General features: G+C 42.3%; 12 protein-coding genes and 1 non-coding gene across 65 annotated transcripts; 5 read left to right on the plus strand and 8 right to left on the minus strand.

Moving 5' to 3' along the window:
• Nucleotides 1–3,166: 3,166 nt before the first annotated feature.
• Nucleotides 3,167–5,600, minus strand: p2ry2.1 (purinergic receptor P2Y2, tandem duplicate 1). The gene is made up of 4 exons (XM_076142766.1): nucleotides 5,264–5,600; nucleotides 4,178–4,346; nucleotides 3,445–3,790; nucleotides 3,167–3,358 (listed from the first exon to the last, which is right to left on the minus strand). Exons 1-4 carry the CDS (start codon nucleotides 5,598–5,600, stop codon nucleotides 3,167–3,169), a joined length of 1,044 nt encoding a protein of 347 aa, XP_075998881.1.
• Nucleotides 5,601–12,640: 7,040 nt separating this feature from the next.
• fchsd2 (FCH and double SH3 domains 2) lies at nucleotides 12,641–42,630 on the plus strand. 2 transcript variants are annotated; one of them, XM_076146595.1, is made up of 21 exons: nucleotides 12,641–12,876; nucleotides 15,241–15,338; nucleotides 15,642–15,687; nucleotides 17,305–17,384; nucleotides 17,638–17,782; nucleotides 20,025–20,158; nucleotides 20,386–20,440; nucleotides 20,534–20,662; nucleotides 25,922–26,044; nucleotides 26,359–26,454; nucleotides 30,334–30,450; nucleotides 30,524–30,628; nucleotides 30,972–31,061; nucleotides 31,154–31,216; nucleotides 33,127–33,252; nucleotides 34,271–34,354; nucleotides 36,856–37,033; nucleotides 37,780–38,000; nucleotides 38,785–38,962; nucleotides 39,325–39,395; nucleotides 39,864–42,630. In XM_076146595.1, the coding sequence occupies exons 1-21, from the start codon at nucleotides 12,856–12,858 to the stop codon at nucleotides 39,954–39,956; spliced, it is 2,253 nt and encodes a 750-aa protein (XP_076002710.1). In that variant the 5' UTR covers nucleotides 12,641–12,855; the 3' UTR covers nucleotides 39,957–42,630. The 2 variants fall into 2 exon arrangements, with proteins under 2 accessions (XP_076002710.1, XP_076002719.1); XM_076146604.1 differs by lacking the exons at nucleotides 37,780–38,000; nucleotides 38,785–38,962; nucleotides 39,325–39,395; nucleotides 39,864–42,630 and adding an exon at nucleotides 37,615–37,717.
• Nucleotides 42,631–45,592: 2,962 nt separating this feature from the next.
• yif1b (Yip1 interacting factor homolog B (S. cerevisiae)) lies at nucleotides 45,593–48,590 on the minus strand. Of its 4 annotated transcripts, none has more exons than XM_076146526.1 (8): nucleotides 48,451–48,574; nucleotides 47,951–48,053; nucleotides 47,412–47,541; nucleotides 46,965–47,069; nucleotides 46,749–46,885; nucleotides 46,487–46,642; nucleotides 46,099–46,192; nucleotides 45,593–45,948 (listed from the first exon to the last, which is right to left on the minus strand). In XM_076146526.1, exons 1-8 carry the CDS (start codon nucleotides 48,485–48,487, stop codon nucleotides 45,793–45,795), a joined length of 918 nt encoding a protein of 305 aa, XP_076002641.1. In that variant the 5' UTR covers nucleotides 48,488–48,574; the 3' UTR covers nucleotides 45,593–45,792. The 4 variants fall into 4 exon arrangements, with proteins under 4 accessions (XP_076002641.1, XP_076002633.1, XP_076002659.1 ...); XM_076146518.1 differs by having other exon boundaries at nucleotides 45,594–45,948; nucleotides 47,412–47,544; XM_076146544.1 differs by having other exon boundaries at nucleotides 45,595–45,948; nucleotides 48,460–48,590.
• A 6,061-nt stretch (nucleotides 48,591–54,651) lies between these two features.
• On the plus strand, nucleotides 54,652–66,611 carry alkbh8 (alkB homolog 8, tRNA methyltransferase). Of its 2 annotated transcripts, XM_076146557.1 has the most exons (12): nucleotides 54,652–54,788; nucleotides 57,272–57,405; nucleotides 57,509–57,609; nucleotides 57,721–57,849; nucleotides 59,873–59,968; nucleotides 60,036–60,140; nucleotides 61,185–61,255; nucleotides 62,891–62,997; nucleotides 63,253–63,395; nucleotides 63,508–63,761; nucleotides 64,219–64,368; nucleotides 65,775–66,611. In XM_076146557.1, the coding sequence occupies exons 1-12, from the start codon at nucleotides 54,654–54,656 to the stop codon at nucleotides 66,303–66,305; spliced, it is 1,956 nt and encodes a 651-aa protein (XP_076002672.1). In that variant the 5' UTR covers nucleotides 54,652–54,653; the 3' UTR covers nucleotides 66,306–66,611. The 2 variants fall into 2 exon arrangements, with proteins under 2 accessions (XP_076002672.1, XP_076002681.1); XM_076146566.1 differs by lacking the exon at nucleotides 59,873–59,968.
• Nucleotides 66,612–67,145: 534 nt separating this feature from the next.
• Nucleotides 67,146–83,559, plus strand: cwf19l2 (CWF19 like cell cycle control factor 2). Of its 2 annotated transcripts, none has more exons than XM_076146574.1 (19): nucleotides 67,146–67,267; nucleotides 67,625–67,735; nucleotides 68,901–69,041; nucleotides 70,825–70,923; nucleotides 73,533–73,652; nucleotides 74,212–74,305; nucleotides 74,753–74,868; nucleotides 75,514–76,099; nucleotides 76,216–76,402; nucleotides 77,390–77,501; nucleotides 77,587–77,685; nucleotides 78,609–78,731; nucleotides 79,493–79,630; nucleotides 80,641–80,853; nucleotides 80,944–81,060; nucleotides 81,143–81,298; nucleotides 82,746–82,826; nucleotides 82,943–83,044; nucleotides 83,257–83,559. In XM_076146574.1, exons 1-19 carry the CDS (start codon nucleotides 67,148–67,150, stop codon nucleotides 83,395–83,397), a joined length of 2,856 nt encoding a protein of 951 aa, XP_076002689.1. In that variant the 5' UTR covers nucleotides 67,146–67,147; the 3' UTR covers nucleotides 83,398–83,559. The 2 variants fall into 2 exon arrangements, with proteins under 2 accessions (XP_076002689.1, XP_076002698.1); XM_076146583.1 differs by having other exon boundaries at nucleotides 79,496–79,630.
• Nucleotides 83,560–84,895: 1,336 nt separating this feature from the next.
• On the plus strand, nucleotides 84,896–128,802 carry gucy1a2 (guanylate cyclase 1, soluble, alpha 2). Of its 5 annotated transcripts, XM_076146612.1 has the most exons (10): nucleotides 95,891–96,183; nucleotides 96,274–96,437; nucleotides 97,334–97,395; nucleotides 106,254–106,378; nucleotides 107,301–108,205; nucleotides 110,147–110,359; nucleotides 114,515–114,787; nucleotides 115,490–115,633; nucleotides 120,458–120,612; nucleotides 128,370–128,802. In XM_076146612.1, exons 2-10 carry the CDS (start codon nucleotides 96,408–96,410, stop codon nucleotides 128,587–128,589), a joined length of 2,127 nt encoding a protein of 708 aa, XP_076002727.1. In that variant the 5' UTR covers nucleotides 95,891–96,183; nucleotides 96,274–96,407; the 3' UTR covers nucleotides 128,590–128,802. The 5 variants fall into 5 exon arrangements, with proteins under 5 accessions (XP_076002731.1, XP_076002736.1, XP_076002728.1 ...); XM_076146611.1 differs by lacking the exons at nucleotides 95,891–96,183; nucleotides 96,274–96,437 and adding an exon at nucleotides 84,897–85,336; XM_076146616.1 differs by lacking the exons at nucleotides 95,891–96,183; nucleotides 96,274–96,437; nucleotides 120,458–120,612 and adding an exon at nucleotides 84,896–85,336 and having other exon boundaries at nucleotides 128,370–128,514.
• A 14,938-nt stretch (nucleotides 128,803–143,740) lies between these two features.
• On the minus strand, nucleotides 143,741–172,609 carry LOC142995549 (SPRY domain-containing SOCS box protein 4-like). 5 transcript variants are annotated; one of them, XM_076146634.1, is made up of 4 exons: nucleotides 172,287–172,609; nucleotides 164,399–164,458; nucleotides 154,511–155,388; nucleotides 143,741–144,452 (listed from the first exon to the last, which is right to left on the minus strand). In XM_076146634.1, the coding sequence occupies exons 3-4, from the start codon at nucleotides 155,217–155,219 to the stop codon at nucleotides 144,325–144,327; spliced, it is 837 nt and encodes a 278-aa protein (XP_076002749.1). In that variant the 5' UTR covers nucleotides 155,220–155,388; nucleotides 164,399–164,458; nucleotides 172,287–172,609; the 3' UTR covers nucleotides 143,741–144,324. The 5 variants fall into 5 exon arrangements, with proteins under 5 accessions (XP_076002749.1, XP_076002758.1, XP_076002767.1 ...); XM_076146643.1 differs by having other exon boundaries at nucleotides 164,399–164,465; nucleotides 172,283–172,609; XM_076146652.1 differs by lacking the exon at nucleotides 164,399–164,458 and having other exon boundaries at nucleotides 172,298–172,609.
• Nucleotides 172,610–179,397: 6,788 nt separating this feature from the next.
• LOC142995573 (solute carrier family 25 member 36-A) lies at nucleotides 179,398–187,841 on the minus strand. Its single transcript, XM_076146676.1, has 7 exons — nucleotides 187,413–187,841; nucleotides 186,087–186,251; nucleotides 183,892–183,969; nucleotides 181,793–181,893; nucleotides 180,568–180,634; nucleotides 180,143–180,432; nucleotides 179,398–179,948 (listed from the first exon to the last, which is right to left on the minus strand). The coding sequence occupies exons 1-7, from the start codon at nucleotides 187,451–187,453 to the stop codon at nucleotides 179,755–179,757; spliced, it is 936 nt and encodes a 311-aa protein (XP_076002791.1). The 5' UTR covers nucleotides 187,454–187,841; the 3' UTR covers nucleotides 179,398–179,754.
• Nucleotides 187,842–188,278: 437 nt separating this feature from the next.
• trnak-uuu (transfer RNA lysine (anticodon UUU)) lies at nucleotides 188,279–188,351 on the minus strand. Its single transcript has one exon. It is a non-coding gene; the product is annotated as a tRNA-Lys (tRNA).
• Nucleotides 188,352–195,311: 6,960 nt separating this feature from the next.
• Nucleotides 195,312–229,839, plus strand: LOC142995581 (von Willebrand factor A domain-containing protein 5A). Of its 36 annotated transcripts, XM_076146695.1 has the most exons (24): nucleotides 220,197–220,484; nucleotides 220,914–220,976; nucleotides 221,296–221,498; nucleotides 221,589–221,811; nucleotides 221,955–222,118; nucleotides 222,210–222,324; nucleotides 222,442–222,617; nucleotides 222,710–222,798; nucleotides 223,052–223,196; nucleotides 223,489–223,568; nucleotides 223,683–223,797; nucleotides 223,921–224,079; nucleotides 224,169–224,272; nucleotides 224,435–224,655; nucleotides 225,175–225,213; nucleotides 225,931–225,957; nucleotides 226,365–226,412; nucleotides 227,124–227,171; nucleotides 227,745–227,768; nucleotides 227,981–228,019; nucleotides 228,460–228,546; nucleotides 228,802–228,965; nucleotides 229,231–229,354; nucleotides 229,447–229,839. In XM_076146695.1, the coding sequence occupies exons 2-24, from the start codon at nucleotides 220,934–220,936 to the stop codon at nucleotides 229,524–229,526; spliced, it is 2,517 nt and encodes an 838-aa protein (XP_076002810.1). In that variant the 5' UTR covers nucleotides 220,197–220,484; nucleotides 220,914–220,933; the 3' UTR covers nucleotides 229,527–229,839. The 36 variants fall into 36 exon arrangements, 34 of the variants coding, with proteins under 34 accessions (XP_076002889.1, XP_076002911.1, XP_076002890.1 ...); XM_076146688.1 differs by lacking the exons at nucleotides 220,197–220,484; nucleotides 220,914–220,976; nucleotides 221,296–221,498; ... (12 more) ...; nucleotides 225,931–225,957; nucleotides 226,365–226,412 and adding exons at nucleotides 207,924–208,024; nucleotides 208,344–208,546; nucleotides 208,639–208,861; ... (11 more) ...; nucleotides 212,981–213,007; nucleotides 213,415–213,459; XM_076146704.1 differs by lacking the exon at nucleotides 227,745–227,768.
• Nucleotides 229,840–231,509: 1,670 nt separating this feature from the next.
• On the minus strand, nucleotides 231,510–245,260 carry LOC142995888 (large neutral amino acids transporter small subunit 4-like). Of its 2 annotated transcripts, none has more exons than XM_076146797.1 (14): nucleotides 245,140–245,260; nucleotides 242,612–242,821; nucleotides 241,324–241,555; nucleotides 240,866–240,921; nucleotides 240,683–240,759; nucleotides 238,787–238,879; nucleotides 238,517–238,650; nucleotides 238,215–238,426; nucleotides 236,886–237,029; nucleotides 235,927–236,053; nucleotides 235,697–235,829; nucleotides 235,488–235,561; nucleotides 235,158–235,281; nucleotides 231,510–235,014 (listed from the first exon to the last, which is right to left on the minus strand). In XM_076146797.1, the coding sequence occupies exons 1-14, from the start codon at nucleotides 245,243–245,245 to the stop codon at nucleotides 234,853–234,855; spliced, it is 1,884 nt and encodes a 627-aa protein (XP_076002912.1). In that variant the 5' UTR covers nucleotides 245,246–245,260; the 3' UTR covers nucleotides 231,510–234,852. The 2 variants fall into 2 exon arrangements, with proteins under 2 accessions (XP_076002912.1, XP_076002913.1); XM_076146798.1 differs by having other exon boundaries at nucleotides 242,612–242,828; nucleotides 245,140–245,250.
• Nucleotides 245,261–246,434: 1,174 nt separating this feature from the next.
• On the minus strand, nucleotides 246,435–276,708 carry LOC143013890 (unconventional myosin-Ic-like). 3 transcript variants are annotated; one of them, XM_076167636.1, is made up of 32 exons: nucleotides 276,529–276,708; nucleotides 257,787–257,942; nucleotides 257,521–257,636; nucleotides 257,142–257,340; nucleotides 256,875–256,955; nucleotides 256,559–256,738; nucleotides 255,763–255,861; nucleotides 255,501–255,614; nucleotides 255,318–255,389; nucleotides 255,112–255,231; nucleotides 254,842–254,915; nucleotides 254,514–254,619; nucleotides 254,194–254,274; nucleotides 253,657–253,748; nucleotides 253,449–253,543; nucleotides 252,728–252,774; nucleotides 252,498–252,578; nucleotides 251,833–251,938; nucleotides 251,579–251,696; nucleotides 250,976–251,089; nucleotides 250,668–250,744; nucleotides 250,506–250,574; nucleotides 250,294–250,378; nucleotides 249,885–250,044; nucleotides 249,331–249,414; nucleotides 249,151–249,244; nucleotides 249,015–249,070; nucleotides 248,403–248,538; nucleotides 248,040–248,110; nucleotides 247,847–247,944; nucleotides 247,651–247,750; nucleotides 246,435–247,384 (listed from the first exon to the last, which is right to left on the minus strand). In XM_076167636.1, exons 1-32 carry the CDS (start codon nucleotides 276,616–276,618, stop codon nucleotides 247,358–247,360), a joined length of 3,198 nt encoding a protein of 1,065 aa, XP_076023751.1. In that variant the 5' UTR covers nucleotides 276,619–276,708; the 3' UTR covers nucleotides 246,435–247,357. The 3 variants fall into 3 exon arrangements, with proteins under 3 accessions (XP_076023751.1, XP_076023911.1, XP_076023830.1); XM_076167796.1 differs by lacking the exon at nucleotides 276,529–276,708 and adding an exon at nucleotides 273,024–273,312; XM_076167715.1 differs by lacking the exon at nucleotides 276,529–276,708 and adding an exon at nucleotides 263,645–263,809.
• Nucleotides 276,709–278,366: 1,658 nt separating this feature from the next.
• Nucleotides 278,367–287,721, minus strand: LOC143014180 (14-3-3 protein epsilon-like). Its single transcript, XM_076168006.1, has 6 exons — nucleotides 287,514–287,721; nucleotides 286,084–286,283; nucleotides 283,560–283,666; nucleotides 283,115–283,321; nucleotides 279,784–279,920; nucleotides 278,367–279,491 (listed from the first exon to the last, which is right to left on the minus strand). The coding sequence occupies exons 1-6, from the start codon at nucleotides 287,575–287,577 to the stop codon at nucleotides 279,439–279,441; spliced, it is 768 nt and encodes a 255-aa protein (XP_076024121.1). The 5' UTR covers nucleotides 287,578–287,721; the 3' UTR covers nucleotides 278,367–279,438.
• Nucleotides 287,722–287,779: the final 58 nt, after the last annotated feature.

The following is a 287,779-nucleotide window of genomic DNA, read 5'->3' on the forward strand; positions in this document are numbered from 1 at the left end:
AGCCCATATCTGCTGGTTCAGGTTTGTACTGAGCTGCCTGATGTAATCGTGACCTGTTGCTCTCTTGGCTTCTTTGACAGCAAGCCTAACAAACCAGAGTACCAGTAAATCGACATAATACCTATTCTTTTCCTGTTGCGTTAATTCTTCATTTTTTGTGCTATTTGGGGCTGAGAACTGCTCTACTTGATCCTCATCCTCATTGTCCTTCAAATCCTTTGGTTTGCCCTCAACAGATGGACCGCTCATTTTCAATGAGAATGCACAAGATAAATTGCACTGATGGGGCAGGCTTACTAGATATAAACTCAAAGATGTTGCAACGATGACAACATTCATGTTTAAGGACGACTTTGTGTCCCAAAACTTTATTTATTAATAATGACATCATCACTATGATTGTGATTTCCATTCCATTCATCCAGTCGGCGTCAAGCAAGGTCATTCCACTGAAACTGCGATCAGCGTGAGCTGCTGGTCAATCCTCATTCCTCATGCTGCTTGACCTATGGGCCTTTGACACAGTCAACCATCAAATCTTCCACTCTACTCTGTGCCCGGCCTCTCAGGATCTGCTCTCTGCTGGTTTGACAGGGAGGAGTCATGGAGGGGGGAGGAGTATAAATGAATGAATGAAAGAGCTCCATTCTGCCTGTGAGTCGGATTTGTAAGTAAGTCTGTTTTGTATGTAAGTCGTAACAGTGTCAGTACAGCGTCAGTACAGCATCACCAAAGCCCCTTACATACATAAAAAAAAAATGTAATTTATGACAAAATAAGTAAAATAAAGATACAATAGTAATTATACAAACTGTGTATAACAGCAAATACAATAGAAAAACTATAATGTCAATTTTTGCAAAGAAAATTGCGATGTGCACTCTTCGTTACTATGAAACCTTGTATGTAACTTGCTTTTTGGAGGTCAGTTTGTAAGTACAGATGTAAGTCGGACATTGGTAACTTGGGGACTGCCTGTATACACAACTTCACTCTGCATCTGCATAGCTGCCTCCTCGCTTTCAGCTTCACCCCAACTCTGTAGTTTTCACTTCTGTTTGTTCCACGTGTTTGCATTTGTTTGTTTCGTACAAATTTGTTCACTCCTTGCTGTATTTCACTGCAAAGACAATGTTGCTAGTTATCAATGTGGATTTGTTAACCCATTTCTACCTGGAGAGGCCAGGAAACTGATCAGCACTCTGTACAGCAGCAGCAGCAGAACAGAGCTCTACAGAACCTCACAAAAGGGTTACGCTGCACTGGCACCAGGTGCCTTTTAAACTCATTGACAATAAAGCTGTCATAAACTGGATCCTGTAAAGCCAATGCAAACAGTGCCACCTCTTCATTTCCCCACCGTTTCCTCAGCCTTTTGATTACTTTTTTGTCGATCTTCTTTAATTTCCTTCCTGCAAGCTTCATTTCTCGTTCTTTCAGTTTGTCACTGATGGCAGCCCATATCTGCTGGTTCAGGTTTGTACTGAGCTGCCTGATGTAATCATGGCCTACTACTTTCTTGGCCTTTCCAGCAAGATGCCTTAGAAACTTGAGGACCAGCACATCAACCAAATACCTGTTTTGTTCATCCTGTGTTAATTCCTCATTTTTTGTGAGATTTAGGGGTGAGAGCTGATTTACTTGATCATCATCGTCCGTCAAATCATTTGGTTCCGGTTCGTCATTAATAGATGGACTGGCGTCTGCTTTGGTTGGGTTATCTGTCATTTTCAATGAGTTTGATGAAGCAGGCTTCGCTAAATATAATGGAGAACGCAGAAACGATGACATCATCCATGTTTAAGGACAACTTTGTGTGTCCTAAAACATAATTACCAATAATGACATCATCACCATAATTGTGGTTTCCATTCCATTCAAACAGTCCGGCTTCAAGCGAGGTCACTCCACTCAAGCGGGGTCACTCCACTGAAACGGCCCTCTTGTCTGTGGTGGAAACAGGGAGAGCTGCTGGTCAATCCTCAGTCCTCATGCTGCTTGATCTATTGGCCTTTGACACAGTCGATCATCAAATCCTCCTCTCCACACACCCTGAGCCTCTCAGGGTCTGCTCTCAGCTGCTTTGATCTCTAAGCGAGATACTTCAGAGTGTCATGGAGGCTTGGTGTCTAAGCCACACTGCTTGTCAAGGGACCTAAAGATTCAGTGCTTGGACTTCTTCTCTTTTCCATATACACAAACTCACTTTACGAAATCTTCTGCTCACATGGCTTCTCTTACCATTCCTATGCTGATGACACACAGCTCCTCCTGTCCTTCCCGCCAGAAGACAGTACAGTCTCAAAACGGATATCAGCAAGCCTCACTCATCTGAGCATGGATGAAGGAATTTTACTTATCCTTGGCTTATAGCCTTAGCTCCTTGTCATTCCAGCCAATTCTTGCACCCAACAATCAGCATCCAGCTTGACTCCTCCCAAGTCAACCCCACAAAGACTACTTGTTGCTTCCGTCTCTCAGTCATACAGATTCCATCTGTACAACATCGTGAACAATCAGACCTGAGTTGCAGAATGGCCTGTACAGCTGCTCTGTTTATCTTCTATTTGAAGTGAAACAGGAGAGGGACATGTTTGGAGGCAGACGGACAGAGATGAGCTGCAATCTGCGTTTGAATGGCCATTGTTCTATCAGTTCATAGTTTGTTTTGCTGATAAAATCTTGGGGGCGGCAGTAGCTCAGTCCATAGGGGACTCAGCTTGGGAACCGGAGTGTCGCCGGTTTGAGTCCCCCATACGGACCAAGAAAGTAGCCTCCAGAGCAGCTGTGATGCAGAGGTGCCCTTGAGCAAGGAACTCGCCAAACTGCTCCAGGGGCTCCGTATCATGACTTCCCTGCACTGACACTTCTGACGAATTTTATTTAGCAGCTTTATCCTCTCTCACACCACAGCAGGAGGAGCAGATTAGTCAGGTTTATTCACTCGTTCATTAATGACCCACCATCCCCCCAAATAACAACATTTAACAATTTTAAAAAAGTGCATTAATCTACTGGTTGTCATTTTAGTACCAAAGTTAAAAACATTGCATGTACCAATAATCATTACATGTAAACACTGTTGCGTTCTGTGTTTACTCGATGCAGCTGCTACAAACATGCACCTTGGAAACCAGTGAAACCAGTGTTGGTTAGACGTTTTAGATCACAGTTGTGTTGTCATGTGTGGGTTCAGGATTTTGGGGTTTGATGACACCCTGTTCTTTGTGATGAAGGTACAGCAGACGTCCTGCCCAGCCAGGAAGTAGAGTATAGGGTCAACGCAGCTGTTGGCACTGGCAAGGGGTCGGGTCACCTTGTAGGCAAAACTGGAGGCTTCCAGCAAATCACAGCTGACCTGATTAACATACAAATCTAAATAACTGATGATATTTATTCAATTACAAAAATGTAAATGATTGGAGAAATCCGCGTAGTTCTGACCTGCTGAGGGATGACCTGCCGCAGGTATCTGAAAGAGTAGTACAGACTCCTGGTGAGGTGGAAAGGGAGGAAGCACAGCATGAAGGCTGCCAGCACGATGATGATCATCTTCACTGACTTCTGCTTGGAGCCCTGCATTGCCACGCAGCCTCGCTCCCCCTCAGCGCCTCCTTCAGATCCCCATCCCGGCTCTAAAAGTTTCCGCACCATCAGCCCATAACACACCATCACCACCATAAAGGGCAGGGCAAACATCAGCACGGACACAACCGAGCTGTAGACCAGGAAGTCATCAAAGAGTTCTGGGCTGGTGGTGTCATAGCAGACCCGTACTGTGTTCACATCCCTGAAAAAAACAGATGGCATTTGATAACAGACTAATTCTCAATTCTGGTTTTCAATCGCGGCCTTCAGTTGTAAATTATTCTGCTATCAATGACAGCTGAAGTTCATGTCTAACCGCTCATCCGTGTAACATGAATGTAGATACTTTGTATCACTATGCTCAGAGTTTCCATTACAGCAATGAAGCCAAACAGCATAAAACAGAACCACTACCAGTAAGAATCATTTAACAGTATCCACTGGAAATAATGGTTTATTCTTATAGGTTTAATCCAATTTTCTGGGTCCACAACAATCACTGGCTGCTAATACATATCCCTTTACTTAATGATGTCAATCACAGAGTGGTGAACACGTGTAATTTTCCTGGTGGATTCAGGGAACTTACTTGGTTCTAGAGAAGTATAGAACAGGTGCCTGGCAGAGCAGAACACAGGCCCACACTGCTACAGACACAAGACGGGCCTGACGGGCACTGACCCAGCTGAGGGAGCGGACAGGATAACAGACTCCCATGAATCGATGCAGACTGATACAGCACAGGAACAATATGGAACCTACCAGAACAGGTTTAATAAAGGATACAGAATATGACTTGGCATATTGCAACAAATCATCATTTCTGAAATCGCTAAGTAAGTTTTGGTGTATCCCGATCACATGGTGTGGTATGGTGGAGCTGTGTTGTGAGTTGTGGCACAGTCTACTTTCACTTTTATTTATTTACTGCAAAGACAATGTTGCTTACACATTGTAAACTAACAAAACTAAACTTGGCATGGTGTAGGGGTGGCAGATTAGACAAATAACAGATTATTACCTCTACCGATGAGGTTTTCACCTGCCTGAGGTGATTGCTTGGTCAGCTGGTCGGTTGGTGTGTGTGCTGATGGGTTAGTGGGTCACTAGACCGTCAGTTGGTTGGTTGTTCTATTGTTGGTTGGTTGTTTGATTGGAGAGGTTTGTCGCTTGTTGGTTGTTGGTCGTTTAGTTACTTAATTGGTCAGTTGGTTAGTTGCGTCTTTGGTGGGTTGGTTGCTTGTTGAACAGTTTGGTCAATTGATTGGTCAGGTGATTGGGTGGTCATTTGGTTCGTTGGTTGGTGTCTTGGTTGGTTAGTCTGTTAGTCAATTAATTGTTTTGTTTGTTGATAAGTTGATTGTGGGCTAAAAAACTTTGCTCATTAAAACCAGAATCATTTTTGTCTTGGCTTGTTCAGTCTTGGTGGGGGTATGTGGGTGGGGCTCCATTTAAAGCTTTGGTTTGGTTTGGATGTTTTGCAGTGTAATTATGTGAGGAGTTTTCTGATCTGTACATGAATAACCCAAACAGCCCCTCAACAGGCCCTGAAGTACAGATAGCTGTCATGGTTTCACCTTGTGTTCCATTGTGTTGATTTGTGTCATTGTATCCTGTTTTTTTGTATCACATTCTACTGTCTTGTGTCACACTGTTTGTGTCATGCCAGTATTACCATATAAGTTGGTATAAAACAGGAAGCGTATGAGCTTGCAGGTTGGTTCAGTGAAGGGCCAGTTATTCTCGTCGGCGTAGTAGTAGATGAGGAAGGGCAGAGTGAGGATGTAGAGCGTGTCACACATGGTCAGGTTGAACATGTAGATGGTGGAGGGCTTCCATCGCTTAGTGCGAAAGACAATCACATACAGTGCTGTGACATTCAGTGCCAGGCCAATCACAAAGACCAGGCCATAGCTGACAGGGAGCAGGATGTACTTAAAATCTTCCTCAAAATAACAGTGGTTAACGTCTCTCAGTTTGACAGAATGGCTGTCATTGTTGTCCAAGGTCATCTTAGTTGTCAGAATGCCTGAAGAGAAATCCAATTTAGCAGAGGTTATATAAATAAATGATTTAACATTCCATTGAGTTTAATATGCATCTGTCCTTGAAAAATATGGACATGTGGTCACCCTTGGGTCTCTGGGTATCAACACTGCCACAGCGCTGCTTCTGCCTCATCAGTGGCCCAAGTACTGTGTTATTGATTTGACAAAGGTAGTGGATTAAAATTATTACAACAAAACCCAACAACATTTCGAAGAGCCGCACTGTTATCAGACCATCAATGCATTGAAATGGTTCAACATAACATAAGAGCCACAGAGAAGAGGTGATGGAGAAGTAATCAAAATACAGGAGAGCAAGGTGGCAAATATAAAAGAACCTCTCTCGAAAAAAAACAAAAAAAAACACCAACCCTGACCAAACACATAACTGATGGGAAAAGAATCAGAAACAAAAGATTGTTTGAGATTGTCAGAATAAAAATCAAAAAAGTATTAACCCACACGGGTAAAGTGCTTAATATTAACTAATAAAGAATGTTCAAACTATAAACAAAAAGCGCAGTAAGCCAGCAAGCCAGCAAGCCACAAGGATGAGCAGCCCAGTGACGGGAAGAGAGTGACTGAGACCGGCCCAACCCATAACAAGCGTTCACAGCACCAGCTGACACAGCCTGTAGGGGAGACAGAGGGACAACGACGCAGCTAAAACGTGCGCTGTTCATCTTCATATTTTGATTTAGCTTTAGGCTTTCCTGCCTCCATGGCGATTCTGCCAGTAGCTAATGCTCGTCCGGCTAGTAACACTCTGAGACTGCATGTGCACATTAGAATGTTTCATGTTTGGAACATTAACCTTTTCCTGTTCAGCTCCCAAGCTGTGGCCGAGGAGCACAGGGGAGATGTTTCCTCCAAGGCCGAAGTTGGTGCTCAGTAACGTCAGGGTTAATCCCCTCACCTTTTCCAGCAGCAGCAGCAGAATCACGCACGGTAAACTCGGTCGTTCTTGGGGAGTTGGCAGCTTTATTTTCACCAGTCGCTGGCACACTGTACATTCATATATTCATACTGTAACCTGTAACCGTAACATTCATTGCTCCTCTCTCTCACTCGTCCACACACACAGAGACACAAGCCTGTGTCTCTCTTCTTAAAGGAGCCATGCGCTCTTATAACGTTACTTAAAGACATCTCTCAAGATCGCGTGATGACAAAATATATATTGTAACGTCCGCAGGACGACGAAAAGATGGACGAGGGTCAACAGTAAGATTTTTTTATTATTATTAATTTATTGAACCAAACACAGGTTATTGTCAGCCTTAACCACGCCAAAAACTCACTTTTAATCACAACAACGTTCACCAGCCATCTCTCAATCACCGCAACCTCTTCACTCTCGCTGGCGCTCTCCTCACTCAGCCACACATACACATCCCCGCCCCCATGACACTCACATGCATGACACATTCACTGTACATGCACACCATAGGAAAACATAGAACATCCGAACACAGTGTCTTGCATCCAACACAAACATAACAGCAGCTTTTTGTTTGTATTGCCAAATATAGCAAATGCATTTTAAATTATTTAGTTAAGTTTATTTTACAATTTTAAAATTCTGTTCACAAGAAAAAAATATGTGTGCACTCGAGCTGGAGCCGAGCCGCACGTCAGCCAGCAAAGGGCCACACCACCCCTGATATAATCTATTTGAAATTACATGACATTACGATCATTTGGCAGACGCTTTTGTCCAAAGCGACTTACATTACATTACCACCCTTCGCAGAGGGGGGAGCAATTTAGGGTTCGGTGCCTTGCTCAGGGGCAACACAAACATAACAACCAATAACCAATAATAACCAAACCGGCAACCCTCCGGTTCCCAAGCAGAAGCTCTACCCACTGAGCAAGTAATTGGTGTGTCGTCACTCTGCTATTCATATCCCTATCATGCAGCGTCCGACACGGTTGCCACTTACCTGCCAAGTCTCACTCAGATTTATGCTCCCTCATGCTCACTCCCCTCTGACAACAAACAGCCCCAGGTGAGTGTGTGAGAGAGAGAGAGAGAGAGAGAGAGAGAGAGAGAGAGAGAGAGAGAGAGAGAGAGAGAGATGCTCACCATCTCCATCAGCTTTTCCTCTCTCTTCAGAGAAGCTGCAGGTTGACTTAATTTGACAGCAGACTTCAGGCTTCAACTGCTGTGTGCTGAGATTTCGTATGACATCGTCTGTCCTCTTCATGCCTAGAGGCACATTGGGCCTCCACACAGTTCTTCCACTTTCTCCGGTCAGCCGCCTTCACCCGCATGTCCTCCACCCCGCCTGGCCTCTCTCTTTCTCCACCGTCCTTCTCCATGTTGTTTTCGGCCTTACTCATTTCCGCCTCCCTTCTGGTGCCCAGGTCATCGCTATGTTACAATCACTCTCTCGATCTTTCCTTAACACGTGCCCAATCATTTTCCATCTCCGTCTTTTTATCTCTCTGCTCAATGGCTGCATGCCTGCTCTCCCACGTATCTCCACGTTGGTGATATGATCTTGCCAACTAATTTTAAGGATTCTTCTCAAACATTTGTGCTGGAATACATCAATTGCCGTATCATCTCCTTTATTCATTTTCCAAGTCTTGCATCCGTATAACAAAAACTGGGAACACTTGCCTTTGATAGCCTGTTTATTGGGTCTCTCATTCCATCGCCTTCTTTGCAGACCTTTGCTCCTAAGTACGTAAATTTGTCCACATCCTCAATCTCCTGTCCATGGATTATTATCTTCTCTTGCTGTCTTGCATTTATCCTCAATAGCTTGGTCTTCTCCCAATTTCTCTTGAGCCCTACACGCGTGGCCTCGTCATCCAATTTTGCTGTCTTCTCCTGAATATGTTGTTTAGTAGAGGATAATAAGGCTATGTTGTCAGCAAAATCTAAGTTGTCAAGCTTGCTTGTGAACCTCCATCTTATACCAACTGTTCTTCTTAATATCCAGTCCATGACCATCAAGAACAAAAACCCTAACATATTGCAACCTTGTTTGACTTCGGTCTTGATGCCAAACCACTCGCCAGTTTCACCCTGTTCTTAAACAGTACACTGGAAATCCTCATAGAATAGCTTCGCGATTCATACAATCTTCTCTGGAATTCCATACTTCTGCATGATGACCCACAAGCTTTCACGGTGAACGCAATCAAAGGCCCTCTCAAAGTCTAGGAAATTTACATACAGGGTTGCTTGCCATTAACCTGGTCTATGGTATTCTTCAGTATAAAGACTTGCTCTGTTGTTCCCCTTCCTCTCATGTAGCCTGCCTGTTCTTTCCTCAATCTCTTGTCAATTCCGTTCTGTACCCTGTCAATCACAATCCTTCCTAGAATTTTTCCTACAATAGACAGCAATATTATCCCCCTCGAGTTCTTGCACTCTTTCAGGTTTCCCTTCTTTGGTAGTTTTATGATCACTCCTCTCTTCCAATCCTCTGGGATGGTTTGCGAACTCACACTTTTCCCAGCTGCCCCTTTACCCTCTCTGACCGTGTACTTAAGAACTTCTCATTTATCTGCTGTCTCTGGTCTATCAACCTCCATGATTCTCCACTGATCCATGGCGCTTCTTCCGGGGTCTTCCCAAGACCGCTTCCGCAACCTCTATGTACACCTTCTTCATAACCCGAAAATCTTGCTCCACTTCATTCTCCTCGTCCGCTGGTTCTTCTTCTTCTTCGGGTACTTGATACCTATTTCTCAAAGTGATCTTAAATGCATTCCTCACATCTTCGTCCTTCAATATGGATATGCCATACTTGACCCAGTAGACCCTTGTGTCTTCCACCGTATTTCTAAACCGCTTGCTAACCAAAACATGGTCTATCTGGTTCCTCTTCTTGCCATTTGGTGAAATCCATGTTGCTTTGTGGATGGTCTTGTGCGGGAACTCACACTTTTCCCAGCTGCCCCTTTACCCTCTCTGACCGTGTACTTAAGAACTTCTCATTTATCTGCTGTCTCTGGTTTATCAACCTCCATGATTCTCCACTGATCCATGGCGCTTCTTCCGGGGTCTACCCAAGACCGCTTCCGCAACCTCTATGTACGCCTTCTTCATAACCCGAAAATCTTGCTCCACTTCATTCTCCTCGTCCGCTGGTTCTTCTTCTTCTTCGGGTACTTGATACCTATTTCTCAAAGTGATCTTAAATGCATTCCTCACATCTTCGTCCTTCAATATGGATATGCCATACTTGACCCAGTAGACCCTTGTGTCTTCCACCGTATTTCTAAACCGCTTGCTAACCAAAACATGGTCTATCTGGTTCCTCTTCTTGCCATTTGGTGAAATCCATGTTGCTTTGTGGATGGTCTTGTGCGGGAACTCACACTTTTCCCAGCTGCCCCTTTACCCTCTCTGACTGTGTACTTAAGAACTTCTCATTTGTCTGCTGTCTCTGGTCTATCAACCTCCATGATTCTCCACTGATCCATGGCGCTTCTTCCGGGGTCTACGCAAGACCGCTTCCGCAACCTCTATGTATGCCTTCTTCATAACCCGAAAATCTTGCTGCACTTCATTCTCCTCGTCCGCTGGTTCTTCTTCTTCTTCGGGTACTTGATACCTATTTCTCAAAGTGATCTTAAATGCATTCCTCACATCTTCGTCCTTCAATATGGATATGCCATACTTGACCCAGTAGACCCTTGTGTCTTCCACCGTATTTCTAAACCGCTTGCTAACCAAAACATGGTCTATCTGGTTCCTCTTCTTGCCATTTGGTGAAATCCATGTTGCTTTGTGGATGGTCTTGTGCGGGAACAATGTTCCTGTTATCACCAGTTCGTCGATGTCACACATAACACAAAATCGTTCTCCATTATCGTTCCGCAATCCCAGTCCATGCTTGCCCAGTCCCAGTTTTGATCTCCACCCTTTGCATTCATGTCTCCAGTGACGATTAACATATCATGCTGATTCCTATTATCCACTACAACCTGCAGTCTTGTGTAGAACTCATCCTTCACCTGCTCGTCTGCTTCTTCTGTGGGTGCATAAATGTGTATGACGGTCAATTTTATGTGCCTGGAGTAGAATCTGGCCTGAATTATTCTCTCACTAACTGGAGTCCATTCCATGAGAGCCGCCGCTGCATTTTTCAAAATAAGTATCCCTACCCCCTCTCTATGAATGTTGTCATCCCTTCCAGAATAAACCATGGTCTCGCCATCCTCCAGCTGCATCTTTCCCTGACCTGTCCAGTGAGTTTCACTGATGCCCATGATGTCAATATCCCTCTTGCTCATTTCCTTTGCTGCTTGGGCAATATTGCCACTGCTGTACAGCGTTCTTACATTCCAATTGCCAATTCTCATATCATGTTTTGGGTGGACCAATGGCCTTATCGGCCCGGGGGCATCCGGATGGATTTGGCCCCTGTGCTTCATAAAATCAATACCATGAGATGCCGCCATGGCATCCCCTTTGCATAGTGGATTTACTCTGCTTCTGGTTTCTGTAATAAGCTGTTTTTTACAGGAGAGGGTTATTGGCCCTCAGCCCAACCCCCAACCTGGAGGACCAGGGGGATCAATCTTTCTCTGGCCCCTATCTTTCGACCTGTTTGGCATGGGTGACCCCACCAGGAGCTCAAAACTCCATCTGACATAGCTCTAGAGGTCATGGGGACACACAAACCGCCTCACCAGAATAAGGTGACGATCCCGCGAGATGGGATTTTCGTATGATTTTGTATGAAACTAACAATAAATCAGATATGAAGTTAATCCCAGTTCAGCTGTTATGTTTGTTCTGCTTGGATTATCCTGTGTAACAATCTTAATTTATACAAGTGTGTGTGTGTGTGTGTGTGTGTGTGTGTGTGTGTGTGTGTGTGTGTGTGTGTGTGTGTGTCTGTGTGTGTGTGTGTGTGTGTGTGTGTGTGTGTGTTTGTGTTTGTGTTTGTGTTTGTGTGTGTGTGTGTGCCTAGTTGACAAGCTGCAGCCTACATGCAGCACACACAGCTCTGGGTCTGTGTGTGAGCCGTGGGGCCTGAGTCTCACATGTTAACCAGTCAAATAGTAAAACAGCCTGTGTCACCACAACAACATCACAAGAGGACAAAACAACATACAAATAATGTGTTCATAGTGCTTTTCTCTCACCCAAGTGCTACAGTACTCTGAGTAAAAATATTCAATGACATATGTAAGTTAAAGAAGAGGGACATGATAAATAGCATAAAACAAGAATATAAATGTACTACACTGTACTATGTAAATAAGATTAATTTACAGAAATGTGGGGTTTGTGACAGCTGCTTACCTCAGTGGGACCAAAGGGAAAACGGTGATTCCAAGCCGTATCCTAAATCATAAACCAGCATGGATCCAAACAAAAATAAATCCAATCCAACCAATGTCCACCATTTCTGTCCTTGGAAGCCGCACAGAAAAATGCACACACACAAACTGTGCAGGGGGGAAGAGGCGTGTGGGGGGGAGGGGGGAGGTGCTACTGGGTGAGAGAGGTGAGAAAGTAAGCTTAATGTCTTACCTGATGCAGTGTATTAATGATTACTCAGCCCTTCAACTTAACCTTGGATATGGTATTAAGGCCTGCAGAGACTACAATATGCAATATATAATGTATACTATATATATATATACTGTATATATAAACACGTATACACCTCAAGTAAGGAGTAAACACAGCTGCATAGCAACAACTAAGCACAGATTGATATTGATTTACATATGTATGTATGTATGTATGTATGTATGTGTGTATGTATGTGTGTGTGTGTGTATGTGTGTGTGTATGTATGTATATGTAAATCGATATCAATCTGTGCTTAGTTGATGCTATGCAGTTGTGTTTACTCCTTGAGCTCGGAGGAAGAATAACATTTTTTTATAATCTCTTTTTGAGTCGAGGACAAAGACGATCAAAAACAATCCGTGTCTGCTCGATTGTCAATGGGCACCGGCGTCGGTGCTTATTCTCACCACACGGTGGCGCCGTTGCTCTCATGTGAGCGGTTGATGTCCTCGCTCCGGATCTGCTGCTTTCTCCTCCTCGCGGCGTCTCCCTCACTTTGGCTCTGGAGAACCGAACATTCATCATAAGTCATGGCCGCCGGGGTCCTGGTCTGACTCGGTGTGTCCTCCGGAGGGAGGCATCCAGGATTAACCAGAACCGCTGTAGAATTCTTTGGGAATTACAGCGCATTCCACACGAGAAAGCCATCCATGTCAACACTGCAACATGCAGCCGCCGCCGAGAAAGGTGAGCGTCCATCCCACCGTCAGACCGCACGAATGACCGTGAAAGATCAGCGTTGCTAGCCGACATTAGCAGCGCTGCTAGCTGCTGATACAAACCAGCATATGTCAGCTTGAAGCGTTAAACCTGCGGGAGGTTAGCTGGGAAGCTAAGTGAGCTAAACACATGCACGCACGCGTGCGCACACGCACGCAGACACTCACGCATGTACTCGTTCGTCAGTGTGACGCTAATTAATGTTAACAAACGTCCAAATATTGTGTCGCGTCCACAAAGATCAGAGAGTGCACTCTGTGTGTGTGTGTGTGTGTGTGTGTGTGTGGGGGGGGGGGGGGGGGGGGGGTATTCTCCTCCAAGCAGCAAAACAAACAGGAAAAATCTCTCTCTCTCTCTCTCTCTCTCTCTCTCTCTCTCTCTCTCTCTCTCTCTCTCTCTCTCTGCGGTGACACTACTAATTTCATGTGACTTCAGAATCGGAAAATGAAAATCCGGATGAGTATCTGATCTCATCAGGATGGAGTAGCGGTTACACTATGGCAGTTCAACAGACAGTTCAGATGAAACGGGTATATGCCACATGAAGTGGCCCAGTATAACAGTAGCCTCTCTCACTCTGACACAAATAAAGTACGTGTTTCAGCATGTTGTGTTTCAGCAGAGATTTGAACTTGGTCTGTCAACTTTGTGAGTCACCCTGTGTTTGTGTGTGTGCGTGTGCGTGCCTGCATGTATGTGCCCTGGAAAAGATGCATGAATCCAAGAAGATGTGAACTTCTGCAAAAACTTCTTCCCTGAACACTCACTCTCTCACACACACACACACACACACACACTCCCTCTTTCTCTCTTTCTGTCTCTCTCTTTCTTTGTGTCTCTCTCACGCACACCCACACACACTCATGTCCCATTGTCTGCCGAAGCTTCAGCTTCACTTTCATGTGAACACTGTGGAGCACTTTTCAGCCATTTTTGGCCTAAACAAATCTGTCTGGAGCTGCGCAATATATTTGAGCCTTATAATGAAGAAAACACAATCTATAAAGTCTGAAGGAGCTTATCGACATTACTAAATATTGTAAATGAGCATTCAATCAAATGTTGTGTGCTCTGTTTTGTTTTTGTCGGAGAATGGATGCACTGATATTTTAATGAACGACGATGTATTTGTCGTCGGCGAACAGCTTTCAGCGCGTGCACATAGGCTCTGGTGCACATTTTAGTAGCCGAAATAAAAAGAATAATGAATAAGTTGTTTAATCTACAGATTTTACAATCCGAGAATGTAAAACTCACAACACGAATACATACAAATGAAAAAGTAAAAAATAAAAAGAGTTAGTTTCTTTCTTTCTATCTTTCAATATTTCTTTCTTTCTTTCTTGAAAATGCAGCTAGACCAGAAGAAGAAACTTCATTGAGCCAATAAAGTGAAGATGCATCAGATTCAGAATGGTTGTCCAAGTGTCCTGTTTGTGTCGTCTAAGCAGCTGCTTAGGCTGCTTGGGCCTAATGAAATTTAAACAGCTTTACCAAGTGACGATGTGTCAAATGTACGTATTCTTTGAACCTTTCGGCGAGCTACTCAAAGCGCGTGGCGAGCTACCGGTAGCGACGAGCGAGCGAGCGACGTGTTGGCGACCTCTGATCTAGGATGAGTTCTAACTGTGGAGGTCAGATGCTACTCCATGTATCCTTAGAAACAGAGGTGTCTTTCCCAGGTCATATTCTCTCACTCTGTCTCTCTCTCTCTCTCCCTCTCTGTCTCTTCTCACTGTCTCTCCCTCCTGCTCTCTCTCTCTCTCTCTATTTTTCTGTCTCTATCCGTCTCTCTCTCTCTCTCTCTTTCTCTCTCTCTCTCTCTCTCTCTCTTTCTGTCTCTCTCTTCCTCTCTTTCTGTCTCTCCGTTTCTGTCACTGTCTCCCCAACTCTCTCCCTCTCTCTCTCTCTGTTGCGTGCTGGGAGTTTGTGTGAGAGTGAGAGGTGGTGTTAACAGCGTCAGTGAGTTTCCAAAGTCTTTATATTGTGGAGATGGTGAACCAGTTGGTGGATCACCCTGTGGAGATCCAGGGAGCTTTCACTTCAGGTTCATACCAAGCAAAGAGACAACCTGCTCATCAGGAGCAGGTAGGGGTTCAGTGCCTTGCTCAACAACACTTCAACAGGCGTAGGAAGAGGCATTAGGAGGAGCCCGGTATGGAACCAGGAAACTTCTGATCCCTTGATGACCTTCCCAAGCCGCGCTACCTCGATAGTCTGTCTGACAGGAATCGATTTTTATTATAACTGATCTGAATATACAAATAATGTGTTATTGATCCAGCCAGAGAGGAAGAATAATGGAGAGCCTTGTTTATTGTTCTCCGGCAGGTCAAAGTGACACAGGAGCTGAAGAACACGCACACGGAGCAAATGACACGGCTGCACTTTAAACACCATACAGAGTGTGACCTGCTTGAAGACATGAGGTACACACACACAAACACACGATGAAGACTTTTGCATGGTGTGGTTGTCAATGTTTTGGGCTTAATCCCTAGGTTGATGAAAAGTGTCTCGGTCTCTCTCTGTCTCTCCCCCCTCTCTCTCTCCCTCTCCCCCATCTCTCTCTCCCTCCCCTTGTCTCTCTCTCTCTCCCTCTCCTTCTCTCTCCATCCCCCCTTTTCACTCTCTCTATCTGCCCCACTCCCCCCCCCTCCTTCTCTCCCTCCCCCTCTCTCTCCCCCTCTCTCTCTCCCCGTCTCTCTTGTCCCCTCTGCGTCCGTCTCCAGGAGTTACAGTGTGAAGAAGGGTCAGTTAGAGAGAGACTACGCTCAGGTGAGACTTGATTCATATTTCCTGATTTTATTATGAAGTTTGTCATGCAGTGAAGTATACCGTATATTCATATTTTGTTTGTATTTGTCTAAGTTTTGCTTACTTTTGTGTTTATTTAAGTTGAGCACGTACAGTGGAGGAATTAAGTATTTGATCTCTTGCAGATTTTTGCCCACTAACAAAGAAATTAACGGTTTATCATTTTAATGGTAGGTTTATGTGAACAGCTGCTGGGAGACAGAATACGAAAGAAGAAATCCCGAAAATCACATCATATTAAAGTTATACATTGATTTGCATTTGAGTCAGGGAAATAAGTATTTGATCCCCTACCAACCAGCAAGAATTATGGCTACCACAGCCCGGTTAGATTAGTCCTCTCGCTTTAAGAAAGCACTTCGAAATTTATGCCGCGATCTGCCATGGGTAAGACCAAAGAGCTGTCTAAGGATGTCAGAGACAAAATTGTAGACCTGCACAAGGCTGGAATGGGCTACAAGACCATCGGCAAGCAGCTTGGTGAGAAGGAGAGGAGTTGGTGCGATTATTCCAAAATGGAAGAAACACAAAATGAACATCAATCAGCCTCAGTGTGGGGCTCCATGCAAGATCTTGCCTTGTGGGGAATCGATGATCATGAAAACAGTGAGGGATTAGTGCAGGACTACACGGAAGGAACTGGTTTATGATCTCATGCAGCTGTGACCGCAGTCACCAGGATAACCATTGGTAACACACTTGATTTGGATTTGGAGAGGATCTGCAAAGAGTTTGAAGCTTGGGGAAACATGGAGGGAGAAGTGGAGTGCGTGTGTGTGTGTGTGTGTGTGTGTGTGTGTGTGTGTGTGTGTGTGTGTGTGTGTGTGTGTGTGTGTGTGTGTGTGTGTGTGTGTGTGTGTGTGTGTGTGTGTGTCAGCCTAATTTCTGGAATAGTTCTCTCATGGTCTCATTGTGTACTGCAGTGTTTTTCAACCTTTTTTGAGCCAAAGCACATTTTTAACATGACAAAAATCCTGAGTCTCACCACCAAAACTTTTGTTGGCGGGCGCTTTGAAAATTGTGCTGCGATTGAACAGAACACTTTTGTGCTGAACACCAAACATGGTCAATAGGTTTTACTCTCTGAGCGTCTGCTTTATTCCAAATATCTCATCTTACATGTGTCTGTACAATAATCCATCAACAGAATAGTTTCCCACCTGTTATTAACAAACATTCATTACCTCGGACATTGAGGTTTGCTTTTGATCCATGTTTGTTTGTTTAAGTCCAAACTTCTATGAAACTTTCTAGGCACGTTCCATATGATCAAGGGACACCATCCATTACAATTTGGATCTCTTTCACTTTGTTTGCCTGTCTTTGCCAAGTCTCCAAATTGTCTTCAATCTCCTGACTGCACCTTGTTCCCATCAGTACATTGGATCCTTGATGGACCTCTCATCTTCTCAAGGCTTGTTTCATGGTGTGGTGTGGTGATTCCCTTTGCACCAGAGTGAAAGGGAGAGAGAGACTCAGACTCAGCATCTCCATGCACTCACACAAACACCCCAAATGACAATCATCATAACATAATTTAATGTCCTTGTGTCTCATATTTGTTTTTTGTGCTCTCAGGCTCTGCAAAAGTTAGCAGGTCAGTACCTGAAGAGAGACTGGCCTGGAATAAACCCCGACGACCAGAGAACTGACTACAGGTGTGTGTGCGCGTGTTACGTCTACTTAATTTGTGGCCCAACATGACATCCAAAGTCTCAAAGCTGTACAGGGCCTCACATCAAACAATTCCTGAAGGGCCAAAGCTCTGAAGAGTGAAGACAAACATTTAAGGAACCACCCTGCCAACACCATGGCAAGCATTATGTTAATGTTTATGAGAGGTTTATGTGCCATAGGTCAAGCTGCTTGTGTGTGTTATTGGTCAGCATTCCTGTTGTTTGTGTTGGTCAGAAACGTGTACGCGGTGTGGAGGTCATATTTAGAAGGAACCGTGCAGGTCAGCCAGTCAAGGCTCAACGTGTGTGACAACTACAGGAGTCAAATATCAGAGCCAGCAAAGACCGTACGATTGTACAAGGAGCAGCAGCTCAAGAAGGTGAGTGGACACAGTCACACTTCCACTCTACATTTCACTGTAATCTCAGGCTGGACCAAGTGTCCAGAAAATACACAGTCACTCAAAGTCAAACCTTACAAGTGCAAGCAAAGGTCAGAGTGGACTGATGATCATATTCAGAATCAGAATCAGAATTGCTTTATTTGCCAATTAAGTTTACACTTAAGAGGAATTTGCTGTGGTTCTGGGTGCGAACATATAACATATAACATGTAGAAAAAGACAACAGAAAACAACATATAAAACAACATAAAACAACATGTACAAACAGCAGCTCGGTGAATACTTAAATTAAAAACACACTAAATTAAATAAGTTAACTAAATGAATGCTGATGAATAAAGTGTTAAAAAACGTGCAGGGGTTTATTGTAATAAATTAACTTAAGAATACTGTTAAATAAAGTGAATGTGCAGGGGTTTATTATGAGTCAGACCCGGGCCTTGTTGATAAGGCCCACTGCAGAGGGGAAGAAACTCGATTTGTGGCGTGAGGTTTTGGTCCTGATGGACCTCAGCCTCCTGCCCGAGGGGAGGGTTGAAAACAGTTTGTGTCCAGGGTGGGAGGGGTCGGCCAGAATCTTGCCTGCCCGCTTTAGGGTCCGGGAGGCGTACAGGTCCTGGAGGGACGGCAGGTTTGCAGCCGATCACCTTCTCCGCACAGCGTATGATACGCTGCAGCCTGCCCTTGTCCTTAGCAGTGGCTGCCAGACGGTGATGGAGGAGGTGAGGATGGACTCAATGATGGCAGAGTAGAAGCGTACCATCAATGTCTTTGGCAGGCTGAACTTCTTCAGCTGCCGCAGGAAGAACATCCTCTGCTGGGCTTTTTTGGTGAGGGAGCTGATGTTGAGCTCCCACTTGAGGTCCTGGGAGATGATGTCTCCCAGGAAACGAAAGGACTCCACAGTGTCAACTGGGGAGTCACACAGAGTGATGGGGCGGGTGGGGCTGCGTTCAGTCGGAAATCCACGACCATCTCCTTTGTTTTGAGAGCATTAAGCTCCAGATTGTTCTGCCCGCACCAATTCACCATACGGTCAATCTCCTGCCTGTAGGCGGACTCGTCCCCATCAGAGAGGAGTCCAATGAGGGTGGTGTCGTCCGCGAACTTCAGGAGCTGGACTGATTGATGACTGGAGGTGCAGTCGTTTGTATATAAGGAGAAGAGCAGAGGGGAAAGAACGCAGCCTTGAGGGGAACCGGTGCTGATGGAGCGTGAAGCAGAGACGTGTTTCCCCAGCTTCACATGCTGCTTCCTGTCAGTCAGGAAGTCTGTGATCCACCTGCAGGTGGAGTCGGGGCACGTGGAGCTGGGAGAGCTTGTCCTGCAGCAGTGAGGGGATGATGGTGTTAAAGGCAGAGCTGAAGGTTCCTGCGGAGTTAAGATGCTGGAGGGTGAAGTGGAGGGCCATGTTGACAGCGTCTTCTACAGACCTGTTGGCTCTGTAGGCGAACTGCAGGGGGTCCAGGAGGGGGTCGGTGAGGGATTTCAGATGGGGGAGGGTCAGGCGCTCAAAATACTTCATGACTACAGAGGTAAGAGCAACGGGTCTGTAGTCGTTGAACACGGAGACAGCTGATCGGCACAGTGCTTCAGCGTGGAGGGTGAGACAGAGTCTGGACCGGCAGCTTTGGGGGGGTTCTGCCTCTTAAACAGTCTGTTAACGTCCCTCTCCGGAAGTGAGAGGGTCGTTGATGAGGTGGGGGAGGAGTGGGCCACTGTGAGGGCCATATGTGAGGAGGTGGAGGGGGAGGAGGGAGGGAGGGGGGACTGGTGATGGCTGTAAGTGTCGAGGGGGACGGTGTCAGAACTGGCAGCATCTGTCAGCAACTGACCATCAAAGCGACAGTAAAACTCATTCAGCCTGTTGGCAAGGCACAGATCAATTAGGGACTGAGCGGGTTTAGGCTTGTAGTTTGTGATTTTTCTGAGACCCTTCCACACAGATGCAGTGTCATTGCAAACTGCTGCTTCAGTTTCTCAGAGTACAGATTTTTAGCATCTCTCACTGCCTTGCTGAATCTGTACTTAGCCTCTTTATTGATTATGCTTTCAGTTGCAGAATTTCTTTTTACAGTTTGTATTTATTGCTGACCAGATACACTTTATAATTTGATGAAAACACATGTGATTGGGGATATGTAGAAAACATGAATTATATATGTATTTGCCACACAGTGTTGCTCATGTTGTTGTTAATGCATATGTGTTTGCTCAGACTGTTGACCAGCTCAGCGTGATCCAAGCCGAGCTGCAGGAGTCGGTAAAGGACCTGGCCAAGGCCAAGAAGAAGTACTACGACTGTGAGCAGGTGGCCCACGCTGTCCGAGAGAAGGCTGACATCGAGGCCAAGTAAGTGTGTCTGTGTGTGACCGTGCACATGGAACACTACACATATCTATCAATAGACTGAGTTTGTGTTATGCTGCAATCAAACATGACTTAAGGCTTTTTTATGCAGAATGATAACAGGAAATCATGTGAAGTAACTTTTGGTTCCTGTTTGTACCACGATTCGGAAATTATTTGGGATGAAATGATCACTTTTGTCTGTTTGTGTGTATGTGGATTTTTTTCAGATCTAAACTGGGTCTGTTTCAGTCACGAATTAGTTTACAGAAAGCGAATGTAAAGGTAAGAGGATACACAACCCAGGAGATGTTTTCTTCAGTTCTTGTCTCTTTGTGTGTGTCATGTTCTTGTCGCTTTGTGTGCGTTTGTTTTTAGTTGAAAGCAAAGAGAAGTGACTGTAACTTGAAAGCCACGCAGGCCAGAAACGACTACCTGCTGACGTTAGCAGCTGCCAACGCTCACCATGACCGCTACTACCATGCCGACCTTCTGCACTGTATACAGGTACACTCACCTCACACACAACACTCAATTCACATCTCATTCTCATCAGGTCAAGACCTGCAGCCCGAACTATTTGACCCTTCTAGTCACCCTGTCTGTCTTGTCTGTCTCTCCGTCTGCCTGCCTGCCTCCCTGTCTCTCTGTCTGCCGCCCTGTCTCTATGACTGTCTCTCTGTCTGCCGCCCTGCCTCTCTGACTGTCTTCCTGTCTCCCTGTCTCTCTGACTGTCTGCGGCCCAATCTCTCTGACTGTCTGTCTGTCTGTCACTCTGTCTGTTTCCTTCCTGTTGCTCTGTCTGCCTGTCTCTGTCTCAGTAATGAGTGTGAGGACTGAATAATGCAAAGATGGTGACAGAAAACAGAGGCTGCAGGGACAAATACAAACACATGCACACACACATAAACACAGACAATGAGGGACAGTGCTATAGGGAACCATCTGCTGGTGAAAAAAGAAAACAGTCTGATATCAACAGGCAAACAACATATACAGTACAACCAAACACAAACCCGACTACTTTCTATTTTCAGATTGTTCTTAGAATACATAAATAAATAATGGACGTTGTCTTCTTAACGAAAAGGATTGTTACCAAGACAAAAGCCAGTCTGTCAAGGTGTGGTGGCGTCTTAGTGCCCACGGTGAGGGGGTATATTTTTGGACTTGCTGCCATCTAGACTTTCAGGGTTGTCCCTGCTGATTTCAGTGAGGCGATGGCAAGCTTTTGCACGTATAGTTAAAGACTGCGAGGAGCTGCAGTCCTGACTGGTGTCCTATAGAGAACAAGTAGTGCATTTGGACTGTACTTATATTTCACTTTTCTCCAAAGAATGGAGGAATGGAACCAGAATCCCAACCACCATACCTTCCTGAGCCATGCCACAGGGTGCAAAATACAACAGTGGAGACCTTTGACCTTTGATCAGCTGAAGAAAGTACGAATACCACTATCCTCAGTTCCCAAACGATTGCTGAGTGTTGAAGGAAAATGAACCTGTACTTTACTGTTACTTCCCTGTAACGTGTTACAGCTGTCAGATTTAGAGTGCGTGTTTACAGTATTTACCAAAATCCATCAGTTCAAAGATAAATAATCTCATATTTGTGCTGTTTTCAAAGAAGTTAATGTTAAACAGAGCTTTTAAATCACTGTGTTCTGTTTTTATTCGTTGTTTACAAGCTTTCCCAACTTTTTGGAATTGGGGTTAGCAGTGAGTAAAGCACAAAGCTGTCTGATTGTGTTGTGGTTCAATGTACAGACTGGTGCTTGGCTGTTGTATGACCCCTGTGGAGAAAGAGAAGGGGAGAAAGGGAGAACCTCAGACAGACACTTAAGAGGAGGCACTCCGCACTATTGGTTAGAGTCTCTCCGGGAGCAGCAGGGCATGCAGGTAGTTAAGCAGTCCAGGTAAGCAGGCAAGATGAGGATGTTGCAGAGGGGGCAGCTTGGCAATGCAGATGGTAGAAAGTTAGTTTGGGATAAGAAAGATGGCAGGGAGGGAAGGAGGTTGCGTCTTCTGGGAATAAACCCAGAATAAACAGAGTTGTAGTGGTGTTTCTCAAAGGAAAACATCGCTTTGACGCCACTTTCTGAATGGATTTGCATTTATCTCCCGGCTTCCACACTCGCTGTAGTCAACTCTTTGGGAAGTTGGAGTGAGGCGACAGCTGAGCTCTCCATCACAGTTTCACATAGGGAGGACATTAAACCTCAGTTTGCTGCACAAGGAAAAGGCTTGTTGTTACCCGGCTGGCTGGCGATCTGAAGCCGCCACTACGTCAACTGGGGATGGTGCTAAGTCCAGATGGAGTCTTTACTTTCCATTCATCTATATGCTTTTAATCATGGAGATGATGTTTCACAGGGAGTCAGTGCACCAGGAATGCTGAAGAGCCTCGCCCATCAATTGTGTCCAGAGTCATTACAGAAAATGACCTCACAGATGTTTGGAGGAGACTGAACCCAGCAAAGAGACTTCGCTGAAGGTGGCAGAGGGCAGTGTTGAGACAGACAGTAACAGGTTAACCAGATTAGGTTTCTCTGCAGGCTTCACCACCTGCTAACAGCAGACATTTCATTTTCACTTCACTCCTTATTGGAGGTTGAAGGTCAGGTGGCTTCCTGTCAGTGTGTCTCTGACCTCTGTGAGCAGTGAAGGAGGAAGAAGCAGGAGTTTGATAGTGTGGTGGTGGGATGTGGAAAACACATGAATCTTGTCATAGAAAGGAACATGATGGAAAGGGTGGAGAACGAAATCAGAGTTATGTAGGAGGAGCTGACAAATGGACACCAGCCTGGTACAAAAGGCTAAAGAACAGAAGTTGATGCTACACCTGAAACCTCGTAATAGAGCCATAACATCGGAACCAGGAGATATGAGGAGGTCAATAACTAATAAAATTAAAGTCCTTTCCCCTTTTTACAAGGGGTTCAAACTTAGGTACAACTTAAGGTGTCCCTCTCTTCACAGTATGTCCCACGCAGAAGGAATGACAATAGAGAGAGCATGCAGAATCTATATTGATAGGCTCATTGATAGGCGCAGAAAGCAGAACATTTAAAGAACACAGTAGCACAGGGGTCTTCAACTTTTTTGCCTCTGAGAGCTAATTTGACAAAATAAAAGTGTCCGAGAGCTAGTGATGTTTTACATTATAAGTAACATTTATCCACATGGCTGATTCTCCACCCAAACCAGCTGAATAAACGTCTTTTGTGTGAACATTTATAAAATGTTGATATCCAACACTTGCACTTACACTTCAATTCAGCAACATGAGCTTGGTTTTTTACATCATATTAATCTCATAGAAAACAAAACAACATTATTGCTGTTTGACTAATACTATACCTATCATATTTCCCATTTTCTGTCTGTCCACATATCATTGTCACAATTTCCCTTTCACATTCCCTGTAATTTTAGGGAATTCCCTGTAGTTCCCATATCATCTGTACTTCACATGCATTCAGTCTGTTCTGATTTTAATGACATGAATTGAGGAATTAAAATAGTTTTGGAATGTTCTTGCAGTGTAGTACGTTGTCTGTGGTACAGTTTTGGAATGTTTTTTTCAGTGTTTTCCTGTTTGGAAGAACATACACTGGATTGAGAGCCTGGGTGGAGCTTCTAAATCCCAACAGTTGTAGAAGCACTGAAAGTAGCAGGCATGCTACCTGTCTTTTTTCTTCCAACTGAACTGTTGGATGCACAGTTCTCATGTCTGTGAAGATTTGTTGTGTTGGGGGGGCAAGGCCTCAGATCCTTATGTCCCCACTGTTCATCCCCGGCCCAAGGTAGATGAAGTCCGATGGCCACAGGGAGGAAAGATTTCCTGTGGCGTTCAGTAGTACACCTGGGAGGAATGAGTCTGTTACTAAAGATGCTTTTGTATGAGGCTAGCACCTGGTGGAGAGGGTGAGAGTCATTGTTCATGATGCAACGTAGCTTGCGCAGCATCCTTCTCTCCAACACCACATCCAACGAATCAAGTGCAACCCCAGTACGGAACCAGCCTTCCTGACGATCTTATTGATCCTATTTGCGTCTGCTGACCTCGCCCTACTGCCCCAGCACACCACAGCAAAGAAGATGGCACTGGCTGCCACAGACTGGTAGAACATCCTCAGCATGGTGTTGCATACATTGAAGGACTGGAGCCTCCTCAGGAAGTAGAGTCGTCTCTGTCCATTCTTGTACACTGCCTCAGCGTTCTTAGACCAGTCCAGTTTGTCGTCCAGATGGACTCCCAGGTATTTGTATACCTGCACTGAGTCCACAGACACCCCATTGATGGACACAGGTATGGGGGGTGACTTCTTCTTGCGGAGGTCCACCACCAGCTCCTTAGTTTTGTCTGTGTTGAGCTGCAGGTGATTCAGCTCACACCACTTGACGAAGAAGTCCACGACACCCCTGTACTCCTCATCCTTTCCCTTGGTGATACAGCCCACTATTGTAGTCATCTGAGAACTTCTGCAGGTGGCAGACTCCGACTCCAAGCAGAATTGGAAGTCGGAGGTGTACAGAGTGAACAGGAACGGTGATAGGACCGTACCCTGTGGGGCCCCAGTGTTGCACACCACAGTGTCAGACACACAACCCTGCAGTCTGACAAACTGTGGCCGACCAGTCAGATAGTCCACTATCCATGAAACCAAGGGAGAGTCTACCTGCATCGCCGACAGCTTACTCCCAAGCAGGGCAGGCCGGACGGTGTTGAATGCACTGGAGAAGTCAAAGAACATGACCCTCACAGTACTGCCGGGTCTGTCCAGGTGGGCATAGGCACGGTGAAGCAGGAAGATGACGGCGTCCTCTACTCCCAGTTTCTGCTGATAGGCAAACTGGAGAGGGTCCAGTGACAGTTTGACCAGGGGCCAAAGGAGTGACAAGACCAGTCTCTCCAATGACTTCATCAGGTGGGACGTCACCGGTCTGTAGTCGTTGAGGGTGCTGGGACGTGACTTCTTCGGAAGTGGAACCAGGCAGGATGTCTTCCACAGCACCGGGTTCTTCTCCAGACTGAGGTTCAGGTTGAAGATGTACTGCAGGACTCCACACAGCTGGGCAGCGCATGCTTTCAGGACCTTTGGGCTGACGCCATCAGGACCTGCAGCTTACCTGGGCGGAGTCTGCACAGCTCTTCCCTGACCTGCTCTGCTGTGAAGATAGGTGTGCAGTGTGTGGTGGTGGGGGCAGAGGTGTTGTGAGGCATGGGGGTGGCGCTCGGGAGAGGCTCTGTGGTGCTGATACTGGTGGGGGGAGGTGGTGGTGTTGGTATGGCAGGTATGGGGTTGCTGTGGGGGAAATGCTGCTTTTTTTCCACCTGTCACTCATCTTTTCACACACTGCACTCACCGCACTTCTCCCTCTCTTTCTGCTTCTCTCTGTCCTGCTCTTTACCTGCAGTAGACTGTCTGCATGCCCCGTCCCTCCCTGCTTGATAGTGATGGGCATTCCGGCTCTTTTTTTGATTTGTTCTTGAACAATGATGATGAATAAAGTGTCTGTATCTGTATCTGTAAGGACCACATGGCTTTCAGGCCTTACAGGCCCTGACTTTGTGGCCCAGTCTTGACCTCGTGACCTATCTCTCCTGTTTGTCCCGTCACCCTCTCTTTGTTTTTAAAGTTTAGGTGAAGATCATTTGTGCTTGTTCAGGTCAAACCACAGGGATGAAAAGGTTCTCTGATTCTCTGTTAATAAATAATTATAATAATGATATAAACATACTGAGTGTTTCTCTGCCCTGCAGGCCCTGGATGGGAGGATATATGAGCATGTCAAAGACTACCTGGTAGCTCTGTGTGGGACCGAGCTCGAGGCCTCACAGGCATCCCACAGCGCCTTCCAGTTCCTGCTAGATAAATCCACCAGGGTGAGTCGTGACACACGCACGCACGCACGCACGCACGCACGCACGCACGCACGCACGCACACGCACACACACACACACACACAGGCATCTCGCAGGTCACACACCACACTTGTTGTTGGGTGTTTCCACATCTGCACGGCTGCAATCAACCCTGGCTCCAGAACAACAACAAAAAACAACCAGGAAATTACAGGCCTTCATTAACAAACCCCTGAAAGATGTCCGATGTACAATGTATTGAAGCTGTTTGGATTACGAGCAGATGTCAAGGACGTGTCACATCAGCTAAGCGCTTGTCTCTGTGTGTCTGTCAGATCATCCAGGAGTTCAACCAGCAGTTCTTCATGCAGGAGAACCCAGTGTTCCACAAAGCACACGACTTCCAGTTTCAGCCCAGTGAATGTGACATGGTGAGACACACACACACACACACAGTAATGGGTATTTTTTTCTTGCCTCTTCCTCTTCTTCTCTCCTGGTCTTTGCTTGTGTTGTATCCAAACCTCATATGTGTGTCTCTTTGGATAAAAGTGTCTCTGAATGACAAAATTGAATGTTCATCTTCACGCACGCATCTCTCTCGCTCTCGCTATCGCTCTCTCTCTCTCACACATATGCTGGGAGTTTGTGCACAGTGGAAGATTGTATGAACAACATGGTGTTGGTCAGCTCTTGGCTTTTAAATTCAGAGTGGATAACTTTAATTAAGTAAATTATTTTGGTTGGCTGGGAATATTACAGGGTGAAGAAATATATTTACTGAACTGGAGAAAGAACTGTGTGATATTGATGATGGTGGTGATACTAGTGTTGGTGATGATGACGTTTTTTTTTTTACTTTCATTCTGTTTTGTTATTGTTTTTTGTGTGTTCAGTCTGAGTAGATTGTGATGTCTTAAAAAGTTATATACTGTATATCAGGGGTCTCAAACATGTTATCGCGGGCTACTAGTATCTCGCCACCAGTGTCTGAGTGGCTCGCTGAAGGTTCAAAGAATACATACATTTGACAACACAATGTCACTTGGTAAAGCTGTTTAAATTTCTATCCAATCAAATTCACATACATCCCGCCCCTTTCTGTCACAAAATGATTATATGCCAGGTATCCAAACTGTCAAGTTTGGTTAAGTCAGTGACACCATAACATTAGGCGATGTTAGCAGGCTAGCAAGTGCACGCCAGATTTGACAATGACTGTGGAAAATAGCCCCAATAAAAGGCAAAACATATACTATTTTCATGAGGAATAAAAACATTTTTACTAATGTGAATGACAAGTTTGTGTGTCATTTGCGGTGCAAGCGCGTCTGTCGAGTGCCACTTTACCAAAGTCCACAGCAACTTTTCACAGGACTTTCCGGCTGCTAGCAGGCTACGAACAGAGAAGCTAAAGTAGCTCAGTAAGCTCCATGAACTGAAGTGGATTCACTCCAGCAGACATCATACACTTTTGCTGACTCCGCGCAGTGCCAGTCATCTCATTAACACTAGGAAAGACTTAATGCATGTGAATTGCAGATGATATGGGAGCTGCAGGGAATTCCCAGAATTACAGGGAATGTGTAGGGAAATTGTGACGGTGATATGTGGACAGACAGAAAATGTGAAATATGAAAGGTATAGTATATCAAATAGTAAAATAAGTACATAACCTAACAATAACAATAACATTGTTTCGTTTTCCATGAGATCAGTATGATGAATTTATTAGTGTGAGCTTGACACAAAAAATGTATACAGAACAAAACAAGCTCATATTGCTGAATTTAGATGTTTTTGATACAAAATGTTGGAGAGTGTTGGATATCATTTGGAAAAACAAAAGACGCTTATTCAGCTGGTTTGGGTGGAGAATCAGCCATGTGGAAAAATGTTACTAATAATGTAAAACATGAGTAGCTCTCGAACACTTTTATTTTGTCAAATTAGCTCTCAGGGGGGAAAAAAGGTTGGAGACCCCTGCTGTATGTTATTGGGTTTCAATGGTAAGTTGTAAATATTTGTAAATAAAGTTGTTTTAAAAATCAAAATCTCTTGTCTCTGTCTCTCTCTGTCTCCCTCTCGCTCTCTGTCTCTCTCTCCCTCCCTCGCTCTCTTTCTCTTTCTCTCAGTGAAATCATAAATCAGTTCTTATTCCCTGCAGCAATATTTGCAGCCATACATACTGAATTAATCAATGAACACACTTACCCCTAAAATCCAATGCACATTCTTGGTTAATCATCATCCCTTTGTCATTTTGGCGATTTTTTTCTTTCTCCCTCTCTTTTCTCTTTTTCCTCCATGCTTGTCTTTTCCTGTAATACTGATCTCTAACCTTTCTATTATAAACGTGCTTTTCTTTTTTATCCATTTCTAACCTCGCTAACAGTTTACTTTTTCCTTTAAACTTCTGTGTTGGTGTGTGTGTCAGACTCTGAGCTCAGTGCAGCAGTTGGTGGACATTGAGCCGTCGCCTGTCAGTGCTATGAGAATGACCCTGGCACAGGTAGACTTCCTTTACTTCGTGTTCTGATCTTCATGGCAACACAATCGACGTCCATTCTGTCTGTCCATTCTTTATTGTTCATTGTGCGATATGTGTGCACAGAAAGCTCATTATTGCAGATCCACTATTGTCTTTGATCTCAAAAAACTAAATTTGTCCTCTGCCTGTAGCCATGATGCTGGCAGACATCAGGCATGTACTGAATGTTGTCCACATGAGGTCAGTGCTGACAAACGGCCTGTGACAGTGTGTTAGGCTGGTTCTCACTGTATGTCAGGTTGTTCCTCCGCAGGGTTGGAGATGTTGGTGCTGCATCTCGGCTGCATACTGCTGCTCCTCACTTTAACAGAGCTGCAGTTTCAAACAAAATCATTCATACCCCCCTGAGAGTGTAAGGATGTGATGCGGATGTAAGTTTTTTTTTTTTTTTAAATATAGAATAAAAGAAATACAGTTGCATCAATCGCGTGACATATTCAAATTGATCATGAAAACGTTTTGTATACGATTTCTGACTAGAAGATATTTTTGTAATATTGAATATTGCTGTTTATTAAATCATCCACTAAAAGCTAGAATTTACTTGCGATAAATATGCAAGTAAATTCAAGCTTATGTTCTTAAAGTCACATGAATGTGTATTCGGTTTCTCCTGTCGGCGCTCTTGAGTAAGGCACTGGCTGAACTGGAGTTGGTGCGTGTGGCTGCCCACTGGCTCAGAATGCAGAGGATAAATTTCACTATATGTTGTGCTGTGCATTTAAAGAATCTTAATAAACTTCTACAAACACGCTGCACATGCAGGTTTGTTCACCCTGCACAGGCCTGTGAGCTCCTCATGGAGTCTTCTGTCTGTACTTATAAAATATGTTAGAGATTTTAAGATCTTAAGATACTTATAAAATATGTTATAAAACAGTGTACTAACTTGTATATGCAATACACCAGACATCCTCTCTTTCAATAACATCTTGGTAATGTTCATTCTGTGCATAGTGTACTAGATGATTTAATTTGGAACAGTTTGGAGGGAGGTACAGGAGATGGAGCAGGTGATGTTTGGTACCAGAGTGCTGTTGTGTTGTGTGTTCGCTGTCCAAAACAGTAAGGAGGTCCACCTCTTAAAGCCTCGCCTGCTCAGCAACAATGCAGTCTGTGGTGTCACTTTGAGAAATTCTTGTCGTCTCTGTGCTGCCTTTTTAATTTGACAGTTATTCACTGCTTTTGGAGTTTCTTGTGTAGTTTGTAGTTCTCACTGAGGCAGTAAGGCTCCAAGCTTTCGGTAGGGCATGTGAGCGTAAAGGCGGCAGCGAGCCTGCAACAACGGCCTCTTACTTTACAGTACAATATTGAATGACACCAAAATTGACTCGGGACGCTCAAATCACCTCAAATAAACTTGTAGTAGTTTAGTATTATTTATTTATCTATTGTAAGTTTTGCATGTTTACTATTATTATTAGCTTTTGTTCATGTCATGTCATGTCATGATTTTGGCCTTGTGTTTTTTAACTGTGAATACTGATTCTCTGCTTAAGCTAGGTGTGACATGCATGACTTTGATGTTTAATGAGTTTGACCTGGATGTACTTTAAATATCATTGATCAGTGCACCAATTTGTGCTTGTTTTCTTTGTTTTTTGTTGACACACACAATGCCTGTTTATATGAGGAATGAAACTTTCACTCACTTATTTCATTGAAGTTATAGTTTGTACATACTTTGTGTGTGTGTGTGTGTGTGTGTGTGTGTGTGTGTGTGTGTGTGTGTGTGTGTGTGTGTGTGTGTGTGTCTCAGAGTCGTCCACTGGAGTCAAATACAGGAACCACAGAGGAGCTCAGTCTGAACAAAGAGGCTAGGAAGTGGGCAACCAGAGTGGCCAGAGAACACAAAAACATCATTTACTACAAGAGGGTGAGATCACACACACACACACGCGCACGCTTTACTCTCATACGCACAAACTAATTAACATATCTGTGTTTAGTCCCTGGAGGAGTGTGAGAGCCATGGTCTTCCTCCCTTGGAGCAGAGCAGAGTGGATCTGGAGCTGAAGATAGAGGACACCAAAGAAAACATCCGGAAAGCTGAGGTAGAGCCCTTCCTCACATCACCACCATCACTTTCATTATCCTTGTGGTCCCATCATTGTCCAACCATTTTTGTTGTCGTCCCCACTTTCATCAACATCATCCCATCATCACCATTTTCATCATCAACACCATCATCCCTACTATCGTTTTTGTCGTCGTCATTATCATCATCATTGCCTCTAACATACTATGCGTTGTTTGACATACAACAAACAAAGCAAACAAGACTTGACAAGACATCACATCCTCCTTGATGAAGACTCAAACTGACACTGAAATTACTTACAGAAACTGCAAGTGTCACGTTTGATTTGTTAATGTTTGCTTCTCTTCCATCCACAGACAGTCAAGTTGAAAGCCGAAGCTCGGTTAGATCTTCTGCGACAGGTTGGCGTTTCTGTAGATACATGGGTGAAGAGCGCCATGAACCAGGTGTGTTTTATCTGTGTGTGTGTGTGTGTGTGTGTGTGTGTGTGTGTGTGTGTGTGTACATGTAAACCCTGTAATCTTTCTGCTTGCTTCAGGTGATGGAGGAGCTGGAGAATGAACGCTGGGCCAACTATACTTCCCATGATCCCTCACTGTCGGTGAGACTCACTACCTGTTTGCTAACATCAACACTCATGTTATTTCATATTACATGTTCTTACAAATGATAATTTCTGTCAGCGTTTTTGAAACAGGAAGTGAAAATGTTTAGTTCAACTCTTATGTCATTATACCGTGCAGAGAACATGTTTAATGACAAGGTTCATACATGTCACAAGTGTGCTTGAATGTAATCTTGGATCATGCATACAAGTAAAATCTGAAAGATAATAACATAAGAAATTCACTGGAGTGAAAAAGAAGGGAAATAAGGAGTGAGTGAGCTGAGAAAAAGTGGAGAGGTGATGAGGAGGGAGAGGATGAGATAGAATAAAATAATCCTTTATCTGTCCCACAACGGGGACATTGACATTGTTACAGCAGCAAAGTGGATAGTGCAAAACAATAAAGGGCATTAAAAAAAAATGAGCCTAACAAAAGTAAAGAGCCTAACAAATGTACAACAATACAACTAAGTACAAAAATTGCAAATCGATTAATATGGTACATATACAGTACATATACTGTGTGATCATTAGACCGTGTTTACTGGGAGAGGTTCTGATTTGAATAGTCTGACTGCTGCAGGGAGGAAAGACCTGCGTCATCTCTTCGTAAGACACCGTGGGTGAAGCAGCCTGTCACTGAACGAGCTGCACAGGGGTGTTAGAAACTCCTGTAAGGGATGAGACAAGTTGCCCAACAAAGATCATTCTGAAGCTGGATGCTGTTTATGAGTAGGGAGGGAGAACTGGCGTCGTCTTGCAGGGGCACCTGTTGCTGAGATCTTCAATTCCCACCTCCTGCATGCTGAGGGAGGCTGAAGACATGAAATCTGAGTCAACAACGTTCAAAGCTTCCATTGTTAAATCAACCATACTGATCTGTGGCCAGATGGTCATCCAGTGGTCTCATGGAGAAGGATAACTCAGGGCAGGGAGGCAGGGAGGCACGATCTTGTTCTTTTGTTCTTTCAATGACTTTTGTCCACATGCCGTCACAACTCCCCCTGAGGACAGGGTGAGGACTTCAGACTTTAGGAGGAGCTCAGAGTAAAGCCTCTGCTCCTTCACATTGAAGGTTCACCATCTAATCAGGAGGCTTCTTGGATGCTACCCTCAATTTGGAATCTAAGACGTCGCCATTCTTTGTCTCTCTGTCCTCTTACTCGTACTCAACAGTTCTCGAGTTGTGCTGTTACTTTGCATCTTGTAGAGCTGTACTTCCTTAATCTCACTCAATTCAACACAAACCAAACATGCCATGCTTCTGGAAACATCTGTCACCTCCAACCAGGACATCAGACAGAGACCTCATGTTCTACTTAACCACAGAGACACCAAGTCTATTTATGTTACAGATTTATGAGTGACTTATTTATATCCACCTCAAACAAACGTCAAAATTATTTGCGATATTTATTTATTTATATATTTTCCATTCCCAAGGAATAGAGTGAGATCTGCTTATATTCAACACACTCGCACTCGCACACGCACACACTTGTTTTGTTCTCCACCAGTGTAGAGTTTACTGTGTCAACACAAATCTGATGACTCAACACAATGATTTAAGAATAGACACATACACAGTGTTGTTATGGTGTTGGATGGATCACATGTCCTTTATATAAGCCATTGAAATGTCATTGCAACCAAAGCTGACAGGGCCACACCTAATGAGACAGCCGTCCCTCTGTGTGAAAGGGTTTTGAAGCTGAGACAGGCGGACAGAGAGGAGGAGGTAAGGAGGCAAGGATGGGTGAACATGGAGAGAAAAGCGATTTCATACTTCGACTCGTTTAGTAAATTAGGCCGCGATGGGATTTAAATGCGTCTTTGAATTGTGTCCTTTATTAACAGAGCTTTTACCTTATCTCTGTGAATGTGTGTGCACTCATATGTTCCAGAGCATAGTGGACTTTGAACGTGACGAGTGTGATGAGAACATGGAGGTTTTTGACGACAGCAGCTCGAGTCCTTCTGGAACCCTCCGCAACTACCCGCTTACCTGCAAGGTTCTCTACTCGTACAAGGTAAGAACACACACACACATTGTGTACGCATACTTTTTAATAAACTCACTGCAAAACCATTTTGCGTTGCACACTAATGATATAAATGTTTATTAGAATGTAATGCAGCTAATTAGGATCAACTGCTGCTTGCTTTAAAGACGCAGCCACACATGAGAGGGAGACTGCAGAGCTCACAAGTGTCTCTGCACATGCTTAGCAAATGTTTGTTACATATTGATCATGACCACTCTACAAAAAGTCAAATAGTAGTTAAATAATAGTTAAAATAAATCAATCTGGGAGATTTTAGGTCATTTTGACAACATTAAACTCTCAATCTGACAGTCTATTAAAATTCATGGTGATTCATCTCTGCTATGCTCATTTATATGTTTCAGATGAGCTTGATAACTCCAGAAACAGTTGCACTTATTCATTGTGAAGTTCTTTATGCCACATACAACTTCAGTGAATCAAGTGTTCTTTTTTGGACAGATATTGCGATTGCAAGTATTGTATTAAAATACATGATGGAGGATTATCACATGAAGCCTGAAGCCCTGGTCTGTCTAAAGCCTAGGTCAGTCTAAAGCCCGGGTCAGTGTAAAGCCTAGGTCAGTCTAAAGCCCGGGTCAGTGTAAAGCCTAGGTCAATCTAAAGCCCGGGTCAGTGTAAAGCCCGGGTCTGTCTAAAGCCTAGGTCAGTCTAAAGCCCGGGTCAGTGTAAAGCCTAGGTCAGTCTAAAGCCCGGGTCAGTGTAAAGCCCGGGTCTGTCTAAAGCCTGGGTCAGTCTAAAGCCCAGGTCAGTGTAAAGCCTGGGTCAGTCTAAAACCCTGGTCAGTCTGATTCAGATACAGATTTATCCATATGTCCATGTTTATGTCAGATAGTGAACCTACAGCCACACAGTGATGGACTCTCTCTCTCTCTCTCTCTCTCTCTCTCTCTCTCTCTCTCTCTCTCTCTCTCTCTCTCTCTCTCTCTGACCCCCTTTCTCCCTCTCTCTCTCTCTCTGACCCCCTTTCTCCCTCTCTCAGGCCTCTCAGCCAGACGAGTTGACTATAGATGAACAGGAGATGTTGGAGGTCATTGAGGATGGAGACATGGAGGACTGGGTCAAGGTACACACACACTTCACCTTTTGTCCAGTGTTTAGTCAAGTCAAGTTTATTTGTTTCCCAACATCACATATAACATCTCAAAGGGCTTCATAGGCCCACAAAAACAGCTCTCTAACAAGACAAGGAAAAACACCCCAAAAAATCAGTTTCAGTCAGTTCTTCATAGAGTCCATTACCAGAGCGCATGAATCGACAACCTTGCAGTTGTATCTCAGCAAACAGACTGATGGTGTCAGAATTTATCATACGGCTCAGGAAAGTATTCATGTTGCTTTTGTCAGAAGTGATTACATTGATTTGAAGTGATAAAGGAATGATCTGATGGTGTGTCAAGAGGGAACCTTTTTCTAGTGGTTACATTTGGACCAGGCATCATTTAACCAAGTTTATGACCTCATCAGTGAGTCGACACAAGGACAAACAGTGACAAATCTGAGTGGAGAAGTGCAGAGAAATCCTGTCAGAGTAGAGTTTGGTGGAAGGGCTTGGAAGAGGACCCAGAACAGCGACATGAAAGGAAAGTCGTCATGCTCGTGGATCGTGCCGGGTGTGGAATTGATATTTCAAAAGGCAACAAATCTGTGGTGCTGAATCATTTGGTGGTAAAGATCAGTCAAGAATTTAATGTACGCCAGCAGAAGAGGAAGAAAAGAGGTTAACAAGCCGGTATCCTCTGCAGATCCCGATCGCACAACAACAACCCGCCACTACCGAGCATTTTACTGGCAAATGTGCAATCCCTGGACAGTGAAATGGACGAACAACACTCAAGGATTTCCTTCCAGCGGGACATTGCAAGCTGCTGTGTTCTGGTGTTCACCGAGACCTGGATGGATCCTACAGTGCCCGACTCGGTCGTCTCCCCAACTAGATTTTTCCACCTTCCCACAGGACAGAGCTACAGAGTCAGGTAAACACAGGGGTGGCTACACACAGGCTACAAGGGGAGGAATAGCAGTGATGCCCTGCCCGCCACCTCTCTCCCAGATGATCTCAACACCTTCTACGCACGGTTTGAGGTGAGCAACAACACCCCTGCAGTGAGGCTAGCTGAGGCTGCACTCTGTCCCTAACCATGACCGACGTGGGCAGAGCTTTCAAAAGAGTAAACCCACAGAAGTCTCCAGGGCCAGATGGCACTCCAGGCCGTGTCCTCAGACTGTGCACCGATCAGCTAGGGGGGTTATTCACCTCCATCTTCAACCTCTCCCTGAACCTGTCTGTAGTTCCCACCAGCTTCAAACAGACCACCATTGTTCCTGTACCTAAGAAACCCGCCATTACCTGCCTGAATGACTACCGCCATTTAGCACTGACATCCACCATCATGGAGTGCTTCGAACGGCTAGTCAGAACCCACATCTCTTCCTGACACCCTTCAGTGGCGTCAGGAACACCGGCGAAAAAGATCCACCGACGAAGCCATCGCCCTGACGGTGCACACCGTCCTCTCCCACCTGGATAAGGTGGACACATACAGTACTTGAGGATGCTGTTTGTAGACTACAGCCCCCCCTATAGTCCCCAAGCTCAGGATCCTGGGTCTTAACAACTCCCTTTGCAACTGGATCCTGGACTTCCTGACAGGCAGGCCCCAACTGGTGAGAATGGGTAACCTCTCCTCCTCCAAACTGACCCTGAGCACTGGAGCCCCCCAAGGCTGCGTACTCAGCCCACTGCTATACGCCCTGTTCTCAGCGACGATCTCACCTGGTCTAGACATTCTGTCATGGCAGTGAAAACTACCCAGAAACGCCTGTACTTCCTGAGGAGACCCAAGATGTTTGGCATGTCTACTAAAACTCTCACCAACTTCTACAGATGTACCGTCGAGAGCATCCTCTCCGGCTGCATTACTACTTGTGGTGTGGCAGCTGCTCTGTTGAGGACCTCAAGGCCCTCCAGAGGGTGGACAGCAGGGCGCATCATTTGCTCCAACCTGTGCAAGGCATCTATCACACACGATGCCTCAGAAAAGCACGGAAAATCACCAAAGATCACCGCAAACCCATCACATGGACTATTTACCCTTCTGCCATCTGGTAGACACTACCGGAGCATCCGGGCACGGACTACCAGACTCAAAAACAGTTTCTTCCCCCAGGCCGTCAGGCTCCTTAACCAGTGACTTTGCACTCTATTATAACTTTGCACTCTGTTATCATTGGCACTCATGCCACTATTTATTTTTTTGTAATAGTCTGTATATATATTTTTTATTCTGTTGTTGTTCAGTCTGGTCTGCACTTGAATTCCATTTTCTTTAATGCTTAGTACTTTGCACAGTTGCACAACTTTCAATATGCTGCTGTTGTTGCCACGTCACAAAGAATGTACAGTATGACCCTGTGTTTTACTGTGCAAATGACAAATAAACTTGAAACTTGAAACTTCCTTGACCACAGTGTTTGTGTATTGTATCTGTTTCTGGGTCAGGGATACATACTAATGGCGTTGTGTATTTCTGCGCGTGTATTTTTTGTGTTTGTGTGACACTCCAGGCTCGGAATAAGACGGGTCTGGTGGGCTACGTCCCAGAGAAATACCTGCAGTTCCCAGCGTCCAACAGCCTGCTCAGCATGCTACAGTCTCTGGCTACGCTGGACGCAAGATCGCACACATCATCCAACTCCACTGAGCCTGAGCTTCACCCAGGCTGCATCAATGGAGACGCCAACAGTAAGAACCTCGTCCTCGTCAGGACGACAGGAGAGCATCTACAAAGCAAAGCTGTATGCCGTGTGTGTGTGTGTGTGTGTGTGTGTGTGCGTGTGCGTGTGCGTGTTTGTTTCTTTACTCATTCTGTTGGAAGAACTAGTGCTGCACATTTGATCATATTCAAATTGAATTGTGAGTGATTACAATCATAATACTCATAGTAAATGTATAACTCCACTTGATGGTGGTTGTGTGCGGCTTTTTTTTCTCCACCTGTATTCTGACAACCAGGATGTGATTGGTCAATTGTGACACCAAAATGTGTCCTTTCTCAAAGTTCTAAATGAAAATATACAAATGAATATACATTTCAAGTTCTTTGTTGGTATAGAACCTTTTAAGTGTGAGTAGAATAAAAAAACTGGGAGAAAATAATTCACAGTTCATACCATAATTGCAATATGAGTTCCAATCTTCACAATTACATTTTTTTGAGCCAATCAATGATGCAGACGTATTTGCTGTCATTTCCTGTTCTTGAATTAATTTTCATTCATTTCTTGCCTCTCTCCAACCCTCTCTCTCTCCCTCTTTTTCTGTAGCTGAATATGAGGATGAGGTAAATGAGGACTTCCTGTCGCCTAGCGATCGTTAGTCCCGTCTTCCTCTCTTCTCTCTGTTTTGTTTCCTTTGTATCTCTCGTTCTTTTCATATTCTCTGTTGATAATACTAATCTATATGCTTGTGTGTGTGTGTCCTCTCTGCAGTGGTTTACGTGCGCGCTCTGTATGATTACGAGGGTCAGGCCGATGAAGAGCTCTCCTTCTCTGAGGGCGCTGTCATTCACCTCCTTAGCCGAGACACCCAGACAGACGATGGATTCTGGGAGGGCGAGCTGAACGGCCGGGTGGGTGTCTTCCCGTCTGTGTTGGTTGAGGATCTGACGGAGAACGGGGAGAGTGGACACGGAGAGGCAGTGGACATACAGGTGAGGTCATACTGTACACACACACAGACATACTCTGTCTCTGTCTCCCTCTCTCTCTGTCTCCCTCCCTCTGTCTTTCTCCATCGCTGTCTCCGTCCCTCTCTCCCTCTCTCTCTCTCTCTGTCTCTCCATAATTGTAAATATTTGTGAATTAAGTTGTTAAAAACTCTCTCTTTCTCTTGTTGTCTCTCTGTCTCTGTGTGATATTGATGATGTGATAGTGTTGGTGATGATGATTTGATTCGATTAGATTCAACTTTATTGTCATTGAACAGAGTACAGATACAAGCCAAACAGAAATGCAAAAATGTACTTTATTATATACAGACTATTATATACAGAGATATACAGGTAATCATTTAATATGTTAAGTAGTGCAAAGGATTATTATGTTGTTGGTGATGATGATGACAATGATGGTGATACTAGTGTTGGTGATGATGATGATGATGATGGTTATACTATGATGATGATAGCTGAGTTTGGTTTACCTTCATTGTGTTCTGTCTGAGTAAATGATGATGTCTTAAATGAATATGATGTGGGTTTCATTGTTAAGTTGTAACAAACTTTTCTGTCTTATTTCACTAACTTGGTAATCCATTAGTGAATGTTAATTTTTTATATGTTTATGTATTATTTCATATATATATATACTATTTATATTATATTTACTATATAAGTATATATATGTTTAATAATGCAACACGCTGTGATGTTCAGGCTTAATAGCCATAACAGAATCTTCCTCTTTCCTCCCTCGTTTGAATGTTTGTCTCTGCAGATCTCTCCGTCTCTGGGGATGCCGTCTTCTCTTCCTCCTCTTCCTCTGTATGAGCAGACTCCCATCAGCCCTTTCACCAGCCCCTCCACCCCCACTCCTCTCGCTCGCTCCCCCTCAGCTGCTCTCAATGGAGAGCACAAACCCCCCCCTCCACACAAGGGACCAATAATCACACACAGTAAGACACACACAGACACTCTCGCACACACTGTGATGAGTTTCTCTCCTGACATGTGAATTCAGTTTGTTTTAGCCATTCACACACACAGGAAGAGCACCACACAAACAAACAGTTAAGATTTCATTAAAAAATGAAAGATTCAGTAACTTTACATTCTCTCTCTCTCTCTCTCTCTCTCTCTCTCTCTCTCTCTATCCCTATCTCCCTGTCTCCATCTCTTTCACTCTCCCTTTCTCTGTCTCTCCCTCTCTCTGTCTCTTTCCTTCGCTTTGTCTCTCCTCCTCTCTCTGTCTCTCTCCCTCTCTTCCTCTTTCTCTGTCTGTCTGTCTGATTCTGTCTCTCTCCCGCCCCCCCTTCAGGTCAGGTCACTGGCAGGAGTCCTCAGCCTCCGCATTCTTTGACTGATGGAGGTCCTGGACAACTTCGTCCTGTTAGTAAAAATGTTATTGTTGTGATCTTTGTTCTGTTTGACTGTGAGAACATTTTAACAAATAAAGTTAAATTATTTTATGACAATAGAGCAAAGAGCCCTCAGAGCCCTTCGGGCTCCTCCCTCCTCACCTTCAGTGAAAGCTCTCAGCTGGCTCTGAAGGCTGAGGAAGCTACATGCTAACTCGCTCTTGACCCCTGTTCATGGTTTCTGTGAAAGCCAGCCTGACAGCCTAACAAAGGGGGAGGGGAGCTCATGAGGTAATCTTTCCGGCAGTTTGGAAGCCATTGGTGCTCGTTGCAACTCAGCAACACATACAAGACAAAACACACACACACACACACACACACTCTCCAACTGTATTATTATAGGATAAGATAGGATGGGGTGTTCTACAGTGTCTTGTTGTCATATAGTAAGTAAGATTCAGCACAATAAAACGTTCCTGTTATTTCCTCTCCGTTGCAGGTGCGAGCAGCACCTCCCCCACCCAAACAGCACCCTCGCCAACGGCAAGAGAAAAGCGATAAGTTGGAGGAGGTGGAGATCACGCTGGTGTGATAGATAGGAGAAACAGACACAACATAAAGGACTAATGTTTGAATAATGAAACCACATCCACCCTCATCTTCCTCACCAATAAACTGAGGAGAAAAGACTAATTAGATCATGTAATCTCTGTATTGAAGTGCAGTAGAACACCCACCCTTCACCATTCTTCCATTCTCGCCTTAACATCTCACCTTGTCAGGCAGGTGTTGAAGAGGAGGAGGAGGGAAGAAGAGTGCAAAGTCATGAAAAGTTTGGCAGGTTTTTCTTTTTCTTCTTGAAGTGGAACACTGGCAGTGTTACTTAATCTCCTGATCTTCATCTCCTTCACGTCTGAACTCTGTTTGTTCCTCTGTACGTTGTGTCAGTGTGTAGATCAGAATAATCTCAGAATCAGAAACATTTGTGCTTCTCTTCAGGTCTGTAGGTCCTTGAATGGACCCTTATGGATCCATGTTGGTAGCTGCCGACTGATGTGAGAAGGCACCCATGGTGACTATAGGATAGAGATCCATGACAACATTCAGAGGGTTTAGGGTCAGAGGTCACAATAATAGTATCTAACTAAACTTCCGGCTTCATGTAGAGGAGCTTTGAGAGGCTTTAACACATGTTCATGGATCCATAGGGGTCCATTCACAGACCTACAGACCTGGTAAATTGGGGTTGTAAAGATACATCAAGGTAGCAATCCAACTGCATCAATATGAAACCTTATAATCAATAATTGATCATTTTGTGAAAAAATTTACAAAAAGGAATGAATCCTTCTGAAGACGTGCCAGCTCCTATATTCTTTGTACCAATAGTGTTAGTTAATTAATTTCCTTATTCCTTGCTCTCTGTAATGCTCAATTCTGATTGGTCAAATGCAAGTTTAGAGAGGTCATTGCAATAATTCAGTCAGTTATTTTCTCATTCATCTCCTGATTGTGATTGGCGTGTTGAAAGTTGTAAAATCTTGAATGGTAATTTAAACAATGGTGAGAGCAGAGCAGGAATGTAGAGTCAAACTTGCTGCTTCCTATTTGGCTGCAGGTGTATTTTAACACATCATGGTATGTAATCTACGAGTATAGGTTCAGTGTGATGTCATTGGAATGTCTCATGTGGATGAACTGAAGGACAGATTGTAAATACAGGTGTGGGGGGGTGTTCCTCCCTCAGCGCTCTCTGGTAGGCGTCATTATCAGTCAGTGAGTAGCATAAACACACATGTAGCTATGGAAACGCTTCCTCTTTGAATTGGGTCAGGATGTTTTTATTATTTTTGCTGATCTGCACTCACACTTATCTTTTCCCTCCATATGCAGAGGAAAACACGGAAATCTTTTCATGTTTTATGTTTCAGCTTTGAAAGAACAAAGTTTGATGCTGTGGATTCTGTTTCAGTGTCGCCCCCTGCCGGCTGAGCCTCACATAGATTCAGAGTGCACATAGCATGTGCAGTTACACACTCAGTGTCTCCACTCTTCCAGAGAAATGGAGACATAAATGTCTCTGTAATTGGTAATACTGTAATTTGCGTGCGTCCGTGCGCGTGCGTCCGTGTGTGTTCCATCCCATTTGCAGTTGTGAAATGGAATTTCAGTTGAAAATATGATGCAAAATTGTCATTTGGATTGTAGGTACAATAATACAATGTAATTGTACAATAATGTACAATTACAGTGAAATTCAATTCAATGAAATCCAGAATCCATAAATTCAATGCTCGATTTATAGGTAGTCTGATTTTATTGTCCATATTCAGACAGTAAATGTCTGCATGGGGGACATATGTTCAATCATATTGACGTACCTCTTCTCGGACAAACTACTCATAATTTTGCAGCGATAAAGGATACAATTTTGTGTGATTTTAATTTAGCTGGGATCATGACTGTCTTGTGGTCTACATGTTGTATGGGTATAGGAACCCAAGCTAAAGCTTCATGTAAAGCTCACTTGATGGTGTCATCTTGATGACATTGAAATCAGCTTGTGTTTTCATCTTCCAGTCTGACCATTTGTGCTCATTCCTACGGTGCTTAGCAGAGGAAAAAGCGGTTTGAATGAGTTTCAGCGCAGCTTGATTCAGATGTTATGAGATGTTCTGACTCCATGTGATCATCTGGACAGGTTCTGACACTGATGTGAGACTTTTTGGGAAAAGTGGCTTCAGTATTGAGAAATGCTTTTGAACAAAAACGGTATATATTCTATGCATCAGTGGGAAGAACCTAATTTCGGGAATGCACTACTTCAGCAAAGAGTCTCTAAAATAGAGCCTAACAATCTGAAATCATTTGTATGAATTTAATTCCCGTTCAATTCATATTTATCAATTAAATTGATTTGTAAATTCTGTGACTTTCGCTGGAAGAGACAAGCAGAAAAAGACTGATCTCCCTGACATTGTTTTTGATTTACTACACAAGTTCATCCATTCACAAATCATTAAGTACCCAATCAATCAATCAATCAATCAATCAGTTAATCAGTCAATCAGTCAGTCAATCCGATGTGTTTTTCTGGCTTTTCTTATGAAGACTGCGTGTTTACAGTTTTTGTGTTTGGCATTGGAGCTGTAAACAGCTGCTGTTAGTAACAATGCACACCAGACCGTCGCCGTGACAGCATATTATTATGGGCTGTAAAAAAAAAATGTATTTATTGTGTACAAATGTTAATAAAAAATGTGCAAACTGGGTGTGTGTGTTTCTCTGATTCTGTGTGTGTGTTTCCCTGAGTATGTTTGGGTTTCTGTGTGTGATTGGGTGTGACCCTGATAACACAGATAAGCAGGTTTCCTGCTGTAGCAGTGGATCCAGCTCATGTGTGTTCTTCAGAGCATTAGAAGCTTGTGCCTTTTTAATTCATTATTAAATTTTGCGCACAACAATGTGATCAGTCACAATTAAAAATGTTAATTGTTGCCAAGGCCTTGCATATATATATATAGACAGTAAATACATACAAAACATATACTGTATATTGATTAATTGTGTGTTTAACGTGCAGGCGTGTGCCGATTCCTCTTCCTACTCCGGTTATCAAGGTTGCTTGTGGAAAGTTGCATTCACTGGCAGTGACTAAAGGTAGGAAACTAAATGGAAGCAGTTGTGGATGCAGGACAATGCAAAAATGTACTGAGGGATTTTTATGAAATTTTGTTTCCCTGGTCAGTTGGATCTGGGTCAGTAGGATCTGGATCTGGATCTGGTGGTCATAAAGTCATCTTCAGATAAGAGCACTATGTATCCAGGCAGAGCAGAGTGTCTTGCAGGTATACATATATGCAACTAGCACCATCATCTAGCTGAGATGGAGCTGATTCAGTAAAGGACTAACAGTTTGAATGGATCTTCAGCAGCCACAGAGCTCCATCCAGAATAGACCACACACTGTTGATTATTGATTTACATTCAGATCTACTAAACTTTATTCAGAGAGAGATCATTCAGGTTAATTTTGGGGGGGGGGGGGGGTGTTTCGAGGTCAAGGGGTCAGATTATAAAGGTCAAATGTAGGCAGCAATGTCTGGTTGATTGCTACTGCTAACTTGGATAGAAATGTTTGAGGAGTGTTTTCCTTCTGTATTTTGTGCTCACATCATATATTTATTTGGACTTTTTGTCTGCATTAGCAGCATACAATACCCCAAGATGCAGGCTTCTCCCGCTTTTCAACCCATATCAAACATACATGCATGTAATCACATTGACTGATTGATGTGGTTGTAAATGGATAAATGTAGACATGCTAAAGTTTACATCCATAGTGACGTGTGGTCAAGGGAGTGCCTCCCCTGTGTCATCATGAAATGTAAAAACCAAATAATGATGACAAATAAACAAATAAATATTTGTCCACTGATATGTGATAGAAATGTAATTGTTGTATGATTACAATCATTCCAATGGTTTTATAGTCAATATCGGTGAATTTGTGTATTTTCCTGTTCAAATACGGGGGAAAGACGCGAAAGGAGGCAGTCTCCTCTCGGATTGCGCAATCCCTCACAATAGGGGTGCAAAAGGTATGTAATTATGTGATAACTTTACTGGTCCGGCCCACATGACAACTTATGAGGCTGTATGAGTTTGACACCCCTGGTCTAGGTCATGTATTTCATGTATGTGTATAACATATTAGTCTTGCTGATCTGACATAACGCTGCAGTGAAAAAGCAGGAGGGGAGGCAGGCAGTACCTCTGCCTCACTGAGGGGGCGTGTGTGTCTGTGTGAGCACACGTGCTTGTTCTGCTATTGTTCTTCTTCAGGTGTTACAGAAAAATGGCATAGTGGGTAGCTAAAAAGTCAGGTCGGGAAAGTCAAGTGCACCGCATCAGTCCGTTTATTTTGCCCTGACTGTAAAAATGGAAGATTATATATATATAGGCTGAAACATTTCTCAAAACTGGACTTTCAATCAAAACTGGAAGTGAATAATGGAAGACCAATGCCGGAGCTAAAAGATTTGCTTCAAGCGACGGGACAGAAGATAACACGGTCTAGGTTTGTCGATTTTGGTGAGCTGGCTTTGCTCGGTTTGGGTGATTGTACAACATTTGAGGAAATGTCACACCATTTTGATGACACCAAAATGCAGAGCCTGTCAAAGTATACTAGATTCTTTGATTGAGTCTGATCTCATCGGACCAAATTATGACTATGTTTAACATACAGTCGGAATCAGAGTGACCAAGGACGACTTTCATCCCAAGCAGTAATCTCTATTGAGACATAGATTTTTAAAACCAAAAGAAGATACTATGACACCAAAGTCATAGAGATGTTTGTCCAGAAGGATAGGCGAATGGACTTAATTTACAAGTAAAGGTAAGACATGCATACCTCACTGCTGTACAGTCCACGACAAAGATGAAAGACCTTTGTCGTGGACTGCCCTTTTTTAAATTTAACGTTATTCTTTGGCCAAATATGTACCTGTGTGTGTAAAGAACGCTGATATCGGATATGAAACATAACCAGTAGTCAATGTGCAAGCAGCCAGTTGAATGGTGTGAATTTATGCTACTCTGTTGAATTCATGTATTTGTAAATCTGACTTTGAAAGAGTCAGTGCCTCCCCTGCCACAAACCTCACCTTACCTCACTGGTGTGTGTAAATTACAGATTAGATTATGTGCAATAGCAGTGGTTTGTCCTCTTGCGTCTGTCACAGTGACCTCTGCTGGTCACTTTAGTACGCTTGTGCATGCACGTGCCTCCAAAGTGCTGCCACTGGCTCCCACGTGAACAGAACCACTTATCCACATGTTGGTGGACAAGTGCTGCTGGTGGGGAATGCTCAGTGGGCATCTGAAGCTCGTGGGTGTGTGTGCTAGCTAGCTAGCTAGCTAACAGGAATGTACATTTTTAAAATGTTGATGCTTAATTCACTGAGACTTCAGTATGTCATCCGTGAAGCCTTTTTGTCAATGCATGTCATTTGAATGAGTGGTTTGTTTCCTTGTCAACCGTCTATATTTACAAAATGATGTAATATTGTACACGTTTATCTGCTCAACACAATGTATACAAGTTGGAATCTCATGCAGGAAGTCTGATCTGAACACACTGAGTACCCACCAGTATTCTTCTATACAGGATTAAATGGTTTCCCATTGATGTAAGTATGTAAACACATATAAATTATGTAAAGTCATCTTTATGGAAGCCTTTGGCTTAGTCATTTTATTTTATTGAATGCAAAGTTTACAATGAGGACAATTAAACAAGCCAACACATCAAACCCTGGGAGAAAGAGAGCGAGTCTAACTAACTCGCATCAACGTCCCAAACATACATAAAAACACACGCCTGTCCACACGAGGCCACAGTCTGTCCACGCGTATGTGTTCTATCGGATGAGGTGAGATGTTAGCCAGTACATGAACACAGGCTGGGCTGCCGCTATCGTCATGGTAATGTACATCCTCAGCTGGTTCTTGGTTCCTCTCACCAGCCGACCCTCAGCAGCTGCTTCAGACAGAAGCTTCAAACGCAGAGATCTGATCTGTGGGGCGGGGGGGTAGAGAATTTATGTGTGTGTGTGTGTTACAGCTCTTTGCCGGCTGACATGCGGCTCGGAGTGCTCACAGATCCCCCTTTCAAAGTGCTGTGGACATAAAGCGAAAGAGCCAAACCTTCGTGTTGACGTACTCACCATGAAGACAAATATAGCAGCACAGCACCACAGCAGACAGAGGTAGTACGCAGGCCGGCCGAACATCAGACCCGCCACCACGCCCACGATCATTCTACACACACACACACACACACACACACACACACACACACACACACACACAATAATGTAGACATTACATGTGCAGTAAACTTGGTTTGTTTGTTTAAGTGCTGCATGTTCAGCTGTTTTCTTCCTTCATGTATTTGTGGTCACTTGTTTAAACACAGGAACAAACTGTGAAGCTTTGTAGTTTGTTCCTGTGAAGCTTCATTCCGTTATCTTACTTCACTTATGTCACTGCTCCCTAATTGTGCGCCGGGTCAATATGCCCAGTCTTCTGGGCTTGGATAGTGCGAACACCCACCCGACGTATTTGTATCCAGAAAAGGCCAGCAGGTCGATGGTGGTCAGGTCAGTGTTAACAGTGACCAAGTAGAGTGACAGCAGAACCACCAGCACCTCCATGATGAGCCACACCAGCGCCGAGCTGGCCTGGACCCCCAGCAGCTCCAGGGAGAACCTGAGGGGACAAAGAGCGGCAGGTTCCTACACTTTCTGTCTCCACAAGTACCACATCACAAATGAACATGACTTAAGATAACAGTTAAGCGTGTGTGTGAGTGTACCTGTTCTGTGTGCCCATAGCCAGTCCTGCCACCAGTACGTATGTGATGAAGCCCATGGCAGGAATGTAAAGGTCAGGAGCGTTCACGTCCAAACAAGGAGCCACAGGACAGTCCTGCTGGTAACTCACCTCCCAGTTCTACACATCACACACCCTGTCATACACCCCGTCACACACGCACCCCGTCACACAAGCATGTCACAGACAGAGTTTTTACCTTGTGCATGTACGGAAAAACAAGCAGGCCAAGCTTCTTGCCCACATACAGCGTGTCCACAGCAAAGTAATACTTCAGCTTAGAGATCGGGATGAACCTGTCCAGCTGAAACACACACACACACACACACACACACACACACACACACACACACACACACACACACAAAGCCGATTCATGTTTGTCTGAATGCTCTTAGTAGAACATGTCAGCAGAAACCTGCACAGAACAACCATGTGACACATTTGAGCCATGAGATGATGAAGAGCTTCTCCATGTTTACTGCTCATCTTCACCACTAAACTCATTCACGACATTTGATCACAAGTTTGTCTGATTTTTAAAAATGTTTTGTTTTGCACTAAAATGGGAGTAACATGCCAAGTGATTTCCTTTGCCTTGTCTTTGTATGTATATGTATATATGTGTATATCTTGTCGGCCTCACGTTCTTGTCCATCATTTCTCTTCCCTGGGTTGCAAGCGAGCTGCCGTAAGCGATGGCCAGGTTGGACATGGGCTCAGACAGGATCGATGGACCAGGACATCCTCCTGTGTGGGGCCCGGTCTGCTGCTTCCTGCTAAATAATGAGATAGTCAAATGAGTGAACATTGGTTTAATAGAAAGCAGACTTTCGTAATGTCAGTTAAAAGTGATGCACAGGTTGATACAAATTCATGTCTGAAATCTGAGGTCATTTATGATTGGGTCATTGTAACATAACACATGAATCCAGATACGTTTGCTTATATTGCAGAACGAACTTCTGTCTTTGTGCTACACACACGCCCAGCCTCGATGCTGTTAACTGGAGGCGCACACACGCGCACACGCGCACACACACACACACACACACAGGGAGCTTCGGTCTTGTATTGACTTCTACCACAAAACACACCACTGACCTCGTCTGGACGCAATTGTCTTGGAAATTCAAAAACTTGTGTGTGTAACAGTATAAACATGTCAGCTGGCTGAACTCTGACCTGTGTCCCGTCTGTGATCCAGGTCTGAGTCCACTCGTGTCCTCAAACAGCTGACCAGCATCTGGACCTTCTGTGGAATTTCTCCTCAGACGCATGTTTGGCTCTGAGCCATACAGAGAAACAAACATTTTTATTCACTAGTTCCTCTTTTCATCAGCATTCAGAGGACAGAGTGACTAAACTCAACTCTACATGATTCATGTATTTACATCTCTGTGGACAGGAAGTCATTTTAGCGGATCAATATTTATTTTGCCTCTTCCTCTTTCATTTCTCCCCTTCTTTTTCCTCTCTCTCTCTCGTCACAGTAACCTGCTCTTTATTCTGTCAAGCTAACACGCGAAGAAGAATGTACCCAGATGTAACGTACGTGGTAAATGTGTACATTCTTCTTCGTGTGTTAGCATGGCCCGACTAAGTCAAGCTAACGCTGCATTGTGCGCTGTCATGATAGAAGCACACAGGCTGTTCGTACTGACTTTATGAATAACGTAACGTACGTAACCTACGCTGTCTGAAGACAGAGTCTGAATCCATGAGAACAAGTCCACACCGGCTCAGGTGCACGGTCGCACACTGAAACAGCAGTCGTTCAGAAAATTAACACGGATGTCGACCCCTGTATTTCCGGAACGTTAATCTGTAGCAGTGCGCCATCAGAGCGTTGCTGCCCCCTCGTGGTGACAGTCTTTCTAAGGTCCATTGCTGTCACGTTACTGAACTGTTTGCGGGAGTGCGGCCGACCCTTAAATCTGTACAAACACTGTATTCTAAGGTTTCGTTCACATCCCATTCTTTTGTACTGGCCTCAAACTTCTGGGCTTCTTGTTGTTGAATATCAGGTGTGGAGTCGAGCTGAATTATTCTGAACCTGCGATACCCAGTGGGATCAGTAACCTACAGCGCTCATGAACCATGACATATAGAGCACAAACCATCTTTATTCAGTACATAGGCTACTATTATGGCTGTTGTGTTCGAGTCCCAGAGTTTTTAGAGTTCATGGTAGATAACAATAATAATAATAACTTCCTTCTCAGTGTTTGTCAGGTCCAAGATGAGACAAGGGAACTTCAATCCTTTATATTGTTTCATTACACAAATGTACTAAGTCAAATGTAGATTCACGTGTACATTCTAGTGTGCTGCCACCAGGTGACTCACCCCTGCTTAAAAAAAGAATGTCATCAAACTATAAAGTGATTTCATCTAATAAATGTACAACAATGATGTCAATCAAACGAACAGAGTTTCAACAACGATTTCCCAAATGCCTTCCAGGAAGTCATGTACGAGGCCAAGGACAGTTGCACTTCCCTCATAGTTCAGGCCTCTGAACCAGGCTTATTAACAATCCTATTCTGTTCTATGGTAAAGTTGCTGTGTTTAATGGATGTTTGTTTGTTTACTCATGTCATGCTCCTAAACCAGGGGTGGGGAACCTCCACGGGCCATTTGGTCCAGCCCGCGAGGTGTGTGACTCATATATGTTATAGAAGCTTTATGTTTGCTCTGCATTATGCAAACATGGACTGAGTGACACATTTCATTTCAACACAGAAACCTTTTAACGCCACAGTGGAAGTTTAGGTTACTAATGTGACCAGCAGAGTTCAGTGTGATAGACACAAGAGGACAAGCCCCTCACACACACACACACACACACACACACACACACAGATGGTGAAGGGATTACTAACACACTATGGTTATGTAAGCAAGTGAAGCAGGTTCACTACAACCTGAAGGGAATCACATGAATATGTGATGTTGTAAATAAACATACTGATGGAAAGCAGCTTATATCTTCATTAAGTCTGAAATTAAACACAAACTCACATGGATATTATGCAGTTTCAGATGTTTTGCCCTTTTTGCACCGGTATGGCAAATCAGTGTCTTATTATTTTATTGCACGTCCCAGATGTTAATACATCTGTGAACCTACACAGGCGTGTGTGTGCGTGCGTGCGTGCGTGCGTGCGTGCGTGCGTGCGTGTGCGTGTGTGTGTTTAATAAGGTCACTGAATGCTGCTCTGTACTTGTATGTCAGGCTGCAGCCTCCAGCTAAACTTCAGACCATCTCCCTCTGTCTTTCCTCTCTGTGAAAAAGAGAAAGACAGAGAAAGAAAGAACAGAGCAGCACACAGGGGTAGATCTGAGCGCCGCCGTCTTTCTTCATGAACAGCTGACAGTAAGCAGAACTCTTTGAAGCAGAACGTCTTCCTATCTTCCTGTCCTCCTCTTCCTCGCTATTTGAGTTTCTGTGAGTACTGCATGTTTCTATCCTGATCTCATTCTGTCCTCTGACGTTTTTTCTGTCTTACATTATTCTGGGTTTATTGTACTTTTATGACTTTGGATGGAGGTGAAAGGAAGAGTGACTACATTTGAATACTTTGAGCTTTAAAACTCATTTTATTGTGCATCACTGGCTGCTTATGGTGTTTTGCAAGATCCTGTAGATGTGAAATAGACAGAAAATTCATATTGAAGTCATCTCATCAAACAGAGGTCGGATTTCTGCGCTATATGACTCATGATCAGATTTTCATCTGTCTGCATTGCTGATTAAAGTGCCCCTATTTTGGTGGACACATTTTATTTGGAATCAATCATGCAGCTTAATTTTGAATTGAAGAGAGGAGAGAGGAAGAAGGTCCATCTATACTAGACGTAACTAAGGAGGTACCGCAAGAGAACAAGAGACACAAACTGTGATCTTCTCGTCTTAAAGTCTCTAAACTTATCAAACACTGAGAGCTTTGTGACTCATAAGCGTGCATGCGTGTGTGTTTAGTTGAGTTTACTGTAACTTTGCCTTCAGTCTTTTTTATCATGTGAGCATTTGTTCTATATACCTGCTTCATTTCATTTTTTATCTTCATTCATTTTGTCACTTCGTCACTTGTTACTAAAACATTCTGCTGATTTGAACTCTGTGTATATAGCCATGGATCACATGACACATTGAGCTGTTTTCCAAATATCTGAAAGTATCAAATAAATGTCAAATGATGAAAAATTATCAAATTTCAAAGTTGAGTTTGCTGTGAAGTTTAAGCTGAATTAATGAATTAAAATGTTAAGTTCTGACAGCATCTTTACTCCTGTCACTTCCATTAATCATGACAACATTTGGATGCACTTTTGATTAAATATACATAAGTTGCTGATGTTAGTTTCCTTATAAATTATGCTGCTACATTTTTAAAAGGCTCAAATAACCATAATAATAAAATGAGACAATTATGCATGAATGATTTATTTTGGAACTCATGTTTACACATCACTAATGGTTTATAGATTCATTCAGTTCATTATGTGTTTGAATCTGTGATGTATAAGCTCATTAGTGCTCCTTTCATCGTTGTGTATGATTTGCTGTACAGCACTATGGTGCTGAACGGCATCAAACCTGCAGCCTGCTTCCTCCCCCGTTAGGAGCAGAGCTGAGCTGCGCTAAAGCGAGCGGAGGGTAACTCGCCCTCAAAGCTGAAGAAATGAAACTCTGTCACTCCTCAAGCTTTGTCCCCTAGTGGCGTTTTAATGAACAGGAGCTTTGTTCCTGTTGATGAGACTCGTCAGCTTTCGACGGACTCGCTTAATTCCCATCTTTCTGCTGTCCATTGTGTGTGTGTGTGTGTGTGTGTGTGTGTGTGTGTGTGTGTGTGTGTGTGTGTGTGTGTGTGTGTGTGTGCGCGCACAGAACGTTTTGTTTCGTGTCTTATTGTACATTTATTTTAATTCAAGGTTGTTTTAGCCCCACAAGACAAATAATGTCACACGAATATACAGTACATGAAGTGTAGGTGAAATTAAATCAAATGTTATTTGCTTTGATATCTCCTCAGAAATACAGAACTAAAGAATAATCCCTCCATCCACAGCATTCCGCGGCCTTCATGGATTCTCCCTGTAATGGTAACGTGTCCCTGCAGACGTCTAGCTCCAACCTGAACGTTGGAGGCTCCCGACCCTCTGAAGAAGAGAATGATGGAAAAGTGTCCAGTGACACAGTATGGCTGTGGATCGCTGTGCTGGCGACCATTGGCAACATCGTAGTGGTGGCTGTGGTTTGTGCCTGCGCCTTCTGACAAGACTTGATGAGGACATGAACATTCAGTCATGAGCAGCTTCAACTTCATTTTAATAACAGTGTTGACGTTCTTTGCTCCACAGTTTTGACATTTGTGAGCAGACTTATGCTTGTAAAATACTTCCTTTGAGATCAAATACAGACACCAAAACAGGAAGAGTTGAGCTTGCAGGTTGGATCTTCAGTGGTCCAAAGTTTTGCACATAATCCAACCCAAACCCTAACCCTAAATGCATGTCTTTCTTTATTTATTATATTATTTTATTTATATTTTATCATTATGTATTTTAATGTGTATTTATTCTGATTACTATGCATGAAGCACGTTTACACAGACAGGACAGCACTTATGCTTGGAGGGGAGGAAGACCATTACCTACTCAGCCTCGGAATCAGACAACGCTTTTTATTCTTTTATTGCTATTTATTCAGTCGCATGGTTTTATATTTTCATAGCTTGTTTGACTATATTTATGTATTTATTTATTTATTTACATTGACCCTATATATGTGTATTTTTTAGTTATGTTATTTATATATTTTAAGCACTATTTTATTATTTATTAATATACACATATATATCTATACTACTATTTATTTTGTCAAGCCTTGATTGCCATGATTGTGTACATTTCTTTTCCGTCCTTTTGTTTTGAACCCGGGTTCTCACTGGGAAAGTGGGAGTACTTTTACTGAGTCCATCTCTATTTTATTAGGCCACCGTGTGCCAGTGCTGCACAAATGTCCTGCACACATAATAGCAAACACTTTCATCTTATCTAACCTTAACCCTAACCCTAACAAAATTCCTGAATTTAAGATGACGTCGGTAAAATTGTATCATGGAAGTCATCCTGGATGGCATTTGTCGTTACCATTGCCACCAGAGCATATAGCATCAGCACTAGCCCGCCCGTAGCAAACTGCAATCTTAAACTCTCAGGCACCACGTGTGCCGCGTGTGTGTTTGTGTGGGGCCCTTGGTGTTCTCTACCAGAGTTGAACTCAAACTTGAGCCGGTCTCTCATAGCCGGTCTCTCATATGACACTGCAGCTTTTGTCTATCTGCACATTAGACAAAGAAAGGAGAGGAAGAGCAAACACAGATTGGAGACCATCAGAATGTCACCTAATACATTATTTAATTTTCAGTCAATGTAAACTAGGAAGTCACGGCCACAAATGCCAATATAATTTTCTTAGTAACCAACTTAAATAATATGATCAATAGTGTCAAAGGTTGCTCTTCAATCAAGGAGAATAAGAATGGAGGGAGCACTAGAATCAGCACTAAGGAGAAAATCATTTGATACTTAATTTAGAGCGGCTTCTGTTTTTGCTCTCTTTTTCTCTGTGAATGTTCCAGATGTATTATATATGAATTATATAACTCCTCTGTTAAAGGCTAAGCAGGTCTGTGAGGATTAAATGGATCAAACCGCCATCTGTCACACAGAACCATGACATCCTGCTTCCTGATGCTATGATGTGATGTGTGAATGTGATCCACAAGAACTTCAATTGCTGAAAGATTATGTCCCTTTATGCTCACTTATGTTATTATGTCACATTTAGTACACATGATGTTAGAAAAAGTTTTTTTACACTTGTCAAGTAAATGTACTGATTGTTGTATGCACACCGTAGTGAAGCACAAATGACACAGTTGTTGCAGCAGCAAAGCCATTGTTTTCTTAAATATTATGATATTTATCATTTAGTAGATTCAGAACATTTCACACCTGAAGTTCACATCAGAGTTTCACCTTTTGTTCCATTGTTTATGTTGGTAATGGTGCTGATCAGCTGATTGAGCTCACTGTGTTGTTGTGTTATTGCTCCTTTTATGACATCACAAAACGCTGATGATGCTGTGGCAGCTGCACAAATGTCTGCACAGTTGTTGTACAGTTCAATTTCCCAACTAAGAGGGACAAAACGGCAGTAATTTCTTTTCTATCCAGCCCTGGATTCAAGGTGGGAAAACGGAGGAAGGAGTCAATTTAGCTGATGAAGAGAGTTTCACTGTGGACAGCCTGAGATTACTCAACAAACACGAGGGGAGTTGGAACATCTCCAGGGTACCTGAAATAGTCATAATCTATTGCAATCTGCTGCAGTTTTCTGCCATGAGGAGCATCATGTGGCAGGGATATCCACACAGATTTATTCAGCTTGACCTCGATCACTACACTACTGGGAACCAGTGATGATGATGATCGCTGCCTCCGGTCCAGGATTTCTTGACTGAACCCATTCATCAGATCGCCAAACTCATAATCATCAACAGCTGAGTTATTCTTTTCTGCAGTGTGTAAAGTTGCTCCTTAATGTATTACACGGGATGTTCAGCACACAATGTTTGACGTTGTGCGAACACGGTTGCTAGGATGCCCGGTGAAATCAGCAATAATTTCATTGGTCAAATGGTTGCTTGTTCAGATTGGTGGAGGACTTTGAAACTGACGCCAGCAAAACAGAGAAGACAGTAGAGAAACACGAGAAGATGAGCTGCAAAAGACAGCAGCAGAAATGATAACAGCGCCGAAAACCAGAACCCTCATTTAACGCTTGTTCCACTCGGACCACTTAAAGTGACGGGCCATGGATGTTCGTGCGGACGGCCCACGGGCCGTTAGGCTGACTAAAGAGGAGAAGCAAATACTGAAAAAACAAATGAAAACTTCTTGCATGCTTCTCCGACATGAAGGCATCAGCACCACGAACCAGCCGACCAAGGTAGATAACAACAAAATGAAATACATTCACCGAACGCGTCCATTTACTAAGAGGAAGTGATCAGTCAGACGTTCGCATGCAGCAAAAAGGCTTAACGGACTCGATCAAAGAGTGAAGCGATATTAAAAGGTGTTAATGTAGTGGATGTTAGTGAGAAGCACCAAGAAACCGTAATTAAAGATAATTACCTATAGCTATTCTACAAACTGCAGTTTGAAGGAACTGCAGGGAAATCTTGGCTGGAAAGAAAACAGAAGAAGAGAGTGCTGAAAAGACAGAAACGTGTATTCAGCAGAAAGTACTGAATAAGTGTCTTTGAATGCATCATACTGTAACACAGGCGCCTTCAACGTTTTTCGGGCCAAGGACCCCCAAACTGATGGAGAGATGGAGCGGGGACCCCTTCTATATTTATTGTATAAAAGTGTGTTTTATATCAAACTGGGCCGAGTGTCTTGTATAAACATAGATTTTCTCATCAATGTCTGTTGACCCTGGAGGGATTTGAGACTAGTTTGAAAGTATTCAACAGGTTTGTCTTTTAAATGGCTGTGGGTTGTCTCCAAGTGACACTGCAGCTTTGATGGCTTCATAAATTCGTTTGACAGCACAGTAGATTAAATGACACACATTGGTAATAGATGAAAGACAACATCTTCTGCCTCCATTCATCCATTCACTACGATATGTTGGATTCATGTTATTGTGTATCTAAAGCAGTGGTCTCCAACCTTTTTGCCTCTGAGAGCTACTTTGACAAAATTTGTCAGAGAGCTCCTCATGTTTTACATTATTAGTAACACATGTCCACATGGCTGATTCGCCACCCAAACCAGCAGAATAAGCATCTTCTGTGTGAACATTTACAAAATTTCGATATCCAACACTCACATTTTGTATCAAAATGCACTTCAATTCAGCAACATGAGCTTCTTTTGTTCTGTATACATTTTCAGTGTCAAACTCACACTAATAAATTCACATCATATCAATCTCAAAGAAAACAAAACAATGTTATTACCGATTTTACTAATGCTATACCTTTCACATTTCACATTTGTCTGTCCACATATCACTGTCACAATTTCCCTTCACATTTCCTTTAATTCGGGGAATTCCCTGTAGTTCCCATGACATCTGTACTTCACATGCATTCAGTCTGTTCTGATGTTAATGAGATGACAGAGAGTGTGGTACTGTTTTCATGAGGAATTAAAATTGTTTTGGAATGTTCTTGCAGTGAAGCACGTCTCTGTTGAACATTTTTGAAAGGTTTTCCTGTTTGGAAGAACATACATTGGATTGAGTGGACATGACAGCTAAATTCTGCAAATTCTGTATTCTGCCTTTATGTTGTCACAATTGTTAAAATGCATGCATCCATTTGTTGGACTGACAGCCGATTGGCTTATAATCGTTTTGTGACAAAAGGGGGCGGGATGTCTGTGAATTTGGTTGGATATAAATTTTAAAAGCGTTACTGTGAAATGTACGAATTCTTTGAACCTTTTGCGAGCTTCCCAGAAACAGCCGGCGAGCTACTGTTGAAGACCACTGATTTAAACTACAGTGTAACATGTTTGGGGGTTATGGGTGGTTAGGAACTTCCCATAATCCCTTGGGTCGGTGTTTGGTGGGGTGTGTTTACTGTTTTACCGTTACTGTGATTGTTTTCTTTAATTATTTAATAGTAGTAGTAGTTACTGTTATTCACATGTACGTTCTAATTAATTGTTACTAGTAGTAGTTAATGTTATTTACACTTAGATTTAGTTACGCTGTAATGGCTGGTGGCACCATCAGTGAGAAGTGTGTTGCCTGCCGATCATTTAAGTCTGTTGCTGAACATAACTTTTTCGCTATTTGCATTACGAACCCTTGGCCCGCTACATCACATGACAAACACGGACTCCAGTGTGAAGTTGTTGGTTTGATTTGGGTATGAACCTACATTTCCATTGTGGGTCTGATGACCGTTTGAAGATTTCAGCCTGAATCGTATTTTGATGAATGTTGTGTTCAAATCAAGTGTCTTCGTCAAGTGTGCTCTGTATTGTTGCAACTCTACTGGACATGCAGAAGTTGGGTGAAGTTTTCTAAAAGGACATTAGTGGCCAAAAAGTTTAATAATTTGAAAACTATGAAAGATATAAAGAAGATAGTTTGGGAAGCAGTGGGAAGCAGTAGTCGAGTGGGTAGAGCTCCCGCTTAAGAACCGGAGGGTTGTCGGTTCGAGTCCCTGCCGAGGTGCCCCTGAGCAAGGCACCGAACCCTCAATTGCTCCCCCCTCTGCGAAGGGTGGTAATGTAATGTAAGTCGCTTTGGATAAAAGCGTCTGCCAAATGATCGTAATGTAATGTAATGTTTAAGTTCACATTCACAGTAAGATCTGCGTTCATGGGTGTCAGGTTTCTGAAGCAAAGTCTGCTGTGTTGTCATGTCTGCATGAGATCTGAACCTTCTGCTGAACCCGTGTCCCTCAGAGTCTGGTGGTGGCTAACGGGGGTCTGGGGAACTCGGTGATTCGGAAGGATCTGTGCGCAGCGCTCACACAGATGGGAGAGGTGGAGATGCTGTTGATGCCACCTCAGAAGCCGTATGCCTTCGTCACATACAGGTACCGGAATCCTGACCCCTACTTCCGGACTTCTGACACTTAATCCCTTACCACTAACACCCGGTTATGGGGTTTCTCTGTTGTGGTGGTGTTGTGTTTTCAGGTCAGCAGAGGGCGCTCAGAAAGCTCACAGCCTTCTAAACAGACATCAGTTGCCCTGTGGAGCGGCCAGTGTCACACTTTACCTCAGCTTCATCCACTCAGGTACCAGCAGAAAAGTTCTGCTTACTTTAACACCTGAGCCAACACCTTCCTCATATGTCCTCTCATTTTCTGGCTGGCTTTGTGTTTGTGTGTTTGTGTTTGTGTGTGTAGTGCCCCGTGAGCCCGAGGTGCGTGTGTCCTTGCCAGAGGGTTTAGTTTTGATTGATGACTTTGTGTCTGAAGAGGAGGAACTTCTGCTGCTGGCTGCTGTTGATTGGTCGTCCTCTAATGATGTCACTTGTAAGTAGCACACAGGTTTGTTGTGTATCTGTTGCTGTGGTGAAGCTGCTATATCAGGACAACGTTTAACCCTCTAGTCTGCGTAAACTAAAATGATACAATACTGCATTAAGTCAGTTCAGTTATGCTGAACAAATTACTGCATGGGTTATTACAAACCCCAATTCCAATGAAGTTGGGACGTTGTGTAAAACGTAAATAAAAACAGAATACATGATTTGCAAATCCTTTTCAATCTATATTCAATTGAATACACTACAAAGATGTAATGTTCAAACTGATAACTGTATTGTTTTTTTGCAAATATTCACTCATTTTGAATTTGATGCCTGCAGCACGTTTCAAAAAAGCTTGGACAGGGGCACGTTTACCACTGTGTTACATCACCTTTCCTTTTAACAACAATCAATAAGCGTTTGGGAACTGAGGATACTAATTGTTGAAGCTGTGTAGTTGGAATTCTTTCCCATTCTTGCTTGATGTACAACTTCAGTTGCTCAACAGTCCGGGGTCTCCGTTGTCATGTTTTGCGCTTCATAATGCGCCACATATTTTCAATGGGAGACAGGTCTGGACTGCAGGCACTGTTGTTGATATATGGCTTTCGCTTTGCATGGTAAAGTTTTAACTTGCACTTGTAGATGTAGCGACGAACTGTGTTAACTGACAATGGTTTTCTGAAGTGTTCCTGAGCCCACGTGGTAATATCCTTTACAGAATTATGTCGGTTTTTAATGCAGTGCCGCCTGAGGGATCGAAGGTCACAGCCATTCAATGTTGGTATTCGGCCTTGCCGCTTACGTGCAGAGATTTCTCGAGATTCTCCGAATCATTTTATGATAGTATGGACTGTAGATGATGAAATTACTAGTGATGTGTCCTTCCGTGTCGAGGCTTCGAAGCGTGTGTCGAGTACTCCAGGAAGATTTTGTCGAAGCACGTATCGAGGCGTGTGTTGGTGACGTATGTGGTAACTTTCGAAGCCTCGCGAACCTGCCGTACCACGTGACTGATTCAGGAGCTGGTTCGCCGGTTGGGCGCGCGATTCGAGATACGAGGGGCAGCGAAACGCAATCGATCCCCCAGCTGACGTGCGGCTCGGCTTGAGTGCTGCTGACTGATTTTTCGCTTGGTGTACAAGATTATACATTGGTGTACAGCATTATACAGCACGCTTCGAACCCTCGACACAGAAGACACATCACTAATTTATTTATTAGCATTCAGCAATTAGCATTAGCAATCATCCATTTATTCAATTCAAAGCTTCAAACACCAAATCCATGGTCTCAATACAATCAGTGCCCGTTTTACATTTATTGTCCACTTGATGGCACAGTAGAGCAAATGAACCGTTGTGAAGCTTCGGCCCACGTATCGAGCAATTGGATGGAAAGCTTCAACTGTTCATGAGGCTTCATCCCGCCATCACTAGAAATGACTAAAATCCTTGCAATTGTACGTTGAGAAACGTTGTTCTTAAACTGTTGGACTATTTGCTCACGCAGTTCTTCACAAAGTGGTGAACCTCGCCCCATCCTTGCTTGTAAACGACTGAGCCTTTCGGGGACGCTCCTTTTATACCCAATCATGACACTCACCTGTTTCCAATTAACCTGTTCACCTGTGGAATGTTCCAGACAGGTGTTTTTTGAGCATTCCTCAACTTTCCCAGTGCTTTTGCCCTTGTCCCAGCTTTTTTGGAACGTGTTGCAGGCATCAAATTCAAAATGAGTGAATATTTGCAAAAAAACAATACAGTTTACAAGTTTGAACATTAAATATCTTGTCTTTGTAGTGTATTCAATTGAATATAGGTTGAAAAGGATCAGCAAATCATTGTATTCTGTTTTTATTTACGTTTTACACAAGATCTCAACTTCATTGGAATTGGGGTGGTCTTATGTGTATGGTACCTTGATAATGTGAATAAATGAATGATTCTTTATGAGATAACAACAATAGCATTAAGGAGAGGGGTGATTCCTAGTAAATGTCATTTTCTGGTTCTGATTCATTTTAGTTGAGAAAAGTCTGAAGCACAGACGAGTGAAACATTTTGGCTACGAATTTCGCTACGACATCAACAATGTGGATAAAGACAAACCGTTAGCTGCAGGTGAGTTTGACCCGTCTAACTCATGACATCATCCCAACACTGCAGCTAACCTGTGTGTTGGATGCAGGCCTTCCTGAAGTGTGTTTCCCTGTCCTGGATCGGTGTGTAAGGAACGGATACACTGACATCCTGCCAGATCAGCTGACTGTCAATCTCTACATGTCAGGACAAGGTGAGAGTGTGTGATTATACATAATCATTGTGTTTGCTATGATCTTGTGTCATCGTCATATGTTTTTCTCCAACTCCTTACAATGAGCTCACATTCATCTATTCACTCAGTGATGCAGGCTCATACATCAGGAGCAGTTAGGGGCTCAGTGCCTTGCCGATGCGCAAGCCCGAAATCAAACCTGCAACCTTCAGATCCCTCAACGCCTGCTCTGCCATCCTCTCATATAAAACTACATACAAAACATGATTATATCATTTATCATTTATATTTAATCATTTTTTAAATTGTAATTTAAAACCCGGAGGTCCCGCCCTTAGTCCAATGACGGTAGCTAATGCTGCGGGGAAAGCGTGGTTAAATCGCCAAATCGGCACTGAGATTATTATTATTGTAGTTTAATGTTCTCGTTAATCTGACTCATAAAATAAATAAACCATTGACAGTCCGGCACCAAGGGGCGCTTTCACCCATTTGGTAAGCCTCTCACATGGTGTGGTGTTGACAGTCTTTTGTATTGAAAATCAGGTAGTTCTCCTTCATTTCAGTCATATGCATGGTTTCCTGGACCCCCAATGGTGAGGGGCTATCAGCTCTCTGTCCTTTGTATTACAATCCTGATACATGTAACCTTGGTTAACCCTCTCATCTCATTCTTATTGTATTTATTATTGAGATAATATTTATATATATTTATATATATATATATATTCACCTTTCAATTATGATCATATTCATATTTTACATTCTGATATTAAACAATTTTGACATATCAAACATAATATAGTACATTATTGTGATACAGCACATTATTACCACATATGTATATAAATACTGTATAACCTTTGACCACATATGCAGACATAACAAATAATGAAAATGTGCTCAATAATTGTAAATCGAAGGTAAACAATAGATTATTAAACAATTTTATCAGAAAGTACAGACTGAATTTGGTTCCTGTTCTTCCTCATGTGAGACGAAGGTGAAGACTAAACATAGCTTTTAATTGTCAAACACTCAACTCTGACACTTTGATTGCAGGGATTCCTCCGCATGTGGACACTCACTCTGCCTTTGAGGACACCATCCTTTCACTGAGCCTGGGGTCAAAGGTCAGCATTCGGCGTTTTTGGTTGGGAACAGTGAGGTCACATTCAAGGAAGTCAGGGAATATTGGTCAGTTTATGTTGCCATTTGACAACAAACAAGCCCAGTAAAAGACCATGTGCTTACGTTTCTGAAGACATTGCAATAGGCCTGATAAGTGTGTGTGTGTGTGTGTCTCTTCACTTAGGGCAGGGGTGTCCAAACTTTTTTCACCGAGGGTCACATACAGAAAAATATTTGAAGGACTGGGCCACCTGCTAGAGGCGGAGTATATTGCCTCAACTCTAGTGTAATAAAGCAAAATCAATCCAATGTAGGTCAATTATGTCCGAGAATGAAAAGAAAATACAGCCTACATCACAGCTCTCCATTAATGTGTTGTCATTTAATTTGTCACAAAATTGGTTGGCAGTGTTGGTTTATTCACTTTATCAAAAATTGCTATCAAAATAAAATGAAAAAAATAACTGGGCAGAGGTTTAATCATACGAACATTCAAGGCAAACAAAATCAGACACTTCAATATGAAAGGATTTCTTAAGTCACAATAATAACTAAGTCATCACCATAAATATAATAAACCAGAAAGACATAAAACAGTAACAGAAAGTTCAAATAATAATTGATTCAATCACAAGGGGTGTGTGTGTGTGTGTGTGTGTGTGTGTGTGTGTGTGTGTGTGTGTGTGTGTGTGTGTGTGTGTGTGTGTGTGTGTGTGTGTGTGTGTGTGTGTGTGTGTGTGTGTGTGTGTGTGTGTGTGTGTGTGTGTGTGTGTGTGTGTGTGTGTGTGTGTGTGTGTGTGTGGCTGATTCAGTCTTAGGTCAATGAACTTTGGCCAGTGAGGGAGCATGTGTGTGTGTCTTATCACCCAAGAGAGACAAACATGCAGCATGCAGGATCTATGCTGAAAAGCACGGTCATGAAACTTAAGGAACACAATTGGTGAAATATTAATCATAGAAAATACAGTATTCCTTACAGTGTGTTTATCTGCTTAGATCTAAATCTGACTCTAAATCTGCCCAAACATCAAAGCCTTACTTAATAGAATCACGTCCGTTTTGTGATTCTCTGTAGCAACGACTGGACAGAGCGGTCTGCTGCGCTGAGGGTCCAGTGAGTCGATTGTTTGTCCGTTGTGGTGAGCTTTGCTCCAAGTCTTCGGTCCTGGGCTTGAAGAAGTTGGAAAACTGTGATGTAGGGAGAGAGGCAAAGTGAATCGCTCCCTGGTCCACAAGTTGAGTCACGGTCAGACAAAAGCAAAAGGAGGTGCAGGCCTTGGAGGTTCTGGGTTCACTGGACCAGAAAATCCAGGGTGGGGTTTTTGCCTCTTCCTAACTGCGTCTGTCGTGCACGGAGAGAATGAATTCAGAGATTCCAGGGCTTTTATACTGCAAATAACCTCACAGAGCTGAGTCTATGACAATATTTCAAGCATCCCACGCAGTGATGCTGGGCTTTGGACTGAAGGATGTCTGGCAGGCCAGTGGTTGGTGGTTGTGGTGCGAATGATGTCATAGAGATGGCTGTCGGTCCTTTCGGTTGTCAATCTACTTTTGTTCAGTTAACAGAGAAAATGTTAGCTTACGTATGTATGTTCAGAGACTCGTATCAAAACAAGTGAGTGTGTGTCTGTCAGGTGGTGATGGAGTTTCGCCACCCCGATGGCTGTGTGGCTCCTGTGCTGTTACCCAGGCGGAGCCTCCTGGTCATGAAGGGAGAGAGCAGATACCTGTGGAGTCACGGGTAAGAAGGAGCCTCACACACTTAATTGTCTGTAGCTGCATATTTTTTTAGAAAGCAGACAAAGTTGAGCAGTGACTTATTTTACATACCTAACAACAACTTCTTGCCTACTTACTTACTTAGACGTACTTACTTGTAGTCGATTCCCTCTGACTAGACTAACTGTCTCAGCCAATAGAAAAGCAGTGGCAGAGCTACAGTTCCTCTGTCGTCCAGTAGTTGAGGAAGTACTGCAGTTTGTTTGCTTTTTTTCAGGATCACACCAAGACAGTTTGACATGGTGCCTGCCTGTTACCCGCAATGCCCTGTTCAAACCACCTCTGACCTCACTCTGAGTAGGAGAGACACCCGCACATCCTTCACTTTCCGCAAGATCAGACATGGCCCCTGCTGCTGTGGTGAGGTTCTCGCGCCCTTAGCAGTTTGTGCCTCTGTTTTGTGTATACTCTGACCTTTTCCATTGCCTCGCCTTTAAAATCCCCCCCCTACTTTCCTGCTTCCTCTCTCCAGTGTTCCCCTCCGTCTGTGACAGTCAGAGGGCCCCTCTCCCCTCTCTTCCTTGTTGCTCTGCCGACGCAACTCATCTGGAGGAAGTGTACGTGCACCGGGTGTACAACTCCATTGCCTCTCACTTCAGCAGCACTCGTCACTCTCCATGGCCTGGCGTTTGCCACTTCCTGTCCTCACTCCCAGCAGGGAGTGTCCTGGCTGATGTGGGCTGTGGAAACGGGAAATACCTGGCTGTAAACCCAGAAGTGACCACAGTGAGTGATAATTGTAATTGTACACAGCATTCACACTGTTGATGCCATCTTGGATTTTGAGGCGGACGTCAAAATCCAAGAAGTCGGAGGAACCTCACCGACCCAGAGGTTTTTGAGGTTCTTCCGATTTGAGGGGGTGTTCCATTTGACATTTCTGACTGGGAACTCCCATTCTCATTAACTCAGCAGGTTTTTAGCAGAAAGGCTCCACAGGTGAAAGTTCAGTTCTTAGTTCTTACTTTGCAGGAAAGTGGATCAGTTTGTCCTTCCGACTGCTTCACATATCCAGTGGTGTTAAACAATAATATCAGTATCATTCGGATTGCACCTCTGACACTCTGACATGTGAACACTCGGATCAGATCAAACTTTCCTAATAAAATAGAATAAATAACAAACAAATAAATTGTGTGTGTGTGTGTGTGTGTGTCTGTGTGTGTGTGTGTGTGTGTCTTAGGTGGGCTGTGACCGCAGTGGTGCTCTACTTGACCTCTGTGGTCAGAAAGGTCACCAGGTGTTTATCTCTGATGCTCTCAGTGTCCCTCTGAGGTCATCCAGCTGTGATGCCTGCATCTCTATAGCTGTCATACACCACTTCTCCACTCAGGTACACACACACACACACACACACACACACACACACACACACACACACACACACACACACACACACACACACACACACACACATACACATACACACACACTGAGCAGAGTTTGACTGTAAGCTGTGTGATCATGAACATCTTACAGGTACATCTCAAAAAATTAGAATATCATGAAAAACTGTGAAATATTTCAGGGCTTAATTTTTGGAAATTTTGATGATTATGCTTACAGCTAACAGAAACGCAAAATTCAGTGTCTCAGAAAATTAGAATATAACATAAGATCAATCAAAAAAGGATATTTTAAACAGAATAGCAAAGTAACACCATGGTCACTGAACCAGCTTTTGGTACCTTTGGCAGCGTGGGCAGGTGCCAAGTCTTGCTGGAAGATGAAATCAGCATCTCCATAAAGCTTGTCAGCAGAAGGAATCATGAAGTCGTCTAAAATTTCCTGGTAGATCGCTGCATTGACCAACACCAGCACATGACATGACTGTTGCTCAGTGGTCCAAAGTCCTCTTTTCAGATGAAAGTAAATTTTGCATGTCATTTGGAGATCAAGGTCCCAGAGTCTGGAGGAAGAGTGGAGAGGCACAGAATCCACGTTGCTTGAAGTCCAGTGTGAAGTTTCCACAGTCCGTGATGATTTGGGCATGTCATGTGCTGGTGTTGGTCCACTGTGTTCTCTGAAGTCCACAGTCAATGCAGCCAGCTACCAGTAACAAAAGCTGGTTCAGTGACCATGGTGTTACTGTGCTTGATTGGCCAGCAAACTCGCCTCCCCTGAACCCCATAGATTCTATGGGGTATTGTCAAGAGGAAGATGAGAGACACCAGACCCAACAATGCAGATGACCTGAAGGCCTCTATCAAAGCAACCCGGGCTTCCATTACACCTGAGCAGTGCCACAGGCTGATCGCCTCCATGCCATGGCGCATTGATGCAGGAATTCATGCAAAAGGAGGCCCAACCAAGTATTGAGTGCATAGAAATGAACATTCTTTCAGAAGCCATTTCTGTTTAAAATATCCTTTTTTGATTGATCTTATGTTATATTAAAATTTTCTGAGACACTGAATTTTGCGTTTCTGTTAGCTGTAAGCATAATCATCAAAATTTCAAAAAATAAAGGCTTGAAATATTTCACTCTGTGTGTCTTTCATCTATATAATATATGGGTTTCACTTTCTGAGATGAGTGACAAAAAATATTGGACTTTTCAATGATATTCTAATTTTTTGAGATCTACCGGTATAATGTGGATACTGAGATCAGACCACAGCGACATTGTTATTATTCATTGTTCAAACACTTTATTGTCATTGAATTCACAACAAAATGTTTGTGTGTGTGTGTGTGTGGGTGTGTGTGTGTGTGTGTGTGTGTGTGTGTCTGTGTTAGGAGCGACGGTTGGCGGCGGTACGGGAGCTGGTAAGGCTGCTGAAGCCTGGTGGTCAAGCGCTCGTCTACGTTTGGGCTTTTGAACAACAGTTCAACCAGCACAAGTCAAAGTACCTTAAAGAGCCAAAAGACAGAGAGCATGGAAAACAAGGTCCCCCCACCCACAAAGCTGAAGAAAGTGTTCAGAGCACAAATCATGCAGGGAGCTCCAAATCGCCGTGCGAACTGAGTGTGCACATAAACCGCACAGCCTTCAGCAGCCAGGATCTGCTAGTTCCCTGGCACCTGAAGGGGGGAAAGCCAGGAAACAAACATCTCACTCCTCACTCCAGTCAACATTTACATACCAACACAGCCTCTGTTGCGCACAACACTAGCACGAATCCACAGCCGGAGAGCGTCTTCCACCGATATTACCACATATTCCAACAGGGAGAGCTGGAGAGCCTCTGTGCACAGCTGACCGCGGTCAGGGTGACCAGAAGCTTCCATGAACAGGGAAACTGGTGTGTCGTACTGGAGAGAGAGTGAGAGAGACAAAAGAGAGACGAGAGGGAGTGAGACAGGAGAGAGAAGAGAGGAAGTGAGACGAGGGAGAGACGTGATTCAGAAAAGAGAGGGAGTGATAAGAGAGAGACAAGACAGGGAGTGAGATAAGAGTGACAGGAGCGTGAGTGGGATCGAGAGGGAGACAGACCTTTCCAACAAATATTTTGAGACCTGATATTCAACAGATGAACTGTGTTCCCTCACACATAAGGTTTACACAAAGCATCCCTTCTTGAAATGTATCAAATAATTATAAAATGCTTTTAAATAAAGTACAAAAATACTGAACTTGTAACCATACAACCTAAAATGCACTTTCTGTTTTAAGCACGTTTGTTTTTTTCATTGTTTTGACATTCCTTCAGTGAGGTTGTGATGAATGAGTCCCGTTGGTGCACACGTCTGAACACACACTGTCGCTTCATTTTGAACTGATTGTTTTATTTCAAAGACAAAATGGAAAGTGGTGCCATTCCAGTCCTGTGGTTCCTTGGTTCCTCTGTTTCCGCTCCAATGCTCAATCAACATGCTTCAGTCAATTCACACCCTAGCTTTTGTTATTTTTGAATTTAAAGAGTTTTAACTTAAGATGCAAAAGTTGGAGCGACATGGAATGTGCCTGATTTTAACAGTGTACAAGAAAGTAAATTACTTATTGTTTAATATGCATTAAGAGGGATTACCATTGAGGACCAAAAACGTTTTTGTAGTTGTAATAGTTCTTAGTATTCTCATTTCTGACTTTAAACCCATTTCTAGCAACTGGCTGGAGGACAACATGAGTCGTAAATGTTGAGTTAACGTAAACGGTGCTGCTTCACGACATGTATTACACATTTACGGTAAGTGTGATGGCGGCGTACGGAGAGAGTTTCCTGAGCGAGCGGAGCGTGGAGGAGAAGAAGGAGAAGAGGAGGATAGCCCGTCAGGATGCTGTGGAGGAGGTGAAGTCTACGTGCGCTATGTTACATCCATGTACATGTTACATACATGTGTGCGCAGTTACTGCGTTTAAACTAACGCACAGCAAGCTAAGAGGCTAGCTGCTGCAGACGCCATGTTTGTCTTTGTATCGCTGCTTTGTGTGCCTGTATTTTGTTGTGTTTGCTGCATCTAATACGGTTATTGTTATTATAGGTTAGGGGATATTGCAGATGCACGGATTTTTGTGATCTATCGTCTCCAGCGTGTTAGTCCTGAATACATGTAACACAACCCAGTTTGAACTGGTAGCGTGTGCATTTCCAATCAACCAGCACCCTGGTTTTATCCTCTTTTTCTGCTGTGTTCCTGTTTTTCAGGCTAGGCAGCAGTATGAGAGGGAAGAGAAAAAGATGGAGCTGAAGAGGAGAAGGGGGGAGGACACATGGATTCTCCCTGAGGTCAACCAGAGGCTGCAGCAGATGTCAGAGGTCAGAAACATAGATGTGTAACATTTGTTTAGTTTTTATATGTGTCCACATAGTTTGGTTACAGTAGACTTATCATTCATGAGGTAAAGCACTTTGAGCCTGTACTATGAAATGTGATTAAGGGCTTAGTTGAAGCTCAAGTTGGACTGTTCCATATCAAAGCTGACTCCCTTCTGAGTTCACTCTGTCGCCATGGTAATTTATGCTCCACGTCAATACTGGCCTGGAGCAGAATAAGTTGGAGCTTAGTCGGCGTGACAGGTAAAACGCCGCCGCTTGACCAAGGGTGGTATAAAGCGGTCAGAGGATATGGCGTGGCCTATATGGTTGATGTAGATCAGGTGTGTGATTTGGTCCGCGAGATAATATCAAATTACATTACGATCATTTGGCAGACGCTTTTATCCAAAGCGACTTACATTACATTACCACCCTTCGCAGAGGGGTGGTAATGGGGAGCAATTGAGGGTTCTGTGCCTTGCTCAGGGACACCTCGGCAGGGACTCAAACTGGCGACCTTCCAGTTCCCAAGCGGAAGCTCTAACCACTGAGCTACTGCCTACCCAGAAAGAGCCGATCTCTAACTCCGTTTTGCCAAGTGCACAGTTTGCTGAATAACTCTACGTACTCGGCGCCGAGTTTACCTGGCGATTTGTCGACTTTGCCCAGAAATGTAAGTTTGGACTGCTTAGTAATCTGTTTGCACTTAACGTGGAACGCGCACCAACCAACCTCCAAATGGAGCTGATAGAACTCCAGAGACGCTCAAAGTATGACTCTGTGTCCTCGTTTCATCCCCGACACAATTCCCCAACTCCGTCCCCAAGCTGCTCAAATCTCTCTATGTTCGGCAGCACATATCTATGTGCGTCAGAGTAAAAGTGTAAAAAGTTGTATATCTGGAGAGAAGGGAAAACATGCACAATTGTAGTCCATTTCAAGAAATATGGAGTCTGGCCCGCGACTTAGTCCCAGTTTTTTATTTTGTCCCACTGTGTATTTGAGTTTGACACCCCTGAATTGTATATAGACCCAAGGAATCCAGGTAACAATACTTTTGATTCTATGGCGAAAAGTATACACAGATTGACACAACCTACTACGGAATGTTGATGGGAACTGACCGTTTCTTAGATTGATCTCATTTTGATTTTGTTTATGTCAGCCTGTGTTAGATCCAAACTCCCTACAGGAGGCCTGTCATAAGAAGAAGAAGAAGAAGAAAGAAAATAAGTCTAAAAAGAAGAAGAAGAAGCAGAAGAAGACAACAGTAGAGGGAGTAGATGGATCCACTGAGAGCTCACAGGTAAGAATTAACCTACCAAACATTTGTCACTCCAACCAAACACCATCAGGGGACAGTAAGTATGCACAGTATATATACACTCTTAGTATGTACAGTTAGGTCCATAAATATTTGGACAATTTTGGCTCTGTACACCACCACAATAGACTTGAAATGAAACAATCAAGATGTGCTTTAAGTGCAGACTTTCAGCTTTAATTTGAGGGTATTTACATCCAAATCAGGTGACTGGTCTCTTAATAGGTAGTTAATAAGTAGTTAATTTCCAGTGTGGCATTTGCATTTGGAATCTGTTGCCTTCAACTATTAATACGAGGTCCAAAGAGCTGTCACTATCAGTGACGCAAGTTATCATTAGGCTGAAAATCAAAACAAACCCACCAGAGAGATAGCTAAAACATTAGGTGTGGCCAAATCAACTGTTCTGTATTTTCTTAAAAAGAAAGAACGCACTGGTGAGCTCAGCAATACCAAGGGACTCGGTGGTTGATGACAGTAGAATCATTTCCCTGCTGAAGAAAAACCCCTTCGCAACGGGGCTGCAAGGATTTGCAACCAAGTATAAAAAAAGTTACAGTAAGTCTGTCCCATTACTGTTGGTCCCTTAAAAATGGGCAGGCACATATAGAAATTGTTGTACACCTTTCACCTGATTCGGATGTAAATACCCTCATATTAAAGCTGAAAGTCTGCACCTTAAGCACGTCTTGATTGTTTCATTTCAAATCCATTGTGGTGGTTTACAGAGCCAAAATGGTGTACATGTCCTAATATTTATGGACCTAACTGTATATGTACACAGTAAGTATGTATATGTTATGTGCATGGTAAGTACAGCTGGTAAAATAAATGAACACATCAGCAGTTTTCTCAGTAAATTTATTTCTAAAGGTGCCATTGACAGGAAATTTTCGCCAGATGTTGGGAACAACTCAAGTAATCCATACATACAAAGAAACCAAAACAAATTTGTTCAGAAATAAAGTGATGTGTAATTAGGGGAAATGACACAGGGAAGAAGTATTGAACACGCTTACTGAAATGTATGTAATACTTTGAACAAAAGCCTTTGTTGATAATGACATCTTCACTAGGCCTCCTAAGGACAAACTATTCGCATGAATTTCTCAAATGTGGCCCATTCCTCCACACAAACAGTCTCCAAATCTTGAATCTCTTCTTTGAACTCTGATCTATCGTTCTTTACATAGATTTTTCCCTGAAACCAATTGATTCCTTATTGTTTTCTTTGAAACAATTGTATCTGCTAATTGCAGGTCTTTCTGAAGCTCTCCACAAGTGGTCCTTGGCTCTTGGACAACTCTTCTGATAATTCTTTCCACTTCAATGCTTTTTCCCTGTGTCATTTCACATTATTACACAACTTATATTTCTGAACTTATTTGTTTTTGTTTCTTTGAATGTGGGTTACGCGGGTTGTTACCAACATCTGGTGAAAGATTCATAGCACCTTTTAGTTATAATTGGTGAAAAATAGTGACGTGTTAAATACTTATTTTACCTGCTGTATGTATATGCACATAGTAAGTCTCTGCATCAATCACAAACACTGGCGCTCTTAATCGTATGTTTAGGAGTTAATGATGATAAGTCACGATAGTCATCGGACAACTGTAAATTCCACCAGCAGCTTCTGCTTTGATGTTGTTACTAAAAATCAAAATTTCCAGAATGTTTTTGAATGTCACATACATAGTAATCCTCAGTACACCCCCTAATCCTTTCATCCTTTCTCTGGTGTGTTTTTGTCTCTGTCTCATAGAATGAGGAAGATGAGTGGGTTGAGGCTCCGCCTGAGTCAACGGCCCTTAAAGCCTGGAAACCCACAGAGAGCAAAGCCTGCCTTGAACACAGTGTCCAGGTAACTTCCAGTATCAGTGCCCTGACCACAGCTTCCATGTTACTTCCTGTATCATGCCCCACCCACAGCTTCCATGTTATTTCCTGTATCATGCCCCACCCACAGCATCGAGGTAACATCCTATATTAATGCCCCACCTACAGCATCCAGGTAACATCCTATATCAGTGTTAAGAAAATTCTTCTCTTCAGGCACAGAGACTTCAGAACTCTTGGGTTGAGAATTTATTGCTGCAGCAAGAGTCAAGTCAGTTACAATGTGTGGTCATTGCAGTCTGGGTTGACTGACTTTGCAACTGCTCAAGTAGTAATATTTATACATGGTCGCCTCCTCTGCGCATGGGGAGGCGACCATGTTGCCAGAGGACATTGTCCTGCAAGATGTATACTGGCGGTTCAGCAGGACTCTGTACCTGTCACTCACAGTCTTGATCAGTTTTTCAATATCATCAGGACACACTGTCTGAGTCAATCATAAGTTTGTCAATATCAACAGGAAACATCTTGTTGCACACTCTCTGAGTCAACCATACGATTGTCTCTAGTCAGACTGCTTGTTTCCTCCTGTACTGGACTTCAGCATGCTTTTATCCTACAGTATAACTCAAGCAACATTTTTTCCAACAATCAGGGGTCGCCAACTTGTAGCTCGCGAGCTACCGGTAGCTCACCAAGTGTTTCTGAGTAGCTTGCCAAAAGGTTCATGAATACGTACATTTGACAACACATCGTCACTTGATAAAGCTGTTTAAATTTCTATCCAATCAAATTCAGACATCCCGCCCCCTTTTGTCATAAAATGATTATAAACCAATCAGTCAGTCCAAGAAATGAAGCTGCTGTCATGTTTGGTTACGTGACACCGTAACATTTGGCTAGCAAGCGCATGCCGGATTTGAGGATGACTGCCCGAAAACAGCCCAGATAAAAGGCAACAAATATACTATTTTCATGAGGAATAAAAAAAATTACGAATGGGAATGACAAGTGGGTGCGTGTCTCATTTGCGGTGCGAATATGTCTATGGAGCGCCACTTCACCAAAGTCCACAGCAACTTTTCACAGGACTTTCCGGCTCCTAGCAGGGCGTCATGTGTCGTTAGCGAACTAGCCGGCTCAACAACCGGCTGTTTTAGGTGGATGGTGGGAGCAGGCTCCCGTCCAAGAGCCGTTTTTATTTTTTCTGCAACTTAATACAAGACAGAATGATAGGATGGTCTCGGTCTACAGTGCTCGAAAAGATGAGTGACAGCTGTAAGAAAACCCCATCAGCATTTGGATGCATTTTAACAATTGTGACGACATAAAGGCAGAATGCAGAATTAAGCCGTCATGTTGAGCAGGGTCCACAAGAAACCTTCACAGACATGAAGGGAGGGAGGGAGGGAGGCAGTGGCTCAGTGGGTAGAGTGGGTAGAGCTTCCGCTCGGGAACTGGAGGGTCGAGCCCCTGCCGAGGTGCCCCTGAGCAAGGCACCGAACCCTCAATTGCTCCCCCCTCTGTGAAGGGTGGTAATGTAATGTAAGTCGCTTTGGATAAAAGCGTCTGCCAAATGATCGTAATGAAATGTAATGAAAACCATGCATACAACAGTCCAGTTGGAAGAAAAAAAGGCAGGCTAGTGTGCCTGCTAGTACTGTCAGTGCTTCTTCAACTGTTGGGATTTAGAAGCTCCACCCAGGCTCTCAATCCAGTGTATGTTCTTCCAAAAAGGAAACCACTCCAAACTGTATGACAGAGAACATGCTTCACTGCAAGAACATTCCAAAACTATTTTAATTCCTCATGAAAATATTACCACACTCTCTGTCATCTCATTAACATCAGAAAAGACTGAATGCATGTTTAGTACAGATGATATGGGAACTACAGGGAATTCCCTGAATTACAGGGAATGTGAAGGGAAGTTGTGACAGTGAGACAGACAAATGTGAAATATGAAAGGTATAGCATTGGTAAAATAGTAAGATAAGTTATAACATTGTTTTGTTTTTTATGAGATTAATATGATGTGAATTTATTAGTGTGAGCTTGACACTGAAAATGTATACAGAAAAAAACAAGCTCATGTTGCTTAATTGAAGTGCATTTTGAGTGTTGAGTGTTGGATATCAACATTTTGTAAATGTTTACACAAAAGACACTTATTCGGCTGGTTTGGGTGGAGAATCAGCCATGTGGATAAATGTTACGAATAATGTAAAACATGAGGAGCTCTCGGACACTTTTATTTTGTCAAAGTAGCTCCGGAGACAAAAAGGTTGGAGACCCCTGTCCTATATCAATGTCCTGCCCACAGTGACCAGGTAACTTCCTTATCCATTCCCTGCCCAAAGAACCCTGGTAACTTCCTATGTCAGTGCCCCATCCACTGCGTCCAGGTAGCTTCCTGTATCATTTCCCAGCCCACAATGTCCAAGTAAATTCCTGTATCAATGCCCCGCCCACAACATCCAGGTAACTTCCTGATTGGCGCACATACATAATAATTTCTTAATAATTGAATCCTGCTCTGCTCAGCTGTGTTCAACCCCCTCATACAACCCAATAGCTAAACCTTTTTTCTTAATTTCTGGTAACACCCAACCCATACTGATCTCTTTGCTCCAGAGAGACGAATGGATGACCTTTGACTTCCTGGCTATGAGGACCACGTCCACAGCAGAGAGGAAAGCAGAAAGAGAACAACAGAAAGAGGAGGAGAGTGCCCAGGCTCAGGCGAGGCAGCAGGTGTGTGCATGCTTTCATGTGTGTGTTTTCCCATATGCTGCATATAGACTTAATGTAATATATATTTCTCATTTGAATGGATGACTGCAGTAACAATTCTCATCATTGTAATGGTACAAAATGTTTCTCACTTGGAAACAAAGCCACAGTCTGCAGGTGGAGAATCTACCAGTACGTTGTTGCGTGTCCTGGGTTGCTGCTGAGACGTAAACCAAAACGCTTGAAAAGATTTATGCATTAGTGTCCTGCCGCTGTTTCAAGATTTTAACCTCTACAACATCAGGCATTAATTGTTGCAGATCCTGCAGTCAGATCGTGCTGAAATATCTCAGCCTCCACAGGTTTATGGTAGTAGAACGCCACTTTAACCATCCACAAAGTGGTTTACTGCGTCAATGTAGGTGAATGCTGGCAGCAAGGCAGAACCTCCACACCAACCTTCTGCCAGAGCTTCTCGCTGGTAGCTCACAGATTTACAGTTGCGCGTTCTGTCTCCAGTGGTGTATTCGTTTACCTATGGTTTTACGCGTGTGTGTGTGGGTGTGTGGTTGTGTGTCAGGCTAATCTGCAGAAACTGGAGCTGAATCCGTACTGGAAGGATGGAGGGAGTGGTCTGCCACCAGAGGAGAAGTTGAGTACTGCAGTGAAAAAAGGTGAGGTGTTGTCCATCTGTTTGACGTCATTGACACCAGCATGGATGTGAGAAAGATGAAGAATGTCTGTTAAGTGCTGAGATTATAGAAAATACAGACACGAAGTCAAACACTTTGTTGACTTTTTGTTACTACCTCACTCTCTCTGTCCTACTCTGTCCCTGTCTCACTCTCTCACCCTGTGTTACTCTCTCACCCTGTCTTCGTCTCTCCCTGTATCCCTTTCTCATCTCTGTCTCAGTCTACCATAGCTAATATAGAACCAACTACAATCAATCAGCAGTTGTACTGTGTATGACTGTGTATGTGACATTCCAAAACACAATGAAATATGTTGTATTAAACATTTCATTAATACCGAACAGCTGTGAACACAGCATGAGTGTAAATTCATTTTTTCCATAATGATGTCATCAGTAAATAGTTCCTCACCCCCACCCCCCTCAGGTGAAGCAGTGAACGATGGTGGTGTAGGCTGGCTGAAGAAGAGCCTCCAAAGGATGAAGGAGCAAGCACAGAGAGAGCAGCGCAGCCTGGACGACGTGGTGACAGAGAGATATGGAGTGAGAACTGATGGCACACACACACATTAACACAGTTTAACAAACATATCTGCATATAAAATAGTGATTTATGATTTCACTTTCATGTTGATCATAAACCCTCAATAATTATTTGGGTACATACAGTGCTGCTTGAAAGTATGTGAACCCCTTGAGTAGCAGCTTTCTGGAACCTCTACAGTTTGCGTGGACGACGCCATCATCTACCTGCTGCAGCGAGCTCACTTGTATCTGGATGGAACCGGTTGCACTCTGTCAAACAGAGCTGCTCCATAGTTAATGTCACACTTCACTCTTTCTGCCCTTCAATTACCTTCACACGGGGAATCTGCTCATTTATATTTTTCACGTTTACTACTGTGTTTTTATTTACTACTGTGCTTTTATTTATTACTACTTTATTTTTTCTGTTACCTGTAATGCTGCTACTACGAAACAATTTCCCAGTTTGGGATCAATCAAAAGTCAATCTATCTATTCACAAAGTGTACTACATGTACTCTGTGTACTGCATGTTCACTGTGTACTGCATGTATACCCAAACACACATACAAGGATTCTATGTGACTGTTTCTGATCTCTGCTCATGTTGATTTAGAGTGAAAGAACGTTATTGACAGTTTGTTGTCTGCTTCTCACCTTTAGTCCATGCAGGCGTTTGACAAGAAGCTAGCAGAGGCTGATAAAGCAGTCTACAGAGGAGGAGGAGCTGCTGGAGCTGGGAGGAGCGAAGGAGAAGAGGAGGCCAGGGAGAGATGGTGGAGAAGAGAAAGGGAAAGAAAGTCATCACCCTCACACAGAGAGAGACACCAAAGAGTTGGACAGAGAGACGGAGAGAGACACAGAATGAGAGACAGAGAGAACAGAGACAGAGAGAGACACAGGGAGCGAGACACAGAAAGATGCAGCGAGAGAGACAGAGAGAACAGAGACGGAGAGAGACACAGGGAGCGAGACACAGAAAGATGCAGCGAGAGAGACAGAGAGAACAGAGACGGAGAGAGACGCAGGGAGCGAGACACAGAAAGATGCAGCGAGAGAGACAGAGAGAACAGAGACGGAGAGAGACGCAGGGAGCGAGACAAAGGGAGATGCAGCGAGAGAGACGGAGTTGCTGACAATCTTCAGGATGTTCCTGTCCACAGGCAGAGCTTGTGGTCGGGTGAAAGAGGAAGTGTTGGGTTGTCGAAAAGCCGCTTCCTGAAGCCTTCAGATGATGACTGCATTGAAGGTGGGTTGACGCGGACACCCTTCTTTACAGAATAATGTAAAGATATAATTATGTTGAATTTGATGGTTTATCGCCACTACTGAGTCTGTCTGTAATCTCTTCTTTCTGTCCTTCAGGTCCAGTGTCTCTCCAGCCTCTAGCTCGACCATCTTCAGCATTCCTCAAATCCACCTCTGATGAGGAAGACTCGGGTCATCAGAGCACGAGGGATCAGGCCTGGAAGAAGCCCACTCAGGATTCTGCCATTCAGCTGCAGGAGAAAGAGAGGGATGCCGGGAAAAGTCCTGCTGTGACCTCATTAAGGTTTGAATCTTTGTGTTATGACGATGTATGACAAAGGTTTAGTTTGTGTTTTCAACTTTGGCACATTTAAACAATGAACCAAGATTCTTCAGATATCCGTTGAGTTGTTCGACATCATGTTAATCAGATGTTTGTCGTTCATCTCTTTCTCCGGAGTGAGCAGCATTGGTAAGCTAGAACCTGCTGTGTTGATGTAAACGGGATTGGATCACATCTTGAAACTTACACAGTGTGTTTGACCTGAAAGTTTGGTTTCTTTGGATAGATTACCCAAATGAAGCACAGAGACGAGACAAGTCTGGGGTTCACTTCGGAGACAAACACATCGTTAATATCCTCAGTGAAACTATGAGAGTCCCATCTTTACTTTGGTAAATCTGCCGCACAGGAAGTAAAAGCTTTTATCGTTTGTTTCTGAATTATTAGTATTAAAATTAATTATTAGGTTAACATACTTTTTTGGATGGTAGGACGCTGTATGATGGAGCTGCTGCTGCTCTGTCTCTCTCTCCCTCTTTCTCTCGCTGTCCCTCTTTCACTTTGCCTCTCTCTCCCTTTGTCTCTCTCTAGCTCTTTCCTCTCATTCTCTCTCTCTCCCTCTCTCTCTCCCCCTCCTCTCCCCCAGCATGCAGTTTGACAGAATTTCATGAGCTGCAGTGATGCAGTGCTATCATCACTTTTGCCTCATTAGGCGAAGGTAAAGCAGCATGTGAAACCTCAGTGCTGTTGTTGAGCTGCAGCAGCTTGAAATGAGGTGGTGAGGAGTTGCCTTTCAGAAGGTCAGATCCCTTAGGTAGGACTTAATGAACCTGAGACATTGAGCCCTATGAATCCATAGCAGATCAACACTGTGGGTAGTAATTAGTCAATGATTAAGGGTTTATTGTTCCTCTTCTTCAGAAAATGATTTATGAAGAGGGGTAATCATAATGTGGGTGTATGGCTACATATTAATCTGAACTTACGCCTCCTTTCATTTACACACAGAAGTGAGAGTAGCAGTGAGGAAGAGGAAACAGAAGAGATGCCACTGCTGACTGAGGAGGAGATGAACAAACTGGGAGCTCAGCTGGTAAAGGCAGAGATCCTGTGTAACACTGTGAGTTGATTGAGTTTTATTGATTATTAATATAGTTTGTTTGGTGGATCAAAGCAAGATAGGTGTGTGTGTGTGTGTGTGTCAGGTTCTGGTAGAGAAGCTGAAATCCCAACTGGAAGCAGCTCGTACAGCCAAGGACAAACACGCAGCTCTGAAACTACAAGCAGCAGACGGGATTAAGCAGGTGTGTACAAACTGTGAGAGAACATGTTTATTTTCCACACACCACAAGGCACACACACCTTATGGCAATACTGAAGAATACATAGTTTTATTATTTGAGATAATAATAAAAAAAATCGGAAATCATGTCAGTGTTGGATTTGTTAACCTATGGAGTTACGTGTGTGTGTGTGTGTGTTCTGGTTGCTTTGAATGTTTTGCTCCCTACAGCAGCTGTTCTGATCTTCCATTTACTTACACATTTTTACAACCCCACTCTGCTACAGATGACTATAAATTGTGTAAATGTGAAGTTAACTGAACTTGACCTAGAGGTGTGTTACTTCCTTTTTCTCGGTTTTATTCAGCCCTCATCAATTCATTTCATAATTGATTCAAAATGTTCTCAATGCACAAACTACTACATACATTAAGTGGAAACATTTTAATTGATTGGTAACTGCTTTTCCTTGATGTTATGCATTTGACCTTAAACACATGGTGTACACATACACAATAGAATTCATTTTGCTCATCTGAACACTGAAACACGACCATAAACAGAGAAAGGATGTACAGTCCACCTTCTGTACCTGTCAGATCGATGGAGATTTGTTTTTTTGTGAAAACGGTCAGTAAATGGGGAGGGAGTGGCAGTGGGAGGCAGTGGCTCAGTCGGTAGAGCTTCCACCTGGGAACCAAAGGGTCGCCGGTTCGAGTCTCTGCCGAGGTGCCCCTGAGCAAGGCACCGAACCCTCAATTGCTCCCCCCTCTGTAATGGGTGGTAATGTAAGTCGTTTTGGATAAAAGCGTCTGCTAAATGATCGTAATGTAATGTAAATGAAGCATGTGAAAGGTTACTGTGATAAAGGAATGTCTGTTTACTTTTATAATGAGGCTGATGTAACGTCACTCACACAGACCTGCTGTGTTGTGGTTCTTCAGGTCCTGTCTAGTGATCACCAGGAAGTGCTGCTGTTCAGAACAGACAGGTCTGGGCGGGCTTGGCCGGTACAGGCCCCATCTGGACCTCAGGATCCTCATGGAAAACGGCGGAGGAAGAAAGAGGTAAAGACAGAGCAGAATGTGATGAAGGGTGTAGAAGAGGAGAGAGATTTGGGTGGAATTGAGGATGTGTTGTGGCAATTTCTGGATTACCACGGTGTCGAGCAGAGACTAGTGTGAGTTTGTCGGCGTAAGCAAAGTTAATTCACATTTGCAAATGGAGGAGAGATACGTGTGCACAGGATGCCCACCTAGCTTTCTGGCCCAAAAAGAGAAAAACACTGTCGTATATCAGAACCTATCAGTTAGGCCCGCAACCTATATGTCCATATAAGGTCAAAAAAACACGGTTACAGGGCAAATTGGTTTTGGCCTCAAGGTCATAAAGTGACAGACACGAAAACCAGATACAACCGGTTTTCTGCTGGACAGGAGAAAACCGAACAAAGGCCAGCATAAGATACACATTGTATAAGCATACAAATACATACTAATACAGAGTAATACATAATAATACGCAGTAATAGTACAAAATTGTCATTACAGAAGGAATCTTTTCTTTCAAAGGTTCAAGTAAAGTTCACATACAATGTTTCTAAGGGCTTTACAGACCTAACGAATAAGTAAAAAAGGAAGAAACCTTTGGAGAGGCAATTCCATGAGAGATTCCCTGTCCACGAATGGCTGGGTGTGTACATCCAAAAAAGTGTGTTTTTAATAGATGAATGAAGTGTGAACCCTGAGACATTCTGATAGCCTGACATTTAGTCATCTTTACTCCTCCTTTCTCCCTCTTTGTCTTTCTGTCTCTCTCCTTACGTCAGAAGATTGAGACTCACGTAGAAGGTCAGCGTGTTCGTTACTTCCAGAACGATGATGTGGGTCTTCAGGAGCTGGTGAGGAGGGAGAAGATGAGCTTGGCTCAGGATCAGAACGCCCTCTACTCCCGCATGGCTACCAAGGTCAGAAAATCACGGAACTTTGCAGCCGTTCTCTTACAGATTCTTTTTCCCACAATCTTGCAACTTGAGCTTGCAAAATGACATTCCCAGTTGAGAAATGCTTGCATACGCTGGAGTGAAGCTTTAGACTTACCTTTTCACAGGTTAAACACTTGACCCTAGCCCTAACCCTGAACCCTAACCATGCAGCTATTAGAAATTCAGATTTGAAAGTGATAATTATTAAGTGACAATTTTACATTTTACAGAATGTCCTGATCGTCATCTCCTTCACCCCTGAACTCTGTTTGTTCCTCAGTAATGTCTCATTGTGTAGATGTTAGTGCTTCTTTTCAAGTCTGTAGGTCTTTGAATGGAACCTTATGGATCAATGAACACATGTTAAAGCTCATTGTTCTGAGCACGTAGTGTCCCGCAAGAGTATAAATGAGTTTCCATGGCATTGAAAACACACACAAACCTATGTCCATGCTCTCTCTCGCGCTCTCTCATACAGTATATGCATGTATAAAAACACACCTTCAAACAGTGAGCCTAAAAATACTCATGCAGTTGCCGTGGCAACGGGTCTATAAATACATCTTCTAATCACAGTGATAGATTTGTGATCTATAAGGCAGTGTTTTGCAACAGTGTCTTACAACCGGATCTCTGAGAGATCGTCAGGTGTGCCGTGGGAAATTATCCAACTTCACTTAATTAGTCCGGAAGACAGACCGGCAGATCGCAAATTTCGAAGCACGCGCCCCCATGACTGCAGTGAATTTTGGAGTGTTATGGGGGCAGTAGAGTTTGGTGTCACATTGAAGCTTGAGAGCAGTCTAAGCTTGAGACACTGTAATGATTTGAACTGAAAAAATTGATTGTTGATCAATAGATCAACAATCAATGAAAAAGAAATATATATATTTCCAAACAATGATCAGAATCCCATTACCCTTGCTTATATTCTTGCTCCATGTCTCCTCCCTTTATCTCTTTCACAACATCTCCTCCAACTGCCTCTTCAGATGATGGGTAAGACAGATGGCGACAACTACACATTGGATGACATGTTTGTGTCAAGTGCAGCACAGCGTGAGGGCGAGGGAATGGAGGAACAAAGGATGAGGAGCAGAGCTATCCGAGAGAGCAGGAGCCTGGAAGCATCTATGGACAAATGTCAGCAATGTTTCAGCAGCTCAGAGCTCCAGAAGCACCTCATAGTGGCTCTCGGGAGCAAAGTAAGAGAGCGCGTGTTGTGTCAGCAGATTAAAACCATGGAAACACAAATAGTGCATGAGTTTGTCTTTGTCGTGTTTGTCTCTTTCAAGGTTTACCTGAGTCTTCCTGTGGGCGTCTCCATGACAGAGGGGCACTGTCTCATCTGTCCTCTGCAGCATCACTGTTGTGCTACAGGATTGGACGAGGAAGTATGGGCAGAAATGCAGGTCAGCCACTCAAAACTTTGAGATGCTGCTTTTTGTGAAGTTTAATGTTAATTTAATGTCAGTGATGCTCTTCTGTCCACAGATGTTCCGCCGTGCTTTAGTTCGTATGTTTGAGTCCCAGGAGCTGGACTGTGTGTTTATGGAGACATGCATGAACCTTCGCAGGAAACAACACATGGTGCTGGAGTGTATCCCACTGCCCCGAGAACTGGGAGACATGGCACCCATTTACTTTAAGGTGGGTCCACCCTCTGTATGTCCAGCGCATTGTGACCACTGAACCCCACACTCACATTGTCTGCATATTTCTGGATCTTTTGAGCTCACTCTAAAGCTGTGTGTGTGCAAAGTCTAAAACAGCCAACAACCAGCAGTAGCTCGCCACCCGCGTCTGAGTAGCTCGCTAAAGGTTCAAAGAATACATACATTTGACAACACTACGTCACTTGATAAACCTGTTAACCAAATTGTTATCCAATCAACAGACATCCCACCCCCTTCTGTCACAAAATGATTATATGCCAATCAGCTGTCAGTCAAACAAATAACGCTCCTGTCAAGTTTGGTTACGTCAGTGACACCGTAACATTAGGCGTTGTTAGCGGGCGGACGTTAGACAGATGGATACTTTATTGATCCCAAACTGGAAAATTACACACATCACTACACACAGTAGTAGATAAAAACTAAAATAAAGTAGTAAAAATGCAAAAATGTGAATTTAAGGGCAGAAAGAGTGAACGTGTGTAAACAGAAACTATGGGGCAGAGTCCTCTCTATTAGACAGACATGAAGGATTGAGATTTTTGGTCATAGCAAAAAATGCTCATGGTTTACTGTGACATGTTGTAGGCCTCTAAATGGAGCATAAGGTTAGAAACTAAACCAAACTTGAGACAACCACAGAAAACTTAACTTGTATGTAGAGCTAGAAATTCCTCCCAACATAACGTCTTTTGATTGAATTTGATATTTGTATGTATATATACATTTAACAATACAGGACACAGTGATTTATGTAACATGCGTCTAGACAAAGCATTTAAGTCAAAGTTATGCAGAGAAGTGATGGCCTATTTCATTGGCAAAATTAAAAAAACGTCTCTCCCACAACATTATTCCTCTCCTACAGAGTCCATTACAATGACATGCAAATTTCAAATTATGCAAAAGAGGTTCTGACGTCTGACCAGATTTGACAATGACCGCGGAAAATAGCCAGGCCAAAAAATTCTGTGGTGTTTAATTAGATACATTGTTTATCAGGTCAGGGATTCTCCTCTACTCCTCCTGGTGAGTTTCTATATACTGTTCTCTAAATGTTAAGGAGTTAAAATAACTTTTCATCTGCTAATGAAATGTACTTGAATCTAATCAAGTCTCTTATCTTGACAATCTTGACATTGGTCGCTCTCATTTCTGCTTACGTCCTCACTTATTTCACAATAGCCATAGTTCCAAAACCCAACACTTGTTCTCTCTCTTCAAGAAAACCAAAAATCCAATCCAGAGTCTATGTTCAGCAAGCAGGTCCCTGGCATCCTGCTATCAGGAGTTTCAGATGAGCGTCTGCTTGAACATGAAGTCAGCATGTTTGTCCAGACAGAAGCTCAACTATTCTTTGTTTTTTCTCTTTTTAATGTTTGATTGTTTGTTGTTGGTTTGCCTTTCTCCGTCGGTTTCAGAAAGCCATCTTGGAGTGTGATGAGGAGTGGGCCATGAACAAGAAGATCATCAACCTCTCTTCCAAAGACGTCCGCCAGGCTGTGTGTTCCCGTTTGATTGCTTCTAACTTTCTTTTTGATTGTATTCTTATTTTGTCTATTGAAGTTTTTCCGTCTATCTGTTGCTTACGTGTTTCTCCGGTCATTGTGTCTTGTAGATTCCTCATGGCTTTCCTTACTTTGCTGTTGATTTTGGACTGCAGGGAGGATTTGCTCATGTCATTGAAAATGAGCAGAAGTTCCCTCATTACTTTGGGAAGGTCAGAGAAACACTCAATGTCATTTGTTTAGTCTCACAAATGTATTAATGGACTATTCTCACTCAGAAAATTGTGTATCATAGCATGAAGGACAATCATCTGTGACGTGGCTCAAAATACATCAATTATTGATTGACAAAGCATCAATCCAGTAGTAAAGTCACAAATGGGAAAATGTTCAATTTGGCGAATTAGTGTTTTTGTCTTCACAGGAAGTAGTTGGCGGCATGATGGACCTGGAGCCACGGCGATGGAGGAAATCCATCAGAGAGAACTTTGACAATCAAAGGAAGAAAGTCCTGCAGTTTGCACAGTGGTGGAAACTATACGACTGCACCAAGACCCATAGCTAGTCACACACACACACACACACACACACACACACACACACACACACACACACACACACACACACACACACACACACAGAAGTCACATGTTAGCTTGTGATGTGTAACATTCTTTTATTCTGAATGTGAGTTTTTATTCGAATAAAAGTAATCGACCGCCATGAACCCATTTTCAAAATATCTGATGTCATTTTTATTCTCTTCTTCATCTGTTTTTCTGGTTACTAAGGAATATGTCTTTCTGTCTCATGGCCCTTTGCAGTTTTAAGCTCATTCCAAGGGTTTTGGGTGTCATCACTGCTACATTCCACACATGCATGCGCACACACCCGCAATCAGCAACATTGCCCCAGAATGCGACCTCATCATTTTTGAAGGAAGTCATTGGCCTTTTGATGTACTCATCACCCCGCTAACTTCCAGGTTTCAGTCATGAACACAAAGCTCCCAATTGACATTTTATTGATCTGTTTTTAGAATGACCCAGTGTTGGATTCTATTTTGTTTTGCCCTGTGTTTGTTTATTTGTAGGATCTATATGGCTAATCCTTTATGCTTCAAATTGTAACCTTTTAACTTCAAAATTTTATTTCCTCTACCGTCAACATGATGGCTTAGTCTTAACTTCATGTGTAGTGGGTTCAGTGATGTCATCCTCCTCTCGCTTAACTACGCTGCTGAGCTCTGATTGGCCCAGATCGCGTCCATACGGTGACTGAATCACAGAGGTTCAGTCTGAGTGAATCAGTTCATGGCCTCAGCGATTTTAATTGTAATTGGACTTGTTAGTCAACTTTATTTTTTACTTTTTCTCTTACTTTTTCTCATTGTCTTTTGTGAATACAAATTTCAACAGACTCCATCATGAGGTCTGTAGCGGTGTCAATACAAATAAGTCTGAAAGTTTAATACAAAGTGTGTGGACCATTTAGCCTGGTCTTGAGTTTTGTCTTGTCTTTTTTCAAGATTACAAACGCAAAGAGATAAATAATGCCTTTTAAATCTTTATTAATATAGTGATGCATTTAATTACAAAGTACAGGAATTCAAAACATGTGAGCTCTTTATGATTTCTCTTGATTTTCTTGATTTTTCTTCTTTATTCTTTCTGCATGGAGCTTGCTTAGCCCTTGAGCAAGGCTGCACATCTCGATCTACATGTCTCTTCTACCTGCTGCCAGTTTGTTTTGTAGTGATGTCATTGGAAAAATTATGTATATTATTTCTCTACATATTAACTAAACTCTTTTCTCTCTGATTGGTTATCCTCCCCCCCCAGCGCGACCGCGCAGGCACGCACGCGCGCACACATACACACACCTCTACTTACGTAAACGTTTGCGTGCCGTCAGTGCTCTAGTTCTCGGTCATCCCCCACCCCCTTTTTATTGAGTCTCTCGCGCGGCTCACTCACACACAAACACACACACACACAATTGGCACATCTCAGATGAATATACAGACGAGCAGGTAACCCCCCCCCCCCCCCCCCCCCCCCGCCTCCTCCTCTGATGAGTCCCCGGCTTAGACGTGGACGCGGCACGGAACCGGCAGTAGCATCATCAACATCATCATCCTTAGCATTACGGCCGTCATCATCACCCTCCTCCTCTTCTTCCTACCCTCCACTAACATGTCCTCGTCGTCGCGTAAAATCTCCTCCGAGTCATTCAGCAGCTCGATGGGCTCGGACTACGGACTCGAAAGCCCCGGTGCAGACGCGGGGGACGGCGGCGCAGAGGTGGCAGAGGAGCTTCGCGTCTGCCCTCTCTCTTCCCGCAGAGCGGTGCTCTGGAACGGCCGCAGCCACGCCGAGAGGGCGGCGTGCCCACCGGGCGAGGATCAGCTGGGATCCGGTTTACCCAACAAGAGGCCGACACGGAGGAGACGCGTGAACCTGGACTCTCTGGGAGAGAGCCTTAGGAGGCTTACCGCACCCACGGTAGGCCTGCAACCCTTACTGCATCAATCAGAGAAACCAAACCAATATTTCTAATTATTCATCGCACATCTGCAGTCCGATGGTATTTATGACTTCGGTTTATTTAAATTTGATTGTAATCCATGTAAACATCAGGATTCAGATTTCCTCTCTGACATAAAATAGCTTGAAATACACTGAAATGATGAAAATACTAAGCAGATCATATTTATGCTACATCACATACATATCATGCAGTTAGTTAGCCTGCAGATTTTATGTTGTTACACGCAGGGGGGATTATGTGCGTGTGCGTGTGTGTGCGCGCGCGCGAGAGAGAGAGCGACAGAGAGACGTGTCAAATAAACTTGGAAGAGAGCAGAATTGCGACAGATGCGTCAAAGCAACAAACAAAACATCAAATCAAATGCAAATGCATTCAATATTCGAACTTAAAACATAAGAAGCATTAAACAAGTCAACTTGTTACTGTTTTATGAAGTGGAGAATCTGTTAATGAAGTTGATCATGTTTCTCATATTAAAATGGAAAAAGAAAAATACAACAACAACTTTCATGGACGACATGCTCTTTTCATACTACATAGTGGTTGCTAGGGCGGTGCCCATGATCTATGGCGTTTTAGAACATTTTTCCAATGTATTTTAATGGAATTTTGAGGGATATTTGAAGAGAAATTCTCTTAAATTCTTATCTGTTCTGCACCAGTGCTGCAGCTGCTGTTTCTTTCTGATTGTCTATCATATCTTCTTGTTCTTGATAGATTCTTGTTCCTTTTACAATGTTTATGTTGTCATTAAGGTAAAAATGTCAGTAATTCCATGATGGAAATGTGGAATTCCATTGTCATTCATTTTGACATCAAACTCCACATCAAAGTATTTTGGGTTCTCTCCTTTAAAGAGAAAATGTCATAGCTGTGACGCATCATTGCTGATAGTTGTAGAAGCACCATGAGTCTCTTCTAGTTCACAAACACAAATAATGTAGTTGTTCCAGATTCAGAGATAACGGGTAAAGAAGAGACAACAACCAAATCGGTCACCTGTGCATCTGTTGAGCAGGAGAATGAAACAAAACACAATGTTTTGAAACACAACAAGGAACCATGCAGTGTAACAATGTGTGACCAAAGGTGTGAAAACACAGTTTATGCCCAAGACGCTTCAATCACTGATGAATCAAACTGGTCTTGGAAGCAGAGCAGCCCTTAGAGGACGAAAATTGCAATGCAACATCAGTTAAGTCTTTTGACCCATGGGGTTTAGGCTGTCCAGCTTCCACCAAACCAAAGATTTTGGATGACAGTGAGGTGCCATTCAAGAAAATGGACTCATTCTCACCATTTGTTGAAGTCACACCATTTATGATATCTGTGAGGGTTCCTGGTCATCCTGGTCATGTTATCCAAGGAAAGTAAATTTTAGGCAATTGGATTTATGGATGAGAGGTGAAACATCGTAAAGCCTTTACTAGCAAGTCCAGATGCTTAAGATTTACTTTCCTCACACCATTTACATTCCACAAAATTAAAGGTTTTGGAGGAAAGCTACCCAGTGCGACACCAGTTAATCACCTGATCCAGGGTGTAATATCACTGAGGTTTCCACAGTTGATGCTTCAAGAGATTCAGAGATAAAAGCAGCTGAGTGCTCAGTGGACAAAAATGTCACAGGAAATGAACAATTAATGCTGCATGAACAAAACAGGCATTTGATGAAAGTGCTGTCCTCCAGGTTTGAACAGTTTGTTGTTAAAGAAACCAACACAAAAACATATGGGATGTATCAGTGACAATATGAAAGAATGAGATCTTAAGCCCCTTGTAAAAATAATTAATGAGCTTAACAAACAAATCTGTAGAAAACAAAAAAAAACAATGAATGTTTAAATAAGCTGGCTAAATATGTCAGTATTTGTAAGTGGAGTTTTAATTTGTTGGGCCAATGTGCCATCAACATTAGACAATATGTAGATTCTGGGATGAATTTTTCATTCTACAGAGGAAGTGATTGCTCTTCAGTTGATGAGCACATCTAAGTGTATGGCAGAAAATTGTTCATTTTACATTCTGCTAGCAAACCACGTGTTTAGTAAATGTGGCATGATCTTATTACATGTTTTTTTTTTAAATGTTTTTTTGTATCCAGAAGACATGCTGTTGCATATTGGCCTATTTAAGCATTTGCCTCGGTCATTAGCATGTCAGGGAAGCTTTTTTGTAAACACGGTAACCTAAAAGACCTGTGTCATTTACAGCTGCTGATTGCATTATTACTAAGAGCATTCATACAAACATGAATCAGCTTAACGAGAGCTCAGCTGTTGATAACAGAGCTGAGTGAAGAAATTAGAGTTACCATAGCCATATGTGAACCCTCAGACATCTCCACTCTTTGTCCCTCTGTCCTCTCTGTCTTCATCAGTTCTTTCGTTGTGGTGTCGCTTTGCAGTGTCATGCCATTGCAGTGGAGACCTAATAACATCATACCTCACCAGATGGCAACAGGTTGAAAATCCACCGTGAAGTATAATGAGAGAATGAATTACAGATACCTGAGTGAGGTTAGAGATTGTTTTTCTGTGGTCCAAGTTAAAGACAAACTCTTCCTCTTTCTCCAGCTGTGCTCTGTACATTTACGTTCACATTAAGATGAGTGTACTGTATGTGTGTATTATGTAGAGCAGGGGTGCCCAATAAGTTGATCACGATCGACCGGTCTTACGCAAAGATAATGTGGGTGGATTGCATGGAATTTACTATGGCATTTGCCTCTTGATTCCAATTTATACAATTCTACTAAAGAAAAGGGTATATAAATGAGTGGGGAAGCTGGGCCAAGTAAGAAACCAAAAAATTACAACTTCCATCTAGAATGGGAGGAGGACTTTTTTTTCACAATGTCATATTCGAAGTGCGTTTGTCTGATCTGCAAATGCTACGATCGCTATTCCGAAAAGGGAAATTTGGAGCAGCACTTTTGGACAGTTCACAGAACGAAAACTGCAACGTTTGTCCTCAAAGCTGCAGCACCAGTTTTGGGGAACTTGGGAGGCAGTAGCTCAGTGGGTAGAGCAGTGGGTTGAGCTTCCGCTTGGGAACCAGAGGGTCGCCGGTTCGAGTCCCTGCCGAGGTACACCTGAGCAAGGCACTGAACCCTCAATTGCTCCCCCCTCTGCGAAGTGTGGTAATGTAATGTAAGTCGCTTTGGATAAAAGCGTCTGCCAAATGATCGTAATGTAATGTAACTTCCAAAACCTCGCATCAAAGCTGGGGACGCAAAGGAGGGCTTGTGCTCAACTTGACATTGCATGTTATACAGAGCAGATTGGGTCAATTGTGTCAGAGTTTGACAAACGCTTTCAAGACTTTGCTTTACTCGAGCCAGTCGCCACATTTATGTGGTACCCCAGCGAGCGAACTTTACTTAATTAGTCCGCGAGCAGACCGGCAGATCGAGCGAGACAGACCTCAAATTTCGAAGCGCACATCCCCCCCAATGTGTGGGCACCCCTGATGTAGTGTGTCCTTACTTTTTGTGCAATGTTTATATGCTGAGGCTACATTTCCTCATGTTATGGTACTTTTCTCTCTGTGAGTTCCAAAACTGTCCATGAGCCCTGGACTTCAGCTGAACATCAGCCTGTAGCATCAAAATCTCATCCTTTACTGCAGGTGAGTTTAGGTGAAACAGTGTAGCAATTTTTGATGGAAAGCACATAAATGTAGTAATTGGCTCGCGTAAAGCAAAGTCTTGAAGCTATTGGTCAAAGTCTGATGGACAATTTTCAATCTGCTCTGTGTAGCGCGCACTGTCAAGTTGCGCACATGGCAGGTCACCAGTCCATCGCAGGGCACACATATACAGTACATAAACAACCACTCACTGTCACATTCACACCTTTTGTGGGTATATGTGATGTTTTTACAGGTGCAGATGAAGGAACTTTTCTAGATATGAAGCAGGGTGGACAATTTGGCCTGATTGACCTAATGAACCTCCATGTCTTTGGACTGTGGGAGGAAACCAGAGTACCCAGAGAGAACCCACGCAGACAAGGGGAGAACATGCAAACTCCAACCAGGAAGGCCCTGGTCTTGCACCCACAACCTTTTTGATGTGAGGCACAAGTGCCAGCATTAAATAAGCTGGTCATATTGCCCACGGTAAATTGGAAGGCCAAGGCTCTATGGATTATAAAGTCAAAAACCTCACAGCAAAAGTATATGTGATGTTTTTACTCTGTGTTCCATAATCAAGCCTACAGGAGTGAAATATTTTGAAAATATAAAAATCCTAAAAAAAAACAAAATGTGGACAGCTGAGATTCATCAGGTGCAGATGAAGTTGATCTTTTATGGATAAAATATGAAGCAGGAAAGGAGCAGCTCTGTGTCTAAAGTGTGTGTGTATATGATACCCCACTTTACATTTATTCAGCACCTACAGGTCGATGGTGGCCTTTACAAATGACAATGTTTCTCTTTTTGTTCTCTCTCTCTCTCATTCACACACAGACACACATGCACACACTCAACAGTGTGTGTTATTGACTGCAGTGGACCATGAAAGAGACAACAGACCATTTGTTTCACTGTGGTTCTCTTTGCTTTGAACACACTGACCCAGAATGATCAACACACACACACACACACACACACGCACACACACACACACACACACACACACACACACACACACACACACACACACACACACACACACACACACACATTCATTACACTCCCTCTTGTGCAAATATGGAAGTTGACCATTAGCTTAGTAACCCATTTAGCTAATCAAATGGCCTCAGCGTGAACCACAGAGATGACTGTGTGTTTCTAGACTTTCTATTCATAATCCACTGTGTTTGGTTTATCCTCTAGTCTTCCTGTTTTTATACTTAACAGTTAAAATACACAAGTTTAAACATGATTTTGTTTAGTCATCAAACTCTGACGTTAGGACCACAGAAAACCCAGCCACATAATTCATGGTAGCAGTGGAGCTACAAATTGATCGACTGATCAACTGATCGATTGAATTGAATTGAAGGACTGAGCGTCAATTGATTTTCTCCATCTGTAAATATTTAAATTCTCCTTATGTGCACCTCTGCTTCCTCCAGCAAGCTGCCTCATACACTACTGCAGACTAAATGAGTGCAATAGTAAGTGTTCGTCTCGGGTAAAGTCAAGTCAAGTCAGTTTTATTTGTATAGCTCAAAATCACATACAATGTCTCAAAGGGCTTTACAGACCCACATCATCAGGAAAATTCCCGACCCAGCCCAAATGCCTCTAGGAAGATGAGGAAAAACTCCTGAGAAAACCTAAGTGTATAAGGAAAAAAGGATGAAGCCTTGGGAGGCAGTTTCATGAGAGATTCCCTCTCCACGAATGGCGGGTGTGCAATAGGAGAAACAAAAACAGAGGTACAAAAAAGCATGCAGTGCAAAACACACAAAGGTCATGCATTGAGAAATACCAGACAAGACAGGGATGAGGGAGAGAGAGAGACAGGCAGAGAGAGAGAGAAAGATGATGAGAAAGGTAAAGCGCAATACAATGTAGTCCTATGTTTTGAGAGTCTCTGTCCTGGGGCAGCGGTTCGCGCAGGTAGTTGAGGATGTTGCAGGGGAGGCGGGCAGCTTGGCAGTTCAGATGGTGGGAGGTTAGTTGGGGCTGAGGAGAATGGCAGGGTGGAATGGGGGCGGCAAGGTGGTAGAGGGAGCAGTAGAGTCCTGATGGCGTACCTCTGGGAAAGCAGCCGTCTGTCGCTGAAACAGCCATGGCCACATCAGGGCACATAGGATGTAAGGTGAGAGGGTAAGAAGGATGGACAGAGAAAATCAGCTAATGTGCCCCATCCTCTTACTTCACTGACACTATCACTAACCAGAGTGGACAGGTCTGAAATCATCTGTCTCAGCCCTGAGCTGAACCTGAGTTGGCCTCCTGCAACTAGGAGACTGTGCTTCCTGCCCATTTAGCAGATATCAAAGTGTACTGAAAAGAGGTGTGTCTTCAGGCGGGATTTGAACATTTCTAGGGATCCTGCCCCTTTAACGAGTGCAGGAAGTATGTTCCAGAGAAAAGGAGCATGGTACGAAAATGCTCTTTTGAGATCTGAGATCTTAAAGATCATGCAAACATAATTGGTAATAAGGTCAGAAAGATACACAGGAGCTAGGCCATGTAGTATCTTTTAGGTAAGAAGTAAGACCTTCAAGTCAGCCCTGGCACTGATTGGAAGCCAAGGTAACGACGCTAGGACTGGTGTTGTGATCAAACTACTGGTTTTGTAGTCTTGCTTTTTGGGGGCAGCAGTAGCTGGGGGCTGCGGTAGCTCAGTCCACAGGGATTCAGCGTGGGAACCGGTGGTTCGCCGGTTCGAGTCCTGTATGGACCAAGTAAGCAGACTGGTAGCTGGTGAGTTGCCAGTTTGCCTCCAGAGCACAGCCGAGGTGCACGTGAGCAAGGCACCGAACACTCAGCTGCTCCATGTGCGCCGTATAATGGCTGCCCTGCACCCCCGCTAATGCATGTGTTTGTGTGTGTGTGTGAGATATGAGGGGGTACAAGATAAATTTCAATTGCATGCGATTTGCCTTGGATTGCATGCAAAATGACGAGTAATAAGTACCTTATCGCTTATCTCTTTCTGCAGTGTTTTGAACAAGCTGCAGTTTCCTAAAAGCATAGGTGTTCAAACCAGAAAAGAGGACATTGCAATAAGCCAGTGGTTTCAAATGACATGAATTAGCGTTTCAGCATCTGCTTTGCTAAGGAATGGTCTGATTCTGGAGATATTTCGGATATGGGAGTAAGCAACCCTTGCCACGTTATTAATATGGCTGCTGAATGTTAGGTCTGCGTCAAATGTTACGCCTAGATTCTTTGCAGTTGCGGAGCAACGGATGGAACCATTGTCAAAATTATCTAAAATGTTTTCAAATTTCAATTTCTGCTTCTTTGGCCCTAAGATCAGTATTTCAGTTTTATTAATGTTAAGAAGCTGAATTTTTGTCATGCAGTCTTTTAACGGCTAACCCTAACTCCAAGTTGGAGATCCCAGAGTGATCGTTCGGATTTATGGAAACATATGATTGGGTGTTGTCCACATATGAATGAAAATCTATGCCGAACTGACAAATAATGTTTCTGAGAAGGAGCCTATAGGTTGAAAATGGTAATGGGCCCAGTACAAAACCCTGTGTAATGACACATTTTACAGGGTAGTGAGGCAAATTGGTGTTATTTAATGAAACAAAATGAAACCTATTTATATAGGCAGGCTCTAATCCAAGAAAGTGTGAGATCACGAATGCCAATGTGAGTCTCAAGGTGATCGAGTAGGATTTTATGATCCACAGTGTCAAAGGCTGCTTTTAGATTGAGTAGAATTAGAACTGAAATAGCACCAGAATCAGCGCTCAGAAATAGGTCTTTGTTCGGTGCTATGTAGAGGCCTAAAGACAGATTGGTATGGCTTCAATAAATTAATTGAGTCAAGGTAGTCAGTAAGCTGATCTGCTACCAGACGCTCAAGAATTTTAGAGAGGAAGGGAAGATTTGAGATAGGCCCGTAGTTGTTTAGTATGTCAGGGTTTAAGGTCGGCTTTTTTAGCAGGGGTTTAGTGAGCTCAGAGCTGACTGTGGCTGCAGGTTTGTTAGAAAGCTGTGCCACTGTGTCAAATAGGAATTTGGGGTTGCTCTTATTGTCAGTAACGAATTTGGAGTAGTAGCTAATTCATCGAAGTGCTTGTTTATAATCTAATAGGCTATCAGACCAGGCAAGTCATAAACCAAGGGGCCAGTTTGTCCTGTTTGCGAAACCTTTGTTTGAGAGGAGCAATAGACTCCAAAGTGCTGGCTAATAGGGATTTCATGTTGTCTGTTAGCGTATCCGATGAGGCCTTATTAGGATTGAATAACTCTAGAGCTTGCGGTAATTCCACAGCAAGCTGGTTAATAATGCTAGGACTTATGGCACGGCTTAAGAAAGCATTCGAATTGTCACAGATCAGTCCCTCACCGCGGAAGATGATAAGAGAATGATATGATAATATGGGCAGAACGGGTAAAGAGGATACCAAGAAGCCCTGCTGGTGTCTCTGCTTATCACTATAAACGAGTATCACCTCAGAAATATCCAAATGTGTTTCCAAACTGTGTTGTCACTTGTGCCATGACGCGAAACCTCTGTGCTAGCCATCCCTCCGGGAACAAGGTGACACATTTTTGTCCAGCCTGACCTGTGTCAAGAGTCTGTAGATACTTCATTTAACAGTTTGGTGTCCCTCTTTTAGGGATAAAGGGTGAGACTGAGTGCTAACGCTTCTGTGTCGCCTCTCATGAAACTTTCAGTGAGAAAGAGTGGAAGGGTTTGTGACCTCAGTGATGTGCCTTTGTCCTGGGGCAGGTTAATTTCTGCCGAGAAGGCTGATGTGGAACATGCAACTGTTTGTCACTGTACTTTCTGATAGGCCACAAGGTTACTTTGTCTAATGGTGCTTCCATGAGCGGATGCCATATAACAGTGTAGGTATATTCACTGTATCAACTTTTGCTGTATAAATAAGATAAAAATAAATAAAAATAAAAATAATAATAACTTAAACTTATAAATGAAAGTTATCGGGGAACCACCCCTTATTTACAAGAGGAAAAAGATAGCAGATAATTGACTTAAGCCTCAAAGATTCACCATAAATCTTAATTATTAATTAAAATGATCACATTGATTAATTAATTAATTAAATGGGAACAATTTATGGATTAGTTTTGGGCTCCAAATCAATCTGGAAAGGTGAGCCTTCGCGTGGACAGAGGCTGAATCACACACCATTCAGAGCAAACAAGATCAGACACTTCTTTTATGATATGAAAGGATTTATTAACTCACAATAATTACTTAGAGTCATCACCATAAATACAATAAACCAGAAAGACAAAACAATAACAGGAAGTTCAGATAACAGATTCAATCACAAGGGAAGTAAAGCTTGAGTGTGTGTGTGTGTGTGTGTGTGTGTGTGTGTGTGTGTGTGTGTGTGTGTGTGTGTGTGTGTGTGTTGACACACCCACTAATGGCACCTGGATTAAACTAAAATGGGGAATCTAGTTTAAGATCAGGGCTATACAAAAAAGCTGGTAAACACATGTGTGTGGGCGGAGTCCCTGGAGTTAAGGTTCACTGCCAAGATAGCAGATTCACTCCTAGCCTAGCCTATGTGTTTGGGCATGTGTGTGTGCATGTCCCTCAACTCTCAGAGAAGGAGAGGATGGGCCTGTCAACAGTCTTGATGTCAACGGGCCAGTCTTGATGAAGGTGAGTTGTGAGACAGGCTGGTAGACTTCTGAGTCTAATATCACTTTCTAACTCTATTTATGCCCAGACGTTTAAGCCTTACTTGGTGGAATTGCGTCCTAATTGCAATTCACCGTGGAATGGATAGGGCAGCCTGTTGCGCTGAGAGTCCAGTTGGGCCTTCTTGGTGGATTTAGGCAGATCCGTGTGCTGGTGAGTTGATCTGTCATGAGAATTCTTTTCTTCAGGAACGGAGACATCAGAACACTTGGGTTGAGAATTTATTGCTGCAGCAAGAGTCATTTACAATGTGTGGTCATTGCAGTCTGGGTTGACTGATTTTCTATAGCTCAAATGGTCATCTTATACATGGCTGCCAGAGGACTTTGTTCCTGTCACTCACAGTCTTGATCAGTTTATCAATAACAACAGGACACACTACCTGAGTCAATCACAAGTTTATCAATATCAGCAGGACATCTTGGTGCACACTGTCCGAGTCAATCATAAGACTGTCTCTAGTCAGACTGCTTCCTTCTGTACTAGTCTTCAGCATGCTCTTATCCCATAGTATAACTCAATCAACATTTTTCTAACATGATCACATGGGCAGGTCTGCAAGGCTTCAAATCTCTGGTCCAGGTGGGAGGTTTGGAAGTTTGTCGACGGGGAATTGAAGAAACAGGAGGAAACAGCTTGCCTTCTTGGTTTGCAATCAGGATCCAGGTCGAGCAATCAAGGAAAATCCATCCAGAAACAGATTTAGAGGAACAGAACATTGTTCACTAGGACAAGGCCTTGGTTTTTGTCCAGAGAGAGATAGGGGGAGCCTCCAATCATACTTGGATCAGCAACGGGAGAGAGATCAGCATTGGGAGAGAGGCAAATTCTTAGGTCTCCTTTCTGCTTTAGTTTAGCTGGAGAGGAAGAGCTCATGGACGTGATGGGCTTTTATAACCCCAAACGACCAAGGTGTGAAAAGGGGATTAACCCCAGGTAACTCTGGAAGTTGTAGTTCTCTAGCCTGTTTTGCGACAAAGGAATTCCAGGCACATGGCAGTCAGCTACATGGGCACAGGCCTCAAACCTGTGTTGTAGGCCTTACAACAGTTCTGAAGAATAGAGCAATGTTAGTCAAATAGTGATGCCTTCTGAATATTGGAATGACTTGACTGTTACCCATGATGGAATAGCAACAGCTATTACATTGAGTTTACAGGACAATTTTTTTTCGATTATTTTATGCGTATAGAAGGGAAGAAAAGAAAACAAGACATAAAACAAAAACAGTGAAGAGAGCGAGGATGTGTGACGTACATATGAATGAAGGAAGGAAACGCTGGTAAAAAGGTAATTCTGTATTTAGAATTGTGATGGAGATGAGCTGATTTATTGTTCACCTTTTTGAGTATATTCTTTGATTCATCATTAATATGCATTGTTTGTTTTTTCTGTATATCTGTAAATGGTTGGGACGTTACTTTCTGGAGGCCGGCATAATTTTTACCCAAATCAAGCTGTATGGCTACGCCGGTAAATTTACCCCTACTACAATGGAATCAATTACAATTTAATTGGAATATTATCTTCAGCCTGCAAATTAAAACACATGATATTACATAGGAAAACAAGTCATGGTTGTCGAGCAGATCTCACCGGCCACACAGCAGAACACATAGAAGACAAATAATATGCAGATCATGTGCATGATGTGATCCCATATGCATTTGTGCAGCACACAGTAATGCAGCTATATAATGAAGATACAACGAGAGTACATTTATCTGGTAAGCAGCTACATTTTTTATCTATAATGTTTAAAATATTTGTGGAATGTTCTGTGTGAAAGAGCTGAGTTCCTCATGCTTTAATTCTGCTGTGTTTCTGTAGCATTTTATAGGAGTTTCTATTGTGTTTCCATTTTCTTCAGTGGTGATGAAGTTGCTGTTTGGTGATCAAACCAAACCATAGCACAGTGTGTGTGTGTGTGGGCGGGGGGGGGGGGGAATCACTCATGCAGACAGAGAGAAACAGAACAAGAGTGAGAACATCCTTCTGTAAATAAACTGTGCAAACACAAGAGTTTGGATAAAGAGAGAAAGGGAGGGAGATGGGGGTGGGGGGGAGCAGCGTGTATGTTTAGTGTGTTGTGTATTCTATCATATGAATAGCTGAATCGAGGACACGCTAACATTGTGTTACCCTTGTTGTTGATGTGAAGCACCAATGTGTGTCATGTGAATGATTCTGAAGGGTAGACTATGCTGTCATGTTGTAAACAAGGAAGTAAACATTTGGAAAAATAATTCTGCGTGTTAAACACACTCACTCCCATGTGAGAAACACACACATAGGAGATCTCTCCAGCTGGCGCACACACGCAGTTCTCATATCCTCACTCCAGCTTTGCATTTGAGTCGTAAAACAGATAATCACATTGGATCCCCCTTAGGTTAAGTCTCTCTCTCTCTCTCTCTCTCTCTGTGTCTGTCTGTCTGTCTGTCTGTCTGTCTGTCTGTCTCTCTCTCTCTCTGTCTCTCTCTCTGTCTCGGTGTCTCGCTTTGTCTTTGTCGTTGTCTCACTCTCTCTTTTTATCTCTGTCTTTGTCTCTCTTTCTCTGTCTCTCTCTCCTCACATATCTATGTACATACCCTTGTCTCATATGCAATTAATTCTCTTGCAGACACAAACTGTTCAGGAGGCTCTGCAGAGAACTTTCCATTTCTACAGAGAACAAGAGATCAGGTAAGAACTCCCTCTGCGTTTCTCTGTTTTTTTGCTGACATTTTGTCTCTTTATTTCGTCAGTACTCTCTGAGCCCTTCAGTATGGAGGACAGCATGTGCTGAATCATGTCTGCTTACCAACACGGACAGTAGACTGTATATGCTTTGTCTTTTGTCTCTTGCTTTATCCCACTCATTTTATCACACTCATCTTTTTCTGCGACTTCAGAATAACCATCTTGCTGCACTGCTATCTACATTTTGTGTGTGTGTTGTGCAGTCATACTTGATGTTTGTCTATTTTGTCCTCGGATGAGCCCTACAGCAGTATTTCCAGTCATACAGATTGTCGATGCATCTGGCATCTTAGTACGTCCACCTATGTTGATATGGGATGCCCTTGTGACCAATGCTCATACTGTGGCTCCCATAGCACCATTTTGCTGGTTGAGAGCTTACGGTGCCTCTGGCAGTGACTGGCCACCCTCCTTTTCCTGACTGCTATCTTCTCACTCACCCATATTACAGTTTTTCTCCATTGCTTTGGCTCATTTCTTGAAACAGAAATTACATTCTCAAAACAACATGGACAAACCTCCAAACCACTTGGCAATTGTTCACAACAGAATTGAATTTCTCATTCATTTCATCAAATTGCAAATGTCTTAGTACATGTCTCAATGTCTCAGTACATCTTTACAAATTATTAAGTACAGGTAGCCTACAGTTAGTTCAGTTAGCCTAAATTTAGCACAATTTCCAAGTGAATAGATCTTGTTGATCTAAACTGATTGTTGATTCTCAGTGTAATGGTTGTTCTCTCCAAAACATGTCACCATCAATTCATTGTATAAGTTATCGCATGCACAACAGTCTGTTCAATTGTCAAAATTAGTCTAGAACAAAATACCATGAATACCATATGAATCTCTTGGAACATTTGATGAATTGATTACAGAAATTGACAGTCAGGTGAAACTAGAACTTGACCAACGAAGAAGGAGTTTCACATCTCAGATGACCAATCAAACAGTATGTTTAGTTACCTGATCTTGACCAGTAGAATTTCTGAACATGGAGGCACCTGACCAAGAAAATGAACAAGGGCAATTGCCTGCTCGAGGAAGAGGAAGATGAAGAAGAAGAAGAAGAAGATTTTTGATTTTTAAATTTCCATTTATTTACAAGTGTTTATAAATCTAACATTTAAACTAAATTGTGTGAGTTCTAGGACCTATCACTTGCTTAAAACAAAAAAACAAAAACACACAGACATTAAGCAAAACAACACCGCGGAAAAATAACAAGAAAAACAAACTCAGATATCCTCATCATTTTCATCAACGCTTCACTATCACTATCCTCATACAGTTCTATCCCCAGTTTAGTTATGTACTTCTTTACCCTGTAGTATTCTGGCCTCCTCTCACAACATCGTCGTCATTAAGAAAAACTTGAAGAGCACCTAGAAAATCTTCTTTGTCTGGGAAGAAGCCTTCCACTTTTACATTCCTCATACCTTTAGTTACGTCCAAAAACGACTTCACATTGGCCAAAAACTATATGCTTTGACGATGGACTTTTTGTCTTCACTTCCTCCTCTGACCCTGAGCTTTCTTCCCTCTGTACCTTAGCCTCTTTGACTCTCTTGGCACTTCTTTTCTTGCCCTTTGAACCTTTAGGAGAGACGATGGGTTTTCTTTTCAGAGGAGTACTGGGGGGGACCTGGTCCCCCTCCATCTCCTCTGCTCCATCTGCTGCCTGCTGCCCAGCGCCCTCGATCTCCACCTCCACATGTCCACTTGATGGACCCTCAGCTCCTCCGCTCTGTCTGTCAGCTCCGACGTTCTGTCCAGTTGCCTCATTAGCAACTCCGGTGCTCTGTCCGTCCGTGTGTGCGTCGGTCTGGGGCAGTGTTGATGCTGCTGCGGAGGGCGTCGGTTCAGCCGGGGGGGTCGATGGTTCCTCTGCTCCGCCAGCGGCCGGCGCTTCCGCTCCGGCGTCTGGAGCCTCAGCCTGCCGGCCCTCCCCCGCTCTCCCCGGGCACAATCGCATCTGGTGCCCCTCTCTCCCACACCCGAAACACTTCATGCCGTCAGTAATTACATGGACAGTGTAAAAAAAGTTTTCGATTTTAAACCTGAACACCAGGTTGAGCTCCTCTCGGTTGTCGTTCAAAGTCATAAACACTTGTCTCCTAAAAGACACAACGTGCCTCAACAAGGTGGACCTGCAGCCGAGGGGGGATCAGGGGGGAGTTGAGCTGCCCGTGTCGGCCTAGCTCCGTCTCCAGAGCCTCGTTGCTCAGGAACGGGGGGACGTTTGAAATGACCACTCTTTAACCACTTCTCCACGCTCTCTAAGAAGATCACCACCGCATTGTTCATGCGTGGGGCAGACTTCACGCTTCCGTGACCCACCAGTGCCCCCACCCCTAAACTACAGTCCTCCCCCGTGCAACCAACAACCGGACACAGCATGACGCCGTGCCGGCGTGTCAGCCTCTCAAACCCCGCAGTCATGCTAGCTAGCCCCACTGCTAGCAGACGCCCCAAAACCACACAAAGCCCCAAAAAACACCAACAGACAAAAGTTAGACAAAGAACAAACACACAGAGAACAAAACATTAACATACAGAAAAACAGGTTTAGGACAACTTTCTCACGCTCTTTCTTCCACTCAGCTCTTCCACTCACTCACTCACTCCCCTATGAAGAAGAAGAAGAAGAAGAAGAAGAGGAGGAGTAAGGGTGCGTGGTGGTGGAATAGGGGGAAGAGGCCGAGGAGCAAGAAGACACCATGCTGTCCCAGATGAAATTCGGGCCACAATTGTCGACCACGTTATTAACCATCGCCTCACAATGGCGAAAGCAGGTCACGGAGTGCAGCCTAATGTGCCGCGCTCTACAGTCTCCTCCATCATCCAAACCTTTCGCGAGGAAAACAGGTATGTACCGCGTCTTTCAAAGTCATAAACACTTGTCTCCTAAAAGACACAACGTACTCAGTCAATGATGGAATTATTACATTACGATCATCGATCAACGCTTTTATCCAAAGCGACTTACATTACATTACCACCCTTCGCAGAGAGGGGGGCGATTGATGGTTCGGTGCCTTGCTCAGGGGCACCTCGGCAGGGGCTCGAACCGGCGACCCTCCGGTTCCCAAACGGAGGCACTACCCACTGAGCCACTGCCTCCCCTTTATCATATGTTAATATAATATATGTTGTATAGGACAGGTGTGTGTGTGTGTGTGTGTGTGTGTGTGTGTGTGTGTTATAGGCCTACAGTAATATCTTACAGTATGATACTAAAAATGACAAGAAAAATATTGGAGAAAATAAATTATGGAATTATTGATGATACAGTTTAGAGTAGTATTCCAGTCACTGTGCAGTGATGCATTAGAATTGTGGTAAAGTTACTGTAAGAAAAACAACAATACAATTACATTAGTAACTCATTCTGTAAGAAATACATAAGGCGTACATTACGAATGGTAATACAGTGTTCTCCTTTGAATTCTATGTCTAGGATTGGACGACTACCTCACACGGGTGGCAGAGGAAGACTTCTTCTTCTTGTGACCTGAAGTTCTTTTGCCTACCTATGTTGAACGCATTTATTGGAAAGCGCTTCGCTTTTTACTCTGATTTATGGAAGTTACTTTATGTGTGTGAATAAAACTGGTTACAATTTCCTTGGCAGTATGAGTGCAATGTGTGATGTCAAACCTTGGAGACTACTCTTACCGTAAAATCCTTTGTCAGCCCTTTCAGTTTTATACACAATTGAATTCTGTTAGCTAGACAAAAAAACTAGTACAGTAACCATTATCAATGAAGGACTGGGCTAAGTGACAAAACATCTAAACATTTTGACTTGCGGTGCTTACACAATGCCAAAGGGACGATGCATTTTGGGGGCACTGACTATTTATATGAGAAAGGAATTTAGTTTTGACACATGAGTGAACTGTTTTGGGAGAGATATGAGCTTTTGCAGGTGAACCATGGTGTTGTGCTGAACCATCCAGGTTATTTTGGCAAAAGCACCAAGAGTGATGAGAACGTCCGGTCTGTTTCAAGAAATGAGCCAAAGCAATTGAGAAGGATCTTTGCATTTTGGTGGCACTGACTATTTAGATGGGAAATGAATTTAGTTTTGAAGCATGAGTGAACAGTTTTGGGAGAGATATGAGATTTTGCAAGTGAGCTATGGTGTTGTGCTGAACTGTTAGACTGTTTTGCCAAATGGTCTAAGAGTTTCGAGAATGTAATATCTGTTTCAAGAAATGAGCCAAACCAATGGAGAAAAACTGTAATCTCCCATACAGATGTTTGTAACTTGTTTCTGGTTGATGGTTTGTACTGCATGCAGCAATCTGGGGGGTAGGTTTCATGGTCCAGCATTCACAGCTGTACAGAAGAATGGACTGTTGTAGGGAGGAAAAGCTTAGCTAGATATGTTTGGGGAGGTTTTAGTTCCATATGGGAGCATTCCATTGAGAGCCTTCCATGCAAGCGCCTTCCTCACTTTAAGGTTGATCTGATGAGTTGACTGATGAGCCCAGGTATTTGAAGCCATTGACTTCTTTCAGTGCAGTGCCTACTGTTGTTCTCAAGTGGATATTCCAGGAGGATGTTGTAGGCAATAACCTCAATTTTGTTGGTGTTTAGCTCAAGAACAACCATGGCACACTTTCTCCACTCCCGTCAAGAACACCTGTGCCAGCTCCTCTTGATCAGACAGAAAGCTGACCCCATCAACGAAATCTAGGTACGTTAGGACCACAGCAGGGCGTTACCTCCACCTCCTTGGTGTAAAAGTTAGACCAAGATCCTGTTCCCATCTGTTGATGGCTTGCCTGTTACGAGTGTATTTTGTGGTGTTGACCAGAGAAGTTAAATTATTTTCTCGTTTCTCTCTTTACGACATGTGGGTCTCCAGAGTTCTTATCTGTGGAGTCATTAAGTCTAGGAGGTGTTAAACTGAAAAAGGGTGGAGAAGTAGGGGGTTGATGTACACCAGATACACCAGATGTTAGGCTCTGGGATGGCTATAAAGATCTGGTACAATTCTAGAGGAATTGTCATTCTCTTCTGCTTTGCATGTAGTGGCACAAGGTGAACCGGCGCTGTAGTAAACTGATGATTCTATCTCTGTGAGTCTATGTGATAAATTTGCTCTAACACTGCCTGAGTGTGTAGTCCAGGATTATATTGAAAGGGGAAGGGGGCGAGGGTGTGCCCTTGCAACACCCTAGGAGAAACACCTTAGGCCATAGGGCCTTGAGTTTGACATGTGTCAAACTCAAGGCCCGCGGGCAGAGAGCAAAATAAAGGCTATGCTGCTTATAAGCTTACATTGTCCATAAACTAATTTTGTGACCCGCGAGGTGATGGCATCCTCACACTATCATCAGCGTCAGATCAGCATTTAAGGAAGATGATTTTCCAACTTTCGTTCCAAGTGGTGTTGAGAATTAGGCTACCTACAGATGATCCCAAAATGTCCAAGAGAAAAATTGATGCAGAAGGAAGGTAGTTTCATGAAAGATGGGAAAGCGAATACATGTTTGTGCTTCAAGGACATTTTTGTTTTTGAATAGATTCTCTGATATCTTAGTAACTGATTCTTTCATGTAATCTCCGTCTGTGAACGGCTTTCCACGCCCTAAGGCAGGGGTGCCCAATACGTCGATCGCGATTGACCGATCGATTGGAAGTCGGATGTGTACAGGGTGAACAGGAATGGTGATAAGATCGTACCCTGAGGGGCCCCAGTGTTGCACACCACAGTGTCAGACACACATCCCTGCAGTCTGACAAACTGCGGCTGACCAGTTAGATAGTCCACTATCCAGGAAACCAGGGGAGAGTCTACCTGCATCGCCGACAGCTTACTCCCGAGCAGGGCAGGCCGAACGGTGTTTAATGCACTGGAAAAGTCAAAGAACATGACTCTCACAGTGCTGCCGGGTCTGTCCAGATGGGCGTAGGCACGGTGAAGCAGGAAGATGACGACGTCCTCTACTCCCAGTTTCGGCTGATAGGCAAAACTATCAAAGAGAGGGTCTCGTGATGGTTTGACCAGTGGCCGAAGAAATGACAGTACCAGTCTCTCCAGTGACTTCATCAGGTGGGACGTCAGCGCCACCGGTCTGTTGTCGTTGAGGGTGCTGGGACGTGACTTCTTCGGGACTGGAACCAGGCAGGATGTCTTCCACAGCACCGGGACCTTTTCCAAGCTGAGGCTCAGGTTGAAGATATACTGCAGTACTCCATACAGCTGGCCTGCGCATACTTTCAGGACCCTTGGGCTGACTCCGTCGGGACCTGCAGCCTTACCGGGGTTGAGTCTGCACAGCTCTTTCCTGACCTGCTCTGCTGTGAAGAAGGGTGTGCCCGGTGTGGTGGAGGAGACAGAAGTGGTGTGGGGGGAGGCTGGGTGTGGCTGATACTGATGGGGGGAGGTTGGGTGTGGCTGATACTGACGGGGGGAGGTTGGGTGTGGCTGATACTGATGGGGGAGGCTGGGTGTGGCTGATGATGGTGGGGGGAGGTGGGGGCTGAGTGGTTTCAGTATTGGTGGGGGGAGGTGGTGCCAGGGGGAGGATAGCTGGTATTGTGTTGTTGTGGAGGAATGGTGGGGGAGGGGAGTCAGCGTGGCTGGAGGGTTGAGGGGTGTCGATGGCTGACGAGCTGGCGGAGTGGTTAATGGGCCTCTCATCAAATCTTTTGAAGAATAGGTTCAACTCGTTGGCCCAGACCTGGTCCCCCTCTGTTGACTGGTTACCGGTCCGCTTGTAGCCAGTGATGGTTTTCATGCCGCTCCCTCAGGTTTTTTGCTGAAGCTTTCGCTCCAGCCCCCTCCTGTAGTTGTCCTTGCCCTGTTGGATCTTCTCCTTCAGCAGCCTCTGGACGCGCTTCATCTCCTCCCTATCCCTGACCCGGGAGGCTCTCTTCTTCTCATTCAAGAGGGCCATGATGTCTCTGGTCACCCAAGGTTTGTTGTTGGGGAAGCAGCGTACAGTCTCTGTGGGAAAAATACTGTCTACATAAAAGTCAATGTACCCTGTTACACAGTCTGCGAGATCATCAATGTCCTCTCCATGCGAGTCACAAAGCACGTCCCAGTCGGTAACCTCAAAACAGCCCTGCAGTGCCTCTTCAGTCTCCTGTGACCATCTCCTCACTGTCCTTGTAGTCACAGGCTGATGCTGGATGAGAGGCTTTTACATGGGCTGCAGATGGACCAGGTTATGGTCTGACCTTCCCAGTGGTGGGAGGGCCACGGAGCTGTATGCCTCCTTAACATTGGCATACAGCAGGTCCAGTGTTTTGTTGTCTCTGGTTGGACAGTCCACAAACTGCTTGAATGTGGGAAGTGTCGCTGCCAGAGAGACGTGGTTGAAGTCCCCAGAAATCGCGATGAAGGCGTCCGGGTGTTGATTTTGGAATCTTGCGACCGATGAGTGGATGACGTCACTCGCGATCGACACGCTCGCTGAAGGAGGAATGTAAACAGACAACAGGACAACATGTGAGAACTCACGCGTCAAATAACACGGCCTTAGACTCACAGGGCTAGGGCAAGCAAGTCAATGTCGGGGCTACACAACTGTTCTTTCACAGTGACATTACAAGGATTACACCATTTGTTGTTAATGAAAATTCTCTTGCCGCTCTCTCGGTGAATCCTGTCCGCCCGAACAGTATGGAAGCCGTCGACACTCACGTTAGAGTCCGGGATGTCCTCGTGGAGCCATGTCTCCATGAAACACAACACACTGCTCTCACGATACACCCGCTGCGTCCTCACCAAGACCGCTAGCTCGTCCGTCTTGTTAGCGAGCGATCTCACGTTCCCCATGGTGATCGAAGGGAGATACGGTTTGTATCTCCGTTTCTTCTGTCGTTGTTTCACCCCAGCCTTACATCCCCTGTACTTCCTTCTCAACTCCTTGGGGATTTCAGGCTTTTCCTGTGCTAACGCGGTCGGCCGAAGAGAAACCAGCTGGCTGCGCGTGTAGACAAAGACTTCTCCGTAGTGTTGAGCAAAGACCTGGCCTACGGTTGTTCTACCCTCTCAAAAGTCATTCTGGTTCTCTGCCTGGTGGTGGTCAATGGTGCTCTCTATTCAATTTAGTATAATGCAGATGAAAATACATTTTTGCACCAATGCCACTTTGGTTCTGGTTCTCTGGTTAGGCACTGGGATGATGTTAGAAAGAGACCATATGCCAGGCTTGGTTGCAGGTCTCCAGGATGATGTCAAGTTCCCTGGGACCTTTAGGGGAATGCAGTCCGGCCCTGCACTTTTCCCCTGCCTCAGAGTAGATGTCACTTTGGCAAACTGCTGTAAAGGGATCATCGTCAATGTTGAAATGTTGAATACGCATGCAGGTATCTCCTCCTCTGGACCATCCAGTTACTCCTCCATGACTCCCCATACTGTTGTTTGCTCTGAGCTGCCTCCACTGTCAGCATCTTCTCCATCAGTTCCTCCCCCTTGATCTTATCGTATGTATTGAACTGAAGCTGTTCAGCCTCATTCAATGCCTCAAGATTCTCCATTGTCTGTGATTGATTGAAGCTTCAGCATGCATCCTCCACTTTCTCACACACCACCATGACTTCTGGATGCTTGGGTCTTGGGTGTGTTCTGATCTTCTCCTTCACTGGCACACACATCCCGAGTCTCTTACACATTTGTAATGATGAGCTGCCTATACCTCAAATTAGACTCAATGAGGAGGAGATATCTGCATTCAATATATCACTGATTTAGTTTCAGGTTTTAGCCAGACAGACAGATACAGACACATATGAACTGGTTATGGACAGATGTGGCAATTGTTCTCTTATAGATGCCAGGATGTGGGCAGTGAGGAGACACACAAAGGGAGGACAGAGGAGAAGTGTCCATTTCTAGAAAGTTCTGGTTCAGAGGAGGACGTCCTACAAGTACTACAGTACATGGCCACTATGTTGGGTAAGTGTGCAGTGTGTGTGGGATAATTATCATTCTGGAAATATTCCTGAGTTTCGGTCAGACTGGATACAAATTCTGATCCAATCTAATCTGTATTGCGATCCAGTCAGACTGGATCAGGGTTATGCGTAGGTTTGTTGAAAACTGGACAAATGTATGGAACAACTTCCTGTCATCCAATTAAAATGTATTTCTTAGTAATATCATCTGGACAGTTGATATGTTAAAATGTACATGTAAACTCACTTGTAAAGGTACAGAATACTCTAACATTGATTTGGAAGATTACGCCTGAAGGTTGATGGATAAATTCTAAGCCTGACACATATGAAAGTTCCATGGGTGCTTCGAGTGCAGCTCCATGACAACCACTCTCTCTACTCACTTCTCCTTTTCCAAAAAAAGGCAATAGTGTAGGGTGTTGATCTCCTTAGGCCACACCCTCCCTTGTTCCACATCAATACACAGCACCTGATATGCTTAAATCCATAAGAACTCAAAATACTCACTTGCCTAATAATTGTGCACGCATTGTACAGTTTAGCTAAACCTGTTTGGCTTCATATTTGGGACAACAGGATAGAATTTCTCCAGTGTTGACTGAAATAAGTCTAGGAGTTTAGGTTGTTTGTTTATTTTAGAACCTGTACAATTTTAATTAATGCCGTCTCTTTTATTTTTGCTTATTGTTGGATTCCTCTGATTTGTGATTGAAATGGTTGTGTTGACTTTTTTTGTGAGTTAGGTTTGGTGAGTATTGCAGTAACTGGGAAACTTTTAAGTAACATACATAAAGACAACATTTATATGTTATTTTGAACATAATGTACACCTGCAGGTTCTTCACATAAATTTTTTGTTGGATTTGGTATTCTTGGTGGTAACTAAAATTAGTGTGTGCTTGTGTTCTGATTCCTTGTAGGGGTTCCATTCTGTGAAGTGCGTGAGCGTTTCGGGGAACAGTTCTTTGGCCTCTGCTTTGAAGAAAATGAGCGAGTTCTCCGTGCTGTGGGTGGAAATCTCCAGGACTTCTTTAATGGCTTTGATGCCATCTTGGAACACATTCGCACGTCTAGCGGGCGCCGTGCCTCATTTGAGAGTCCTTCCTTCCAGTGTAAGGACCCTTATGAGGAGGAGAAAGGGAGGAGAGGAATGGATAGATTGAGAGCAGAAAGTGATGGAAGAGGCAAGGTGTTACTTCTCCATTGTTTCAATCCTGCACCTGTGGTTGGGTTGGTCATGCCAGGGCTGATTAGAGCCGTTGCCAGGCGGATCTTTTATTCAGAAGTTGAGGTGGAGGAGGTGCCACCTCTAACTCCCTTGTTACCCAGTGAAGATGCAGATTACACAGATGATGACTCCAGCAACCGCACCCAGATGGCATCCCCTGCTGTCTCCCCATTCTCCTCCCCCGCCCCTCCCTCTCCTTTCCCATCCTCTGTCCCTTCTATTTGCTTGTCTTTCCAAATCCAGGAGACCTGTGCCCCGTCTCTCTTGAACCTTCCACATGCTGGCTCACTGGTCTCAAAAAGGGCCCCCCTGTCTCTCTCCACCAATCCCAGTGATCTGTGCATCGGCCTGGCCACCTTCTGCCGTGCCTTCCCATTCCACCTTGTGTTGGGGCCTCACATGGAGCTACTGCAGCTCGGCGAGGGATTGAGGAGGCAAGCTCGCATCGAGCCTCATCGGAACCTCTACTTCAAGGACTGTTTTGAGATCATCTCACCTAAGATGGAGCCTTCTTTCAAGGGCATCCTACTGAAGCTTGCATCGCCCTTCACCATCCGCAGCAGACCAGACAGCACACAGACTGGCACCAAGGATAAGGTAAAGACATCAAATTCATGTAGCTTTGCTACACATCCTTGCAGAAATATTTCTAAGAAAACTGAACTGCTTACACCTTCATACCTTATGTCTGACGTGATAGTGAAGTTTTCTCTAACTGGATCTCTTTAAATTTTAGTTGAATATGGCTGTTATATGGCATAAAGTGCGGTGTTCTTGGGTCCTCTCCTTCAAACTAATTTCTGGTCATTGTGGCCAAACAGCTGACCACAGAACTTTCCCCCAGATGGCCTTTCTTTGTCCATGTCAAAGATTCAACCAGAAGCTTACCAGAAGCTTGTGGATGGCTACCAAAAGCGTTTAATTGTGGTGAAACTGGCCATGGGACATGCAATCAAATATTAGCAATGCTGTATGTTTGCTTTTGACCCAGCAGATTCTGTCACATTTTCAGTAGACCCATATTAAATTCATAAAAGAACTTAATGAATGTTTTTTGTGACAAAGAAGTATGGGCTCCAATCACAATATCACAGAAAAATAAGAGTTGTAGAAACTGGAGTGGAAATTGGAGACTCAAGACTGCCATGACATACATGTTGTGTACAAGTGTATTTTAACTTTTGACCACAACTGTAACCCTATGTTTTGAGAGTCTCTTAGGGCAGCGGAGAAGATAAAAGTAGTTACCTTAAGCATCTCAACATACATACATACCATATTATTTATATTTCTTTATATTAATATATTTATTCCGATTCCAGTTCTAATTTGTGGGAGATAGGAGGAGGGTTAACATGTCTGCAGTGTTGCATAGCATTTATATAATATATGATAGTATTTTATCATGATGTTTTATCATGATGAGATTGAAAAAATATTTTTGTTTGTATCTCTTTCAGTTTGCCAGACACAACATAGCATCTGTCTGTATACATTTATCAACTGGTTTCAAGATTCTGATGCTAAATACAGCTGACAGACACCAGAATAATCAATGTGTGTGTAGAGCAGTGGTTATTGCATGCTTACACCAGTTACCATAGATTTTGAGATGAATGTTTACAAATCCGGAATTGATAATTTTGAGCAAAAATAGAATCAGATCCCTGCAGCTTAATATGTTGAGATCATGTTTTTTTTTTTTAACCCTCCTGTCGTGTCACTGCCTTCTGTAGCATTTAGTCTTGCAAATGAAGGGTGTCACTTGGAGTAGTTTCAATTTGTTTGTCAAAACCGATTAATGAGAATACTTAATCGGTTGTGTATTGTGATTGATTGTATTGTATTGTGTAGTTGTGTATTGTGAGTTCTCCTTAGTGTAGTCCCTGAAGTACTAGGAATTACTGGCTGCCTGGTTGGCAGTGCTGTTTTAAGCCTACATAACATTAGCATACAGCCTGTCCAAGGTCTTTTACCCTCTACTGTTGCAGGTCACATACTGAAGTGAATTCAAAAAGGGTTTTAGATATGGAAACTTTGTAGAAAAATTGATTATTACTGGGGAATAATAATTAAGTTGATCAATGGTTTTATATAATCTGTATTTTTACCTTTGGTTGAATTTTTGCAACTCTTTCTTCCCTTGTTACTTTGGTCTTTGTGCTTGGATGATGGATATGAGCAGTGACACACAACAACTCGGCCAACACTGAACCCTCCGTGTGTGTGTGTGTGCGCGCGCGCTTTAAAATTTGCTGCCGGTCTGTCAGACAGTTTTCGGATCACCGGCTCGGCTCGCCGTCCAATCAAGTGAAGTTTGATAATTTCCCACGTCACACCTGCCGATCTCTGGCACACCGGTTGAAAAACACTGATTTAGTATATTTTAGTCAATTAGCACAGCAGCAGTACCACTATGGTAGACAGATTCCACAATAAAAACCCATGGATTATTTCTCAATGTGTGAATCCAGCATTATTTCCGTCTTTATGATTTCACATTTCTGAAAAATAGAAATCGTGTTTTTACTGTTCCAGGTTATGGAGCTGAAAGGTCAGATGATCCATTTGCCGGAGTCATGCTCCCTGATGTTCTTGGGGTCACCAAGAGTCGATAAATTGGAGGAGCTGATGGGCCGTGGCCTCCACCTATCCGATATCCCTATCCACGATGCCACCCGGGATGTCATCCTAGTAGGTGAGCAGGCCAAGGCCCAGGATGGCCTGAAGAAGAGGATGGACAAACTAAAGGTACAAGGGTCAATTACAAGCACCAATTAATCAATTAACCCCAATCAACTAGGTAACCCTGTCTTTCAGTTAACATTACGGTCATTTACATTACGGTCATTTACATTACGGTCATTAGGCAGACGCTTTTATCCAAAGCGACTTCCAATAAGTGTGTTCAACATAGGTAGACAAAAGAACTTCAGGTCACAAGAAATCGTAAGTGCATTTCCTTCCGAAACAAACAGCTAACCCTGTCTAGCCTGTCATTGCCTGTCATTGTTGGCTTGGGGTTGGGGCTAGGGTCATGAACAAGGAAGTGGGTCACTTCAGGGACCATAAATTCCACTGAGGGACAGGAATTTTCTGGTGCTTCAGTGCACACGATTCAACATTCCTGATTAGTTAGGCACAAGCTACCACATTTGTAAATACTTTTGTTTATATATAATTTATGGGTTGTGGCTCATTGTCTGTCTGCTGAACATGCGGAGCAATAGGCGACATAATCACAGACAGGACACCTGTGTCGGTGGTCTAGTGTTGCTATCCCATCAATGCTGCATTCAGAGATAGGCAATCTAAATGAAGATTAAAGGAAATCCCTCTTCCCGCTCATTTACTGTATGTCCCTGATCTTTCATCTTGAGTTAGTTTCTGAGTCCAGTTCAGGGCAATGCTGAAGCACAGGAGGAGCACAAGAGTTGTGTAAAAGTTCTTTTGTTTTTTTGTTCTTTTTGCTAGGCTGTCTTTCCCACACATCGTTGTTGTAATTAAATGAACACACACATCAGTGAAACCACCAGCAGACTGAAAATGTCCCAATTCTTCCCAGTTAGGGAAAAACATAGAGTATGTATTGCTATGTAGTAACTACCGAGGTATGAAGTTGATCAACCAGACCATGAAGTTATGGGAAAGAGTAGTGTAAGCTTGGTTAAGAGGAGAGGTGATGCTTAGTGAGCAGTAGATATGGTTTCATGCCAGTAAAGAGCAGAACAGACATGATCGTTTGCTTTGAGAATGTATAGAGAAGGTAAGAATTACATTACATTACAACAGAGTTAGCATATGACAGGGTGCAGAGAGAGGTGTGGTATAGTATGAGGAAGTCGGGGGTACAGAGAAGTATGTAAGAGTGGTGCTGGGCAGTGTGCTGTAGGACCAGCACTGAGCCCTTTCTTGTTTGCAGTGGTGATGGACAGGTTGGCAGAAGAGACCAGACAGGAGTCTCTATGGACTATGATAGTTGCGGGTGACATTGTCATGTGTAGTGAGCAGGTTGAGGAGTGTCTGGAGAGGTGGACATATGCACTGGAGAGACAGAATGAAAACGTCATACATGTGTGTCAATGAGAGGGAGGGCAGTGGAATGGTGAAGATGCAAGGAGAAGTGGAGTTTAAATACTTCAGGTCAATTGTTCAAAGTCACAGTGGGGAAGAGAGTTGAAGAAGAGAGTGGAGTGGGTGGAGAACAGTGTCAGGAGTGATTTGCGACACAATTGTACAAGCAGAAGTGAAAGTGAAGCTTTACGAGGGTCGTGAGACCAGCTATTTGGATAATGGTTCGGAGGTGGTGGCACTGATGAAAAGACAGGAGGCAGAGCTGGAGGGGGCAAAGTCGAGGATGCTAAAGTATTTGTTGGGGGAGAATGAGGATGGATAGGATTATGAATGAGTATATTAAAGGCACAACCATGGTCGGACAGTTTGGAGACAAAGCAAGAGAGGCAAGATTGAGATGCTTTGGACATGTGAATAGGAGAGATGCTGAGTATATCAGGAGAAGGATGCTGAAGATAGAGCTGCCAGGCAAGAGGAAAAGAGGAAGGTCAACAGGAGGCTTATGGAAGTGGAGGTGAGGGAGGACATGCAGGTGGTTGGCACAACAGAGGAAGATGCAGAAGACAGGATTAGAAGGAAACAGATGACTCGTCTTAGCAAGCCCTAATGTGAGCAGCCGAAAGAAGAAGACGATGTGTTGTATTTAGTCATTACTCAAATTTACAAAAACAAAACCACAATGTTGGATTTGGTGGTCCTTGGTTCTAAAGGGAGGGACAGGAGACACTGAAACATCTAATTCTCATAAAGTTGAATAGCAGGCGATCCCAACAATCTCAGAGGCTTGGACTGATTTTAATATCCTGTATGTGACACCCAGAAACTCAGTTAAGTGTCTGCACTTCTCAACTTTGCCCGCTGATCTTTTAACTTTAGCAGCCCAAGTCACCAGCCCCAGCACTGACTTCTATAGCTGAGACTTAAAAGTTTCTGATTTCACACAAGAGGACAATGTATAACAGGTGGAGCTGAATAGGATTACTTCAGATTCAGACCAAAATCAGAATCAGAATCAGAATCAGAATCAGAATCAGAATAGCTTTATTCGCCAATTAAGTTTACACTTAAGAGGAATATGCTCTGGTCCTAGGTGCGTACATATAACATATAAAAAAGACAACAAGAAACAACATATGAGAACAGCAGCTCGGCGAATAATTAAATTAAAAACACACTAAATTAAAAAAGTTAACTAAATGAATACTGGTGAATAAAGTGTTAAAAAACGTACAGGGGTTTATTGTAATAAATTAACTCAATTGCATACTGTTAAATAAAGTGAATGTGCAGGGGTTTATTATGAAGTCAGTGGAAGACCCGGGCCTTGGTGGTAAGGCCCACTGCAGAGGGATAGAAATTTGATTTGTGGCGTGAGGTTTTGGTCCTGATGGACCTCAGCCTCCTGCCAGGGGGGAGGGTTAAAAACAGTTTGTGTCCAGGGTGGGAGGGGTCGACTAGAATCTTGCCTGCCCGCTTCAGGGTCCGGGAGGCGTACAGTTCCTGGAGGGACGGCAGATTGCAGCTGATTGCTGTAGGTGTCATGTGGGACGGTGTCAGAACTGAAAACTTGACCATCAAAGCGACAGTAAAACTCTTTCAACCTGTTGGCGAAGCACAGATCATTTAGAGACTGAGCGGGTTAAGGCTAATAGTTTGTGATTTTTCGGAGACCCTTCCAAACAGATGCAGTGTCATTAGCTGCAAACTGCTACTTTAGTTTCTCAGTGTACAGTTTCTTAGCATCTCTCACGGCCTTGCTAAATCTGTACTTAGCCTGTTTGCCTCTACTTGACTTTCACCTGGCATACCCCTTACAACAACATGTGGATAATGTGACACTGATGCTACAATTAACTTAAAGGAAATTTAGTTTTTGTCACTGTGTTATTGCTATGATTTCATGAAGTTTCCCCTTTGTATTCTATTCTTGGATGATGACCAGCAAACCCTGGTCATTGCGAGAGTGTGAGAAGCTGCAAAGGTTGTTGGGAGACATGAGACAGAAGTGTGTTTTTTTGATATTGGAATGGTTTCACTCGCTCTAAATTCCAGAAACTCTAAGGCAATTGAAATGCCAACAGCAACAAATGGCTGCCGACATAGGCCAGAGCTCTATAGGAAGACAAGAAACAATTACTGCATGTAGAAGGAAAAGGAAGAAACCTTAGGAGAGGCAATTCAAAGAGAGAATCACTCTCCACCAACTGCCAGGTGTGCAATAGGAACCACGGGTTAACAAAAATACAGCAAATGATGAATAATAATAATAACAATAGTAACATTAGTTCTGGGAGAGTGTGAGAAAGGGACAGAGAGTCCTACCGATAATTAGTCAACATTGTTCCTTTATCATCATCATCATCATCATCATCATCATCATCAAGTCTTTCAAAACCTTTTGTGTCGATTGTTGATTTTAGAGCAGGTGAATGTTTTGCAACAACCTGGTGTATGGTTTCTGCTCAAGTACATTTTGACAGTAGTACATGAGTGTGAGACAGAGCCTCTGGGAATTAAACTGGAAATCCTGTTGCAGCTAGTTGCTAGTTGCATTGCACCTGACAGAAATTAAACCCTTTCAAATGTGATAACATGAAGTCATGTGCAACTTCTCAACTTGACATTAAAACCAGTCTGCTGTTAGAGCATGTAATAGGAAGTAACACAAATGCAAAGAACTGAACTAACAACCCATCGTCCGAGCAAAGACAAAAACAAGCTGGAACTCCTTCAGTCATCTATATATGTATCTGAATATATGAAGGCCAGAGCTGGTCCATCTAAAGTGAGGAAGAAGAAAGCCTCTAAGAAATGTTCCTCCTCTGTTCTCAGGCCACATTAGAGCGAACTCATCAGGCCCTGGAGGAAGAAAAACGGAGAACTGTGGATCTTCTTTATTCAATATTCCCTGGTGATGTTGCTCAGAAGCTGTGGCAAGGTCAGCCAGTACCCGCTCGCAAATTTGATGATGTCACAATGCTTTTCTCAGACATTGTGGGATTTACTGCTGTGTGCGCAAAGTGCACACCTATGCAGGTCATCTCCATGCTGAACGAGTTATACACACGCTTCGACTACCAGTGTGGCATTCTGGATGTTTATAAGGTCAGTAGACACAACCATGTGACAATGACTAGCTATGTTCACACACACATACATGTACTAACTTTGTGTTAGCTTTTCCTTGAGTGGTCACATTTCTAGACTTTATTCTTGTAACTTTTTTGACTTTTTCTCAACAATATCTAATTTTTCTTTAAATAACCCTAACTGGCAGCTGTATCATCACAACTTCCATACATCTCCCAAGTTAGAAAGAGGGCTGATCCATGTTGGTGGGGATGAGGTAGGAGTTAATCGTGGAGGAGGAGTCAACATGAAGATGTTACAGCGAGCAGCTCCTTCTTTTGGCAACACAATTCAACCTGGAGCTTCATTGTTTGTCATTTCTGGTACACAGTCTGATTTCCTTTTGCAGGCGGATTTGAATGCACAGTAAAAAACGGTGACAGTCCCACGAAAATTGAGACATCTAGTCAAGTCACGTCAACTTTATTTGTATAGCCCAATATCACATACAATGTCTCAAAGGGTTTTACAGACCCACATCAAGAAGGTCCCGACCCGCCCAAAGCTCTCTACCAAGACCAGGAAAAACTCCAGAGAAAACCTAAATGCATTGGGAAAAAGGAAGAAACCTTGGGAGGGATACAGTAATTCCAAGAGAGATTCCCCCTCCACGAATGCCCGGGTGTGCAACATCTGGTGACCCTACTTTTCCTCCCCCTCTTTACAATTCTTTGATAGATCGAGACAATTGGTGATGCATACTGTGTGGCTGCTGGACTCCACAAGAAGGTTGACAGTCATGCTAAACCAATCGCACACATGGCTCTGAAAATGATGGAACTTTCTGAGGAAGTTCTGACGCCTGATGGAAAACCTATAAAGGTATGTTTTTATGCTTTATGTTTTTATGCATACAACATATATCATAAAAGCAGCACTATGTACATTTGGCATTGTGTTATTGTGATTTGTCCACATGAATCTTACTGTCGCATAACTACTATATCTAGCCCTAAAACCCATCTGTATTAATTAAGTATTAAGAAATACAAACCAATACCTGACAACAATGCTTCCATGGTGCTCAAATAAAAGAGTTTACTTATAAGAACTGACATTATAGACACAGTGTGTGTTATATACCACTTATAATAGAATTGGCCAATATACTGTGCATATTATGTCCTGTAAATCATGGAGTCTGTTCCAGGTTCACTTTAGTTTTAGTCCACGGGCGCTCACATTCCCTCTTTCTCTTTTACCTTATCATCCTTGGTCAAAAGTCTCTTTTTACTTTTTACTCCTATCACGGTTTGCCAACATAGCTGGAGGTGGCAAATGGGGTAAACGTGCCTGGCTTTAGGTCAGACTTAAGGCTAACAAACATAAACCCAAGCAAATACAATATCTCTTAAGCAGTAACATGGACAAGCTGAGACTGTGTGAAGTGTGGAACACTATTGTGGTTTTAAAGCTGTGATTTTTTTTTAATGTTTACACAAATTAGAGGACTGGATTTAGGTCTAGCACCAATGTTTAGTAGTGCTACCACTCTGGACTTTCTTTATACATTGGGCTAAGGAAATAGATCAGGGGTCGGCGACCCGAGGCTCCGGAGCCGCATGCGGCTCTTCAGCCCCTCTGCAGTGGCTCCCTGTAGATTTGAAGTTCTGAGCTGACATTGTTTAACACAGGGGTTGCCAACACGTCGCTCGCTAGCTTCCAATCACTCGCAAAGCGTTTCGCCGAAAGGTTCAAAGATTACGTACATTTGACAACACATCGTCACTTGGTAAAGCTGTTTAAATTTCTATCCAATCAAACTCACAAACATCCTTTTGTCACAAAACGAGTATAAGCCAATCAGCTGTGAGTCCAACAAATGACGCTGCTGTCATGTTTGGTTACGTGACACCGAAAACAGCCCCGATAAAAAGAAAGAAATTACGAATGTGAATGGCAAGTGTGTGCCTGCCTCATTGGCGGTGCGAACGCGTCTATGGAGCGCCACTTCACTAAAGTCCACGGCAACTTTTCACGGGACTTTCCGGCTGCTAGCAGGGCGTCATGTGTCTTTAGCGATCGCACCGGCTCGAAGAATTCCCTGAAGTTCCCATATCATCTCTTTTGGCTCTTTTAGGGGAACGATGGGAGCCGGCTCCCGTCCGAGAGCCGTTTTAATTTTTTCTGCAACTTAATACAAGACAGAATGATAGGATAGTCTCGGTCTACTACAGGTACAGAGCAGTGCGCGATAAGATGAGTGACAGCTGGGGGGAAGCAGCATTTGGATGCATTTTAACAACTGTGACAACATAAAGGCAGAATGCAGAATCTGCAGAATTAAGCTGTCATGTCAACCAGGGTCCATAAAAAACCTTCACAGACATGAGAACTGTGCATCCAACAGTCCAGTTGGAAGAAGAAAGAAGCTCCACCCAGGCTCTCAATCCAGTGTGTGTTCTTCCAAACAGGAAAACGCTCTGAAAAAAACATTCCAAAACTGTAGGACAGAGAACGTGCTTCACTGCAAGAACATTCCAACACTATTTTAATTCCTCATGAAAACAGTACCACACTCTCTGTCATCTGACTAACATCAGAACAGACTGAATGCATGTGAAGCACAGATGAGATGGGAACTACAGGGAATTCCCTGAATTACAGGGAATGTGAAGGAAAATTGTGACAGTGATATGTGGACAGACATGTGAACATGAGAAATATGAAAGGTATAGTTTTGGTAAAATAGTAAAATAAGTAATAACATTGTTTATTTTTTACGAGATTAATATGATGTGAATTCATTAGTGTGAGCTTGACACTGAAAATGTTGCTGAATTGAAGTGCATTTTGATACAAAATGTGAGAGTTGGATATCAACATTTTGTAAATGTTCACACAAAAGACGCTAATTCAGCTGGTTTGGGTGGAGGAGAAGGTTGAAGACCCCTGGTTTAACACAATGTAGTAAAAAATAATTACCATGATTATTGCTGATCACAGTGCAAATTGTGAAGCGGCTCTCAAGGAAATACATTTAGAAATATTTGTTTCTTTTTTGGCTCTTTCAGTTAAAAAGGTTGCCAACCCCTGAACTAGATAGTCACTAAAAACACCTTATTCTTACTTCCTAAAGCTGGACAAATCTGCAATTACTTCTGGATGTTGTTTGGTTTATTACTGACCTGAGCTGTGTAACTGAGCTTATGGTTTTTGATTTTCACTCCTCCTCTATGGGTGTTCAGATTTTGTTACTTAATTTGGGCACTCATCATTCGATGCCCGCCAAAAATACCCACCGGTATTCGAAGTGGCATTGTTTATTCAATGCGACATTCATTATTCAATGTGTGATGTGCACTTATCAATGGAACTTGTCACTTACTAAAAAACTTAGCAACTTGGTTGGAAACTTGGCACCGAGTCTGAGGCTAGAGGTGTTTTAGTTTCATCATCTTGCAACCTCTGTGTTGCTGTGAAACAAACAATTTATTTTACCAAGTACAGGATGGAACAGCAACAGATTTTATTTTGTTTTGTGTGAACTGAGCTAATGAAAGAATAAGAGAAATGCATACTGTAAACCTGAAGACAGAAGCAAAGGGCATATTTTGGGAATATCAAGGTCCAACTTCCATATCTGTCTAGAGGCTTCAGTCGTAATTGGCAATCACGATGACGTCGCTGATTCGTCAAATTATGTGTGTGCATTACAAAATGGTGCTCAATGTTCTAGTCAGGAATGAGGAAGATGTCAAGTGCTTGCCTTCTTCTGCCAAGGTGAACTGAGGTTACATTGCGATTTTGCAGTGTGGTGATTGGGTGGGGCTCTATTGTCCAGAGCTACCAGGTGGTTTGCAGTAGCAAGATACTGGACTTGTGCTGGTGGTTTGTTTAGGCTCTGATACCTTGGCTAAGAACTGGGAATTACTTTTTAAGTTGATACAGCAATCCAACTGGCACTCATGTCAGGAACATAGTGTTTCAGATCAGAGTGGATGGGTTTTATTATGTTGTGTTTGTGGGCAGGAAGGCCGTCTGATGTGAGCCTGTCCAGAGGGGGGAGCTGCTCAGGTTGCTAGAGAGGACACAGTAGGTAGAGGACAAATATAAGCAGGTGAGTAAAAGGAAACAACTCAAGAATAGTGAGATAGTGAGAACAGTTCTGAGGGCAAAGAGCAGAAAGCACAAACTGAACATAAAATGAAAAATCCAGGCTAGGATCCAGCAGAAGGAAGAGAAGATGAAGCAGTGTATGAGGAGGAACATGGTAGGAACATTGGGGCTGTGGCAGAGGCTGAGGAGGTAGACTTGATGGAGGAATTAATAGAAAATCTTGATAAATAGGAGCAGCTCACAAGCTAAAGTGAACATTGGAGGCTGGAACAGTGAGATTCTTCCAGTATCAAGTATCAGATGGTTACAGAGAACATTAATTTGCAGGTGATAGAAGTAAAATTGAGTTAGGAAAATCAAAGGGTTTCTAAGCAAGAAAAAGTACAATCACGGACCAAAAGAAGGTTTTACCAAAGAAGGTTAAACAGAAGGCTTAATAGATAATTGTCCTGAAAGTCGAACAACTGGCTGACAAATAAATTTAAAACGGACAGGTTTGTAGTCTAAGGAGATTTTAGCTGCAGTCAGAATGATTCCTGTCTAAGGGATCATTGTCTTGTCATTGTTGATCACCTGAGGTTCTAACACACTCCTCCAGATTGTCCACCGGCTCGCAGGCCTGATCAAACGGCCTCACAGGCCGTTACAGCCCGCGGGCCGGGGGTTCCCCACCCCTGCTGTAGTCAGTCTGAAGTGAAGTGGTGAATCAGAATCAGAATCAGAATCAGGATCAGAATTGCTTTTATTGCCAATTAAGTTTAGACATAAGAGGAATTTTTTCTGGTTATTGGTGCGATCAACATATATGCAACAACTGTGCAAAGAAATTAAATTAAATTAAAAAACACATGAAATTAAATAAATTAACTAATTTAAATGAGATTAAACGTGCAAGTTGCTAAGGAAATGATGTGGTCAGTGGCAGACCCGGGCCTTGTTGATGAGGCCCACTGCAGAAGGGAAGAAGCTGGATTTGTAGCGTGAGGTGTTGGTCCTGATGGACCTCAGCCTCCTGCCAGAAGGGAGGGGCCAATCTCCCGCCTGTAGGTGGACTCGTCCCCATCAGAGATGAGTCCAATGAGGATGGTGTCGTCCGCAAACTTCAGGAGCTGGACCGACTGTTTTTTGGAGGTGCAGTCATTGAATGTACAAGGAGAAGAGCAGAGGGGAAAGAACGCAGCCCTGAGCTGAACTGGTGCTGCTGGTGCGTGAGTCCGAGACGTGTTTCCCCAGCTTCACATGCTGCTTCCTGTCAGTCAGGAAGTCTGTGATCCACCTGCAGGTGGAGTCGGGCACGTGAAGCTTGGAGAGCTTGTCCTTCAGCAGTGACGAGATGAGGTGTCAGAGTTAATTGTTTCACTCTCCCTGCAGCTATTGGTGTTTTCAAATGTTGTTATTGATGTTATTGTTGATTTTGTGTTGATTATTTAGTTTCTTTGAAAGTACAGATTCTAAGTTTAGGTCTCCATACACTCATTGATCGGTCTCTGTTCATGATCAGATTATAGATAGATAAAGCTGTAAATGTTTCTTTCTGTCTCTATCCCCCTCTCATTGTCTCTCTCGCTCTCCTCTCTCGCTCTTTAGTTACGGATCGGCGTGCACACAGGCTCGGTTCTGGCTGGCGTGGTTGGCGTGAAAATGCCACGGTACTGCCTGTTCGGTAACAATGTGACGCTGGCCAGCAAGTTTGAGTCTGGGAGCAAACCGAGGTGCATCAATGTCAGTCCCACCTCCTACCAGTGAGTAGACATACAGTATGCACATGCACACATTCTATCTGTGATGTAGTGCAGATGGCAAAAAATGTAGTCCTAATGGGTCAGACTTCTACAAATGAGGTTATTTTGTATATGTCAAACTCCTACTTGTCAGAGTGTTATGCATAAAGGTTTGTAAGTCAAGAAGTGTTAAGGAGACCAGATACATTTCAACAAAGAAAAGACGTATTGGGATTATACGTTGTGATGACGGTTGGACTGTGAAGGAATTTAATAATAATGATTTATTATAATAATTCAATAATTCACGTGCCCATCACAGCTCACAGTAAGGAAGACCATACATGCACCTTTCAGGCTCTAACAGCACATATATATGTATATATATATACGTTTATATATATATGTATTGTATCATTATTATTATTATTGAAGAAAGCATTTGACATGACAATGACGATTCAGTTATGGGACATTTTGGAGATTATTTTTTGTTCCAGAAAGAGGGGGGAAAAGTAAATAAGGGCAGCTACGGAAGAGGACTTGCAGCAGGATTGGGCTTCCAGTCTGCACCAGGCTACATCAGGGGAGTCAACCCAGTAGTGTAATTTATTGGTTTTAAACTGCCCAGTAATAGGATTGGAGGTTTGGTAGGCCAAGATCTCTACTGAACTTACATCTTTGTGGTCATGATTTGGGATCCTTGGGGGCTTTGCACCCCAAATGAAGGCACTGATCATTTTGTCTTAACCAGGGGTCTCCAACCATCTCCAAAATAAAAGTGTCTGAGTTACTCATGTTTTACATTATTAGTTACATTTATTGACATGGCTGATTCTCCACCCAAACCAGCTGAATGTCATCATATATCATATTAATCTCATATAAAACAAACAATGTTATTACTTATTTTACTTTTTTACTTATACCTTTCATGGTCTGTCTGTCCAAATATCACTGTCACAATTTCCCTTTCCTTTTAATTTTGGGATTCCCTGTAGTTCCCATATCATCTGTAATTCACATGCATTCAGTCTGTTCTGATGTTAGTGAGATGACAGAGCAGAGCAATGTCTGTAGCAAATGTTCTAGAGAATGCTAGCAGCCAGAAAGTCCCGTGGAAAGTAGCTGAGTCTGGTGAAGTGGCGCTCGACAGACATGCTCACACCGCAAATGAGACACACACACTTGTCATTCACCTTTGTAAACATTTTAATTCCTCATGAAAATAGTATATTTTTGCCTTTTCTTCCGGCATTGTCATTGTCAAATCCGGCCTGCGCTTGCTAGCCTGCCAACATCGCCTAATGTTTCAGTGTCACTGACGTAACCAAACATGACAGCAGCGTGTTTGACTGACAGCTAATTGGCATGAATTAATTTTGGGACAGAAGGGAGCGGGATGTCTGTGATTTGATAGGTTGGTTGGGGAGCTACTTGTAGCTCACAAGTGACGTGTTGGAGACCCTTGGTCTAAATAGTCAGAGAAATGTTTAGGTAGAAATACACAAAGAGATTCAAACAGGTAAAGAAATCTCAGCAAAACATTCATTTTGATCACATTGATTTTACCAATAAAGGAGAGGAGATTTGTTCCAACTTAGAAGGCTTCAGTGTGGCGGTGAGCGCAGTATAGGTGGCAGGCAAGAGGTCCGAAAATGTATGTGTCATATAGATGCTGAGATACTTCAACCAACATTCACTCTTTGAAATATTGATTTTGTACCCAGAAAATTCGTGAATGTGTCCATGATGGAAAGGACAGCTCGAAGACTATATATGCGGATATATATAGGGATAGTCAATGTTGGAAACCATTCCGAATAACGCCTTAAAATAGAGTGGAAGACTTTTAAGAGATGGCCAGTGGTTAAATGGCCAAGGCAAAGAGTAGTGGGGATAAGGCGCAACCCTAGCGGGTCCCCCGTTGTAGTGTGTAGTATTCTGAACGAATATTATTTGTATGGACACTGGCCTGTGGTGATGAGTATAATAATCTAATCCACCTGCCGAATTTGTTTCCAAAGCCACATTGCTCGGTAAATTCTCAGACCTCCTGTCCGCCAACTACACCGCGCTCACCACAACCCTGAAATCGGACTTTCTAAAATGGAACAGCTTACCGATCTCCTTGATTGAGAAAATAAATGTGATCAAAATGAATGCTCTGCCGAGATTTCTTAACCTCTTTCAATCTTCCTCTATTCCTACCTAAACATTTCTTGACAAACTGATTAGCGCCTTCATTTGGGGTGCAAAGATGTAAGTTCAGTGGGGGTCTCGCCTTACCAAACCTCCAATCCTATTACTGCACAATTCATAACGATAAATTACACCACTGGGTTAACTCTCCTGATCTAGCCTGGTGCAGGCTGGAAGCCTAATCCTGCTGCAACTCCTCCTCCTCCTCCTCCGCTGCCCTAATATACTCCTCCCTCCCAACCAAGATCTCTCAGTTCACCAAAAACCCCGTTGTTCTTAATACTAATTTGGTACCAATTTAGTCAACAACTTTAACTTGGCAAGCGTATCCCTCCTGGGTCCAGTCCGCAACAATCACCTGTTCCCCTCCTCATTTCTCGGACCCTTCTCTCTTAGCATGGCACCACAAAGGCATGCAATGTTTCCTTGATCTGTAGTCGGACGGCGGTTTTACCAGCTTCTCCAATCTGTCAACTCAACATAGACTACCCGTAAACCAATTTAATTTACATACTTCCAAATCAGATCCTTTGCAATTTCCAAAATGTACCATTCCCCTCCCCCTCAACTCATGTGGGAAGACCAGACCTGCTTACGTTCAAGACACCTCTAAGAGGGAAGATCTCTGAGATCTATTGCTCCATTCTGGACCTTGGGGACCAAACAAGACCTGTCTTGTGTGGTGTGGGGGGAGGCTGGGTGTGGCTGATACTGGTTGGGGGAGGCTGGGTGTGGTTTATACTGTTGGGGGGAGGCTGGGTGTGGCTGATACTGATGGGGGAGGCTGGGTGTGGCTGAAACTGGTGGAGTGTTTTCGGTATTGATGGCGGGAGGTGGTGCCAGGGGGAGGATAGCTGGTGTTGTGTTGTTTTGGCGGAATGGTGGGGGAGGGGAGTCAGTGTGGCTGGAGGGTAGAGGGGTGTCTATGGCTAGTGAGCTGGAGGAGTGGGCAATGGGCCTCTCGTCAAATCTATTAAAGAACAGGTTTAACTCGTTGGCCCAGTCCTGGTCCTTTCTTGCTGTCTGGCTACCGGTTCGCTTGTAGCCAGTGATGTTCCTTATGCCGCTCCACACCTCCCTCAGGTTGTTTTGCTGAAGCTTATGCTCCAGCCCCCTCCTGTAGGTGTCCTTGCCCTGTTGGATCTTCTCCTTCAGCAGCCTCTGGACGCGCTTCATCTCCCCTCTGTCACCGACCTGGAAGGCTCTCTTCTTCTCATTCAAGAGGGCCAGGATGTCTTTGGTCACACAAGGTTTGTTGTCGGAGGAGCAGCGAATAGTCTCTGTGGAAAAATACTGTCTACACAGAAGTTGATGTACCCTGTTACACAGTCTGTGGGATCATCAATGTCCTCTCCATGCGAGTCACGAAGCACGTCCCAGTCGGTAACCTCAAAGCAGCTCTGCAGAGCCTCATCAGCCTCTTGTGACCATCTCCTCACCGTCCTTGTAGTCACAGGCTGCCGCTGGACAAGAGGCTTGTACAGGGGCTGCAGGTGGATCAGGTTGTGTTCGGACCTTCCCAGTAGAGGAAGGGCCACGGAGCTGTATGCCTCCTTCACATTAGCATACAGCAGGTCCAGTGTTTTGTTGTCTCTGTTTGGACAGTCCACAAACTGCTTGAAAGTGTGCAGTGTCGCCGCAAGAGAGGCGTGATTGAAGTCCCCAGATATCGCGATGAAAGTGTCTGGGTGTCGGGTCTGGATTCTGGCCACAGATGAGTGGATGACAGCGACGCGCTGGCAGAGGGAGGAATGTAAACACACAAGAGGATAACGTGTGAGAACTCACGCGGCAAATAATACGGCCTTAGACTCACAGCAAGCAATTCAATGTCTGGGCTACACAAACGTTCTTTCACAGTGACATGACCAGGATGACACCACAAGACCACCACCTTTTCTCTTTCCGCTCTCTCGGTGAATCCTGTCCGCACGAATTGTCTGGAACACGTTGGAGTCTGGGATGTCGTCGTTGAGCCATGTCTCCGTGAAACACAAAACACTGCTCTCACGATACACCCGCTGAGTCCTCACCAAGACCGCTAGCTCGTCCATCTTGTTAGCTAGTAATCTCACGTTCCCCATGGTGATCGAAGGGAGATACGGTTTGTATCTCTGTTTCTTCTCACGTTGTTTCACCCCAGCCTTACATCCCCTGTACTTCCTTCTCAACTCCTTTGGGATTTTGGGTTTTACCCGTGCCAACGCGGTTGGCCGGAGAGAAACCAGTTGCGCGTGTAAACAAAGACTCCGTCGTAGTGGGCTAAGACGGCCATGCGATTGAGCAGAAGTGTCCCAAAGATGAGGAAAACCAATACCACTTTCCACAGCATTATGATGGGATGTTAGGGAATCACTAGTCAACCCTAACGTAGATGATTTGGCAACAAAAACACATAACATAAATAGAAAAACAACTAAAGGCTAGAAAGAGAGTAGGAGTAACTGTTGCAGGCGGCCGCTTGGACAGCGCCGGAACCGGAAGGATAGTATTGTGCCGTGTGCAAAAAGGCAAAACTTATTTAAAGTCGCATTTCAATTGTCTCTGTAGGGAGGCAGTGGCTCAGTGGGTAGAGCTTCCGCTTGGGAACCAGAGGGTTGCTGGTTCGAACCCCTGCCGAGGCGCCCCTAAGCAAGGCACCGAACCCTCAATTGCTCCCCCCTCTGCGAAGGGTGGTAAATGTAATGTAAGTCGCTTTGGATAAAAGTGTCTGCCAAATGATCGTAATACAATAATAATACAATCTCATGTTTCAGATATTTGTATATGTAGTAGTTTTTTTACATTTTAATTAATTTTCATAATAAATTTTATTTAAAAATAAATAAATAAATAAAGATTACTCCACGTACTACTCGAGGGAGCCACAGTTTGACAACCACTGTCCTATCTGACTCACTCTAATTTAACACTGGGCAAAAATTTATTTTCATGTTCTCCTCTCTGCTTGCTAGATGGTGCCTGCATTGGAAATCCCTCACTTCTCCCTCTATTTCACAATGGCTGAGGGACATTGTTCTTTCTTAAACTCGAGGGAAAATCAAATACTTTATGAGGGGTCACACTGATAACTTCTATCAGAGATGGCAACCATTCATTTCCTACTTCACAGATCTAGATCAGAGATCAGCGACCCATCGCTCTGACCTCTGTGGTCATGAAGTCCTTTAAGCGCCTGGCGCTCCCCCACCTGAAATCCCTCACCGACCCCCTCCTGGACCCCCTGCAGTTCGCTGTCAACATGCCCCTTCACTTCACCCTCCAGCACCTGGACTCCGCAGGAACCTACGCCAGGATCCTGTTTGTTGACTTCAGCTCTGCCTTCAACACCATCCTCCCCTCACTGCTGCAGGACAAGCTCTCCCAGCTCCACGTGCCCGACTCCACCTGCAGGTGGATCACAGACGTCCTGACTGACAGGAAGCAGCATGTGAAGCTGGGGAAACATGTCTCAGCTTCACGCTCCATCATCACCGGTTCCCCTCAATGCAGCGTTCTTTCCCCTCTACTCTTCTCCTTGTACACCAATGACCGCACCTCCAGCCATAAATCAGTCCAGCTCCTGAAGTTTGCGGACGACACCACCCACATTGGACTCATCTCTGATGGGGACGAGTCCGCCTACAGGCAGGAGATTGACCGTCTGGTGAATTGGTGCGGACAGAACAATCTGGAGCTTAATCCTCTGAAAACAAAGGAGATGGTCGTAGATTTTCGACTGAACGCAGCCCCACCCGCCACCATCATTCTGTGTGACTTCCCAGTTGACACTGTGGAGTCTTTTCGTTTCCTGGGATCCCAGGACCTCAAGTGGGAGCTCAACATCAGCTCCCTCACCAAAAAAGCCTAGCAAAGGATGTTCTTCCTGCGGCAGCTGAAGAAGTTCAGACTGCTAAAGACAATGATGGTGCACTTCTACTCTGCCATCATTGAGTCCATCCTCACCTCCTCCATCACCATCACCGTCTGGTTCGCTGCAGCTATCATCGGAGAAGGTGGTCGGCTGCAACCTGCTGTCCCTCCAGGACCTGTGCACCTCCCAAACCCTGAAGCAGGCAGGCAAGATTCTGGCCGACCCCTCCCACCCGGGACAGAACAGTTTTTAACCCTCCCCTCTGGTAGGAGGCTGAGGTCCATCAGGACCAAAACCTCAAACGCCACAAATCCAGCTTCTTTCCCTCTGCAGTGGGCCTTATCAACAAGGCCCGGGTCTTCCACTGACTTCACAACAAACCCCTGCACGTTCACTTCACTTTACTTGACAGTATTCAATTTTGTTAATTTATTACAATAAAACCCTGCACATTTTTAACACTTTATTTAACAGTACTCATTTAGTTAATTTATTTCATTTTGTGTTTTTTAATTTAATTATTCCCGTGCTGCCATTCTTATAAGATGTTTTATATGTTGTTTAAAATGTTATTTCTTGTTGTCTTTTTATGTTATTTGTATGCAACACAACCAGAGCAAATGCCTCTTAACTGGCGAATAAAGCGATACTGATTCTGATCTACAGGCAATGTCAGACCAATGACTGAAAACCTGATCACCAAACAGTTTTTTTTTTTTATCCCAGGCAGGCCAGGACGGGGTTGTGTGAATGTTGGGTTGTGTGACTGTTGGATGGGTCGGGTCTTTGGGTGGGATATCTTCTCTTTGTTTTTCTCTCTCCCACGTGGGTCCACTTCTCCCTTTTTCTTCTTCACCACAGTCTATCATGCGATCTGTAGTTGCCTACACTGCTGTTTGACATCATCCTGTAAAAACTGTACCTATGAGATCATCACATCAACATCACTAATGTCATCTTGGACTCTGTGTCGACACTACTGTGCCATGTTCTCCTTTCGGCGGCCGTGGCTTTCTGCTGGTTCTGTTTTAGTTTACTTGAACATTATATGGCCTATTTTGCCTCAGGGTCTAAGTTCTCCTTTCCCTCTCTCCATCTCTTTGAATATTGCTCAACAAATACACAACCTTCATTCCTTTCTCTGTCCCCCTCTTTCTGTATAAATAAACGATCTCCAAAGTGTCCCATAACTGTATGCGCACTGTCTTGCCAAATGCTTGCTTAAATAAAAACATACCAAAAAAAGAGGATATAAAGTGAATAGTATTGATCCAAGCACTAAACCATGAGGAACACCGTGTCTAACTTCTGCGTATGGAAGATTCATTATTAACATGAACAAACATGACAAATATGATTTAAACCAGTTTATTCCGGTTCCTCTAATGCCAATTAGATGTTCTAATCTCTGTAATAAAATGTGGTGGTCAATGGTGCCAAATCCAGTACTAAAATGTTATTGAACAAGAACAGAAAGAAGTCCTTTATCCGATGCAATTAGAAGGTCATTTGAGAATTTCACAAGTGCTGTCACTGTGCTTTGGTGGACTCTAAATCCTGACTAAAAAACCTTGAATAAACTTTTCAAAATCCAAATTCATATAACTGGTTGGCGACTACTACAGAGAGCTTGTTGAAGGAGAATCTCTTGGTGGGGTGGTGAAAGTGAGTGGATCTCTGGCTTAGGATCATGACTTCTTCCCCTCTCCTCTCCTCTCCTCAGGTTGCTGAAAGACGATCGTTCTTTTTCATTCATCCCTCGCTCACGGTTTGAACTCCCAGAGAACTTTCCCAGGGAGATCCCAGGAACATGTTACTTCCTGGAGATAGGCACATCTAACAGCCACATCTCTTTGACCAGCTCTCGCTCTGCCCCCCCTGCCTCTATGAGGAAAATCTCCTACAATATTGGAACCATGTTTTTAAGAGAAACCAGCCTCTAGACCACATGGAAATCATGACTTTTTAATATTCTTTAAATGACGAGCTGGATCGGAACCTTTGCACCGATGGATTTATGGACTGCAAAGATGTCGGCTGGCTGAACGAAGCTTTAAAAGGTGAACCGGAAGATATTCCTAAGCTTGAGAAACATGAGGTTTCACCAATGCAGATCCCTCAGGTAGTTTCTTGACGGCGGCAGTCAGTTGAAGGTACTGTACCTAATGATAAAATTTTACAATAAGTTTATGAATCGACTTTTTGAAAATGTACACAGTGGCTAAAATGTTAGCACGTATCATGATCTCTAACACAACCGAGAGCACTACTGAAGAACAACTTTATCCTCTTCTAACACAAGGAAGAACTATTGAATGACTTTTCCTTCTCCTCTTTCAACTGTCATCAAACCGTGCTCACTTCTGCTGCTCATTATGTCCTCCTGCAACCCCGGGTCAGGGTTCACCTTTGAGCTGAGGAGACAGAGAGCAACAGTGATACTAAAGTGATGTCAGGTACAGGGTTTCTCAGTGTTTGTTAAGGATAAACATTAATTTCAGCTCAGTGCCTTCTGCTGCTCCGTGAGAAACACAAGGTTAAGAAGAAAAAATAAATCACATGAACATTTCATGATTTCATTAAGGATGTCTACTTGTTTGATGTTTTTCAGATTTTTAATCATTCGTAGACAAAAAAAACATAAAAAGCGAGAGGTGTCATGTGCCGGACCTCATGAGTTACATGTAAACTCATACATGCGCCTTATCAAACATCATTAGCAGCTTCTGCTAATCATTTTGATAAAACGCCGATCTCCTTGATTTTGATGAATCAATCTGTAATACACACGAAATAACACATCACAGTGCACACTTACATGCATCACTGCACTACACACTAAGCTAATCCTATAGTTTTGGGAAATAAAATAACCATATAGCCAACTGGCTAATTGATCATATGTTCTTCATTGTTAAAATTGATTTAATGCTTCACAGTATTTCCTGTAATTGACAATACTTTATGTGCTATAACACAGAAGAGCACATGTAATGTTGCTTAAGGACTTGATTTGCAGTTGGAATTTTATGTTTTATTAGCTATAACTTAAAAAAATTATATGAGCTCAGTATCACTGAAAAACACCCTCTAAATCATTAGATCAGCTACAAAACCCAAGGTTTGCTGCCATTTATCCCACATAGCAGTTTAAGTTATCACAAGTTAAGGCTAGTTATCACTAGTTAACAAGTTATCTTACCTATTGAGAAATTAACAGCAGGTGACCGTAACTCTGTAACAAAGGTTGAGTTTTTTATTTTGCTACATACATAAAAGGTTAATATACACAATTTTATTACATAATGAGGAGATAAAGATGATTGAAATTGGTGGGAAATGTAAAGATTCTGAACGACGAATTTAATGTGGCTATCAAAAATCATTGTTCACCCATTATTCCCTCATACTGGACTAGACTGGTACTCTTGTACCAATCTGAAAGAGGCATTACTGCAGGGGAAGATGGATTTCTATGAAATCTTTGGTGTTGTTTTTGGTTCACATATGTGATCAATAAAGCTGACATCTGATGTCGATTAGTTGATTAATCAGTTTATTTAAATGGAGGGTTTTCATCTGACCTTATATTCTAGTGGAGTTGCATCTTTGCTAATGCTTTTCCCTCTTCACCCTGTGTCCCCCCCCCCACACACACACAATGTTTTATTTGAACATTTTAATGGATTTCCTGAGTGATGAATTAATTTTCAAGTTAAAATAACAATAAGTTCAATCAAAGTTAAAACACTGTTCAATTGGATTTTTATCTTCACACTGAACTGTTAGGTCATACAAATCTGCACTTTCCGGGTTGTGAAAATCTTCCACTTATTTAATTCATGTCCATAGTCATTCACCACCTTCATTTCCAGTGAAAAGTGAAAATGAACCTGTTTGGAAAACACTGAACTGACATCATGTATGCCACAATGTCACAAATTCCTTTTCAGACAGACATGATGTCATCAGAGCTTTAGTTTGTAGAGATGAGCTGATGAGGCCTATGTGATGCTTGATGAGTGTTTGCATTTCTGTCTTACAAAATGTAAATAAAAACAGTTTCTTTATTAAGGAGGACAGATTGTGGCTGTCTCTATGTATGCACGCGTATGTAACATTTTGAACTAACATTTGACATATACACTGTCGCTACCCTTCTACTTCCAGGAACATCCTTTAACTTCATTTCCATGCTCTCATTAGTAGCTCGGACTGCATTGTAATCCAATCCTTCTGCAGAAATAATAGCACCAGTTCATTACTGCAGACATCAGCTAATTGTGTGTGTGAGTCACACGGCAGGTAGTGATGTTTTTTTTGTCTTTCATTTTTGTGTGATATTTTACTTTGAGGAAAATTTGCACTTTAAGGGCAACAACCTTTGTCTCACACTCAGCTTTAAGCAAATGAAAAAATGCACTAAACCGATACACCCCTAAAGTACCACGCTATCATCCACACACAAACTGTACACGTTTTGAACATACATACTTTTACACACACACATAATTGTAATGAATAAAATCCAGTGTCATGGCAAATATCCCATTCCTCTACTGATAGAAGGCATCTGACTTTGCTGTGACTGTTTTGTGACAATTTGATAGCTGTATCTATTACACCACGTAATACTGACCTGTCACCAGTATCTTATACATTCTTTAAGGGTTTGTGTCACTGTAACCTGACTGAAAATTTATCCTAACTATCTCAAGCATGTACTATTCATTTAGTGTTATAGCTATGTAATTTGTCTGTCTTGAACAGAGAAGGCCTTGTCTGCCTTGTATGTATTTATGTTGTGTATAAAATGAGTAGGCAGCTTCTTGCTTTCTGCTCAGTTGGGGAAAATGCTCTAAGAAGAGAGAGAGAGACAGAGAGACAATGACAAAGACAGAGAGAGACAAAGAGAGATAGAGAAAGAGAGAGAGAAAGAGAGAGAGGTACAGCAGCAACAACAAAATACATAAATAAAATAATATAAATAAAGTGAAATATTAATAATAAATAAATAAATAATAATAAGTGTGGCTGACGATATTAATACCAATAGCAGGACAGGGTCTTCATCTCTACAGGACAAGCTTCCACAGCAACCTGTGAGACGAGAACACAGAAAACTCTGGGGAAGAAGAAGAGTTAGTGGAATCCAGTGGTAATGTAATGTCATGGATATGCACAGATAGAGAGGGAAGGAGGAGAGAGGAGCTCAGTGCATCATGGGACGTCCCCCCAGCAGTTTAGGCCTTAAGCAGCATTACTAGGGGCGGGTCCAAGGCAACCTGGCCGGCCCTAACTATAAGCTTTGTCTGTATATGTATCATATATATCTATGATTCTGTTGAATGGTCCAGTGCAGGTTCAGTTGTAGGACAGTAACACACACTGAATTCCACCCATGCAGGATAAACTGCTGCACTAATGGAGTCCTCATCTCCTTTCGTCTGTGGAACTACAGAGTCTGACAGAGACAGGGTTTCCAGCTCCCCCCACATAGTGTATGTCGCATTGTTTTCAGGTTTTCAAATACACAGGCTATTGAATAATTGCATGTTCTGTGTATTTCCTGTGTGTGTGTGTGTGTGTGTGTGTGTGTGTGTGTGTGTGTGTGTGTGTGTGTGTGTGTGCCTTTTATCCACTTAAAATGTTTTGTAAATGTGCTCCCGATTGTTTTCTTGTGTTGGTTTTCTTGTGGCTCTGTTTCATACATTTTGAAGGTTCGGATTCTTCTTGAATACTGCAATCACTCTGTGTGTCTGTGGAACCGCAGCAGCTGTGATTTGACCAGTCCAACATAAGTGTGTTTGGGATGGAAACTGGTCTTGTCTAGCAGGGTGTGTGTGTGTGTCTCCCTAACGAAGACTTTTATATCCAATTCTTTTGTTGGTCTATGAAATTTGGCCATTTGGATGTGGTGGTGCCTAGAAAATTCACTCTCATGCTTAATGCAAGATTTTAATGTAATAGATTTGTCGTGTGTGTTAAGGGTGGTCAACAATAGTATGAAATCTTCCTCTGAATAATTCCAAATGCCCCATATGTCGTCCAGATATCCAAAGGAATGGGGAGGCTTCCTCTGGCATGAGGCCAGTGCAGAAGCCTCCCATTCGGCCATAAAGATGCTCGCTTATGCCAAGGCAAATTTCTTACCCTATTTTTAAATTGAGTTGAAGTACTTCTTTGTCTGGACTGTTTTTATCTTGATATTTAATAAATATGGCCTGTATGCCATCTTTAATATCAATATTTGTGTATAAGTTATCTGTGCTCATTGTGAACAGTATAGCTTGGTTGGGGATTATAGATTTAATTTTTTCCACAAAATCACATTTATCTTTAATATCACTGGGTTGCTTAATGGGGTGCTTAATGGTGAATATTCTGATGCTTTCCAGCTGTGTACCAGTGATCCTTTGGGCAATTTTCACCACCCGCTGGAGTGCTTTCCGGTCTGATGCGGAGCAGTTGCCATACCACACTGTGATACAGTTTGTGAGAATGCTCTTAATGGTACAGCGGTAGAAGTTCACCAGGATCCTACAAAGGTGAGCTTTCTTAAGGCTCTGAATAAAGTAGAGGAGCTGTTAAACCTTTTTAACCAGGGTGGAGGAGTTTATGGACCAGGTGTGGATGCCAAGGGACTTGAAGATGGACACACGCTGCACTGCAGCTCCGTTGATAGAGATGGGGGTGTGTGCATGGCTCCCAGCCCGCCTGAACTCCAAGATGATCTCCTTGGTTTTCTTGGTGTTGAGTGCTAGGTTTTTATCAGTACACCACGTAGTCAGTGCCGTACTTCCTCCCTGTAGGCCGTCTCATCGTCGCCTCTGATCAGGCCTCTTGAAGGTCGTGGGAACAACTGCTTGGGCCAGGGCCATGTTGAAAATGTCCGCAAAGACCCCGGCCAGCTGCTCTGCACAGGCTTTGAGCACGCGCCCAGGTATTCCAGTGGGGCCAGCTGCCTTCCGGGCGTTCACCTTGCTCAGGATGGAACAGACCTCTGAGGTGGAGAGTGTGAGAGGCAGATCGTTGAGAGGTAGATCTGCCTTGGACATCACTTCCCTGTTTTCCCGGTCAAAGCGAGCGTAGAAGTGGTTCAGCTCGTCGGGGAGGGAGGTGGAGCTGGTAGGGGGCTCAGTGTTGGGTGGTTTGTAGCTGGTGAGTGACTATATGCCTTGCCACATGCATGAGGTCAGAGGAGTTGAAGTGCTCTTCAACCTTCAGTTTGTAGCCATGTTTGGCATTTGAGATTCCCCGTCTCAGGTTGGCCCTTGCTAAGCTGTAGGCCGCCTGGTCTCCAGACATGAAGGCTGCATCTCTGGCTTTGAGCAGAAGGCGAACCTCTCTGTTTATCCAGGGCTTTAATGGAGGAGGGGTAGAGGTTTCATCATTTTCAAAATAATTAAAATAATGATAATAATTGTTATCATAATAATCTACCTTGCATTTTTAGTTTTTTAAGCATCCATCCCCTGGTCAGGAATTAATATGACACCCTGGTAGAGCTGTTGAGAGGTAAGTATAAAGTTTTTGTTCAAATTCATTACATTTTTGCATTTTTGCTCCTATTCTGTGCAGGCTGTGTATTTGCAGTATTTTACATAATTGCACCAATGTTTCAGCATTGCAGATGCTGTGTCTTTGGTCCAGTGCACATGTGCCAGTGGCAAATTTGGATCTGGGTAGTGCTGGGATTTCCTTAATACTCCTAATAATGTTTGTGTGCAGGTGGATTAACAGTTTTTTTTATTTTGTTCTCTTACAGGAAACCCATATTCCTGCAGAGAGAAATGTATTCTTTGCAGTTCTGAGTGCTGCTTGCATTTGTTTTATTGCAGTGACCCCTGTGTGCTGTGAGCAACTATTGATCCCAAATGAGAGGCTCACTTTTTCGACTGTGGAGGACAGCGTAGCTCTAGAGATAATGGGGTAAGGGATAATAATCTGGCCCACGGGTAACTATCAATTTGTAGGCCATTGATAGTGTATGGTGGTATTTTGGCTAAACTGGAGTATCCCATGATGAGCCATTTTTTGCTCACTGAGAGGGCCAAATCAACCATTTTCCTCAATGTGTCAATATGCCGAGTGGGCCTTCGTGTTGGGGTCTCCTCCAGAGTTTCTGTGAGGGGGTCCAGCTGGAGTTGTGACTGGGTGGCTGCCCTGAGTTTGGTGATCCTTAGAGGGGTCGTTGGAATGTTCACTTCCATTATTAGGAACACCTAGGAACCAACTTATCTTTAAATTATATTTTACGGTAGATCTACTTGAAATGACCCCACAATATGATTCCTGAAGCACCATTCAACTGCTTATGTATATTATAATGAAAATCTGTCTTAAGTCTGTTTTTTATAGTGCTTGACATATTCTTATACTCACTGTATAATCCCTTCACTGTATGATTATTTGAACACTGTAACATATAATATTTAATTACTGCTTACGGCTTCCCTAGTTTTAAAAAACAATGACTGCGGGGTTAATATTTTCAGGATTTTGTCAATTTTCTCACATTTGCCCCAAATTCACACAAATTGGTGCCAACGCAGCCTGGAGGCTGTGTCTGAAATGTCAACTTTGTATCTCCTTCCTTTTCCAAGATATGGGCTTTTGAGGTTTTCTCTAGTTTTACAAAACGAAGATGCGGGGTCAAAGTCTTCATGATTTTCTCAGATTTGCTCCAAATTCACACAGATTGATGCCAATTCAGCCTGGAGGCTGTGTCTGAAATGTTAACAATCTTGTGCCTTCCTTGTCCAAGATATGGGCATTTAAGGTTTTTTCTAGTTTTACAAAACGATGACCGCGGGGGTCAACGTTTTCATGATTTTCACAATATTCTAACATTTGCTCCAAATTCACACAAATTGATGCCAATGCAGCCTGGAGGCTGTGTCTGCAATGTTAACACTCTAGCTTACTCCTTGTCCAAGATATGGGCTTTTAAGGTTTTCTCTAGTTTTACAAAACAATGACCGCGGGGTCTATGTTTTCATGATTTTTTCAATATTCTCAGATTGATCAAAAGCCCGTATCTCGGTCAATTTAAGAGCTAGAGCTCTAAAATCTTCAAAATCAGCAGCGGCAGGACACGAGGATCATTTTCTGTAAGTTTGGGGAAAATTCAATTTTTGGTCCAATTTTCAGAGAAAAACAGTGTAACCATGGACCAAATTGTTGGTCTCTTTCAAAAGCCCGTATCTCGGTCAATTTAAGAGCTAGAGCTCTAAAATCTTCAAAATCAGCAGTGGCATGACACAAGGATCATTTTCTGTAAGTTTGGGGAAAATTCAATATTTGGTCCAATTTTCAAAGAAAAACTGTGTAACCATGGACCAAATTGTTGGTCTCTTTCAGAAGCCCGTATCTCGGTCAATTTAAGAGCTAGAGCTCTAAAATCTTCAAAATCAGCAGCGGCAGGACACGAGGATCATTTTCTGTAAGTTTGGGGAAAATTAAATTTTTGGTCCAATTTTCAACAAACGACAGTGTAACCATGGACCAAATTGTTGGTCTCTCGTCTGAATATATGCTTTTTTAACTCAGCTTCTACTAAACAACTACATGTCTCTAAATCAGGGATCTCCAACCTTTTAACCTTGGAGGGCTGTTTTCGGGGCGGTCATTGGCAAATCCGGCGTGTGCTTGCTGGCCAGATGTTACGGTGTCACGTAAACCAAACATGACAGCAGCGTCATTTGTTGGACTGACTGATTGGCTTATAATCGTTTTGTGACAAAGGAAGCGGGATTTGAATTTAATTGGATAGAAATTTAAACAGCATTACCAAGTGACGATGTGCTGTGAAATGTACGTATTCTTTGAACCTTTCGGCGAGCGACTCGGAAAGGCTTTCGAGCGACTGGTAGCTTGCAAGCGACTGGTAGCTTGCTAACGACGTGTTGGCGACCCCTGGTATAGATCATGAAAGAAAGATTTTAAAAATGTTTCAGTAGACTGTAACACAATAGCTACTTTGCATTGTTATTTCATGAAAAGTCCAGGATAAATGTTCTTTTTTTTTTAACCCTTGTATTATGTTGAAAAAAAATCATATTGATTATGTTGCGAGTCATTTTGACCGTACTGTGTAAATCCACTCAAAACAGTCAAAAAAAACAGGTTAAACCAATAACAACTTTGTTTTAGATAATATAAACATTGAGAAAAGAGACAATATTTTTTTAATTCCAACACTAAATTTAAGAACTATGAAGTTAAAGTTTTTCCCTCTTCACGAACATGTTTTTTAAAATTTAACTTGCCCCAATTTTCTCAGATTTTCAATGTTCAACATTTTCAATGTTCTTCACATGATGGACACAATGTAACTGTGTGTTTTCTGCAGATGTAAGTTGCTTCTCCCTTTGATCTGTACACTCCAGCTAAAACCAGAATTCAAACGTAAGCATGCAAGTCAGTCTGATCCAGTGGCTTCCATTTCTCTTGAAATACACGCCTCCCCCCCAAGTCAGTCATGTCCAGTATAATCCTCTCTATTGGTGGGGATATGAAGAGCTGAAATGCTGATTGTATATCATCAACTTGTGTGACAGCAAATCTTGTAGGACCAGGAGTCATTTTGATGACGTTGGAAGATGACAGTCTGCCTTGGCTTTGTTGTGGTGATTTTGACCATTTTATATTACATTATTATTATTATATTATCTTTAGATGCCCATGTCCCCTTTGTGGATGATGATTGCTGCATTCCTTGATTTTCATCTGAAGGAGAGACAACGGCAGAGTGGTCCTCTGAATCCTCCTCATCGTAGGAAAATTGATAATCTGGATCATCAATAACATTGACCTCGGTCTCTGAAAGATCCTCTGTCTCTGAACTCCTTCCTCTGCATCACTATCCCAGTTAACAGCTTCCTCAGCTGTAAACCGTCTGGAGCTAATTTTTGGTGTGTTTGTCAAAGAGGTGACAAGGAGAGAAAGTTCAAGGGAGACAAGGGAGAGAAAGTTCCTCCCCTCCACACACCTGGGTCCCTTGGACCCAGACTCAGTCAAAATATAAATAATTGGGTAATTTGTTTTGGATCTGAACAGCTACTTACCCACATTAAAGTGTCCGGGTCAAAATGACCGCAAACATCATCTTTGTAACCAAACTCTGCACAGACCTAACGCTACACTTAAAAGTCTCCAGATTTTACACACCAGTTCATTACCCCAGATGAGGAAAAGTCACAAACCTTCACGAAGAAAAAGAAAAGATAACCAGTACTTTGATCAACATAAAAACTGAAATGGGTCAAATACGCCCTTAACATAATACAAGGGTTAATGGTAAATGCAGTATATAACTCCCTCGTACTGGACACACTCCAGTCCATAATCAGCACAATGTCTACATCTAGAGGATTGAGTATCACAGCTGAGTCTTAACAGTAAAACCTTTAGTCAGAGGCTGCTATCGTGCTTACAGCCGTCTCAAAGTGGGAATCACAGTGAGAGATGTTTTATTATGGATTCATGTTGGATTTGTTGGATTGCACGGACTTGAAACCTGCATGAAAACTCGATTCCATATATATCAATATCATATACAGATTTAAACATGCATTTAAAGTGCTGTGGCTTTATCTCCATTGTTAATATTCTTATCTGTGGCTTTTTCTTTACACTCCATGAAAGTGAATAAATGTGGAGTGTAACCAGAACCTTGAAAATAAGAGTGAACAGTGACAAGAGGAGAAACAAAAGCAGCTGTGATGAGTAAGAAACAAAGGCAGCTGAGAGAATCCAAGGCTTTAGGCAGCGTTTGATTTTCATAATTAAATTGAGACGGACTAAGCCTCATAGTATTTCATTTGGAAAAGAAAAAGATTTGAGGGCAGGGGCAGGGGCGTAAACAAAGACAATGGACCAGTAAAGGAAATGAAATTGCTTTGTACTCACTGTTTGATATTTTAAAGTGGTAGCAGGTGGTGGTAAAGTTCAAACAGGAAGCAAAGTGCAGTGTGTCTGCGTTTACATTCACCTCTGGAGGAGCATTCAGGACCGTCCCTGCTGCTGCAAGACTCCACCGCGGGGCTCAAGGGCCCGTGTGGAGAGCAGGGAAAGAGGCTGAATCACTGCAAGAAACCCACCATCCACAGAAATCCACAGGAGGCAGCGAGCTCCAAGGGCTGTGTGAGGCGCAACAGCCAACATGCGGTGAGAGAGTTTATAATCTCACTCACCAAATATGCCTCTGAAACAACGCCACTCCAGTTCACTTTCCAGGAAAACGAGAGGAAAAGGAAAACCGCTTCGGAGAGACACAATCATATTTGGCTTAGACAGATATAAACAATGTTTCCACACAAATACGCTCAGGAGATCACATCAGCTTCTCCAATTCACCTTCAGGGCTTGTTGATCCAACCTGGGAGGATTTTGGGGGTAAATAAGTTTCTTCATCATCAACTGAACCCTCTGCTGAGACCTGTGGTCACATTATTCAGTATAATAATACACCAGAAAGATGAATACATGTCGCTCAAGCTGGATTTGGAGGCCACACAGATCTTCCACAGGATAAATGTTAGGGCTGAATTCTCACGGAAAGTAAGAGGTTTCAAAACAAAACATGCAAGTACTTGACGAAGATGATGACGATTATACCACATTTTCAGATGCCTGTACTCATATTTTATCATACATTCAACCAAATCATGGCTGGAAAAGTTCAGTCAAGTCAAGTCCAGTCCAGTCTCTCTCTCTCATATCCTCTCCTCCAAAATGTTTGGCAGCAGAAATCAGCGGGTATTTACAATTGGCAAGCACAGTAAATCCTCCCTATAATCACCCCAGACTCAGGATTACAAGTCCAGTGTGACCTGCAGGCTTAACGCCGTCAAGACAATTACAGCACCTCACACTCCACTGGCCAGCGCTGCCATATTACTTCACTCTCAAGGACACACTAATCCACTTTGTTCTAATTAAAAGGCAGCTGTTTATAGTGAAGCTAATCAATGGTTATTAAAGTGGATTTGAGTTTGCTTGCAAAAACTTTCAAAAATAAAACTACTCCACCTCTTCTCTCTTATACACTCTCTCACACACACACACCCACCAGGCTCTTTTTGTGTTGAAGGCCCACTCTGCTCAGATTCTATTGCAGTTGCTGCATTACCTGCATTTGACCAACAGGTGGCAGCAGCAATACAGCAAATCCCGTGAGGTGGTCCAATTTACAGTTTGAAATTATACCATGGATTTCTCTGAATTCTTTATTTCTATGTGCTTATTTGAAACCTTAGCAATCAGTAGAGACACATTGATCCACTTCTACTCTCCCTTGTTGCCCCCACTGCACACACTGAGTGAAAACAAGCCATTTGAGGCATTGTGTTCTAGCTTTACTTTGTGTGTTTGTGTGTAAGTAAGTGTGTTACATGTTCACACGTGACAAGAACTATTCAAAGACTAAGCTGTCAGGGGAGTTGAGGACCCGTGTGTGTGTGTGTGCGTGTGTGTGTGTGTGTGTTTGTGTGTGAAGCATTTCTGTAGGCCTTTACCTCACATACTTCCTACTATCTTATACTTTAATATCTCTGCGTCAGACCCAAATGCAGCCGTTAACCTCCAGTAACCTGTAAAATAATAACATTGTGTCAGTCTTCTGCAAACAAGCCGTCACCTGGGAGTGTTGAGTTGTCTGTTGCATTGTTTTTTTTATTGCAGCGAGGCCATAAAAGCAATAATGATTGTGCTTAAGGACATGACCCCCAAATCCTGCCTGAGGTTTAATGGCGACAAGGCCTCTGCGTTAAGGAAACAAGAAGAAAGCAGAAATAACATTGTAACAAAAAACGGTTGTGTTTGGATATGGTCATAAATGCAAAAGAAGAGACAGTGGCGTCTGTGTGTGTGTGTGTGCGTGTGTGTGCACTAGTTAACATTTGCACATTTGGCAATGAGGGATTTAATACATGTTGCATCACCTGTAGTCTTCGGCCGATTATTACCTAGGTGTTTGTGTGTGTCTCAGATTGATTGAGAGGGTGTGTGTGCGTGTGTGTGTCTATGGATATTTTATACTAACTAATTTTAGATGCTCCCTTGCAGTAACATGGTTTGTTTCTGCCTAATAGGCAGCGGGTGACATTTGGAAAGGTTGAGACAGTCGGCAGGAGGTCGGGCTGAAACCATCTGAAATACTAACAAGCACCCTCCACAACAAACACTCTCCATACTTGTTAGAGCCAATTCTCCTATTTACCTTCAACAAAAAGTATGTAGGGGGGGGGGCGGGAAGTGAAAGATTCAGGGATTTGCAGGCAAAAACAAAGTCTTAAAGGCAGATAAGAAAAAGTACAATATCAGGATTGGACATCACACTGAGGCGCACTGCTGTGTGTGTGTGTGTGTGTCTGTGTGAGACAAAGTTATGACTCATACTTCCTCCTAAATGAAGATGGTGACACTGTGATGGGACCGTTTACGCTCATGATCACTGCTGTTTACATAGGAAGCCAAGGCTGACGTTGATGTTCCTGCCTCTATTTTTATCCTTTCTCCTCTCGGAGGCTGCAGCCCTGCATTCATCATCTCACTCATCATGTCATCAAACTGTCTGGGACATTGCGCAATCTTCACTCAGGCGATAAAAAAATAAACCCTGGACTAAAAAATAAACCCTTCGTTCAAACACCTTGTTGTGTTTCTCCACCCGTCTGCCAATCTGCCACCCTACCCATCATGCACTTCTCCTCTCATCTATTGTTCATTTACTCTCTACTTTCCTGTTATCAGCCCAGTGTTTGAGACAAGGCACGCAAAGTTAAGGAAGCATTTAAGGGGTGTCTGAGGTGATCCAAGGATGCTGCTGTCTAACATATATAAGATTATATAAGTACACTGTGTGATGGAAAGTCAAGTTAAGGATTTTGCTGCAGCCACAAATGCGCAAAGGTTTAGTGTGCAATAATCTGCAATAAAACATGAGAATTAACTGGTTTGTCTTAAACTAAATTAACCGTTAATTAAAATTGTAGATTATGAAGGAAGTGATCAGCTTCATCAATCCTTTTCCATCCGTTTATGACAAATGACAAACTACAAACCGGAAATCAAACACAGCTTAACTACAGGACAGATGACGGCACCAAGTAGATTGGAAATCAACATGGAAGAGTCGCATCATAATGTGACTATGACAAACAATTCCACAAGGAGGTGAGAGAAGAATCTGAGGGGAGATAAGAAATGTGAACTTAGACAATATTCCCCCTCTATGAATGATGGCACTCTGCCCATCCATTCATCCACATCTACTGCACGGGAGGAGAAAGATACATAATGGAGGACGAGCTTGAAGAAAGTAAAGCCACAGAAGGATTTAGATGTTCTGATCGGAGGGGAAAGTGATGGAGGCGAGGCAGAGAGAAGAGCGAGCGAGGGGAATTATAATGAAGTCCTTTTGCAGGAGTAAACCAAATATGGACCCAGATTATCAAACTTACTTTCAAACAGATGGGAGGAAAAAAAAAAAAAAAGTCCTCAGCTTTGACTTTTAAGTGGATTCAAGGTTGCGGTGTGCGATACTGTATGGCTGAACGGCGTGTTTATGCTGAGGCAGCCACATGTGACTGTTAGGGATCAGATGCAGACTGGATCTTACATCAGACTCAAACATCTCACCGGTCCTGGAGTGACTTTCATTACAGCACTTTCTTTCATGTTGATGTTGAAGAGGAGGCGTCAGTTAAAGCAGGGATTTGCTTCAGTGATCATAGAGGTAAACGGAGGTGTGTCTCATCTTATGTGCATTAGAAGTCAGTGCTGCTGGCTGGACACTTAAAAGCAGAGGGGAAAAAAATGTCTCTCCAACAGATTATATGATATTATCAACACTGGACGCTTTCTGCTGCAAAATATTAATGGGTTTTCTGTTGGCAGTGCCAGAGAAGCCTGACTGAGGTGAACTTGGATCACAGAGCCAGCTTTGTTCTGGGCTTCAAAGCCTTGGATGAGGGGGGAATCCAGTTTAGAAGCAAACTCATCACAACTTGGAACCAAACTGGAAATGAAAGCTTTGACATCGGGACAGTGTTTACCATCACAGCAAGATGTTGGATAAAGAGAATTCATTCATTTATGTTTGCAGCACTGAAATAAAGTCATGAAATGGAACTCAGTTTGGACTAGTGTCTCTCACACACACACACACACACACACACACACACACACACACACACACACACACACACACACACACACACACACACACACACACACACACACACACACACACACACACACACACACACACACACACACACACACACACACACACACACACACACACACACACACACACACACACACACACACACACACACACACACACACACACACACACACACACACACACACAGATCAAGTTTAGCCGAGTTTATTCACATTAAAAAGATTCTGATGACAGCACATTCCTCCACAATATCCTGTCCCACTCATCTCACTTCCTGTACTGCAGGCAAATCTTAAAATTCATGACCACAAAACATTAAAAAGTCTCATCATAAGACCAGAAAGTAAATCATGGATAAAAACCCATGTGTGGGCAAGACAGTGGAAGAAAAATATAGAAAAGCAGCATTTAAAAAAGAAAAAAGAAAATCAGAAAATAAAACTCTTCTCTTGGTATGACAGGAGGTGTCGTGTGCTTTTTTTTCAAGCATTATCTGGGAACAGGCGCGTTATAGCGTTAAACTTTGCCTAAGGATCAATCTCAATCAGCGTTACAGGAGCCAGAATGCTGACAGCAGCGGTAGCCCTTCACCAGTTCACCAAAATGGAGGCTGAAATCAAACAGGAGGGACAAAGGAGGACAGACAGTGAGAGACAGAGAGAGAGAATGCAGGGAGGAACCGAGACTGTGTGTGTGGAAACTGTGGGTTGTAGCAGCCTAGTTGTCAGTGAGTTGTCTTCTTGTTGCAGAAAATGGTGAATCCAAATCCTCATGACACATACACACAACATCTGTATGCTGTATATATGTGTGTAATCCTCTCGTGTGAAGAAAAGCAAAGAAGAAAATCATGCTCACAAACAAAATAGAGCTGTTCCAAGCAACGCACGTGTGAGGGATTTATTTGTGTGTGTGTGTGTGTGTGTGTGTGTGTGTGTGTGTGTGTGTGTGTGTGTGTGTGTGTGTGTGTGTGTGTGTGTGTGTGTGTGTGTGTGTGTGTGTGTGTGTGTGTGTGTGTGTGTGTGTGTGTGTGTGTGTCTCCGATTTTCTCTCTCACGTGGCTAGTTGTGGGATTGTTGCGTCTCTGCAGGGGTTGCCATGCTGTATAAATATGAATCCAAACGTGTTCTAAGAGGGTCCTCAGAGTCTGCAGAACGGACGTGGGGATGCACTCAAATTCCACCGATCGAGGCCAGAGTGTGTACGTGAGACTGGATTGCAATATTCTCTGTAAGATCTGACTCCCTTCGTCTCAGTGGGAAGCTTGTCTAGTCATCTGTCCACGGGAAAACAAATAACTGAACTGGGAGATGAACAACATCCAAATGGTGTAAACAAAACCGCTTTGCAGTGCCAACCTTCAACATCTCTTCGTCGTCAATGCCATCGTCCTCCTCCTCTGTAGAGGTCTGACTTTGGAGGCTGGTTACTGTAATAACAAAGTGACCTCAGCTTCTCGCCCTCTCTCTGTGAGTGTGTGTGGTCACTGGTATTGGAGGTAGTTCTTGAGCGTGAGCGGCAGGGGAAGTGTGTCGATGTGATGGATGCGCTCTCTGCCCAGCGCCAGTCGAGCGACTCTTCTGCACAGGTCCATGAGGGGGAGGGGCTCCGCTGTGAGGGGCGAGAGGAGAGATGTTAGGGCCGAGCCAGTGAATACAAGACTGTGTGTTCGATTCCTCATCTTTCGCCCGATTGGATACTTGAATACTTCAAGCTTGAACGACTTCCTCTTGTTACAGTGCTGCAACAGTAACAGCATTTCAGACACAACCACAAGAGATCTGTTGACACAAGCTGAGATTTAGATTGTTAATATACACAATATAATAGGATTTCATTGTTCCTCACTGTAACAAATTCCCCACATTTATGCATTACTCACTACTGTGTTAAACAGAAAGCTGGCATGACTCTTTTGCTCTTTGAGTATTCTGATGTCTGCTGTAGATGAATCTTGTCTACCCTGTGTGTGACTGCACCTCGCCACCGTTGGGGCATTAGAGGACGGGAAATTCTCCAGATTGGTCCAGTAGAACCTGCACTGGTGTTGTTGTAAGGTTAGAGTCAGATATGAACTGTTGGCAGCCACTAGTGTTGACCTTAGAGTTGGACAAGAGTTGCCGACGCCCACATTTGGAGCAAACTTGAGTTGTCAAATTTGTAATCTTCCTTGCCAATATAGCGTAACCCCTACAGTCACAAAATATAAAGTTGTTCATGTGTTAAGTAGGTTTGCCCATGATAAATAAACTGGAATCTTTTCAATTCAGTCCTCTTTGGTTGAATACAGAACAGTTATGTAGTTGTGACAAACTTCCAAATATACTCAAGATGTCACCAACTGTCTGACCACACAGTAAAAGTTCTTTTAAATAATCCACCAAGTCTCTGGGGTGCTTTGGCTCCACATTAAACACAAGGTTGCAGTAAATAACAATCCTCTCAGCCAGGAAGCATATAAAAGCAAAGTGAGACTCAGCAGCTACGAATATTACAACATTTACACTATGCTGACATTTCATCAATATTGTCAGTGTGTGGCAGCAGAGCATGGAAAATTCCCTCCCACTGATTTTGGAGTGGAATGATGTCTGTGTATGTCAGACACAAACAGACTCATAGCTGGTGCCCTTCATGGATGTCAGGCTGCTCCAACTGGAACGACCATCTGGCTGAGCTGCATCCCTGCTGTTCTGAGTCCACTACACACTGTGCGAAGGAGATGAGCAGTGGCATGTAAACATGCACACAAACACACCAAACGTGTCTTTATACTGTATGTGTGCGTGTGTGCGTACGGTCTGTATGTTGTTAAAACCAGAACTGAACCTGTGTGTTGACAGAGATTAGAACGACATCATTTGGGAACAACACACACCATATGGATACTTTTCTCACAGGTGCAAAAATGTCAATTGCTCAAACAGGTTGCATCACTGAACGATCACATTGCAGCTACATTCCATGTTGTGCCTCTTGATGTCATTTCAATATAACGTGTTGAATGTTTCCCTGCTTAACACCTGGCAGCTGTGGCACTGAAGCACGTCACTGAAACAGCATGAGGGTTGTGACAACTGAGCTTTGCACATGCACGCAACCCACACACACAAACAAACACACACACACACTCCGACTTCCTCTGTGACTGAACCATACAAAGCTTTACAGCAAACCGAGGCTCCCTACAGAAACAGTCCAGAGTGAATATGCAGCAGCAACATGTCGTCTAAAGTGTTTTTCTAGACCAGAGCGCAGAGCAGAGTGCGGCTGTCAGGAGACCTCATGCATTCCTCTGGACATGAACAGATGCCCTTGTGGCCCTGTGACCGCTGGATGTGAACACACACATACAGCTAAAAGGATACAGGAGCCGGTGTGTCTGAAGTGAGGAGAGGATAAGGATCACGTCTTTACATCAAGATCCCTAAATATGTGATCCCAGCTCACCTCTGCAAATAACGTGCTTGATAAATCGATGATCGGCTTTAGACCGTAGACCTGCTTAGGAAACCTGGTGTACATAAGATTTCAGGTTCACTTCTGCAACAAACTCCCTGAATTCCATTTGTGTGCTCTGGTGTCTGACCTTTGGAAAAGCACCGGGACAACAAAATGAAATCCACCAGTGCACTGCAGCTGACTGGTGTTAAGAATTGAGTGCAGCCATATGAATTAATTTGACTGCTTTTTATTTAATGGAAACACTCTGTTAGAGCACCTTGTGGACATGTGGCAGACTGTGGAATTCATTTGGAGGTCACACAAAAAGGATAAGAGCCCAAATCACACCGAGACATTGAATGGACTTGGACTGCATACAGACAATGAAGTGCTGGGATGGCCCGGACCAGAACTCTTCACGGCAGGTAAAAAGAAAAACTTGAGACCCACATCACATCTCTCCGGCCCCTTATGAGCCCATCGATGGCTGCACAGGTAAAGCCATAATTGAGTTTCTGTGAGAATATGCATACAACTGGTATAACATCATTCTGTCATGCATGAACACGTAAACATCGCTCTTACAAACAAAGGACCTTGAGATCATGGGCTCATGGAGTGAGCGAGGTATGCTGGACCCCCAGAGATGGGTGTTCTTTGCTTTGGGTCTAACGGCGCCTCTCAATCACTCTGCCCTCGTCTGCACAGCCCCTGGCACATACATGTGGTTACCATAGTAACAGCTGCTCACACCCCCATTGTGCGACCTCACTGTACTCTGTGTGTAGTCTGACACACACACACACACTGGTAAGTGTTCAACCTTAAACAGTAAACAGCAACCACTTTGTACAAATACAATGTTAAAATATTGACAGAACAATGCAGAAAGTGGAAAAACTCGGATAGACGGCTGGAATCACAAGCTGACCTCATGTAGATTTCTATTGATAGTATTACAAACAGAAATATTCAGTGAGCACTATGGCTGAAGGGGTGAAAGAAGCCTGGTATTAATGGAGCAATTTCTGCATCTACATGTGCATTTGCTGCTCTCATTCACCTCTGACTGGACCCTCATTTAGCCAAACTAAGCTTCAGCTGATTCAGACCCAGTCAGCCCGAGGCATCTACAGGATCACATTTTGATCTGGCTAATGGTCTTCAGACTAATATCAGACCTTGCTGTGCATGTTAAAGTATCTAATTTTCAGCCACCAAGCTGAAACCCTAGCAGTTAAACATGTATGACTCTTTATGATGCCTGACACAGTAGCACTCGCCATTAGTGTGTTTCCCATGAGGTGATGAGGATGCTGTAAAATTGCTGAAATCCATCCAGCTGCTGCTGGAAGAAGCTCTAATGGTAAGGGTTGCCTGAGGCAACAAGTAGTCCCGTCAGATATTATTGACTGTGAGCAGGAAGTCAACTGTCAATCAACTGGCACAACACAATCCATTCATTCAGATTTGGTCGGATGATTTGCCAAGGTTTTAAATATCACTTACAGTACCTTAACACAAGTGAGCTGGCCTGGCACGGTGTATATTACAACTTCCATCATGAATATGTGACAAACCTGTAGAATAGACACGTCAGGAAGTAAATCCTAAAGTGAAAGTCTAGCTCATAGTGCAGGTATAGCACAAACAGTACTATGGGGAAAACCGGCACAAACTTTTGATAGAAGCTTAACTCCTTACTCAAAACATAATACGTGCTGGATAAATTGCTTAATAGAACACTTTGGCTGCTGCTCACATATCGTGATTTTACCATCAGCAGGGAGAGTGCAGCGGTACGCTCGGGTTCATCTACACTGCTGTAAAACTCAACTTTAAGCTATTTCATCTGCTGGAAGATACTACATGGAAGACTTTATAGTCGCAAATTCAGGTAAAGTGAGTAAGTCATCAGATTCACATTAAATACAGATTATTGAAAATGACTAAACTACTCAAAACAACAAGTTTAACATCACAAAACTCTTAAGTCAATTTTTCTCCATTTGTTTCTCAACAAGCTTTGTTAAGATGGCTATTCATGATTTAATCGATTGTATACAAGTTACTGTAGAGCTATAACCTTCCACTGTATTCTTTTGTTTGATTTTGTGAATTAGTTTTTAGAATATTCTACCTCCCAGGTAAGTCATAATGCTTTGCTGTTGGTTTTTTTTATACGTTTTCTTTTGTTTGCAAAAGAAGAAAGCCCCGTGTGTTTTAAGCTTTTATTCAGAATGTAATTTTTAATGACTCAAATCACCAGGCCTTTGGAGAATTTTCCCAATATCTCCACTGGGACTCAAAAATCTGACATGCTATCAGTACATTAGCATAACAGGACCTACAAGGTTCTCGTTCCTATTTGAAGTAACCTGGCTCCAATCATTCACAAAACAAAACCCTGAATGACTTCAGAACTTAATCTGAGCGAGCAGACAAGATAAATAATTAATCCATGCTAATTAACTGGAAGGATTTCAGTTAAAGAGAGAAGGTCATGAGCACAACTCTTATGTTTCTCATCATCTCAGCTTCAAGCCTTCATCCAATCTTAATGTGTCGGTCCATCTCGGTTCTCTCTGGAACCCTTCTTTTTCTAAGGGTCACAGATGAGCTTTTCCAAAGACAGAGATAAGAAGAAGTTTGGTTATATTACTGGGAAAAGGTGGTTAAAGACCACAGTGTACTTGGTGAACCGATGGACCACAGAGGCCAGCAGACATACACACACATACATATTGTACCCAACACTTCATTGCGAATTAGCTAAAAGGAAGAGAAGGTAAACTCTGGGACAGCGGCGCGACAGTTAGTCTGCCCTCACTCAGGTGAGATTGCCAATATGCACCCATGACGTCAACCCCCTCTCCTCCTCCTAGCTATGCCAGTGTATATATTTTAGAAATGAGGGCTATAAAGGTTCATCTAGTTGGTGTCCTGTTTTAGTTTACTATCCATTACAATCCAGCCACACTTCCTCCGATACGTCTTCATTAAATGAGACAAGCCTGAGTAACAGACCAATTTCTAAACATACTTATCAAATACATTAGCATAAAGTGTTGGGACTGTCTGACCTAGTTTCAGATAAATATGTATAGAGCCCTGAAGGTGTGGACACACCGTCAGTCCCCAAATGTAGTTCACCAACAGGTCACACTGGGGAAAAAATGAGCGGAATACATTTTGGAATAGACAGACTTAGAATGATACAAGAGATAAAAAAGGAAACTGGAGCAGGACATCGAGGTGACCAGAGGAAGGACGCAAGGACAGCAAACCATCGCTTCCTCCTTAATTGGAACCTCAGATAACCAAATTGATTTATCTACTAGGAATGGAATCGAATTGCTCAGTGATCCAGTCAGAATTCATTCCTCTGACAATATCTGACGTCCCATTACTTCACTTTGCCAGGTTGTTGAGTGCAAGGTGAGCTCAATAACTGCTGCATCTTCTTGTGCCATCGCACTCTGCACAGGAAATGGATCGTAGCGGCACGTTCATAAAGAAGAGCAGGAAAAGGATCACGGATACTTACAGTATATAGATAAACAGCTAGTGCGGCACTCAAATTTGTGAAGCGTTTCACATTTTTTTGGGTGGCAGCAGCTCAGTCCATAGGGGACTCACCTGGAACCGGAGGGTCGCCGGTTCCAGTCCCCATGTGGACCAAGAAAGTCAACAAAACAAAGCCATTTGTCCAGAAAGGTTTACCAAGGATGAACTTGGTGGGTTTAAATGGACAGAGGCTTCATGGAACTAAGAGATTTGCCTCGTCAGACAGGAGGCTCTCAGTATAAACTGACATGGTGATGCATAAAAGGAGACAATCAATGTGCCTGCTGGGTTTATACTGATAGCAGCAGCCAGGCTCTGCTGGGTGGGATGACATGTTCACCATGACTCGTGTGCATTCAGGAGGTGGAACAATCTGAGTAAGAATGACTCAATTCTGAGGAACAGTTCACCTTCCAAATAATCCTGTAAACCCAAAATGCAATCAGGTTTCCAATTAACAGGCAGTGAGCCAGACATAAAAGTTTGAACAAATGACATCACTCAATATTAAAGTGGATCACACCGATTGGCCATTAATGATGTAAATCTCTTCTGCACAGGTCGAGCCCTCGGCCAACAGACTCATGCTGAAGTTGTCTGGCAAACAACCGATCTCCTCTAAATTCACCAAGAAGTCAGTGTAGCCGTTTCCACAGCAACTTGCCATAACAATTAGCTTTGCATACAGTGAAAGAAAGGATAAGAGACGAGTAGGATGGGATGGAAAAGGAAGGAGACCGTAGAAAGGAGACAGTCTGAGTCAAATTGGGTTCATTTGCAAAGGGAAGGGCAAGTATATAATGTGTGTGTGAAATGCTTCTTCCTCTGTGGTCTGCATTGTTGAGGTGTAAATGAGTTTGGCTCAGCATGCTACTATTAGCCTGGTCAGGGCCACAGCAGTGTCATATAGTTTGTTGTTTAAGAGAGAGAGAAAAAAAGGCTTTCCAAGAATAGGAGGAGGACAGCAGGATGCAGCAACCCCATCGTTTTGTGCTTAAGAGACATTAGTGCAAGTCAGATCACACACACACACACACACACACACACACACACACACACACACACACACACACACACACACACACACACACACACACACACACACACACACACACACACACACACACACACACACACACACACACACACACACACACACACACACACACACACACACACACACACACACACACACACAGGAATTGGCTTTCAAGTCTCTGTGGAACTGACAGACGATGGAATGAAACGTTTAGTGAAGCACAGGAAGGATCAGAAAAGTGCACATAAGGATATTTATCTCTTCTCACCTATGGAGAGGCAGAGAGGGGGAAAATGCAACAACTGAAGGACAGAAGTGAAAGACCAAGAACCCAGAAAATGAATCCTCTGGGAAGCTAGCTCTGGGAGTAAGGGTCCAACATGCTGGTGCTCTCCATATTAGCTGGTAATATGCGTTATAGTGCAATACTCGTTCCATTATTTGCTGATGTCCCATGTGATTTCAGCCTGAAGGCATAAATGCTTTAGCATTGAGGCCATCCAAACAGTAACATTATATAAAGTCAATGGTGTCTGCAGTGAAACAATCGGAAACATTGGATAAAGTAGATGGAGTTCTGCCTCATCATTTAGCAGCATTTACCAATCTAGCAAAAACAGAAAGACTCAAATGTTTGTATTAAATACATGCATATGCTCCGGGTTCAATTAGCCAAAGGAAGGAGAGCCACTGCATTCAAACTACTTTTAAATCAAATGCCAGCGTTTAGTCTTCTGTCATGTAGTTTGCTATGAATTTTTCAGCAATTCCTAAAGCAAGACATTTCTCACATTCCTTTTAGTTTGGAAACACACCGAGACTTTGGTCCTAATTTCTGACACTGAGAATTTGAGCACAGGCCTTCATTGGTGGCGAGCACAATACACAATACACCTGCCAACCCAGCCACCAGGGTTCTGACTGGTGACCGAGGACTTCTTTACTTTTCTTGTCTTTCTTCTTGTTCGTCTAGGAAAGCCTTAAATAGTGATGCCTGAAGGAGCCTTTAGGCTTTTTACACGACAGACTCCAGAACTCCGAATCTCTGCACTCTGAATATCTTCAAAACCACCGTCATCTAGTAAACTTCCACAATGTTTTCCACAAGTTTAATTCCTGTTTGGAGTTGTGGTAAAAACAACTAAGCTAACCAACATGACAGAAGGTTCTTAGTGTCCTGCATCAGTGTCTTAGCTTGTCAGCAGAATTTAACGTCAGGAACACATTAATCCACACTAGACCCCTCCATCAAAGCAGTGACATCTCATAATCTACACATGCTTTTGGTTCTAGTAATGAATGAATACACACTTTGTACAGTGCCTTGTTTTCATAGAGCATGAATATAGGTCATTCTGCATTGTGTGTATGTAGACTGCGTGCACACACACACACACACACACACACGAACACTCCCCACTATGAAAGACCAGACGCCAAGCTCAGAGGCACACTGGGACATCATCCTGAATCCCTGCTCTGTCGGCTCCTATCCGCCAACACATACATATAAATACACACACCTGGCTCGCAGCCATGGACACTGTGTTCGTGCCTGGTTGGAACACCCCCAGTCCTGCTTTGGGTCTTTGTGTATAATGTAGGCTAGAGAATACAGGAAAGAGCACGGGGGGATTATTCAAACTAAGGGACAGAAATAGTAGTGATAACTCTTCTCTAGCGGAAAAAGAAAGGATGGGAGAGACACTCCTCCAATGATCTGGGAGCTGGTGTAAAAGAAACACTCCTCACAAAAACTGTGACTGAGCATGTGATGAAGACTATGAAGACACACAACCTAAACAAAGCAGCAGACCCTCAGCGTAGGGTTTCATAAGATCAGTGAGAAGAAGAATGTACATTTCTCCATTTGCTACAGAATCCGGATACCGATACCGAAAAACTTATTTGGATGCAGTCGCTGAAACTGCAAAGAGTCGCATTAAACGCAACAGGGAGGATATTATATCAGCGAGTCTGCAGAGAGCAGCAGTGTGGGATGTTTTGGGAAGGTCTGGGTTTTAGCAGACTGCTGTCAAAATTAATCAGTCTCAGGTACCTGATGCAAACCCCCGTCTCTGTGTCTCTGCAAACACACTTTGTCATGTAGTTAGACAGGGACTCCTCGCTGCTAGAGCTGGATCAACAAAGTCTCTACAATCCGGTTTGCTGCATCTATTCCATCTACTATTCCAAGTACTCGCTGTGGACTATATTAATCTAAACTAAATATAAGAGTTTGGGATTGTAAAGCAACAAATAAGTAGGATCCATAAAGTCAGTCTCACACCAGGAGAAAAAGAAATGACACTTTTGTAGAGGGAACCGTTTGTGTAGCACTCCAGCATTTGTAAGGCATTTTACTGGATTTCCTGCAGTGAGATTGATTATATGCTGAAGAATTGATCAAAGCATGATGTAACCCTTTGAAAACAATACTTTTGATGGGCACAATCTAATGAGGTACACCTGGGACATCAAACTTTTGCATGTGTCTCAACAAACCAGTGGGTTGAGGAAGGCAAGCCTGGGTTTCATGTAAAATATACATCATCCTGTACAGTGTACAGGATGATGTATATTTAGAAGTCCTCAGCACTGCTGCACAGCATTATTGAGGACTTCTAAATATACATTTGTCCCCAGCTTTACCCATAACCCCAACATCTCTGCACTGAGAACCTAATTAACAAACACCTCGAAATGTTTCTGCAAAGAGCAGCACTGCACTGCGACATAGTTGGGGAGAGAGTTACGCAAAATACATTACATTACATTACATTACGGTCATTTAGCAGACGCTTTTATCCAAAGCGACTTACAATAAGTGTGTTCAACAAATACCCATGTATCGTTATCCAGTGTGTAAACGTGTAGCCTTAATGAAATCGCAATAGGTATTAACCAATCATATACTACATTTGTATTGATGCAGAAGACTGAGAGGAATGTATCAACATATCTTGCATGACAAGTGAAAATGCTACACGTGGACAGGGGGTTAAGGGTGAAGGCCACAAAATGGTAAACTTGCTGGGACTGTACACACAGCCCAAAATGGGAGACCAGTGAGTGAGTGACAATATTTACAAACAGGGCATATTGCATTGCATTTATCCTGATGAATTTTGAACTAGAGATGGATACAGCTTTGCAACATGATTCATTTTGTTGAAAATCTGTGTTAAGCTTTCCCTCCCTACACAGAGCAAAGGGGGGGGGGGGTGTAGGAGAGCCAATACCGAGGATTTGCTGAGTGCGAATAAAATGACATGTCACGTGATTTATTGGCAAGTGATTCTGCAGAGCACAAGCGTGTCCGTTTAGAAAACTATCCCAGACCCTTTAACTGTAGATCGTCATATTGAGCAAATCAGTGGTGGGTGGAAATGGCAGGTGTTGCTGCTAGTAACAGACAAAACTGTGAAACACGGGGAAAGAAATATGAAAACACTAATTTCAACACATGATTCAACCTGTCACACATCAACTTACCATTAATTATTTTCATCCTCAAGAAGAAAGAAAGAATTAAAATATAATCCTGAAAAACATAAATGTCTGACTTGTTTTCAACCAAATTGTATGTGCATGCATGCGTGTGTGTGTGTGTACTTACGATCAAGTCCATTAATGTAGCGGATAGAAACTTCACAGTGCCCCCACACGGCGCTGACAATGGGGTACAGCCTCTTGCCCTTCAGCCCCCTAAAGGCCACTCCCAAATACTGTCCATCAACCATGAAGCTCAATGTGCCTTCATCCATGTCAAGTATCACTGTCAAACAGTCTGGGAGCACAAATGACTCGTCCTCCTCCAGGAAACACGGATATGTTGGCGCCGAGGTGGAAGACGGACGGTTCTTGCCGTCATGGTAAAGTCTGTTCCGACCCAGGTCCCAACCCCATGACTCAGAGTCTGACCCTACCAGGGCAGTGTACCCTACTGAATGCAAAGGTGCTTCAGCAGTGGCCACACCCACAACAGCGTGGGTGCCTCTCTGTCTAGCCGGCCAGTGAATCCTCCACACATGCAGTCCCCTGGTGTACCCCACATTGCCACGAATGCAGTCTGTGCTCTGAGCTACCGGGTGTCGGTGGAAGGTCATCTTGTCGTCCTCTTTAACAAAGACATTGAGGGACCGGTCATCAGGATTCCAGGCGTGGCGAACTTGGTTTTCTGAGCTGGCTGAGGGCATGTCCAGCAGTAGGTCTAGCCTGGGGGGCCGACAGAAGTCCGGGCCCCTCAATTCACGACGCACAGGCCGGTAAGAGGGCTCACCGCGCACATCTACTGACTTGATACTGCCCGAGATCTTCTGGCCCATGGCTGGGTGGGTCCAAGGAGGGAAGGGACAGAGGGGAGGGAAAGGGAAACCCAAAGGGTGGTAATGAGGGGGTGGCGGGTCTTGACGTTACCTCATGAGCACAATGGCAACACAGGGGGTCCTCGTAGTTACACACACACCCTCTCTTCTGCCAGGCGGAACGATGCTTCTGAAAAACACAATACAGTCTGCATGAAATGCACAGCCTCAGTTGCTAAAGTGAGAGTAAGTGTGTCATAATCAATAAATAGTGAATACTGCAAATACAGCAGTTACAGTGAATTAGCCTTTATCTGTGTCATTTTCTGTGTTTGACTTCCTCTGGCTAATGGTTCCGTATATTGTTTAAAGATGCGTTTGCATGTATAGTCTGAGTTAAATAGACAGTAGCTACTGATTGGTCAGGGACAATCTAAGTAACCCAACTACTGACCAGGCAATTATTGCCGAGGCCGATGGTATACCATGGCATCAGGTCACATAATCACATAATAAAAGCAGATGTTTCAACATTAATACAAACAACAAGGTTTACACTGTGCACTTATTCAGTGAAATGTTAATGTAAGAAATTAAACGTAATAACTAAAGACTTATAAAGGACCATACACTCAATATGTACTGCACACAGTGAAATACTGAGAGTGGGAGCAGCAGAGTGAAAGTGGTGGAATTAAAGTATCTAACCAAACCCCAGGCAGTCTCGGCGCTGGCTTACAGCCAGTGCTTCAAAGAGGTGGAAGTGAAGAAAGGGACGATGAACTTCTTTACCTCTACTTTGCCTAAAAACAAAAGAAAACTGTTTTCCCCCTCTTCAGTTGTCAGCAACAGAGCCACGCAGAAGTGAATGCACATTGACGTTTCTGTTTAATCCAGTGTGCACAAGTGTTTGCCACTGATGCATTGAAAGTCAAAATGAAAGTGAAAACTGGCCACAAAGTGGATGACGGCAACCCAAACATGTGTGCTGGCTGCATTTATATTGAAAACAAAACGGCAAACGAGCCGAGATTTGCCAAATCCACAGAAACTCAAATGTAGCCTGCTTCATAGACCACCAAAACAGCCCTGTCCTTTATTACAGAGATGAAAAGAAATTTTCCTCTTCTTCTCAAGAAGAATCAAACTGCATATTATGACATAACCCACACAGAAGAGAAAAACAAATTGAGGGAACATGTACAAGTCAAAGAGAAGCTGTCCCAAATGTACTACAGTGACATTAGTTGTTGCACTGCCTCCATTGCTCTCATTTATGCAACCCCCGCTGTCTGCCTCCCCTGCACTTTCTTGGGAAAGGACTCCGTATGGTTCTTTCACGGAAAGAAGAGAACAGTAAATGGCACTGACCCACCAGAGGAAGTTCAAGTCAGACACACACACATATGCGTGTATAAAATGGATGAAGAGGGGGTGATGAGATGTGACAGACAACAAAAGATAGGTTTGTCTTGAAGTTTTAACATCAAGATTTTAACAATATTGGAGTAATGAAGAGGCAAATAATAAAGTGGTAAATTGCTTTAGACACTGACAATGGCAGTACACTCTTTCCAGACATGGTCACCATGGTTTTATCCAACCAAGGCCAATCTGACAAAGATGACAAAATCCACCCGATCAAACAGCAGGCTAACTTTCAAAAGTTTTGTTTGAATTTCACGAACACAGACCATGTTGAGTCTAGACAGGATAGGCAACAAATGACAAAAAACAGCAAAAGCATAAAGACTGAGAACAATAAATACAAAATCATGAGAATCGGGCACATTATCATCACTACAGGTGACATCATTAGCTAGACCTTGTGATCCCACGCCTGGCCTCATGTGACTATGTAGAGTAGCTTAGGAATCACTAGAAGATCTTTAAATCTGATCTTATAAGGGATAATAACAATAGCATTGTCATATGAACGAGGATTACAGATAGCCAGTCCAGCAGTGCCTTCACTTCAGCTGGTGCTTGTTGAGCAACCATGTCTCATTTGCCTTAATCGCCGTTACCCTGCCCTCTTGTGTTTTGCCTCATCTTTTCCCCGACATCTTTAGAGGCCAGGAGGAACACAAAGTGAAAACAATAGCTAGCAAGAGCTGTGGTACACAGGGCGTCACACATGAATATGAACTGTGCAAGCAACATCCCAGGCAATAACTCCAAAAGGGAAACAAAATAATTAATCCAAGATGACATGCCAGAGAGTGAGAGTGAGTCATCGGTAGGGAAAGTGAGATGAAGAAAGGAACACTGTGGACTCTGCTCTGCTCACAGGGAGCAATTAGTTTTGAAGTTTTAAATATGACAAAACACGTACTTTAGAGCATCGGTTAATCAAGCCTATTCCTTTATTTGTTTTGTGCAGCAATGTGCCATGCACTGACATTTATGGTCAATTCCACAAAAATACACGCAAGGTTCACAGAGCTATTTCAACATCTTCAGCCCGTGTATTCAAACTGGTAACCACAACAAGATTAAAAACAACAAGCAGTCTTCCATTTCCAATTTGCCAAGTGGGAGAACAAGAGACAAGGTGGTGACTGTGTGGAAAAAGCAAGAACCGGCACAGGCTTCATGCTCAAAGGAAAGAAGGCGTGTTATATCAAGGAGATGATGCTTGATACACACCACCGTGTATACACACAGTTGATCAGCAATATCTGCATCCAGAAGGAACATATTTTTCAGGGAATTATTTTCCTGACACTACCATCATGTCCTTGAAAACATCCAAGAGTGCTCTCCAACAGTGAGAGCACTCTTGGATGTTGCTGTGGTGAGCTAGACTCACCACAGCGGGTGGCATTCCCGTTTCTGGTGGTATTCTTGAAGAACTTGAACCAGTGTGAAAGCCAATGTGAAAATTCTTCTGCAAGGCAAAACCTGTTTGTGTGTGTGTGTATTTGTATACATATGCAAACGTCCTGCATGTACACACACACACACACCATCTGTTGTTTATAGAGCTCAATTTAGCCCCACTCCGCCACTTTAGAGTTGATTGGAGAACCTGGCGAAGATAGGTGAGGAGAGAAAATGGAAATGAGATGGAAGCTCATTTAAATAAATAGCTAGTGAAAGCAGAGCAAAAGATGGATGTGAAGGCTGATGAAGTGTCAGTGAGCCAACATGAGGGGAAACATTACCAACTGATGAAGAGGGAAACTAACTGGCAGAGGAATCATGGATAAACCTGGAAAGAGCACAGGAAAAATAAAGAATATGATGCCATATTTGATCAAACTTAATCACCGTCTGGGTTGGTGGTCGTCTAGGGATTGCAGGGTTCCTGGTTCAATCCCGGGCTTCTTCTAGAGAGCCTGTCAAAGTGTTATTGAGTGAGAACACTGAACCCTAATTGCTTCTGATGTGCATATTGGCTCCTTGCATGGTTTGCCCCTGAATTCAGTGTATGAATGGGTGAATGTGGGGTCATTGTAAAGCCTTTTGGAGCAAAGCGTTATATAAGCACTCTAATTTCTCCTGCTCAGGGACAAGTAAGATGGGGTGAACATGTGAGCTGCAACTATTTTAGATCCAACCTGATCAGAATCTACAGGCTAAACTTAAGCAAGGAATGCAGCGACATGCAGAAGGCTGCTAACAGTGTGGCAGCCACTGTTGGCGTATCAAACATGTACCTACTGCCAGGCTTAATGTAAGCAATGCCAACCTCACCTAAACACAGCGCGAGGCCACACAAATCAAGAAATCTGATCAAGTGGTTTACAATTCTGATGCACTCATACGGAGAGAAACTGCAGTTTCAACTTCAAGTAGCATTCAGACTTTGATTTCACAGTTTGATGACACTTGATGACATCACTGTCTTGTTATGCCATAGTCCCATGATGCAGTAATATAACCCTTATGCAAAAGTGCATTGCTCTTGAGACGAGAGTTAATTACAGAGCAGAAAAAAGGAGGCAAACTTCCTTCCAAACTGAATCAAGCTCACATCTGTAAGGTCTTTTCTAAATATTCAGAAACAAAAGTGAATACTCGTACACATACTGCCACTAATATGTAATGGATTATAGCTTAATTCGATGTTTACAAGTGGTCCGGACAACAAAATGTCATGTGTACCTACAAACTGTTTGCTTAAGGAACATTTTTATCGAAACCCAGAAATGTTGTGAGTTTGTTCTTGCACACAAGTAAAGATCAAATTCATGAATGCACTGCTGATGAATAAAGCACTGACAATTGATATGGACCCATCTTTCACGAGGAAGGACCTAGTGCTTATTCATACTTTTATTATTTACTGCAAATCTGAGCACAATGGTAACAAAACCAATAAAACATTTGAGCTCATTGGCATTGAATAAAGATGATAAAGTCTACATTAGGGGTGTCACGGTTAGTCGACTATAACGACCTAGAACTTTGATTATAAAAACATTAATGGATTACTCCATACAAAGACAGTATTTGACCTGGAACCAAGCCTAAGCTAAAAGTCTACAGTCTACTTCACAGTGACGGAGCATAGCTGGGCAGAACCACCAACGTTTTCTGGCTTGCTTGAAGCGAGACACAAACTTCTTTTTGGTTTGGCAACTTTAATCTCATTGGTCCATTCGTTTTTTTAATGCCTTTTGTGGATGAGGGACCGCTCTTGTGCATGGTACATCCTACACGACTAACAACTCATCTAAATGTAACGCATCACCCAGGTCACGACATGCCATCGCGTCTTAAAGTGACAATGCACAATTTACTGGTCTGTATTCAATGGCAATGTCATATCCATATCATAATTATCTGGATTGGAGTTAATAGTTTTAATCTCTTTAAATCTCTCTGCATGTATAAATATCTACTAAATAATTGATACCAACAGCCCCGGTCTACATACACTGCTTGAAACACACACAAGTGGTTAAGTAGATCTCACAAGTCTAATATGACTTAATATGACTCAGACTCATGGCATAGTTATGAATCAGAACTGAACTGGTCTGGTATAGCAGCAACACAACAACAACAAAAAACTTTAATCAAGTGTCATTCTCCCTCCAGTCAGCCACTCTGAGTGAAACACTACACTGAATGTCCAGGCCATTCTGAGAAGGACAGGGTGGCCAGCCAGAACACCGAGTAAACACAGCTCCTTCTTGAAACGCTAAATCATGAGGGTTCTGAGACGAAATAGAGATCAACTGCTTAACTGCTCATTAGAAACATAGGACCAATCTCACGGCTCAAATATCAAGTAGGACTAACAGCTCATAAAGAAGCCAAAAAGTTTTCAAATCTCACAAGACATGAATGACATATTTAATTTCAGTTGAAACGCTCTATAATAGACTTTAGCTGTTTGGATACTTTTCTGGTATACACCCAAAGAAAGCTTTAGCACACAGCCAAACAGCTTTTGGGAACTGTCAGTAAGGTATAATTCTAGCAACAGTCTCAAAGAGGGGAAAACCAGAGAAAATATAAGTGTAGCAGAAGCACAAATAAAAAGGTCAAGAGGGAGACCAACCCGGTGAGAAGGAACACAGACAGCTTACCATAAAAGCATTTCTCCGAACACTCAAGCAGCTATCGCACAGTAATGTGAACACACAATCACAGCAGCCAAGTGGAAGAGACTTCCTTCTCAGTCTGTAGTCCAAAACAGAGCAAGTACCCTGTCAGCACCCGAGCGAGTGTGGGCCAAAGCAGACAGACAAAAAGTGTGTGTGTTTGTGTATCTTGGTAAAACGGCGAGTTCCTGTTTGTGACGAAAGGATGGGGAAAACAGCCTGGCTCCAGTTCCCAGCGCAGACAGGAAAACAGCTGCTGAGGGAGGAGGGAAAGAGAGTGGTTGAAGGGGAGGGCCTAGAGGGGCGCACACGCAAAGTCTTTCCCAAGCATTACGGAACCACTGACTGTCTCACGGATGCAGTCACTGTGTGCCTCCAGGAGAGGGTACAGAAGTGTGCAGAGTTCTCCTATTTTGCAGGTTAGCAGCTCATTTCACAGTTGGCCAAGAAAAAGAGAAAGCTGCTCGGTGATGCAGTTGAACAAACTAATTGCTTTGAGTATGCCAATTAGGTCGTAGATACAGTATCATTGCCATCAAAAAATTAAGCTATCTGTATACCTTACATTGTGACCTTGTAGCAGCGAAGAGCCTGTCCCTGTTATCTGAGGAGGGCTACCGTCTGAATCACCATCAATGGTGGTGATGATGTCCTTTGTTAAGTTCAGTCTGATTACTCGCCTATTCACAGAGTAACAAACCAGCAGCCACAATCTTCGACAAGGCTATCAACTTCACCTACAAACTTAAACTCGACACAGGAGTGGTTTGGATGTAAATTCAGTGTCTATTTGCAGGTTCGAATCATTTAAGAATAAATTCAGAGACATTATTCTGGGAGCAACGAAGCAGATAATAGTCAGTTGCTGCTTCAACCTGAAATTCAGCTGCGACTCCCTGACTGGTGAGTGGACTCATCGTTTTGAATCTTTGGTGTTACTTTTGTCGTTTGCAAATGATTGGCTGTCTAACCTGTTCTAGACCTGTTATTTCTTGAATGTAGCAGTGAACATAAACTAGCCACTGGGTCTGCTCCCTTGTGACTTGGGGGGATAAAGCATTTGAGTACATGCAAAAACTATTTTTCTTACATTTTACATCCAGAATAGCCTCTCAACACAAAAATATAGAAAGTAGGCATGATTTCAAAAGCACTCAAGAGTAGAAAGTGGTTGTGTATGTTCATTTGAGTTTGAGTGTGCATTAGTTAACATTCATGTCTGTGAATAAAAGAAAACTCATTATATCCATGTGTTTCACATCCAGTTATCCAAATATAAGGCGTCTGTATACGTTGACATATTCTCTGTGACTTGAACCACCCCACCCAAGCTTTGACCTTACAACCTTTCTCCACGGCCCTGACACCATCCCCCCATCTCTACACCAAGGTATTTATTCTATTTTTCTAGAAAAAGTCAGATGCTATTGCTCCTTTGCACATCAACATCTTCATTAGGGGTACAGTGTAAATCCAGCGCAGTAGTATAACCGAGCCTTTACCTCTGCCTAGAATATATACAAATACAGTCCTCCCCACATGCATGCGCTCCTCAGTTTTAGTGATTGTTACAATGACTTCAACATGGCTTGAATCAATCAAACACATTGCTTTCTCTGTTCAAAAAATGCTCACTCACCACATTCATAATAAATTCAACAACACCCACCCACGCTAAGGGCTGCTGCTGCTCCTTCCTGCACGGCTACTGTTTAAATGAGGCCTAGTATATTGATGTACTGCATATCTGGTGTAAAGGGTACAAAGGGGTGCAAAGGGGACTGAATGATCTCAAGATGGGAACAGAGAGTGGGTCACGTCTCCACACAGACACAGCAGGTTTGCATATAAATAAACACACACACACCTACAGTATATAGTGCTTCTTTTACCCTAAGATCCAAAGCGCTTTGTATATATATATACACACACACACACACACACCTCACATTCACCAATTCATTCACTTGCCATGCAAAGGCACAGTTAGGGATTCAGTGTCTTAGTCAACAACACTTTGAAATCAAACCAGAACCTTCCGATCCCTACACAACATGTACACATGTACCACATGTTCTACAATCCTGAGCCATGGCGGCCTGCGGTAGGTTTAGTAGATTCTTTGCAATAATGTGTCCTCCACTAAACGTTTCAGTCCGTGACAATGTTAGAGCCCATTTGGTGCTCGGGGTGGTAATGAAAACGGTTATTAAGAATTTAAGCAGTTGGGAAAACATTTAATAATATATCAATAATAATAATATTTAATCTAATTGAAACTTTATATTTCTTAGACCCCAAATAATTGAAGTCCACAGCATCGCTGTAATCTGAGTTTTGGTGTTTTAAGTGTGTTTAATAACGGTGTGTTTAAACTCCTCCCGAGATGGCCGATAATAAATCTGTTTTAACAAATTCAGATTTCCTGCTGTAGCTTGAACAAAACTATCATCAAAATGCTGAGTGTCTTGGATAGGATCTACTTTGGTGAGACCATTATAAAATCTTCAGTTTGGGACCAGGATAAACTATTGGCTGCTTTAGGACAGATGTGCATCTTCAACACACTTTTTATTAGTTTGCATGTACACACATACACCAACATCCTGCCACCAGTTTTTTCACTTGTTGAAGTGAATACAAGTTAAGCTGCACTAAGCCAGAAATTCATTCTTCAAAAGCAGAGCACAAAGTGCGTACACAGACAAAGCCTTTTGGTAGCATTTCATTAATGATGGCTGAAGCATCATTCTGTTCGGCTTGACAGGGAAGTGGGGTCATGAGGTTCATCAGAAATACCTGCAGCTATCCAGGTAGTGAGAATTTAGTTGTATGAGCACTGTGTCTAGTTATCCCTTGTACACAAATTTATGTTGCTACAAGGTAACTCGACCCAGAACAGAAACAACTTGTGAGACGTTGTGTCACTGTAAACTTCTCTAATAATATTTGACTGATGCATTCATTTTATAGAGTCAAGAGACTGAACAGATCCTATTGCTTTCCATTTCTCTGAAAGCTGCCTACTGAAAACTTTTTTAAGAAACATCTATGCACTTAAACTGATCCATACATAATCACTTACCGCAATAACACATTGGTCAGCTAGAAAGATGCTGTACCTCTCAACTTTACTTTGCAAATTAGTTTAGCGACACAGAATTCTACAGGTTGAAACCTTAGCCAAAACTCTCAAAACCTACAGTACGCTCTACAACCTATCAGCTGCTTTTGAGCTAAACCCTGCTGAAATATTTAGCAGCAGCCTTGGATAAGTTTCCTGGGACATACAGGTAAGTCCAAACCAGTCTGATCAGGTTTCCCTGAGCTAGGTTACAGAATTGAGGTGGTTCACAGAAATTCTCTGTGAATGCCTTCACGTCAAAAACAATCAAGCAATTGCCAGAAGGATACTTTCAAACAAGGACATACCACTTTGCTGGATTGCCATGTATTCAATTTATGTCACATGAACCGAATTGTATGTCAACACAGATCTAGACCATCTAACACAATACATGGCTTTGGTCTGATGTGGCGTTTGAATGGAGTTGGAGCAGCTGCTACAAAGACAATACAGGGACTGTTGCAGTTTGTAATGACGGTGTACGAGCAGGGCTGGCAGAGAGAGGGGACGCTAACCTGTTAATCCATCTGAGAGCAGCCGTCCTTTGCCCAGTCACAGCTCACAACATCAAATGGCTATTTCCTGTAGAGAAACCCACCAAAAGGAGAGAGTTTGATCAGGATGATGGGAGAACATGTTTGTTTATATGGGGTGTTGAATTAGATTTTCAGGGCACAGTTTGGATAAACAAAATGACACCACGCTCCCTAATGCTCTGTTTACAGCAAACAGGAGAGGTACTCTCAATAAACCTGCAGCAGTATTAAACATAACTGGCTGGCTATCTTAACGAGCTCAAACAGAGAATACTCAGTGGCACAATTAGAAGCTATGGTCTGATATAATGTTTTGCATTATACATGCAAAGTGCCACAACACCATTGGTTGAAGTTCTCCTGAGAAAATGATTCTAGTCCAGTTCAAGCAAAGAACAACACTAAAGTAGGACAGTGTAAAGACGAAACAAATGAAGATGCAAGGTGTGATTCAAATGAATAATTCAAATGACTACACAAATGTCTTTAAACCAACACACAGGTAGATGTTATCATCTGTTCTACTGTCAATGTGGCTCAGCATTGGTAGTAAGCAGCCACCATTACACTTTATCTTGCCATTTTACTCTCACTGCTAATTAAAAAGGAAAACACTGCACAGCAATTAAGATACAACTACAACTTAGTTCAAACTACTTGAGAGTCCCCACGGAGAAGTGTCCTGGCTGGTAAGGGGGTGAAGCATTTATCAGCAACAGCTCCAGCTTCATTTATCGTAAAGTTAGAATTCTACAGACCTTGGCTGAATGCGGCAGCCTAAAGAGTAGTCATTGAAATGTACAAAACAAAAAAGGGTGCATGAGGTGCCACTGTGCAGTAAATATAAATAACTGAAACAGAAACAGAAACCCTGGTGTGCTCCGTTGCCCCAGTCCCAAAATACTTCCAACCAGCCTCTCTAGTCTCAACTTAAAGGCAGAGAAATGTATGAACCTATTACTCCAAAAAAAACACAGCATCCATAGTACATAAGGCTGCAACAGGTAAAAGCCTGTATTGCTATTTATTGTAACGTTACTACTAGCCATGGCTATTGGAGCACAAGACAGACGCATGACAAAAGTTTTGCCCCTAAATACTCAATTGGTACCCAGATGAAAAAGGCCCCCTAGTAGGCCTAACTTGAGATGGTGGGGGGGGGTTATTATTTCAAGTAAAACAATGAAAGATTTTGACAAAGTCATAGTCATTATTTGAGCCAAACATCAGACACTGGTTCATTTCGACTGGACTAAACCTTAAATCTGGCCTCGAGCAATACTTTAAAGATGAGTATTTATTGTTTTTTTCTGTACAAGTCATTAAATATTCAGCCACCAACTTGGATAGATTAATTACCAGTAAAGATAAGATATAGTTACAGCAGTTCTCAATATGTCCAGCTTTTTCTGTGTAGTATTGGATTTTCTACAGCAGGAGGTTACAACCAACGCTTCCAACCCAGGACTCCATTTACATTTCTTTTTCTTGGTCGACGAGTTGCGATGGACAAACACAGCAGTCGCATAGGGCCTGTAGCCAATCTCATCTTTTCCAACCCAGATGGCCAACATACTCCGTTTACTTTTCTGTGAAAAGTAGAAGTCAACTTTATTCTCCACTGTGTATAAATGAGCTTGACTTGTTCCCAGATCCAGTTTTTGAAAACTGATATCCTCCCGCCTCATCTCTCTTCTTTACAGATGCCTTTTCCTCCACCCACACTGATGGCTTCTCCTCCTCATCTGTTTTTCTGCCATAGCAACCTACCATGCAAAACACTATACTCAAGTAATAGGGTCATTGTGAGGGCAGAGTCCACACACACAAACAAGCAGCGTTTATGAATCATCATTCTCCAGCTGACCCATTGTTCACTGGTTTGTGTATGTATGCCTATACCAGGGGTCAGCAACCTTCAGCTCCTGAGCTGTATGCAGCTCTTTTGCGTTGTTCATGAAAACATCAGTACATCTATTCTCAGACAAACAAAAAACAGAGTTCCGAAAATGTAAGTATGCCTCAACCTGCAAAGACAGTCAGATACAGGGCCATGAAACTGGCAACAAACATCTCCAGCCTAAAAATCGAGGACATCAACTCAGCTCCAGCATACTCAGTTGCCTGGGAAAAGGATGTGAATGGTATTATGCAGGTATCTGAACTCACATGGTAACACATGGTATAATTGTTATGTAACTGCAAAAATAAAGATAAAAACCTTATTTATCCCGTGGGAAACTGTACCAAATAATCATTTATAGCCCACTGCAGAGTCATCACATGTGGTAAAACATTTATTGAATGCTTTTTTAAATGATAATGATTATTAAATGGTACTAATTGAGACTAAATAGACAGCGCCACCTTCGTTATGAGCCTCAAAAGTGTTTTGCGGCTCTCAAAAATGTCTCTTTTGATTGGTTGCTGACCCCTGGTCTATACGAAACACACACCGACTCCGCATGGCTATCAATGTAGTGGAACAAAAGTATAGTGCGATGCCAGTGACTTTGAAGCCCAATACTAAAATGAAAAACTATAGTAAAATGATTCAATATTTTTCTCATTTTATTTTCCCATTAAAGTGCATGTACAGATCCCGACCAGCAAATTGAAAATGGCAATTGATTGATATTTGCATTTCGCAGGTCACGTCACTACTGCATTGGATAACATGCAGTACAGTCGTTGTTTCTGTGGCTACAGTATTAATGCGTCTATGTCCCCTTAGTATCCTTGCAAGTACTTGAGTTAATGGCCTCATTTACAAGAGCCCTCGTGTTAACCCCTGATTAACTGAATGCCACAAAGAGTGATGGGCTTTATTAGCACAATCCTTATAGCCCTCCCCTGCATCCTTCATCTTTCTGTGATTGATCACTCCATCATTCTGTCCAGCTCCTCACTCCTTGCGTCTCCCTACATGCTATTTGTATCTTGGTCTGTCACCCTGGCATTTTCTAGCAGAGAATCTAGTGAGTCAGTATAAAAAAAATTTGATATTAAGGTGGTTAACTGTTATCAAGCATTGAAGCAGCTAACATAATCTTAAGACACAAATAATTATTTTCCATGCCATCTGTGACTCCACCATGGTTCTTGCTACACAAGACACACAAACACAGCTTACAGGGCGGAGAGACGCCGCTGTGAGTGTATGAGGTCTCGCAAACTTGCCGAGTTGGCAGCTCACTGCGACTGGTCTTGCTTCCAACTGATTAAAGTATATGTCAATCAAACTGGCATGTGTTTCCTGGTGTGTTTTACGCCATTTGCATTGTGTTTGCTCTACTGCGTATACAGGCATGTTTTTGTTTGCCTTGGATTCCTAACCTGGATTTGGTTCAATTATGATGCAAGTAGTAAAAGTGATGCACCTTCATTTATTTCAATACCTCAGTTAAGTGTGAAGCCTGTGTATGAAACTTGTCAGCGTGGCTGCAGGCTGAGGCAAAGCCCTACACTTTCCTCATATGACATAGGCCTGTTACTTTGTCAAAATTGTCTGCTTCAGCGTGTGTTTGCAATGCGTCTTAAGAGTTGGTAAGTAAAGTAAAGTAAGTAAGTAAAATGAATGGAAAGGGGAAAGTATAAAATACGTTTGAAATGATTCACATCTTCGTATGGCAAACGAAACTATCAGAGATGCAAAATCATTAATGTTGGTAAGGCTGAAATGAGAAGATTGAAAAAAGCCTGCCTTCATTTATAAATCTAATATAGTTTGTGTGAGTCATATTAAATCTTAAAGGCAAATGTTACATTTTTAGTGGGACTAGAAAATACCATAAAATGAACATTGTAAAAGAACTGTAAAAAGAAATGATAAAATGAATCCAGATATAGGACTGACTGCCAAAAAATCAAAGGTGGCCAAAAGATGTGCAAGTGTGAAATAAGTAGGTTTGCTGATTCTTTTAAGATATAACAGTGCTATTGGGCACAGCATTATGGTATCAAGCTGCATATATTTACTGGATATAACCAGTCAATCGTATCTTTATTCACAGGAGTTAGAAGCTCAATGCAGTACATGATGCAGAGTAACAATGTACCAGTATAGAAACAAGTGGGTGGAAGCTTCTTCCAGGACGACTGCTTCAAGCCACATCCTTCTCAGATCTCAAAGATAAACAGACCGAATAACTAAAGTAGTACATCCTTTTCCTCACCCACTCTCCATAGTAACGATCATCCATCATCTGCCTGAAGAGCTCGGATGAGAATCCAATCTTAAGCGCACAGCAGCACACAATACATCACTCCCCAACAGTGACAGGCAGCGCTGGCTGACGTGTGCAGTAACCGATTATGTTATAATCAAGCAACCCATGCCTGCAAGATGAAAACACTTGGAAGGACTGGTTGTGTTTCAACTGGAAAAGCATGTTAGAAAGTCTTTTGCTATGAATAGGTATCCTGTTTTTAAAGCTAATCAATAGTGACAGTCTGGTGGCATTGTGTACCTACACACGAGGCATACTGGGTGACTGGGCGTGGGTTAAATTAATTGCCATCTGTACAATTTAGCAATCCGTTTCTATGCAAGATACTTCCGAGTAAGGAAAGCCCACAAAATGACAACCTATCTCCTTTGCATTTATTTTTCTTCCTCTCCAGACAATGTCCTGAGCAGCTGCCAAACCTATGAGGTAAAGACCAAAAGGCATCTAAGTCCAACTGTTGCTTCGCAAGCAATTATCGTCAACCAGTAGCATACACATGCCTTCAAGAGTAAGTGAACAGGAGTAATTAAAACAAGCAATTCAATTTAGTGGGAGCGACTCGAGTGATTAGATGCCATTAAACAGTGCGAACATGAAGGCGCTGCTGGCCGTTTAAAATGGCCTGCTGTCCCGGAAAGCCCAGGCATGGCCCGGATTGCTCTTAATGGGATTTCTCAACATTAGCATTCTTCCGAGTCAGCATTACACACACTCGCTTACAGTGCTCCCCTGCTGAAAGAGCCTAGTCCATATGTTTGTGTGTGGGATGTGGATTTGGTTATTGTTGCCGTTATGTTGTCAGTTGTACATATGCTATTCTTCCCTCACTAAGATGTTTAAAATCCATTGTAAAAATCCTGTTGTACCTGTGCAGAAAAGATTTAATCACCTGGACAAATAATGTACGCAAGATGTCCTGTGAAGCAGCACCAATTGTATTGATCAAGATCAGTGGAACACATATTTTTTCTATTGATATGATTTGCACCAGAGCTTTAGAGGCATGCTGGTAAAGACAGTAGATAACGTGCTATAATAATGTATGCCATATTTAGCAAACCAAGAGAAGCATGTTGGAAGCCTCTTTTTGTGATCGATGGTAAGAACGAGCCAATGACAGGAACAGGGAGTAAGCAATCTTTAGGCACCTGGGTGTCACCCACGGCTGTCAGCAAGATTGATCTAATATACGACACAGGAGACACGGGCAGGTCTCATAGCAATCATCAGCCAACTCATTTGTTAACATATCTTACCCAAATATCCAGGCAATGACATTATGAGCATAATGGATGCATCACTCAAGTGCCACAAACAGCGTCTGTGTGTTTGGTGACCACAGCTGAGGGTTGGTGTATGTTCATCACCAAGTTCAAGTGCTGGTTAAGACAAATGAAACAATTGCATTTTGTAAGTTTGTCTGCGACGTTACTGCACTGAGACAGAAGAGGGGATGATTTCAACACTTAAACGCATATTAGATTACTGTGAGAGAACCCAACCACCTCGGGCAGCCTCTGAGAGAGACGATGTCTTTCCCATTCTAGTCAGAAATTTGGTGTGGTATTATTAAGAGACACAACGCAAATGGAAAAAGGAAATTAGTTTCCACCTCCCCAGTGTTCCTGAACAATGCAGAGCAATAGAAAAATATACTGCATACTGTAACTGTGTGGCCAAGGTAAGAAAAACACTCGAAAATATACCAGCCTAGTGCTCCCCAGCCTGTACCGCAATCACTGCAGCCTTCTAAGAGGCTCTATGCTAGACACTGTTCAACAATGTCTGTGCAACAGTGTGTGTAATGGCAAATGCGTCACTCGAAAACAATCTTAAACTCTAAACCAAAAACTGCTAAATAAAATCCTTTTAAGCAGCCAGTATCTACAGATTACGATATAAAACTGTAGCACAATTCTTAAATTAACAAATGCAGAAATCCCCAATGCTGCATAAGTGAAAATGCCATTATTATTGAGCAGACACATGTGACTTTGCATGACATCACTGATGTGCCCATGGTTTAATTTCAACTTTGGCATTTGATCTGGAGACAACGGCATAAACCACAATATTGATTCTATGTGTATTCTATTTCATTTGTCACACTTCCAATTCTGTTTCGTGCAAATGCTGTATACACAAAACTATGACTGTGACTTCTTCCCTTCCAATCAACCATTCTATGACACTTGGTATTGGAAGTATTGACCATAAATCTTGCTTGCACAAAGTAAGTAAAATCAATGCCGTATTATTTGCATCCAAATGAGTGAAAATGGGTCTAGTCGTGATGTAACCCTCAGGTGACCTGTGCACGCCGTCCGTGCCACCCCTGTGTTGACAGGGAGTATAGGTCAACAGTTGTCACAGTGGTCAATGGGTCAAACTCCAGATGGTAGAAGCAGGAGAACAGGGGTCAATAGTGTTGCTATGGCACAAGTGAACATTCAAATGTGTGTGGCATGTAATGTAAATTCAGACAAAGATGGTGCCACCCACTAGAAAATGCATACATGTGGCAAAATTTCTGTTTCGCCTCTCGCATCAACCACAACTAAAAACCAAGAACAGACAAGGCTGAGAATCCACATCTTACCATCTGCTGCAGTCCTCCCACACATACTTGAGCTGGACAGTAGCCTGCCAATGCCCAGGAGGGCAAAGCAGATGGTGCGGCTACAGGCAAAGCATTTACCCTTTGAATAACGTTCAGGGGCTAAATTCAACTGGAAAAAGCAATGATTGAGAGTCAAACAGCTATACTTCCAATAACATCTGGAAGACTCTGCTGCTGAACTAATGTCAAATCTTAGTACAGTCGACCCAATACTGAAAAACAACCATTTGTGTACAGTATTCCGTCAGTCAAACACACCCCTGAGCAATTTAGTCCGCACAACAGAAACAAGTCCACTCCTTATCAGACACCTAAAAAGAAATTTTACGCTGAAGGAAGAAAATATTGAAATTATCAATTACTTTTGTTAGTTTGCATGGGCTATTATAATATAAATGTAAAATAAATATATAATAAAAGTATAAGCTAACAACTGTGGCCATATAAGCCTTGCTGTCTCATGAATGGAAACAAACTGCACAGCCAAATCTGAATCCAGGCATCTGATCGTTTCACATTTCCTTTCTTTTCGACAAACAATGCAACACATTATAAATAACATCGCCACAGTCTTGTACTTTTAGCACCTAGGTTAATAACTGAGAAACTCTTAATGCCAACATTTGTTTAATGTGATTATTCATAGCATAGGTTTAATGGATGGAGGTGGAAGTCGAAATGTACTTAAAAATTTGATCAAATGTAGCCTTTTGCTGAAATGCACATAGGCCGAATACTAGAAACGACTTAAAGTATTCCATTTATGTTCGTCATAGTGTTCTGGTGTGCCAAGGAGCAAAGCAAAACCAAATTAACCAAACATTTGATTGAGTTTGGTTGAAGCTTTCTCGGTTAAACGGTGAACAGAAGTCGCTCGCGCTTATCAAAGCCTAAAACATATGAGCAAACTTTGAGCCAGAAGTTTTCAGTTTCTCATAATATCAAGCAAAAGAACAGAGGTTGTTTGTTAACTTCGTTTTTTGTCAAAGCATTAATAATACGGAAGCGTAAAACATACATTTGCCTTACCTTCCCAGGAGTGTATCCGAATCAAAAACGTTTCCAGCGAGGCGACCCAACAAACCCCACGACGCGAAGTTTCCTCTTTCCTCGGTTAAACCAACCAAGCGGGCGTAACACGTTGAGACGTTTACTTGCGATAGAGAAGTGTTCAAAGTAACGCGAAACGCTTCTGTGGCATGGGTTTCTGTTCGTGTTCCCGACGTGGAAGAGGATTTGAGGGGAACGGCGAGCTTTCTTTGTTCCTGCAGCCTTTCGGTGGATATTCTCACCGTTCGTGTGTCCCTGACAGCCGCTGATTGGCTGGATGGTCGGGATCAAGGAAAGGTGACCGGCGTCAAGCTGCGTACATTAATAAGGTGTTTCCGGTTACCGTAAAATAAAAGAACCGGTATCAATGTTTTGCGTGTCTTTTCCGTTTATTATAATCTGACTATGAGAACCGAAACCGTATGTTATGTTACAATCTCATTGAGGCGTCTGATAGAGATTTGTTGTTCAATACGCATCGACAGATTCCCCCAAACTGTCTAATGCAGTGCTTTTATTTTGTAATCATAATATTATTAATTATAATTAAAATTGTAATTTTTAGATGACTTGATGCAGGGCGGGGACTGCTTCTGAACGTGAATACATCCACGTAGGACTTACATACAATAGAACATTTCGAAAATTTAAAAACAAAGTTACAATGATTTGCATACTATATGTAAATATAGATAGTCTGTATCTTGGACCACATTTGTTTTGCATATTTCATTTTAATTGTTGGAGCTGTTATCAAACCTAGCCTTTTGTGTATTTATTGTACCGAATGCCACTTGTCACTGAAATATGTAAACCAGCTCATATGGACTGCATCACTAAATCAACACTTATTAGGATTCCAGTCTTGTACTTCAGGAAGGTCCAGTCTGAGTGCTCAGTGCTTTCACTGTAACCACTGTGGTTATCGCCCCACCTACAGTATAAACACTTGTGCAATTATATTACAAGTCATGTCAAAAACAAGGAAGGGAATGTTATCACATACTGATCTGAGGTCATATGAATATCTTCATTTCATTACTGCGGTCTTTGACAATAAATCCAGGGTGTTTCCTAAGTGTTTCCAACGGCAGGGATTTTGACAAGTCACAGCAGGAAAAGCACAGGTGTGACATTAATGACAGGGCTGTTCCATTTAGGTATGCCAGTGAGCCTGCACACACAGACACACACACACTCATAACACCAGAGCCCTGCGAGTGACACACCTAAAAAGAAATGCAGTCACTATTAAAACGTCAAAATGTCCTTTGTTAGAAAGGTTTATACAGTCCATGTGTCATTCCCTGATGCATCTATTTGTCACTCACTTCTAACACTATCAAAAGCAGATATAAGCAAGTACACTTGAAAGTAAAGGCCTGGAAGAAGACCACCTGATCCCAAAGTATTTGGCTTGAAATTACATTCCGGAGGGATGCTGAGAAGTGAAGTTGATGGGTGAAACAGCAAAGATCAATCGCCTGACTGTCAATGTAAAACACCATTGATTCTCACTTCATTGCAGCATGTCACTGAATCTTAAAATACTGTAGCACCACCATGAGCTCAACATCCAGTGAAATCATATGTGGTCACAATGCACACAACCTTTTCAACCATGTCATTATCATTTCAACAATTTTAATGTGATTATTCTCCTGCAAATTTCATTTTAGCGACATTGTTTTTTATTTTTATGTGTGTTTGTGAAAGCTGGTGGTTTCTGCCTTCAATAATGCTGATAGACTTCTTTCTTTCTTTATATCTATTTGTCTTTTTTGTCCTTCTAGCCATCACCGCAGACAGCTTACTCTCTGTTTCTCATAAAGATTTGATCACTGTGTGACAAATTTCAACTGAACGTGACTCAGAGGTCTCGTGCTGTGTGTGTTTGTGTGTGCGTGTGTGTGTGTATGCCCATCTGGCTGCCTTTCCGTGCTGATTTCAGAGAGATCTGCCATAGCCATTCTCCTCAGCACACACTGAATCTTCCCACAGTCCTCTGACAGACACTTTGCATCAGATGTTTTCTGTTCTCTGCCTTTGATTATGTTGTCTCTCTCACTCTACCCCCTCCTTTCCCCTTTCTCCTTCCAGTTCCCCGGTTCTCTCTCTCTCTTTGTAATTCTCACGTGTCACGTCTTATCCTGCGAGCTCCCCTCATACTGGACCAGTTGTGGGTTAGGATATTGGCTGGTGTACTGACAGTCGAACAATGTCTGTGGAATCTCCATGAGGATTTTGGCTGGTTACAAAACGAAGGGGAGCACTTTGTCTCGTCTTGACTGAACTTTCCTTCACTTTGCCTCCCACATGTAAGGGATTTGTGTGTATCACTGTGTGTATGTGAGTGTGTGAGAGACGTCCCCGAATTCACCATCCCCAGTGTATTCTCATAACCACAATTGATGTAGGCTTCAAAGAAAAACAAATATAAGTCTGCTCATGTAACTGTGGACACAGTATTCATGCCTGCGTGTAGCTATGCAAGCCTGAAAGGAACCGAGTAACAGAGTTCACACAATTTCAGCCACCAATAAATACATAAACCCAGGGTTGATTGGCTCTTGTTTTGTCCTCTGAAATAGAGCAATTGTGTATGTCGGCCCATTTCAAAGCCTCAGTATTATGCAAATCGTTTGTTTATTAGAGCAATTAATAAATCTAAGATCTGATATTTTTCCTTGCATTGGATCATGGTTCCTGCTTCGCCTGGGTAAAGATTGCCTTACAGAACATGAAAGTGAATTGGCCACTCACAAGATCGATTTCTTATTTTCTAGCATTGTGACAAAATCTGTACGTTTGTTTGAAAGGTTATCACAGCGGGTTTCACTATTTTGCATAGGACGATTTGTACATTAACAAATGTGTCAGAGAGCAATACTAATCATTAGAGACACAATGCAATCCATGTCAGACACAAAACACTACTCAATAAATGACCGGATCTTTTGAATATAATTGTGCCTTTACGTTTGAATTCCGTGTGAAAGTATTGAGAAATGCATTAAGTGTGGTGGGGGAATGAGCTATTGATGCAAAGTGCTCCACAGAGAGTGTCCCAGTGATTGTGCCAAAGCAATTGAGAAAAATTCAAAGCAGATCTGTAATGAGGGATCTCCCAAGAAAACGCAAATGGCAAAGAGAGTGAAGAACTGTTTTGTAATGAGATATAAAAACCGTTCCTATTAGCTCTGTACCAGCACTTATCTTATCTTTTCATTTCCCTAAGAAAGGTCTTTTGGACACTTCCATACTGTGAGGTTGGAGAAGTCATAAACAACTAAAAGCCTGTTGAAAAGCACACATTATGCCTGTGTATGTGTAAAAAATTAAAGAAAAGAAATAAAGTCTTTTAGTATTAACAAATCAAGATGAAATGAATGAAGAGACCATTCAGTGTCTGGTTTACCTTTTTTAGGGATTTGACAAGTTCGGCAGCAGAAATCACAAAGTGCCAGAGAGCAAAAAGCTTTCATTTCAAGTGGAAATGGAAAATATTGTTTCTTTCTTTCTGTCTGCCTTCCTCTCTCTGCCCTCCTTTGCCCTCCAATCCAGTCTAGTGGTAAACAAGGTGTCAGTCATAGCAGGGGACTGGCTCCATCAGCTATTGTTGTTGTTTCACAGTGTGTCCCTAATGCACACAGGGCACAATTTACTTTGGAGGCGCAACCAAACACCTGGAGGCACTTTGTATTATTCCAAGAGCAACGGTGTTGCTGGGACATTGTGGAGAAGTGTCTGGCCATCAAAACCCCTTTCCCAACTAGTACAAGCTAAATATGCGCGTGGTATCTGACTCACACCGATCCTCCTGGGGCTAATTTGATGATGTCACGTCACTGTTTGCTTCAGTCTATGAATAGTGAATGAGTGTTCTTCAGCCCAGGCTATTGCACAATTTGGCTCATTAGGCATCTTGATGCTGGATTGTGATGTAGTTTTTGATGTAGTTTTTTGGCTTGATGCGGGTTAACTTTTGTGTTTTTGAGGACAAAGCAGACTCTCTTCCTTGAGTATCTCCTCCATAAAGAGAGTGTGGGGTCAGACAGTATACAGGCCAGTCAATACTGCCATCTGCTGGTCCATACAAGAGCAATTAAAAGGAGTATTTAATGGATTTTAGCATCAGTATCAGTCTTGGTAGGGGGTTCAATTCAGCTTAGGATAACTGTGCAAAGACTTTTGTTGCTGTAGGTTAAGTTGTGTAAATTCAGGGATGCTGACATGTATAGCAGCAGAAGGGTTAACTCCTGCTGGTCCATAAAACTGCAAGTTTGAATACTTGAGCCATTCCTAAACATTCCAGAGGTCCATTTCAGCCCTTGATTTGTCATTCCTCACCCCTGACCTGGAGGTGGATCTGATCCACAATCAATAGGGGATAAGCATTAGCATTATTATAATTTTAAGTCACTCCAGCTTTTAGCAATTCAGCGATCACACCAAAAATTCTGTCAAGCACAAATACAACAAAACATTTTTCGCAATGCTGCATAATTTTCCATTTTACTGCAAAATTAGCAAGTATTATGAAACGGCTTCACAATTGTTCAATATGAAGCTATGGAGCTCAGTTTCCCTGTCTTTGAGTAACACAAGCTTCTATAAAGATGGTTACACATACTTATACGCCTGTGTTAGTATGAGCAAGTATTCCAGTTCCCAGTGTACAGCCTGGGAGTCACACACAGTCTTAAAGGTTCAGTACACAGTGGTTGCTAAAGCATGTCATTTTGGGGCTGTCCTGTGGAATCCTCAATAAAAGCCATAAACCAAAGCCCGGTTTGTTGCCACGAATAACACAACATAACAACCCAGATCCCTCAATAGCTGCATTCTTACCATTTTATTGATTTTTGTTTTACAAAAACAGCTATGACAGAATGCATAGACAGAGCCTCACTTAGTCAGCTCATCAATGACAACATGGAAAAACAAAGGTTGGAAGGAAAAGGCAACAAGTTCTTCCAGAAGATAAGAACACTGTTTGCGGCTAGATCACGTACTCCTAAGGTCTCACAAACACACCGACTTACACAAAATGAAAATGTGTGGGTGCAAAAGAATAGTTACAGGATGCAGAGAATAATGCATTGATTAAAGTAAAAGAGATGCATGTAATTGCAGACAGCCAACAGACTCCATGCAGTCTGAACACACCACCATGCATAGACTGCCTGTCAGACCTGTTAAAGTAAAATTAAAGTCTCACTCCGGGGTAACAATCTCTACAACGATGCAAAATTCGAGACACTACTAACAGCAACCAGGTCACCTATGGACTCATAGCTTAAGCATGACTACATAACACACTTGATGTCGTTAGTGATGACACAAGAGTGAATACATCTCTTTGATAAGTCTTGGCCATTGGAGATCTGTTTCCTTCATGAGTGGGACATCCACATCACATCAGGCGTTTTGGCGCATCGAAGCCTCTTTCAGGCCTAACATCCAAGACATTGATGTATGAAGTACGGTGGCACTAAGAAATTTAGCATAGTTGAGTTGCATTTCAAAGAAACTGGAAGGCTAAGTGATGCATACCAGCACTCTGACCTGTTTAGGAGTGGAGCATTTGAGCTGGAACACACTGTGGGACAGCAATGGCTGTATGAGTGTGCTGATTGACTGATGAATTTGCTAGCATTGTTGACCAAGTCATGCCCTTGTGATGGAAACACAGAGAATTACTCAACAGGTCAGAAGGTTCCTTGTGTCATGCAACTAGAGGAGAATCAGTAGGTTAAGTTGTATACATTGTTACAGGGTTAGATGAGGAGACCGCAAAACACTGCTTTTGTCTGTACTGTTTGAATTCTTTTTTAAAGCTGAAAAAGAAGCAAAATACAGATGAAGATAAAGCAGAAAGCAAGCACCTTTGGATTTCATGACACAAATCTGAAAACTGAAGTCCATAAAACACAAAGAAGCAAATAGTTTTGTTATGGAGAACGTCTGTTCACACACAGCAGTTTCCTTTTCACAGACAAATTGTATCATTTAACATCCTCAACCAAACAAGAGGAAGGATTCATCTTCTCTAGGCTTCTTTTAAGTCTTGTGCGCTTATAAAGAGCATATTTCTGTTCACCCTCCCCCCAAATCAACAACACACACACACACACACAAACTAGTTCAACGGTAGGCGTTTCCAGAGTACACTGTGGATTGGACAGCACAAGTGGATTGTCCTCTCCTGCAAAACCAGCGAGGATTCAGCAAATGACAAAAGACAAACAAGATGCAACTTCTAAAAGAACATGGAAAAGTGCTAAAGGAACAACACTGTTGTTTGATGAAGGGTAACAACTACCAGGGTTACAAAATGCATTGTTTAGACTTGCCTTTATCGAGCAGGCAAAATGCAACACAATCATGGTACATAGGCAAACCTATGTAGTATAGGCATCCATATTACTTTGTTAACAAAAAAAAGTTCATTTATTCATTTAATTCACAACATTGTCAGTGTTTAACTTACTCATCTTAGGTAGAATATTAATTTTTCGTATTTACATTCCAGTAGTTAAGATATTGTTGGGACTGATTGAGCTTAGGGACTTCTGGTTATGAAATGTGCAAGAATGATGGTATTGTGCGAATCTGTACTAATACAAGCATATCTCAAAGTTTGAAATGTGCTACAAAAACAAACCCTTTCGGTATGTACGTCCGTGTTTACAATATGAAAATGATGTGATCAGTAAGGGTTCCTGACTTCACACATCATCACGTGTTCGTTATGCCCTTTACTGTCACAGGTCAACCAGAGCTCCACCTCCTTCTTCAGCCAAGTCAGCATTTCTAAATGCTTGTCTCTACCTTCACATTTTCCCATAATCTTTTCATTAACCTCAAGGACTGAATACACCCTGTTTACACCAAGACCAGTACCCTCTTCATCAGCTAATACAGGACTTGGTAACATCTATCTCTTTGCATCTTTGCTATTTGGGCCTCTAGTATTGTGAGTGATGCAGAGGATGCTATAGTTTAGATTTTTAATTCACCTAAAAAATGTTTGGAACATTTTCTTTCCTGTCATAGCCACTAAGTAGTAATGGGCAGACTATTAGTACTGTTAGAGGCTTAATTACAGAGGTTGGTTCTCTTTTCAGTAAATTTTGGGTTTGCACAAGCAATGTATATAACCTGACAGGGAATGGCATGGAAAAAGTAAGTTAAAAAAGAGTGGGATGAGAAAGGGAAACATGTCTTCATGACTACTAAACTCGATCTGAGGAACCTCCTCCTTGTGCCATACCATTTGCGTACAAAGTGAAACCCCCCAAGTTATTTGTACAGCCACTCAATTCACTGGGATGAATTGTCTGATGGGGAAATTGTACTACTCGTATACTGTGCAGTCTTTCTCCAAACGTGGGGATGGTTACGTACATTGTCTAAAAGGGGGGGGGACACTTTTAACCATTGAGGAGGTAGACCACCAGCTCGTAGGTGCACATCATGATGGCGGTGTTGGGGATCTGTCGTACCAAATGGGTTGCGAGGCCGCGGTACAGGGCGGCATATCCCTCCTCTCTGGGCACTGTTGTTAGAGTCTGGAAGAAGGCACGATACTTGGTGCCCTCTTCTCGTAGCCTCGTGCGGATCACTTCTGCAAATGCGAGAAAATAAGGACGGGTTAAATGAAAAGTACACACACAAATACACTTGTGATGTTCAAAGTATTCCAGATATTGTGTTACTGCATTATTTGCCATGACTGCACGGCCATGAATGCACATATGATGCAAACCATCAAAAACAGAGAAGACGCCTTCTATCGTTTTTCAAAACCTTTGTTCTTACCATGCGGATACGCAATGGTTGTGGCACAGGTCTTGGATGTGGCGGCGGCAAGCATCATCCCCACAAAATCCGATGCATCTTTGGATGTGTCCTCTTCCTCATCCATGTTCTGCGGTGTCTTGGCCTCCATCAGGCGCCGTTTGATATTTTCATAGATCACAAAGTGAATAACAGTTTCTGAGATGCCGGCATAGGAAGCCGACATACCCCTGTAGAAGCCTCGCAGGCCATCTGCCTGATAAACCCGCCGGACACACTCAAACGCACTCATCCTTCGCTCACCTCGATTCCTGAGAAAGAAAGGAGAAGGTGTGTTAGAAAACCGTAAAAACTATAAAACTAATTTGATGAATTTCACCTCCCACACACTACATTTGGGTCAGACTCAGTTTATTTTGGGGCATTCCACATTGTATCACGTTTACCTAGCATCCAGCTGTAGACGGGTCTTTATGAGCCATATTGGGTTGGTTGCTGTGATGGCTGTAAACCCTGCAGGGAAAAAAGGAGATCACATTTTACCCCACATTAGTAAGACTAATTGTCTACTTAAGTATCACAAACTGTCCACAAACAATTGCTTTAGGCGAGATGTACATGTTCTTTAAGCTGAATACATGTTATTGATGGATAATTGAAACAAAGTGCTTTTTAGTAAAGCCACAAAGGCAGCATATGGCCAGAACGCTTAGCCTGCTATACCCTGGCCTATGTGTATACTAGAGGGCCTGTAAAACAAACTGCATCTTATCCAATGACCTGGATGACAAGGGGAGGTTAAGACAGAAGACAGAAATGCTGAGAGAGAAAGAGAAGAGCAAAGAGATGTAATAAGAAGCAGAGATCTGTGGTGGGTACTCACGCCGACCCAAGTAACTCCTCACAGATGCAGCTAGAGACCCCTGGTGGTGTGGGGGTCTCATGCCCTTGCGAGAGGAGAGCTATGGTAGAGTAATAGCCTAGAACAGACACAGGCTCGTGTGTAGCAAAATGACCAGCATGCAACCATTTCACTTTCCATTTCCCCCACCAAATAAAGTCACTTCTGGTGTGTGTGGCATGCATCTATCAACACATCGTTTGTCAGTTGAGTTCAGATCGGCTTGGCTCAGTCAGGTCTCAATGCTGCCACTGGAGGAGGGGTGTACTGACAAATGCTAGACCGAGTTGGGCCTGAGTCCTGTTGTGCTCATATTGGTGTGAAAACGGACCTGTTAGTTTCACCCGTGCGAAAAGTAAAAACAACAAAACACAGGGACACACTGCAACCCTTACAGCTGTAGGCAGCCTCACAGACCCATATTGTAATGGTTCTTACAGTAGGGTCAGAGTGACACAAGCACAAACACCCTGCCCTGTACATAAACACTGAACAATGAAACTAATGCTGCTCCTTTAACATGCATGTTTCTAAAGGGAAGAAACATTCTAATAAACCGAGCTATAAGTGCAAAGCTGTTAGTACATCTGAAGAAACAGCAGACAGGATGATTAAGTTGCAGAATATTTTGTGAGTGGTTAAACTATGTTCTTCTTGAATGCTGGGAGAGGTCAGTAAGTCACACACACACACACGTCTTCTATAACAAAAGCATTACATGGTCGTGCATAGTGTTGGTCTGTTCCTTGAGACAAATATAACATATTTACCTGCCATTCCAGCTGAGACCATGTGTACCTGTGTGGAGTCTGGTTCCAACACACCATTCAGTTTCTCTTTGGCAGTGGAGTAAGCAGCAAAGTAAATTGCTCTGTGGAGGGTAAAAACACAGTTTTCCATTTCAGTGTAAAGCTTTTTAGTCTTGGCCAACAATGTGCAGCCGGTGATGTAACATATTAATTACGGTGCACAACCAAAAAACAGGTCCCCACGGCTACATGCTAGTTAACAGGCTAGTGAAACAAAAAGGCTATTGGTTAAAAAGAGAATACAAGTCTTCTTTCCTCCTCGCAGTTGGCAAACTAAAAAGGTAAAGTTGTTAAGTATTAATTAAGAGGTCACATGGGAATGTCTGTGTCTGGTCTAAATAAAAGAATCCTCCTCATACCAGCAGTAACACTGCTTAATATGTAATCCAATTAAATTGCATAAGCATTTATCAGGAGTCAGACAGATAAGCAATCAAATAAAACAATAGTGTCTCCATCTAACTCGCTGAAAGTTTCAATAACACCTCAGGGGGAGCATTCGCCCTCTGAGCAGTTGGTATCTTCATGGAGTTTCACTTGAATTGTTGCCTCTGCTAAAACACACCACAGAGAGCGGCGTGCATTGATTAATGACATTACTGATGGGTATTGAGTTTATCCAATGTACAGCATGCTGGATTGTTTGATAAGTTTATCAGTGTATGATTGCTTCCCTTTATACATCACTGAACTGAACCTGATCTCCATCAACAGAAGGACTCAAGCTGCATGGAGAAGCACTCATCAGGGAAAGTTTGGCATGGCTCTTAATGGTTGTGGCAGGATTTACCAGCGATGGAAAAATGCATTAAGTCAGGAATGTACTGTAATGTTTTGCCAATTTGATTTGTGCAGATAACTCAAATTATAAGGTGATTGCAGTCTTCTTTTCAGAAAAAGACTGAATGCTGCTCTCAGCATGCAGGCAATGTTGCTGTACCTCCAAAGGGAACACAACATCGATTAAATGGTGCAGAAACTCCTGGGCAAGGCATTAGGATAAGTGAGACATATGTTGCGGTCACCCAGAGGAGGTTACACAACCAAATGTCTCCATCAGTCACATCTGCCAGCAAGAGAGTCTATGGCTCTGTCTCAACACCAAGTGGGTTTCTACATGGACAGCATTTTAAGTCACATATCATGATGTCATTAACAACTGTGACACGCTAGGGTGGTTCCATTTGTGTCTCCCACTACTAGAATTTGTTAATGCAAATAGAATATATAAAAATGTAAATGAAATGAAGAGCCCCAACAAGAACGTTTGACCTCAGACAAATGATTTTGTACATGCTCTCCAATTATAGTAGTATTTAAGATTTTGAACGTTTGTTGTAAAAATGGTGATCCTGACGTTTTTGGTGCATCGATTACCTACTATTATGGACCAGGGCTATTCAAATTAACTTGGTTATTGGCATTTAAGTACTAAGTAACTGGTTACCTCTTTATAGAGTGTTGTTTTTTTGCACTTAGGGAAACAACCTGGACTGGAAGCCTTCATTAAGCCTTGTGTTTTTAAAATCATAATGAAAAAATATATAAAGAAATAACTGTATATAAACAAAGTTGACTTTGCAGAAAGCTGAATGGAAGGAAGCTCACTCGGAACTGAGAGGAGAGTCTGTAACTTTGAAGTAAGCAACATGACCATGCCAGTGTGACAGCACATGAAATGTGATATCACAACAGATGGCATAGTTCAAACACAGTTCACACAGAGAATAGGGAATCAAGTATACAAATATTAGTTAAAAGGGGAAAGTAAGTCAGTGAGTTTGTCAATGGCATATAGAAAGGTTAGTTGTGTATCCTCTCCTTTACAAATCAGCTATATAAGGAATATAAAAATAGGCAGTGGCAATACAAATGATTGTAAAAGTTGCAATTTGATGTCGAGGTCGTTCAATTCAATTAAATCAATCTAAGCAGTTTCTTATTAGTTCAGGAATCAGAGTTCCTTTTGGACAAAAACTACATTATGTCTTGATGCACATAAACTCATACATGACCACATCTTGGTAAGAGTGTAAAGAAGGTGATGTGCTGAAGCTCACCTTGAGGGTGCCACACCCACCAAATTAGGCCCCAAGCCCCTGAAGAGAGAGCGAGGCCCCTCTTTCTCTAATATCAATCTGAAAAAGAAAACACACACAGACATAAGTAAATCAACTATGAGCACATATCCAGGGTCAAGGACACATTATTGGTAGAAAAGCAGTTTCCTACTGGTGTGGTCCAAATATAAGTTGCATCGACTGGATGAACCCATTTTGATTATCAATCAGCTATCCTCCAGCACAACAAACTAAGTTCTTGCCCACGACATAGCAAAGAAATTGAGGAGGAACATGCCAGTTAAAAACTATACTGCCAGGAATACAGCTCTAGCACAGTGGGATGCATAATATTCGCTGAATCCAAATGACCATTTCCACCATTGACCTATAATCTACGCAGTCAGGAAGCAAGTCCTGGTCAAATCTCTCCATTCTAGAGAACAGCCGAAATAAACCCAGTCAGGCCTGGACATAAGTCAACTCCTTAGAATTATTAATTGTCCCTTCTTACATATACTTGTGATTTATTAATACTATCATTGTTTTCCTTGTCCTTCCTATGTTTACCTCTTTTGTTTTCCTACATGAGAACTCTTGCTCAGTGTTATCCAACAGCTATATATTATAAACTATTATTATCATTAACACATATTTTTTCTTTATTATGTTTAAAAAAAAATGTTGTAAATGTAAAACCGCAGAGCTATGTGTTTTCAGTGTTATGTCATCTGAAAAAATAAACTTCCAGGACAGCTGAATCGGACTACGTTCCTTAGAATCTGCCATTATAATGCTGTTGCATCCATGCCAACAGTAAAAGGTTGAGAGTATAATCCTTAACCTTTCTTGTCAAAACTATTTTTATATATTTGTTTAAATCAGGAGAACAAGAACAAACTCCTGGTCAAAGGAGAAAAGAAACCTAAAAACCGAATTACCTTTTGAACTGGTGGTATATTTATGAAGGCATACTGGCAGAGTACACGGCACTAAATCAGTGCTGCTGCTGCTGCTGCTGTCTCTCACAGTAGAGGAGCCACTGCTGCGGGGCACAACACACACCCACTGCCTCTACGAACACTGTTCACTTTCAGGCAATACTATTTATCGGGTTGTTTTTGGTTCAGGGTGAGTTTATATTTACACTTGGTTGGTTATAAACTGGGTAGCTACAGAAAAGAACGATTTGTTATTCAAAATGTAACCTCACAGTTACATTTCACAACAAATGATGGGAATTGTCGTTCACCAACGTGCCGTTATTACTCTTAAAATGCAAAACTACGGAATATCACTTCATTAAATTGCTTGTCAAACAGCAGAAAGGCAGTACTGGTACAGTTGTGTTTATGAGGGCTGCACGCCAAGGGTTAAATTCTGTGTACAAATTGTTTAACATCTCCTCCTGAACAATTGAGACCTATAGAAAAAGAAACAGCGAGTAAGCTGACTTTTGCTTGCAGTGACATGCTCAAATTTATTACATGTCAAATAGTTTTGACTGTTGTTAAGAGTACACTGTTTGTGAAGAAGGGTCTACATTTTAGCTCCACAGATTTAAGTGGCATTAGGCCATTAAACACACTTTTCAAAAGCCTTGCAGCGGGCCAAGCGAGCGTCCTTTAGAGAAAGACTCTGTCCACGTAATAGAGCGGCTCTAATTTCCTTCGACATCACAACTGGCAAGCTACCCAAATTAATGAGGTTCTTGACTGAGTAGATGTGAAATAAGAACTTGTGGAGTAACAAAGTCATAAAAGGATCACAAATATACGGTAAAATTCGAACCTCATCAATTTTCCTTTATGGTTAAAAGGCTCCTGGCACATACTAACATGCAGCACAAAGGGTTAGGTTGTGGAGTTGGGAGGGGGGTCTTGCCAGGGGACATCAGCCAGAACAAACAGCAGCAGCAGCAGCAACAACATGGTTGCTGCTGAGGGAGGAACAATGTGTCTGCGGCCAAATGTCTCTGGCAGAGCAGAGGGACATTAGCTAAACTACCCATTAATACATCCACTCAGTCTGGTTACAACTCGGAAAGCTCAAATAGTACCTAGATTACTCACTTTACCTTTACAATTGACTAAATAACAAAATCCCTATCAACACTGATTTCAGTATGACATTGGATGTAGTTAAAAACATGGTGGACGTAGGAGTTGGACATGTGATAGATGTGCAGTACTCACTTGAGGCAGTGAAGGGGTCCGGGCGGGGCCACACGGGCCACACTGGCCCCATTGACCGTACTGAGCTGAACCTCAGACACATAGAGGGTGATGGACGATGACTGCAGTCGGGTCTTGACTACTTCCAGTGGACACGTCAATATGGCTCCTACTGTTCCCCCACACCTGGCATGAGGACAGACACGGGAGAGAGATTACAGATGACGGATCGGCAAAGATGTTGAGAGAGACAATTCAGGGGGACAATAATCGAGTCAAACAAGTGTCTTCTTCATCTAGGGATATCAGCATAGGGGCGGTCATAGGTAATTCTATTGCATAAATAATTGAGGCAATGTTGTGGATTGTGGAATTGTAAGGATTCCTGGCATATAGATGAGGAACAGAACAGAGTGGGAACAGAGACATGGTCAGGAATGCGTTTGGTTTTCTTTGGAATAACACTTAGCGTCTAGTTTAGTGCCACACAATCTCACGACGGATATAAATTCATATAGACATTTATCAAATAGGAGATAAACAAAAGCTTTATAAGAATCCCTATCAACAGTGTGCTATACCCCAGGACGAACAGGCTTTATTTCACAACCAGCAGGGGGCGTCCTGGGAAGTTAACTGCTCCCGTAAAGAGACAGTTACGAGAAGACAAGAAAATAACATTGAATTATACTCGGAAACTTAACTACACAACTCTGTACCAGTCTAGACTTTGTTTGGTTTAATTACAAGATCTGAAGAGAGAGGGGGGTAGAGAGCAGTTATCATTTGTTATGGTTAATTTTCAATCTGTGCGAAAGTAGAGCGAGTCACTGTGGTGACTGTCAACATAAGTACTGTCAACATAGTTTTGGCCAAGGTTGGCTACTTTACACACCACGAACAAAACAGGATGTCGGCGTAAGAATCAGTTCAAGATTTTAAAGATTTAAAGCATAGTCAGCCTTTAGTGCTTTAATGTAATGCACAAGTTTGCTACAGCCTAGACAACGTAAGCTGGTAGAACACAGAATTAACGTTAACCTGTAGATAAACCCAATGATCATGCTAAACACTCACCGATCAGAACAAATCCAAAAGTGCATCACACAAACACTTAACTGATGTGTAACTTTTGACATTGAGCACCACCCCCACGGGCGCACATGCTGCAGGGGACTCGTCTGCTACTTGCTTTTTTTTTGTTAACGCATCTTTGAATTGTGAGCTGAATGTTTGACTATGATGAGTTGAGAGAAAACATCAGAGTTATACAAGCATCGACAGTTAGACCTGAGCTAGCTAGCTAGTTAGCTCTTGCACATACAGTATGTGCTAGTGTTCACTCACCCTCCAGCAAACAGATGAACTAAGGTATCTCTTTGACTCATTCTGTATCATATTCGGGAACAGTCCACACGGGGACAATGTGGCGGTCGTCAAGAAAATAGGTGATGTATCACCCCGAGCCCAGAAGTAAATGTTATTCAATACGTCTGTGTTTTGGTGGAGGTCAGCAGCGAGGAAAGAGAGGGTATGTCACGCTAACTAGCTAGTTTGCGTTAGCTACCACAGGAAAACGGCTTTCCGGTGAAACATGTAGATATCTGAGCGGTAAAGCTGCGTCTCCTCGTTCTCAAACATGTCAGAGCTGCACCAGAGCGTGCGCGTGTTCAGAGGTGGGGAGTTATTCCGAGTCTTTCAGAAATGACAACGTCCATGGTCAGCAGTCAGTCAGGCCTCCTTCACGCTAACTGGCCTCGCTGTGCGCCTGCGGCTCGGGTTGCAATGTTTATTGGCGAATGGGAAGCCGCCAAACAGAGGCGCTGATTGGCTGGCACGCCTGCCTGCGCCGCTCGAGCCCGCCCAGTCACTACTCCTTCACGTGATCAGCTTTTACTTTGAAGGGAGCTAATTACCGGGCAATATGGGGTGAATTTGATTATGTTACACAGTCAATAATCTTATAACAATTACTCTGACTGTGACTGATCCGTTTTTGGTTAAGGAAACCCAAAATTTCTCCATGAGCAAGCACTTGGCGACAGCGTCAACGAGTGAATGTCCCCATATATAAAGAAGTAAACCCTGAAATCGATGTCACTGTCTCGTTTTGTACGAAAACTGCGCACAATGCGATTAATTATAGTAATTGGGAGGAGAAGCAGTGGCGTTTTCTTGCACGAAGTTGTAGTTGATGTTGAAAAAGGAAGCTCCGCCCGAACAGGGACTTGAACCCTGGACCCTCAGATTAAAAGTCTGATGCTCTACCGACTGAGCTATCCGGGCTTCTGCAGATGCGGGGCGTTCGATGGTAATTGTACATATGCAAATCCAACAGGTTGTTGAATCGGATATACTGTAAAGATTTACAGATTCACTTGTAGGAGTAATTAAAAAAAAATAAGTAAAGATTTATGTAAATATTCAAGGATTCTCTCACTATTTTTACAGCCATTTCTCCAGCATTGTTTATCCAGGACATCCTAATGAATGTAATTTAGTCTTTTCTTGTCCATTTGTAAATCGAATCTCTAATTTTTTCTCCTCCTTGAATGCAGCATAAGATTTTGCTTTATTTATTTATTCATGCTATTTGTTTTTGCTTTAGATGCATTGCGTTCAAAGGGCAAAATAATGAAACACAGCTGAAAGAGCAATTTATATATTTCATGGAGGTTTTGAGGAAGCTGAACTTCAGCTTGGCCATCATGATATTTTTGTCCTGTAATGTTGTGCTGATACACAGGAGAACTTACCAACTGCTTTCAGAAATGTACACTAGTACCCTGGTCCCTGAGGGGAAAATGTTGCTATAAGTAAGTTATTTTAAACAACTCAACCACAATGTAAATAAGCTTGTTTTAAAATATTGTTGCTGCCTGAAATAGCCCATATGCTTACCTTTGTAAATCATTTGTGATATGATGAACTTGGATATTAGGGGAAAATATTACTAACCTCAGATGTTTTGGATATCTGACCAAAGTATTTCCAACATAAGTTCTTTGTGCTTTTATGGGAAACTCGACATAAGTGTGTGACTGGCAGAGAAAAAGGGAAAGAAGGGGGAGGGTGACGTGTGAGACTTCTCAGCGACACGGAAAATGAGGTTTTCCAATTTGAGCAGGGGAATAAAATCCATACGCTACTTAATTTCATAACTGCTGATGCAATTTAACAAGTCCAGATCATGTGCCACGGGTTGCTCATCTAATCACGTTACTGCCTGGCTGCATGAAAGGCAAAAGAGGCAGGAGTCTTCTGAGGTCACTGACCCTGACTTGTTAAGCATGCATGAGCAACAGACTACAATATATTCCTTTTCTGATTCAGGGAGGGAAATAATATACTGTATGTGTCTCTTGCAAAATCATTTCATATGTTTTTGACTAATTATGTTATAAAACAAACCAACCCTGACAATTGACAATGATACCAGCCCGTACCTGAGGTTAGTATGAACATAAACAATCAGTCAATTACATCTGAACTTTGAGAGTAAACATTCTGTCAGGGTTTGTTTTTTTTGGTTGGCCTCTGAGAACAAACAGTTTAAGAGTAAAATGTGGCAGCCAAAGAGTATTTTCTCTAAACCTATGTTGTACAGGTCATCTCAAAACTCTCTCAGCCAAGATTAATGCTTGATAAACACCTATATGAGGAATGTGCATGGGAACATGCATAATAGAGGCTTCGCTTGTCATCTAAATAGTTTTAAGTTTAATTTTAATGTTTTGTTTGGTGACTGCAAATTATATCATATCATGTCTTTCCTCCTTTGTTAATATATACAGCATATCGGTGGGCCAGTGAGTGATTGTTTTGTGCCAATCCTAAAAGCAGGCAGACATTTTAAGTTGTCAGAGGCTCAGTAGTGTGAGTTGGCTGTTTGCCTTTGAGCCTGACCCGTCCTGTCTATATTCAGGAGAGTTAGTGAATGTCTAGCAACCATATTAGGGTGCTCCCTTATAAAGGGAATTGATTTGGGGAATCCCTTGGTATGGAGCAATCCCTGGCTTGTACCTGCGTGTTACTGTCACCATATTAGGAGACTCACCAGAATGATATCCTGCATCCAGTCACAACGTTTATTAGGCTCACTGAAAAACACAGAAAGGCACGTTTGGGTTTTTATCCGTAGGGCCAGGTTTTTCTTTGATAGACTAATTTTCTCCTTGTAACGTGATCATGCAATGATTACAAACCTAGTTTTACTCTAATTTACAGTCATATTTGTTGTAGATCACAACATATGTGCATCTTATACCTATGTTAAACTTGTTATGACAAACTGCTGAGGAAGGTGAAGAAACGAAACACCATTACTCTGCACCATTACTCTGCACCATCACTCTGCACCATCACTCTGCACCATTACTCTTAAAAACATTTTTTCTAGAACACCAGGTAGGTCAACACAGCGTTAATGATCAACCAGCATTTGACCATCTGGACTGCGGAACTTCTCTTCTTTTTCAGTAATAACATTTCTCTACTACATACTAAGGTTTTGCCATGACAGTATATGCATGGTGGTTAAAGTTGAAGTTTTTCAGGGCACTGGGTTTATAAATTGTGACAAAGTAAATAAGGAGGAAAGGAACACAGAAGAGATGCCCACGCTTCGATTACATTGGCATCCTGACCGTGCCTGCCCGGGATCAAAGTTCATCCACATGTTTGACAGAATCTCTCATCATGCCGTCGCAGCTGCTTATCTCACTGTTGGTGTTTTGAAGCTCACTGCTGGGTTCTATAATAAAATTAGTGTGTGTGTCTCTGCAAGGCAGGTTATGGTAGCTGCAGGAGAGAATGGCTTTTGTTGTAAAATTTAAGTTTTTTTTGTCCATCATGTCATTCTATTATAACTACTAATGCTTTAATGTCAACATATGAGCAATACAACCTTGCATTTATTTTACCAGTGTAAATCCATAACCATTACCTTGGAATCAGATAGGTAGAACAATGTTTCATGCAAATGTATTGTTCATTGACATTGAGGACACCATCTCTAGCTCTATATTCATAACTCCATGTCTAAACTGTTTAGTTTAACCTTCTTTGTTTACGCACAGCAACTCGTGCATGCTTGTGCATACATGGTCAATATGAGGACCTGGGCTAAATTGCACTTGTTTATAGTCAAACATAAAATAGGATTGGTGTCTGAGTGTCTTACAGTTATACTTGAGCAGCTTACTCTGTTAATCCCCACATCAGGAGGTAAATGTTGAGTTCCAGCAAGGGGATTTAAATTTGATCAGTAGACGGTCATGTTGCTGAGGAGCAAATCTGATTTCAACTATTTGATTTATTTGACTTACAAAACACAATTTGATTAAGTACATTTATCAGTCCATATGAATGCTCATTTTATTCGTTTGGTGGATCTAATTGATTGATAGGTTTGTTTTAACTTTCCAAAAACTGTTGTGTCCTCTTCCATATTGTGGGTTCCTTGGGTTTCTTGTTAAGACAGCAGCAGGTCCACAGAATATTCTATTCTATTCTATTCTATTCTTTAAATGTCTCTAGAGATAATGTGTTTGTGTGTTTTGATAACAGAAATAGCAAATATGTCACTTGTGTTCACAGCCGAAATACCTCATGTGGAAATTATAGATATAGTTGTTGCTTTTAATCCATTAATTGAAACATTTTCTGGACCCTAACCAAAGGGAAATTATTTAATGAAAGACAACGGCTAAAACGTAAGAAAATGTATGAAATGACATTGGAGACAATCTAGTCGAAATCCCAAGAAGAATATTGTTCTGGAAAAGATTAAAAAAAGTGACCAGACTAAGATGTCATAAATACATGTATATTGCTTAACAAGTATCTTAGTTTATCTACTTGGAGATCAAACTCATGCCAGCCATGCAGACACAGGAATCTGTGTAAATCAGTAACTCATGACGTTCACACACAAACACACACACACACACACACATACACACACACACACACACACACACACCACTAGCTGCCAAGCAGGATTTGGATTCTCCCATAATAACATCAACACAACATTACAAGTAGACTGCATTACATTTGGGTATGTAAATGCTGCTGTGTGGAATGTACCTCAGACATTCTTGCAGACACATTTATACAGTTATGAGCAAGGAAAATTATCATTTGAAAGCTCCCCCATGTTTGTGCGAATACATACAAATTCCCAAATACACACCAATCCCAATCACACACACCCGCCATATCCCATGACTCCTAATAATGCAGGACATGGGAGAAAGGAGAAGGACAAGTTAAGTGGATGCACGTTTGTTCAGCAGCTCGGCTCATATGACTACCAGACCTTCAGACATTACTGCAGTTGAGGAGGGAAAAGGCAGGACAATGATCTACTGAGGACCTGTGACCATCCTCCAGGATGCCTGATTCACTTACAGCTTATAGACCCATGCAGCTAAGATTGCTCCTGATGTAATGGGTTCACCAGATGCCACATTGGGGCCAATTATGGGCCATGCAATTTGTTATAAAGGAAGGACAATGCTGTGAATCCTTATAATCATATCAGAGAGTGGCTCAGCACACTGTATCACAATGTACACATACAGGTTCATATGAGTCATTTCAGATTCAGCAAGAGCTGTCTTATATAATGGCGAACCATTATGAATGGCTTATCACGTCATAAATACAAATCCATACTACTGTCATGACAGTGTGTCTTTGGTCAGTATTCAGGATGTCGCTTTGCCTGCTGCTTGCCTTCTGTAACATTTAGCTAACAAATTGTGCAAAGAGTAGTTTTTCAGTAAATAAATAAATCTGATCAATTTAACTAATTAAGCTCTGAAACTCTGAATTCATTTGTCAAACACAGAAACAAATCCCATTTTCCACTGGCAAGGTTGTAGTCGCTATTCTTTATTGTTTTTCTGGATTCCATGGCAGATCTCAGGGATATGATATAAAATATCTTTAATTATATATGGACTTTGGTGTTTGTTTAAACTGTAATTTAACCAGGAGAACTGTTTTGTTCAGTTGTTCACTAAGCACATATGCTTGTTTTTCTCGCTGTTATATCTCAGTAGTTTGCTTTGGCTGCACCAAATATGAGTAAACCTTGAGCCCTTTGCAGAATTTGCTACCCAAATGAGCAGACAGTGGTGAGCAGAGTGACACTGATTAGTGGAATCCAGACAGCAGGATTGCAGGACATTCAACAGCAGTCTGTTAAAGGCAGTGATGCGATGTCAACTTTCCCTATGACTGCATTCACTCAGCATCTTTACAAATTCTGCAAAAAGTGGAACTAGGACCTTAATAATTTAATAGTGGAACTAAAGGAAAGGACAGTTTTCGTTCGTTCTTTCTTTCTTTCCTGCTAGCTATGTCCACTAGAGTTCACTCTTGAGCCATTTATACCAATGCCTTTTACGCCTCTTGCCTGTTTTTGTACTGACTTTTGTGAATGGACTATAATTGTGATTATTGATATGTATGATATCACATAACAGAATGCATTACATTACAATCATTTGGCAGACGCTTTTATCCAAAGCGACTTACATTACCACCCTTTCGCAGAGGGAGGAGCGATTGAGGGTTCGGTGCCTTGCTCAGGGGCACCTCGGCAGGGACTCAAACTGGAAACCCTCCGGTTCCCAAGCGGAAGCTCTACCCACTGAGCTACTGCCTCCCGTTGCATTAAAGATGGTTTAATAGAAAATACTTAATATGTTGTATAAATTTGAAGAGGAATCAGATCAGAGAGGTCTTCTCAGCTATCCCTTCTGTGTGTGTTGTGTGTCTTTTTGCAGACGCAGTGCACACTGGACCCAGAAATCACTGTGGAATGGCAGTGATACATTTCTAACCCTTTTCCCTCAGGTTAGGTTATTCAATATGCTTCAAGCCAGGCAAAGAGTTCAGACAAAAGGTTAATTGTTATTGTTGTTGGATGTACCCTCTTTGGTCTTCCTGTTCTTGCTAACATTATCTGTTAACTTTAATTTGTCTTGTATAGATATTGTCTTAGATATTGTATTATCAATTTATTCTGCTTCCATGTCCTGATATGAGATATGACTGCACACAAAGATATCTGGAACACAACATTCAATTGAAGTCATCCAGTTACAGGCCAAAGCTTGACTACCACACAGTGGCCACAATTAGTACAACTACTACTTTTCATGCTATATTATTTGTTTGTAATTAAAGGATTTAGAATGGTGGCAAGGTGTATGTTTTAGGTCACAGTTGGTGCTGTTGACATTTGTTATCTGTGTGTGGCTCCTTCCCTGTGTATCTTTGAATTGCATTGTCCTTGGTAGAGGTAGACAGATAAAGACAGACAGTTTCTCCTCCAAGGTCAGAGACCATTCTCATTGCTGGCAAATTATTATTATTATTATGATTATCATAATAATCATAATAATCATAATAATAATACAATGATAATGTCTAATGATATGATGCTCAGCATGGTATATAACCTACAGAATGACATCAATGGGATAGTTTACCCAAGTTATGGAAAGCTAACTCAAATAATAATAATAATAATAATAATAATAATCATAATAATAATAATAATAATAATAATAATAAAAATAACAATAATAAAACATTCCGATTGAGGCACCTTCGTTGATAACACATCAACAACAGCAACAATAGCAACAACAACAACAACAACAACAAGGATACATTACTGCTTTTTTCCCCTTTTTTTTTTACTTAAATTACGTATCTATCATATGTTACACGAGCTGGTTAGCTTTCCAATGCATCACTTTATTCAGACAGTACTCCGACAAATGTGTGTCCTTCGTAAATGCTTTCCTTGGGATTCAGCGAGTCAGCATATTGGGATGCGGCCATTGTGACATACTGTATCTGTCTGTCTCGCGGACTGTCTCTGCTGCTGCTGTCATATCGCTGTCCGGGTCATATCAATGCGGAAAAAGAGTCTGTGAAATCAATCAGTGAAGGACTTTCTGTTCTTCTGGTGTTTATTTCTCAAATGTATGCGTTTACTTGAGAGGTCAGATAGCGAGTGGAAAAACGTTAAAGCCCCGTAACTCAGGGGTGGGGAACGTCAGCCCGCGAGGCCGTTTGGTCCGGTCCGCGGGCGGGTCCGGCGATCTGGGCCAACAATTGTCCGCGACCGCTAGATCGCTCCGCGCACCAGTGTGGTGGTGAAAACAGAGAAAGAACATCTGGGAGCTTCTGTCCTACTCGGATTCCGCACTCCAGCGTAGCACGAACTGGAAACTCGCCACGGTGGGACACAGTTCGCCCACTCTCCCTGCGCACTTTTAAGGGAGCAGAACACTGACATCTTTCCGGTGCCACGAAACCGAACACACCCACCCGATACCAGAGTGACTTGCAATTGCGCAAACCAGGACATTTAGGTGCGTTTGACATCCCGGAACACCCTGAACACACACACACACACACACCTCTGCGCACCAAGTATATCTTCTTACAGGTAAGACTCTATTTTTCTTCTTTTTTAAACAAACCACTTCAGGAATGATAGCATACCAAGCTAAAAGAAATCCCGGACATTTCATGTGACGCATGCAGGTAAACGGTAGAATACAAACGTATTTTGTTGTTTGTTGTTCTTTTGTTGTTTTTACATCATGTTGGATTGGCTTTCGCTGAAAGTTACAGAAAAAGCTGCTTGTGTCAGAGTGACTCCCCAGGGCGTTTCATAGACGCTATAGTTGGCCTAATAAAATCAATAATATCTATTATTTTAATTATTATAAGTTGCAACATGGAAATAGCACAATTTTAGGAGATACATCAACAAAACAAAGATGAACGCCCTGTACTTCCCCAGTATGAACTTGTATTTAACTTGCTTATTTGTGCAGTGATTAGATTATTTGGATAATTTGGGCCTGTAAAGCCCTTGGAGACATTGTATGTGATATTGGGCAATACAAATAAAATTGACCTTCCTTGATGACTTACTTTCCTACAGCTATTACTTGGTACTACACAATGGTGACCTGCTGTGGCCTGCTTACTGCTGGGAAGGAACCAGGTACAGAGCTGTTTGAAAAACAGGAAATATCACTGACACATACTGTACAACAACAAAAGCCTCACACATGGAGCATAAAACAAATAAAGACATCTTATATTTGGTGCTGGGCAAGCATAATAGAAGTCATTGATTCAGTAAAATGTGAAACAATTGTTTTTCCACCTCTTAAAACGTTAAAGTATTCATGCTAAAAATTCAAGGTTTGAAAACAAATGCGGCGTCTATAAAGGTCTCAGGGGGGCTTGCATACATACACCATGCATAGATTTTCACAAATGTGTGTTGACGTTGTTGCTTTGCTTCCGTTCCACTTCAGTTCCTCTGAAGAGCATTGAGGTGGAGGTGGAGGTGAGGGACCATGTGGCTTCAGTGGTCTCCACTCTGCTCTATGAGAACAAGGAGGACAAACCAATAGAGGCTGTTTTTGTCTTTCCTCTGCCTGGAGATGCTGCTGTCTGTCATTTCAGTGCTAAGATTGGACAGACGCAGGTTGTTGCTGAGGTTCGGGAGAAACAGAAGGTGAGCTGGAGAATGATGCTTCTTCTCTGCAACTTGAAAAACAGCATTCTCCAGTCCAAAGGTGTCCCTGACATTTGTCCTCTGCATTTCAGGCTCGTGAGGAATATGATGACGCGCTGAGCTCCGGTCAGCAGGCCTTCCTTTTGGAGGAGAGCGAGCAGAGCCCAGATGTATTCACTCTGAGTGTGGGCAGCCTGCCTCCAGGAGAGAGCGCCTCCATCAGGCTGGAGTATGTCACTGAGCTGGCTGTGCAGGCTGATGAAGGGCTGAGGTTTTGTCTTCCTGCTGTGCTCAACCCTAGATACCAACCTCAGGGTAGGAAACCATGAACCCTCAAGTTTCAGCGTGCAACACCTGCAGGAGTTTTACTCTGGCTCTCTTACTGCTCGGCTTTGTATGTTTCCTTTGTGTATCTTTTAATCTTCAATTGAGATATTCCTATCTTGCCGTCTTTGTAGGTAGTGCAGACGGTGTTCAGGTGACCTCTGTGCCAGCTTCCCTTGTGCCCTACGGTCTGTCTTTCTCTGCCCGGGTGTCCTCTCCTCGTCCTATCTCCAAAGTAGAGTCCAGGTCTTCCTTGGAGGCGCTGCAGTACCTCAACACTGAGCAAACCCAGGCCACGGTACAGTGGTTGTGTGTGAGATTCACCATTTCTGTACAATAATGTAGCCCACTACGTTTTTCATATTTACAGAAATGTTTATGAACTGCAGGTCAAGTTGGCTGCAGAACACAAGTTTGACCGGGACGTTGAGCTGTTGATTTACTACAAAGATGCTCACCAGCCCACTGCTGTGGTGGAAGCAGGCCAGGCCTCTGCTAAGTCTGGTGAGTGGACATGAGTGAAGCTCTGACGCCTCTAAGAGGAGGATCTTCGCCTTCATCCTCCAACTGGAAGAAATGCAGATCTGCGTTCATTCTGCCTGAGTGTCTCTTATGTTTCAGGCACTCTGATGAGCGATGCAGTAGTGATGGTCAGCTTGTACCCTGAGTTCCCCCAGGCTGTGATGTCCTCAGTCGCCTCATGTGGAGAGTTTGTGTTCTTATTGGATCGATCTGGAAGCATGGATTGTCCCATGGGCAGTAACCAGAACGCTCAGACTCGCATTAGCAGTGCCAGGGTATACCGTCAAAATTAATTCTATCCTGAAATCAGTGGTCCACTTCCTGTCGCACAGTGGCCTTTATTACATTTCATCTCTCCTTCATCAAGGACACCCTGCTGCTCCTGCTGAAGAGTGTGCCAATGGGCTGCCATTTCAACATCTACAGCTTTGGATCCAGTTTTGAACACATCTTCCCGTAAGTGTTGTGCTATGGATATGTGGTAATGTGGCACTATCAGGGTACAGTTCACATAAAAACCAAAATATCATGCAGACTGCTTGGCAACCTGATGGACACTTATTCAGAGTACATACCTGAAATTATAGTTTACTTACTTACTTACTTACTTACCTACTTACTCCATAGTCAAAACAATCAGTAGATCAATGAATTGATCAAAATAATCAATTGAGGCAGCCTCAGTGTACACGTGTGTTTCTGATTGCAGTAAGAGTGTGAAGTACAGCCAGGAGACCATGGATGAGGCTTTGAAGAAAGTTGAGACCATGGAGGCTGATATGGGAGGAACTGAGATCCTTCAGCCTCTCAAACATATCTACAGTCAGCCATGCATCCCCAGTCAGCCAAGACAAGTAATACACACACACACACACACATCACAAGGTGTTACATAAATAAAAACACAACATAAATCATTCAACACATTGTCATTGTTGATGCACTGATGCCAAGAACAGATCTAGAATAGAGTGACCACGCCTTAGCTGTGTTTTGTTTTGTTCTGTTCTGGTCTGGATAAGTCCTCTGGTATGATGAATCATATGTCTCTCTGTGTGTTGTGTGGACGACTTTGTGCAAGTGCTGCATGTTTCAGGCTTGAATGTAAATCCACCTATTGAAGTGTGTAATCTCTCCTCCCTAGCTGTTTGTCTTTACTGATGGTGAGGTGGGGAACACGAAAGATGTCATTCATCTGGTAAAGAAGAACTCTGGCTCCCACAGGTGAGGACACAAAAACAACAACCGCAGACATCTACTGTACATTACATCACATTACATTACTGTACATAGCTCCTAAAATGGGTTGTAGTTAGAAATAAAAGTGCTTTGTTGTAGGTGTTTCTCTTTTGGGATTGGCGAGGGAGCCAGCTCTGCTCTGATCAACGGAGTGGCAAAGGAAGGAGGAGGCCACGCTCAGTTCATCTCAGGAGGTGACAGGATGCAGCCCAAAGTAAGACGGCCCAGAATCAAGATGTTGAATTCCATTTAAAAACCCTTTTTGGACAGGAAAGGTGGTTACAGAAAAACGAAAAAGCAGTACCTTCCCTTTCTTTTTGAACCTTTTTAAACACAGGTGATGCAGTCACTGCGCTTTGCACTGCAGCCTGCGGTTGTTGACATTAAAGTCAAATGGGATTTGCCAAAGGGAGTGTCTGTCACTGCTCTGTCTCCACCCATTACAACACTTTTCCAGGGTCAGAGGTCTCTAATTTATGGCCAGCTCACTGGACAGGTAGGAGCAATGTTTTTTTTAGGAACAAAACATCTTAAAACTGTTCTGTTCCCATGTCCTGAGTCCTGAGTTTTCTAACACCGACACAGAGTTCAAAGGCAGCAGAGGGCTGTGTGACGGTGACGTACAAGCTGGCAGGTCATCCCTCTCAGAACCAAATGCGCTTTGGTCTCAAACCCACAGAGGACACTGGGTAAAACTGGGTTTGGTCGTATACTCAGGGCTGAACATAAGTACTGTATGAGAGAGAGAGAGAGAGAGAGAGAGAGAGAGAGAGAGAGTCAAGCAGCAGGATTGAGTTTGCAAAATTAACTAAGTTTCTGTATTGTTGCGGTAAAGTATCCACTCTTTCTTTTCAGACTAACAGTCCACAGGTTGGGTGCTCGCACTCTGATTCGCTCCCTGGAAATGGAAGGGAGAGAGAACACAAAAAAGGAGGGTGGAGGAGTGAAGGAGAAGGTGGTGGAGCTCAGTGTTCAGTCAGGAGTGAGCAGTTCCTTCACTGCTTTTATCGCTGTCAACAAAGGCAGTGGTGATGCAGTCCAGGGGCCTCTAGTGCGCAGAAACGTGCCAACACCCAGTAAGTTTCTATCCAAGCAAGTAAACAAACGTACAGTATGTTACACCTGCTGCTTTGAAGTCATTAGTTGATGATGGTGATGATGAGAGTGTGACAATAAGAAAAGGCACAGCTTTCATTAATACAGGACTATCAATGATCAGCTCTCATATGCAGATGCTAAACTACATTCATTCAATGTAATGCTTGATGAATGAATGATAATAAGGTTTTGTAATCCAAAAGAACAAAGTCTCCAATTTGGCTTTCCTATGCTCACCAGTACAGAACACATTCCCTTCAAAGTAAGACTTTTAGTAAAGTAAAGCAAGACAGGAAATACTGAAAGTACTAAGAAAATGATCACATAGCAAAAGTGTAAGAGAGTATCGGGGATGATAAAGGCCGAGGGGATGCTGCCAAAGATACCTTACCTTAACTATAAACTGAATTTCATATGTAAGTGAGAAAAAAAGAGTTATAATAAGCTGTTTTGTTTTTTTACTTTCCCACATGTTCCATTCTCTCTTGTTATTTCAGTGATGTGCTTAATGTCTTGCAGTGCACCTTCTCCTCAAGGTAAAAGCTTGAATTTAGTGCACACTTGTATAACTCTCAACAACACCACACATACGTAGCTCTGGTCAGAATGATATTTACATTTTCTATCATGCCTTTATATGAAGTATGTAAGACTCTCTAAATGTTGTTTATCAGACACACTGAGCCTTTCAATCAAATGTGTTTTGGGAATCCAGACAGACGTCGACCTCTGGCCTAAGGGATGCTGCCAAAAATACTGTTTTGTTTGATTGACTTTCTAACATATAATTCCCTTCTCTCTTGTTATTTCAGCGATGCACTTCAGATCAATGGCTTACAGTTGTCCTCAATCAGGTAAAGCTTGAATTTAGTGCACACTTGTATAACTCTCAACAACACCATTCATACAGTAGCTCTGGTCAGAATGATATTTACATTTTCTGTCATGTCTTGATTAGTATGTGAGAGTTTGAACTGTTGTTTATCATATTATGAGATCTGATCTCATCAGACACACAGAGCCACAAAACATGGTATAACAGATTCTCTTTGGCCAGAATCGTAAAGGTTGTTGACCTCTGGCCTAAGGGAAGTCAGAAATACTTCATTTCAGCTCACATTCTTCCCACGACAAGTTGATGACAAATGACAAATAAGAATTCAGTTGTTTTATGCCCAATTTCTTTTTTTAAATTTACGTTTGAACATGCATATAATTCCCTTCTCTCTTGTTATGTCAGTGATGGTTGGATGCGGTGCTCCAGGTAAAATATTGAATTTTGCACACACCTGTATAACTCTAAACAACACAACACATACTTTTTCTCTAGTTAGAATGATATTGTAATGTTCTGTCATGTCCTTATATTGACTTAAGTCAATATGTAAGATCATGTAGCTGTTGTTTGTCATCATAATATAAGACAGTTTTCAGTTCTATATTTGTATGTATTATTATGTTTACTCCATTTCCCAGTTGTCCTAGATATGGCTATGGCTGCTGGACCTTATAGAGGTGTGTGTTTGCCTTCAGGGTTCTTTGTGTGTGTGTGTGTGTGTGTGTGGTGGAGGAGTTTAAGCTTAAAATGAGAAAAAGAGAGTTTTACTTAAGCTCTTCAACCAAAACGTTGTTTTGTGTTCCTGCACGACCTAATCCTACAAATGCTTTGACTTAAATGGTGCAAGCAAGTTTCTATTATTGTTATTGTTATTCTCATGTTGAAAGTAAACACTTGAATTGAACACACTCCTGTATATATGAAGTCTCAACACCTACACCACATGTCTCTGGTGAGAGGGGTGTTTTCTGTCACGTCTTTTATGAACTATGTAAGATTTGTAACTGCTTTTTGTTCTCAGCATATGAGACGGTGATGGCATGGGACACACTGAGCCTCTCAATGAGTCATATTTCATTTCACTGTTGGCTTTTTGATATTTATTTCTCAGCTAAAAAAGGAATTTCTAAACGTATGGCCACAGCACAATGTCATGCAGAGGAAGAGGAGGATGATGATATGTCCTTTGGGATAGACGGTATGTTACCATAATGACGCATAACTTGTGTATTTTTGTGAATGTCATCATTACATTCTGCTTTTCAGAGTAATGTATTTTAAGCCTTATTATTAGTAAGAGAGTTGTGTAGTATGTTGCATTTCACAAAGACTATGCATCCATCACAGTAACATACAGCAGTGGCCTCCATCCAGGACCTACAGCAGATAGAAATACACGTCAGAGTGGCTAAATCCTGGATTTATTGATCTTGATCTAGATGATCTCTTTGTCATCAACAGGAAGTTTTGGGTCTGCAGACGTTGAGCCTCAGCAGCCACCCAGAGACCCCCTGCTGCAGATGGTCTCCCTCCAGAAGGCCTCTGGGTGCTGGGTGCTTGAACCAGCTCTTGCTGCTGCACTGGGAAAGACCACTGAAGAGGTGGAAAAGCCAAAGCCTGCATCGGTGGGTTGTTAGGAAATATTTAGTCTATACATTACAAAAACCTCATTTGATCAAGTCCATACATAACTTGTTGCACCTCTGGCTGCAGCTCATCCCTGCATGCATCGAGTCAAAGACAGAAACCCCTGTCAGGTTGTCTGTCAATCACTTAGACTTAGACACTTGCTTGTTGTTCAACTCAGGGTCTTGCAGGGAGGCCAAAGTGAGGTTGAGTTGATTGCTTCCTAATGATTTCTTTGTTCTTTTCTTGGATTTGTGGAAATAGGTGAAGAATGAAGTGTGGGCCACCATCCTGGCTCTGATCTGGCTTCATGGTTTTAAAATGGATGCCCAGGAGGAGTGGGAGCTTCTTGCTATGAAGGCTGCATCATGGCTGCGTGCTGAGAAAGGTAATGATGATGATGCTATGATGCTATTATGTACAGATGTGGCCTGTGCCCTCTACCAATCACTTCTGTGTCTGTGATTGTTTGTTTTTTAGCACCATGTGTGACAGAGTGTGTGGAAGCTGGAAATGTGCTGCTGGGCTCCACGGTGCAGAAAGAAGCTCTGGGGCTGTGAGGTTCTCATTAAGCCTGGATTCTCCTCCAGCATTAAATCACAGACGCAGATCCGTTCCTTCCTTTCCTGTTAATCTGTACTACTACGCACCTTAACATAGCATAACATCGTTGCCTATTGCTCAAAGGCCACCTAAGATCAGCTTTGTACTATTTTGACTTACTTTGTTTAAACCACTTTACATTTGATATGAGGAAGAAGAAGACAACCATTATATGATTAGACAAAGATGTTCTCCTGCCTTAAATGTTGAATTCTGTGTTGTATCAAACTGTCTTTGTCTGTGAAAATTAAAAATATTGTGTGATCTGCACATGGTGTGGTGGGGACTGAACACTGAATGTATTTTAGACACAGAAATGAGTCTTTATACAAAATCTAAGCAGGCATGTAAGATTTTAGTACTTCAGTGATTTGTGAATGAAGGTGAATATTCCATTTCAGTACAACAAGTCAAGATACTATAATGAAGCTAACAAGCATTATTATCCTGCGGATCTGTGCATCAATAACAGGAAGAGGTCTGCACTACAGCGCCCCCTGTTGGGCTTTTCAGGTTAAAGGTTAGGTTAAGTTAGTTTGCGGGCATTCTTTAACAAGTTATTGAAAGTGATCTACCAAATGGTCAAGAGAACCATTAAAGGGTTAATTGGTGCTGTTGCTAATTGACTAACTAAATCTAACTGAATTGCTGCTTTCAACCTTTTAAAATGTGATGCTTTAGGGTATTTGAACTGTCTGTCACACATGATAGGCAAATTGAAGGCATTAGCTGTGGTAAACTTCAAAAACAACACTTGCCATGCGATGACTCAGCATACTTCCATTGAATTCCATTGATTCATACTTCAGTAATCGACAGCATAGTGCGTTCTGGTGTTCAGCTAGTCTAACTTAGTCACAGGTGAGTGAATGATCTCAGGTTAACATGTCAGTCATTTCAAGTTTGTCAAGTTTACTTATAAACTCCCCTTTAGCACATCAACACTATTGTTTCATGAGTTTTAGTAGTTGTGGTTCTTTGACTGAACCAACTGTAGCTGCAGTTTTCTCCATTAAGCTTGACTGCCAGCTCCAAGTCCACATCTATTACCAAGGTGCAAATCGACAACACAGGTAATAACCAAGCTACAGTTTTAAAATGCATCTTAAGCATCAAAGACTCTTGTAGGTATTCAAAGGTCATTGTGACCCTTTGTGAGATGAGATGTATAGAGATTCCATTCATATTAGTGGATGTTGTGTATGTCACTACCTATACATTTATCACTAAAAGCTCATAGTTGAGTCACTTGAGTCTTTGTGTGCTGACGGGATGTAGACCCTGTCAGCAAACATTCACCCTGTGAATGAGGTCAAACCAGTAAACTCTACTCCCACCCGTCAGTGAGACAGCCGTCCTTTGTGATCCAAATGTCTGTGTTCTCAGTCATCCAGGTCAGTATATACTGTAGATGTATGACTAAAACCACAGCGTTGAGGTGTTCTTACCTTTGCTTTTCAAGTTTGCCTTCAAAGTTGTAGATAAGAAGGAGGCATATCTATTCTATTCTCTTCTGCTATATTTCAGATACCACAGTGATATACTGGCCCCTCTTTGGTGTTCAAAAGCTACAGAATGTTCACATGTCAGGCCTTAATGCTCAATTTAAGAGAAATTCATTCAAATTCCCTCTGTTTATCTTAACATTCATGTTAGTGAGTGAGCTGTTTGTGACCCTGGCATGAATGCAGCTCTACTGAACAAAAATATGAGTGCACGCTGACATTTCTCATACTATTTCTTGTCAAACTACTGGGTTGTGATATGTTCCTTCCATCAGCTCATATACACTGTGGGTGTGTGCGGGCGCGCGTGTGTGTACATACTGTATATATATACTGAAATGTATAGTAAATATACGTTTAGTATAGTAGTATGCAAGTATTATATTATTAAGTTAGCATAATGTTAATTGGTTTTGCTCTTTAAATTGAAAGATGCATCTTTACAAATTGCTCTTTATTTTGCATCGCAAATTTTCTTTCTTTCAGTTGAATCAATTTGAAACATGAACAAAAACATCTGTGACAATTATTATACCACATGGTACAAGACAAATGTACAATATAGGAAGATGAAAATGCACATTTTCATAAACATTTGAAGATAAATCTTAACAATAAAAAAGTAATTAAAATACAAAACACAAAAGGTAGATGCCATCTGAAATAAAGCTTTGATATTCAAGCTGAAATCTCTTTTTCCCTTCTTTCAACACGTTCAGGCATTCATAAGATGATGCTATATAACTATTTTAATAGAATTAACAATTCATCAATGCATTTATCATTTAATCAAAGATCAATCATACATGGGGTGAATCATACAGTAGGGAGGAGCAGGGAGGTGATGGCATTAAGGACACAATGAGACAATAAAGAGTGCTACCTGGCAAATATCAGTCACCCTGCATCACTTTCATTATAACAAGGATGGATGACAAAAGATTTCAACCACAACTATGTCACATTAATCAACCATAGTAGGGCTGAGAGTGAATTCCAGATGGGAAAATATTCACCATCAGCCACATTTAATGGGCTGAAGTAAAGCAGTGCATCACAGTACACTGTATCTGATTCCACCTGCCTTCCCTAATCTGAACAGCTTTCCAAGAAGTGTGAATAGTAATAATAGTAATAGTAATAATAATCTGAATTGTGGATCTGATCACATCTGGATCTGGTGCACTGCAGGACTAAGATACTACATGCTGGTGGTACATCTGTTGGCTTCTTTACAGATCGTAAAATGCATTAAATAAGGATGAATATGCCCACATCCACACAAATGAAAGTACCTGACCAGAGAGACAAGCCTCTGCTACATCGTCCATGCATATGAAGTCACTGTATTAAAGTGGTGAAAAATAGCTATAGTATAAAAATAACAACACTGTTTCCTTGTTTGTCTGAAGCTGAGTATACATTCGTCATGCACAACTGGGCGTTTGATTCATTGGAGCAGGCCATTCAGATGTGCAGCACTAAGGTCCCTTTTGGAGGTCTAAAGTGCATTGTGTATCATTCATTTCTCACTGAGGCGTTTGTTAGAAAGCAGGTGAGGCTTGTCTCACGTATCTCAGCTCATTACGTGTTTGGAAGTGACAGCAACACACAGCTAAGTCTTATGCGTGCAAATAGATTGATAAACAGAAGAAACTTGAAGAGAAGCATCTGATTTGTGATGATCTGTACATGGACACTCCAAGGCCATGGCTGTCCTTGGAAGTGCCTCTTTACATGTCTTTCCTTTAATATCCGTATAGATATAATATCTGTCTATCTATAGAAATGTGTCTTTAACCTTCAGCCATGTTACAGTAAATCTGCTTGGGGTTGTGGTGCAGATTTACTTTGTACTTTCCCCTGTTTCAAGACTCCAACGGACAATCTGGGGCTGCCACAGACAAAACAAGAATAATCATGACAAATTGTCATGAAGTGTGTGGTTTTCAGCTCAAAATGGTGGACATAGATTGTAGGATGAAATGTGCCCACCGCTGGCCAACAGAAAGGAGAAGGACAAGTTAAGTGGATGCACGTTCGTTCAGCAGCTCGGCTCATATATGACTACCAGACCTTCAGACATTACTGCAGTTGAGGAGGGAAAAGGCAGGACAATGATCTACTGAGGACCTGTGACCATCCTCCGGGATGCCTGATTCACTTATAGCCACAGACCCATGCAGCTAAGATTGCTCCTGATGTAAGGGGCTCACCAGATGCCACATTCAATTCAGATTGAGGCACCTTCGTTGATAACACAACAACAACAACAACAACAACAACAACAACAACAACAACAACAAGGCTATATTACTGTTTTTTCTTAACTTAAATTACGTGTCTATCAAATGTTACACGAGCTGGTTAGTTTTCCGATGCATCACTTTATTCAGACAGTGCTTCCCTCTGCCCCGATGCGGAAACAGACTGGGCTCAACAAACAAGTGGGGATTCAGCCAGTCAGCATATTGGGATGCGGCCATTGTGACATACTGTATCTGTCTGTCTGTCTCACGGTCTGTCTCTGCTGCTGCTGTCATATCGCTGTGCCGTGTCATATCAATGCGGAAAAACAGTCTGTGAAATCAACCAGAGAAGGACTTTGTGTTGTTGTGGTGTTTATTGCTCAAATATATGCGTTTACTTGAGAGGTCAGATAGCGAGTGGAAAAACTTTAAAGCCCAGTAACTCTTAACTGGTGTCTGGACCAGAATAAAACGTATGATTATATAGAAACGATGAGAAACGATATGTTTAACAATAATTTCAAATCAAACTAGAAGAAATTGCGATAAGCGCACTAGCGAGAAAGGAGAAGTGATTCTCTTAATGCATTGTGGGTATTGTGTAAAGTCCAGTGTGGTGGTGAAAACAGAGAGAGAACATCTGGGAGCTTCTGTCCTACTCGGATTTCGCACTCCAGCGTAGCATGAACCGGAAACTCGCCACGGTGGGACACAGTTCGCGCACTCTCCCTGCGCACTTTTAAGGGAGCAGAACACTGGCATCTTTCCGGTGCCACTAAACCGAAACCGAACACATCCACCCTATATCAGAGTGACTCGCAATTGCGAAAACCACACACACACACACACACACACACACACACACTCTCTGCGCACTAAGAATATCTTCTTACAGGTAAGACTTATTCTTTTTTTTAACAAACCACTTAAATAATGATAGCATACCAAACTAAAAAGAAGTCCCGGACATTTCATGTGACGCATGCAGGTTAACGGTAGAATACAAACTTATTTTAGTTGTTTTTAAATCAAATGAAAGTAACAGAAATAGCTGCTTGTGTTAGAGTGAGACCTGCATGAGATGCAATAGTTGGCCTAATTTTATAAGTTGCAACATGGAAATAGCACAATTTTAGGAGATACATCAACAAAACAAAGATGAACGCCCTGTACTTCCCCAGTATGAACTTGTATTTAACTTGCTTATTTGTGCAGTGATTAGATTATTTGGATAATTTGGGCCTGTAAAGCCCTTGGAGACATTGTATGTGATATTGGGCAATACAAATAAAATTGACCTTCCTTGATGACTTACTTTCTTACAGCTATTACTTGGTACTACACAATGGTGACCTGCTGTGGCCTGCTTACTGCTGGGAAGGAACCAGGTACAGAGCTGTTTGAAAAACAGGAAATATCACTGACACATACTGTACAACAACAAAAGCCTCACACATGGAGCATAAAACAAATAAAGACATCTTATATTTGGTGCTGGGCAAGCATAATAGAAGTCATTGATTCAGTAAAATGTGAAACAATTGTTTTTCCACCTCTTAAAACGTTAAAGTATTCATGCTAAAAATTCAAGGTTTGAAAACAAATGCGGCGTCTATAAAGGTCTCAGGGGGGCTTGCATACATACACCATGCATAGATTTTCACAAATGTGTGTTGACGTTGTTGCTTTGCTTCCGTTCCACTTCAGTTCCTCTGAAGAGCATTGAGGTGGAGGTGGAGGTGAGGGACCATGTGGCTTCAGTGGTCTCCACTCTGCTCTATGAGAACAAGGAGGACAAACCAATAGAGGCTGTTTTTGTCTTTCCTCTGCCTGGAGATGCTGCTGTCTGTCATTTCAGTGCTAAGATTGGACAGACGCAGGTTGTTGCTGAGGTTCGGGAGAAACAGAAGGTGAGCTGGAGAATGATGCTTCTTCTCTGCAACTTGAAAAACAGCATTCTCCAGTCCAAAGGTGTCCCTGACATTTGTCCTCTGCATTTCAGGCTCGTGAGGAATATGATGACGCGCTGAGCTCCGGTCAGCAGGCCTTCCTTTTGGAGGAGAGCGAGCAGAGCCCAGATGTATTCACTCTGAGTGTGGGCAGCCTGCCTCCAGGAGAGAGCGCCTCCATCAGGCTGGAGTATGTCACTGAGCTGGCTGTGCAGGCTGATGAAGGGCTGAGGTTTTGTCTTCCTGCTGTGCTCAACCCTAGATACCAACCTCAGGGTAGGAAACCATGAACCCTCAAGTTTCAGCGTGCAACACCTGCAGGAGTTTTACTCTGGCTCTCTTACTGCTCGGCTTTGTATGTTTCCTTTGTGTATCTTTTAATCTTCAATTGAGATATTCCTATCTTGCTGTCTTTGTAGGTAGTGCAGACGGTGTTCAGGTGACCTCTGTGCCAGCTTCCCTTGTGCCCTACGGTCTGTCTTTCTCTGCCCGGGTGTCCTCTCCTCGTCCTATCTCCAAAGTAGAGTCCAGCTCTTCCTTGGAGGCGCTGCAGTACCTCAACACTGAGCAAACCCAGGCCACGGTAGAGTGGTTGTGTGTGAGATTCACCATTTCTGTACAATAATGTAGCCCACTACGTTTTTCATATTTACAGAAATGTTTATGAACTGCAGGTCAAGTTGGCTGCAGAATACAAGTTTGACCGGGACGTTGAGCTGTTGATTTACTACAAAGATGCTCACCAGCCCACTGCTGTGGTGGAAGCAGGCCAGGCCTCTGCTAAGTCTGGTGAGTGGACATGAGTGAAGCTCTAACGCCTCTAAGAGGAGGATCTTCGCCTTCATCCTCCAACTGGAAGAAATGCAGATCTGCGTTCATTCTGCCTGAGTGTCTCTTATGTTTCAGGCACTCTGATGAGCGATGCAGTAGTGATGGTCAGCTTGTACCCTGAGTTCCCCCAGGCTGTGATGTCCTCAGTCACCTCATGTGGAGAGTTTGTGTTCTTATTGGATCGATCTGGAAGCATGGATTGTCCCATGGGCAGTAACCAGAACGCTCAGACTCGCATTAGCAGTGCCAGGGTATACCGTCAAAATTAATTCTATTCTGAAATCAGTGGTCCACTTCCTGTCACACAGTGGCCTTTATTACATTTCATCTCTCCTTCATCAAGGACACCCTGCTGCTCCTGCTGAAGAGTGTGCCAATGGGCTGCCATTTCAACATCTACAGCTTTGGATCCAGTTTTGAACACATCTTCCCGTAAGTGTTGTGCTATGGATATGTGGTAATGTGGCACTATCAGGGTACAGTTCACATAAAAACCAAAATATCATGCAGACTGCTTGGCAACCTGATGGACACTTATTCAGAGTACATACCTGAAATTATAGTTTACTTACTTACTTACTTACTTACCTACTTACTCCATAGTCAAAACAATCAGTAGATCAATGAATTGATCAAAATAATCCATTGAGGCAGCCTCAGTGTACACGTGTGTTTCTGATTGCAGTAAGAGTGTGAAGTACAGCCAGGAGACCATGGATGAGGCTTTGAAGAAAGTTGAGACCATGGAGGCTGATATGGGAGGAACTGAGATCCTTCAGCCTCTCAAACATATCTACAGTCAGCCATGCATCCCCAGTCAGCCAAGACAAGTAATACACACACACACACACACACATCACAAGGTGTTACATAAATAAAAACACAACATAAATCATTCAACACATTGTCATTGTTGATGCACTGATGCCAAGAACAGATCTAGAATAGAGTGACCACGCCTTAGCTGTGTTTTGTTTTGTTCTGTTCTGGTCTGGATAAGTCCTCTGGTATGATGAATCATATGTCTCTCTGTGTGTTGTGTGGACGACTTTGTGCAAGTGCTGCATGTTTCAGGCTTGAATGTAAATCCACCTATTGAAGTGTGTAATCTCTCCTCCCTAGCTGTTTGTCTTTACTGATGGTGAGGTGGGGAACACGAAAGATGTCATTCATCTGGTAAAGAAGAACTCTGGCTCCCACAGGTGAGGACACAAAAACAACAACCGCAGACATCTACTGTACATTACATCACATTACATTACTGTACATAGCTCCTAAAATGGGTTGTAGTTAGAAATAAAAGTGCTTTGTTGTAGGTGTTTCTCTTTTGGGATTGGCGAGGGAGCCAGCTCTGCTCTGATCAACGGAGTGGCAAAGGAAGGAGGAGGCCACGCTCAGTTCATCTCAGGAGGTGACAGGATGCAGCCCAAAGTAAGACGGCCCAGAATCAAGATGTTGAATTCCATTTAAAAACCCTTTTTGGACAGGAAAGGTGGTTACAGAAAAACAAAAAAGCAGTACCTTCCCTTTCTTTTTGAACCTTTTTAAACACAGGTGATGCAGTCACTGCGCTTTGCACTGCAGCCTGCGGTTGTTGACATTAAAGTCAAATGGGATTTGCCAAAGGGAGTGTCTGTCACTGCTCTGTCTCCACCCATTACAACACTTTTCCAGGGTCAGAGGTCTCTAATTTATGGCCAGCTCACTGGAAAGGTAGGAGCAATGTTTTTTTTAGGAACAAAACATCTTCAAACTGTTCTGTTCCCATGTCCTGAGTCCTGAGTTTTCTAACACCGACACAGAGTTCAAAGGCAGCAGAGGGCTGTGTGACGGTGACGTACAAGCTGGCAGGTCATCCCTCTCAGAACCAAATGCGCTTTGGTCTCAAACCCACAGAGGACACTGGGTAAAACTGGGTTTGGTCGTATACTCAGGGCTGAACATAAGTACTGTATGAGAGAGAGAGAGAGAGAGAGAGAGAGAGAGAGAGTCAAGCAGCAGGATTGAGTTTGCAAAATTAACTAAGTTTCTGTATTGTTGCGGTAAAGTATCCACTCTTTCTTTTCAGACTAATAGTCCACAGGTTGGGTGCTCGCACTCTGATTCGCTCCCTGGAAATGGAAGGGAGAGAGAACACAAAAAAGGAGGGTGGAGGAGTGAAGGAGAAGGTGGTGGAGCTCAGTGTTCAGTCAGGAGTGAGCAGTTCCTTCACTGCTTTTATCGCTGTCAACAAAGGCAGTGGTGATGCAGTCCAGGGGCCTCTAGTGCGCAGAAACGTGCCAACACCCAGTAAGTTTCTATCCAAGCAAGTAAACAAACGTACAGTATGTTACACCTGCTGCTTTGAAGTCATTAGTTGATGATGGTGATGATGAGAGTGTGACAATAAGAAAAGGCACAGCTTTCATTAATACAGGACTATCAATGATCAGCTCTCATATGCAGATGCTAAACTACATTCATTCAATGTAATGCTTGATGAATGAATGATAATAAGGTTTTGTAATCCAAAAGAACAAAGTCTCCAATTTGGCTTTCCTATGCTCACCAGTACAGAACACATTCCCTTCAAAGTAAGACTTTTAGTAAAGTAAAGCAAGACAGGAAATACTGAAAGTACTAAGAAAATGATCACATAGCAAAAGTGTAAGAGAGTATCGGGGATGATAAAGGCCGAGGGGATGCTGCCAAAGATACCTTACCTTAACTATAAACTGAATTTCATATGTAAGTGAGAAAAAAAGAGTTATAATAAGCTGATTTGTTTTATTTACTTTCCAACATGTTCCAACTCTCTTGTTATTTCAGGGATGGGCCTCAGGCTTTGCAGTTCACCTTATTCTCGAGGTAAACTTCAAGCTGAATTTAGTGCACACTAGTATAACTCTCAACAGCACCACACATAGCTCTGGTCAGAATGATCCTTACATACTTCATGTTAAGACATGATAGAAAATGTCAGACTCTCTAACGGTTGTTTATCAGACATACTGAGCCTTTCAATCAATGTGTTTTGGGAATCCAGACAGATTCTCTTTGGCCAGAATCGTTAAGGTTGTCGACCTCTGGCCTAAGGGATGCTGCCAAAAATACTTTCATATGTAATTTTTGTGACAAATGAGAAATAAGTGTTCAGCTGTTTTGTTTGATTTACTTTCTAACATATAATTCCCTTCTCTCTTGTTATTTCAGTGATGCCCTTGAGATTTATGGCTCACAGTTCTCCTCAAGTTAAAAGCTTGAATTTAGTAACTCTCAACAACACCACACATACGTAGCTCTGGTCAGAATGATATTTATATTTTCTATCATGCCTTTATATGAAGTATGTAAGACTCCCTAAATGTTGTTTATCAGACACACTGAGCCTTTCAATCAGTAAGATTCTGTTTGGCCAGAATCGTTAAGGTTGTCGACCTCTGGCCTAAGGGATGCTGCCAAAAATACTTAATCTAAACTATAAACTGAATTTCATGTAAGTTCGGTGACAAATGAGAAAAAAGAGTTTAGCTGTTTTGTTTTATTTACTTTTTCAACATGCTCCAACTCTCTCATTTTTTTCAGTGAAGCGCGGTGCTCCTCCTCCTCCAGGTAAAGCTTTAATTTAGTGCACACTAGTATAACTCTCAACAGCACCACCCATAGCTCTGGTCAGAATGATCCTTACATACTTCATATAAAGACATGATAGAAAATGTCAGACTCTCCAACGGTTGTTTATCAGACACACTGAGCCTTTCAATCAGTAGAAATGTGTTTTGGGAATCCAGACAGATTCTCTTTGGCCAGAATAGTAAAAGTTTTGGGAATCCAGACAGATTCTGTTTGGCCAGAATCGTTAAGGTTGTCGACCTCTGGCCTAAGGGATGCTGCCAAAAATACTTAATCTAAACTATAAACTGAATTTCATGTAAGTTCAGTGACAAATGAGAAAAAAGAGTTTAGCTGTTTTGTTTTATTTACTTTCCAACATGCTCCAACTCTCTCATTTTTTTCAGGGAAGGTCTTCAAAATGAGAGGCTGCAGTGCTCCTCCTCCTCCAGGTAAAGATTTAATTTAGTGCACACTAGTATAACTCTCAACAGCACCACACATAGCTCTGGTCAGAATGATCCTTACATACTTCATATAAAGACATGATAGAAAATGTCAGACTCTCTAACGGTTGTTTATCAGACACACTGAGCCTTTCAATCAGTAGAAATGTGTTTTGGGAATCCAGACAGATTCTGTTTGGCCAGAATAGTAAAAGTTGTCGACCTCTGGCCTAAGGGATGTTGCCAAAAACACTTTCATTTGTAATTTTGGTGACAAATGAGAAATAAGTGTTCAGCTGTTTTGTTTGATTTACTTTCTAACATATAATTATTCTGCAGTCCAGGGGCCTCTAGTGCACAGAAACATGCCAACATCCACTAAGTTTATAAACAAGCAATCGTAAAGGTTGTTGACCTCTGGCCTAAGGGAAGTCAGAAATACTTCATTTCAGCTCACATTCTTCCCACGACAAGTTGATGACAAATGACAAATAAGAATTCAGTTGTTTTATGCCCAATTTCTTTTTTTAAATTTACGTTTGAACATGCATATAATTCCCTTCTCTCTTGTTATGTCAGTGATGTTTGGATGCAGTGCTACAGGTAAAATATTGAATTTTGCACACACCTGTATAACTCTAAACAACACAACACATACTTTTTCTCTACTTAGAATGATATTGTAATGTTCTGTCATGTCCTTATATTGACTTAACTTAATATGTAAGATCATGTAGCTGTTGTTTGTCATCATAATATAAGACAGTTTTCAGTTCTATATTTGTATGTATTATTATGTTTACTCCATTTCCCAGTTGCCCTAGATATGGCTATGGCTGCTGGACCTTATAGAGGTGTGTGTTTGCCTTCAGGGTTCTTTGTGTGTGTGTGTGTGTGTGTGTGGTGGAGGAGTTTAAGCTTAAAATGAGAAAAAGAGAGTTTTACTTAAGCTCTTCAACCAAAACGTTGTTTTGTGTTCCTGCACGACCTAATCCTACAAATGCTTTGACTTAAATGGTGCAAGCAAGTTTCTATTATTGTTATTGTTATTCTCATGTTGAAAGTAAACACTTGAATTGAACACACTCCTGTATATATGAAGTCTCAACACCTACACCACATGTCTCTGGTGAGAGGGGTGTTTTCTGTCACGTCTTTTATGAACTATCTAAGATTTGTAACTGCTTTTTGTTCTCAGCATATGAGACGGTGATGGCACGGGACACACTGAGCCTCTCAATGAGTCATATTTCATTTCACTGTTGGCTTTTTGATATTTATTTCTCAGCTAAAAAAGGAATTTCTAAACGTATGGCCACAGCACAATGTCATGCAGAGGAAGAGGAGGATGATGATATGTCCTTTGGGATAGACGGTATGTTACCATAATGACGCATAACTTGTGTATTTTTGTGAATGTCATCATTACATTCTGCTTTTCAGAGTAATGTATTTTAAGCCTTATTATTAGTAAGAGAGTTGTGTAGTATGTTGCATTTCACAAAGACTATGCATCCATCACAGTAACATACAGCAGTGGCCTCCATCCAGGACCTACAGCAGATAGAAATACATGTCAGAGTGGCTAAATCCTGGATTTATTGATCTTGATCTAGATGATCTCTTTGTCATCAACAGGAAGTTTTGGGTCTGCAGACGTTGAGCCTCAGCAGCCACCCAGAGACCCCCTGCTGCAGATGGTCTCCCTCCAGAAGGCCTCTGGGTGCTGGGTGCTTGAACCAGCTCTTGCTGCTGCACTGGGAAAGACCACTGAAGAGGTGGAAAAGCCAAAGCCTGCATCGGTGGGTTGTTAGGAAATATTTAGTCTATACATTACAAAAACCTCATTTGATCAAGTCCATACATAACTTGTTGCACCTCTGGCTGCAGCTCATCCCTGCATGCATCGAGTCAAAGACAGAAACCCCTGTCAGGTTGTCTGTCAATCACTTAGACTTAGACACTTGCTTGTTGTTCAACTCAGGTTCTTGCAGGGAGGCCAAAGTGAGGTTGAGTTGATTGCTTCCCAATGATTTCTTTGTTCTTTTCTTGGATTTGTGGAAATAGGTGAAGAATGAAGTGTGGGCCACCATCCTGGCTCTGATCTGGCTTCATGGTTTTAAAATGGATGCCCAGGAGGAGTGGGAGCTTCTTGCTATGAAGGCTGCATCATGGCTGCGTGCTGAGAAAGGTAATGATGATGATGCTATGATGCTATTATGTACAGATGTGGCCTGTGCCCTCTACCAATCACTTCTGTGTCTGTGATTGTTTGTTTTTTAGCACCATGTGTGACAGAGTGTGTGGAAGCTGGAAATGTGCTGCTGGGCTCCACGGTGCAGAAAGAAGCTCTGGGGCTGTGAGGTTCTCATTAAGCCTGGATTCTCCTCCAGCATTAAATCACAGACGCAGATCCGTTCCTTCCTTTCCTGTTAATCTATACTACTACGCACCTTAACATAGCATAACATCGTTGCCTATTGCTCAAAGGCCACCTAAGATCAGCTTTGTACTATTTTGACTTACTTTGTTTAAACCACTTTACATTTGATATGAGGAAGAAGAAGACAACCATTATATGATTAGACAAAGATGTTCTCCTGCCTTAAATGTTGAATTCTGTGTTGTATCAAACTGTCTTTGTCTGTGAAAATTAAAAATATTGTGTGATCTGCACATGGTGTGGTGGGGACTGAACACTGAATGTATTTTAGACACAGAAATGAGTCTTTATACAAAATCTAAGCAGGCATGTAAGATTTTAGTACTTCAGTGATTTGTGAATGAAGGTGAATATTCCATTTCAGTACAACAAGTCAAGATACTATAATGAAGCTAACAAGCATTATTATCCTGCGGATCTGTGCATCAATAACAGGAAGAGGTCTGCACTACAGCGCCCCCTGTTGGGCTTTTCAGGTTAAAGGTTAGGTTAAGTTAGTTTGCAGGCATTCTTTAACAAGTTATTGAAAGTGATCTACCAAATGGTCAAGAGAACCATTAAAGGGTTAATTGGTGCTGTTGCTAATTGACTTACTAAATCTAACTGAATTGCTGCTTTCCACCTTTTAAAATGTGATGCTTTAGGGTATTTGAACTGTCTGTCACACATAATAGGCAAATTGAAGGCATTAGCTGTGGTAAACTTCAAAAACAACACTTGCCATGCGATGACTCAGCATACTTCCATTGAATTCCATTAAATCATACTTCAGTAATCGACAGCATAGTGCGTTCTGGTGTTCAGATAGTCTAACTTAGTCACAGGTGAGTGAATGATCTCAGGTTAACATGTCAGTCATTTCAAGTTTGTCAAGTTTACTTATAAACTCCCCTTTAGCACATCAACACTATTGTTTCATGAGTTTTAGTAGTTGTGGTTCTTTGACTGAACCTACTGTAGCTGCAGTTTTCTCAATTAAGCTTGACTGCCAGCTCCAAGTCCACATCTATTACCAAGGTGCAAATCGACAACACAGGTAATAACCAAGCTACAGTTTTAAAATGCATCTTAAGCATCAAAGACTCTTGTAGGTATTCAAAGGTCATTGTGACCCTTTGTGAGATGAGATGTATAGAGATTCCATTCATATTAGTGGATGTTGTGTATGTTACTCCCTATACATTTATCACTAAAAGCTCATAGTTGAGTCACTTGAGTCTTTGTGTGCTGACGGGATGTAGACCCTGTCAGCAAACATTCACCCTGTGAATGAGGTCAAACCAGTAAACTCTACTCCCACCCGTCAGTGAGACAGCCGTCCTTTGTGATCCAAATGTCTGTGTTCTCAGTCATCCAGGTCAGTATATACTGTAGATGTATGACTAAAACCACAGCGTTGAGGTGTTCTGACCTTTGCTTTTCAAGTTCGCCTTCAAAGTTGTAGATAAGAAGGAGGCATATCTATTCTATTCTCTTCTGCTATATTTCAGATACCACAGTGATATACTGGCCCCTCTTTGGTGTTCAAAAGCTACAGAATGTTCACATGTCAGGCCTTAATGCTCAATTTAAGAGAAATTCATTCAAATTCCCTCTGTTTATCTTAACATTCATGTTAGTGAGTGAGCTGTTTGTGACCCTGGCATGAATGCAGCTCTACTGAACAAAAATATGAGTGCACGCTGACATTTCTCATACTATTTCTTGTCAAACTACTGGGTTGTGATATGTTCCTTCCATCAGCTCATATACACTGTGGGTGTGTGCGGGCGCGCGTGTGTGTACATACTGTATATATATACTGAAATGTATAGTAAATATACGTTTAGTATAGTAGTATGCAAGTATTATATTATTAAGTTAGCATAAGGTTAATTGGTTTTGCTCTTTAAATTGAAAGATGCATCTTTACAAATTGCTCTTTATTTTGCATCGCAAATTTTCTTTCTTTCAGTTGAATCAAGTTGAAACATGAACAAAAACATCTGTGACAATTATTATACCACATGGTACAAGACAAATGTACAATATAGGAAGATGAAAATGCACATTTTCATAAACATTTGAAGATAAATCTTAACAATAAAAAAGTAATTAAAATACAAAACACAAAAGGTAGATGCCATCTGAAATAAAGCTTTGATATTCAAGCTGAAATCTCTTTTTCCGTTCTTTCAACACGTTCAGGCATTCATAAGATGATGCTATATAACTATTTTAATAGAATTAACAATTCATCAATGCATTTATCATTTAATCAAAGATCAATCATACATGGGGTGAATCATACAGTAGGGAGGAGCAGGGAGGTGATGGCATTAAGGACACAATGAGACAATAAAGAGTGCTACCTGGCAAATATCAGTCACCCTGCATCACTTTCATTATAACAAGGATGGATGACAAAAGATTTCAACCACAACTATGTCACATTAATCAACCATAGTAGGGCTGAGAGTGAATTCCAGATGGGAAAATATTCACCATCAGCCACATTTAATGGGCTGAAGTAAAGCAGTGCATCACAGTACACTGTATCTGATTCCACCTGCCTTCCCTAATCTGAACAGCTTTCCAAGAAGTGTGAATAGTAATAATAGTAATAGTAATAATAATCTGAATTGTGGATCTGATCACATCTGGATCTGGTGCACTGCAGGACTAAGATACTACATGCTGGTGGTACATCTGTTGGCTTCTTTACAGATCGTAAAATGCATTAAATAAGGATGAATATGCCCACATCCACACAAATGAAAGTACCTGACCAGAGAGACAAGCCTCTGCTACATCGTCCATGCATATGAAGTCACTGTATTAAAGTGGTGAAAAATAGCTATAGTATAAAAATAACAACACTGTTTCCTTGTTTGTCTGAAGCTGAGTATACATTCGTCATGCACAACTGGGCGTTTGATTCATTGGAGCAGGCCATTCAGATGTGCAGCACTAAGGTCCCTTTTGGAGGTCTAAAGTGCATTGTGTATCATTCATTTCTCACTGAGGCGTTTGTTAGAAAGCAGGTGAGGCTTGTCTCCAAATCTCAGCTCATTACGTGTTTGGAAATGACAGCAACACACAGCTAAGTCTTATGCGTGCAAATAGATTGATAAACAGAAGAAACTTGAAGAGAAGCATCTGATTTGTGATGATCTGTACATGGACACTCCAAGGCCATGGCTGTCCTTGGAAGTGCCTCTTTACATGTCTTTCCTTTAATATCCGTATAGATATAATATCTGTCTATCTATAGAAATGTGTCTTTAACCTTCAGCCATGTTACAGTAAATCTGCTTTGGGTTGCGGTGCAGATTTACTTTGTACTTTCCCCTGTTTCAAGACTCCAACGGACAATCTGGGGCTGCCACAGACAAAACAAGAATAATCATGACAAATTGTCATGAAGTGTGTGGTTTTCAGCTCAAAATGGTGGACATAGATTGTAGGATGAAATGTGCCCACCGCTGGCCAACAGAAAGGAGAAGGACAAGTTAAGTGGATGCACGTTCGTTCAGCAGCTCGGCTCATATATGACTACCAGACCTTCAGACATTACTGCAGTTGAGGAGGGAAAAGGCAGGACAATGATCTACTGAGGACCTGTGACCATCCTCCGGGATGCCTGATTCACTTATAGCCACAGACCCATGCAGCTAAGATTGCTCCTGATGTAAGGGGCTCACCAGATGCCACATTCAATTCAGATTGAGGCACCTTCGTTGATAACACAACAACAACAACAACAACAACAACAACAAGGCTATATTACTGTTTTTTCTTAACTTAAATTACGTGTCTATCAAATGTTACACGAGCTGGTTAGTTTTCCGATGCATCACTTTATTCAGACAGTGCTTCCCTCTGCCCCGATGCGGAAACAGACTGGGCTCAACAAACAAGTGGGGATTCAGCCAGTCAGCATATTGGGATGCGGCCATTGTGACATACTGTATCTGTCTGTCTGTCTCACGGTCTGTCTCTGCTGCTGCTGTCATATCGCTGTGCCGTGTCATATCAATGCGGAAAAACAGTCTGTGAAATCAACCAGAGAAGGACTTTGTGTTGTTGTGGTGTTTATTGCTCAAATATATGCGTTTACTTGAGAGGTCAGATAGCGAGTGGAAAAACTTTAAAGCCCAGTAACTCTTAACTGGTGTCTGGACCAGAATAAAACGTATGATTATATAGAAACGATGAGAAACGATATGTTTAACAATAATTTCAAATCAAACTAGAAGAAATTGCGATAAGCGCACTAGCGAGAAAGGAGAAGTGATTCTCTTAATGCATTGTGGGTATTGTGTAAAGTCCAGTGTGGTGGTGAAAACAGAGAGAGAACATCTGGGAGCTTCTGTCCTACTCGGATTTCGCACTCCAGCGTAGCATGAACCGGAAACTCGCCACGGTGGGACACAGTTCGCGCACTCTGCCTGCGCACTTTTAAGGGAGCAGAACACTGACATCTTTCCGGTGCCACTAAACCGAAACCGAACACATCCACCCTATATCAGAGTGACTCGCAATTGCGAAAACCACACACACACACACACACACACACTCTCTGCGCACTAAGAATATCTTCTTACAGGTAAGACTTATTCTTTTTTTTAACAAACCACTTAAATAATGATAGCATACCAAACTAAAAGAAGTCCCGGACATTTCATGTGACGCATGCAGGTTAACGGTAGAATACAAACTTATTTTAGTTGTTTTTAAATCAAATGAAAGTAACAGAAATAGCTGCTTGTGTTAGAGTGAGACCTGCATGAGATGCAATAGTTGGCCTAATTTTATAAGTTGCAACATGGAAATAGCACAATTTTAGGAGATACATCAACAAAACAATGATGAACGCCCTGTACTTCCCCAGTATGAACTTGTATTTAACTTGCTTATTTGTGCAGTGATTAGATTATTTGGATAATTTGGGCCTGTAAAGCCCTTGGAGACATTGTATGTGATATTGGGCAATACAAATAAAATTGACCTTCCTTGATGACTTACTTTCCTACAGCTATTACTTGGTACTACACAATGGTGACCTGCTGTGGCCTGCTTACTGCTGGGAAGGAACCAGGTACAGAGCTGTTTGAAAAACAGGAAATATCACTGACACATACTGTACAACAACAAAAGCCTCACACATGGAGCATAAAACAAATAAAGACATCTTATATTTGGTGCTGGGCAAGCATAATAGAAGTCATTGATTCAGTAAGATGTGAAACAATTGTTTTTCCACCTCTTAAAACGTTAAAGTATTCATGCTAAAAATTCAAGGTTTGAAAACAAATGCGGCGTCTATAAAGGTCTCAGGGGGGCTTGCATACATACACCATGCATAGATTTTCACAAATGTGTGTTGACGTTGTTGCTTTGCCTCCGTTCCACTTCAGTTCCTCTGAAGAGCATTGAGGTGGAGGTGGAGGTGAGGGACCATGTGGCTTCAGTGGTCTCCACTCTGCTCTATGAGAACAAGGAGGACAAACCAATAGAGGCTGTTTTTGTCTTTCCTCTGCCTGGAGATGCTGCTGTCTGTCATTTCAGTGCTAAGATTGGACAGACGCAGGTTGTTGCTGAGGTTCGGGAGAAACAGAAGGTGAGCTGGAGAATGACGCTTCTTCTCTGCAACAAAAAACAGCATTCTCCAGTCCAAAGGTGTCCCTGACATTTGTCCTCTGCATTTCAGGCTCGTGAGGAATATGATGACGCGCTGAGCTCCGGTCAGCAGGCCTTCCTTTTGGAGGAGAGCGAGCAGAGCCCAGATGTATTCACTCTGAGTGTGGGCAGCCTGCCTCCAGGAGAGAGCGCCTCCATCAGGCTGGAGTATGTCACTGAGCTGGCTGTGCAGGCTGATGAAGGGCTGAGGTTTTGTCTTCCTGCTGTGCTCAACCCTAGATACCAACCTCAGGGTAGGAAACCATGAACCCTCAAGTTTCAGCGTGCAACACCTGCAGGAGTTTTACTTTGGCTCTCTTACTGCTCGGCTTTGTATGTTTCCTTTGTGTATCTTTTAATCTTCAATTGAGATATTCCTATCTTGCTGTCTTTGTAGGTAGTGCAGACGGTGTTCAGGTGACCTCTGTGCCAGCTTCCCTTGTGCCCTACGGTCTGTCTTTCTCTGCCCGGGTGTCCTCTCCTCGTCCTATCTCCAAAGTAGAGTCCAGCTCTTCCTTGGAGGCGCTGCAGTACCTCAACACTGAGCAAACCCAGGCCACGGTACAGTGGTTGTGTGTGAGATTCACCATTTCTGTACAATAATGTAGCCCACAACGTTTTTCATATTTACAGAAATGTTTATGAACTGCAGGTCAAGTTGGCTGCAGAACACAAGTTTGACCGGGACGTTGAGCTGTTGATTTACTACAAAGATGCTCACCAGCCCACTGCTGTGGTGGAAGCAGGCCAGGCCTCTGCTAAGTCTGGTGAGTGGACATGAGTGAAGCTCTGACGCCTCTAAGAGGAGGATCTTCGCCTTCATCCTCCAACTGGAAGAAATGCAGATCTGCGTTCATTCTGCCTGAGTGTCTCTTATGTTTCAGGCACTCTGATGAGCGATGCAGTAGTGATGGTCAGCTTGTACCCTGAGTTCCCCCAGGCTGTGATGTCCTCAGTCGCCTCATGTGGAGAGTTTGTGTTCTTATTGGATCGATCTGGAAGCATGGATTGTCCCATGGGCAGTAACCAGAACGCTCAGACTCGCATTAGCAGTGCCAGGGTATACCGTCAAAATTAATTCTATTCTGAAATCAGTGGTCCACTTCCTGTCACACAGTGGCCTTTATTACATTTCATCTCTCCTTCATCAAGGACACCCTGCTGCTCCTGCTGAAGAGTGTGCCAATGGGCTGCCATTTCAACATCTACAGCTTTGGATCCAGTTTTGAACACATCTTCCCGTAAGTGTTGTGCTATGGATATGTGGTAATGTGGCACTATCAGGGTACAGTTCACATAAAAACCAAAATATCATGCAGACTGCTTGGCAACCTGATGGACACTTATTCAGTGTATATACCTGAAATTATAGTTTACTTACTTACTTACTTACTTACCTACCTACTCCATAGTCAAAACAATCAGTAGATCAATGAATTGATCAAAATAATCAATTGAGGCAGCCTCAGTGTACACGTGTGTTTCTGATTGCAGTAAGAGTGTGAAGTACAGCCAGGAGACCATGGATGAGGCTTTGAAGAAAGTTGAGACCATGGAGGCTGATATGGGAGGAACTGAGATCCTTCAGCCTCTCAAACATATCTACAGTCAGCCATGCATCCCCAGTCAGCCAAGACAAGTAATACACACACACACACACACACATCACAAGGTGTTACATAAATAAAAACACAACATAAATCATTCAACACATTGTCATTGTTGATGCACTGATGCCAAGAACAGATCTAGAATAGAGTGACCACGCCTTAGCTGTGTTTTGTTTTGTTCTGTTCTGGTCTGGATAAGTCCTCTGGTATGATGAATCATATGTCTCTCTGTGTGTTGTGTGGACGACTTTGTGCAAGTGCTGCATGTTTCAGGCTTGAATGTAAATCCACCTATTGAAGTGTGTAATCTCTCCTCCCTAGCTGTTTGTCTTTACTGATGGTGAGGTGGGGAACACGAAAGATGTCATTCACCTGGTAAAGAAGAACTCTGGCTCCCACAGGTGAGGACACAAAAACAACAACCGCAGACATCTACTGTACATTACATCACATTACATTACTGTACATAGCTCCTAAAATGGGTTGTAGTTAGAAATAAAAGTGCTTTGTTGTAGGTGTTTCTCTTTTGGGATTGGCGAGGGAGCCAGCTCTGCTCTGATCAACGGAGTGGCAAAGGAAGGAGGAGGCCACGCTCAGTTCATCTCAGGAGGTGACAGGATGCAGCCCAAAGTAAGACGGCCCAGAATCAAGATGTTGAATTCCATTTAAAAACCCTTTTTGGACAGGAAAGGTGGTTACAGAAAAACGAAAAAGCAGTACCTTCCCTTTCTTTTTGAACCTTTTTAAACACAGGTGATGCAGTCACTGCGCTTTGCACTGCAGCCTGCGGTTGTTGACATTAAAGTCAAATGGGATTTGCCAAAGGGAGTGTCTGTCACTGCTCTGTCTCCACCCATTACAACACTTTTCCAGGGTCAGAGGTCTCTAATTTATGGCCAGCTCACTGGACAGGTAGGAGCAATGTTTTTTTTAGGAACAAAACATCTTAAAACTGTTCTGTTCCCATGTCCTGAGTCCTGAGTTTTCTAACACCGACACAGAGTTCAAAGGCAGCAGAGGGCTGTGTGACGGTGACGTACAAGCTGGCAGGTCATCCCTCTCAGAACCAAATGCGCTTTGGTCTCAAACCCACAGAGGACACTGGGTAAAACTGGGTTTGGTCGTATACTCAGGGCTGAACATAAGTACTGTATGAGAGAGAGAGAGAGAGAGAGAGAGAGAGAGAGAGTCAAGCAGCAGGATTGAGTTTGCAAAATTAACTAAGTTTCTGTATTGTTGCGGTAAAGTATCCACTCTTTCTTTTCAGACTAACAGTCCACAGGTTGGGTGCTCGCACTCTGATTCGCTCCCTGGAAATGGAAGGGAGAGAGAACACAAAAAAGGAGGGTGGAGGAGTGAAGGAGAAGGTGGTGGAGCTCAGTGTTCAGTCAGGAGTGAGCAGTTCCTTCACTGCTTTTATCGCTGTCAACAAAGGCAGTGGTGATGCAGTCCAGGGGCCTCTAGTGCGCAGAAACGTGCCAACACCCAGTAAGTTTCTATCCAAGCAAGTGAACAAACGTACAGTATGTTACACCTGCTGCTTTGAAGTCATTAGTTGATGATGGTGATGATGAGAGTGTGACAATAAGAAAAGGCACAGCTTTCATTAATACAGGACTATCAATGATCAGCTCTCATATGCAGATGCTAAACTGCATTCATTCAATGTAATGCTTGATGAATGAATGATAATAAGGTTTTGTAATCCAAAAGAACAAAGTCTCCAATTTGGCTTTCCTATGCTCACCAGTACAGAATACATTCCCTTCAAAGTAAGACTTTTAGTAAAGTAAAGCAAGACAGGAAATACTGAAAGTACTAAGAAAATGATCACATAGCAAAAGTGTAAGAGAGTATCGGGGATGATAAAGGCCGAGGGGATGCTGCCAAAGATACCTTACCTTAACTATAAACTGAATTTCATATGTAAGTGAGAAAAAAAGAGTTATAATAAGCTGATTTGTTTTATTTACTTTCCCACATGTTCCAACTCTCTTGTTATTTCAGGGATGGGCCTCAGGCTTTGCAGTGCACCTTATTCTCGAGGTAAACTTCAAGCTGAATTTAGTGCACACTAGTATAACTCTCAACAGCACCACACATAGCTCTGGTCAGAATGATCCTTACATACTTCATGTTAAGACATGATAGAAAATGTCAGACTCTCTAACGGTTGTTTATCAGACATACTGAGCCTTTCAATCAATGTGTTTTGGGAATCCAGACAGATTCTCTTTGGCCAGAATCGTTAAGGTTGTCGACCTCTGGCCTAAGGGATGCTGCCAAAAATACTTTCATATGTAATTTTTGTGACAAATGAGAAATAAGTGTTCAGCTGTTTTGTTTGATTTACTTTCTAACATATAATTCCCTTCTCTCTTGTTATTTCAGTGATGCCCTTGAGATTTATGGCTCACAGTTCTCCTCAAGATAAAAGCTTGAATTTAGTAACTCTCAACAACACCACACATACGTAGCTCTGGTCAGAATGATATTTATATTTTCTATCATGCCTTTATATGAAGTATGTAAGACTCCCTAAATGTTGTTTATCAGACACACTGAGCCTTTCAATCAGTAAGATTCTGTTTGGCCAGAATCGTTAAGGTTGTCGACCTCTGGCCTAAGGGATGCTGCCAAAAATACTTAATCTAAACTATAAACTGAATTTCATGTAAGTTCGGTGACAAATGAGAAAAAAGAGTTTAGCTGTTTTGTTTTATTTACTTTTTCAACATGCTCCAACTCTCTCATTTTTTTCAGTGAAGCGCGGTGCTCCTCCTCCTCCAGGTAAAGCTTTAATTTAGTGCACACTAGTATAACTCTCAACAGCACCACCCATAGCTCTGGTCAGAATGATCCTTACATACTTCATATAAAGACATGATAGAAAATGTCAGACTCTCCAACGGTTGTTTATCAGACACACTGAGCCTTTCAATCAGTAGAAATGTGTTTTGGGAATCCAGACAGATTCTCTTTGGCCAGAATAGTAAAAGTTTTGGGAATCCAGACAGATTCTGTTTGGCCAGAATCGTTAAGGTTGTCGACCTCTGGCCTAAGGGATGCTGCCAAAAATACTTAATCTAAACTATAAACTGAATTTCATGTAAGTTCAGTGACAAATGAGAAAAAAGAGTTTAGCTGTTTTGTTTTATTTACTTTCCAACATGCTCCAACTCTCTCATTTTTTTCAGGGAAGGTCTTCAAAATGAGAGGCTGCAGTGCTCCTCCTCCTCCTCCAGGTAAAGATTTAATTTAGTGCACACTAGTATAACTCTCAACAGCACCACACATAGCTCTGGTCAGAATGATCCTTACATACTTCATGTTAAGACATGATAGAAAATGTCAGACTCTCTAACGGTTGTTTATCAGACATACTGAGCCTTTCAATCAATGTGTTTTGGGAATCCAGACAGAATCTCTTTGGCCAGAATTGTTAAGGTTGTCGACCTCTGGCCTAAGGCATGCTGCCAAAAATACTTTCATATGTAATTTTTGTGACAAATGAGAAATAAGTGTTCAGCTGTTTTGTTTGATTTACTTTCTAACATATAATTCCCTTCTCTCTTGTTATTTCAGTGATGCCCTTGAGATTTATGGCTCACAGTTCTCCTCAAGTTAAAAGCTTGAATTTAGTAACTCTCAACAACACCACACATACGTAGCTCTGGTCAGAATGATATTTATATTTTCTATCATGCCTTTATATGAAGTATGTAAGACTCCCTAAATGTTGTTTATCAGACACACTGAGCCTTTCAATCAGTAAGATTCTGTTTGGCCAGAATCGTTAAGGTTGTCGACCTCTGGCCTAAGGGATGCTGCCAAAAATACTTAATCTAAACTATAAACTGAATTTCATGTAAGTTCGGTGACAAATGAGAAAAAAGAGTTTAGCTGTTTTGTTTTATTTACTTTCCAACATGCTCCAACTCTCTCATTTTTTTCAGGGAAGCTCTTCAAAATGAGAGGCCGCAGTGCTCCTCCTCCTCCTCCAGGTAAAGATTTAATTTAGTGCACACTAGTATAACTCTCAACAGCACCACACATAGCTCTGGTCAGAATGATCCTTACATACTTCATATAAAGACATGATAGAAAATGTCAGACTCTCTAACGGTTGTTTATCAGACACACTGAGCCTTTCAATCAGTAGAAATGTGTTTTGGGAATCCAGACAGATTCTGTTTGGCCAGAATAGTAAAAGTTGTCGACCTCTGGCCTAAGGGATGCTGCCAAAAACACTTTCATTTGTAATTTTGGTGACAAATGAGAAATAAGTGTTCAGCTGTTTTGTTTGATTTACTTTCTAACATATAATTATTCTGCAGTCCAGGGGCCTCTAGTGCACAGAAACATGCCAACATCCACTAAGTTTATAAACAAGCAATCGTAAAGGTTGTTGACCTCTGGCCTAAGGGAAGTCAGAAATACTTCATTTCAGCTCACGTTCTTCCCACGACAAGTTGATGACAAATGACAAATAAGAATTCAGTTGTTTTATGCCCAATTTCTTTTTTTAAATTTACGTTTGAACATGCATATAATTCCCTTCTCTCTTGTTATGTCAGTGGTGTTTGGATGCGGTGCTACAGGTAAAATATTGAATTTTGCACACACCTGTATAACTCTAAACAACACAACACATACTTTTTCTCTAGTTAGAATGATATTGTAATGTTCTGTCATGTCCTTATATTGACTTAACTTAATATGTAAGATCATGTAGCTGTTGTTTGTCATCATAATATAAGACAGTTTTCAGTTCTATATTTGTATGTATTATTATGTTTACTCCATTTCCCAGTTGCCCTAGATATGGCTATGGCTGCTGGACCTTATAGAGGTGTGTGTTTGCCTTCAGGGTTCTTTGTGTGTGTGTGTGTGTGTGTGTGTGTGTGGTGGAGGAGTTTAAGCTTAAAATGAGAAAAAGAGAGTTTTACTTAAGCTCTTCAACCAAAACGTTGTTTTGTGTTCCTGCACGACCTAATCCTACAAATGCTTTGACTTAAATGGTGCAAGCAAGTTTCTATTATTGTTATTGTTATTCTCATGTTGAAAGTAAACACTTGAATTGAACACACTCCTGTATATATGAAGTCTCAACACCTACACCACATGTCTCTGGTGAGAGGGGTGTTTTCTGTCACGTCTTTTATGAACTATGTAAGATTTGTAACTGCTTTTTGTTCTCAGCATATGAGACGGTGATGGCATGGGACACACTGAGCCTCTCAATGAGTCATATTTCATTTCACTGTTGGCTTTTTGATATTTATTTCTCAGCTAAAAAAGGAATTTCTAAACGTATGGCCACAGCACAATGTCATGCAGAGGAAGAGGAGGATGATGATATGTCCTTTGGGATAGACGGTATGTTACCATAATGACGCATAACTTGTGTATTTTTGTGAATGTCATCATTACATTCTGCTTTTTAGAGTAATGTATTTTAAGCCTTATTATTAGTAAGAGAGTTGTGTAGTATGTTGCATTTCACAAAGACTATGCATCCATCACAGTAACATACAGCAGTGGCCTCCATCCAGGACCTACAGCAGATAGAAATACATGTCAGATGAATGGATTTATTGATCTTGATCTAGATGATCTCTTTGTCATCAACAGGAAGTTTTAGGTCTGCAGACGTTGAGCCTCAGCAGCCACCCAGAGACCCCCTGCTGCAGATGGTCTCCCTCCAGAAGGCCTCTGGGTGCTGGGTGCTTGAACCAGCTCTTGCTGCTGCACTGGGAAAGACCACTGAAGAGGTGGAAAAGCCAAAGCCTGCATCGGTGGGTTGTTAGGAAATATTTAGTCTATACATTACAAAAACCTCATTTGATCAAGTCCATACATAACTTGTTGCACCTCTGGCTGCAGCTCATCCCTGCATGCATCGAGTCAAAGACAGAAACCCCTGTCAGGTTGTCTGTCAATCACTTAGACTTAGACACTTGCTTGTTGTTCAACTCAGGTTCTTGCAGGGAGGCCAAAGTGAGGTTGAGTTGATTGCTTCCCAATGATTTCTTTGTTCTTTTCTTGGATTTGTGGAAATAGGTGAAGAATGAAGTGTGGGCCACCATCCTGGCTCTGATCTGGCTTCATGGTTTTAAAATGGATGCCCAGGAGGAGTGGGAGCTTCTTGCTATGAAGGCTGCATCATGGCTGCGTGCTGAGAAAGGTAATGATGATGATGCTATGATGCTATTATGTACAGATGTGGCCTGTGCCCTCTACCAATCACTTCTGTGTCTGTGATTGTTTGTTTTTTAGCACCATGTGTGACAGAGTGTGTGGAAGCTGGAAATGTGCTGCTGGGCTCCACGGTGCAGAAAGAAGCTCTGGGGCTGTGAGGTTCTCATTAAGCCTGGATTCTCCTCCAGCATTAAATCACAGATGCAGATCCGTTCCTTCCTTTCCTGTTAATCTATACTACTACGCACCTTAACATAGCATAACATCGTTGCCTATTGCTCAAAGGCCACCTAAGATCAGCTTTGTACTATTTTGACTTACTTTGTTTAAACCACTTTACATTTGATATGAGGAAGAAGACGACAACCATTATATGATTAGACAAAGATGTTCTCCTGCCTTAAATGTTGAATTCTGTGTTGTATCAAACTGTCTTTGTTTGTGAAAATTAAAAATATTGTGTGATCTGCACATGGTGTGGTGGGGACTGAACACTGAATGTATTTTAGACACAGAAATGAGTCTTTATACAAAATCTAAGCAGGCATGTAAGATTTTAGTACTTCAGTGATTTGTGAATGAAGGTGAATATTCCATTTCAGTACAACAAGTCAAGATACTATAATGAAGCTAACAAGCATTATTATCCTGCGGATCTGTGCATCAATAACAGGAAGAGGTCTGCACTACAGCGCCCCCTGTTGGGCTTTTCAGGTTAAAGGTTAGGTTAAGTTAGTTTGCGGGCATTCTTTAACAAGTTATTGAAAGTGATCTACCAAATGGTCAAGAGAACCATTAAAGGGTTAATTGGTGCTGTTGCTAATTAACTAACTAAATCTAACTGAATTGCTGCTTTCAACCTTTTAAAATGTGATGCTTTAGGGTATTTGAACTGTCTGTCACACATGATAGGCAAATTGAAGGCATTAGCTGTGGTAAACTTCAAAAACAACACTTGCCATGCGATGACTCAGCATACTTCCATTGCATTCCATTGATTCATACTTCAGTAATCGACAGCATAGTGCGTTCTGGTGTTCAGATAGTCTAACTTAGTCACAGGTGAGTGAATGATCTCAGGTTAACATGTCAGTCATTTCAAGTTTGTCAAGTTTACTTATAAACTCCCCTTTAGCACATCAACACTATTGTTTCATGAGTTTTAGTAGTTGTGGTTCTTTGACTGAACCAACTGTAGCTGCAGTTTTCTCAATTAAGCTTGACTGCCAGCTCCAAGTCCACATCTATTACCAAGGTGCAAATCGACAACACAGGTAATAACCAAGCTACAGTTTTAAAATGCATCTTAAGCATCAAAGACTCTTGTAGGTATTCAAAGGTCATTGTGACCCTTTGTGAGATGAGATGTATAGAGATTCCATTCATATTAGTGGATGTTGTGTATGTCACTACCTATACATTTATCACTAAAAGCTCATAGTTGAGTCACTTGAGTCTTTGTGTGCTGACGGGATGTAGACCCTGTCAGCAAACATTCACCCTGTGAATGAGGTCAAACCAGTAAACTCTACTCCCACCCGTCAGTGAGACAGCCGTCCTTTGTGATCCAAATGTCTGTGTTCTCAGTCATCCAGGTCAGTATATACTGTAGATGTATGACTAAAACCACAGCGTTGAGGTGTTCTTACCTTTGCTTTTCAAGTTCGCCTTCAGAGTTGTAGATAAGAAGGAGGCATATCTATTCTATTCTCTTCTGCTATATTTCAGATACCACAGTGATATACTGGCCCCTCTTTGGTGTTCAAAAGCTACAGAATGTTCACATGTCAGGCCTTAATGCTCAATTTAAGAGAAATTCATTCAAATTCCCTCTGTTTATCTTAACATTCATGTTAGTGAGTGAGCTGTTTGTGACCCTGGCATGAATGCAGCTCTACTGAACAAAAATATGAGTGCAAGCTGACATTTCTCATACTATTTCTTGTCAAACTACTGGGTTGTGATATGTTCCTTCCATCAGCTCATATACACTGTGGGTGTGTGCGGGCGCGCGTGTGTGTATATACTGTATATATATACTGAAATGTATAGTAAATATACGTTTAGTATAGTAGTATGCAAGTATTATATTATTAAGTTAGCATAAGGTTAATTGGTTTTGCTCTTTAAATTGAAAGATGCATCTTTACAAATTGCTCTTTATTTTGCATCGCAAATTTTCTTTCTTTCAGTTGAATCAAGTTGAAACATGAACAAAAACATCTGTGACAATTATTATACCACATGGTACAAGACAAATGTACAATATAGGAAGATGAAAATGCACATTTTCATAAACATTTGAAGATAAATCTTAACAATAAAAAAGTAATTAAAATACAAAACACAAAAGGTAGATGCCATCTGAAATAAAGCTTTGATATTCAAGCTGAAATCTCTTTTTCCCTTCTTTCAACACGTTCAGGCATTCATAAGATGATGCTATATAACTATTTTAAGAGAATTAACAATTCATCAATGCATTTATCATTTAATCAAAGATCAATCATACATGGGGTGAATCATACAGTAGGGAGGAGCAGGGAGGTGATGGCATTAAGGACACAATGAGACAATAAAGAGTGCTACCTGGCAAATATCAGTCACCCTGCATCACTTTCATTATATCAAGGATGGATGACAAAAGATTTCAACCACAACTATGTCACATTAATCAACCATAGTAGGGCTGAGAGTGAATTCCAGATGGGAAAATATTCACCATCAGCCACATTTAATGGGCTGAAGTAAAGCAGTGCATCACAGTACACTGTATCTGATTCCACCTGCCTTCCCTAATCTGAACAGCTTTCCAAGAAGTGTGAATAGTAATAATAGTAATAGTAATAATAATCTGAATTGTGGATCTGATCACATCTGGATCTGGTGCACTGCAGGACTAAGATACTACATGCTGGTGGTACATCTGTTGGCTTCTTTACAGATCGTAAAATGCATTAAATAAGGATGAATATGCCCACATCCACACAAATGAAAGAACCTGACCAGAGAGACAAGCCTCTGCTACATCGTCCATGCATATGAAGTCACTGTATTAAAGTGGTGAAAAATAGCTATAGTATAAAAATAACAACACTGTTTCCTTGTTTGTCTGAAGCTGAGTATACATTCGTCATGCACAACTGGGCGTTTGATTCATTGGAGCAGGCCATTCAGATGTGCAGCACTAAGGTCCCTTTTGGAGGTCTAAAGTGCATTGTGTATCATTCATTTCTCACTGAGGCGTTTGTTAGAAAGCAGGTGAGGCTTGTCTCCAAATCTCAGCTCATTACGTGTTTGGAAATGACAGCAACACACAGCTAAGTCTTATGCGTGCAAATAGATTGATAAACAGAAGAAACTGGAAGAGAAGCATCTGATTTGTGATGATCTGTACATGGACACTCCAAGGCCATGGCTGTCCTTGGAAGTGCCTCTTTACATGTCTTTCCTTTAATATCTGTATATATTTATATATATATATATATATCTGTCTATAGAAATGTGTTTTTAACCTTCAGCCATGTTACAGTCTCCCTTTAAATCTGCTTTGGGTTGTGTTGCAGATTTACTTTGTACTTTATCCTGTCTTAAGACTCCAACAGACAATCTGGGGCTGCCAAAGTCAAAACAAGAATAATCATGACAAATTGTCATGAAATGTGTGGTTTTCGGTGCAAAATGGTGGACATAGATTTTAGAATGAAATGTGCCCACTGCAGGCCAACTTTGTTCTCTTGTAACCAAAGACACCCTGACATAATTCTAACTGTGTCAGAAATTTAGGACCAAACACACGCAGTGTAACTGACCTTGGGATTCTCGTAAAAATATTTAACGTGTGGCAAAATAACTGCAAACGCCCCTTTCACATTTCTGTTATTTCACGAACCCCTTGTTGATTGGTAAACATAACATTGGTTGCAGTAAATATCATTGGTTTCCTGCGTTTGAGTGTCATGTCCTCACTGTTTGTGTGTTGCCAGCATCTCACAGATGCAGGCATTACTACAATGACTGGCGTTGAAAAATTCCTATGTGTAATGGGTAAAATAACACAGCATCTCTAATTTCATCTTCAATATTGGTCAAACCGTTAAAAACACACCATCTATGTGCCTTCTACACACACACACATACACACATACACACACACACACACACAAACACACACATTTAAAATAGGGTGTTCACAGTGTTTTGTGAAGCAGTAACATAGGATCAGACCGGGGACCTGTACTATGAAGCTCAAAAGACCTTGGCCTTATTTGCGTAACCTGGCTTGACAAATACCAAACCCTACCATCAGAATTAATCGGTATCACAACGCTGCTCATCAACAGACTTTGTTAATGCTGACCTTCTTAATGCAGAGATGTACAGGAACAAGGCGGTCACGTACAGATGGAGGGCGTCAGAAGAGCTTACGTTTACATCCTCGCCCCGCTTTATACGGGGAAACTGCCTAAAGGAACGTCATGGGGATCCTGCAGGTACAGTGACGCTATTTTCCAAACAATGTGATTGGTCGAGAGGGGGTGCTTTATATGCCCGACTAAGCTCCAACAAATTCTGCTCTGGACCAATATTTCCATGGGGCATAAGTTACCATGGCGATATCAGAAGTGAGTCAGCTTTGTGACATTGAAAAATCAGACTTGAGCTTCAACAGAGCTGAACAACCTTAATCGTGCATCGCAGTATAGGCCCTTGGAAATCAGTCTGCACTCACCACTGCATTTTGCATTGTACTGCAATGTACAGTCTCAAATTGCACCGTGCACTGTATTGTATTGTACAGGACACAGTGCAGTATCATTCTTGGACTGAACAGCACCATCCAGTGGCCTCTGCATTTAAACACATCAGTACTAAAAACATTTTAATTAGCAATACTGCTGTCTACGGATCTATATGGAGTCAAAGTGGAAGGGAATCCAATAACCAAGGCCTGCAGAGAGAATGGAGGCCCTTCAGATTTGGAGATGCAGATGCACTGAAGATAATCATGTTGTATCTCGCAGCTACCCTGACTGGAGCAAATAGTCCTTACAGACAGCTCCAGAAAATCTGACTGAGATGTTTGAGTCATATGAACTATAAGACAATGTAAGGATACAGCATCACCTTCTTATGTTAGATAGACAAGCCTGAACTGAACCTCGACACTTTGAGCACTGAGATAGTTTTCTGACACGAGTTGGATTATTGGCACATCACCATCATTGACAAAAATAAAAATAAAATAACAGTAACAAAAAGGTTGCGACAAGAAGACGGTCAACAACAGATGAAGAATATCTCCTTCTCCATCAATATATTTTGTCACGATACACTGTCAAGTGAGGGGTTGGAAAAACATGAGTGCATGGGTCTGATTGGACTCGATGAAAATGTACCAGCCCTCCTCTCTTCCCTCTGTCTTCTTATAGCTTCTTGTTTCCATTTTCCAAACTGGCTGTTCGTTCTGTTCTTCTTTCCAGTCTACACAAAGGCCTCTATCTTGCTGCCATCGTCCATCTGGACATAAACCTTGGGATCCTCATAATACTCATCTCTTTTGCGTTGGAGTTGCCGGCTGTGGCACAGCAAGTAGCCGGGGAGGCAGAATCCCACCATACTCAGTGCCAACAAGCCAACGTTTACCTGGACAACATCAAAATCAAAACAACAAAATGTAATTCAATTGAATATTTAAATGCCCCCCTGATGGTTTAAATCATTTACATTGATTCTGCTCATCTACTCATTTCATGTATTGTTTTCTATTTGCATTTCTGTTGTCTTACCCATAGGGGGTCTCCCTCCAGGGGTCCCACCATGGTCATGAATAGTGGCTGCTGGAGCAGCGCAAACAGAGCACTGATCAAAGACTGCATGCCAGTCAGGCTACCAAACTGAGAAGATGGATATCTGAAGGAGACAAACACCTTATCAAAAACTTTATAATTCATTATTATATGCATAAACATATATCCACGTTGGTCCAAATTAAAAACACACCGTCTTTGTGCCTTCTACCTACTCAGAACACACACACAAACACACACTTTCCCTCCGCTGTCAATGTGTCATAATATAGGGAAGACATTTTTCCACCTCAGTACATCAACACTTACACTGCAGCGTAGAGGCCTCCAACTGCAGAGTGGATAAAACCTCTGACAATGGTGTGCAGAATAAAGGACAGAATCTGGAGGAGGAGACAAGAATAAAAGAACAAATCTGTGTTTTTGATCGCAAAAATCACAGAAAGACTGATAAATGATGTATCCATCTTTCTGTGTGTGTGTGTGTGTGTGTGTGTGTGTGTGTGTAGTGTACATACCTGAAGGGGCAGGTTAGGGATAATGCTGGTGATTCCAAAACCAACCAGGAGTAGGTTGGTGAAGGTGAATGCTCTGGTAGCGTTGGTGATCTTTTGAATCTGTTTGCCAGGACGGACGGGCTGACCAGGCTCCCTAATACACAAACTTGTATTTGTATTGGAATTGGGACAGAGTATTGATTGTTGTCACTTTCAGTGTGTACACCTGTTAGTCTTCCTCTGTGACTCACCTCTTGGCCTTCTCGTCACTGTCGTCCTCACAGTCTTTGAGTCTCCAGTCCATGACAAACCCAATGATAGGAGAGGTGACCAGACACAAAAGCTGAAGCACACCAAAGATGGACGTATAGACGCTCACTGCGAGATGGACAAAGACGTACACTTTTATCTTCACATTTTATGTCGTTCCTCAAGACTTTGCACTTTGTACACTGTAGAATAAGACACACATAGAAACAAGCAAACACACTGTGCAGTGCAAATAATAGAAGGATGAAGGAGCTTTCGGGACTCTGGCTGTGGACTGTGACAATACACATCATGACTGAAGTCTCTTACCAACTTCCATCCTCTCTGCTGCAATAGCATTAAGACAAGAGAAAGATAAACAGAGCTGTAAACACTGGCTGAGATATTGCAGGTGGCATGATGGGTCATAACAATACATCATCTTAATGAGCTTATGTACAGTTGATTTTGAGCATCACATAGTAAATCTATTGCTGTCTTAAGTCCTATTCGCACAGTAAATGTATTAACAATGTCTGTGTTTTTGTCATACCTGCTGTTCTTCCATGATCTCTCTAGTCCTCATCATTTCATTTTAATAACTTCCTAATCAGATTCATTGATTGAATTTCAATTATCAAGGAAAAGGTGTCCCAAAATTTGTTTTGAAAATATTGTTGGACTAAAATGCTGTTAGTAGGAAATAAGCTCAAAGTGTCATTTTTGCATTTTGTCAAGGAAGACATGTGGAGGAGATCCACAAGTGGAAGAAAAATGAAAGCATTCTAATAACAGGTGACATTTACCCCCGAGAGACATTTACCGAATACAAATGAATTGTTTTGGTGGTGTAAAGAGGGAAGGAGAAGATATGAATCATACTGTATATACTGTATATATATAATAAGTTGCTGTCCAATTATTGGTGAGAAAAGCCTCATCCATGAACACAAACACACACCTGTGCCGAGGTCTCCATCAGTCAGGGACTCCAGGATAGTATTCATGGCTCCCATGTAGAAAATGAGGCGGAGTTGGGTCATACACATTGTTATGAGGCTGAGCAGGAAGATGGGACTGAAGATGCTCTTCATGAAGGACGGAGCTGCAGAGGAAATGAGAGCAGAGTGTCACAACCTGCTCTGCTCCTTTGGGTCTGTTTGTCATTGTGTCAGTCATTCATCCATTGTTTCCTGTTTTATTTTGTTATATCCACCTCTCCTCTCCTTTCAGATATTTCAGATTCTGTCCTTTTGTATTTCCCGCCTGTCTATTCTCAGAGAGGGAAAAGTACAGCAACGTGTCTCCTTATCCTTCTTATATGCGCGGGGGGAGAGATTGTTACCAAAATACCCCCTCTGGCCCTTGGGTGCCAAGGTAACACATCTTGACCTGCATGAGCATCCAAGTGGCCACTGGATTCGCAGAAAGCTGTGGTTGATCATTAACCTAATTTGTAAATAGAAATGGAAAATAAAGCCAACCTCCCAATGTAGCAAACACTAGATCAACCTCAATGCACAGACGCAGCTTAGTTTATGACCCATAGCAACAAACAGCATTCTGTACAGCCCTCAATGATGTCATAATGATGCATACACACATTTTAAGTTGTTTTTTAAGCACTTTTAAACACACTGACTATCATACAGTCACAATAAGTGTGTTGGGGGTTAGTTTCTGCTCCAGAATCTCCTGAAAGGGAGTTTTGAATGAAGCGAAAGTCAAACTATGACATTTCACTGGCATCATTGAGACATGTTCAGGCTCGTCTCCCCATTCCTCCATCTAAGTCCAGTTTATATGTAATATACTGTATATGGAGAGATGTGGGTTGGAGAAGCAGTAACACTGTGATATATTTCTGTCAGACAGTCAGAATTTGCTGATGATTAGCTGATGATGGGTGACATTGCTGAGTCAGTCAGTGTGGAACAACACCAGCTGATTGTCCCATGTTCACATTTGCACCGTCAGCACAAAACACAGCAGCTTCTGTTTCCAGACATCTAATATACATTTGACCATTGAGGAATGAATGCACACAGTCAGTCATTCAGCTTGATAACTGTGTGTGTGAGAGCTGGCACTCATCATGGAAAAACCCGACATAGATGAAGACTGTTGCACCGTCATCATTATGATTCATAAGAAGTTTCATTAATGTGCTTCTGTTTCCAGGAAGTTTGCAGCAGTGTTTGAAATGACCTCATCACAATGAACATCGTTGTCATACATTACATTGGGGAAATCCATAAGTAAAAGGTTCTATGTTGTGTTTCTGACTTACTCTCTTCCTCTGCTTTGCACTTCACCTCCAAGTCAACAGTGGAGAGGCAGAGCTTGTTGGCCCCCTGGGTGCCCATGTCTTTGGTATGCTGTTGATGCTGCTTCATGGAGTTGCCCACACTTAGGCGGCGCCCCACGGTGGTCACCTGCTGATAGAACTGCTTTCCTGTGATCTTATGGTCAAAGCCCAGCCAGCTGAACTTGATTTTCACACTGAGAGAGAAAACAGAAAAGATGACATGCATGATAAATAGTCTGTGTGTGATTGAGTGTGTGTGTGTTTGTGTTTTGTGACTGTCTTACGTGAAGTCCATGTCCTCTGGGCCAGGGAAAGGTTGCAGAGGCCAGTTGATGAAGCAGTTGAGGAAGACGAGGCAGGCACAGCCCGCCCAAACCAGCAGGATTGTGGCGAATGGGATCCCCAGATCATAGAGCACCTACAGGCAAACAGCAGTTAGGCTGAAGAATCAGTCTGCTGTTATAGTAGAAGCAGTAGTAGGATAGAAGCATTGTTTAATTTTTATTTAATTTCTGAAGAATTCATTTTTTTATGTACAGTAGTTGTTGTGTTACCTTGATGCCTGGGAAAGTGACAGCAGAAGAGGCGTAAGATCCGATCATCAGGGCGATGAAGGTGGACCTCAGGTCTCCAAACATATTGGGGAGCTGAAGAAAGATCGGAGCAGACAACAACCTTTGAATATGTTGAAACAATATCTGTGGTCATTTTGAGGATGGATGAAGATCTGTGTGTGATGTGCATGGAGAGTTTCTTCAGTACTATTTAATTGATACGATCGCCATGAATCTGAATCACCCAAACATGAAGCATGACTATGTTTTACAGAATTTTGGCTGGCAAAAGAGGGATGAAAACTAATTTTTTGCTTGAGGGACAGAATCTTACTTTTGCAGGCGTGAGCAGAATTAAAAAATTATTCTGCACAGGAAACATGACAAACACACACACACACACACACACACACAAACAGACAAGACGTCGTCACATACACTCCAACCAGTTCACTTCGTTCCTCAGCCACTATTTTACTGTCTCTTCCCCGCATAAAACTCTCCACCATAGGAGCCATGTTTTGGAGGACCAACTGCCCCAGATTAGGGCCCCTATCCTGTTCCAGCATGACTGTGACCCTTTGCACAAAGCGGGGTCCCTAAAGACACTGTTTGATCTCAACCCCACTGATTGTGAGCCAGCCTTTCCTGTCCAACACTCCCTGACCTCAAAATTGCTCTTTTAGCTGAAAGGGCGCAAATTCCCACAGACACACACCACAATCTTGCAGAAAGCATTCCTAGAACAACAGAGGTCAAAGAGCTGTAAAGTGGGGAGCAACATTGGAATGAGATGTCCAACAAGCTCATATGGGTGTGACGGTCAGTTGTCCATGTACTCTTGGCCATACACTGTAGGTTAAGAAATGTAGAGATGTTTGATAATCCTTAGATTTGAAATTCATGTGTTAAAATAACTTCTAATGATTGCATTCTAAAAGAAGAGTAAGGAGCGATGCATTATGATTCCAAGCAGCAAAGCACCACACTGCAGTGACTGACCATGAAGTCTGAGCTCTGCAGAAGATGAAATCCAACATTTATGAGAGTATTTTTGTCTTTTGGCATTCAGCCGAGCTAACCTAGATAAGCACTTCCGGGAATAAAATGAAAACACTGCTCGCTAAAACATTGCTTAGTGAGGACCAGTATCTTAAAATAGCCAATTTCCTCAGTAACAACCTTTGACCTACAGATTCAGAGAGCAAAACATCCAAACATAGAAAGCACTCTCTCTCTCTCTCTCTCTCTCTCTCTCTCTCTCTCTCTGTTGATATAAGAGGGTGAGATCTAGCCACATGCAAAAAAAGACAAATCAACCATAAGGGGGCGCTATAAGCTGAATGGGTTTCAGGAGCAGCTGACAAAATGCCAGTCTGCTCTGTGACGACTGGGTTACTCTGCTTCTTCACACGCAATTTTGATTATCTGTGCAAATTATGAATTAAATTAGCGGTAAACTAGGCGATTGTGCAGCATCGAGGAAGATTGCAGCTTTTTGTTGAAAGGAAACTATGTGATTGGGGAACTGCAAAAAGCCGGTGAGACTGAGAAAGGCTCAGTTACTAATAGATTCTTCAGAAAAATTTCACTCATTCAGAATGTGCTGTGTAATGATTGTATTAAGTTGTAAAAATGTGTTTGGCTGAAACGTGGTTGACATTTATCCACATCAGCCTGAATCGCCAGTAAACAGACAAGCTTGGTCTTGTCAGGATGAGAGCGGCTGTAACTGGAGAAGACAAAAACAAGCTGAACCAAGAGTGAGCTTGTTCTTGAGGGGGATGTGTGTGTGTGTGTGTGTGTGTGATTGTGCAAGTTATGAAGAAATCGTTTTTGTACAGAGGTACAGTCATGTGGAACGCTCCACCTTCATATGTGCCTATTGGTATTTACCGTCAGTGAGGTGAAGGTCATGCACATGCCTCCAAAGCCGTTCAGAGCCAAAGCAAAGAAGATGAGGATGGACAGGTCTGCAGAGACACAGGAGCAGAGACAAAACATCATCTTGTGTTCACGCTGTCACAAATGAGTGAGAACAAATGATACCACTGAAGTGATGTAAACACTGATACGTACTGTTGGGATTACTGGCTCCATAGGCAATAAGGAGGCAGGACAGGCCAAAGCAGCCACTGGAAAAGAAATAACGTTGAATAAAAACAGCGGTTTCAATCATCATCAAATAAAAATACATAGAATAATAATAAACTGTGTGAAACTTTGTAAAACACCTGTGAGCCAACTTACATCAATAACATCAATCAGAACATACACATTGACAGTTGACTCAGAAATCCTTGAAACCAAAGATAATACTGTTATATAAGTGTTAATATCTGTGTAATGTGACGCTATAAACTCAAACTATATTGTGTATCTATAACTTTAAAATTTAATGACAGATAACCACAGGAAATTGTTGAATTGACAAAACAAATGATTACCCTGAATGAAAGCCAAAGAACAGTATGAGGTCATTATACCTGATCTTATGCCCTTTATACCTTCTCATAACTCAATGTCTTCAAGCTCACCTTCCCAGAAGTCGCAGCTTCCGCGGGCCGTATTTGTCCATGACGATGCCCAGAGGCAGAGTGATGGCAGAGAGCAGGAAGGAGCCCACAGTGAAGGCCAGGTTCAGCATCTCGTCTTGGTCCTTGCAGATTGTCCAGCCGTTCATCTCCAGGTACTCTTCCTCTGCTTTCCTCGCTGAATCAGGAGGCTTAGAGGTGGATGTGTTGGACACGTTGAGGCTGGAGCTGTTTTCTGGATAATAATGCCAGAAAAAGACTTAATATCAAGGAACTGATGGGTGTTTCAACTGGCAAGAATATAGGTCTAACACTGTAAGTCCTGTATTAGCTTGTGCTGTCACTTTATGATTGATGTGAAATATGATTCTGACTTTCACTTCCTCTTAACACAAATAATGTTCCCCCCTGCAGCATGATTGGAAGTTTGGGATGAGGTATTGTAGTGCTCGTGTGCAATGTTTCAAAGCTCTTAACTAAACCATATGTTAAAGTATTGCTAACGAAGAGAGAGTCGTAGTAAGATTGACCATTTACTTTGACATTTCATCATAAACTGTGATAAATAAAAGGTGAAAACCATCAATAAAAACTATACAAAAATATTCAGTGTCTGTGTTCTTAACTAAAACACCACAGTCCACAGCTGGGAAACAAATACACATTGCCGTTGTGTACCATAGATAGCAGTTACCATGGCTACTTGCATTTCCATTAACTTATGTATTATAGCAAATGAATCACTACCAAGATGTATTGAGCTTTGAGTGGTTCAGTATGTTGTTTAACCTGACCAGACCTCAGGAGTTGGGGTTATTTTCCATGTCAAAGCAATTCAATGTCACAAGCAAACATGCCCTAATAATCTGCCCCTGAGTGCAGTGACTCACAGGATCGCCTTTGATCACAGTGAGCCCAAGAAAAAAATGAAATTATGTGGAAAAACATCTACAGCTTTGTGTTACTGAACCCAAATTTAGGATTCCTTGTTTTAGAATACAAACTCCTCACATGTCAACAAAAACGTGACCTTACTTTATCAAAAAGGAGGATATGCTTTTTTGGTCAGAAGCCTTTCAGATCTGGTCAGATCTGGGACCTATGAGAGCAGATCACTGAACTGCTACATCAACACAACCTGGCTGAGGTCAAAGGTCAGCCTGTTTCTGTCCAGACATCAGTGCAGCAGCTGTTTCTTACCTCAACTGTACTTGAACATTCTGCCTTGTCTTAATCTCCTAAAATGAATAATCTCATGTTTAATGTAAAAACCAGGATGAAAGTGACTCACCAGGTCCTCGGCACATGTATGAGTAGAACCCCTCTGACTTCAGCATGATGAGCAGCGATCCCCAGCCCAGCAGCACGGCAGAGAACAGCAAGTTTTCCACGACTGCTGTCACTGCCATCCACCAGCGCCGGGAAAAAGCTGTGGCCAGGGTGGGAGCCATCTTTGCTGGATCACACGCAGTGAGACACCGGCCTGGAGAGAAGCTGGCAGCTGCAACCTGGGGAGAAGGGAAGAGATGAGAGATTGAGGGTTACCTCTATATACACAATGAAAGTGCTGGAGCAACAGGTTTTTGTCACACGATTGGTAGAATGCAACACTCCACAGTTCAAGTTCCTGTTCACACTAAAGTGCTGACCTACAGTATAAGAAGCACTAAGTCAGACAATCGTTTCCTCCTTTCTTGTTTGAGAGCTGTTGTTTGAATTTTCTCCATTCATTCCATGAATCTTTTAATGATATCATGCTTTGAGAGACACATTGTTCTTAAACTGTTGGCATTTTTGCTCAGGGTTTTTCACAACCATCCTTACTCGTAAACAACCAAGCCTTTCATGGATTGCATCACTAAACGGTTCACTTGTGAAATGTTTTTCAAAAACATTCCCAGTCTTAAATTACCAATGTCCCAACTTTTCTGTAATGTGTTACAGCCATCACATTTAGACATTTAGAATGTGTGTATATTCCATGTCATTAAGAAACCTTTGTATGGAAACAAAACTGTGAGTAACATGTGTTTGTTTGTGTGACTTGTTATAATGACATGTAGTTATACAATGTTCCACACAGAGCACTTCCTGAAGCACCAAGCACAACCCCAAAGACCCCCCCCCCTCTCTCTCTCTCTCACCCCCCACCCACGCTGTGAGTGACGTCACGCTGCAGCAGCTGTATAACTCACATCCTGTAGGGAAAATACAGCCCACATGAATGTAGCTTTTTATTTAAAGATGAAAACATACCAGCACCAACGAACGAACCTAACTTATACAGAACACACAGCACTTGCGGAATTTGCGTCAACACGAAGCAAACAGCAACGGTGAAATACGTTTAGTGTCAAAAACAATTGAGTAAATCAAAAATCAATGCAGTTAGTGCAAGTTATACTAATAAAATGTTGTTTTCTCTGTATACTGAAATTGTGTTATAGAAAAAACAAGTTTGAGGGGAGTAATAACAATCATAAAAATAATAATAAATGGAATTATAATGGTAAGATATTGTTGCGATACTGCAATGCATGAATACGTAAATAAACATGACCCGACTTAAAGCTATAATACAAACTCATACATAAATGTCTGTAATGGCTGTGTTACACTGTGGTGAGTCACTGATGGCTCCTCTAGCACAGATGGAGAGTTTAGTTTCTGACCGGATATCTGGATGTTTTGGAGCTTAAACACTGAAATACATGACGAAGAGCGATTGCAACGCGACGGTTTCTGTCTTTGCATTCATTCGCCTTTTTATTTAGCTGAACATCCCGAATAATGCTGCAATCTGTTAAATAATAGTAGACGGATAATATCGCCACAGACGGGGACTGGAACTGGTCTGAACTGGACTGGAATCATCTGCACAAAGCTCGTCCTAAACTCGATACATCTCCACCCCTGTCCCGCGAACACATTTCAAAATAAAATAGCATTAGTGAACGTCTTTGGTCGCTATCGAGTCTTAAAAATGTCTTTTGAAAGCGAGACAATAGACAAAATAACAATCAATGAGCACAGACGACTAGTGTGAGTGAAATGCAGAAACAAAAGAACCAAACAAATGAACAAAGTAGCATGAACAATAAACCAACAAAACAAACAACCGAAAAAATAAACAGTAAAAATAACCCGTAACTATAAAAAATACAGCTCGCAACGTGAAAACAAGGTCAAATATATGTTTACTGTTATGATCAAAGGAAAATGGAAAGAAAAAAAATCATTAAAAGCACAAGAGAACAATTCACACAACAGCAGCTACATAAAAGTTCCATTACATTGAATCCATACGGGCAGGGTTTAATTTGATGTAACTGTAATTTATTTTTATGTTCAACACGTTACTAAAAACAATTTAAACACTGCTTTTATTTTGAAGATGTTATCTGCAATTGTGCAGTATTTGTAACAACTTGACGCAGCAGCAGCAATAAACTAAGAGGGACCAATTATCACATGGAACAAAAGACAATAACCAAATGGCAAAGGAAAGACTTTGTGTATTCCACTTTATTCTGCTGCTAGCCAGTTTAACAAGCAATCAGTGCTGATTGTAAATAAGAGATGAATGCTGTGTGTGTGGCCCCTGTCACAGTTGTAAATGTTTTTAATACAGGTATCTCTAAGATACTTTATCTGCAGTAAGTGTGCACTGACTCGATAGTCTTTCCTTTCTACAGGAATAACACATTATCATTTGTGGTGACGGCAGAGATGAAATGGAGGCATCAACAGCGATTCATGTTTAATTGTCTAAAATGAAAATCACCTTCAGAGAAGAGAAGCGCTTGACAGCATCCTTACCTCCTGCCTGCGTGGATCCGATAACACTGAAGCCGCTCGGTCCTCTCTCACCCCGGGTTGTGGGTCTTTCTCTTGTGTTTCTTCCGATATGTATTTCTGAGCTCATCCCTTATAGCCGCTTTATAGCAGTGAACAAACAACAGCGCCTCGCCATTGGTCCGTGGCTGAGCTAGAGACCACCCTCAGCCAATCAGCAAGCGACAAAAAATACAGGTTTATTTCCCAATATTAATACTAATTTTTGACACCGTGCAGCGAGATTTGGGAAATCTGGATTTGGGAAAATTAAGGGGTGGAATCAGTTTTCAGTCAAATAAAGTTGCTTGCTCATTAGTGATTACCGGATTGGCAAAACAGTGCGCGAGGAGCAACTTCAATTCAAAACCATTTTTATTATTATGAACTCTGAATCTCACAGCATCTAAACCCCAGATCTAAATGCAATTATGCGTTAGAATACTAAGTTAAGCAGTGTTTTTTCAGCTGTGGTAGAACAACCTGTAGTAGTAGTTTGAACTTGATGCATGTTTACGTGCATGTTACAAGTTGTATTATATTTCATTTAAGGCATCTCCCCCTTAACATTCGAATTAAATGGAAAAATATAAAAATAAAACATAAAATGACATGTGTTTTGTTGAAACTCAACTCGTCATCAAAACAAAAATCCGAATCCAATGTTGATGTAATGTACCGCCTGGTAAGTCAAAGGCTGAATACGATCCTCCAAACAGAGGGACAGAGCCATATTGGCAGTATTAAATATAATACCATCGCAATTACAGACTCGCAGGGTCACAGTCAGAATAGGAAACAGCAGAAACAAGAGACGAACTGGTCGCTCTATGGAATATACAGAGTAAAAAGTAGCCATAGATTTTAACTAACAGTAAAGAAAACAGGGGGTGCGTGGGTGTTAGGCTTTCTATTTGTACTTGTGTTTGTACCGTAGAAGCAGAAGTTTAATTCAAATAGCGCCTTAATCAGTGTGGGGTTTCACTCATGCGCGCAGCTGACTCATTGTTTACTTAATGTTCCTACATGCAGAAAACAGCGGGCAACAGCTCCGATGGCGCCCCTAGTGGTTGGTCCAACACATGACATCTACGCTCCACATGGCTCATTAAATCAGTCATGGTTCCATTAAACACTCTCACGTTACTTTGATAACTTAAGCAATATTATAACTAATGTGACAGGTATCAAGACAAGCACTTCCGTTGTCTTTAGATGTTATTTGAGGGTATGTATTAGTGTGTTATTACAACGCAATGAAAATAAGGGGGGAAAGCAACTAACATTTGATATTTATTTTTTAAATCTTTAGTACAATATTGTTTAGAGTGCTTCATGATTATACATAGGTTTTATGCATACAGTAATTCAGGAGTGGAAAATTTCTACAAATGCTAACGGGTAGCCTACTAGCAGATGGCAGGAAGTCAGGGAGGCATTTCTCTGAAAAAGAATCCCTTACAAGCCAACAATTACACTTTCATGTACTTAAAGCTTTTTTTTTCTCTCCGCATGTTTCAAATCATCAAACCATACATGACTTGAAATGCTCATAATAACGCAAAGTACATTATGAATCATACAACACAGAATCAATAATCAATAGGGTTACTACTCTGGCTTTAGTTCAAGTGCAGTCCTGCCTCAACATATAAAGTCCTGATATTGGGCCTTTGAGCCGGCAGCTTCAATACCACAACTTCTCTACCTTTGGTTTCCCCTTGAAATGTACTTGGGTCAGTTTAGCTGCTATTTAGTCCTTTTGTTACAACAAAGACGACATCAGATCATTTTTACAGTGGTTCTCAAAACTTTCAGACAGCGTGAGTGAAATATATCTTCTTTTTTGATAAAGTAAGGTCACTTTTTTGGTGACATGTGAGGAAAAATTGAGTTATGACATCATTCTCATCCCTCAACCTCTTAAAAAGTACATACACCGTTTGTTTGCCCATAACAATTTGTCAGAAGACTTATTATCTTATTCTCTCATATATAAAATTAAGATGTTCAAATAACATTAATCCCAAAAAAAAAACACGATATAAACATACATGTAAATTAGTTTTGCTGGACTTATTGCTTGGATTGGAACCATTTTGCCATTCCTGGAGTGACAGTAGGCATTGGAGATATAAGCAGGGTCTGCAATCATGTGATTGGTGGAGAGCAGAGGTCAGCTGTGGTGTGGGATGATGTGGTCTCATCTGGAGTTCAGTCTAGGTGCCGTCTGGAAAAGAGGAAAACTCAGGAACAAGTCTGCATATGGCTTCCTCCTGCTACTTTCTTTAAAGAGTCAGTGGACTAAGACTCGACCCTCTTGGCTTAAACTTTAGTCTTTATGGGGTTACAAAGCTGCCATGTTGCCTATGACTACATTCCGTAATGCTTTGATAACAGAACATCCCGCTTTACCTTTGATTTAAGCATTTGACTTAGAATACAAAACTGAGTGGCATGAGCCGCCATTGTACGAAAGTGAAGACCATCACTCACCACAGACAAGTGTCCATTCTTAGTCTTGACCACCAGTAGTTCCGAGCCGGGTGTGAAGTCTATGATCCCTTCTTTCCCCTGAGCCACTGAGAACATTATACTGGAGGGGGAATAGACATGAACATGTGAAATCATCATCATCTGAAAAACAGTTTCTCTGCAGTGTGGTAACGACCTGCATGTCTCAGCTTCTCACCTGGCCTGGTTGATGTTTATGTTCTCAATTTTGTTAGCACAGATAGCCATCTTGGTCAAAGTCTCAATCACATGTTCACTCTGCAGAACCACATCTCCCTGAGAGGAAACACACCAGACAGACAAATAAATGTATTAAAAGCACTTAAGTCTCATTCATTAGTTCAGTTATTACAGCGTGTCCTTTGCTTCACCTTCTGTTTGTTGTCTTCACTCGCCACGTGCAGTACAAACAAGCCGTCGCTGAGGGAGCTGACTGAGATACCTGGAGATCAGGGTGAATGTGTGAGCTGAGCGGAAGCCAAACAAACATCTACTAATGAAATATTTATGGTCATTTTGTATTGAGTCACTCCCACTGATTTGAGGACAGCTATATTAGATTATGTGTAATTTCCCTTTCCTCCTTATTCAAGGAAATAAATATTGTGATTTTTAAAATCTTACTAGGTATTGGTAAAACACAGCACTTCCCTCACTGGGTCCAACATAAGAACATTACTCAGAACAGTCCTCAATAAGAAACCTGCTAAAGGAAATAAACTCTGGCTGTTGACCTTTCAGAACTCCATAGCCAATCTGCTGCTTGACCTTGGCCTCTTCTACAATGACGGCACTGTTAGCGGTGAGCAGCAGCTGGCGAGGCCGGGCCTTGTAGCCTTTCCTGTCATACTTGGTGACCGGCACTGCATACTGGGAGAAAGTGAGAGAGAGACATAAACATCTTGAGGTGACCTTTTCAGCCGTGATGGCTGCGTGCACAGGCTGTGTCCCGACTTGAGCTATGTTTTCATCAAACCCAATGGCCTGTGAATAGCTGTTGACAACCCCACCCCGCCTTGGCTACTAAAAAAAAACTTCTCCTCACTGCATTTGTTATCAGGAAAATGTAACCTGAAGCCTGTGAGTCTGCGCAGATGAGGTTATCTGATCACGAGCAACACAAGTCACTCAATCTCCTGCAACAACTTTTAGCACATGGTTGCATGAGTAAAATACCACAACGTCTGTTGATTAAATGACATACAGTATGTTACAATGTTGAAAGATCTCAGCCACGTACACAGCAACAGAAAGAAATGGAAGAAATCTAAAAGCTGAACATTAAATGAAGGCTTACATCCATTATGTAGTAAAAGCTTAGTTATGCTTTGTTATAATCAACTAACCTTCATCTTATCAGTGCCCAGAACCTGCAGCACCTTAGTGTTGATGTCCTCACCATCTAAACAAGAGGACACATGCATGTCTGTGAATAACGCACAGTCAAGTTGAATCAAAAATAGTGGAAGAGAAGTTACTTACTGAGTCTTGTGCTGACAAAAAGCTTGGGCACACTCTGCGGGTAGTTATCCTTCTTGTCCTTGAAGATCTCACTGGCTACCATCTTCTGCTCCATCTATACGCAGAGATTTGAGGGGTTAAGAAGGTGATTAAATAAACTAATTGCACACACCAGGTCAGAAGACTCACAACAAGACTCACCTGGTGTTTCCACTCGGGGCTGATTTTCTTGCAGTAGCTCCACACCATGTTCTGCATGCACAGCTTACGCAAATTCTCTGATGCCTGGTGATCAAATGAGAAAGAAGTTTTCACAATATTCAGCAGGATCAAATACAGCAAAGGGTGCACATACGTCTTTTATTCCACTACTAAAATGAGTAAATTGGGGGGGGTTTCGTGAATCCACTTCCTGGTTCACAGGCGTCATGCTTTCTTTGAAACTGGACCGGGATCTACTATTGAAAAAGGAGGATTGGAAAAACTAGTTCTCTTCAATTGTAATGTGTAATAGTAGGTTTTGTAACCACATTAAAACTAAGTCAAGCAAAGAACACACGTTGCGTCTTAGAACAAAAGACTATGGCAGTGTCACCGGTTTTTCAGTCCTTCCCCTCAAAACAAGCCCTGAACTGTAGAACACTGTACCGTACACGCGTCTACAGTGACAAGAATTATGCAAACTGCTGTGCCTGAATCTTAAATCTTTCAGTTGTGTAGTGGTACTGCAGTATTTTACAGTGCTGTGTTCTGACCTCGATGAGTGCGGCTGGTGGTGTGGGCCAGCTCTTGTCCAAGACAGTTTTGGGCAGGTTCCTGCGCAGACCCATGAGGAAGGAGTACCGCACATAATCCAGGAAGTACTCATTCTCTGGACAGCGTTCTTTGTGGCGGAAGATGAACCCTTTGATGAACCTGGGGAGAGTTAGGGACAAAGCGAGGGAAACTAAAACTGACATGTCACATTCCCATTGCTACAAAACAAAATGAAACAAGGCAATACATCTACTGAACTGGTTACATGTTGACAACTGCAGGAAAAATCCTCCAAATCCACCTGTCGATCATATCAGCTGCCTAAATGTGAACTCACTGTGACCACACACTCGCAGTGTAAAGTGAGCACATTTGCCCCCTGCTGGTCAGTTTCAGTAATGACCGTACCTTCGGATGGTATCAGCAGCCTCTCGCCTGCGCCGGGCCGTCCTCTTTGCCAAGATTCCCCTCCACCATGCCTGGATCAGAATCGCTGACAAGGCAATTGGAATACATTACAAATGCATTGACTACATCACAATTACTAATGCTACCTTGATTCTATGGGTAGAGCCTGCACTTTGAAGCATTAGAAAGACTTAAGTCATGACGTGAGATACCTGAGTTTCTTAGTTTTCTGAATTTGGCCTTCTGGTTGGCGCCTCTCCAACTTGCCTGGAGCTTGGTGGCTGTGGAAGTGATGAGTCAGAGAAAAGTCTTATTTCATAATACTGAAAATATAATAGATTGTAGATGATCAGCTCCGTCTCCGTGTCTCTCACCGAGACTGTGTTTCCTCGTCTCCAGTGCATCCTCGGTTGCGAACAAGGTCTTTGGGAAACGGATGAAGATTTTAGATCTATAATAAGATGAAAATGATATGTATTCAACTGGTTTGATCGAACAGGGCAACACAGAGTGCAGTACAACGATGGTCAAATGTATTCAGTTCTAATAATATTGAGATCATTACAAAACTAAAGACAGTCGGTTAAAACAGAAAGAAAGGCACAATTATATTTTTGAAAAATTACAGATATTGTTAAGTAGAAGAATGTACTACATGATATATTGTCTATGTGTGGCTGACCTGCCCAGTTTGTATTCCTCAGGCTTGTACCCCAGGTGTTTGACCAATGTGGAGACTCCCTCAGGCAGTTTGCCCTGCCAGTTCGGCCATGTGTCAGGGCACAGGGATTTATACCTGGACACACACAGAGCAAGAAGACTCATGAGCATAACAGAAGTAGCGGGAGGCTTCTGGCGTGAGAAAGTTATGTAGCCAAAAACGGATCAATCAATTATGGGTTCATCATTTTAACCTGTGCAAGATGGGCTCACGGTTACAGACATGTCCGAGCCTCAGCCGCTCTAACAGCTAGGCTCAGCATGGATCAACCACTGGATCAACAACACAGCATAATGTAAGAATAAAATAAAGGGAGCATTTCCTTGATCACTTTTGAGATTATTACCTCACATATACCATCGCTAAATACAGTATATGAAACACTGAAAAGTCTATAAAACATGGAACCTCTCAGTAATGTCTCAGTGAGGGCAAATATCCTCCAACATATATGTTCCCTCATGATTTTTGTTTGTTTGTCTGAATTAGGCTCAGGGACAGCATTCTAGGTATCATTAGGGCCTAATTGTTAAACCAATTCCAATGAAAAAGGTTGCTGATCACCTCTGTAGGAAGACCTCATAGCGCCGTCTGTAAGCAAAACCGGCTCTCCTGACCCTTAGATTCTCCATCAGACCAAGGTACTTGACCTGGTGACGGATTAACACCTCATCAAATCGAGCTGGGGAAAACCAAAATGAAGGGGCAGAAATGAAAAATTCTATCAAATATACAGCATTTATGATGTCCAGTCATTCAAATGGAGTAAATAACAAAGTGGACCACTTATTGTATGTTTCATCGATTGAACCTTATACCTGCTTGCTTGGAATCATTGGGCTTGATGCAGCGGACATATGATGGCTCCTTGGACACCAGGATCTCCATGAGTTTTGCAAGACTGGCTTTGAACTGGGTGGCTGCCTGAAGGGACAGACACAAATGATGAAGGTACGATGACTGGGGGAAGGATGCTGGTCAGTCACCAAAGAAAAACTCATCAGATCACAGAAACTGAAAAGGATTAGGGAAATATATGAACATGAGTCATTGCCTGAAAGGGAATATGGTGAGAAATAGATGATGATGTAAGAAGTGCAAACAAAGCCAAGTGACTGAGTCTGACCAGAACAGAACCTAGCCTTGTGTGGAGGACTAGAACGAGAACTTGCCAGCCTGTGACAGTGTTGCTCAAGTATATTTGTGTGTGTGTGTGTGTCTGTGTGTGTGTGTGTGTGTGTTTGGAAGGCATTCTTCAGCGAGTGGGAAGCAGCAGAGAATCCCAGCCAATCCACCTACTTCTCGCTGGATGAGGAAACACCACTGTTTTTGTTTGGTAATGGGAAAGTATGTTGGAATGCCAGAGAGTAAAATGTATTAGTAATGTTCTTGCACACACACGCCAATGTGGTTTTATTTCATCCTTGGTATCAGTTCAGGAAGGCAAATGAACCAAACAAAAGGCGCGGGTTAGGGTTCTTACGGTGTCTGGCCGTTTCTTGTCACTCAGTTCCTCCCTGTCAAAGCACTGTGTCAAGATCTTGTTCTCTGACCCACACATGATCTGCACACACACACACAGAAAAAAATAGCGCTTTCATTAATGTTTGAAACTACACAACTTTCCATCACCAGGATCAAAGTGAAACATGGCAATAGCAAAAATGTTGTATGTTGCATTTTGTCACACGTGCATTGTAAACTCAATCTGACCTCTTTCAGGTTCCTAAACAGCAGGTCATTGTTTTTGTCCAGAAATCCTGAAAGAAGAGAAGATAACGTCACCTTTCTGTTCCCGTGCTGGCAACATTTTGTCAGACGACATCAGTGTCACTTTTTACATCATAACCTGTTGTGATCACAGCACAATGAGAGCCATATGCCTGGGAAGCTTCTCAGTTAAGCAGGCTCAGACATGTACCACTCCTAAATCCAGGAAACATCTTAATTCAGAAAACAAACAATGTGTGGATTTAAGTGCGTGGAGAGTGTGTGAATCAGGTTCATGAGGTGTGGGTGCGCGAGTTAGAGAGATGTTCCCAGATATCCTCTCGACACGCCTCCCTCAGCAAGTTTTCTCATGACCACATTCTGCCAGGACAGAATACCCACAATGCATTTGGAGAACCTGTTACCTTTATTTGTATTCGCAACCGAGTCAAAATAAAGATAGGTAGGTAAATTCATGCGGTTTGTTTCGTAGGTGCATGTGAGCCAAGTAGTCACCAACCAGTACATGACTGATGCTGTTCTCTGATGAGACGAAGAGTATGAAGAGTAAGCCAGTTGCTTTGAACTACTACAGTCAGATATAATGACAGAACTGTGATAATGGCATCAATCTAGTTTTATTGATTATATTTAGCTAATGATGTGCTACTATATGTACTTTATTTGCGTTTCCAAGACAATTCGGATGACTGTGCACACATACCATTGACATTGTAGTTCACCTCTCCAGCATAATGCAGCAGTCTGAATTCCTCACGCCCCACTGCTTTCCGGGTCTTTCCATCAGCCAGCTTGTGACTGCAGGTGAGCAAACACAAACACACACACACAAACGTAAGGCCGAGGTGGTTTTACTTCATTTGTGGCATCAATTCAAGATTACGAGAAGAAAACAAGGAACAGGAACCAACGTGATAAAGTGCGGGTGTCCTCCTACTGTGTCCTCCAGCTTCTCTAGGAACGTGACATCACTTGCATCACCAGGTCTCAGACACTCTTCATCCTATGACAAGACAGAAAAACCTCCAGACAATTATCATCTCAAACATCAAAAAGTACGGAGGGAAGTCCATTAATATAGATTTACCACATAACATGCACTCAGTCTAAGTATTTGCCCTTGCTGCAATTAAGGCAAAAATGTAATTGAGTCGTAAACATGGCCAAAATCAACGGGATTTCAATTAAAAAAAGAGGAAGCATACTTGGATTTATGCTGATTTCAATTACAGTACATGTTAGAAAAAAACACATCAAAAGTGCAATGAAACGTACCAACTGACACTTTGTTCAAAGTACTTGCATCAAAACATCTTCATCAATTTAGTAATGATTAACAGGCCTATGGCTCAGCTGATGTTTACATTTAGTTCTGAATCTATTAAGTTCATGCGACCCCAGCAGCGTCACAGTTTGAGATAGAGGGAAAGAAGAGCGACTCCCCTTACCAGAATGGAGATGATGCCTTTAAACTTCTCCTCCACCAGGTCACAGATGATCTTATTGTTAAAGTACTGCACAGGCTCCCACTGTAGAGGCACAAGCACAACATGGTATGAAGTAAACAGTGTTACTCCAGCAACACAAAAAAGATGATATTGATTAAAACAATTCACACTTGTTAAAACATATTACATTTTCTTTTGTTCTATATGCTTTAAAAACATTTTTTTTCCAATAGTATGCTCATTGTTATGTCATTTGATTCTATCTTCAATAAGAATATATGAAAAAAAAAGACTAATGAAAAGGGGAGGTAAGTTCTGACCGTGATGCCCTCGGCCTCATACTCCTCCTGCTCCGACTTCAGAGTGAGCTCGATGAAGAGCTGCTGCAGCTTCTCGTTACAATAGTTGATGCAGAATTGTTCAAAGCTGGAACACAAAGCAGACATATGAGGTTAAGTACTGTTGTTATCAAATCACATCGGAGTATAGCTAACTAAAACAGAAACTAAAAGTATAACACGCAATGAGAGTCAAGCAGTGAAATAATCCTGAATTACAAAACTAACTTAAATAATTTGTTTTCGATACATACAACCACACATATTGTTATTAAGAAAATATTAAAATGATTATTGATACTATTTGTACCTATTGTGCTGGAAGACCTCAAAGCCATAGATGTCGAGCAGACCAATGACAGAGTAATGCTTAGAAGAGTCATCCTGTAAAAACAATAAAACACAGAACTGAAGAACTGAAGAAAGAAACAATGCACAAAATACACTTCAGGGTGTAGACAGCATATCAAAGTTGCCTTGTGGCCCAACTGGCTTCAAAGAGAAACAATAAAAACAGTTCTACAGTGTATCTAAATGAACCTCCATCGCCTCCTCCTATGTGTAGTGTGTGGGTGTGTACCGTGTATGCCAGTGAAGCATTGATCTTGTTAACCAGCCATGTGAACGTTCGTCCATACACAGCCTTGGCCAATGCATCACGGGCAGAGGATGCCTGCTCCAGGTTCAGTGGGCTCATTAACTAGAGAAGAACACACACACACACGCATTATTAACTCATCCCACAGCCCGGTGGCATTGCACACTGCAATGTGTATGAAGCAATACCTCTTCACCCTTGGCGATGATCTTCTTGTGAGTGAGAGCCTCTGTCAGCACAGATCCATTCACTCCTATCAACTGAAAAGCAACACAGAATTTGTATGAATAACAAATGTATTCTGCTCATGAAATCAGAGGATTCTTATTTATTGAGATGCACCTGTGTGTGCATGTGGACGTGCACCTTACCCTGGACAGGTACTTTAACTGTGTGTCGGATGTAATGCACACATTGCTGCCTTCCTCCTCACCATATTGCAAATTCCCCAGGTGGAGCACACTTGCTATTATGTTTAACAACTCCTACACACAAAGGAAAAGGGAAACAAGAGAGAATACATCCACTTTAAATATTTTGCACTATATCACTGCATTGTATCTCAGAACACATTTCAATACTTAACTTCCCATTCATAGTTATACAATTAGCTCACAAAAATTGCCTTCTTACCTCCACCTCACCGTCACTGAAGCCAATCACAGTCAAGGCTTTTCTCACCGCTTTCCAATCACTGCGGTCGTTAATGGAGCTGACTTTGGGACAGTTGCCCTATGAAACAACAGAACAACATTATTCTAGAAACAGTATATTATGTATCATTATATTTATTTATTATCGTAGGTTAGTCGACAACTACGTCCAGATGAGCCCCTACAAGCGTAACTCCACCAGTGCTAAACGAGCCAAATAACTCTTCTGTGGTGAAATTATTCCTCTCTAGATGTGCCAGAAGAAACAGTGGTCTTTAAAATGTATCTGGATCAGGACCTAATGGCACATACAGGAGTAAATTACTTCAGAAAAAACAAACAAAACCAGTGGACACAGGCAAAAATAGGAGCTCCTTGGTTGGAGGTAACAGTGATTTTTCTTTCAAGACACATGAACACATACACAGAACACTGAGGGCTAAATTTACTCCCTATAGTTTGGGTATTCTAATAAATGACCACAAAAAATGGAGGGAGGAAATGGAGCTCAACTGAAAAACACAAAGGAGCAGACTTTTTGAAGCTGTGAGAGAGAAAACTAAACCTGTTTTAGCGCTTGAGGAAACCAGGAGTAAACTTTCTGGTGCTCATCAATATTTATTGTCTTTTTAGATTGATACACCTAAACTTCCCCCTTAAAAACTGATGCATCATGATTAAGGGTGTGTATTTCTCTTTCTCAGATATGATTAATGAAATCTCAGAGAGAGGAGTAAATGGGACTGTGGTGGAAATGCTAGATGCTGGATGCTTACCTTAACCAGGTACTGGTACTGCTGAGGGTTCCTATCCAGACCCAGGTGTCTCAGCTGGTCTTCCTCTCCTCCCTCGATTAGCTGGTAGAAGATGTGGAAGTTTCTCTCCCCGTGGTTTTGATGGACGACACGGGATTTCTCCAGCAGATAGTTGAGAATGTGGCCTCCTACTGGGGCACCCTGAGAATGGGACGGTCAAGAATATCTCAACTTAATGAAAGTGAACCGATACAGCAAGAAGTTTAAATGTTGACTGATTGAAGAGCCGTTGGACAATGTTGATTTGTAGGTTCAAGTAAATGATCAGGCAGCTCACCTTGAAGTCAAACTGAATGTCCATGTACTTTCCAAAGCGGCTGGAGTTGTCATTACGCAAAGTCTTGGCATTGCCAAAAGCCTGGTGAGTGGAGAGAGAGGTAATGAGAAGAAGACGTAAAAGCAGGAAGGATCACATTCTCCTGAAATGTTTTCAAAGTATTTTGTTTTAGTGTTATTTTTACTCTTGGAAAAGGGATACCATTAGGAATACCAATGGTAGAGACAATCGACTTTGGAAACACTTAATGGTTGGGAACTGTCTCACCTCCAGCACAGGGTTGGACTGCAACAGGCGGTCTTTGACAGTCTGGACCTGCTCACTGGCTGGACAAGTGACGGCGTAGTACTGCAGGATCTTTTTGGAAGCCTCTGTCTTCCCAGCTCCACTCTCCCCAGAGATCAGTAGACACTGGTCCTTTCTCTCTGTCCTCATGGAACGGTACGAGTTATCTGCAACTGCATAACTGGAGAAGGACGTATGATCAGGCTCGAAAATAGACAAGTGATCACAACAGTCATGGAAAAATAAATAGAAAGTACATTTAATGTAGAAATAACAGGTAGGTACATCATTTTAGGAAACGCACCACTAAAAGGCATTACAGTATTTGCCAACTGTGCTTTGGTAAGCTCTGTGTACTTACATGTGAGGGGAGACCTCATAGAAGTTGACCCCACGGTATCGTTCCATGTGATTCTTGGTGTAGATCTCCATGTCTTTGTAAGGGTTAACTGACACCAGCACTGAACCAATGTATGTCTAATGGAGAGGTAACAGACGGTCAAACTTTATGATAGGGACTTACATAAAAGAGCCAGAAAATGTGTTGCATCACAGCTAGACAGCTTACATAACACAGCATAAAAACACGACACACATAATATACACGCTCTCACTACATCTACTCACATAAATTAGATTTTCTTTGAATCGTTTGCGCAGGTTCTCTATGAAGGCGGCCTCGCTGGTGTAGTTCTCCAGCAGGACAAAGTCCTGCACACCAACCCGGTCTCTGGCTGTGAGAGCGGACTCCATCATACCATGCACTCCGTCACTAGACACCACCTAAAGGACAAAACAGATAGGAGGTTGGATAACTGAAAACAGCAAAGCATGCACGTCCTCATCAGCATATACAATTACCATCCATATCTACTGGATGGTACATGACAAATAAAGTAACTTAAATCTCCATCTTATCTTACTGAAGTGTTCTTTCTTGCTGTGCTCACAGCGCTGATATGTTCTATGTTCCTCTAACATTCATATACTTTGAGCTTATGGTGGTTCAAGCTGCTCAATTAACACAATGGATGTTGTGATTCCTTGTATTGGAAATGAGCAAAGTGTTCCTAAGTCAACCTAATTGGAGACCTGCGTTAGGTCGTTAGGTGTCATTCAAGATTAAGGAGTGATGAATGGTGGAATGTAAAATATCTAGTCATGTTTATTCAGGCTGTGTCTCATTTTAGAGACGGCACCAAATGTGCACCCTTTGAAGATTATGTAGGTTGCACTCTGTGGAGTGCATGGCATCTTACCGACCCTCTCTGTGCGCCTCACTCAAACACAGACGGCTGGAGTCCATACCGTCTAAACACTGAGCTCTCTACCTCATCAGTTATAATTACATGCAAGCTCACCACAGTATTATTAGCCTGAAGTTAATAGAGACTAGACAAACCGCAAAAAGATAAGTGTGACATGCCAACACAAAAAGAGAAACACCTATTGCACCACTAAGCAGTCTCCCTCAGCTCAAGTGTGGAGGCAGCAGGTCAACACATTGGGATACAGCCAGGCTCCCATTACAGGAAAACTCCACAATGACTTTCATTTCCGTATACAAGCCTTGGATTGGTAATGATTAGTCTGGTGTCCGTTTGGATAATGCTCTTCTGTGTCTTCCCTTTGCCTACCAGTGTATTCCCCGGGGAATCCTATGGGGCACAGTGCAGTGTATGCACTGGGGCCGTTACTGGGGCCGTTGATAGGAGCCATCCAGTCCTTGTATAACCAAAATAAGAGCGATGTCCGTACCATCGGCAAAAAGTTGAACACATTTCCGGTGGGTGTTGGACTCCGCCAAGGTTGCACTTTATCACCAGTCCCATTGTAGCTGTCTGGACTGGACCATCGTGGTGAAGACGGAGCTGAGCCAGAAGGCAAAGCTCTCCATTTCCATCAAGTCATTTTAGCAGACGCTTTTATCCGAAGTGATGTACATAAGGTTTCGATACAACATGAGCAAAGATCTAGTCCGGAGAAATCAAGAGTAAGTGCGAAAAAGCCAAGTTCTAGACTAACAACAGGCAAAGCTTGGAGGAGGCTTAGATAGGTTTGTTTGATTTTTTAATGTAGGTAGACATCGGGTCAATCCTTATACCTAGTGAGGTATAGAGACAGATAGGTATTTGTTTCCCTAAAAATTTGCAAACTGAACGATAATAGGAATGAGCACTCAGTCTGCAGTTAGCAATGCGATTTTTTAAAAATACGTCAATGAGCCCTCATAAGTTTTTACTGAAATTTAACGTATTTTTGTACAAAAGTAAATGAAATGTTTTTAGGAACAAATCCCCAACACAGCTTTTAATCTACAACACAACACTGACCAGCATTAAGAGTGACTATATGAAGCATAACAACCAGAGAGAGGTTACATTAATTTAAACAAAATAACTTTCTTCAACAACAGTCCAGCAAGAATCTTCCTACCTCTAGAAAGAATTATCATTTTATCACTTCGACCTCATTTGGAAACCTACGATGCAATTTCAGAAGAGATTATAAAATGAAGAAGTGAAATTCAGACACTTACTTCCTTAAGTTCTTCTATGCGTTTACCCAGGAACCCACGTTCTAACATGGTGACTTGAGTTTTGTGCAAAAGGTTCTGAATGTTTCCCAGATCCATGTTTAACACGTACTGACTTGGACTGAGCTAGTGTAGCCCTGGATAAACAGGGTAAGGACCTGGGTACCTCACACACACCCACACAAACACTCTCGCGTGCACACACACACGCACACACAAACACAGTACAGCAGGTGGTGTTATGCCAAGCAGTCTTCATCCCTCAAGAGAGCACAAAATACAGATGGAGAAAGAAACAGCAAAGCATAAGGGAGGAGAGATTCTATTAATTAGTGTGAGGTAAGAAAGCAACTCCTGCATCAGGGTAGAAAAACACAGGAGGAGGGCGTCAGAAAAGTGAAAAAGACAGGAAGTGAGGTATACCAGGTGATGATGGAAGTCCTGCTAAAACACACCCAACTGTATCGGAATATTAATAACATTGTCGGAAATTCCACACACCAGTGCCATCACTGCAACACATTAAATTAATCCATCACACACACAACATCTTGATTACATTCCATACAATGATGCATGAATATGATTGATCTCTGGGTTCAAATGAGAATCCCATGGTGATCCCAAGTTTAAATGTAAAAACAGCCATGATTACTGGAAACAAAACATTTGACAAAACAATTTCTCTACATAACTGTTTGCCCTGTCTACAACAACTGGTTTGGAGGGGATTTTGCAGAGTATTCCTAATTCCTAACATTAAAATATTAGATGTAGACAAGAGGAGCAGAGCAACCGTGTGTTTGCCAACAGCAGATGGATATAGGTGTAATGACTGGTTTGTTGAAAATCTAATCCATCAACACAACAACCTCACTATCACAGGCAGCACACAGACACAACCACAGGATTCAAGCTTGGCAACATTATAATAATGAATACCAGGGCAACATCCACAAGACACAGTGGTGAACATGTTAATTTCTATCCCAGGAGACTGAAAGTGCTTTGCAGTGTAGTCAGACATGTGGAACAAACAAGCTGAGTCAACTGCATGACAGCCTGAGGACATAGAAGCCACAGCAAAACAGCCAACATGGAACAGCGGCACCAGGTCAGAAAACATCACCAGGTTATGAATGAAAGTTTACTCTAAAAAGCATCATGAAAGACGGAAAATTAATGACATCAACTCAAAAATGCCTGCCGTCGGTGACTGAATTGGAATGTGCGTGGTCCCGCCTCTGGTCGCTCAGTGCAGCCGTCTAATATCTTTCAACTGACCCTGATGACCTCTTACTCTCTTACTTCAATAATTGAGGAGCTGAGGCTAACTCTTACAGGATGATTTGATAATATATGAGATATTGGGATAAGCCACATAATGCGCAACATCTGTGTATCCAACTGCATCTGCTGTTTGCAAGAAAGGATCGGCCATGTTATACAGTTAATATTGCCAATATTTCAACACAATTACCTGAATTACTCGCTTATTTTGAAACATGAACTGACATTGAACTTACTTCTGTACTTTCCTCACAATGTCCCTAACAACTTTCAATAAAGTTAAGTATTCATTACTACTATACTATGCATTGTAAAGTTCCAACGACACTCCTGACACTGCTCCTTTTGTTTGTATTGTAATTGTTGGAAGAGGTTCACTGGACATAGTTTGCGCATATCTGGGTTTACGGGCTAGGTTCTTCCTGACTACCCTCACTATTGTTGGGCCGTCAACATTTCGAAGTTAACCTATTGGGTGGCATCATTGATTGATAGAGAAGGGTCGCTTTGGTCAATGATGGTCTCAATGATGGTCTCTTCACACCTTCTGATTTCTCCCATCTCCATTATCATATAACCCACTATATGTAACATACATCGCCTTCAAGGAACATGTTGCCTCAGTCTCTGTGATGCAGATTTGCCCTGTACAACATCAGGAAAAGCAGACCCTACCTGTCTGAGTATGTGGCACAGCTCCTGGTACAGGCTCTAGTCATCCTACACTTTGACTACTGCGATGCCTTACTGGCAGGTCTAACGGCTTGTGCATTCAAACGGCTGCAAATGATCCAGAATGCAGCAGCTAGTCTGGTCTTGAAACAGCCCAAAACAGCACACGTCACTCCTCTGCTTATATTCCTCTGTTGGCTACCAGTTAGTGCCCGCATGATGTACAAGTCCTTGATGCGGGCAGCAACAAACAGCGTCCAATATGGCACCTACTTGCCTGAACTCTCAGATTCAGGTTTATGTTCCCTCACCGCTCTCTCTGCTCAGCCAACGAACGGCACCTGGGGCCATCAGCACAACAAGGCCCGAAACCTCTATCCTTGGCTAGTGGAATGAGTTACCATACTGAGTCCCTCACTGTCTTCAAAAAACAACTACAGACCCCTTAAGACTCTTTCGTGAAGAACTTCACACCTAATGTCTACCTACATGTGTTATATTTGTGTATGCAAGCAAGAGTGAGAGCTGCCTGAAAGAGGAGTGTTTTTGTGCCAGCAGCAGAGCGTTGAACATGATTTAGTTCCTAATAACTTCTGCCTGGGAGCAGTTAAGTGAGGTCCCGTGTGTGTGTCAGCTCAAGCAGGAGCTTGTACACTACTGATGGAAACGCTGCTATTTTAAAAATTCACTTAAATGTTATTCAAAACTTGGATAGAAGCTGTTAAATCCGTGGTTGAGTGCCTCTGAAAACACACTGTGAAAAAACTATACTGTCAACATAAATTCAGAGCCGACAGGCCTGTAGTTTTACTGCCAGTTTCTAAACCATAGCTCTTGAATTCCTACAATTTAGAAACAGGCATTTTATGCCAGGCAAAATTAACAGCGAGGCGATTAACATAGTTAACATTCTGCAAGAAAAGAGCATGCACACAAACAGATACACACTGAGAGCTGAAGATTGTTAAACAGCTCTGGGAGTTGTACTGTGAAGGAAGCTCAACAGACCTCCACCTAGTTTGCGTTAGCTGGCTTGACAAAATCTAAACCCCGCTATCAAGCTTAATCAGTATCACAACCTTTGGTTATCAACACACTTTGTTAACATCAACTTTCTTAATGCAGCGATGTACACGCTCCCGCAAAAGAGGCACGACTGTCAAGGGCCATTCCATCTTCACGTCAGATGAGCAAAGGATAATATTGGAAGTATATGAAGAATATAAACATATAACGACAGCAAAGAGTAACACCACTGCTGAACATAATACCAGAGAGGAACGCTGGCAGAAAAATTAATAGAAGCCAAAAAACCATCTACTGATGCTATATTCCTCAGTGCTTTCTTAACCGTTTCCTGTGTATTCCATAACAAAAACAGAAAATCTGAGGGAATTGAGCGGTCAAGGATAGCCTGATTAGCAAATATGATCTCAGAGGATCAATTGTCGTTGATCCATTACCTCCATAAGTGAAATGACAACTCTTTTGTGTGCTGTCAGAGATGTGAGCACAGCGGTGGCTAGTTCTTTAGATGAATGAACCAATATTCACTTTCTAAAGGAAAATCCTGCTTTTATTCTTTACACACACACACACACACACACAGTATTGTGGCCCACACCTCTCCCTTATAAAAAACACAAACATTGCTCACATTCCCCACGTTAATAGCTTGAACAAGTCATCTTTGCAAACCCACAGATGTACACACACACACACACACACACACACACACACACACACACACACACACACACACACACACACACACACACACACACACACACACACACACACACACACACACACACACACACACACACACACACACACACACACACACACACACACACACACACACACACACACACACACACACACACACACACACACACACACACACAGAGAGATGATGACACATGATATCCTAACTGTACAAACATAGAAAAACAAGAGTGTCCGGATTTTTGCCATGGTGTCTTACCCATTGTCTATACTTCACGGTCCCTGCTGTCCTCTGATGTAGATGCATTGTGCCGATAGGGCAAAGGTAAGAATTTGGCCTGTAGCACAAGGTCACAATCACTATTTAACTCAGTTTGCTTTTAGTATCCAGCTGCCATAGCTTCTCCTCTTACTGCTGCTCTCACACGGACACATACCTCACTCTGGTTCACATTCATTTGCTTGCCACTCCCTCGGCCCGGGGAAGGCTGTGGCTAACAAATCAGTGACATTTCGCCTTCTCAACTCAGCAGTTTGTGAACCACCAGAGTGACCGGGCGATGCAGGGTGGCAAAGTAACGAGGGTCTGGCACAACAACATTTGAAGTTATTATCATGTTGGACCACCAGCATGACCAAATGTGAGAGAAGAATTTGATTAAACCAACTGTTGCATACAGTTGTGCTTTACATGTTCTTTTTTACAGTGACATCATCCAGTTGCGTTGGTAAAACTAGCCCTACAGTGAATCCATATAAAAGGACTTGCATTAAACCCTAACCCAAACACCTCAGAGACTTCAACAGATATTATTGAAATAAAGGTGTATTACTTAATTACAGCATAATTTAACCAAGGATTAACTGTGGCCAAGTTGAATACTACTAATCAACCTACAAAGGCAATAAATACATGTGTAACCTACTCAAAAACATCAATTATGACGGTGATAATGATGTGAACTTGTCCCTAAACCGGAAATAGTATTCAGCTAAATATAAATAAAATACAACCTTTCTACTTAGAAGAAGGTCGTTGTCAGTTTGAACTTAGTAGAGGTAAGTGTGAGCAAGTACATATACGCTCACATAGTGATGATCCTAGCTTGGTGGGTGTGTGCGAGCTCAGACAGAGCCGATCATAGAGCAGCTGGTGTGAGTGAGTGTGTGTGTGTGTGTGGGGGTGTGTGTGTGTATACAGTATATGGGGGCATTCATGAGTGCACTCTGTCACAGACCCAGCTATCTTTTGTTTTTAATGTGTTTTTTCTTGTTTGTTTGGCTTAGGCATCAAACAAAAACACTTAAGCATGGCACCTGGCTTATCAAAATCATTGAGGAATTATAGTCATAAGCCCAAAATGGATCCAAGTTTTTTTGCACAAAAGTAAAGTTCACGAGTTCCTGAAAGCTTTGGTGTCATCAGATGGCACCAAATAGTAAATACAACACAATAGTACATATAACCATCCACAACATTTTCCTGTCTATGCTTTCCTCTCTTCTCTCTTTCCCCCGCCTTTAATTTACAGTAAGCGCTGGAGTTTATGAGACGAAACCAAGAAAAGATGAGTTGTGATACACTAGGAAACATGTTTTTTCAAGGGTAACAGCCAAGAGGAAATTTTGGCCTACTGTGGAATGAGAACTGGCTTCCAATCTGCAACTTCAAAGGGGAAAGCAGAGGCAGCAGCAGAAGAAGGAGGTTTGATTGGTCTCATTAAATTGACTCTGGGCTTTCCTGTGAATCTGTGAGAGTAGGCCTGTAAATCCAAAAAGCTAGTAGTTACATGTGGAAATGTATCTACAGGGCCATGTTGGTTATCTTCTAATCCTTCATCATCTCCATCTAATAAAGAAAGATGATTATGAAGATGGCCCAATAGCAGAATCAGATTCTTCTTTTATTACCCTCCCCTACTATCATCTCTGGCTCAATCCATTTTCTCATACATGTGCTGACTATAAAAGTGTGTGATTAGGTGTGTGTGTGTGAGTGTGTGTGTGTATGTGTGTGTGATTGTTTGTATACTACACATGCTGAGGTTGTATATTGCTGCTGAAGCAGGGGAGGGACCGAGACTGGTTTGGTTGAGTCAGGTGGTTTGATGAGATGACCTCCACCAAGGTCGTCCTGCTGTTGCCTGTTCCTCATTTAGTAAGCAGGGTTACTCAAAATGCTCTGAAGTTATTTTGATTAAATATGGTTCAGAATTTAAAGTATGATAAATGATGATAAAGTCACCCATGGGCCTAAAGCCACCGTATCTCCACTGATACACTGCACAACAGCCTCATAAACACAAACCAGGTAGGCTTAGACACAATACAAGCATTGTGTTATATTTCACTCTTACTCAACACACAGCAGAGATCAATAATACAGTTTTGTGGTCGGTGCCGTGCTCAGTAGTCAATGTGTTGCTTCATTCACCATCCCTTCACTTCCTGTCTCTGCAACACTTAATTCACTCAACACTGGTTCTGCCTGATAAATGCAGCATGCCTAAGAAACATGAGTCCTTAAATAGGGAAGAAAAAAAAAAGGAATTCTCTAAGTTCACGGTCATCATGAGGACAAACAAATGAAGATACTGAGAAACAGTGAAAAGTGAATGCACACAAAGAATAACTGATGACAGCGGGCATAATGGAACATAAGAGAATACACTGGAACGCAAGAACCAGAATTTAGTTAAGAAAGGGAAGGTTTAAGTAGATGATTTACAATCGGAATGCAGCTTTGAAGATAAGGAAGTGAACGAGACCAAAGGTCAGCATGTCACTTTACAGCTGGTTCCGATCACTGATAAACACGGTATGCTTTATGATTAATTAAAAGTAAAAAGCCGATGATAAATAGTTCTACAGAGAGTTAGGGGAATTGCACAATAAGGTCTTGCCATAAGGATCCATCATGTAAAGATTGTTCAAAGATGTATGAATGCAGTCATACCAGTTATAAACAGTTAGCAAGTGAACATTAGCCACAAACTTCTCTCCTACGTATTCAACAAATGCATGCACATAGCTGAGCGATAGCCTAAGAGTTGCCATAGCCCAAGTGGCTGGCTCCTCCTGTGAGAAAACAGAACTAACGTATGGTGATGGGAGTATAAAGAGCAAAAAAAGTCAACAACTCCAGGCAGATTTTTTTTTAAAAGCTCACATCACTCAAGGCTTGGGTGGGACCTTCCTAGATCCCTAAACACAGCATGGAGGAGGGGGAGGAGGAGGAGAGGGAGAAGGAGGAGGAAAACGTGGCTATGATGTCAGAGTGAATGAATGTGAGCTATGTTAATGGCAAAAAAAACAGACAAGAGGGCAGAATGGAGAAAGGCAAGCAGGTTTCAATGTTAGCACTCCCAACGCCATCCCTTTGCCTCTACTGCTTCTCTTCTCATTCCTTAGGCCTCTTTCATGATCTCTTCTTGCCACTTCTTCTCCCCTCCTACTTCCAATAAGTTTTCCACAGGCAAATGTAAAGGCAGTGCATGTTGTTTAATTTATACAGTATCTACTAATCTTCTAATCAAACACACCGGTAATCCATTTCAGTATTTCACTTGATTTGATTTTCCTCATGTTCCTTGTCATTCCTCACTGACAGCCACTGGTGTAGATTTGATTAGACTTCACTGAGACAAACACAAAACCATGGAGCCCGTGCAGCACTACGTCATCACGGCCCCGCAGAGTTTAGAGACCAGCACGCTCTGAAGTTGCTCCAACTCCGTTCAGGTCAACTGTGCATGTAATGGAAAAGGGAGCAGGCTCAGTGCACCTCAGTACTACTTTGCCCCATAGAGGGAAAAAGGGGCCATTGACTTCAATTGAGTTGAGACAAGTTCTCAATAGGCAGGTGCTGATGCTTCAAGGGGAGAGAGAGGCATGCAGAATTATAATCAATCATTGGAGACATGAGTGGGACATTTTAATGTGTTGGAGCACTGAATCCACCTCCACTCCAATTGCGCAAAATAAGTAAAAATGGTGCCATCACAGGATCCCTTATGCAGGAGGCTTGTTTAAAAACAGGATCCAATTAGTGATTGTTATGAGCCAACATCTAAGCTATTCCAACTTCATACCAGTATGCACTTTGCCACAAACACAGGGGGAACCTGGAGGCTCGCTTATCAGATGTCATCAGCTCCTCATTAAAATGTCAAAAGACGTCAGCATTCACCTAGATACATGAAACTATTTCACGGGAGTGTAAGTGTAAACCGTGTGAGCTCTGAAAAGAATCCCTCAAGATCCACGAGTGCCTACTAATCCAGGCAGAGAACTTACTCCAACACAAGAAGATAACTCAGCACTTTTAGCGTGTGTTCAATCTGCAGAATTACAGCAGTATAGAATCTGTGTGAGTGATGGTTTCATTCCATTGTTTCCTAAGATTGAAAAACATTTCCGCACAAGCACATCTCATACATACTCCCTTTACCATACCCATATCTCTATGACTCAGCAAAACAATCACGGACAAACCACCGGATATTCAACTTGAACTTTACTGCACAATGTTTCAAACATGTCTGAAGTGCCAGAAAGCCTCTTGACCATGACTAGAGCAGAGAAAGAAAGTCATTTATAATAACATGCATTCTACTGCCCTCTGTAGGGTGCGTCCTATACACAACACTTTCTGGCAGGATTCCAACCTCAACACCCAAGCTGTATAGGGAGGATGCATAAGGGTTTAGTTTGGTACGACTCCATGCAGCTTGGAAAAAGGAAACAGAGCGAAAGCAGCCAGGAATGATGACATCATACGTCTACTCGATGACATCATATATCATTCCAGATAGTCGGGCGAAACCCCAGGGAGCGGGGCGGGAGCACCAAGAGCCACGGGACGGATCACGGACTCAACAACCCTAGAGGCAAGAAGGACGGAAAAGGGGAAGACAAGAAAAAGGGGAATCGCCTGAGTTTTGAATTTTCTCAACCTCACAATCCAAATAAAACCATTTCTAGGGTCTCACAGATCTCTCACTGTACCTCATACTCTGCTGCACCCCTCCATCTTCTTCTCATCCCTTTCATTGTCCAAGGCCGCATCTCATAACTTCAGACTTTGGGTCATATGCATTAAAGGTACGGTCAGCTTTAACGTCATGTTTAGGGCAAATACTTCAGGCCATTGCCTTTTTTCATTCATAAAAGTTAGTGACTTGCATTTTTTACATTTGCATGTCCTGTGAGCAATCCATGAAAGCGTCCCTTAAAGCACCTTAAAGATGCCTGCTTTAGGCTTAAGGTAAATTCTCAAGGCATTCTTCTCTATTTATCAACAGTGTCTCAACTTACTGACGTCGACACATATTTGGTAGAAATTCAGCCACTTTTAAAACTATAAGCTCTACTTCGGAGTGTCCATTTTGCCATCCAAACATTGGCATTGGATACGTATTACCCCAACAACATGTTCACTGTTATTGGCTGACACCTGCAACGTGGCCACAGATAACACGGTGGTAATAAATGAGCTGAAATAGCTGTTGTACAATGGATTTACTGACAGCATTTATGAATATGGCCCTTTATCTTAACTCCACAAAAGATTTGATTGAAGGTAAACCTTTGGTCTCTTAAATAAGGGTGTTGGTTTCTTGACTATGAGTTATCGTACTGTATAAAAGAAACGTTCCTTATTCACCTCTCCTTTGTTCATTACAGAACAGTCAGCTCTGCAGGTAAAAATGTGCAAAGATAGAAAGAAGTCTAAAAGGTTCAGACATTATTACCGGTTCAATCAACATTAATATTAGGAAAATGGATGAAGATCGTCCAGAGAAAGTAAGAGAGTTCGATGGCCGTTTTTCCTCTATGGGCCGAAGTAGACCTAAGGTACACCGAGACTGCTTCCTTTCCCTTTACATGTACAGTTGACCTGAACCAAGTTGAAGCGACTTTAAAGCGTGGTGGTCTCTACACTCTGCAGGGCCGTGATTACGTAGTGCTGCACTGATAAAGCGTATCCACATTGTAAGGGGTAGAAGACAGAGGCACCATGTTTAAAACACCAACTAATTTGTACAAAGACATGTACAATCTATTTAACAATACAAGTTGATAATGATGGAAACCAACAATAAGATGATGGACAAGATACAGGTCTTGCAGTTCTTGTTAGCGATTGACCCGTTTGCTACTTCATTCGTGCGTGGTGCCACCACCCACCTCATTTACCTGCAGGGAGGTTAAAAGAACTCGTGGGAGGGCTTATACACAGAGCAACCTAACTGACCAGGTGGAGTCAGGACCCATGACCAAGCCAAAGGTGAACCAGGCAGTTAATCTCTATTTGAGGAGCAAAAGAACCCACCCACTATAAAACGGACGAGGCCGCAATTCATGTTACGCCCAGCCTAGGAGGAAACCATGAGGCAACATAAAGTGAGATTCCTCTTTTTCCATGCTCCAGTAAAACCCCCAGCCAATGATCACTACATGAACTCTTGTATCCCCAAACGGAGCACACTTATTGTTTGGATTCCTGCATATAGCTGTACATATGCTGATACCACTTCTGAGTTAAAGTGCTGTGAAATAACAGATCACAAAATTTCTCAATCTCCAATTTGCTATTTGTATTGATCATTCAGTTTCTCAGTTAAATCCAGTAGTGAAAGGGCAAGTTGGAGCTCAAAACTATGTTTATGCAAATAAAACATCTACCACGCACATAAAAATAGCAACGGGCTCATACGGTAAGTGTGATTACCGCCCTGATATTAAAGATAACCATCAGACGCCAGAGACTTCTCTCTTGCTACAGGCTACAGGGAGCAAGAGAGAAGTCTGTGGCGTCTGACTCTGCCTCACAGACGCAGGTGGTGCACCTGCCAATGAGACACCAGCTACAAGTGTGTGTGGCCCTGCAGTGGGCACTGGGAACACCAAAGGAAGTGCCAAAACCAGCCTTTTCCCACAGTGCTTTTTGTTGTTTTGCTCTGGCTAGGGAGTCACAGAAAAATGCATTTGAAAAAAAGATTACAACATTTAAATCAAACATTTCTTTAAACGTGTATTTTCTCGTTCCTTTGGCTTGCACACTGGAAACACTCAACACACTTGGGTGGTCCTGGTGCTCCTGTTTTTTGGGTGCACACATTGCAGTGTGGTTTAAAGTGCGACATTTCAGAGCTAAACCAGATGAAGATGGACGAGGTCATGACCAATTTGATTATTGCAGTGTAAAAAGTTAGAAAAGAAAAGCCCATTGTTGAGCAATCGCTGACATATGGCCCAAGGCATTGTAATTGTTATTTTGTTTGTGTGTGCGTGCTGCGAATAGCCTAGCCAGGACAGATTTTAACAATATCAAAATGGGTGCGGCTTTGTTGACAAAAATTGTTAATAGGGTGAATCACATTTTATTGTTATCATTTGTTCAATGTGCACAAGCTGCGACTTTGCAAAGAGGTGCGTTAGTTTGATGGTTGCTGTGCATTGTACTGGCATGGTTTTCCCTTCCATAACACAGCGTGGAGCCTAGGCATATTTGCGCAGAGCCCAAGGGTTTTTAACATCAACAAGAGTAACGTGATTTTATCCAAAGCAAATTACAAATTCATACACTCGTGGCAGAGGTATACCACGCAAGGCAGTAGTTAGTGCAACCTTCCAATCCCTAGATGACTGCTCTAACCTGAGCCATATTCCAGGTCTATCCCAGGATATTTGCTCCATCCAATCTGGTAAACACTCGTGTTGGATTGACATATTTCGACTGTCTCTGAAACCCATGAATAAGTGTCATCAACCAAACATTTGTCACATATCATATTGACTTTACTTTTGTGCATCTGAAATTCAAACAGTTATTTTAGAAGAACCATTTACTGGTGTCAATGACGTGCTACATTTACCAGTTCCTCATCACAGTATCGATCGTTATGAAACCTAAAGTTGTTTTCCACCTATGTGTACTTAGAAAATAACACACTAAACTATGCAAAGAGAGCATTTCCACCAATGGGTTGGAAACCTTCATACCAATCTGACATACTGGTATTTTGTCTTCAATACAACAGAACAAGACAGCAGCCTCCTCAGCAAGAACCTCCCACACATCTTCCTCAGATGACCAAATCCTTACCCTGGTCACCTACAGCTATGGTGATGAACTGGTTTGTTTGTAGTCAAGATCAGGCACTCTAAATGGCCCGTCTGAAACCAGTTGGTATACAATTCTTTCAGACCGACGACAATCATAAACTGGTTCTGACGTTAAGGCCCTGTTTTTACTAATCGCAATCAAGAGCACGGGCATGAGGCATAATATAAACTACAACTACATCCACCAGAGACAGAAACTTTTCTCCAAACAAAAAGCATAAAGGGCATTCGAAAGCAATAATCAAACTAACGTAACACAACAATCACTCAGTTATGAATCTTACATATATTGCCACAATACTTTGTATGTATTACCACAGAGAATACACAGCCTTTACACTGCTATACCTTTACAAAAAACACTACATCAGAATGTGTTCATATTGTACCCTATTAATCTGAACTACTGTGCATTATTATTGAAAAATGCATTTTGTTAGGGACATTTTCTATGTACACAGTTTGCACAAACAAGTCTAGACAGAGCTGACACACTAAATGTTGATCATAGCATTGCTTCTTAAACTCCATCAACTACCTCTGAGCAAAGCAAAGTGTCTCAGTACCACCTCAGCATCAAGCAACAGTACCACCACAAAAACGTACTGACATTCATGCAGAATAGAAGTCCAAAATGGGCTGAAAACTGTGCTGGAATCAAATCAAATACTAAAACACAAGAGAATTAATAATAAGTCAACCTGATAGTGAAAGGTGTTTGTAATACTTAGTCTTGCCCAATTTAGAATGTTGGCTTTGAATCAAACAAGTCGACAAAAACTGAACATTTTCTACGAATAGGATGTCTAGCAAAACTGGACTGTACTGGATTGAAGTGGGCCCAATAAAGTAGCCAGTTGGTGTATTTGACGCAGATAACGGGGATTTCCTATTTCTTTCTTTCTTTCCAGTAATTTGTACGGTCATCTGTTCTACCACCGGGGAGCCACCAGTGCTACATGTACTACAGTCTGACTGACAACCGGCCAGCAGCGCGTTATGTCATTTAGATATCAAAATACCCTTTTTCACTCTAGTAGTTCCTGTTTCGACATTTGCTGTGACTTACAGTAATTTAGAGCGCGTCAAAGCTACTGTCTTCATAGAGCGAAGTCACTGAACTAATCTGTGACATCGACATACAGTGAGTATCAGGAAAGTTTCAGCTGTACCACTTGGCTCACTGTGTACTCTGTGCCGGGTAGATATGAGAATAGCTTCCTCGAAAAGCTCGGTAAAGTCAAATTGTTAAAGCTGTCATTGAACAAAGTATAACGTGTAACTTATATCCGCTTTGGGAGGAGAAAACGTGTGACTTTGGACAGAATTTGTCATAGAGCTCAACTTTCCAACATGGCACGTTCCACGCCTCAGTTTCAGCCCATACCACTGACACAACCCGCTTTACTAAAATCATATCAACGCAACTTAAAAACGCGTTTCGAGAACCAGCGAGTTGGGTGCTGTTCGGGCAAAGTTCAGGCAGCGGCTGTACGGTTTAAACTGACCTGAAAGTCAAACAGGACGCCGTGTCGTTTCTCCTTGACGGTTACGGTTTATTCCTCAATCTGGAGCGCAGCTTGGGTTCACCCTCTCCGGTGCTAGGAAGAGTCCACCTCCTCCCACCACTCCCAGCGATACTTCAGGGTCTCCTCTAACTCTAACTCACCGCTGCTGCATTCAAGTGCTCTTCGTAAGATTCCCTTTCGCAGTTAGGAAGTGCTGCCTTCCAGTGCTGTCAGAAATGTCGCAGTTTCCTGTTGCTTGCAATGACCGGCTAAGGCGCATATCTCATGTGCACTTTGAACATGTGTGTGGTATGAACGCAGTTAAAAAGCCGATAAAAGTAGATAGTCTAAATCTGTTCATGGTGACGTCATCATAAAATTCTGATGTATGTCAGATACCAGATTTGCATCAGATATGTAGTTTGAAATCTGCCATATAGGCTGCGTTTCCACATGGCATTAACATGTGATTTGTATCTGAATGCCTTATCCAAATATTCTTAAAACCACACATGTTAATGCAGGTTGCAAATGTTTGGAGGAGTGACACAATCTCTGTCACAACTATGCGGGTGTAAGTGCAGCACACACAGTACAATCCTGAGATCAAATATGCCCTCAAGTTGCAAATGTCACTGAACCTCATTGTCCAGGTGCTCTGATTCATCGAATTCATTTGAATGAAGAGTTGCAAGTGGGTAACTGCACCTGGAACACAGACAACCCACACCAAAAACGTTTCTATCACTCAAAAAGCATTCAGATAACAGAAAAGTAAGTCCTCTCATCAGATGTCTTCATCCACATAACGCATTTGGACACTGGCATACCCTTTTATTTGCAAGATGAGAAAAGCTATACTACTTAACAAATAACATGTTACTGTTTAATTTATGTAACTGTGGATTTCGTCATATGTTAACGGTTGACCTCAAACTAACCATCTTATTCATGTCAACAATAAATGTAAATACTCAGGTTTATAATGTTCTAGTCAGAACGAATAGCTTCGAATAGGCATCCGGTTTTGTTCTAAACCAAGACCACTTGAATGCGTCACTTGAAGTAAATACAATTTTCAAATGGCAAGTGGGAGCATGTGAAGGCAGCATTCCTTTAGCCATTCAAGGCTACAAGAATGCTTCTAAAGATAGCATGTCTGGTTGAGCAAGACCGCTATCATGGCAGACCCTGAGTCATGGACATATGGGAGCAGTCACATGAGAAATAACGGCATAAAAGGCAAAAAGTCATGTTAAAATAATATCAAAGTCGAAGAAACAGGGGAACCCCTCAATGGAGCGCAGTTTCCCCCAATTGTAGTTGTGCTTTATATTAATGAATGCACTTTGTAAATCAACAGTTTTTCCATTCAAAAAAACAACAAAAAACTACGAAAACTTAGGAAATAGTTTTTGATTTCAAAGAATTAGGCAGACACACCAATAGGTAGTTAAAAAAAGTGAAAATGTAGGAGTTTAGACGTTGTGAACTGTTGGACTATGTGTTCTCATCCAGTATATTAATAGTTGTTAATTTAGTTGCACAATTTGATATGCGCTGTATTTAATAATATACAGCCATGTTTTTATTGCACATGTAAGTATTTACTGTGTGTGGGTTCCCGTTACTGTCGTGATTGTGTGTATATGCGACATTGTTTACTCTTTACGTCTTTGTTGGTTTTTTTTTTTTTTTACGACACTAGAGATGTTGATCACATGTTGTAAAAGTTCTGTTCTGTATGAGTAAAGTGGTGAATGCTGAAGTTGTTGCTGGTGTTCTGGAAGAATAAAAATCCACAAAGGACAAAGAGCTTCCCCTGTCATAATTATGGAAAACGGAGCTGAAAACTCAACGTGAATTAGGAAAACATATATATCTATGGATCATATATACACAAACACAGCTGTGACGGGGAAAAGTAGTTTCCCTTTCAAGTTTTGGCAGCATTACTATTTCTGTATCAAATCAATGGTTTGGTATGGGGATGGGCGTGGGGGTTGTCGTACGCCGTTTCTGCCGCTAGACGTCGTTGGAGGACTTTGAAAGTGTCACCAGACTAACTAGGTTGACGGCGGAATATGAGTGAGTTTTAAAAGCCTTAAAGCTAACCAGAATGTGCATCTATATGCCATCCTGTACACGAAAAAAGACAATTGAGAGATAACTGCCATTTTCTGAATAAGACGTTGTAGTATTTGATTGGCCTATAGTAAAGCAGTACTGCCAGAGGAGGGAGCACCCCTTCAATGACGCTGATGATGAGGATAAAACTGATACTCCACACACTCGAGTATTCATCTTTTCTTACATAATTGTACAAGAGTTTTCTCCGGTTATGGTTGCTGGAAAATGAGCCTTTGTACGCCTATTTAGATATTATATCTATAATAGTCGTTTTTCAACAATGACGATGTCTCAACTGTATTTCTGATCAATTTCATGTCATTGTACTTGAAAAAAGGAAAAGCAAATTTCTCAGTGATTCTAAACTTTTGAAAGGTATTTGTCCTTGCAACAGAAATGTTGTCAGGCAAACTCGCTGACCTTCTAGAACAAGCATTGTGATAATGCCTTGATCTAGCATTTACACACTGCATTAACATGTGACTGCAGTAACTTTGTACATCTCTTTCCTTATTAAGTATTTGTAATGACAATACTCAAGCAAGACAAAGATCTGGCCTTCTTGATGTCTGCATCTCTGTCACAGAATTAATTTAATAGGAGATCAAATAAAAGGTGCAAAAACTTAAAATGAACCAATGAATGCTTGGATTTTCATGCATTTGTTTGGGTGATGCAAAGTGATGTATAGCTGAAATAATGCAACACAACCTGCATGTGTTTGCCCTTAAAACACAGTCCAACACACAACCACAGAGGCACCACGTCTACACACATGAAACATCAAAATTTGCACCATTATAGATTATACTGTGCTTTTTAAGATGTTTAACTTCAAGCTATAGGAGTCTCTCGTGTCATCTCAAGCATTGCTCTGTGTTCTACAGTATGTGCAGCCCAAAAGAAGCACATATAGCAGGACCACCAAAATACTTTCTAAACTATCCTGGCTACCAGTAAACAGTCAACCAGAATATCTATATAGGAATACAAAGATGGTTTCATTTCACCCAAACCAACCAAAAATAATCTGAAGGTCCAGAGCCTTGGGAGAAGTTGTTACTCATTCAAGACAGTTGCAAGTGAGACAGATACTGCTTAAACCTGACTAATGTCTTTATCAGATTTGACATTTGTCCTTTTGGGCCTGCAGTCTCTGCATCATTGGGAGATATTAGGGAATCAAAGAGAAAGCTAATACCACCACTGTTAATGCTGTGATATGTTCATCTACTGTATCTCTCTACTTCGCCTCTTTGTCATCTCATTTATATATAACTGTTACAGTGATTTTTTTTTAAATATGTGTTTCTGGAAGCTAATGCCGATTCAAGAGCAATTTATCAATAAGCAGTGTGAGTGTGTGTGGATTGACCTTGCAGTTGTAGCAGTAGCTGTCCATGCATTTCTCGGGGGATAGAATGATCTCCCCGGTTGGGATCAGCTGGATCTTCAGTTCCATCATCTCTAAACTATTATGTTCTTCCTCTCTTCTCTCGCTTCTCTTCTCTCCTCAGGTCTGTCAGCCAATCGTTGTGTCTGTTACAGAGAAGAACACAAGCGATTACAAACATTGGAAGCAGAGAATAAAACATACATACAATACCATACAACATACAATACAAATGTGGACATGCAAAGGTATGATTGGAGTGTGATGTCTTTGGGTTGTTACCTTTTGCAGAGTGCAGAGACACAATGAGGGCAGCTTCCCTTGGCTGCAGCCAGAGGATGTTACGCACACAGGGATCACTGAGAGGATATGGACCAAAATTTTCTCCTTGAGTATGACACAGAGGAAGTGGGTCTTTGTCCAGCAGGAGTGCATAAGTTAAAATAAAAGTGCAGATTCATGTGGAGTGGAAATAGTGTGTGTGTGTGTGTTTGTGTGTGTGCATGTGTGTGTTCTAGGTTCTGCTTTGCTGTAGTTAGTGAAGGAATGGAGCTTTTCTTCTCGTTTCCCTTTTAGCTGCAATCGTGTAATTGATGACATTGCTTACAAGTCACACACACACACACACACATTCAAAGGGCTGATCCAAACAGGGCTTCCTCTAGGAACCAACATCCTGTCTCAAGACATTCTCAGTACACGCCCATTACTTGTATAGGTGTTGTTTGTGTGGCGGAGTGTGCATGCATCTAAAAAACAACTGTTCCCTCAGGATACACAGGCAAGAGAGCTTCATACACGCCACGTTTCCAAAACCTAATGGGGGACTTGCTGTCTTGTGCGTTTCCTGTTCACATGAAGCGCTAAATGCGGACAGACGCATGCGCACTAAATATGACATTTCAGCTGTGCATTTCTATCTTTGTGACGGCAAACGTTCACATTTTCCCCCTCCCACCTGATCCTCAGCAGAGAGGGGGAGAAAGGAAAAAGAGAAAAGGGAAAGAAATATTAATGACACCTAGAAAATGTGATACACACGTGGACTAAATGCATAAGGAGACAAAGCAACAGAAGCAACAGTGACTTGTAAGACAGAGAAAGAAGAGAAATAAAATCATAATGAGAACCAGGCTGTAAACATATTCATGTGAATTATGATAAGGTGATGACAAACAGAGCGACAGCAACTAACACAGCCAGCAAAGGACATGCTGAAATGACATAATAATATAACTGCAGAGTTTCAGATGACATCAAAAAGGGGAGACATCCCACCTGAAGACCTGAACCACCCCATCCCTCACCCCAGCAGCCACACAAGCCCACATTCACACACCCCCATCCTGGCCAGCGTGCGATAAAGAAACTATTTGGTGTTCCAAGTTTTCAGTCAATAGTCTGTACATCTGTAGAGTAGAAAAGAAACAGTTGCAACTTGTGATAGAACTTATCTGTGTCCCCTCATAGTGTATATATTTCTATCTACCTATTAGAGCCTTCATACAGACATAATGATAAATAGAAAAAGCCAGGGAGGAGCTTCAGGAGAATGTGAGGCTGTTATTAAGAGGGGAAGGGACGGTGACATACATCCTTTCTACTCTGACCCTAGCTCGAGGTATTCCTGACAGCCTGGTATCAACAGGAAATCTCTCACTCTCTCAGTCTCTCTCACACACACGTGAACACACTCAACAACCTTGAGCTAGACTTGGCTCTACCCAATGCTATTGTAAAATTAGCTAATTTACTTTGAAAGTGAACATAAACATGTTATTGTATGAACAACAAGTTTAAAAAGTAATAAAAGCCAAACATGTGCATTGTAATGTTTAATTTAGTTTAATGTTTATTTTCATGCTGTGTTTCAGTAAGAATACAGATTCTCTATCTGTGGCTCCAGTCAGATATCCAGTAGTACAAATCAGCTCCAAGTTACAATGAAGCAAAACAAAACAAAAAATGGTGGAAACAATCAAAGAAAGAAAAACCTGGTTCAGTAAAAAGGAGGTTTGAAGCAACAGAAAAAGAAATGTGTTAGCTCATGCAAACACTGACATTTTCATTTTTTTAGGGCTCTCTTTTGACAAAAGGGGGCCAAATTGTGACTTGTCGTTTACAGAAGTGAGAATAATCGCAATTACTCAAACCGCCAGCTAACATTAAGTCAACATAAAGAAATTCAGCATGTGTGAAGAGTTACAGTATTTCAGCACAAAGTACAGTCCAAGCACAACAACCAAAACAGAACAGTATCACCATGGGATAGCACTTTTCTGTCCCATGTGGGTGTAGGTTTTTTGTCGATGTCTTCTGAAAACGAATTCAAGAAAAAAAAAAGGGCACTTTAAAAATCCCCGTAAGAAGAAGCAAAGTCATTCACATGACGTTTACGAAACAGATAAAATAGCTCCCATGACAAAGTCAACATAAGTAGTAATAAAATTCAATTTTTACAATTACATTATGATTTATTCTCATTATGAAAAAAAAACCCTCAATACATCCATCAACTGATAAAATATTGAGGAGAGCGCAAACCAAAAATACAACAATGAAATCATTTGTAACACCTATTACAGTCTGACAACAAAAACAGAGACTATGTATCTTTGTCTTTCTCACATTGCATTAAAGTGGTATTTCTGTAGAACAAATTAAGGGGGGGGATGAAAACAAAGGGAACATTGACTTTACTAACTGAGGGGGACTGATGGGTCTCGGAGCTGAGGAGTGAAAGAAAGGGAAAAGATATAATAGAGCAAGAAGATAATTCACAGGAAGAGAAATGTAGTTTGTGTATGTGTGTGGGTGTGGGTGTGTGCGTGTTGTGTTGTGGTGTGGGGGTGAGGAAGGCAAATGTGGCGGATTGAGGAGCGTCAGAAGGTCTCACTGGGCCACATCCTCAACATCTAGCAGTGCCTCTTTGTTCTGTTCTTCACCTGGAGGCGAGAAAGAATGTTTTCACTCACAATGCTCCTGCTCACAATCCAGAGTGCATCAAAAACTATTCTCATGACATCACAGTGAGAGAAACAAAACGGGTTCATGAAGACAATTCACTCATACATGGTTAGGGTGGAAATAGTCTGAATAGTGATACAGATTAAGCCTCATTCAGGGGCTTCGAGCTCAATTTGCCTTTAAATGTGTGTATTTGCCCGGCCGTTGTCGCAGCTTACGGGCCCAGGTGCAACTCGCAATGCAACACAAATATTAGAAATGTGCACTTACCATCACCCTGCATATCTGAAGTCCATAGTGTCAGGTTGTCGCGTAACAACTGCATGATAAGTGTGGAGTCCTTGTAGCTCTCTTCATTTAGTGTGTCCAGTTCAGCAATGGCCTCATCGAACGCAGCTTTCGCCAACCTGAACAAAAGAAACAGATGCTTTATTGTGACTAACTTAAAAGTGGTGACGTGTATGTAGTGACTGTGTCTTCCACTAAACCACTGAGTACTCCACAGGCCAGAGAGGGTTAAAGTCTCTTTCTCTCTGTCCCACCCTCGGGTTCAACACATTTTTACTTTAACCTTCTTTTCTATCTGCTGGTTTGGGTCTCTCTAACTTTGAACTGGGACAGATTGTGACGAGGTGTGGCAACATTGCAGGAGTATCTGGAGATCGGAATGACGTCTCACTCCTGTACAGAGCCACAAAGAAAGCTCACTGTGTACTTGCAGACAAAAATCACCCCCTGTGCGAGGAATTCAGGCTGCTGCTGCTGCTGCCATCTGGTCGCAGATATGTTTTGCCAGGGTGCAAAACTATGAGAGGCAAGAAGTGGTTCGTCCCTGCTACCATTGGCCTTTTAAACAGCATCTGGTAACTTGTGGTCCACTCTGCACTTTGATATTGTATGTCATGTGTGTTAATTGATTACCGTTTGTTTTAATTCTCTGCTGGCTGTAAAGCAAATTGCCCCTTCAGGATAATAAAGTTTATCTTGACCTTGCACAGATCGAACAGGAATTCAGTGTACTTTGGTGCCATCTACTGGTGGTTTTCAATGTTACACTCTTTAAGCAGGCATTAATTAATGGAGTCATCAATAGGAGATACAGTACGCAGGTGTTTGAGTCAGAAGCAATGGACGGTTTCTTTAAGATGTATTTCTCCATATTGAGAGTTCTAAGTTACATGCAAACTTAAGTTAATTGAGCTGATAAGAGTCTTATGGTGAAAACACAGTCTGTTAAGTTGCTTATTGGCTTTGACTATTTATTTGTAATGTCTTGGAATGGAATGGAAGAAATGTATTGTATTTCAGTGTCACAGACAAACGTGGGCTATAGCGAGGCTCTTTATAAGAATAGGAGAGTAAACCCACAACTACAAGAAGGTCTTAGAAAAGAATAGGAACACCAAGATGGGATTCAACTCAAAGAAGCAGCCTGAGCTCTACAAGTCAGCAAACAGCCTTACACACTATGAATACGTCACCGTTTCTAAATGTGGATCTCTTTGGACCCAAGTCCCACGCAACACACTCAACTAGAAGGACACAAAATACGACTGTCAAGGCTTCTGCTCTCACACCAGCAGAGGCCCAGAGTCACAGCAGAGGCAGCAGTTACTGAACATTTGAAGAAACTTTAAATTACAAAGTTTGAGCACTTCATGAAAATGTAAAACTCACATCATCTGATAATTGGAAACCTCGAGCAGAGAAAGCGGCAACGGGCAGAGCAGTGGTGATAGACACAGAAAATTAAACTCACCGAGTAGTGATTTGAGGGAATACACCAAAGAATACAGAGGACACACTAAATACACACATATTCCTACTATGCCTGCAGCTCAGAGCAGTTTTATAGGTCAACCTCATTATTTTCATCCTGCACAGTATGTGCCCTGCTGACACCTCTCACCAGCAGAATGATGAGAGGGTGCAGCGTTGACAAAAAGCTGAACGCTGCCTATTAAATCATATGAACCCAGAGAGATCAAACATGTCCAATTAGAAATGATGCAATTGCTTGGCACAATCAGAGTGACAGAGTGCATCATGGGAGATGATTTACACACAACACAGCCCCCCTGTGAAAAGGAGAGGGCTGTGTCAATCAGGAGTCACTCAGGCTCAGTCAGAAGAGGACAAAAATATGTCGGATCATGTCAGGTTCATAGCGAGACATGAGGTGGTGTGAGGTATACACACTTTAATGATCAACCTGAAAACTACAGAGCCTGGAGAACATCTTTTGTGAAGGCTATTTGGGATCTAACGCGCTCAGCCTGATCGTATAATGGCTCAGCAATAAGTCGGCAGAACATGCCAGACGAGTACAGATTGTGCATCGATCGTCAGAGCTGTATGGAAGAGTCTCAATGAATGCTATGATGCACTAGTGGGAATCAAGAGCTCCTTGTTTAAACTGTTAGAGGGTTTTTTTTGACCAAAGACACTTGGAAATAATGAGAAGTGGGGAACCTGCACAGGAAGTCCAAGCAGCTTAAGTCAGATGGTGAGCTCACCTACCTTGACACACCTTGTGGTGTCAACCCAGTGATGGAGACCTGTCATTCCATCTCTAGGAGAAATTTCACATTTGGTTCTAGATAAAGAGGACCATAAGAGTCTCTCAACCTCGCTGCAGCGTCTTTGTGGACTTAATATGTCTACAAGCTAAAATGGGGAAAAAAGTGAGCTTTTTACTAACGGAAACAAGCAGCCACCAGAAACCAATAATAAAACGATTCTCAAGACTGGGGTTTTAGACCTCACAGCTCATCAGTTGAACCCCAACACACAGCACATCCAGCAAAACAGTATAAGGAAATGATGAGAGGTTCAGTACATCAATATCCCTGAACCACTGACAGGTAAATTTGTCCAACAGCAGATAGTATTTGTAGAAAACTGTCACTTTTTCTGGGGTAAACCACTATTGCTGAAGAGACCACCAGCTGCCTCCCTGTGAGGCCCATCAGTCACCTCAGTGCTGCATTCAACACCATCAACCGTTCAATTCCCAACATCACCAACACTGCCCTCTGCTGGTTCAAATCATACCGCTCCGACCTACACCTCTCCCTCATCCACATCAAAAACTAAATCCTCCACAGACCCTGCCCCAAGGGGACCCCTAAGGCTGAGCTTGGCCCCACTCCTCTGCATCCATGGTCACATCATTTGCCGTCATGGTCTTTATTTGTACTGCTACGCTGATGACACCCAGTTCCACCAAATTTATTCTAACCACTTCACCATCTCCAACTGTTTCAAAAAATAAAATAAAAGGTTCCTCTAACATGGCAGTGCCAGGACCCACAGCAGTGTGGTAACAGTTGCCAGCTATGAACTTTCGTCGTTGAACCTTTGTTAAACCCTTTGTCTCCAAAATAGAAATTAAGGCCTCAAATTGGTGACTAACTAAGAGTAGTAAATACTGGTTTTTGTAGGCCTTGCTTGGTTGTGTTTACACACTGCTCTCCCATCACAGCAGTTATTGCTAGTGCTTTCTAATGCTCTTGATATCATTTTGTAAAGACCCATGGAAACAAACGTTACATACAGCACATGTATTGTAAATGCAGAGAGGTATTGCATAAATAGTAACCTGCAGGCGCGATCAGAGGAGTTGAGGATCTCATAGTAGAAGACTGAGAAGTTGAGGGCAAGGCCGAGACGAATGGGGTGTGTGAATGGCAGTGCCGTATTTGCGATGTCACTTGCAGCTTTGTAGGCCACCAGACTGTTCTCTGCTGCTTCCTTTCTGTCATTGCCTGTAGCAAACTCTGCCTGGTACCTGAGGTAATCACCCTTCCTGAAAAGGCAAAAATCACAGTCATTAAAATTGAACTCAGTTTCACAACTAGTGTTTACTGAATCGGAAAACGTATATCAAGCTTCAAACTGAAAAATGTTTTCACAATATAACTTAAATGATCTAATTTCCTGATGCACAAACTACAAAAACTTAATTTCTCAGGATGAGAGTAGTTCAATTTATTCATCACTCACTTACTTAACTTTCTCAGCAGCAGCACAACAAAAGGTCTTACATTTTGTAATAGAAGACTTTAGACTCCCCAGATGTGTCATTGGGGATTAGGTGGTTGTCCAGTACATCAAGGATGTCTTGACAGATTCCCTTCAGCTCGTTCTCAACCTGGCAAAACACAAACAAAAATGATTCAGTGAAAATGTAAATACATACCACACGTGTGTGACAGTTGTATTTTATTACGGAAATATGATGAATGCAAATCTGGTGAGATCAGTCGCAATGCTGATCCCTGCATGTTTTGCAGCATGTTGCCTGTATATCACAACCTATTACTGTACCAGTAAAACAGAAGACCGAAGATATGCTAGCCCTCATGACATATCTTTGCCTGAAGCTTGTGTGGCCAGGGGTCAGGGCCACAAGCACAGTGAGAGAAGATAGTATGGCAGGCAGGGACGTGTTTAAGTTAGGCTTGAACTGATATTACTGGAAGTGATATAGCCTCTTCGCTTCAAGTCAAAAGTCAGACGCCACACAAACAGCTACACAGTCCTCAACAAGCTCCTGCTGTACATCAAGACTTACATGTAGTTTCTACAGGTGATAAAGTAAAGGCAGTTACACATACACACAAATCAAAACCCCAAGACAGGAAAGTTCCCTTTGAGCAATGTGAGCATCCAACCAGTAGATGGCGTGTATCAAAAGAGCAACAAGGAACGTGTTTTCAACCCCCCATAAATCTGAGGATGCCAGCTCATTGTTTGGGAGTTGACAGGGAAACCAGAGATTAACAAACACACTGCCGTGATCCTTTCGCCCTCTGTTTTGATGGCTTGTTTGGTGACTATTTTGTGTAACGCAGTGTGCTTAATATTAGCTCTGAATAACAAAGATAATCAGGGTGCCGTATCTGTGGTTCAAGAGAGCTGACCACTACATGCACTTTACTTTTTTGCATTTAATGCAGAGTACTGTATTGTAGTTTTGTACCCTTTTATCTACTTCATTTGTGGCAGCATCTGAGAGTAATCAATTTGTCATTTCTATGTTCTGTTTGTTACAGTATTTACGCTGATGTTTTCCCCATCATTGAAATCATACATACAACACTGCTCCATATTGGGAGTAGCTTTTCTTTGTCTGTCTTCCTGGCACTGTGTGGATGACCTCATCCAACATGCCAACACATCTAATATTCTTCAACCTTCCCAGAGATAACCATCCAATACTTTTCATGCTCAAGATAAAGCACTGAATGAATACATTTCACGCAACGAGATTTAACCTTAGAACCTGGTCCTTGACTGTGACAAACAATACTCAAAGCAAAGCAAAGACCCTTCATTTTGAGATTATTCCCAAACAGAGGAGCCCAACCATGACTTTGTACATCACCTGTATGATGAGAAAAGTGTCACAGGATGTGTCACTCACCACGTCATGCCTCTGTCACTCCCTTGTAAACATCACGCGTCATGTCCATCTGAGCGAACAACAAGTGCAACCATTGGATGGCTGAGAAACAGACGATTTGATTGGTGGTACAGCGTTCCCAGTATAATTTCTTAACTGCGTCTAATGCGTGTGGTAGAAGTCATTGCTGGAGCACAGAAATGTTTATTCTGTTGGATACCGACCCGCCACACCTAGAAATAGACAATGGTATCCTAAAAACCACATGTTCCACGGGAGAGGATTTGATTGAAGAAATTCAGAGCCAGTCAGTTTTACAAGATCAATATACTGTTCTTACTGAATGTAACACGAAGCTTTAGGGAATAAGCATTTGAAATGGTATATTTTATTACTAAATCTTTTTCCACCTGAGAAACATTGTTTTAGCTGCTAAATATAATTATTACACGAGAAACATTATAGAAACATGTATAGTACTAAATAGTTTCACTGTTAAGGTTGTAGAGTGCTACTTTTTATAACACTACAAAAATATTTTCTTATCAGATATATATATGAGCGTAAAATGTATTTTTATTACCATGTAAATCATTTGTACCACAAAATTCAGGGAAGTATTCTTATGTTCTTCTTTACTTTTCAGAGAATCATTTGATGAAGATTGGGAACTAGAGCAGGGAAAGAGTAGTTACCTTTGATTCCTCCCCCCAGTCCATCACCTACTCCTTTCCTCCCCAAAGATGTTTTACTCCAACAAGCGTTAAATTAACAGTGAAGAGGAAACAAGCAAGAGTGCCACTAGAACATCCTTTGGGATATTGATGGTCGAGAGACTTGCCAACAATTACCTTTTTCCCACAGAACTTTCTTCCCGTAAATGGGCCTGCATATTGGGAGACAGCAGTGTGTGGTAATGCAAATTGGGGTCATAAAGACAAAGGCAAGCTGGTGCACTTGCGGGCCGGAGGTTCCCCACCCCTGATCTAGATGCATAATGAATAATAGTAACATAATGTAGTGGAACACCAATAGTGTCTCTCGATTTCTTACCAACATAGCAATTTGAAGGGCATGACATAAGCAAAAAATAACGGAATATGAAAGGGGGAAATCGATAAACACTGATTATGTTAAGATACACCCTGAAATGTGACAGTTACCATTTCCCTGTATTCCCGGATCATCTTCAGCTTCTCCTCCGCGCCCTTGTTCTCTCCCCTCTGTTCGATACTGCTGATTATTCTCCAGGATGCCCTCCGAGCGCCAATGACATTCTTGTATGCGACTGATAGTAGGTTCCTCTCCTCCACTGAGAGTGCCACGTTCTCACATGCCACTTTCTTCATTGACTCTACCATCTCTGCAGATGAGACAAACAGAGCAGTCAAACAGCACATCCATGCAAAACGCAATCTTTTAATTTGGGATATATTTGAGATGTACCATCATATAGCAAAGGTGGCTGAATTTATGAAGCCCCAACAGTTGATACAGCAGGCCGTGGAGGAAAGACAGGGCTGTACCATATAAGTCAAGTGCAGACGACAATGCCTGATGTTTTACCCCATTACACCACCAAGCCTGTTCCACTGTGGTGTTGGACTAATTTACATAAATGTGGCCCCACTGTAGATCGATAGTTTTGCTTTTGGCAATAATTGTGCTCATATTGGAGACCAAGAAATTAAGCAAAAAGGTCTGTATTTTAATTGTGCATGTTTAAATTGTATGCAAAATATGCTACAAATGAAATGTAAAATTGTTGAATAATGGACTTAATCATAAAACGTGCAATTTAAAAGGCGTCAATGGGAGGAACTCGGTTGTGTGCGTCATACTTGTTAGTGATGTTATAGCTGATTTAGAAATTACAAACTCAAATTTACAACGGTTGGCCTTTTTTTTGTGGAGAATGATGGAGTCCACGAAATTATTTCATTTAAACCAACATCCCAACACGACAATCATACACATGGACAATAATGTCTCATTGGTTCATCCCTCTACCGATCTGTAACTCTGGTAACGACGGGTGTAGGCATCCATCTAAAAACAGCACAAAGTCACGGTATGAGATATGTCCACGGATCGGGTCGGTCCAGCCTGTTCACGCCCCACTAACAGCTGCTCTCCTCCCATACCGTCAAGACGTTGACAGACTGATGCACAACAAAATATGTCAATAAATAACGAAACATTGGTGCTGTTGATAATATGGGGAGAACCAACGTACCCGCATGATCTACTAGCATACTTGCCTGGTTGCGGGCCAGTGCTGTGAAAGCTCTGACAGCTCGCGGTCCGCCATTTTGATGTAGCTTCTTCGCTAACATTAGCCACCATCAGTCGCATTTATATCCATATTACAATTAAGTGGTCTCATGTTGGATGTTTCTGCTGACAGAGCTTTACAGTCAGCTATATGTTAGGGTGCTGCTTGTTTAGCTCGGGAATCAATGTCTTCGCTACGTCCACTCTCTGGTTAGTCGACGCTAGCACGGGGTTGCACATTTGAGCATCGCTTCGTCAGCTAGCTGTAAGAACGCAGCAGCGAACATGTTCCACTCACAACTATCAAAGTGTTACTCACCGTCATATCTCTCAGCCTGTTCGGCGAGTTTCGCCTGGTAAACTTGGTCATCTCGTTCTCCCATTTTCAGTCTAGATGCGATACGGTCTAAAACTATTTAAAGCAACGGTTCTAAATGGAAATCAGGTCTTTAGAAGGAAACCAACTAATCAGAATACTGTTCCGCCCCACCGGCAGCACTCTTTAGGCTGGAGTAAAGATGGCGACCAACGTCATCCGGGTACTGCACACACTAACGTCATTCACCGACAGCTCTGTATGTGGAT

The sequence above is a fragment of the Genypterus blacodes genome, unplaced genomic scaffold, assembly GCF_046128005.1.
Source record: "Genypterus blacodes isolate CSIRO-AG114 ecotype Tasmania unplaced genomic scaffold, CSIRO-AGI_Gbla_v1 ptg000003l_1, whole genome shotgun sequence".
Classification (NCBI taxonomy): domain Eukaryota; kingdom Metazoa; phylum Chordata; class Actinopteri; order Ophidiiformes; family Ophidiidae; genus Genypterus; species Genypterus blacodes.

Excerpts from the sequence above, each read along its gene's own strand:
- p2ry2.1 (XM_076142766.1), bottom strand. The coding sequence starts at position 5,600 with ATGACCTTGGACAACAATGACAGCCATTCTGTCAAACTGAGAGACGTT. Across the intron at positions 4,347-5,263 it reads GTTTTATACCAACTTATATG|GTTCCATATTGTTCCTGTGC; the intron begins GTAATACTGGCA and ends CTGTTCTGGTAG. Across the intron at positions 3,359-3,444 it reads GGCAGGTCATCCCTCAGCAG|GTCAGCTGTGATTTGCTGGA; the intron begins GTCAGAACTACG and ends TATGTTAATCAG.
- fchsd2 (XM_076146595.1), top strand. The coding sequence starts at position 12,856 with ATGCAGCCGCCGCCGAGAAAG. Across the intron at positions 17,783-20,024 it reads AGGAGCAGCAGCTCAAGAAG|ACTGTTGACCAGCTCAGCGT; the intron begins GTGAGTGGACAC and ends GTGTTTGCTCAG. Across the intron at positions 26,455-30,333 it reads AGCCCAGTGAATGTGACATG|AGTCGTCCACTGGAGTCAAA; the intron begins GTGAGACACACA and ends TGTGTGTCTCAG.
- yif1b (XM_076146518.1), bottom strand. The coding sequence starts at position 48,487 with ATGGATTCAGACTCTGTCTTCAGACAGCGTAGGTTAC. Across the intron at positions 48,054-48,450 it reads CTTCAGACAGCGTAGGTTAC|AGCCAAACATGCGTCTGAGG; the intron begins GTACGTTACGTT and ends TGTATGGCTCAG. Across the intron at positions 46,886-46,964 it reads TTTTTCCGTACATGCACAAG|AACTGGGAGGTGAGTTACCA; the intron begins GTAAAAACTCTG and ends TGTGATGTGTAG.
- alkbh8 (XM_076146557.1), top strand. The coding sequence starts at position 54,654 with ATGGATGTTCGTGCGGACGGCCCACGGGCCGTTAGGCTGACTAAAGAG. Across the intron at positions 57,610-57,720 it reads CCTCAGCTTCATCCACTCAG|TGCCCCGTGAGCCCGAGGTG; the intron begins GTACCAGCAGAA and ends TTGTGTGTGTAG. Across the intron at positions 60,141-61,184 it reads TCTCTACATGTCAGGACAAG|GGATTCCTCCGCATGTGGAC; the intron begins GTGAGAGTGTGT and ends CTTTGATTGCAG.
- cwf19l2 (XM_076146574.1), top strand. The coding sequence starts at position 67,148 with ATGTATTACACATTTACGGTAAGTGTGATGGCGGCGTACGGAGAGAGT. Across the intron at positions 69,042-70,824 it reads GATCCACTGAGAGCTCACAG|AATGAGGAAGATGAGTGGGT; the intron begins GTAAGAATTAAC and ends TCTGTCTCATAG. Across the intron at positions 74,869-75,513 it reads TGGTGACAGAGAGATATGGA|TCCATGCAGGCGTTTGACAA; the intron begins GTGAGAACTGAT and ends TCTCACCTTTAG.
- gucy1a2 (XM_076146611.1), top strand. The coding sequence starts at position 85,028 with ATGTCCTCGTCGTCGCGTAAAATCTCCTCCGAGTCATTCAGCAGCTCG. Across the intron at positions 85,337-97,333 it reads GGAGGCTTACCGCACCCACG|ACACAAACTGTTCAGGAGGC; the intron begins GTAGGCCTGCAA and ends ATTCTCTTGCAG. Across the intron at positions 114,788-115,489 it reads GCATTCTGGATGTTTATAAG|ATCGAGACAATTGGTGATGC; the intron begins GTCAGTAGACAC and ends ATTCTTTGATAG.
- LOC142995549 (XM_076146652.1), bottom strand. The coding sequence starts at position 155,219 with ATGGGCCAGAAGATCTCGGGCAGTATCAAGTCAGTAGATGTGCGCGGT. Across the intron at positions 144,453-154,510 it reads CTACATTAATGGACTTGATC|CGGAGCCCCTCCCCCTCATG; the intron begins GTAAGTACACAC and ends CGCCCCTCACAG.
- LOC142995573 (XM_076146676.1), bottom strand. The coding sequence starts at position 187,453 with ATGAGTCAAAGAGATACCTTAGTTCATCTGTTTGCTGGAGG. Across the intron at positions 181,894-183,891 it reads GTGGGTGTGGCACCCTCAAG|AGCAATTTACTTTGCTGCTT; the intron begins GTGAGCTTCAGC and ends TACCCTCCACAG. Across the intron at positions 179,949-180,142 it reads AACCATTGCGTATCCGCATG|AAGTGATCCGCACGAGGCTA; the intron begins GTAAGAACAAAG and ends TCGCATTTGCAG.
- LOC142995581 (XM_076146688.1), top strand. The coding sequence starts at position 207,943 with ATGACTTACTTTCTTACAGCTATTACTTGGTACTACACAATGGTGACC. Across the intron at positions 211,130-211,218 it reads ATGGCCAGCTCACTGGAAAG|AGTTCAAAGGCAGCAGAGGG; the intron begins GTAGGAGCAATG and ends ACACCGACACAG. Across the intron at positions 228,966-229,230 it reads AAAAGCCAAAGCCTGCATCG|GTGAAGAATGAAGTGTGGGC; the intron begins GTGGGTTGTTAG and ends TTGTGGAAATAG.
- LOC142995888 (XM_076146797.1), bottom strand. The coding sequence starts at position 245,245 with ATGAGCTCAGAAATACATATCGGAAGAAACACAAGAGAAAGACCCACA. Across the intron at positions 238,651-238,786 it reads TCACTTTCCCAGGCATCAAG|GTGCTCTATGATCTGGGGAT; the intron begins GTAACACAACAA and ends GTTTGCCTGTAG. Across the intron at positions 237,030-238,214 it reads GTGCAAAGCAGAGGAAGAGA|CTCCGTCCTTCATGAAGAGC; the intron begins GTAAGTCAGAAA and ends TTTCCTCTGCAG.
- LOC143013890 (XM_076167636.1), bottom strand. The coding sequence starts at position 276,618 with ATGATGGAACTGAAGATCCAGCTGATCCCAACCGGGGAGATCATTCTA. Across the intron at positions 255,232-255,317 it reads TCATCGCCAAGGGTGAAGAG|TTAATGAGCCCACTGAACCT; the intron begins GTATTGCTTCAT and ends GTTCTTCTCTAG. Across the intron at positions 250,745-250,975 it reads GAGGAATACAAACTGGGCAG|ATCTAAAATCTTCATCCGTT; the intron begins GTCAGCCACACA and ends ATCTTATTATAG.
- LOC143014180 (XM_076168006.1), bottom strand. The coding sequence starts at position 287,577 with ATGGGAGAACGAGATGACCAAGTTTACCAGGCGAAACTCGCCGAACAG. Across the intron at positions 283,667-286,083 it reads TCCGGGAATACAGGGAAATG|GTTGAGAACGAGCTGAAGGG; the intron begins GTAACTGTCACA and ends GTGTTTTGCCAG. Across the intron at positions 279,492-279,783 it reads TTCAGATATGCAGGGTGATG|GTGAAGAACAGAACAAAGAG; the intron begins GTAAGTGCACAT and ends TCTCGCCTCCAG.